Source organism: Pelmatolapia mariae, linkage group LG10_11 (assembly GCF_036321145.2).
Source record: "Pelmatolapia mariae isolate MD_Pm_ZW linkage group LG10_11, Pm_UMD_F_2, whole genome shotgun sequence".
NCBI lineage: Eukaryota > Metazoa > Chordata > Actinopteri > Cichliformes > Cichlidae > Pelmatolapia > Pelmatolapia mariae.
Window position 1 is genome coordinate 65,540,544 of NC_086236.1, and position 288,358 is coordinate 65,828,901.

The window sequence follows — 288,358 nt, forward strand, 5'->3', positions numbered from 1 at the left end:
CTAATGTTTTTGTCACTTTTTACGGAATCAAACTCAAAGTAAGGTCAGTACTTCCACGCGTTAAACGCTGCACGGTCATACTCTCTCCCGCACTCGATATATTATCCATTCTTGATCTGCACACAGCTGTTGCCACGAACGTCGCACTCGCTTACGTCATTGTCATGAGACACTCTCGCAAAAAAATCACGGCTTTAGTAACGCAGTACGGGAAAGTAACAGTAATCTAATTACCTTTTTTGCAATAGTAATCCCTTACTTTACTCGTTACTTGAAAAACGTAATCGGATTACAGTAACGCGTTACTGCCCATTAGGGCTGTGCGATATGACCAAAATCTCATATCCCGATATAAGACATCTATCCTCCCGATAACGATATAAATCACAAAATTTTTACATTTTCTGAAAGTTCTGTGAATCTCGGGCAGCTCGACTTGCGTGAAGTGTTTCCAGCTGGGCATCGTGTACCTGGAGTCGAGTGTTTTAACCGATGCATGAAACTATACATTTTTAGACATAAGTTGTAACGACCGCCGTTTTCTTTGTATTTATTACACAGCGTGCTGCGGGGAAAAGCCTGTTCTAACGTTTGAGTCTAAGGTTTATTTTGTAGCTCCTGACGGCTCTTTTTTGCTTCTCATCCGTAAATACTCTGCATACTCTTTCACGTGATTCAGTTTATTTTAAAAAGTCTCAACAGGATCTTGAGCTTTATTGTGAAAGGTTTACGTGGAAAATAAACAAGCGGACACGCAGTGGTTTTACTATCGTTGTTGCTAAAGACAACGCATAAAAACAGGCGCTTGTCCGCCTGTACTGTGGTTATATGAAATATAAGAGAAAGAGAGAACTTTAAGAAATTAATATAGCCACTACAGTGACCATCAAAACGGTGAAAAAATATTGCCGTAAACAGTTTATTTTGCGACACCACGAAACAAACGATAGCGTAAAATGAAACGATAGATGTTTTTATATCGTCATCCGATATATATCGTTATATCGAACAGCCCTACTGCCCATCTCTGTTAGTCAGCCCATGTTTTACTAGAATTGACTTATGATTTTAACACTAACCAGGTCATAGGGAATCCAAATTTTTCAGTTGCTTTTTGGACACAACTTTAATAGCATTATATGATAGTAAAATATCACATTTAGATTAGTTCTACTGGATTATCTGTCATAAATAACAAGTTCAATCGGTATGAGTCTAGTGGCATCATGAGACATATTCATTACCATAGACTCATCATAACAACCTCTGCTATCAGATAAAAGAGAATGGCATGAAAGTCTTCACTCAAAAACAGCATAAACAAGATTTAATATTCATGTAAACAAATAAAATGACAGCCTTCCTTAATCACTTTTGCATATTTCTGGAAACATTTTTGAAGTTCTCACCACTGTCGATGCGCTTCTCAAAACAGCTTATGTGTAGAAAAAGACTAAAGCTAATCTGCAAACGCGTGCAATATTTCCCAACACATTAAATTTCTGTGTCCAAATTAAGTTTTAGTGTAAATGAGCAGTAATTGCTATCCAAATCAGATGTTCTTTGACATGGTGTAACACTAAGGTGGTCAAAATGTTTAGATATTCTAAATGTCTAAATAAAAATGGACTGTGAATACTATCAGAGTACTTTAGGGCCTAAAAACCAAATAGCCTTCAGATGGTGATTTTAAAAGCACCAGTTTTTATATTTTTCTGTGTAAAACAAAAAGAGGAACATGTATGAGAAACAAAAAGATCTGCAATGCTCAGACACAAAGGAAAGAACATATTTTGACAATTCAGATGACTGTTTTGCATGGAGCTTACCTAATCACATAATTACAATATGTTCTGGTTAGTAGAACTATCAAACTCAAAATACACCATATGTTTGGATTGCAAAGACATTAACAAATAATAATTACATTCAGTGTTAAAGCATCTTGTCTTCATGAAAAAAGAGATGTTATATACCAAGAACATATCTTTCTCTCATGGTGAAAGCAATTCACTGGAGACTGACTAAAATAAAATAAAATATAAAATAAAACAACATTTTTTTTGTTATATATCAGTTTATTCCCATATTCCCGCTTTTACTGCGCAACATGTCCCCTTTTTCAAGTACAAGTCGAGCCATCTATCTCCACTTCTCACTTTTTGTCTCTAGGGGGAGCTGTAGTACCTACTGTCAGTCTGCATCCTTCTATGGGTCCTCCTTCTGCATCCTAGGATAACAATAAAACTAAATCACGGTGAAACAAAAGCAGTACACAGACCCACACACACATTATCACTGAAGCTGATGTCAACACACTGCGTAAAAATCCAACCGTTTGTAACCTGAATGAAGCCATAAGTTGCTAAAAAATGCTAACACAAACATTTGCACATCAGTCTTTGTGAGGACTCTCACTGAGATAATGCATTACCTAAATTAAACAAATTATTGTTATATTTTAACCCCCAACTCTAACCCAAAACCTGCTTTTAAGCTGAGCACTAAAACTAAGTATCAACCTTCAAACGGCCCTTTGAAGTTGTGAAAACTTGCCAAATGTCGAAATGTCTTCACTCCCAAGGTCTAAACTCGGATTGGTACACACACACACACACACACACACACACACACACACACACACACACACACACACACACACACACACACACACACACACACACACACACACGGTTGACACCAGCAGTCTGTTTGTGATTATAGCAGTTGAAGGTCAGTATGGCTCCTGTTACCAAGGTGACAGGAGATGACTGACGGGTGTGAGCTCAGACTGATCAGAGGTCAGTTGTATGATTGATTCTCCTGGTCACATTTGGCACACACACACTCCTACTGACTTAAATTTGTGTTATCTGCATATGACATTGAAAATGACGTTAAGAAAGAGCTGGTCAAGGATCAGATCATGTGGTCTGTTTCGTGTCAGCGTCAGACAACCAAACAGTTAATGACGATCGAAAAAAATCACATAAGCAAAACCAAATTACACAATATTGAACTGCTGCAGTTAGCAATCGGCCAGACGAGCTGAGAACACCTGGGCAGGAGTTTTAACACTTCACTAGCTTAAATTTAAAACACCTGGATGATATTTTTTTAAAATGACGATAAAGACTGCACATCTGTTTAGAGGGAGCGCTGAGGCTTTGAATCTTTAAGGCAACAAACTGGAGCTTTAAATCATAGACAGAAGAGAGAGAGAAGAGAGTAGAAGAAAGGAGAGGAAGCTCATCTCTCTGACTCAGGTATTTTTCTAAAAGAGTCTCTGTGGTGTGTCCAGCCATGCATATCAGAGTGTGTGTGTTTGGTCTTTCTAGTTCTCAGTCGACAGCTCCTGTGATCATTAAATTCAGTTCAGTTCACTTCACTTCGTTCAGACATGAATTCTCTTTACCCATTTATTCTGTTCAGGGTCACAGGAAGTAGAAGCCTATCCTACAATGGGTGGCATTGCAGGTTTCCAGCCTATCAAAAGGGTACATTCACATCTCTCCTGCAGGCTCTTAAAGATGTCCTTTCATTGAGAAGACTGGGAGTCGAGCGCTGATATTTACTTCTGTGCAACTTAACCAGCTGCACCTGAATTTATTTATTTATTTTTGGTTATGTGTAGCTGGTGGAGATTTATTAGTGTAATTTTTCGTTTGTTTGTTGCAAAGTGCTGCTAAGAAATTATAATTTTTTCTTATTTTTTTTTAAACCAAAGAGTCTGTTGGGTAAACTATAAGAGTAATCTGCTTCAGTACTTCATACTCTCTTTGCTTTGGCCAAAAATGCCTTGTTGATACCAAAGGTCAAGGAAGCCAACAGTACCTCAAATAAGTTCTTGCTACAATCACTATAATTGGAAAATCATCTCTGAATGCAGAATACATGAAACCTTGATGTAGATCAGCTACAATGGCTACAGTTCACAGGGGCTCACCATAATCAGAAAATAGATGTTTGGAAAAATGTCTCCTGGTCTGATGAGTTTCGTAGGGTCAGGTATTTGGAATAAACAACATGAAAGCTTGAATTCATGCTGCCTTGTATCAACAGTTCCGGATGCCTCTGATTGGTTGTGGGGGATATTTTCTTGGCATACTTTGCCTCCTTTATTATACTCTGAGCATTGTTAACATGCCACAGTCTCTCTTCACTCTTCATGATGACAGTGTACCATATTCTGATGACTGCTTCCTGCACAAAGCTCAGATAATCTCAAATTTGTTTCTTGAACATAAAAATGAGTTCACTGTACTCAAATGGTCTCCACAGTCACCAGATCTCAATTCATTAGAGAACTTTTGAGAAACACAAGATTCGTATCATGGATGTTCAGCTGACAAATCTGCAGCAACTATGCAATACTATCATGTCAGCATGGATCTCAGAGAAATGTTTCCAGCACCTCATTAAATTTATGACACAAAGACAGTTCTGAAGGCAAAAGGGGGTCCAGCTCAGTTCTAGCAATGTACATCTCACTGGTGATGGCAATTCTATATATGTTACCATAATTTAACATAATTTTCAATATAAATAAAAGCCAGTCATGAAAGTGTCCCTTGGGGAAATTTGCATACAGCATCTGCATTTCATAAGGATTAAGCGCATGTAGGACAGGGCCCAAATATTTGCTGTACTGCTGCCATTGGCTGACCTTTAATAAGACAAGGTTCAGGAACACAGAAAATGGCCTCCTCTGGTCCTTCTCTGCTCTCAGTCACATTTAGGTGGAAGAAAAATGAACAAATTTGACCTTGCTCCGTGGCTTGCAGAAGATCTCACAATTATAGAGCCACTGGCATACTGAAGAACAGACTTGATACATGATTACGATAACACCGGTTGGCATGCAAAAGAATTATAGTGGTAAAAGCACGCAGCCCTGAGGGAATCATGTGGAAGATGAGAGCTTAGTGGACACGGTTATATTAACCTAGACCCTCTGGGATCTGTTGGTTAAGAAGTCATTGAAACCAACAGACTGTGCTAAAATCCATATTAAAATGAGATAAGAGCCTGTGTGCAGGGACACGTGGCTGAATACAATTAAAATATGAAGAAAAGTGGATTAAAACTGACACTATGGTACAATGAAACAGAAATTAGTTTGTCAGTTAAATCTGAGAGCTTACCGAAGATTTCAGAGAAACGAGGTTTGTTATTTAAGTTAAATGAAGTAAAGTAAGATTAAATAACTGAAACTTTCTATTTCTTTTCTTTTCACTGGCAGCAAGTATGAAGTGGGTCCTTGTTATTTTCGTAAAAGCTCTTTGTATTATATAACTTCAGAAAAGACACAGGGACCCAATTTCCCCATAGGGATCATTAAAGTTTTATCAAATCTTGAGTCATTGTAGCAGCAGTAAAGGAGAGGATAGAGATAAAAATACAATAAATGGAAAACAATTAAGATTTTAGCAGCATGCAATGCCATTTTTACTCAGAAGTTGAAGTTTCAAAATTTTAATGGAAAAAACTATTTTAAGCACCTCTTGATCCAGAAATAAAAGTTTGTTTCTTGGACAATGTTACAGATAAGTGACAGTTGGAGCTCCTCAGGTATTCGGATGATTGAGATGATACTTTTTGGATTTGCTTTATCATTTCCAGAGGGGACAGTAATTATTAAGCAAAGGAGACCAAACCGTGAGTGGTTTTGACCTGAGGTATTACAAAGTAAGTGAAGACCATCCTCGGTGGACTTGCAGATATCTAAACAAAATTCATAATTAGTTTTTAGTCTTACAGATAAGAGCAGTACGGTTGCCTCACAGCACGAAAGTCCTGGGTTTAAATCCACCATCAACTGTTTTAGCCTGCATCGGGCCTTTCTGTGTGGGGTTTGCATGTTCTCCCCTTGTCTGCATTGGTTCTTTCCAGGTACTCCTCTGGGTACTCTGGCCTTCTCCCACCATTCAAAGACATGCATGGGTTTGGGTTAATTGGAGATTCTAAATTAGCTGTAGGTGTGAAAGAGAGTGTGAATGTCTCTGTGTTGGAGTAACAACCTGTCCATGGTGTACCCTGCCTTTCGCCCTCTGCAAGTTGGAATAGCCCCCACTGTCCCACCAACCCTTATTTGGATAACCGGAAGAAAATTTGAAAATGGATTCATGGATAGTTTTACAGATATTTGAGTCTGTACACATTAAGTGGCAAAATGTCATTGGTATAATAGAATATTAAAAGGTATAAGCCAGTATAGATTCAAAAGAATTATAACCAAAGCTGTTTCCTTTTGGAGCATTTCCTTTGGCTGGGGGCGATATCATTAAACCCTTAAAACAAATGCAGAATTGTCCCAAGGAAGTTGTATGTTTTTGGAAATTAGATCAAATAGTGTTTTTGATTAGCAAGAACATCACCACACCAAGGTTATCCACAGAGTGTGCAGCATTAGAAGCAATTTTTCATCTTGTTCTTTCCAAAAATGTGTTTATTGATTTTTCAGATGTTTTAAAGAAAAGTACACAAAAGAATAACAAGTATAATAGGCATGCATACACACACACACACACACACACACACACACACACACACACACACACACACACATTCGCGTATGGCTATGCTGTATTTTGCTTGTCCATTTTTGGTGAACTTTGTTCAATTATCTTTCAGTGGGGAAAATCCCTAATATACATAGTTTGGGACATCGATTCAGCTTAAAACTTGTAATATGTAAAAATATGAAGAAAATTATTTCCAAAAACTTTGAATTTCTGAACATTCCCATAAGCAATCCATCAGTGTGCCTTTGGCCTTACATTTAACACATATGTCTGGGATATTAAAATCAAATTTGTTTAGCAATGTTTGAGTGGCATATGTTCTCATTAGCCAATTATAGTTGGGCATTGGGCAGATTGTGTTTGGGCTTTCAATCAGGCTCGCTGTCATTCCTCTACGGATATTCTACATTTTAAATCTTGACACCATGCAAGTCTTTTGTTTTCTGAGGATGTTTGAGAGCCTTCTCTGACGTTAATATAAAAGCGGGATATTAAGCCCTTCTTCAAGTAGTGGTTTATTAGTTTATTGAGTAATTCAGCCTTTAAAGTATTTAGTTATCCCAGTATTGGGATAACAAAAATTGGAAGTTGCTGTGTCATGTCATGTGTCATGGCATAATTAATGTTGCTAGATTTTTCAAACATTTCAAAAAAAGGAGTATGTTTAATTACATAAGTGGTCACTGTTAAAAATTTAAATCAGCTAAAATGCTAAATAAATAACACATTTGTACCACATCTGCAGTAACTGCTACAGGTTTTGGTTACTGCTGGGTGTAATGGTCGCGCTGCATCTCAAAAGTCCTGAATTCGCAGTCGATTCATCAGTTTTAAGGTCTATTCTGTCCTAACTGTACTGTCAAGTGCTGTTAAACCACACAAGCATCAGCCTTGAAGGTTATAAGCAATATCTTGTCTGATTCTGGGCGCACCAATACTTGTTTTGAGGAGAAATTTAAGAGTTTAAGGCAGTCCTCATACCTACAGTTCATTTGCCCTGGTCTGAATCAGTAGATGTGCTGTAACTTTTTCCTATGGTTTCACAAGACCACGTCCTCCAAAGAGTCTCAGAAGAGTTATTTTGGTCCACACCTGAATACGATTATCATGTTCACATCTGCACAAACGAACTGCACCAAGGGGGGAAATGAACCAGTGTTCATTTTGAATGGACTAAATAGCAAATGTGTAAAAACACCTTTAAATTGATTCACTCCAGAATGCCTGACATTTTCTAGCGCAGAAGGACCATAATTCAGACGTACATGGAAGCCAGATTTATTTCACTGCTGAATAAACCTAGTCTGCTGACACGTGTGTAAGTATGTGAGTGTACGTATGTGTGTGTGTGTGTGTGTATGCTTTGAGGAAGGTGGTTGAGGACGAAGATGCTGTAAATCCACATTAGCTGCTGCTGCTTTAGCTTCACAGCCTGCTTCCCTTTTCTTGAGATTAGACAATGCAGGAGATATGTGTGTGTGTGTGTGTGTGTGTGGCATGATACCTGACTGTGAGTAAAAAAAAACAGTTTTAAGCTTCCTACATGTGTGTCTGTGTGCGTATGTGATAATAATAATAATCCTTGTGTTTGTGTGCATGTGCATGTACAGTATACATGTGTTGTGAATTTATGCATGTGTGTGTGCGCACCCATGTGTGTGTGTGTGTATTAGCAAGATATTTGCAGCCCTCTTACAGGCATTTTTTGAGGAGAAAAATCCCTGGTATCATATTACCCCTCCGTGTGTGAATATCCGCACATTTACATTTTCATACACAGTGTGTGATGAAGGCACTTTATCATGTGTATGTTTGCAGTTGATAAACATATCCCACGTCTTCCTCAGTGGGAATCTAGCTGGAAAATCCCAGTCCTCTGACACAGAAATCCAGTTTTTGTAATGACGAGAGGCAGCAGACACACCACCGACTAGAATAATCAGATCAAGACAAAGAGGAGGAGGACGGTGAATTCAAACACGGTGGAGGTCTGATTGCACTAATATTAATAAAATAAATTTTGCTCGTTGATACTGAGTAGCAGTGGAGGAGTTTTTTATATTATTAATGCTTGCTTTGTAGGTCTGATTTCAAGCATATCAGAATGACAGCAATTGTGCAACCATTACTTGAATTGTGGTTGGAAAAAGCAAAAACAATCCAGAAACATCATTTTTTTCTGAACCCAGGTAGTTATTCGAAAGTGTCTGACAATCCCATGGTGGCATCCAGAAGTTATTACTTTGTAGAAAAGAAAATCTCTCAAATCCAGCCATTTTAATGTGAGTTTTTAGTGACTGGAATCATTGTTGTTGGACGTTCTGTGTTAAAGCCTCACGGTTGGATTACATGGAACCTAGGGAGCTCCGGCTTGATAGAAAGGAATAATATAAGGCACGATGGCAATGCAATGAGCTTGACTTTGAACTAAACTTAAGTCCATAACTTTTCTGGTGCAGTAAACAGCCTCTCTATAAACTCAGGTCGCTCTATGGTTTCATAAACGTGTCATTGTAGGATGCAGGTTTGACAGCGTTTTTCCATTTAAAGGCATTTATGAAATTTTTCAATATTTCCAATGAGACAAAGCAACAATTAGTGCCAGCTAAATGAGAAGCTGTTAACATTACCTGCAAGTTATCAACATTGGGCTGTGCTAATAAAAATAACAACGGGAGGTAAAATAATAAGCATTTCATTTGGGTTTGATCTTAATGAATCGGAGTATTTTGCCAGTTGGAAGCCCATTTCATTGTAGTCTCCATGTTCCACAAAATTCACAGCATCCAAAGTCTTTTTTGAAGAAGAAGAAGACGTGGCAACTACAGTGAGTAGTAAAGGTGTAGTGGACATATTGAGATTTGTTTTTTATACAAAGGTTAAAGAACACGTTTGATGTTTAATTTAATTCAATTTTATTTATATAGCTAAAAACCCTTTATAGGTAAAACCCTGCAATATTACAGAGAATACAGAAAACCCCAACTATCATATGGCCCCCTATGAGCAAGCACTTAGACTTGTATATGTTTGCATACATTTATATTAAACCACCAAGCAGCTTATATAAGTTCAGCTCTATAATTGGTTGGTCAACTAACTTAAAACTGGCAGCTCTTTGGATGAAGAACTGAGACTTTCTACAAATTTCCACAAATCAGTTGATCAACTGATGGAGAAAATGATCTTTTATCTATCTATCTTCTTTATCTTTTAGATTTGATTGAAGCACAGACTTTCAGCTTTAATTCAAAGAGTTTTAACTGTTAAAAGTGTCCCTATAGGGAACTTGGATAATTGTAGGAAAATGTCAATTTATAGGTTTCTGTCTAGGTCCAGTATTTAGTCTCCTTTTACCTCTGGTCAGCAGGTATTATTAAAAAAAAATATTTGGCTGTTTCCATTCCATTTAGTTTCTAACTGTATCTGTCTCCTGTTTAGTGCAGAGTAGGTAAAGTGCAGTTAAGGCCAGAATCTGCAGAGTGATAATCCTCAATGAGTTCAAAAACCAACACTTTTCACATAAGTACTCGTGATCCTCTGTTAAACTAGAATAACTGATTTTAAACAAATTAATTAGCAAAAACTCTTTGTAAACATTTGCAACGCCTCCAACTTGATTCTAATTGAACGAGCCGCTGTTGCAGCATTGAAGCAGATGTTTGGTATGTTATTATGGCCCATATGGAGGATTGGTTGAGGTCTGACAAACTCCTGTGGAGAGAGGCAGGGTGGAGGGTGGATGGTGGGGAGAGGCAGAGCTTGTAGAATAAAAAGCGCGGCGACGGTTTCTGACAGAGATCTGACAGCTGCTGCAGGTTCACATCAACCATCTGCAAAACCACAGTTCTGCCGAGTCTGCACACCTCCCGTCACATCAAGTCAGCTTTTTACCCACAGATCCCAAAAGTTCAGGACAGGTCTGTGTGTGTGTGTCTGTATGTGTGTGTATGGAAACTAGAGAGAGCTTGTGTATGCACATTTGCAAAGTGATGGTACATGAGCAGCAGTATGTGTGCGAGTGCACACCAGAGAGTTAAAGACAGATTGAGAGCTTGTGTGTGTGCTTGAGATTTTACTTTATTCAGTGTGTGTGTATGTGTGTGTGTGTGCGAGAGATTGAGCAAGAAATCAAGCATTTGTGTGTGTATGTGTAAGGTATTACATTGCTTTTGCGTGCGCCTGTGTGAGCTGTCGTCCAGGATTTACCCTCAGTGAGAGTTAATCTGAGTGTCGGCAGGATTCTCTAAAGGTTAGACAGAGACAGAGAGGAGTGTGTTGGAACCAGTGCAGCTGACCTCGTTTTCAAAACACACACCTCCTTCAATCTAATACTGAGTGTGATGGTGTGGTTGATGTTTAGGTAAGTCTGTATGCCAAAAAAAGAGAAATCAATGCATTTGTTGATGTTACTCTGTAAAATGTGAATTGGGCTTATCTTAGGATAACAAAAATAAAAAAATACGATAAAATTAGGTAAAATTACAAGATCTGGTTGAGTAAGTCATTTTTAAATTGTTACTTAGTATCATACTGTTATTATGGATATGTAATTAACTGTATAAATTCACAGAGACATCAAGGCAGTGAGATGGTGCAGGATAGCTTGAGCCTTTTTTTATGAAGGGTTTGCAAGTTCTCCTTGTGCTGTGTGGGTTCTCTCCAGGCGCCCAGGCTTACTTCCACAGTCCACAGACATGCATGTTGAACTAGATAATTCTGAGTTGACTGTAGGTATAAATACAAAATACAGTACCCTGTCCCCCTGCCCATGGATAGACTCTAGCCCATTTGTGGATGTAGAAAAGAATGCAGAGACAACCAGAAGCAGTGATTGCTGTGGTAAAGAGGGCCGTCCATCAGCTTGAAGGTTGCTGTATGACTGTGTGTGACTTATAGTAAAAAAGCACTTTGAGTGCTCTGAATAGAGCAATGTATAAGTACCAGTCCATCTACCATTCCCTACAAGAACAGGAAAAATTACCTAAAGCCTTCAGCATAGATCTAATGGCAGTTTAAGACTCTGGTTTGCTGTTCAAATAAGACTTCAAATAAGTGATTTCTTACCAGACCAAACATTACATTTGGAATAAGTCTGAAGTTATTGCCATCAGATTAAAGTCAAGGCTGCAGCAGCTCAGTGTGAGCTAAATAGAGAGTTAATGGTGCATCTGGTTTTCCTTATTAAGACCAGTAATTGAATCTCTTCATTTTTCATTTTTCTTTTGCACAACAATTAAAATTATTTTTGAAAAACATTAAGTCAAAGCCTTGTCATTCCCTGCTGGTGTGATGGTAGAGTACAGGTTATAAAACAGCCTTTGTGCTTGAAAAGTGTGGAGTCTTGTTTGCTAGTGAATTAACTATTGGTACTGAGCCTAGGCAGCAGTTCACTAACCTTCTTCACTAACACTACCTAGTTCACTAACAGTTAACCAGGAAAAGTGTGTGTGTGTGTGTGTGTGTGTGTGTGTGGGGGGGGGGGGGGGGGGGGGGGGGGGGATATGTTTATGGATGCAGTGAAACTCTATGATCACCTCTTAGCATTACAGGTGCTTTAATAAAGACATAATAAACTAAATGTATCACTGGAGGGCAGCTTGGTTGACACTCTACATTTGCTAGTTAATTGGCTTAAAGTACTAATCCCGTGACTTATGTTTATGAATCCTCTCTAATAAGTAAAAAAAAACACTGAATTAAGAAATGACCCAGCTTTAATGATTTAGTTTAACTTTAGCTTTTAGTTTAACAAATAGCCTGAAACCCTTTGTCAGCTTAACAATTGCTGAGTGACGACCTTCAGGTGAGGATTCATCTGGAACCGGAAAAACAGCTCTGTTTGAACCTGAGCAGGTCGGCACCCTTCATGCGTCCGTTGCTTTGAAGGGAAGCCAAATGGCTCTGCTCCACAGCACTGATCTCATCCACTCTCCAAACTCTGAATATTAAAACACATAATGCATGCAGTTTCCCCACTCTTGCATTTTTTCCCCGTAATTCTTTGTCGTGCACCGGTGCTTAACATGCTGATTTAGATGTGGGGTGTCAGCCAACCTGCCCTCCGGCAGTTTTACCCTCTGCGACCCACTTTATGGAGGCTCCTGCTTCCCCTCTGTCAGACTGATGCCGAGCCGACCACGGAGCAGTCAGGTGGCTTCATGTGCTGAACTGCCAAGCTGAGCCCCCAAATTATTCTCCTCCAAAGTGCTTTTCTGCTCCATTAAAAGAGAAGCACAGAGTCTTAACTTGGAGAATGTCAACTTAAAATTAAAAAAACCTGAACTATGAAGGCTGTGGTGTTGCCTCGCTTAGTCAATAAATAGTTCATGAGTTATAACACAAGTGTTTACAAGAAGTGAGGAGGTTTTCACTGCTGAGCACAGCAGTCAGCAATCAATACCAATCAGCAGCAGTACAGCAGTTAGGCAAGTTCAGTAAGTTTAATGTACTTTCATAAGTAGCAGTTGTCACACTTTGTTACATGCCCAGCTTTCTAAAAGAAGTGCCTCGAGATTATTGTGTTTTCTTACTTAAAATTCCAGTTTTGTAACAATGATGATTATTTTTTGCCTTGCTTTATTAGCAATAAATAAGTAGCACTGTGAACAATAATGAAGTGTACCGAGATTTTAAAGGTACCAGGAAGATAGCACTCCGATAGCATCGCTACATAGGCCAGAATATAATTTTACTGCTGATATGTTAGACTAGGCAGCCACATAAAAATATATTAAAAATCAAATCAGTATGCAGAAATGTATGATGACTGAATCTGAAGTGATGAAACGGGGTGCGACATCTGCGATGGATTCATCTGTACAAATGAAAGTGAGTGTGTATTTTTATGCGTGTGTGTTTTTCCGAGTGCGTGTGTGTGAAAGTCATGTTGGTATCCAGAGATTTCAGGTTTTTTTGGCTGAATTATAGAGGACGGGAGTTGATGGGACCCCTTGGTGTCAGCGTCACCCAGTCTGTCTTCTGCATTCAGCTCTGCTGCAGAGATGAAAGTCTGAGCTTTGATAAAACAGACTGGCTGAGTGTCAGAGCGAGCACACACAGACACACACACACACACATTTAAATACTATACTTCTTAGGATATACCATTTTCACTTAACTCACACTTTCCCATTCTGTAAATTTGTCGTGTGCGTGTTTTTGTTATGATTCTAGTAAATGCTCATTATTGACTTGTGATTATCTGGCTTCAGGTGTTGTGCCTACATTTTCACTGTTTGCTTCTTAGATTATAAATGTTTCCTAATCCAAATCCCTTTAGTAAAAGAGATCTCAAACTTCACTCCACTATGTCAAACTTTGCCTTCATTTTAATTTAATATATTGTGTGAATGCATCTTGAATCATTGTGATGTTATTGTGCTGACAATATCTGTCCATAGAAGTAAACAGACATATAAATGCCTGCGGGTTAGCTCCCACTGCAGTAGGAGTTTCAAGGATAACATTTTGCCATGATGAACCATGTACAGACACACACGTACACACAGACAGAAGTACACACGCTCTAAGAGTGAAAACAATACAAAGATCACTGTCATGGCTGGTAATGAGACTACCTGATTAAATAAAGTTCGTAATAAATTAAAGGAGGAGCAGCAAGGTAGCTGAAAAACAGGAGGTAATTTCAGCTGTCATCTTTTATGGGGAGAGAGTGAAAAATTACTCACATAAACTCTCTGGACTGAATTAAAATCACTGACCAGGGCAGGTAATTTTAAAATCGCCCCACCACTGTTAGAGAAATAAATCCTACTCTAATGGAGCTTAACATGTGAGAATAGACAGCCCAGGAAGCTGTGTATATTGTAGCTCTTTGGGTATCTTACCCTGATTTTAAAGGTGGAGCACGAGATTAATTTTCAGACATTTTTGTTAAATAGTTTTGCTTGTGGTATTAAAACTAAACAAACCAACAAAAAAACAGTGCCTTTTTGCAATCCAAAACATGCCTTTCCCTTCACAACAAGTCTCTGCGCGTCCTCCTTCACTGCATCCATAAACTTTCTATGTGGCATTTCTCTTTTCCTCCTACCTGTGAGCTCCATTGTTTCCCTTTACTGAACATGTCCAAACTTCTCAGCTCAACCTGAGCTGTCACCCTGATGTCCTCATTTCTGTCCATCCTGGTCATTCCCAATGAAAATCTTAATATTTTCAACTCTGCCACCTCCAGCTCTGTATTCTGTCTTTTTCTTGGTGCCATCCCCAAACCATACATCATAGCAGATCTCACTAGCTTGTTGTAAATCTTCCATTTGACTTACTCATATTCTTCTGGCACTCATCTCCACCCATTCCACAGTGCCTTCACCCTGCCTCACCCCCTAATGCACTATTCCTATCCACTGATTTGCATGCTTGACCCCACATATTTAAACTCATCTACCTTCACTACCTCTAATTCTTGCATTTTCACCTTTCCACCTGCTTCCTTCTCACTCACACACACACGTTCTGTCTCGCTACTGGATTTCATTTCTCCACCTATTGATTCCTTCCTCTCTCCAGAGCATACCTCCACCTCTCCAGGGTTTCTTTCACCTCTTCTCTGCTCTCACTACTGTCCACAATGTCATCTGCAAACATCAGATGCCACAGAGACTCCTGTCTGACCTGATCTGTCCACCTCTTCATCACCATTGCAAACAAGAAGGGGCTCAGAGAAGTCCTCTTATGTAATCCCACTGCCATCTTAAACGCATTTGTAACTCTTCACTTCTCACCATGCCCACATGTTTTGCGCCACTCTCATATTCTTCTCTGCCACTCCTGACTTCCTCATGCAAAACCACAGTTCTTCTCTTGGCACCCTATCATATCCTTTCTCTAGTTACATAAAGACACGGTGCAACTCTGTACTTCTCCATCAACACTCTCAAAGCAAACATCACATCTGTGGTGCTGTTTCTGCGGATGAAGCCATACTGCTGCTCACTGATTGTGACCTCTCTCTCTTAAACTAGTCTCAGCAACTCTTTGCCAAAGCTCATAAGCTTTATTGATCTATAGTTAGAGGTCTAACACTGTGATAAAAGACAGCTGTACAACAAAAAATACAACAACAGCAGTGTGATGGATAAATGAAGTCCAAGAAAAAGGTAAAGACACACTGAAATTGCCATTGCAATCCCATTACGTACTGGTGAAAGATGTGTGTCCAATAGAAGTGAGTAATGAAGGCTTTGGGGAAATGGTCATCTTAACCGGTCATCCACAGTCATTGTTCCAAAGTGCCAAAACCTGCATGTATGCAAAGCGTCACAGGAGAAATGTCGAGGGATCTCACAATTAGGAGTTTTATTCACACCCATCATGCAGCTGCACTGAATGACTGAATGAATGAAGACTTTACTTTGCTTCTTGGAGACCCACTAAGATGCAGTAAATACAAAAACCTTATTTGTCATCATTTATAAAGATTTATTTATAGTATACTACCACAGCATAAAATTGAAAGCAGTGCCCTATTGATTTAATTTGTGTAAACTTTTGGTAGAATTTCGTTTTATTTATATTTTTCTCAGCAATGCACTGAATTTAGACAATAAAGGAGGACCAATTTTATTTTGATGCAATTTGAACTTTTATTGGACCACTGCAAGACCTTGACTCTTTTCTTCAACCATTCTCTTACAGATTTGCAGCTGTGTTTAGGATCATTGTCATATTGCATGACTAAATTTGACTCAAGTTTTAGCTGTCGGACAGATGGACTCAGATTTGACTCAGTACTTTGGTATTCAGAGGATGTTCATGTTGGCTCAGGTCCCCAAGTCCTGTGGTTGCGAAACAAGTCCAAATCATTATCCCTCCACCAAAGTGCTTGGCAGGTGGCATTGGAAGTTTGTGCTGATATGCTGTGGCTGGTTTTGTGTATGTGTTTGACACATTATGCCCAAACACTCTACTTTTGTCTTGTCTGTCCAAGGGACATTGTCCTAGAAGTCTTGGTTTATTCAACTTCTCCAAACAAGAAAACATTATTCAGTCATTATGTAATTGGACTGTCATGAACTTTAGCATTTAACATGCTACTTAAAACCTTTAAAGCCTTGGGTTTTCTGAGTTTCTCTGAGCACTGCATAGCCTAACCTTAGAATGAATTTGCTGGGACATCCACTCATGGGAAGATTGTACCACTATGTTAATATACATCTCAGTGCTCCAGACTGGCAATCTGCCAAAACTTGTGATTTTCTAGAGGTGGTCACATGTGCCGATGATCAATTACCCTCTTAATTGACTATGTGCACGTTAGCATATGCTACTTCCGGTGTGGAAACTCCTGTGGGGAGCTTTGTTTCCGGTGTCCTATTCGCGCCTTGTTTACGGTCCTAAACAAGTTAAGCAAATGAATGAATCAAGCGGCGATTTACATTTCTATAGATGTCTTGGGCATTTACCCAATATATCTGTAAATGATGTTCATCGACTTGTCGATATTTTTCCCCCGCGCCTCAGAGCAAAAGAGAAAAGGGATTCAAATGTTATATTTCTCAGCTGTCCCTCGTTTATCGCGGGTGTTATGTTCTAAAAATAACCAGCGATAGGTGAAATCAAGTAGCCAATTTTTTTTTTTTGACGCATGGACATCGTGGACATACAGTACTGCACTTCAGAGTCACACTGCTAGCGATCGATGCAGCGATTCTGTACTGTACAGGAGAGACCTCACGGAGGAGATCGTCTGCAGCGATCAGGACGCAGGACACAATGTGATGTAAAAAAAAAAAAAGCATGCAAACTTGCACTAAAAAATCTGCGAAACAGCGAGGTGAAAGGTGAACCGCGTTATAGCGAGTGACCACTGTAATTCTGAAGGTAAGTCACAACATACCCTTCGTAAATACTAATGTATAGAAACCCTTACCAGCAATCGTTCATTTTTTTGTGTGGCTTTTTTTCTTCATGGTTTGTTAACATGCTGTGTAGGTGTGTACTTGACTAGCTGATATCGACATAACGGGGAAACATCTGGTTTGACTAGTGTTCACCTGTAGTTTGAATGCTGAACATTTGCCTGTTTAAATCATAAGACCAGTCACTATACAGAGATGTGCTTCTGAATGTGGACGATGTGTCTTCTGATTCTGTAATGCAGTTCTGCTTGTGTTGAGTGATGCAAACAACTGATCGATCTAAACTCTTTAAACATCAAAATTGATCATTAGATTTTTTATGACACAACAATGGTGAGTGTTCCCACCTTCTCCTCTTTGTAACTTAACGCGATCTTTCCGTTTTCGAGTTTTGGACATGATTTTGGAGCATATCTTCGCAGTAGCGATTGACCGCAAAGTAAAGCTACCGGAAATGTACAACCCCATATCCGGTCTCAAACCAGGAAGTTAGCATTTTCTCGTGCACAGGGTCAATTCCTATGGCAACTCCAAGCGTTTACTTAGGTTTTCATTGAACGCCACACAGTATTTAGAAAACTTTCTTTTTCACGTGACTGTAGTTCTGACCTGTTGTGACCTTCGATGAAAAATGAGTGTAACCTATATGAAGATGAGGCAAACATGTTAAATTGCTGTCAGATTAATGGAAAGGGGTGCAAGTCTCAAAGGGTGTTTTGGATAATGTGTTAATGATAATGTATTTAAGTTTGTGTATGCTTTCAGAGCAGCCTGTGTGTGTTTGTGAGACCTGCAGGGTGTAACATAGATGAAATGTTTCAGGCAAATGTTTGAGGCAGCAAGCCTGAAACATTTGCAAGTGTATTTGTGTACTCTGTGCCAACAGTGATGTACGCGTGGGCGGTTTTTAGCCCCTGTGGCCCGGATAAACGCTTGCAGTCCAGTGCATCACCGTGACAACAGGTATTAGGGTATAATTTAAGCATGAAGCTTAATGGAGCTTGAGTAACTAGGCCCAGAGCTGGTGTCCTGCCTGTCTCTCCCATCATGTCAGCTAGGTCGGTGTACTACGTGGCTCCATCACCCACAAACACCCACAGCATCGTCTTAATGTGAAAGAAACGCCCCTGCTCTTCCACCTGGCTGCCTCAGAACAATAGGGCACATTTAACTCGTGCACATTATGGAAATAACACCAGAGAGGGCAATTTTTAATGCGATTATGGTTGTATGATGGTGATGAAGCAGTAAAGTCGTTATAATCTCAGACAAGGACATCCATGTGGGTTTATGGTTTCATATAAAAAAGACACCAGCTGAAAAAACAATCTGCAAAGTACTACTTTTTTTAATTCTCTAAATGCATGCTTTTATTAAAAACACTGGAAAACCTTAAAGCTGTAAGCTAAAACTGATTTTTCAAACAGTGCAAAAAAAAAAAAAGCATGAACAAAAACAGAGACAGCTTTTTTTTTGCAGTTAAGGATTCATATAAACTTCACAGAACCACGATTTTTGGGTGTGTTTGAAGAAAAAAAGCCAGAAGTAATCATTTTTGGCCAAAGGGTGGAGGACTAAATTATCAGCAGAGCTACCAGTCTTAGATAGTGTGGTACAGTCATAGCTTGTATAGGCATTTTGTGCAGATACAGAGTTGTAAAAAACATTTCACAATATTTCAAAAAATCATCAAAGACATTTTACTGTTAGACAAAGATAACCTGAGTAAACGCAAAATGTAGTTTTTAAATGATCCACCCATCCACTGTCTTATGCTTATCCAATTCAGGGTCTCGTGGGTGCTGGATCCTATCTCAGCTACTATTATGCAAGAGGCAGGACAGGTCGCCGATCTTCACAGGACTAACATGGCCTATTTTTTATGGTACTTTTTTAAAAAAAATTATTGTCCATAAAAATCACTTTAGCACTGAAGTATTTCTACAAAAAATTAAGTTCTGCAAATACAGAGTACCTTTGAAAAACGTGTTAATTTCATATAATATTCTCCTCAGCTTTCTTTTTCTATCTGGAGTGATTTTCTGCCAGAGAGCATTTAAAAGAAAATCTGAATTCACCCATTTGAAAAGTGTCTCAGTTGTCCATCGTGTTGCATCATCTTCAAAGCTGAGTTTAACAAGGCCGTGTCTTGTTCAACATATTACGGCGTATTAACACATGTGGTGCATTCACTGGTATAAGCTGCGGAGACGGTGAAGGAAGATCAGATGGTGTGATTTTATATTTATAGGCGAATGAGTGTGAATTATTTCTTCTGTTTGATGTGAGAGCTGTGGATGCTGAACAGGAAGTGAACTGTTAAAACATTTAGTTCTCGAGATTAAACACTTTACTTTCTGTCTTCTTGGTGCATCTATTTTCAGGATACAGAGGAGAGAAGCGAGAAGGAAGGGAACCCATACGGAAAAGAAATAGTAAAAACTTATATGATTTACTCATGAAAGTGGCCACTTTCTCATTACTTTCATATATTGTTTTAGTAAGTATCCAAAACATACAAGTTTCATTATATAATTTTTCAAGGGATCTTATATCTGTTTTTACTCTTGTATGCTTTTCATACAAGTTTCACACAAGACAGATACAAACTTTATAAGATTTATATATATCTTTTCCATATGGGAAGAAGGGACGGAGGAATGAGACAATGAGACAAAAGGAAAGGTGCAGTAATAGGAAGCCTGATAAAAAGCAGCAAGGAATGAAAAAGCTTCAGAAGGAAAAGAGAAGATAAAGAAAGAGAAGAGAATAAGAAAAGGATGGAGGAGAGATCGAAGACAGGCCAGATGGATTGGGAAGGTTAGATTACAAAAGAGGTGATGACTGGAAGAAGGAGGTGAAAGGGAAAAGCTGGGAGGGGAGAGAAAAAAAAGGCATGGAAATTGAAAGATGGGGAGAGGAGGGTGAGAGGGGAAGAGAAGGAAGAAGGAGGGAGGAGGTGAAGGATTAACAGCCTGTCAGTTGCTCAGCTCTCACATATGTTGGTGATTCACTTTCATACAAAGCACACACTGAAGGGCAGCAGGAAACAGACTGACAGGCTTAAACTCCGTGTGTGTGTGTTTATTTGTGGGTGTAGTGGGGGTGGAGGGTTGGGACAGACAATAGACGGAGTTTATGGCTTCACTACATGACCGTTGGAAAAAGTGACAGAGGGATTAAGAGGCTGATGGCTTTGCCCTCAAAACATTGAGACACACCCTGTCTGTTGGTTTTTCACACATATGCCCATATATTCAGATATCAGCTTGTTTTTCCCCCTATTTCCCCTTATTCTTCTTACTTTTTGATGATGATCTTGATAATTAATTAGCAAATATTTGCGTGTGTTTTTAAGTAATTTAAGCCATTCAGTAATTTTCCCTAATGACATGGCTAATTATTACGAAATTCCCTCAAAAAACTGAATTCATAAATACAGTACATTCATTGTCAGAATCAAAATCCTTCATTAATCCCTAAGGAAATGATGTAATTATGTTCTTATTATGTTATGTAATTCTTGTTTGTTTTCAGGTTAAAACTCATGCTAATGCCACTAGCTAGCGACATGGTTCATGCTAACAGCATTCATACTGTAGCCCACAAACATTTCAAAATCCTAAGAATGCCCTTTTAAATCTAATGACGCATTTCAGTGGAATCATACACTCAAATAAAAATACTAAGCTAGTTAACAGGCTGGCTGGTGTTGTTATTTAGTCATAGAGTTTAAATAATACCAGATGGCTGTCTGTTTTGATCGGCGTCAACTCTTTCTCCTGTCCTCTGTCGCTCTCCCTCCAATCTTCTTTGCTTCATCTGATAAAGTAGTCCTTTTTCTTTTGGATGGCTGTGTTTCCACAAAGGTTCATATATCTGCCATCCTGGCTAACCAAAGCTATCCTAGATATCTTCTGAACATGTCATTTGAAAATATAACTGAGAAAGCCATAGGTAGGTATGCAACACAGGGAATGTGTTGCATACCTACTCACTCCACAAGAACTCTACGGTAGTCCAATGCTAAATTCTGACAGCAATAAAATGGTGGGAAGTGACAAAACTGCTCTTTGCATAAGTCACATTAAAAGCTAGAGAGGACAGCTACACAGGGACACATATGTAAAGTCTCTTATAACATAAGCATACACCATTAATTTCACACTATAGATGTGTGACGCTATGAAAAAGTGAAGCCAACAGCTCTCCATTTAATCCCTTTATGTTATGTGATTGAAGTTCCTATTTTAACAGCCTTGGGTTGGGAACATCAAACACATTTATCGCTAAACTCACAACAACCAATTTCCACTAAACTCAAAAGCATAATTGTGTGATCACTCTTATTGTCCACAGGCACACGAGGTGCTTTTAAATTCAGCCCCCTAATACCCACCCACCTCTCTGTAATGGCAAAACTAAACACTCCAAACACAGCAGCCATAAAGCAGGAACATTAATCCTTCTCCGGTTTGTTGGGAGTTATTGACGGAAAAGCGCTCGCGTTTGATTGTTCAGGCTTTTAACGTGAATGTCTGAGGTTCTTTCGGACATAACAGGCTATCATTTTTATTACAGGGGATAATAAAAACCCTCCGCAGCTGCACTGTTCAGTGACAGAGTGGAAACATAATAAGCTACAAGAGAGTGGAAAGAGTGAAGCTGCAATTTCTGTATTTTTCTTTTTCATTCAGCCATTTAACCCATTGAGGATTTAATGATCCCCGAGTCCCAGAAAGGTGTTAAAACCTCCATTTTGTATCGCTAAAGTCACTGCTGTGATAGCCACATTCCTTTTCCACACTGCATCACGTTTTTTGCAGATTTTTCTGTTTGACCACAGTAATTTGTGAAAGTGTTGTAAAGAAGACTTAAGGGCACACAAAGCCAACATTTGTAACTTAAGAGTGAAGGTAACTCTATCCAGATCTGTATGTGAGTGTTAGTGTGGGAGCTATGTGCTTTTTTTTAAGCCAGTCATACAAAAGTCGATGTTTAAGTGTAAGCTGAGGAAAGCCAAGACAAACAGCAGAGTGTCACAGATGGATTATCTCCTGGGTGGGCCCACATTTATTAGTTGTGCGGCGTTCATGCTGTCCTGCATTTAAAGCTTCACTAATCAATATTTTTTCACATTAACAGTGGATCAAATAACTCTGCACTGATGGGCAAAAATAAGGGATGGAATTTAGGTTACCAGCAAATCCTCAAATGTATTATAATGTACAGTACTTTGAAACAATCAGCACAAATTCATCTGTGTGTTTTTATGCAAGAAAGAGAATAAAAAAGCACAACTAAAATGTATTTGCTGGTAATAAAATGCGCTTGATTAGCTGATCATCGGCAAGTGTGAGCACCTCTATTAAAGCAGAGGTTTGGGCACTTTGCTGGTTTTGATCATTCATTTGTGTCATCGCAGACTCTATAGGCCTCAGTTTCCAGGTTAAATGTTAAAGTTCATGACAGATCAATTAGAAAAATGCTGAATATGTACGGCTTGTTTGGAAGGGTTGTCATTAAGTTTCAACGTTTCTGTTACAATGTCTTTTGGCTAAACTAAACTAAAGTAGAGATGGGTGGACATAATGTACTGTACTACATTTGGCCCCAGCCAAACACAGCATATCAGCACAAGTATCTCATACCAAATGTCAAGCAAAGTGTTGGATGGGGTGAGGATTTTTGCTTGTTCTACAGCCATGGGACCTATAGGCACCTTGCAGTCTTTGAGTCGACCATGAACTCCTCTGTGTACCAAAATATTCTAGTGTTAAATGTTAGGACATCTGTCTGACAGCTCAAGATTTGCCAAAATTCGGTATTGCAAGAGGGCAATGTTACAATGTCCCAGTCGAGAAAGCTGTGTATATACAAAGGCCTGCAAAACTCAAATAACTGCAGCAACTTCGTAAAGAACGGGCCGAAATTCCTCTACAATGATGAGAGAGACTGATAAAAATGATTATTTCAAGTTATTGCTGCTGTATGTGTCTCTGCTATATGTGGATCTATACTGAATCAAGGCATTAGTTTAGTTCTTTTCCAAAAAATGACATTGTGTAATATGTCAGCTGTTATGCTTAGTCTGAGCTTGTATTTAAATAGTTTTAGAACCTTTGTAAGGACCAGATGACTTTTATGGTCCTGATACCAAAAACCTTATAATTGAATGAGAGTGTGCTTGCTTTTTCACATGACTGTATATAAAAGGCAGGCTCATGTTGACACCTTCATCTTAGCAACCCTGGATCTTGTCCAGCCTATGCAATTATAAGGATGTATACCTCCTCTGTGGCTTAGCAAGCAAATACAATCTAGTCACCATGAAGTTTATTTTCACAGCTTATATGGAGAAGAAGAATGATTGGAGTGAGTGAGTACTGTATCAAGATAGACTCAATAAATCTGAATCTGCTCTCTGAGTATCAGTTCTGAAGGTGATTAGGTGAGGAGGCAGAAAGACAGAAAGAAAAAGCTGGTGTTTTGCATCTGCTCACGTGGAGTTTTAATAGTTTGACTTCCTTCTCAGAGGTCACAGACTTCTGCATCTGAGCTGATCAAGGGCAGATGGTGAAGAATTGATGGTCTGAGTAGTGACACTATACGTCTACAACAGAAATGTTTTATAGCTCAGCAGTCCTCAAGGATGAAAATATTTCATGCCAGGACTGTAGGACTACTGTGGCTAATGGCCGAGGTCTGCAGCTGTCCTTACATCAAGAAAAACAGGAATACACATCAATACAGAGCATTTAACATCCATAAATACATTTATGAAGTGTTAGGAGTGTGAAGTGCACATTCAGTCTTTTGGATGGAATTGACTGGATTTTTAGCTAATGTGTTTCCTCAACCAGTTGAAAACAGTGTATAGTTAACCTCTAGTACTACACCCAACATACCTTTGCTTTTTGGGTATATCCTGGCTTGTCTTAATATCCAAACTAGTATATTAAGTCTATTTCCTCTTCATATGGAAAGATGGATGTGGTCAGTTCCAAAGACTTGTAATGTAAATGGGTTGATATCATATAAAGCACCTTGAGGCGACTGTTGTTGTGATTTGGCACTATATAAATAAAATTGAATTGAATTGAATTGAATTGAATTATGGAGGTCCAGGTAGTGTCTAAAAATAAGATATCTAACATGGCCTGAGCTTATGAATGATAGCTTGTGAACAGTATTTGTTCTATGAATTGGTAAACCCCCTTTTTCATTTGGTCATTTCAGTTTTTCCATTAGTGCATGCTCTGCTTATTCTGTCCACACTGATGGTCACTATTTCCCCAACATTTAAGGTCCTGAAACACACAATAGAATTTTTTAACTGTATTGATCTGTTTAAAAATGTAACGTAAAGAATAGTTAATGGCTCATTTGGTTAAAAGTACAACAAACTAGTTCATTTGACTTGCAGTTTTGTTCGTTTCTGAATTCTTCACAGTTTTGCTTGCTCCTTGTAATTCTTTTTCAAGAAACTCTGTGTAATTAGTTGATATATCAGAAACACTGAAAGCAACTCTAGTGTATGAATATAAAGCAGGAGAAGACAGATGGAGCTAAACTAGTTTCCGTGGCTAAAGGTTAGAAAGAGAAACCTGGAGAAATTAGCTTTTCTCCTGACAGCAGTGACATGCCCCTTTCCCTCATTTCCTCACCAGTTCTGCTGCTTGCGCTCCATCACGTTGTCACGCTCGGCCCTCATCTCTTGGCCTCGGCCCCCTTGGCCCTCCACTGAACCGAGCGGCAGGCTCATTACAGTGGCAGGGCCTCAGAGGATGGAGAGTTGATGTTTAGCAGCTGAATCACCTCCCACCGCCTGCCGTTGGTTTCAGTCTGTCGAGGCGGAGAACATCATTCATCAAGAGCCGTCAGGCCGTCAGTCACAGCGGCCGCCGGGAGCAGGAGGCCACGGTCATTAAGCTTCCTGCGGGCTCTGCAGCTCCACATGGTGCTGAGCGCTGCTGAAAACTGGGTCTGAGGGTAAAAAGCTGATTATTGAGAGAAATCTGACAAATAGCAGAGCGGAACTGTACAAGCATAAATATACAGAGTTTACCATCAAAACACTCCACATTGTACTGATTCATTCTCACCGGGTGTTCTTTCTGAGGTGAGTATTCACAGTTCACAGTTTTTACCTAAATCCAAACATTTGTTACAAACCAAAAAAATAAAGAAAAATAATAATTCCTTCCATTTCAAATGCTGGAACCATCAAATACAGGATACAATTCGTTTTAATAGAGCACAGTATGTTACATTATCAGAGGAAATGTATTTCTGATTTTCCCATGGATATAGTGCAAACTTTAAGCCTGCAGCTCTCCAAGCTTAAAGACAGTCCAGCAGTGTGGCCAAAATCATGCTTTTTCCTACCATGACGGACACATACTCTTCTGGCTAGAGTATCTTTTTCTTTGGTGTTTTGGCTTTCACAGTGAATGAGAATAACCTGACACGTGATTTGGTAAGAAATGTTTAAAAAAAGATTGTGCGAGAATATATCAGGAGCTGATTGATTGGCTGGTGTGAGACTTTTAATAACAGCCATCAGTCTGATATTTCAGCCTGGCCTCATGTTGACAGCAGCGGGATGGCCTGCAGAGGAGAGAGAGATGACTCAGGGTAGGAACACTGACTGGAGAAGATCTTAATATAGAATCTACTGACTCTGTCACTTTTCTCCCATAAAAAGAAGAGAGGGCCTGCAGCTCTGTATTTCTGCACGCTTCACTATTTATTGGAGGGGCACTTCCTGCGCCTCAGATGTTACAGATGCTCAGGGTTTAGGCTGATGTCGAAGTCACAGTGCTGACAGTGCACAGCAATCTGATACAGTGTGTAACAAACTATTGAATACTAACAAGTGTGGCACTGTGGAGTGTGACTTTGAAAAGTTGTTTTTGATTCCTTTACCAAATTTTCTTTCTTGTGTTTCTGGTAGAGAGACTGATGAGCTTCACGGTGCTTTCCAGCCAAAGGTAAAAATGGAAAAGGGGGAAATACATTCTCTAAGCTCGTCTCACAATACCAGCTCTGCATCACAAAACTGCTGGTTTCACTGCTGGAACCACTGATGTCAGTGGGAATGGGTGGGGCTGCAGTGGAAAACTGACAAATTTTTTTCACATGCAGCCCACAGATGCCGTCAACCACAATTTTCTTGCCAATGAAATAATCCCAACTAACTAATGCTGTGTAATGTTGGGTAACATTTGGTACTCAAACCCACACGAATGTGGGCTGCTTCTGAAAATGCACTAAGGCAGAACTGTCTCCACACTGTCACTGTGTCAGTGGAAACCAGGTATCTGACTTCTTGTTGTCTTAATCCAACTTTTGACATTTCTTTCCCTTTTTGGTCCCTTCCACTGCACGTGGCCTGAAGGTGCCACAGATGACAAGATTTATGTAACCCTAAAAGCGGTGGAAATTTGTTTCCTTCAGTTTTTACAATTAATAAAAAAATCTGAAAGAAAGATTAACAATGAACTAAGTGCATATCTGCTTTACCAGAGAAGAGTTCAGTGAGGATATCTTTTCACTTTTAAATCATGGAATCATCTCAATAACTATTAGAGAATTTTCCCATCTTGTGAGTGCATCCACAAGTGCAGCTGCTTATCCATAGAAATACACTGTGGGTCCATTGTACCACAGTGATTATCAGGCATTGTTTGAATCCAGTCTTCTGACACTCTCAACATTGTTTCAAATTTAAGTTGTTGTAAAAACTTTTTAGTGACAGAGTAAATTATTTTTACATTTTTGCATTTCCATTTCGCCCGTCTAAACAAATCACCAAAGTTATTTTTGAATGCAAAACTAACACTGAAATCTCACATCCTATACCCGTCTTTCTGTTGGTGTGCAGTGCAAACACCAGTTGATTGACAGCACTTTCAAAAACACCATTATTAACACAGGGTGGGAAGAAATAGCTTCAAAGAATCCTCTATTTGTGTGTGTGTGTGTGTGTGTGTGTGTGTGTGTGTGTGTGTGTGTGTGTGTGTGTGTGTGTGTGTGTGTGTGTGCTGGCTCTGTTCCAACACTGAAGAGTTAAATGGCCATCAACATCAAGTGTTTTACTCTGCCAGTTTTCTCTTTTTTTATTCATTCATCAGCCATAATTATTACTGTTGCTGGTCATAATTGTGTGTGTGTGTGTGTGTGTGTGTATGTGTGTACGGGTTCGTACTATCCTGGTGGGGACCAAAATCTGACTTTTACTATCCTGGTGGGGACTTTCTGCACCGTGGGGACCAAAATCCAGGTCCCCTCGGGGTTGAAAGCAATTTTCACACTCAAAATGCGGTTTTACTGTCAGGGTTACAATTAGGTTATGGTTAGGTTTAGGGTAAGGGTTAGGGTTAGGCATTCATTTTTAATGGTTAGGGTTAGGGTAAGGGGCTAGGGAAAGCATTATGTCAATGGGATGTCCCCACGAGGATAGCAAACCAGACATGTGTGTGTGTGTGTGTGTGTGTGTGTGTGTGTGTGTGTGTGTGTGTGTGTGTGTGTGTGTGTGCACATTTGTGCACATCTCTCTGTGTGTGTGTGTGTGTATGTGTGAAAGAAAGAGAGTAGAAATTACATAGTTTGTGACTGTCACTCACCTGCTGCAGTGAGATTCAGCCTTGTACTTACAGGGAAATACCACTCAATTGAAAATGTCACTTGGAGCCTGTAATTCATCTGCTACACACACACGGTCACACACACACGTGTTCCTCACTTGTCCGTCAGGTTGATGGTTTTCAGATTGCTGCCTGACATTTTGGACAGATGGAGGGTGGAGGATAACTGTCACTCACCTTCCTCCTAGTCGTCTTCCTCTTCTTAATTTAAACCATGTGTGCTGACTGAGTGGATGAGGATAACGGTTCACTGGCGCCTGATCTGGCACTAACCTAACTTTACCACTGTTCTCATATCTCCAAGTGTGGCAGATTTTAAAAGTAATTTAACAAAAATAGAATAGAATAGAATAGCCTTTATTGTCATTGTACAGGGTACAACGGAATTGGAGTGCCACTCCCTTGGTGCAAAAAGCAATAATAAATATAAATGTAAAATATAAAAAGTACAATAAAACAATCGTAAGTACTCAAACAATAGTAAGTACGATATATACAGGATAGCAGCATTAATATAATGACAGTATGAATAGCAGCATAATATTGTGACAGTGACAGTATGGTATAGTTAAGCAGGTTCAATTGTTTTTGTGTTTATTTACTACGGTGATAGCTCTGGGAAAAAAGCTATCCCTGAATCTGTTTGTCCTGGTTTTATGTGACCTGTACCGTCGGCCTGACGGTAATAGTTCAAACAGTTGATTGCTGGGGTGAGAGCAGTCCTTGATGATATTGCCAGCTCTGCTGAGGTACCGAGAGTTTGCAATGACCTCCAGGCTGGGCAGAGAGCAGCCAGTGATCTTCTGGGCTGTGTTGATGACCCTCTGCAGTACTTTCCTGTCTGCAGCTGAGCACCCTGCATACCATGTTGTTATACTTGTTAAACCAAGATTTTTAAAACTTTATGCTTTTATGATTATAACCTAGACACACTATGATAACTAAAGTATAGCTAGTACTTCCTGTTGTTTTGAGCAATACTGTAAGTGCACTTAGTAACTTGTTACAATACCACTACATGTTATATAATGGTGGGTGGCTCTGGGTTCCCTAATTCCAGGTAAATGCTGAAGGACCCTGATCCTATCATCAAGTCTCACATGCACTGCACTTATTTAACCTCTCTCCACCTGCCTACAATATTGCTATGCTCTGCAAGCCACTTGGCAACCAATGTCACATCTGTCGTTACTGATGCCTACTCTGTTCTGTACAAGGTGTTTGTTCAGTTTCCATGACCCAGGGAAATTGTAGCCTCATTCTCATATTATCAGCTGTGACATCCAGTAGGGTCTTTTACTGCTGCGGGAAGGCTGTTTCAAGGTCCAATAGTGCTTTCAGGGTATCTTTGAATAAATAAATAAATAAATTCCAGTAGGTCAGTAATTCCTGAAATACTCAGACCAGCTCATCAGCACCAGCAACCATGCCACCTATAAAGTCACTGAAATCACCTTTCTTCCCCCTGCTGTTTGAACTTCAGCAGGTTGCCTTTACCATGTCTGGATGCTCAAATATATGGAGCTGTTGTCATGTGACTGGCAGATTCGATATTTATGTTAATGAACAGAAAAAAGAAAAGAAAGAAAGCTGGATGGATATCTAGATATGTTTGTATCTATTTATGTAGGTCACAGGAAGCAATAGCTGTGGTATTCATATCACTGTACATGTGTTGAACCCCACTAACTCCAACAAAGCTGCTGGTGGTCTCCTCAGTCCATCTGTGTGATCGGCATTCTCTGCCATTTGGCTGAAATCAAGTGCACATTTGTTCATATCTGTGTGAATATCATAAGCTCTATTCCCAGAGAATATTACCTCTGAGACTCCTCTCTAAAAACGTCCTCGGTCCTATGATGAGCCTAGCACAAAACTTCATGAAAGAAATTTTACAAATAAACAATGACCTTTCATGAGATAATAGGGAAGAGTGTTGATGCTACTGATGATCATGTCTGACTGTGTGGTTGGGAGATTTCAATACAGGGAATGAGGCAAAGCAAACTTATTAAATATATTCTTATGTCTGTTATCTGTTTTTTTCTGGTGATAAAAAAAGTCATAAAAGTCAAAACTGAATTCAATTTAATTCAAGTTTGCGATGCACTTCAGTTCAATTTTATTTATCTATCCATTTATTTATTTTGTTAGTCAAACAGTAGCTTCAAGGCATGTTATATTGTGAGGTAAAGATCCTACAATAATACAAAGAAAACAGAGAAAATCCCAACAATCAGATGATCTCTTATAAGCAAACCAGTGGGACCGAACAGCAACAGAACAACACCATGTCCAGGGAAATACTTGACTAGTCCAGTGGTCAGAAGAACTGATCCGTCCTGTCTGACACCCGGGCTGACAGTTTGTCAGGCATCAGTCAGCACCAGTTGTGCACTTCATGAAGATCCTCTGTCGATTTAGGCTCCCTTTATCATACCAAAGGCATGTCTCAGTGTATAAATAAATGCAAGGTACATAACCATAATGTTTTTTTCCCTCCAAAGTGTGGAGCAAACAAAATGTTCTCACTGTCAGTATCACTGTCATATACTTGGTCTGTTCCCCTCAAGAACTGAAAGCTTGTAGGAGCTTGCATGAGGGCTACAAAGCATCTGGTAAAGCAATAAATGATTGTCAGCTATAGTTAACTGGTTGTTAATTTGCTATCATGTAAATTATTAGAACCTTCTTTTAACAATTCACATCTGTTTAGCATTACCGCATCAGTTTGATTTGATGTGTCTATCAAACCAATCAGAGTATACCATATTAGGTTCTGGATTTTGATTTTAGAGACCTTCACTTTTCTACCTTTCCCCTCTTCAGTCTGGGGATTTAAACCATCACCTTTCCGACCCACTCCGCCTTCCTCTTACTCTGTACTTGACAGCTGTCTGAAGCCAAATCACCGCAGTCAAGGCCTACAGTGAAGCAGTGTGACGGAGAAGACGGTGTCGAATGTCCTGTCAAAACCACTCAGTCCACTCTTTCATCACAGCTCACTCGCTTTTTTCCTCTCTCCTCGGCAGGAGAGAACAAGGGAGAATCGCGATAACGTGATTCTGAACTTTTTACAGGTTAAGAGGAAACTTGTTGAAATGAAATCTCTTATTAATTCTAGATCTTTATTTTAACTTTTTGGCCTTTTGTCTTTACCTTGTTGTGAAAATGATTTCAGATAATCCGATCACTTCTGTCTGAATAAACTTGTAGGTAATCATGTTTACATTGCATCTATCTATCAGCTAATGACACACTGCAAGCTCACTACTGTGCTATTAAGCCTCTTTATCTTGCATCCAATTATACATGCGATCAGATTTTTCTTTGCACCACTGCACATTTACATATCCATTCACTCACACTCCACTGACTAATAACTTTCGGCTTAATTAAACCCGTTTGCATGTGGTGAAATCCCATCATGCAGCATAATGAAATGAGCCCAGTGTGATCGCAGGTTGTCAAGGTGTGTGTAGTACAACGGGTATATTTAGCAAAGCTGCCGCTGGGTAAAAACATATATCATCAGTGAGTGTAACTGAGCCAAGGTCTATTATGGCATATTATGGCCCAATACTATACAGTTTCCCATAAAGTCTGAGATGGTAATTAACCAGAATAAAAGACACCTTGGTTTATTAAACCTTTTACAACTTGCTTCCATAGATGACAATGTCATATTTGAGCCATAATCTGGGCAACTTTAACAACTGAAATACTGAAACTAAGTTAACGTGGGTAGAACATGGGCAGGTCCCTAACAATGGGAAGTTTTTGCAAATTTTGGAAAACCAAACCTTTTTAGAAAATCTGAGAAAACTTTTGTACTTTACTCCAGATATTTATAGAACTTAAACCTAGAGAGGGCATTACATTTATATTTAGGGACTTAAAAAAAATTATAATAAATGCATACATGTGCGGGCACTTACAGAAAATGAGGCGGTGCTCTAAAATAAGGTAAATTGTACTGAAGAGGCGTCAGCACCTTTACATAAATTAACTTGAATTCAATTCAGTTATATTTATGTAGTACCTATTCACAACAACAGTCACCTCAGGATGATTTATATTGCTATGTAAAGACCCTGTAATAATAGAAGGAAAGCTCAAACAATCAAAAGATCCATAATAAACAAACACTTGGCAACAGTGGGAAGGAAAAACTCCCTTTTAACAGGAAGAATTCTTTTCTGTGTTGTTGATGCAATTAGCAGTAAATTGTCCCAAACAATAGTTAATCAGCAGTTTATTTAAATATTCTCCTCCCTGTATTTGGGCCTTGAGAAAGGAACTCCCAGATATATTAATGCAACAGGGTCAGTCACAAAAAGCTATGAGTTCCCACCTCTTACAAACATTCTTGTCACTCTAAAGTATAGTAAGGTAAAGTATTAACCCTAATGTACACCTACTCCTGTCACAGACTAAACATTGTTTGAAAAACTGGATTTAACAATCTGTGTTTTAAGTGTAGCACTGAAGTAAGAGAGTATGGTGTCACTGGGTTGATTGGGTGGTTGGTTGCTGCTTATTCGAGAGAAGAATTAGAGAAGGAACTAATTACTCAATGGAAAACAACAAACTAAAACCAAAGTAGATCAGTATATAGATGAAGAATGTGTGAATGAGAACATGTCCCTATTGTTTTTGCATAGGTACACATGATGTGATCAGCACTATTTCATGTAATATTAAGGTGTAATTTAACCCCCAGTTAAATTAACAAGATAATAGGTTGCTACATTGGCATTATGTCACAAACATAACTAAGTTTCCTATTGTGGCATGATCAGGAATCCTAATACTCATTAATATCTCTCTGGGGGAAAAAAACAAAAACAACTTACCTTACATTTGCCTCCTGCTCCTCATGTGCTTTAGTTTTCCACAATTATAATATAAAGTAATCCACCCAGTAAGATAATAATATGAAATAAAAAGTAACATATAAAGACACCACACAAAAGCACAAATGGTGATAATGGTATTGGCAACTTATGTAGGTTATGTTGTAGTGTTGACAAAGATTCACCACGGACGTCTAAATCACAGTTCCAGTCCATGAGAAAGGAATGCAGCTGGAGTCCTGTCTTTGAGAAGACGGCATAAATATTAATACAAACATGCTGTCAAACGTGCTCTCCACATGTAAGAACAGGAAATCAGTGGATTTAACTCCTTCCCCCACCATTATGTGCTGTTTGCTCTTTTGTTACACAACCTACTGTATTTTACACAGCTTCTGACACTGCCCTCCTGCTGTTATACTGAAATTGCATCTCAAGAGTTTTAAACTGTGCACAAAACCCAGCTCCAGGATATTTAAATTTTTCTTTTGAAAGAAAGAAAATTATTGTGTGTAGATATGCGTAACAGGAACAGAGAGATGAGGATTAGCATAATAGGGGAAAGGCCACTTTGAATGCTTTTGTATTTGACATATTTTTTCTATTTTCACAGGTCAGGTGTAAATGATTGTGCCTCTCAGAAAGCAGCAGCGGTATGACATGACTTACATGTCTATTTAAAGTTAATCTGAACAGAGTGACACAGACTCTGCCATCTTCTGTGAAGTAACCTGAGTCAAAATATAAGTCACAAACAAGTGAATGGTAACTTCTATAAAACAAAGTCAGTAATATTACACTGTCTTTCATTAAAAGTACTATAAAAATACTTATAGGTGTCTGATCTCAGGTTTATGCCGTATTAGTCAAATAGCAACTATGGATATGAATCGTAAAGTGACTTGTTTAGATTACATAATTTCATTCAACATTTCAAACATGGGACAGTTAGATTGGAGCTTAGATTGTTGGCAACAGTTAGGTGTACCTGCAGCTGATGGTCTCCACATGTACTTGGCACAGTGAAGTCATTGCCACTTCCAAAATACCTAACTCACAGAAAATCGTCTAGTAAGTGTGGGTAAGTTTAAGCAGGGAAAATCTTTAAGCAAATGATCCAGAGCAGCACAACATGGTTCTCCATTGACACTACATTAACAGACGGTAGTGAGCCTGTCTACCTGCAGAGACCTTGTTCTGCCAGATGGAGGCAGTGTCCAAAATATGAGGAGCAAGCAGCCTGTATGCTAATCTTGACTGTGCTGTTGCTGGACCATCAGCCAGCCGTGGAGAAGAGCGCAGTTATAACATAAAAGGACCTGAAATGAAACTGACTGTTAAAAGCAATAAAAGGTATCTGCTACAGCCACTGTCTGTGCTTTTCATGCTGTATTTCTGATCTTTGATGTTTTTTCATGCCTCTTCTGTTGCTGGTGAAGAAGCATGTCACGCCCTTCCCCCTTCCAGCCCACTTGTTAACCAAATAGCATTCAACCTTTGCACAGATTTGGGTTTTGGAGTGCTGCATAGAGTATGTTTGCATAGGTTGAAAACCCCTGTCTCTAGGCTTTCCAAAGGCAAATGCATACGCAAATGGACATAACCACTGTACAATAAAACAAGCGTTACTGGGGGAGCTCCATCCACTAACCAAACTAGTGATGCAGTCAGTGATGCAACAATAGTTTGGCAGCCACTGAGAAAATAACTCATTAGTTATGTAGTCAAGTTTTGGTTTTTTTTTTTCAAAATAAATGACAAAACTCTTAATTTTGTATAAAATCTGCTAAAAATGTGCTGTTTCATGTCTTTTTTAAGCCTTATTTTAACAGTGGGAAGGGTGTCTGTGTCTTGAATCCAAACTGGGAGCTAAGATAAGATGGGGGCCTGATTATTCATGACTTTGTGTATGAAGAGAAGGATTTTAAATTCAAGAATTTAAATTCTAGAATTAGCAGGGGGCCAAGGAATAGAAGCTATGTTCTCTTTTTGTAGTTCTTATTAGACCGCTCTCTCATTTTAAATCAACTGAAGGCATTTCTGGGAGTTTTTATGCCAACCTGATAATAATGAATTACAGTAGCTCAAGTAATAGATGTAGTAATAAATGGATGGACTTTCAGCATCACTATGAGATAGGATTTTTCTGATTTTGACAATATCATGCAGATGAAAGAATGTGTGCTGTTAAAGGACTAATGCTAGTCAAAACTGACTCCAAGATTACTCGCAGGGTTACTGGAGGCCAAGATGATGCCTTCCAGAGTAAAAGTAAGTCAATGTAATTTGTAAAACGTGAATACATTTTTGGACAGTGGGATATTTTTTTCTGAGAGATATGAAGTTTAGACAGTAGGGATATTACTGAAAACTGAAGTGTATGTACAAACTGAAGAACTTTGTAAAATATGTGCAAATAATATTTAAGATAATATAATAATCTTTAAATTTTTGAGATTTAGGACATTTTGTTTTCAAGGAGATGTTTGAAGATCAAAACTTCAACTTGTTTGAAGGTTTTTAAATAAAGTTTGGGGTTTGTCCTTTGTCCATGATGGTTGAGATCATTAGCCGTCACACCTCTTCTGCTTTACTGCCACAGAAGTCTCTTCAAAAAGCAAGCCAGCACTGCTTGTCATTCTCTAAAGCTGGGCTGGTTTGGAAGACTGAAATATTTTAGGGGGATTTGGCACCAACCTCCTTCAATCCAATCAACTATGACTAATGTTAACACAGGTGTAAGAAGGATTTACCTGCTCAGCCACGTTCCATCCGTCATTTATAAACTCAACATGTTTCTGTGATATTTTATCCACCAACTGAAGACACAGCACGGGAACATCAACAGTGGAGCTGCATGCATATTTCCAAGCTTTTAGCCTCTCTGTTTGAGCCACTCATACAATTTTTATTTATTTTTTTGTTCTCTGTGAGCATTATACCTGATTTGTGCAGTGAGGTTTTGACTTTTTTTTGTAACTCAAATTAGGTTCCTCTTTTTGGTTGTTTCCTGATAGAGGGCTTGAAGAAGCATGACCGATTGACTTGAATGTGCAGCCATCGTGTCGCCTTAGTGCATGCGAGTCTGCACAGTCAAATCAGCACGAATAAACTGAGACCTGAAGCAGTGGCTCACTGCTACATGAGCTTCAGAGAACTTAAGCTAAATTGCAAACACAAGAATGTCAAGCTGATCAAAAAATTCTGCTTGTGATTGCTTAAGAAAGGAAAAAAAATACTGCTTTATTTAGGCTGAAATACATGCAGACTGAACTGACCGTACGCTTCAGTCTGCACTCTGAAATATGAGACCAGATGTCTTAACGTGCCCTTGTTTTCTGCAGGAAAACACTACACTACACTCAGATTTTTAAACTTCCACAGTGCTCAGTCTTCTCTGTCTGTTGTTATTTTTTATTTTAACCTATGAAAATGAAGTAAGCCACTATACACATTATTGTGGTTTTGTTCAAAGTTAGTTCTTTAGTAATGCCAATGGTATTTTCTTTGAGATTCTCGTACCATAACAGAACCACAGACTTCTGGTTTCACTTCAATTTCCGTTGTCACAATGCAGGACAACTTCATACCGCACCGAGCTCTGTTCTTGAACACAGATGGGAGCATTTTTTGGTTTTTTTGGGCTCACATATTAAATTGATTTCATTCATTCTGCATGTCATTTCACTTCACGTCATTTCACTTGCTTCCTCTCCCCCTCCAGTCTGTGATCAAAGGCTTGAGAAAGTTTTCATTTTGCTTTTATGAATGATAATAAAACGAACACAAGCACACAAGTTCTCATTTTTGCAAACTTCAGAGGGATTTCCTGCATGAGGCAAACACACACGTGCCTGATTTAATCTCTAACAGAGGGGAAAATGTGTGTGAAGAACTAGATTGTTTGTCACTTGAAATCTTTGAAGCACTGATAAATTACACTGCTATGGGCCGCTGCCATTACTGCAGACAGGAAACAGCAAACGACATGCAGACTAAGGGTTTTCAAGCCAGTTATTGGCACAGTTTGATCTGATAAACAGGACACACAGGAAATGAACAGGGGGGAAAAAGTAAATTGTCAAAACAGAGTTTTATTATGTGAATGTTAAAGATCCGTGAACGATAGTTGATTTTCATGTGTGACAGTGTGTTATATCATGTTGGATAAAATATAACTGTACACAGTAAAGATTGTACAGCAGCAAGTTTACATTTAGACCTTTTTTTTGGAAGCTTACCAACTTACAAGGCTTCTGATTGTGATAGGACTTGTTGAGTTTAATCAAACTGAAGACAGGAAATGTAACAAAGATCTTTGTTTGTTGCATTTGGGTAAGAGTCGACACTTTAAAACTCAGTCTATGATGGAAAAATGCTGTAACTTGAAAAATAATTTCAATATTGTGTTAGAATATTATGTTAGGCACTGTAATACATGTTCAGTGGAACATCTGCAGTGCATGTATTCTAAAGAGACATGCTGACTAACCTGCAGTTTACATAATGGAATTTTTAACTAATGTTAGTGTTTACTCATTTCCAAACCTCTTGACTGGAAATACCAAACCAGGAGACTAACAGGCTTATTTTCTTGTTTTGTAATATGGACATGATAAATGAGTCCATACCATTTTTACCAAAATATTAATACATTACTAGTTATAGTATGGTTTTGGTTGACTTGTAGGAATCACAAGAAAAAAGTATAGTAATATTAGTAGTTTCAGTAAATGCCTCAAAATCTCAGACTTTTACGTTCAGGTGACAGCGCCCTCTAGTGGATGTGAACATTATGAGATTGCTTGTTTATTTTCTTAACCAATTATCAGGGCAAGGGGCCTATTCCAGCTAACAGTGGAGTGCAGTGTAAAGTTGTTATAATTCTGAATTACCTGTTAACTTAAAACCTATGTCTTTGGACTTTCATAGGAAAAACATGCATACTCCACACAGAAAACTCAAGCTAGCAAGCCTGTTTGAGCCAGGAACCCTGTTGCTGTGAGGCAACAGTGTTAACCACTGCACTGGCGAGCAGTCTGGCAATGACATTAACAGATGACTACATTAAGTGACACTACACCACATGTGTCAAAGTCAAGGCCCGCGGGCCACATCCGGCCCGTCGTACATTTATATCCGGCCCGCGAGATCATTTTATATAGATGTATTATTATTGTTATGCATGGCCCGGCGATATGAGGCGCTAATAATATACAAACTACAGATCCCATAATGCAGCGCTGCAGCCTTCTTGCCAAACGCTAGGCTAACTGGGAACATTCCCACGTCAATCTAGCCGCTCACAATGGTGGAGAGAAAAGTTGATTCTGAAAGCAGAGCCTTTCAGCCACAGGTGGTGACTGAATATATGTTTACAGACATTGCTGGTAAACCCGTGTGTCTTATTAGTGGAGCTAATGTGGCTGTAATTAAGGAATTTAATTTAAGACGGCACTACGAGACAAAACTTCAGGATAAGCTGAAAAACCTAAATGCAGAGCAGAAACTACAGAAAGTAGAAGAGCTAAAGAAGAATCTGACATTTCAGCAGACCTTTTTCACCAGAGCAAAATCACAAAGTGAAGCTGTTGTGAAAGCAAGTTTTATTGTAGCAGAGGAGCCAAATCAGCCCTGTACCACTCTGAAGAGCTGCGTGATGAAGGTGTGCAACGTCTTGTGTCCAGACAAAACGCAGATTTTGGCAAATGTGAGCCTGAGGAGAAATATGATTGCTGATCGGGTTTGTGAGATGGCCACTGATTTAAGAACACAGTTGTGTGAAAGAAGCAAAAACTTTCTTGCATACTCTCTTGCTGTGGATGAAAGTACAGACATGATGGACATTGCACAGCTGACCATCTTCATCCGTGGAGAGGAAATATTGAACATTAAATCGATGCACGGGAAAACGACAGGAAAAGACATTTTTTAAAACGTATGTCAAAGTGTAACCGACATGAAACTGCCCTGGGACAAACTTGTTGGACTTACAACAGATGGAGCGCCGGTGTTGTGCGGTGAAAAAAGCAGACTAGTCAGCAGGATGCGAGTAAAGATGCAGGAGGAGAACTGTACCGGTGAGTTATCAGCATATCACTGCATCATACACCAGGAAAGGCTGTGTGGTAAAGTCCTAAAAATGGAGCATGTAATGATCACCGTAACGCAAACCGTAAATTTTATCCGAGCTAAAAGTTTAAATCACCGTCAATTTCAGTCTTTTATGTGGGAAATAGATTCGGAGTTTGCCGACATTCCTTATCATACAGAGGTCCGTTGGCTGAGTCGGGGAAAAATTCTCAGTAGAGTTTTTGAGCTCAGCAAAGAAATCTGTCAGTTCATGGACATGGCACATTTCAAGTAAAGCTGTCACAAATGCACCAGTGCAACTTGCCTCACTTTCCCTGTTGCCAAGCGGACTTTGCTGAACTGCACCTGTGCAGATCCGTCTACATGCGGCTCGAATCTTGTGTATGCTTTCATTTATTTTTTCTGGGGTTTTTGGCAGCATGTTCATATTTCTAACTTGCATAATTTTGACAGGATATATTTTTATGAAGAGCAAAATATTTAAAGTTAAAGTTTATTTTTTTTAAGTTTATTTAATCTGGAATAATATTCCTGTCTGTTTTTGTTCATATTTATGTTTAAAAAAACATTTTTTTAGTGTGTTCAATAAATGTTTATCTTGTTTGGCCCGCGACCTAAAGTGTGCCTTGAGTTTTGGCCCCCTGTGCAATTGAGTTTGACTCCCCTGCACTACACCAACGTCACAATATGAGGGATGTTGGGGTTAATGAATGGCTGTTAACACAGGAATTTACTCTTCCCTTTCAAATTGATTTTCAAATTGATAATCACTTGTGGTTTTTAGCCATGACCCTTTTATAACCTTACCACATGCTATTACTGTAAAGATGACTGTAATGGTTGCATAAAATTAAAGTTCTCATTTCAAGCCAAACCATAATCTTTCCTAATCACATTCAACTTGTTGTTAGTTGTTGCTTTTTTCTGCTTAACACAAATCCAAACCAATAGCATTACCATATGAATCAAAGGATTAATTATGTTTCAACAGTGATTATTGACAGTTTAAACCAGAGGCTTATGTATCTCATGCTGCAGTATGTTCATAAGGGTCACAACAGATTGGAGGATTCGTTTTGTCTTATAGTGGGAATAAAATTATGTTTTGATAAGGATGTGGGGTTACTCCTCAGTTACTGTGCAACTTGATGTAGCAAATGGTTAAGTTAACTTGAGATCTTTTTAATACTTTTTGACGTGTTTCATTTTTGAGAAACAAAGCAAACCAACAAACAAAAGTTATTTTAGTTAATTTGGAGAAAAGACTATCCCTTTTTTATAATGGCCTGCTGAACCTGCATCAGCGTGTGTTGTGTAAATCTGGTAGAGATTATCGGGGTCCTCAGTTTTGATTGAAAATCGTCTCAAATTTGCCATGGCGGTGATGAGAAAGGTTCAACGTTAGCCACAAACCCCACCTCCCTGTTGGTCCCTTTCTCTCCGCTCTCTTTCCCCATCCGCTGACTCAGCCTGTCAGTGGGCGGGTCTTTCATCCTGTCACTCAGTGCTGCTCCTGCTTCGTGATTAGTTTCTCTCTTCCACGCTGGTAGGCGGTGCCATCGGATCCACATGGAGGCAGTTGGGTATCTCTGTGCCCGTTAGTCTATTCCATCCTCCAGTGGCGACGCTCCAGACACGCTGGACCAACTTGGAAATACTGCAGCTGGACTAAGAAAAATATGCTCTGAATACTTGCTTATTTTAACAATACTTTTATTGCTTAATCCATATTTTTTCAATAGCAGTGGGGAAGAAAACCTTTCATTTGCGTGTAAAAGTCTCTTGTCATTTCATTCTTAATTAACTGGAGAGGAGAGCGCTGAATGACAGTGTTACTGATGTTTTCCTTGCATTTTAGATGGACTTTGACCTCTTCTTAGCAATCACATTTACCTGTGACAATTTAACTGATTTACAAGTTAAACTGGCATAATTTATGGGAATATTTAGATTATTGGATTTTTTTTCCTTGGGGAACTTTGCGCTTTCCTGGAGATAACTATTCTTTTTTATGCGTAAAATCTTTTTGTTTGGGTCATTTTAAGAAACAGAGACCCGTTAGCGGACACTTTGCTATCTTGTGCAAGTGAAACGGGTTTGATGGAAACATGACCAAAGCCGTAACTGGGCCGGTTATCCTGCACACCCTATGCCTGCTCCCGCTCCTGCTACTTCACGTCTCACCGGTGTGTCTGTCTGCGCAGCACGGACATCCAGCGCGCTACTTCGGCCAGATAGCCGAGAACTCTCCAGCTGGGACGCCAGTGGAAGGGGTGGTAATTTCTGTCACAGCTGCAAACTGCCCCGGTGCGAACCTCACTGCCAGCTTGAAGGGAGATTACGCGTCAGATTTCAGACTTGTTCACTACCGCGGGCATCGGGTCCATCGAGGGCAATTATGTTTGGTCTCCGCAAAAGCACTGGACCGGGAGTTTATAGCTATGTACGAACTGATGGTGGAGCTGCCAACTCGGTGTATGAGGAGACGAGCCATCGTCCAGATTGAGGTGTCCGACAAGAACGACAACATCCCTCGGTTTACCAGCGGGAACAAGACGATTGAAGTAGATGAGTTAACGCCGCCCGGAACCGAGCTGGCTCGCTTTGACGCAAAGGACGGTGACGCGGAGAGCAATGGACATGTCACTTTTTACGCATCACCGGACTTGTACCTGCTCCACGTGGATCCACAAAACGGACAAGTGAGCCTAGCAGGATCTCTCGCTGGATTCAGCCAGGTGACTTTGCGCCTTTACGTGAAGGACGGAGGAGATGTAGCACTGATAGGTGAGCCGGTGTTCTTGCGCATCAACGTCCGCCGGTCCAACAGAGCGCGACGGATGCCGCGGGCTCTGTCCGAGGAGTTGACCTACACAGTTACCGTTCCGGACCACGTCAGAGTTGGCGACCTTGTGTTCACAGTTCCCGACCAGAGGTTCGATCAACGGTGGTTTGAAGTGATATCCGAAGCCGACTCACCAGTCCAGATCGAGCGGGATTCGGGGCGTTTGTACCTGGCGCGCAGTCTGCGAGAGCCCGCCGAGGTGGTGGTGAAGATTCAGAACCTCCGAGGTAAGAAAATAGTGGTTTTCTTTTCGTGCGTAAAAGCGCAAAGAAAGCCAGACTTACCTGAAGATTGTCAGGCTTAGGAGGCTGATGTCTACCTTTGAATGTTGAAGTACACGTGGTACTCAAAGTGTATTTTATTTATTTATTGGCTATAGCCACATCTCTCTTTTTTAAAATTTAAAAGTAGGGCCAGGAGTCAGCAAGGTAAAACCAAAGTTAGTAATCGTAATGTGGAGGAACAATCCTGTGAACCTTTTTTTAAAGTACCTTTTCTAACAGTTTCAGCAATAATTTCTCCCTAAAATTATTGCTGAATTTTCCTTTCAGAATTGAGTGGTGCTCATTCATTTAGAGAAGTTTGCGCGCGTGCTTTTGTATGTTTTGGCGTTTTTCCATCTGAGTTTAAATCGACCTCAACGGTCACTTTCCACTCTTTCATTCATTCCTTACAACACTCCACACGGCACTGCCAAGTGTGTGTTTCTTGTGTGTGCGTGTGAAAGTCTGTGCGAGTAAGATACACAGAGTGAGATTACTGTTGCCAGTAATTTGTTAAAGGACAAACAGAAATGAGAGCGAGGTGAGGCAGAGTATATACAAGTCAACACACTTCACACAGCGATTTTACTTTTTTTAACTTTTAAAATACAGTTACCACACACACACTCACACACACACACACGCACGCACGCACACACACACACACACACACACACACATGTGTTGATAGTTCTCCAAAAGGAAAAAACTGGACTGCAGCTGATTATTTAAATGGCAAACAGCACTTGACAAAAGTACAGAATTTGTTTTGCTTTGCATACTAGCCTTTTTAACACCACCTTTATTAGTTTGGATTCACAAGGGTTACACAGCCTGAACATAAAATATTTATATATCCATGATTTCCAGAAGACTAATCCAATCTGCCATTTCTGTGGTGAAGGTTGGATTGTGATATGTAGCAATAACGACCTGGTTAAAGGACAGCTTTTCAAACCATATTCACGTGGTCGTATGTGTGCCACTCTTTCATCATACATTGCCATGGTTAAAAAAAGATTTATATATAAGCTTAGAGGCAAAAACTTGTTTAAAATAAGCTATGCCTTGCAGGGTTTTGTCTCTTTTCCTGCAACTACAATGAGCTTACAAGCTTATTTCGGTTGTAGCACTCTTTAGGTCAAATTTGCCTCTAGGTTTTACACAATTATGTGTTTTCACGCCCAAGTGCACTGTGTTAAAATTTACGTAAAATAAGTTTTGTCTTTATAAGTATTGCCATAGTTTGAGTAATAACTCAGGAAATTACAGAAAGATCAAAGAACTATTTAAAGGAGTTTAACAAACTACAAAAAAGAAAGACATTTATTCTAATTTACAGTAAGCAATGAATATCAGCGTTTAAAAAGAACATGCTTTCTACCTAAAGACCAGTTCTTACTTAGGAGTCTTCAAAAATCTGAAGTAAGCAAAGTCAAAACTTGGACAAATTAAAGCTGTATAGCCTAAGAAATTCTACTTAGGCTTTAGGTGAAATATGGATGAATTGACCCTTAACAAAACTCACCCAATCCCAGCAATCTGTCAGTCACAATCTCCCCACCCTCAAAGACGTAAACTTCTCACATCTGGTGCTACACTCAATTAAACCAAGAAATATTTAAAAATAGCATTAAATCTGCTGGTTAACATATTACGAGTCTGAAATGTGTTAGTGTCTTGCAGCTCTGATGTGTTTGACAGGATGAAATGACATCCAGATGCCAATGTGCTCACCCTACTTTGCAAAGTCAATGTTTAATCAAAAGACTAAACTCTTCACATCTGGATGGTGGTGGTTGTGCTGGCAACTCGGTGTCCTGGTCAGATCTGGCTAATCAGTTGATACAAACTGCATCTCCGATGTTTATTTGTAGAAATTAGTTGTGTTTGCTCACCTGGAGATCTCCCAGGTCTGAACACACAAGTCAAAACAGATCCAGAACCTCAGACAGGAAGCAGTGTTTGTGTTAAAGCAGACTGCCGAGCTCAGGTTGGCTCTGGTTTGTGACTGCAGAGAAAGAGTGTGTGATTTGGTCGACACGGCATTGAGTGTGTTATAAACTGGCTGGCTGATTGAGGCAAACTGCCTTTCATCGGCTGTGGTTGCGATTTTGATCTGTGGGAATGAGGTCTGGGCAACAGCAGCGGTCTGGTGGAGGCAGTGCATTCGTCTTTGATTGGTCAGCTGGCTAAGCAGATGCTGTTTGTGTAGTTTAAATAGTTTGCAGTTGGAAGTTCCTGACTAATGCTGGTCAAACAAGAAACATAACCTCTGGATCTGCAGATGAGTCCTTTCTTTTTCCCTGAAATCATCAAGTTTACATCCAAATTATTCATTTAAATTTTTTTTTTTACAATGATTCATCAATCAGTAGTATTTTTTTAGTTGAATGGATCAGTTACTTTTAGTCAGGCAGGATTTCTGACTAAAATGTGTAACAAGGACCTGAAAAATTAACTTGCTTTAGTTTATCTCCAAAAGTTGATTCTGTTCATCTGGACGTAGCGTTTTGTGGGAGAAACGTTTCGTCACTCATCCAAGTGACTTCTTCAGTCTCAGCTGACTGCAGGTTTCCCCAAACCTTATAAACAGTACATTTGCATAATGACTGAAACCAGCCCACTGAAGGAACAATGGGCTGTGAGGTCAGTTCCTTAATCATAATTATGCAAATTCTCATGACCATTGATCAACAATCACTGACCAAAACCCACTGATCAAAGAACACTGATCAATGGCCATGAGTACCATTCACAGAGAGCTGGGGAATGGCTGCAATCACAGCATTGTAAGATGGTGAAAGATGTACCCTTAGGCCCCCTCCTCGATTCAGAGATGGTCTTTCCCTTTTCACGTAAATGGCCTCCTTGACTCCGCGCTCAAACCAGCGTTCTTCCCTGTCCAGGATGTGTACATCCTCATCATTGAAAGAGTGTCCACTGGCCTGTAGGTGTAAATAGACTGCAGAGTCCTGGCCTGACGAGGTAGCTCTTCTGTGTTGTGCCATCCGCTTCGCCAGAGGTTGTTTGGTTTCCCCGATGTATAAATCCTGGCAATCCTCCTGGCACTTAACAGCGTACACTATGTTACTCTGTTTGTGTCGGGGGACCCGATCCTTGGGGTGGACCAGTTTTTGGCGCAGCGTATTTTGGGGTTTAAAAGCCACAGAGAACCGGTGTTTAGAAAAAATGCGTCTCAACTGTTCCGATACTCCAGACACATATGGGATCACTACAGGTTTTCACCTGGGCAGCGGTTGTCCTTCTCTCCTGGATCGGCTGGAGCTTTCTTTAGGTGTCTTTCCAGCTTTGACAAAAGTCCAGCTGGGATAACCACATTTACTCAGGGCCTTCTTGATGTGCTGTTCTTCTGCCTCCCTGGCCGCTGTGTCAGTGGGGATGGTGTTCGCTCTGTGTTGTAGCGTCCTGATGACACCCAGTTTGTGCTCCAGTGGATGATGAGAGTCAAACCTTAGATACTGATCCGTATGTGTAGGTTTACGGTACACATCAGCTTTTAGATGTCCCCCATTACTGATGGAAATCTCACAGTCTAAGAAGGCTAACCTGCCACTTTTCATATCCTCCCTGGTGAATTTAATGTGTCGGTCCACCAAGTTAATGTGATCCGTGAAATGTAGTACGTCCTGAGATTTGATTTTCACCCAGGTGTCATCCACATATCTGAACCAATGGCTTGGTGGTGTTCCAGGGTAGGATAGCAAAGCCCTCTTTTCCACTTCTTCCATGTACAAATTGGCCACGATGGGTGAAACTGGGGAGCCAATGGCACACCCATGTTTCTGCCTGTAGAACTGACCCTTGTATGTGAAGTAGGTGGAATGAAGACACAGTTCCAAAAGCATGATGAGGATGTACACATCCTGGACAGGGAAGAACGCTGGTTTGAGCGCGGAGTCAAGGAGGCCATTTACGTGAAAAGGGAAAGACCATCTCTGAATCGAGGAGGGGGCCTAAGGGTACATCTTTCACCATCTTACAATGCTGTGATTGCAGCCATTCCCCAACTCTCTGTGAATGGTACTCATGGCCATTGATCAGTGTTCTTTGATCAGTGGGTTTTGGTCAGTGATTGTTGATCAATGGTCATGGGAATTTGCATAATTATGATTAAGGAACTGACCTCACAGCCCATTGTTCCTTCAGTGGGCTGGTTTCAGTCATTATGCAAATGTACTGTTTATAAGGTTTGGGGAAACCTGCAGTCAGCTGAGACTGAAGAAGTCACTTGGATGAGTGACGAAACGTTTCTCCCACAAAACGCTACGTCCAGATGAACAGAATCAACTTTTGGAGATTTACTTTCCTGGATGATTGAGAATGCATCAAGACGTTGCTTTAGTTTAGAAACTCAAAGAAAATCAAGTTCAGAATTTGCAGATTGTAAAAAAAAAGACGGAAGATGTGAATCACAATTCTTGCAGTCCCACGCTCTCCTCACTGCCTGTATATAATAAATTACACACAGATGTCAAGGTGTATGTACCCCCCCACCACACGCACACACACACAAACACAGACACGCACTGGTCTCTCTTACTGCTTGGTACGATGTCCATCACTGCAGATAGCGGTGACTACTGAGTCTGCTTTATCCTTGACTGTTTATAAATCTAAACACATGATAACAGCTGTCTTTGTTTTGTTACATGTGTCGTGGCCATGACTTTAGTAACTGAACAAATTTCCTCTATGTAGGCGAAAAAGAGAGCAACGGAGTAAATAATTTTGTGGTGAGGTGAAAGCTGGTAAATCTGGCAATTTTTAGCCAACAGTCTTATACATAACACATCTTTAGGTCTAAACAACAGAACAGAACCAATGCCTATGACTTCCACTTGTGACACTTGTACATAAATAATGTCTTCAATGTGAGCATTTGCAGATTTAAAGATAAGAAAAAAGCGATGATGATGATTTTTAAATATTTATTGTTTTCGGTGATTGTTTAGTTAAGGTTTAAGCACAGGTTAGGTTTGGGCCTTGAAAACAATCTATTCTTCTATTTATTTTCTGAACTCCACTGAAAAGACCACAAGAAGCTAGCAATAAAAATCAGTCATTCTAACCCCCTCCATAGCCAGTATACCCAGTATTGTCGTGTTTTGGTGAAGTTGTTTTGAGTTTTTGTAAATTATTACTATCAGGAATTGACTAGGACACAAAAATATCCCAGATGTTTGATCAAAGGTTGTTTTAGTAGAGGAAAATACAAGCTCTACAGGGCTATGTCATGTTATGTCAGCTGGATTCAGCTGGCATGTTTTCAAAGAATTTTGTATCAATCTGTAGCATTCTTCTACACTTTTATTGAAAATCTTGCCTTTGAGGTCTTTTTTCACTTTCACTTTCATATCAATGCTTTACACGACACATACTGCAAGGTCTTATGTTTAAACTTAATAAAGATAAAGGTATGTCAGTAAAACTACTTGTCATTATTAAGAGAAAGAGCCCATATAGATGTAGCGCAGACTATCAGTTTATAGTTGTACATGCTGATCAATTCAACCATTAGTTTTTAGCTATTTAAGTCATTTTCCATTATATTGGTTAGCTATTTATCTGCCACTTTTCTGTGACCACTTTTCAATTCAATTTTATTTACAGTATATACACTGAAAAAAGGCCATGTTGGATTTACTTAATTCAATAGTGGACATTGGTTGCACACAACTGTTTTGCTTTGGCAGAAACTTAAACAACTGAGTTAAATCAACACAACTTATTCATATTCAATAAACCTGTGCATTTTGTGTTGATAAAACGCGATTGAAACATGTTTAGATGAAGTAAGGTGAGCTCTTGGAATATTTTAATCCTTCGCAATTTTGTCTTTTTTATTTCAGCACTATTCAATGACTTTTAGCCCAGTACTACTTGGTAACTTAAATACTACATGTTGTCTTCATATTACATAATGTTCAACAAATTCTAGAGTCTGGTTAACATAAGAATTGAATGGATCTACAACAACTACCGTCCTCCTATCTTTATCCTGGTTGCAGGGGGGCTGGGGCATAACCCTGAAGTGATAGGGTAGGCAGGGTACACCCTGGACAGCTCACCAGTCTATCACATAGAGACAAACAACCATTTGCACTCACATTCACAGATAATTTAGAATCACAAATTAACCTAACTCAGCTCTAACAACTGCATGACTTTTAACTGTGAGAGGAAACCAGACTACCCAAAGAGAAACCAGTGCAAACTACACTGAAAAAAAGGCCATGTTGGATTTACTTGATTCAATAGTGGACATTGGTTGCACACAAATGTTTTGCTTTGGCAGAAACTTAGACAAATGAGTTAAATCAACACAACTTATTCATATTCAACAAACCTGTGCATTTTGTGTTCAGAAAACGCAATTGAAACGTGTTTAGATGAAGTAAGTTGAGCTCTTGGAATATTCTAATGCTTCACAATTTTGTCATTTTATTTCAACACTATTCAATAACTTTGACCCCAGTACTACTTGGTCACTTAAATACTACATGTTGTCTTCATATTACATAATGTTCAACAAAGTCTAGAGTCAGGTTACCATAAAACTTGAACGGATCTACAACAACTACCATCCTTATCCTGGTTGCAGGGGGATAACCCTGAAGTGATAGGTTACACCCTGTACAGCTCACCAATCTATCACATAGAGACAAACAACCACACACACCAGATTGTGGATTTGAATCCAGGACCTTCTTACTGGGAGGCGACAGCACTAACCACCATGCCACCAATCTAGGTTTATCAGAAGTGGGAAAGCTATGATTTTAATGCTTGATGCAGAATTTTCTTTACGTTTTTGTCCTTGACAGGTTATACCACAATAAAAAGCAATAACATACACATGGTGTGTGTGTAGTTGTCTGCCTCTTATAACTCCAGTGATTTTCCTGCAGTGTGAAATCTCATGTAATCTTGTTAATTTCATGAGTCCAGCAACTAACCACTCTTACTAGATTGTATCTTGTCATCTCAACAAGAACAAATTAAGTTGTTGAATTTTGTACAGATCCTACATGATTTAATTACGTTCAAGATAGAAACATGACATTTTTGTGTTCAAATTAAAAGGTAGACTTTTTTAATGTAACAACCACCCAATTTACTTCTTTTCGGTATACCAAAAAAAGTAGAGGCAGCTGCTCAAATTGACTGAGATGGATGCCTTCCTCAAACCACGATCCAAAGCGTGCGAGACTGAAATCCTGGATTTAACATTGCTATATTATTGACTTATTTCACTCGAACATGATATGAAAAATTTAATGTACCCGCTCTGCATATTATGTAGTTTCTACACTATATAGTTACAGTTAACTTTAAAGCATGAGGCATTTATGTTAAATACACGCAAGATGCTTACATAAATCCAAGAGCTGGCCAATCCTTTTTTTCAGTGTAGCCAGATTGTGGATTTGAACCCAGGACCTTCTTGCTGTGAGGTAACAGCACTTGACAGGTTAAACCACAATAAACAGCGATAGCATGCACGTGGTGTGTGTGTAGTTGTCTGCCTCTTATAACTCCAGTGATTTTCCTGAAGCTTGAAATCTTATGTGATCTTGTGAATTTCATGAGTCCAGCAACAAACCACTCTTACTAGATTTTATCATGTCATCTCAACAAGAACAAATTAAGTTGTTGAATTTCATATAGATCCTACATGATTTGGTTACGTTCAAGATAGAAACATGACATTTTTGTGTTCAAATTACAAGGTAGACTTTTTTATGTAACAATCACCCAATTTACTTTTTTCGGTATACTGAAAAAAGTAGAGACGGCTGCTTGACTTGACTGAGATGGATGCCTTCCTCAAACCACGATCCAAAGCGCGTGAGACTGAAATCCTGTGCAGTGTCACAAGATTTAACATTGCTATATTATTGACTTACTTCACTCGAACATGATATGAACAATTTAATCTACCCTCTCTGCATATCATGTAGTTTCTACACTATATAGTTACACTTAACTTTAAAGCATGAGGCAACTGTGTTAAATACACGCAAGATGCTTACATAAATCCAAGAGATGGCCAATCCCTTTTTTTTCAGTGTAGCGCCAACAATAACAGTCGCCTCAAGGTGACCCAACAATAAGACAACCCTACAATCAAACAAGCCTAAATGAGCAAGCAGTTGGTAGTGGTGGAAAGAAAAAACTCCCTTTTAACAAGAAGAAATTTTCAATAGAACCAGGCTCAGGCTCATTTTTTTTTTTCAAATTTTCCAAGCAGCTTCTCATTCTTTAAAAATACCCCACTTATTGGAATTTATTATTGGTTATTCAATAAGAATACTGGGGGCTGGATTCAGACGTCATAAAATGTTGTCAAATTTTGGAAAAACAAGCATACTTAAGCACGAAACAGTGAACATGTGAAGTAATCAAATGTGAACACAGCAAGAAAACCAACTGAAATTAGTGACTATGACTCAGACAAACTTCCCAGAGTGCATAGCCTCTACTTTTTTAACTGTCTCATTAACTGTAATAAATGTGTTTATTTGCATATTTAAATGAGAAAATCTTTCCTGTTGGCTGCAATTAATGCAGCTGCCTTCACACCGATGGGCCTGTTCCCTCATTAAGCTGCAGCTCTACTGTTGTTAACTGTTATTAAATGTTTTAGCCAAAGTGTGTTTGTGTGGTGGTCACACACACACACACACACACACACACACACACACACATACACACATACACACATACACAGATACACATTGTTTCTCAAACATGGTCCTGGTCTGTTAGGATTTTCTACAGATTTTCTGTGCTTGGCAACCCTGAGGTGACAAACATACACACACTCATACACACCTATACACACACAACTCACACACACACACACACACTCTTTTTTTCCCCCCTTCTGTTTATTCTATTGTCTTTATTTCTGGATTTAGCCCGAGGCCGGAAGCAACCTGCCACAGTGCCACATGTTTGTGTGAATGTGTGTTTTGTAAGACACCAAACACTATGGGACTGTGTGTCCTCGAGGCTGCTGAGCATCAGAGTGATTGTGTGTTTGTCAGTGCCACATACATTGATCACAGTAGTCTCGATATCCGTGTGTATTTGTTGGTATTTTAGTGTGTGTGTGTGTGTGTGTCTGTGTCTGTGTCTAAAGTGCTGGAGGATAAATTACTGTGACCACATGCTGAAGCTCCCCAGAATGACCTTTTTAAAAGGCAACAAAGCAGCAACACACATAAATAATGGACTGGATTCACCATATTGAACATTTTTACAGTTTGTAATTGCACAAATACTGAAGCTTTATGCATTCAAATATTTGAAAATAGATTATTGATTCCAAAATCCATCAGTTTTTAGCTCAAATGTGTTATATTCAGTTTTACTTTTGGGATGAATTTTGCCAATATAACAATGATGCTAATGTCAGTTTTAGTACGTGCAAATTGTATTCAGAATGCTTGAAGCTAAAATGGTTCCTTAATTCTTAGCATTCATTAGCTTCAGTCCTGTCAGCATTCTAGCTGTATGAAAACAAGAATATAACCTGCTTTTAAGGCTATAAATCATCATCATTATATATCGTGGCTGTAATAAAACTTGTAATCTCAGTGGATAACTACATGGACCATAGACTGTTTTTTCTTTTCCGTTCCTCTTTGTCTGTCTCCATTCCACCTTTCCATCACTCTTCCTCCCCATTGTTTCTGTTTCTCTGTGTTGTCCTAATAGCTTATTGACAGCCAATCAGCTGTACCCTCGGGCAAGACTGCTCACCAATCACCAAGTAGGACAAGGTCATTTCATCTTGACTGCACCAATAAATACACACCCAGTGTAGCAATGTGGAACAAATGCATATACAGTATGGAACTTTATTCATTTATTTTTTATTACATAAAGTTCTTCAAACTGTTTTGTTGTTTCAGAGACATTTTGATGGTTGTAATTTAGAGCAAATTCTGTCAATATACATTTTAGAAAGCTCTGTGCTAACCTAGGGGTCAGTAAGTTAAACCCAGTGCAGAAGTACCTTAAAGTGCAATACCGCTGAAGGCTGCTAGTTTATGATTTCAAAGCGTCACTGGCTCCAAAAGCGTCGACTTCGCTTACAGCACACCGAATCAATATTTTCCACACGTCATTATGATGTCGTTAGCTAAAATGAATGCTTCCTACCAGTGTCCTGGTGGCCTCAGGAAAATAATTCTGTCAATAAGTAGATATTTGGCTTCAATGTACCATCCAGCAACATGTCACAGGGTTCTTTTGACTGAAAATTCAACTCAAAAACTCTGAGAAGGCCAGCCTGCTGCTTGACAACCAAGATGGCTGTGTTTTTACAAATTAGTTTTCACTGTCAGCTTCTCTCAGAACTGAACAAAATGGATCAACTAGCAAACATTTTGAAGCTTTTTTTATTGTACGTGATACTGAACTGAATATACATAATAATTACAGATTTTCCTTGTAAAGCATTCTTATTCCGATTGTCAGTATCTTTCAAACTAAATAAGACAACCTATCAGTAGGGATTTGGAGCACTTCATAGTGTAGTGCAGTCCCACTACATATGTAAACCACCCCAGGAAATCCTCACATACACATTTATCATACCTCTATTGCCCAGACTAGATTTAGTGCATATCCACTGTATCAAAGCACAGTACATACTAACGTATGTTCTCTGTCCAATACACACTCACACACACACACACACATACACTAATAGAGCCAAGTATCAGATCTTGAGAAACTTTCATCTGGGTTAATTAATAACATACTTCAGAGGACAGACACACACACACACACACACACACACACACACACACACACACACACGCTGCAGGCTTGATCGCCACTTTGCTCCACTCAGGGTAACACAGGAGACGTGACATACTGAGGACCACACACACACACACACACACACACACACACACACACACACACACACACACACACACACACACACACACACATTCACGCTATCCCTCTCTTTTTTGCTGTTATCCACTCAACTCTCCTTTGCCATTCTACAGCTCTTTCTTTGACCTTTAACATTTCTGTTGCTGATCCATCATGCATAACCTCATTTGAAAACTTTTTGGAAACAGTTGGGTTCAGAGTTAAAGAGAATGTGTGTAGCAGGAAAAAAGTGACCTCTTTTGCCCATCCAGCATATACTAAATGTATGAGACAGTAATTTTTCATCAAAAAAAGGATGCAAATGCATATAAAACAGAGTCTGGGATGAAAACAGGAGAAAACAGTTTCCTACCCCACCCCAAAATATGTCTTGCATAACTGGTACTTCATATTTCGCGTTTTCTGTCCAGTACATAAAACAACCTACCAGTGGGGCCCAAAAGACGAATCCTTCTGTCAACATGAGTGTAAGATTTGTAGTTCAAAGTATGGCATCTTGACAAAACTAAAATATTTGGAGAAATATTTACCCCTGAGAAAATTCTTGAGCATTAGTTATTGGGAAATTAAAGCTCTTGTACCTCAGTTTGAATAAATAGGGCTGGTAGGGAAGCTTGATGTTTGTAAGCGTTGGTCGACAGATGTTTTTTCTAAGAAAATAAGACCATAACACTCAGTAATAACGACAAGACTTGTTCAGATGAAGCTTCGGCGTGTGAGCAAGGATTATATAACAGAAGTGAACAGAGACGTCTTTTCTCCCCGGTTTAGTCGAGCTGCTCTTCTCGCCGTCCTGCACCGACACACAGTGATAATACAAACTGACTTCCTCCTCCCCCCTGTCTCCGTCTCTTGCCCTGCTGAGGGATGGAGGGATGAATGAAGGGATAGAGAGGAGTAATCTGCAGTCAGACTCACACTTCCCCTTCAGTAACTGAACGGCAGTGTTTACTTCAGAAAACATCAAAAAACAACACTCTATCTGTGAACCTACACACACACAAACTAAAACACACATGCAAACAACTGGACAGTGACCTCAGCTGTGTGTATATGTTGGTAGCATGTATATGTTGCACATCTGTCTTCTCCATGTTAGCTTACTCCCCCAATGCAAACTCACGCACACACACATACGCACACCCTCGGGGTTGTTACACATCATTGTTTGTTCATGTGTGTGTGCTGACGTGTCCCTGCTAATTGCCTCTCATCACTTTCGGCTGATGCTGTTCTCTTACAGCTCAGGAGGGAAACAGACGGGGGGATTGATAATGAGATGGATGGCGCTGCTAGTGTGGCTGAAAATTCATAGGGTATAAATTAACAGAATCCAACAGCTACTGAGCAAGTTGATAATCAGCCTGAATCCTGCCGTATCTGTTGCAACTTAAGACCATGTTACCTGATGAATGACCTATCATGCAAAATCAATTAGAAAGTAAAACTATGCAATGACTATTAAGAACAGAAGTCACTGTGTGTTGGTAGATGGATCTGTGGCATCTGTGTATGCTTTGAGTTCATTTACCTTTAAAGGTACACAGCGAGTTTTTTGTTTGTTTGTTAATTTAATAGAAAAAAATAATGTTGTGTTCATAAATGTACACTGATTAGTGTGTAATTACATCTTCCACCAAACTGATGCTTCCTCATAAACTTAGAATTAATCTCTTAAAAATACACAGGAACGAGTGATGGTCTGTGGAAGCCGCCATCTTGCCGCCATCTTGACTACAGTGGCTACAGTGCTATTTAGCCTAATTGCATTTAATGTATGTGGCTAGAGATTGGTCACATATTTAGTATGCCAAAGGTAATGGGAAAAATAACTTTTCATTTGTGTGCAGTCCAGCGTCTGCATTTTCAGACTTAAGATATTTTCATAGTTCATATGTATGTTTTATTATCTGAGAAAGAGTCCCCTTTACCAATTAAGTAAAAACATGAAGAAAAGAGACTATGTGACCAGCATCTGAAAAAAATGTCATCCTTTTCCTCCTCACCTTAAGCCTTATCTCCTGAATTGAAGTCCAGGCTCTAAATGACAACAACAACAGGTGGTTATAAGCTAACATTATGCCAGTGTGAAAGTTTATTTGCCAACAGTGTTAGAGCCACTTCAAATAAAGTTTCACTAATGCTGGCTAACAGCAGCTAACAGAGGATAACAGCAGCTAACAGCGGGGGGAAAGCAGTGTTTACAAACAGAAAATTTTAGGATATCTTCAACAACTCACATCAGTATTGCTGTCATTGGTCAGAAGTGAGCTTCACTGACTCATTAATCGTATCAGAGTCCTTTCACAAATTTTTAAACTTGCTACAGAAGCCTTAACACTAACTGTTAACCCAAATCTTTTTGCATAATTATTGCCATGAGAAGATTTTAGAATATCTGTTGTTGATAAAGAAACCACTAAAGATACCATAAAGACAATTTTAACTGTTAAAAAAAAAGTTTTCCTGTATAAAATATAATAGGGTAAGTGGCACTAGATTTTAAATTTAACTTGATGATGTTGGCTCCCATTAAGGCTGCACCAGTTTTTCTTTTGATAGAACTTACCTATCATCAACCATATGTCAAAGAAGCACTGTTTCCTCCTCTATCTGCATAAGTAAACTGAAAGCGATATCTACAAAGTAGCGAGAGAAGTCACTCAGCATGGAAGTGGTGAGGGAAACTTTTTAGAGTGATGAACTGTAGACTTCAATGATGTGTCAGTTTTATCCAGCAGCAGTTTATGACCTTTACTGATCCCCGCAGCATGAAGAATCACGTTTAAAACCTTAGTGTCTCCAGAGTCCTGGTCTGTCCATCAATCTTCAGCATGACACTCCTCCTCGCTTTGTCCTCCTCATCTTCGTCTCCCTCGGGCTCTTATTCCTCTCACCCCTCATGGTTGACCCCAGGGGAGATGGTTTCTCTGTCCGCTTTTTGGCTCACTCTTCCTCCGCTTCAAGTCAAGGTCGCTGTGGCGATTAAAAGTATACTCTCCACTCAGCGCCTTATCAGCACTGAACTCGTCTCTTTAGGGGATCGGGGAAGAAGACAGAAAGGAAATGGTAAGGCCTCTTCTTACCACTACTACTGTCATTTATATAGTATTCTATTTTTATTCTATTCTGTACAGTTGTGTACTGTATTTATTCTTATTTTATTTTATTCTAATTGTCCTTCATAACTTTTGCACTGTCCACTTCCTGCTGTGACAAAACAAATTTCCCACGTGTGGGACTAATAAAGGTTATCTTATCTTATCTTATCTTATTTCTCTGGGCAACAGAAATTTTTACACATTGCATGGAGCTCTTGGATCTGAAATTTACTCTTTATATAGTATAGTATTATCTACTGTAGATACATATATGCCTAGCTATCTTTCAAGAGGAATGCTTGTTGCTCTCTCTGTAGCCATTGCAATTACTGACAAAGAAAATTACTTTATCAGTAAGACATAGTTATTTTGTAAGTGAGGCATATGGAATTTGTCCATGTTAGTAATTTTAAATATGTGAACATAAAATCAAGAAATTATGCCCTCAAATGTAAAGACCACACTCTTTAGAGGATAAAAAAAAACTGCCATAGAAAAAGACTTAATTTTTTTCAAACAACCAAACAAATAGTTACTCTGGAGGATGCAGCAGCAGCAGCAGCAACAGCAGTTCAACTGTGCTTTAGGAAGAAGAAGGGATTTAATTATGGCTTCATCTGCACACACGAACACACACACGCACACACATGTTGCTTACTTGCTGCTTATCACCTCTCGCTAAGCCATGGGAGAGAAGATATTGAGGACATTCAACATTTTCAGGAGGCAGTTTCGTTTCCAGCAGCAAAAGCAGGATTTTTCTGCGGGTCTAAGCAAGAATTGCCGTGAACTTCCTGTCACCCCCTCCCTCCCTTCACCCTTTACATCTAATGTTTGAGAAGCTTCTCCCCTCATTATTGTACTGTTAATAAAAATGTGTAGCAAATACGGTCATAGATTTACACACGCAGGAGGTATTATTACATCTGTAGTTTAGACATTTAGCTCACACTTTGCACCTGGAGGTAAAACAAGTGGCAGCATTTCACTGATGGTGAAGAAGACAAAGAAACTACTATTTTTATTGAAATAAGGCAGATTGGCAGAAAATAACTAATAAGCTGGTCTGTTTATAAATAAGAGCGCAAATGTTTAATCCCCATTAATTTTACAGTGAAAATGATACACCATCATTAAGCTCAGATGGACCTTTAAACATCATGGGGAGCCGCAATAACATTTTGGCCTTCATAGTGCTCACAGCAGAAGGTGTTTTCCACAATGTTCATATCATATATCCTCTGATGTTCCAGTCTGACCAGTCCATCTGCCACACACACACACGCACACATTCAATGCCAGCTGTCACACAGCAGTCCCATGGCACCTGACCCACATGGCCACATATTTATACACACACATAAACATGCTGCAAATTAACGTAAAAGAAATCACTTGCACTGACACATCCACTCTGAGCAGTGAAGGAAGTTTGTGTGATGATAAAGTCAAGGCGTCCATGCCTCATGTCCATTAAGTTTGTGCAAAAGACTTCTAAATTTCACTAATATGTTATTATTAATGAAATTCTTCACTGATAATAAGACTATTAAGAATTTCACTAATGGGTTAGTAAACAATTCCTCCAGTTGCTGCATCATCACCCCAACAAAATTGCAAATAGCAGTTTTCCATGAGCTGTGTCCGAGACAGATCCACTCTTGGTACCCTTTAGATACATCAACTTATATTTTTTTGAGTGTTAAGTGGGAAGCCAAATGTACAAAATATATTTAGAAAAAAATATTAAATTGAAGATTAAATTGATCTGCACCAGGATTCTTGATCATAGCAACATTGTTAAAAAAAATCCCAATAGTAAACTGTCCCACTTTAACCCTCCTCTCCTTCCTATGTCCCAGTCTAAACATCAAACTGGTCCTCACAGAGATACAAGTAGAAGGCACACGCATACATGTGTGACCTACTGGCCTGACAAATGAAGCTCCACTAATTAAAAACACTCTCAAAGTTAGATGTAGCATGGCAATCAACCTGAGCAGCGCGCTCACAAACATACACTACAGGAACAACAGAGGGCTAAACTTTATACGGTTGGCACATGCCGCTTCAGGGATGACAACACAAGTCTAGATGTCCATCGCCTCACACACATACATACCCACACACACACACAGACACACACACCTCTTCAGTGCAGGGTTAGTAATCCAATATGAAGCAGGTTAGGGTTTGAAACACCTCGGCCTCAAATCAGCTCTGACAGGACGGCCGCCACTCGCTCCCTCACACCCCGAGGGGTCCGCCACAGTGTGTGTGTGAGTGTGTCAACGTGCCAACCAGTCCGGGTAACACCTAGCTGAGCCGTGTTTGTGTTTTATCTTTTCATGCACGTTTTCTGTGCTCAGTGACCCTGTTCTTGTGACTCTGTTAGATCTTATTGTGTTTTATGTGTGTGCTTATTTGTATTTATGTGTGTGCATATATATGAATTTTATTTTATTTTATTTTTTGGTAATGTGCTATGTTTTGAACAGTAGCTATTTGGCTGAAATATCATTAATATTATTATTATTATTATTATTCAGTTGTTGCTTATCATTAGTACTAAAATACTCAGAATATTTGATTCCTATGGGTAAGGAATTCTAAATAATAACTAAATTTTCTTAAATTTGATAAAATGTAACTGAAAGTTGAAGGAATGCATTTGATAGATGCTGCAGAAGAATATTAAATAGCAAAGTGCATGCATTTATAGCTATTCGTTTCTATGGCGTGAACTTTTGAATAACATTTAATCTGTTGCCATGTTGACACTTCTGTCAACATCTTAATTAGTGGTAACATATATATTAACACTTTTTTGAGCACAGGCTTCTTGAATCATCTGTTTTCTACAATTAACTGTACAGAAAGCCATCGTTCGCCGAATTATTTCATTTTATTTCAGTTATTTTAACCCTGGAGCCTATAGAGATTGAATCGCTTTTTAAGCCAGCTAGTGGCCATATAAAGAACTACCACTTCTGTCACCTCAGCATTAGCTTTGTTTGTAAAACCCTTATCTTGTCTTTTGCCAATATCTTATACTAACCCTTATAAATGTGCAATCATTTCTTCTGATGTTAATGGATATATTCATTTTACCCTTTAAATTCCACAGAAAGTCTTGATATTATACTGGACTTGATAATGCTGCAACTTAATTTTGATATATAAAAAGCAGATGGCATGGTGGTTAGCACTGTTGCCGCACAGCAAGAAAGTCCTGAGTTCAATTCCGCCATTCCACCGGGGTCTTTCTGTGTGGAGTTTGCCTGGGTTCCCTCTTGGTACTCCTGCTTCTTCCCACCATCCAAAGATATGCTGTGGCGATAGGTTAAATGATTAATCTAGTGCCCATAGGTGTGAATGTGATGGCGAATGGTTGTCTGTCTCTGTGTGTTAGACTGGCGACCTGTCTAGGCTGTATCCCGCCTATCACCCTATGTCAGCTGGGATAGGCTCCAGTGCCCCCGTAACCCTGAAAAGGTTAAGCAGAAGTGGATGGATAAAAAGCAGAGGTTTCAAAACTCTAGTATTAATAATAGAAACGTGTACCTCATTGAACTTAATTACCCCTTATTGATCAACACAGTTTATCGCATTGCTGTTCTAATTTCCCTCAAAACTTTATGTAAAACACAAGCAGGTTAAAAATAACACACTTTAATTGCATTTATAAAGTAATTAACTTCAAGTTAATTTTCTTCTGCATAGGTATAATTGATGTGTGCATACTTTCAGTTTACACATAAATATAGGCACCCGAAGAGATAAACGCTGAACAGAAATAAAATATATTAAGAGACAGGGAGGACATTTCTGAAACAGAAATGTAGAAAAACAACATTCATGCATGCGCTCACATTCCGATGCACACTCCCCGCTGAACACTGGTGTGCTGAAGGTGTGAGGACATTTCTATCTACACGCCTGCTGACTTATTGATGCCACTTGTCAAATATAAATGCATCACTGTGATCCAGCAGAGCCATAGAGAGACAGAGAAGAAGAAACATTTTACAAAACAGAAGAAGAGAGGATGTTTCTCTGTTAGTTTTCCCCTCTGGAGCTTGTTGGTTTTTCTGTCTGATGTTTAGGGAGTTGGAGGATGAAGATGAGGAGGAGGAGGAAGAGGAGGAGGTGGATTTCAAAGTGGCTTCCAGGCTGGAGAGTGTTTTACTGAAGATATGCAGCGGCCATTTTGTTGTCTTCTTTGTTGAGTTTTTTAGCCCTTCGGGGCAGCGATGGTGAACCAGTTCGTCACACACACTCTGGTTGTAGAGTGTGGTGTAAAACAGGAAGAGTTTGTTTCATGAGTGTTGTTCAAATTTTGAACTATGCATATTTTTATGCTTTAATATTGATTAGCAAGCACAGAGTGGGCTGGTATGATTTGTTTTGAGAAATCTGAAATATGACATGTCGCATATGTATGTAGATTTTTTAATTGATTTGATAGTATGCAAATGAAATTGTACAGAAAAAAAAACAGAGATTCATGTGATTTGACATTTAGATTTCAGTCGTGGCTGTCTTGTGTCAGCTTGCAGAGTTAAACAGAAACCAAATAAACAAAAATATATATTTTTCTGGATTTTTAAATCACATGGAATTTCCATTTTCCATCACTGCAGTAAGAGTAACTTTGGTTTATAGTTAAATAAGCTTAAACATTGCAGCCTTTTGGTATGAGAGCTATATAATACCCATGAGCCCTGGGGTCATGTTAAGAAGTCAGTCTGAGGTGTAAATCAGCGCTGTAGCAAATTCAGTGTGCCTCATTTTCAAAGCAAATACAAGTGCAGTGGTTTCATTTCATTATTAGTGGTAAATAAAAAAATAAAAAAATAAATTTAAACCTGAGTAATTGGATACTTCAAGATGAAATAGCGCCTCGTGGTCTTTTTGGCTCCATTCAGTTAATTTGTATGTGCACAGGCTTGACTCTTAATTAAAGAAGCAGATTTTTTCCAACACCTTGCTGTATTTAGCCAGGAAAGTTTTATGTCAATCAAAGAGCTGCCAGTCAATTACATTATATCAGCAAGGAATGAACAGGATTTGCATAATGACAATTTACTGATCCCATGGTTTGACCTGAAAAGACACATTGATCAGTTATTCAGCAGAAAAGGATGCAGCTGTTCTCGTTACAGGGCAGGCAAAGAGATGGGCAGATACACAGAGAGATTCATATTATATGTAATCATAGCATCCAGTCATTAATCGTATGGAATACATTGATGGTTAGTTTTTATTGATTACTCCTTTATTATTAGAGTTTACCTGTACCTCCAAAAGCAGGAGAGAACACAGAGCTGAGTGACTGAATGAGGTAAGCTCTTAAAGCCAAACAGTCCAAACATCATTCATTTTGCTAAATAGTCCAGACAAATACTTGGAAACTGTTCTTCTTGGCAGATTACGCAGTAACTCAGTGAATGATGACAAAAAGTAATTTAGCCTTTTTCAGAAGTTAATAACATAATTCATTTTCTGATTTGATTTGTCAAACAGAAAGAAAAACCTTAAACAAGAGCTTCAAAATTGGTATTTTTAGATTGTTTTTTTTTTAATGCGTGTAGGTGACTTGTTCCTGTACACTTTGTTGGCAAACTTGCTCCCTCAAATTGCCCCCTGAGGGATAAATAAGGCATTCTGAATTGAATTTCACTGAATTTAATGTGTAGCTGGCCTCACACAGCTGAGTGTTCATGGAGCGGAGGTGTAGTTTGTTCTGCATGAGCAGGCTGCAGGTGTGTTGATGAGTTTTAGGAGCTAAAACAAACAGCCGGCGGCTCTGTCATCACTGCGATGCTGGAAACCCTGAACTTGCTTCACTTTGTTTAATGAGACGTGAAGAAACTTAGTTCTCTGCATTAAAGTGTGTTTCTTCATGTGTCTGTGTGTGCGGGGGGGTGGGGGTTTGGGGGAAAGGGGGTCTTATATTTTAACAGAAACAGTTCTGATGAAAGATGCCATGGTGGGGTCCTGTAGCTGAAACACCATCTCATCAGCCGCTGTTTATTATTCTGTAAGAAGCTTCATTAAACTTAACCCACGTGGTAATAGTTTTAAAGACAGAAAAAAAGAAAATGAAAACAAACAAGGTTAATAATAATGGAATAACAAGGGATGTAAACATGCTTTATGACGTAGAAGGAATACCAAAATTAATAGATAAAACGAAAAGAAGATGTAGTTTTTTTTACAGTCACCTCTCTTTTGTTGTTCTGCTAAAAGTGTATAAAGCAGGTGAGTGAATTCCTGTGTGTCAGCTGCAATAAACGTCTCTCTCCAGTAGCACCAGGGTGACGCAGCTCTGTCAACGCACCCGCTGGAGACTCCATTTCCCACAAAACACTGCTCAGAAGTGACTTCTCAGATAACATAGTAAGTGTCAGGAGTTTAAGATGTGATGACAGAGTAAGGGATATGATGGATTGGAGCATTTCATTGAGCTGACAGCAGCCATGTGGACATGTAAGAACAGGTCTATGTAGTGAAAGAGGCCCAATGACAAAGGCTGTCCTAAAAGGACAGCTCTGTTTAAGAATGAACATGTGCTTATACCTTATTATCAGTTTCTCTACAGTGAATTTTTCAGCTTATTAAAGTTTGTTGTATTTCTTGTTTGGAAACACATAAGTAACAGACAAGTAACAATTTTCCCTAGTGGCCAGTTGTGTTACTGCAACAAAAAATTTACACAGATTAGCCATACGCGTGCGACGTCTGCAAAGTGAATCCAGTTTCTTTAACTTGAAAGTCTTCCTCCTTTTCCTCACCTAAAACACGTGTTCATAATGGCATCATGATCATATATAACATATGTATGAAAAAGCCATTTTGTGATTGCAAGTACACGGTAAAATTGACAAGGATGAATTACGCGATGAAAATGAAAAAAAAAGAAAAAATTTCAGTAATGATAAAAATATTAAAAAATTAAAGAGATAAAATTATAAAAGGAGCCTAAAATAAAAATTAAAAAGTGATAAAGAAAATTGAACAATAGAAACAACAGTTGAAATAAAAGAGCAGTAAGATAAAATTCACACTGGAATTGACAAAACCATGATACAAATGAGTTTTTGAAAGTCATACCAAGATTTTGAGCTAAGAGGTGCAATCTGTGCTATCCATATTGGTGGTCCATCCCTACCCTCTGATACCCAAATCCATCCTTTTATCACGATAGTAGTTTTATGCTATTCTAAAAGACTGGTTAGATTTAGAGAGAAAAATAATTTCCGTTTAGATATTTAATTCCAGATAAATATAAAGGGTCATATACAGAGTGTGACTTTGTGGCTTTGTTCATGAAACTGACAAATGGAGCATGTGCAATCCACAGTTAAGTGGAAAAGAACACATTTAAACTTCCACTAACAGCAGAGATGTTTGGGGTTAGACGTTTGTTAAAGGACCTTTATATTTCATTGAGAAGTGTACATTTAGAGTTTAGTCTTCTTTTGAGCACCAAATGGTGACTGTATTCAAAATATGTCCACCTTAACTCTTTTTTTTCTTCTTGTAAACATATTGAAATCCCACCAAGAGGATAACAGTGAACATTTGTCTCATCTAATGGAAAGAATGTGGTGTCCTGGTTTAAATACTTTACATGGATAACTCAAACAAGCACACACACAAACAGACGCACACCTGACTCAGCGTGGTGTCTCACTAAGCCCAAAACAACCTTCACCAAGTAAAGCTGAACATACAGCCTGGAGCCAGACCTCCTTCACCTCCAATACCTCCTACAGGGCATTTCTTCTTCTTCAAAAACCCCTCCTCCAACCACTCTTTCTTCTCCCTCTTTTACTCTTCTCCCCATATCCATGATATGCTTATTCTTCTCTTCCTTTTCACCTCTTTTGCTCTCCTCATTGTCCTGATTTCTCTCTCTTCATCTCCGGACCTTTTCTGCTCTCTCCCCTTTTCTCCCTTTCAGCTTTCCTTATACCCTAAATTGTTTTTTCCATCTTTCTTCTCATCTTTATTGCCCATCCCTTTGTGCTAGTCATCTTCATTTTTTTGTTCTACATCCTGCCAGTCATTCTTTTTTTCCTCTGGCCTTCCTGTCTCCAAACTCTCCTTTCCTTTGTTCATATTATTCATCAGTTTATTTCTTACACCCTTTCTTATACCTCCTATACACTTCTTTAATGCCTTTCACCCTTCCTATCTTTTACTGTCTTTTTCTTATCTTCTCTTTTGCTTCCTTTTCTATTCAACTTATTCTTTGATCTCTTTAGCTTCATCTCGATCTTCTTCATTCCATTCTTAACTTCTCAACAACAAACAAAGTTTGTTTCAGTTCCACTACCTAACACTGGATTTAAAATTTTAAGGTCTTGCTTTTTGTCCTCAAAAGAAAATAGGGTCCCTGCAGTGTGACTGTGTACACAGATTTATGTCCACACAAAACAGTAATACAAGTACTCTCACACACACACACTAGATTTCTGGAGGTCGCAGTAGCAGAGGCCTGAGGTCATACCTCAAAGAAGTGCAAGGTGGCTTTGATTAAGCAGTGTTTGTAAAGATGGGGATCATTTTCCTTCCTCACTGTTCTTTTTTTATTATTTTTCCATCCTCCCGCCATTCTTTCATTCTTTTGTCCTCATCTCTCTGGAGAAGCTTGCTTTAAATATTTGATCATTTATTATTAAATATGTTTACTGCTTCTTTCTGTAACTGCTGTCTCTGCCTTCTTTTTAATTTTAAGTGATTCCCTTTTTCTTATTCTTTCTCATCTGCATCTCCCTTCCTCTTCTTTCTTCTCTGCCCTCATTCTCTTTCTGTCTTTCTCCTGCCGTCGAATGCCTGGGGTGCATGTATCCTCAGACGTGTGAGGGCCAAAAGCCGGGTTGTGTGAGGCTACTGTGGATGTGTGTGTGTATGTGTGTGTGTGTGTGTGTGTGTGTGCATGCCAGCTGGCCGTGTGTTCAGAGCTGGTGGAATGTTCTGGAGGGCTTCACAGCCTGCGACTGGGAGAGATAAGGCACCAGACACACACACACACACACACACACACACACACACACACACACACACGTTTATACTCCTTTATGAGGTCCTTAGCCCCTAAACCTAACCTTACCCACCAAAACTAAATGATAATTGTCTTTTCACTAACCCTACCTAAATATAAAAACTATTTTTAACCATAAGGAAAAGATGGCTGTGGCAAGGTTAGTAAAGTGTGACATCACACAGTGGTTTATGTTAAAGCTAATTTGAAGTCAGCAGCTTATGGCTGGCACCATATTTTCTATTTGAAATCAGTCTTCCAAATAAGGAGTGTGGGGTGTTTCATGCATGAAACATGCCTTGTTTGCTTGCGTTGCCCATAGTCAACACAAGCTTACTGGAAACGCTAACTGGTGTACATTAGCTATTGTTATTGCACAATTACAAATATTAAACCCTCTAACATTAAGCGGCATGTTCCTTTGAAAATCTTGATAGTGAACCTCTTAACCACAAGCATAGTAAAATAGTGTGTCATGAGAAACACCACCGTCTATGCTTTGCCCCAGACGTCCAAGATTCAGGAGGAGCAAAAATGTCCTTAATCACATTTTTAAGGAGAACCCAACATTTAACAATCCATTATGACCAATGCTCTCTTGAGAGAAGGTGAAACTGTGTAAGTTTTACTCAGAACGAGTAAACAAAGTTGAACTGAAGCCAGCATTTACCAGCTGTTGGCTGCATTGCAGCAGAAGTCCCTTCCATACTGGCTTAAGCTTAAGACTCAATATCCTCTGATTGATTTCAACCATCAAATAGCCATAGGAAGGTCTCTCCTATAGTGAAGATGGGTGAAAATGCCCTCACTTTGTGAAAAAAAGACCACCTCAAATTAGTCCTCAGAAAGACAGGAGCAAAGATACACAAACACATGCAAACATCAAACAGATTATGCTGCCAGAGACAGTTCCAAGTGTGCAGCTGATCTCTTTGTGGCACATTTTTTCCTACATCATCAGTTCAGTAAATGCACTGAAAAAAAGCAACTCTTTTCTAAAATATTGTGGCGACAACAGAACAAAGCAGGAGTGAGGCACAAAATATGTGACATTATAAGCATAAACATTAAACACAAGTTCAGAGTTACATTTTATGACTGAGTCAGCCACTTTGTTCTTTTAGACTAAATTTATTTTGTCATCGTTGGCATGAGGCACAGTGCTGCCATTAAAACAAGTCAAACTCATCTTCAGCAGCCAATCCATCTAATAATACAATACTGTTAATTTGCTTATGGAGCAAAAGTGCTGGCTGAATTGTTGGGAAAAAGCCTGCATAATAGTATGAGAAGAATAAAGTGCACTGATGGTCACAATAACTGAATGGTAATGGCTGCTTTCCTAATGGTAAAATGTCCCCAGAGGATGAACACTGATGATTTTTGACCATGTTTCCTCTAGCTGAGAAATGTTGAAATCCGGTGGGTGGCAGGTCATGAGATATTTTCAAATTATTATTTTGTCCTCAATATGACCTTCAATCACCTCCACCCCCAGGAACAAATGTCAGTTTCTTCCACAAGGTATCTTACAATGTTATTGGCAGATCGCCACGAAATTCATTAAGCATGTTCATGTTTCCACATTTGCCAGTGATTTTAATGCCCCCGTGACCTTTACATCGCTCTACCCTTAGGTCACAATTTTCATTTGCACAAGGAATATGAACATAATAGCATTAAGATTCACTGAGTATACACATTACACATCATATGTTTCCTGTTCTGTCTGTACATTTTAATGGAGTAGCCTGAATGTTTCCTGACACATGGACTGTTTGTTTTCCTGGTTTAAAGCGTCTTTTAGAATTCCTTTGAAAGCTGCTAGAAAAATTAAGTTGTTTTAATAATGTATATATAATTATTTACTTGGCTTTTTTTTGTTCAAAGAACTTTTTTTTTTTTTTTAGATGAACAGAAATGAAGAAAAATCTGTATATGCATAAATATACATTATATACTAAATACTGTGGCTTCTTAACCTACTGTAATTATTAAAAAAAAAATCAGAACACTCTTTCTTTAATGTGTGTGTGTGTGTGTTAAATGTGTCACAGTAGCAGCACAGCGACACTCTGCTAACACCCAATTTGTCTCTATAAAGCTCAAAGATCAGAAGAAACAGGGTAGAAATGTAAAAAGAAAACATGAAAAAAATGCAGATTTGGCACTAATCATTAGAACAGGAAGCGTCGCTACACTAACGACTTCCTGCTTCACTAATTGGAAAATAAACGAGCAAAGAACAGACTCTGTTAGTCCAGCATCAAAAGATACCGTTACATCTTTTTCTATCTTCCTTCTTTCCTCCTTCTTTGATCCATCGATCTACACCTTTTCTGTATTCCTCCTTCTTTTTTCCATTTTCCTTTCCGTCGTTCCCTCTCAGCCATTCAACTTTCTTTACCTTCATCATGTTCCATTGCTCTTTTATTCCCTCAGTCAACATTTTAGCAGTCAATTCTTTTCTCTTTCAATTCCACTTTATCAATTCATCTTGTTTCATCCTTTCATCTCCATCTCCTCCCATATTTTGTTATAGTTATTTACCCTCTATCCTTCATCCATCTACTCTTGATCCTTTCATACATCCTAAATATCAATCAGCATGTGCTTCTTTCTGTCCAGCCTTAATTTAATTTATGCTTCATCCATCCCTTCAATCCTCCCTGCTTTCTCTTTTGCTTCCAATCTTTTTCATGCTTTTTTCATCTTTCTCCATCCTTCTTCCTTTCCTTTATCCTTATATCAAAATGTATTTCTCCATTTTTCTTTCATTCCCATTCATTCCCTTTTATCCATTCATAAGTTCTCTATCCTTCAGTCATCTTGTTCTAATATCTCTCTTTCGTTTCTCCACCTTTCTCTGTCCTTCCATCCCAGATGGTTTCACATCCCTCATTCACACTTTTACTTTTCTCTCATCCATCTTTGCACTCCCCGCTCTATATTTTTACTTCACTCTCCATCGTCTTTCCTCCACCCTCCTCCTCCATGCTAACAGGATTAGTTCTGCGTCTTAACTATGCTGAGAAAATAATTAGTCCTTTCTCTGATAACATTTCCACACCTCATTAGCAAGGCTATAAGTCCTTCTTCTGTTTTCCTACTCTGTCTCTCTCTCTCTCTCTCTCTCTCACACTCGTTCTCTGTCTCCTGTCTCCATCCTAGAAGGACAAAGGAGAGAACTGATGAGACCAGTGTGAAAGTGAAGCTTTCTGTTTATCTGGCCTTGAATGTTAGCACACTTTTTACAAGTTGAGCAACAAGTTGAAAAATTTCAGTGTCACTTTTGTTAGAAGCCTTCACATACATGCAGACCAGTGGTGTATCTGTCATCTTAGGAAAACTGAATAACTTATAGGAAGTGCAGCTGGCTGTCTGTACCACAAATCAGAAGGGAAAAAAAAACAGATTTACAGTGGTGGGTATGTGGTGCAAAAACATTACTGTACACAGTCTCAGAGTCCACTGTCATATATTTGTGAGAACAACATATTGTAATCACATTGGAAAGCCTCTTTGAGAAGTTTTACTTTTACTGTCTTTACTCTCTGTCATACTTTTTCAGGTCCCTGATGATTAGGAAAAAACAGAAACCTATCCTGCTTTCACCCCAGAAAGGATTAGCCTACTCTGTTCATGCGGTTTAACCTAAAGAAATCAAACAGGCATCACTTGAATCTTGTGTTATTTGCAGAATTAGGGGAATTCAAATCATTGTGACAGTCAATGCAATACAACTTCTGAAGCTTCAAGATACATTCTGATGATAACAAGAACAGATTCTCCAAGTGTTAAAACTGAGAACCCATTTTTAGCCTCCACTCTCAAACTATTCTTAATACAAGAGACATGGCAGATAAAAACACATTATGACTTATTAAACTTTTTGGTTTATTTTATTCAGTAATGTCTCAAAACTTTAGTGATCTAATCACATTTCAAAAGCAGTGTATAACAAGTCTGTAAAAATACATATATGTATATTCTGCAACACCTATTTTATACAACTTTTATGAGACCGTTTTGATGAGATGTTATAATAGCTGAGACAGTTATATTAGAAAATAACACCAAAGCAAACCTGTAAACTCTGATGCTATTTTAGATCATAGTTAATTGCATTGTGTTTCCTGTAAGTTTTAAACAACCAAAAAGTCACTTGCATGTTAGAAATTTAATGAAAGAGGCTGCCTGATTGTGTGCTGCTGTCAGCTTGTGACCATTGTGAAACATTGCTCAGTATGACAAGATAAGTGACATTAAAATCTTTGGTGACATTTAAAAGAAATCTTTGGACGTTACATTTAACTCTCCTTCAGCCCCAGACAGTTATATCACCAGTCTCACTACTCAATGGATCAAACTGCTCATGTGAACACAGAGCTGTTACACAAAAAAAATGTTTCTTTCTCATCAGTGTGGGCTGAAGACACTGCATCATTTCATGTGCAAATTAAGCTCTCTCTAATTACAGAGCCCTCAATGAGATTCAGAGCTGAAAAAAAGAAGAAGAAAAAAAAAACAACAGAGTGAGACCCTGCTGGAGTTTTTCACCCTCTTTCAGTTTTATTTTCCAGACAGAAATATGCTGCAAGCTGAGAACAGATGAACAGAAGATGTGTTAGTCTGCAGCACACCTGCAATATGTATACATTTGTCTCTCTGTTTGTCCTTTATGTATTTATACTTGCATTTTTTTTCTTGTGCGTGCATGCATTTCTGGAGCGTGTAAGAGAGCTCGCATACACACACAGGATCATGCCCTCCTCTGAACTCTCCCATAATTGCTGTCAATCAAACCCTCCAAACACACAAACAAACACAAAGGCTCCACTCGCGCTTGCCTCTGAGGACCCAAAACACCCGAACACAGCGGAGCACACCCACAGATCAGGCAGAGGCGCGACACCTCAGCCCTGAGTGAGACAAAAGCCGTGACACTGTGAGTGAGAGGTGCCAGTCTAAGCTGCTGAATAGACCGATTGTGCCGCTCTTTAGCCCTCGTTGTCGGCTTAATTAGCCCCTTCAGCTGCGAGGTCGAGATCTCTTTCAGCAGCACAGGGCCCCTCAGAACTGCCACAGCATTTAAAGGGCAAAGACAAAGCAGGAGAGAGGTGGAGGGGTTCATGTTTACTGCACACAGACATGATGGGTTTATGTCAATGGGATGTGAGGTTGGAAGGAAACTGTGGATAATGTGATTGAAAATGTGAGTGTTGTGAAGAGTCTGGGCCTACTAGTTAATTTGATTATTGATTCTTTTGATATTTTAAACTAAAAATTTAAAGAAGATCTTCAAACTCTTGCATTTTATAAGCTGGAGCCAGAAAGTGTTTGAGCTTTTGTTTCATAGTTTATTTAAAATATGAGATACATTACATACATATAAGTGCGCGCATCTTGCCGTGGTCCTTTTTTAAAGCTTGTTTGTGTTAACAGCAGAGATACAAGAATCCTCCTCATTTAATTATTCTAATCTGATACTTTTATAATCAGATGAGCCTTGAAAGTCAAACCAGATGCCTGGTTTGTCAATCTGGTGGGAGGCTGGTGAGGAGCCCTGTGGAGCCCCAAGAGACCACATTCAATCTCAGTTTATATGCAAGGTTTCAGAGGTCTGATATTATCACACAGCAGATGGACATGAACGTGAGTCCTCTGTCACGAGTGTAACAGGCTGGTGGTGTTAAATCTGTTAGCTGATTCCAGAAGATAAATAAGAGCAAACATGCTGTCTGTGTTCATATACCCGGGATTATGTGTGCAGGATTATTTCTGGTTCGACGGTTGTTAAAGTGATCAGCAGCTGTGAGCTGGCAGGAGAGCTACACAAATAATACTCATCTCTAATATCTGCTTCTTTTATTAATACAGATTTTCTCCTGCTCCTGCTCACTCTCTCGAGGAAATGCTCTCATAGTGGACAATAATAGATGGAGGAGGGGGCAATAGGCTCTTTAGTTTCTGTGTATTCTAATATTATGCTGGTATACGCTGGTGAAATAATCAAAATTTAATGTGTTAATATTAGATAATGTGAGCTTTCGAGGTGTTTATTTTAGGGTGATACTTCTTTCTCTTGAAGGAACTTGGAATTAGAAAAACTTTTACTTACCTTATTTTCAAGCCAGAATCAATTCATGAAATCAGATCAGCTTCTTAACTGGGAGAGCTGTAGTCTTCCATATTCAGGCCTAAAAGAGTTGCATTATATCAGTTTAACCTGCAGTAGTTACTGAACTCTCCTATGATGTGTTTTGCTGCTACCAATGAAATAATTGTATAATGAATGATTACTGCAGAAATGAACCAAACAGCGAAGAATTAAGGCTGTCACAGATAACGAGGTTAACTCCTAGAAAAGGGAATTATTCATATTACACATTTAATCTCACGTTGATTGTTCAGGAACAGTTTAATCTTGCTTTTGCTTGTCCGTGTTCCTATTTTTGCAAATAAGGTTTCAAGGATGTCAATCTTGGAGAAACTTCTCAAGCATTTAAAAGTTTTTGTGTTCTTGAAAAGGACACAATCAGATAATTGTGTATTTGGTATAATATAGTGGCAGAAGCAGAAAAAATTATGACCCCATTTTCCTATTGTTCCCATTCGCCAATCTGCTGGCACATAACATTAAAGCATAAGGTGCTTCTGCATGACATATTAGGTTATGGCAAGAGTGAGGCTGTCACTCCTAGCTCATGTACATGGCTGGGTAAGAGTCATTGTTCAGCATACAGGGTTACGGTTGTGAAGAACTGTATGTTGTGAAGAAGCAGTTTGAGTGCTCAAACCTAACCAAGCATCTAGTAGAATTTGCAGAATTTGACACACTGGCATGATAACATGTTTTTGTTCATACAGCTTCATCTACTTATTATTGCAATCCTTGACTTGTAGGCTGAAGCACTCAGATCCAAAGTGTGTCAGTGTGACAGCTGTTCTTGTTGGCCACCCCTCTCTCTCACCCTCTTTCTACTTCCATCATTATTTCCACACAACAGTCCTGTCCTTTAACCCTGCCTGCCAATCACATCTAATGGGGGCGGGGACTCAGAGGTGGCAAACAACTGGGGTAACAGAGCAGGAGGGGCCCTGAGGTCCCATGGGTGATGACTAAAAGCAGACAGGGCTTGTTCTGATGCAGAGAGGTGTGTGTGCATGTATCTTTATTGACACGAAAGAGGGCATGAACACTATGTTTGTCATGCCCTCAGTGCCCTCTGTCCGCTTCATTGTCTCGCTTTTAACCGTCTCTTCAATACACAGAAAACACAGTTTGTTTGTTTTTTACAGTAATAGCTGAATTTTTTGGCAGATGGTCTTTTTGGAATTAATGTTATATATATTTTTCATGTCAATGAATTGCATTAAATTATACTACAAGATATATAACTGCACAATATAAACCTTTATTTTGAAATATTGTTAATACACATTAAAGCTGCAATACATGGCCTAATTAATTAAGTCGCTCAGCTATTTCGATAATCAAACCATTTGATCAGTTTTGTCACCATTTTTACCACCATTGAGAATTTGCCTTTCTGCAAACTCTCCTTGGACTGGATGTTTAAGCAGCAGGTGGGTGAGGCCTGTGTATCATATGTGGAATACCCTCTTTCAACTTGTATATAAAAAAAGTATATACATTACACAATAAGGAGAATCATAAAATACCCTTTCCAAGTAAAAATACCTCAAAATTACTAAGTTCAGTACTGTTGTCAATGTTCAAAAAGCATCTGCTTGATGTGGTATTTGTATGTGATTTATTATTTTTGACCTATGTAATTTTGCATTATTTTAACCTGTAATATGGAAATCGAGCCCTTTACCTAATGGTCCCCATGTAATTTCTTGTGCATGATGCTGTTTGGCTTCTGGCCCTTCACTGTTTGATTGACACGTAGTGGGTGGGACTTAAACTGTCCTTTGACCTTAGAAGAGCTCAGTGTGTGTCAGGCTGAGTGAGTGGCAGCTGTCAAAGCAGGAGTTTGATGCAAATTCGTCCTCTTTCTCTCTCATAGCTATTTTTTTCTCAAACTAATTTAAAATGTATATTGCGTTCCCGTCATTTCAGTTTAAACTAAAAGCTAAAAGCCTAAGAAAAGTGGGTTTTAAGAATTAATCAGGCTGGGGTTTTCTTAGTGAATTCTGGTCATGCAGTATCATAAAACACATTAGGTGATTTTTAGATGAGCAAAACAGGACTGAAATCTTTTCATAGTGGTAGCATTTACCTAATTGAGTTGACATTTGATATGAACCTACTCTTGTAGACAGTGAGCCTCTCTGTGATGCCTGTAGGAGTTATATTTTAGCTGGTACGATTGGTTTGGGGTATTTGGGGTTCTTAAAGAATTTTTACTGCTGGTTAAACATCAAATATCTCTTTATTTAATGGTAAATATAGGAATGTGTTTTTGTCATACTGACCCAAATAGGTAGAAATTTTACTGAAGGACTTATAGACTTGATGTTGTTCAAATTAAAAAAAATGCTGAATTACTGCAGGACATCTAGTTGTATGACTCTGTTTTTTCATGATTTACATGAAGAAAAAATATTTAGGACTTAATTGTCTGCCTCGGGTTGCCTGTTCACTTTCTGCATGTGATTTAACAAAGCATCACATGTATGTTCACATTTTAATTGCGTTTCCTTGACAACCCTGTGTTCAGGCTTGTCTCGCTTTATTCTGATCCTCTTTTGGGTGCTAACACACACACAAACACACACACACACACACACACACACACACACACACACACACACACTTCCCTGGCAGTTTAATTAAATCCATTAAAAGCCTTGTAGGCGCTGAGTGGCTCGGATCAATCCTCACCTGAATGGCTGCTGACTAATTGTTCAGTTAACGGGGGGTTAACGGACAGATCAAAGGCTCCAGTGGCATAATTAGCAGAGGGGTGAGAGAAACAGGGAGAGCAAATTAATGAGAAACAAAGGATGCTGGGAATTTTCTTGCCAGAAAGTTAAATTAAAAGAAAGACAGATTGGAGGATTTTTTTCTGAACCACCTTTCTATGGAGTGAAATTACATTTCCTTCCATCTTTGCTGTTACCTGTTCCCTCTTTTTCTGACCCAAAGAGAAAAAATATGAACGTTTTTACTTTTTTTCATTTTCCACCATTTTATGTCATGGGAAAAAAACATGGATATTTTATAGCATTTATGAGGAGACGAGAAGGTGACCTTTGACCTTTAACCAATCCTTTATTGGTTCAACTAATATTTACCACCAAGAGAATTAAGAAGAAAGTTTAATATATGTACAGTTGCTGCAACCACCCAATCAGAAATAAACAAAAAAAAGTCTCTGAAATTAAGAACTAGTATTTCTTCAGCTACATTGCAAAAGAAACCACTGAATCTCCAAGTCAAAACATCACATCAAAGACCATTTTGTAATACACAAATTCTTTTTTAAGTCATACAACCACCAGACCTCTGGACATCATCTAAGCCTTTACCGATACTGTCTCTTCATTTGATTCCTGCTAGTGAGTCAGTTGAGATGAGTGAGGCTCATCTTAGCCTGTCCTATAAGAAAACTATATGCACTGTGCTCCACAAAAACAAAAACCCCTGAATCAGTGAGCCACTGCTGAAGCAAAGAAATAAAATGGGGATTAATCTGAGACAGCTAAGCCAAAGGTTTTGCAGTCTCACCTTAGCCTTAAAGAAAACACAGTGGCTTCCTGCCCTGCCCTGTCCCATATGTGCCACATGTCTGTTCCTAGCTAGAGTGCTATGCGCCAGTCTATCAGAGATCTGGACTGTGTTTCTCTATGAGAATTTAATACAAGGATCTCCAGCTGCCCCTAGAAGATGACCCCAGAGCCAACACACCAAACAGCCTCGACTCCTGGACACCACACAGTAATGCTTTGTTGGAGCCTTTCACTGCTACCACATGGATGATCTGATATCCTCGTGTTGGTGTTGTTCCCAGATCATCATGAAAATGTTGTTCCAGGATCAACATTGCAAGTGACCAATCAGAATGTCGTGACGTTATTCTTTTGCGCGCCAAGCCATTCTTGCATTTATGAAATTCCAATGTTGCAAGGACAATATCAATTCTGCTTACCGTTTATTAAAAGGTTAGGGTTAGGGTTAGGATTAGGGTCAGGGTACGTTGATCGGCGGACAGAGGCGGTTTCTCACAGCTTAAGTACAGTTTTTTGTTTTACGGTGTTTTTTCCCGAAGTCGCAAAAGTATGACGTCACAACATTCTGATTGGTCACTTGCAATGTTGATCCTGGAACAACATTTTCATGATGATCTGGGAACAACACCAACACGAGGAAATCAGATCGAGCGCTACCACATACAGAGTCTTCTTAAATATTTCAGAGAATTCACACAGGTGTTCAAAAAGATAACAGTAATCCTTCTTCCACATCCTGCTCTACCTGTACAGCACAAATAGACAATTATGGAAAGTCAAGTTTCAAAAATGATTGACCACCTGCAGATTAAGTCCCCAGCAACACCCCAAAGAGACTAAGAAGAGCTCTCATGACCTCTTCTAGCAATTTCTCCACAAGTTGCAAAGATCTCATCCCAGTTTCCCGACCCAGCCTGGCAGTAGTTTTGCACTGCTCTGCCAATGTCAGATCTGCCAGGTTTGTTAACCCAGCAATTATGAGGATTGTCTGAACAGTAGCAGAGCTAAGCACCCTGCTCTGTTCAATGAGGGTTGTGGAAAAGACAACTGGGAACATTTTCTCGTTTCCTCTTTGCATTTAAAACAGTTCTCTGAGTATGAAGTATGGATGCAGTTGCCATTTTTTAATTTTCGTGCATTTTTATAAATACTTTAGAGTTGTCCTACAGGAGCAGAACGTATTTGCATTGCAGGGTTATAGTTAACAGGCAAGGGTACAGATGTAATTGATTTTCTTTGGAAAAAATACTTCAACTTATTCACAATGACCACAGTTCCTACCCTAACTCCCGCAACTCTATGCAAATGACTTGTCATCAGTCCCAACTGGCCTTAAATGTGTACCATCTGTTTTCACTGCCAAACACTTTGGTCAGGCTTATTATTCTCACACTTAAGGGACCTGACATTACAGGCACGGGGCTTTCCCCAAATAGCGCTCTGTCAGCCAAGCAAAATTAAAACATTGTTTTGATAAAATTATCCAGCCATCAACCTCAATTTGCAAGATAATGATAATAACTTGAGTTTAGTTTGTCACTACCCCTAAAACAGCACTTTATTCTGCTCCTAGCAGAGAAACTTGATCGCCAAGTGACCTGTGACCGTAAGGGAGGCATAGAAGAAGACCTGAAGAAAGGCATGAGTAGAAGCGGGACAAGATGAGTGGGTAGAGGGGGATGTGAAAGTGCAGAGAGATGAAGAGTTGAAATGAGGATGAGGGGAAAAAAAGACTCAACATAGTGAAAGACCGAAGAAAGATCTGTGGAAAGAAAGTAATACTGAGATTGAGAATATAATGAAGCAGAACAAAAAAGAACACAACTCTGTCTGTCCCCCATGGGTGTGTGTGTATGCGTGTGTGTGTGTGTGTGTTTTATACATCACAGCCTGCAGGGCTGCTGCAACTTTTAGCCCCGATGTCCATCCGGCCTCGATTACAGCAGAGCCCGGCAGGCTTGCATCACACGCACACACACACATGCACACACGCAGGAAGCAGCTACAGGCTGCGCGTCTATGTGTGTGTATGTGTGTGTGGTTTGCCTGCCGGCACTCCTCTCTGCTCCTCTGTGATCGGAGGAAGTTTTACAACATTTAGCATTTCACCTCCTCCTCTCACATCCTTCTCTTCCACTCCTCCTTTCTTCTCCTCCTCTCCTTGTCTTCTTGTCATCTTCTCCTCCTCTGGACCCTCCATTTTTCCTGTCATCATTCGCTCTTTTCCTGCTCTTCTTTCATCCTTCTCTCCTCAACTTTCCTCCTCTTTAGGTCTCATTCTGTCATCTCCTTTCCTCATCTCATACTCCCATTTTTTCCTTATTCTCCTCCTCAATATGCCATCTCTAGTTTTCATCTTCCATTTTCTGTCTCCCTTTCTTATCCTTATGATCTAAACCTCTGTCTTCCACCTCAGCTTCTTCTCTTTTTCATGTTTCGACCACTCTGTCATTTCTTCCCCTCCCCTTTTTACCCTCTCCTCACCCCCCTGCTCTGTCCTTTCTATATTTCTCCTTTTGTGTCTTCCCTTTTTCCTCCATCTATTATCTCATTTCCTTAGCTCTCCTCTTTTTACTTTGCCCGTGTTCCCTTTATTCTCTAATAATCCTGTCATCTTTGCTTTTATCATTTTTCAGATTTTATCTTGTTTCATCTTATCATATCATCATCCTGTTCTGGCTCATCTAAATTTCTCTTTGCTTTACTTTCCTTTCCACTAGGCCCGTTATTGCTTTCAGCTTCTCTTCATTTCTGCACCCCCACCCTTAACCGCTTGTCTTATTCTCATTATTCGTTTCATTCACTTTTCTGCCAGCTTTTCCTCATTTCATCTCTTTCTCTGTATCTATTTTGTACCCACTGTCTTCTCATATTGATATGTTCCTCTTTTCTGTATCAGTGTTAATGTTTACCAAGTTCAATTTCTTTTCCAATAAGTGAATTTCTGTGTTATAGTTTTTTATCTGTGATTCTTCTTTCTGTAGTGATCTTTCTGTGATCATCATCTAAGCTGATTTCCTAAGCTGTCTATCTGCAGCGATAGTGGATGAGGTATCTCTCACAGACTGGCTCTCTTCTGAGGGATTCCAGTTTTCTCATTAACCACAGTCCTCTGGACCTTCAGGCTTCATTATGGACGAGAGCACTGTCTCTCCTCTGAGCCAAGCTCCATTAGACGATACTCTGTGTGTCAGCTGAGTCCCTCTGTCTCTTCCTCTGGGCTCCCTCTGTCACATCCTGGTGTTATCTTTATCGCTCTGACTGATCCCACTCTGCTCCTCTCTTTCTCCATTTGTCCTCCTCTGCGGCGGTTTTCTGTCTCTGTCTATTCCTTGTTCTTATGTGCTTTGTCTTTTAGCTCTTCCAGCATGGCAGCTACCGATTTTTTCCTTTTCTCTTTCACACACCATTCTTTAATTAACCAGGGCCACTTAACAGCTTCTGACCAATCAAATGTGACACTTCTGAGTTTCTGGTGTGTGTGCGTGTGTGTGTGTGTGTGTGTGTGTGTGTGTGTGTGTGTGTGTGTGTGTGTGTGTGTAGGGGGGTTCATTTGTGGCAGTATTATACCTCTGTATTAAACCTCAATACTTTTTAGTTACCAAACATGTTTTAAGACAGAGAAGTTATTTTAAAAAAGACAGCAGAAGCCAAAGTTATATATTTTTTTATTAAGGCTCATAGTAACACTCAAATAACTTTTATGTATCACTAAAACCAATACATGAAGCAAAATATTATGTTAACATTTTAGATTATTATTATTATTAATCTCTGTCTCTCTCACCATTGCCTTATCTTCATCCACTCACCCCCAACCGGTCGTGGCAGATGGCTCCCCCTCCCTGAGCTTGATCCTGCTGGAGATATTTCTTCCTGTTAAAAGGGAGTTTTTCCCTCCCACTGTTGCCAAAGCACTTGCTAATAGGGGGCTTCCTCTGTTTTATTTGTGTTGTTGTAGGGTCTAGACCTTATAATATAAAGCATCTTGAGGCAACTGTTGTTGTGATGTGGGGCTATGTAAACAAAGTTGAATTGAATTGAACCTGTTCGTGGAAGTTTATATTATTTTGACAATATGTTTGTCACCATAAGTTTACTTTCTGCGGCTCATATGGTCAGAGCAGGTGAAGCTTTTTCATTTTGTGGCAATTTAAAGGACAAATCAGCAGCTTCTCTCCATCACTCTCCCAACCGATGTCAGCGTCCTGCTGTGTTTTTGTATGAGTGCAGCTTCATGGTACAGTCTGACAGGTTGCGCTGGAGTTGCTGATGAAATAAAAAGATGTGCTCAAATCATCACAACACTTTAGCATTTTCTATCTCCAGTCAACTCTGGCATTTGAGGCACTGACACTGAGTCACTTTACACCATTGCTGTTGAGCAGAGTTCAGATGCAGGTTTTGAAGTCACAAGTTGAATCCACTATGGAGAAGGTATTCTGTGCACAAGCTAAAATATGAATGGCATGAGTTTGAAAAGAGTAAAAAGAAAACAATAAATTGGTCAAGAATAGATTGTGACAATCTGTCCTTGAAAACCAAAATGGACACAGAAATATGAAATATGCCTTAGACCTATACAGTGGCTTGCAAAAGTATTCGGCCCCCTTGAACTTTTCCACATTTTGTCACATTACAGCCACAAACATGAATCAATTTTATTGGAATTCCACGTGAAAGACCAATACAAAGTGGTGTACACGTGAGAAGTGGAACGAAAATCATACATGATTCCAAACATTTTTTACAAATAAATAACTGCAAAGTGGGGTGTGCGTAATTATTCAGCCCCCTTTGGTCTGAGTGCAGTCAGTTGCCCATAGACATTGCCTGATGAGTGCTAATGAATAAATAGAGTGCACCTGTGTGTAATCTAATGTCAGTACAAATACAGCTGCTCTGTGACGGCCTCAGAGGTTGTCTAAGAGAATATTGGGAGCAACAACACCATGAAGTCCAAAGAACACACCAGACAGGTCAGGGATAAAGTTACTGAGAAATTTAAAGCAGGCTTAGGCTACAAAAAGATTTCCCAAGCCTTGAACATCCCACGGAGCACTGTTCAAGCCATCATTCAGAAATGGAAGGAGTATGGCACAACTGTAAACCTACCAAGACAAGGCCGTCCACCTAAACTCACAGGCCGAACAAGGAGAGCGCTGATCAGAAATGCAGCCAAGAGGCCCATGGTGACTCTGGACGAGCTGCAGAGATCTACGACTCAGGTGGGGGAATCTGTCCATAGGACAACTATTAGTCGTGCACTGCACAAAGTTGGCCTTTATGGAAGAGTGGCAAGAAGAAAGCCATAAGAAGTCCCGTTTGCAGTTTGCCACAAGCCATGTGGGGGACACAGCAAACATGTGGAAGAAGGTGCTCTGGTCAGATGAGACCAAAATGGAACTTTTTGGCCAAAATGCAAAATGCTATGTGTGGTGGAAAACTAACACTGCACATCACTCTGAACACACCATCCCCACTGTCAAATATGGTGGTGGCAGCATCATGCTCTGGGGGTGCTTCTCTTCAGCAGGGACAGGGAAGCTGGTCAGAGTTGATGGGAAGATGGATGGAGCCAAATACAGGGCAATCTTGGAAGAAAACCTCTTGGAGTCTGCAAAAGACTTGAAACTGGGGCGGAGGTTCACCTTCCAGCAGGACAATGACCCTAAACATAAAGCCAGGGCAACAATGGAATGGTTTAAAACAAAACATATCCATGTGTTAGAATGGCCCAGTCAAAGTCCAGATCTAAATCCAATCGAGAATCCGTAGCAAGATCTGAAAACTGCTGTTCACAAACGCTGTCCATCTAATCTGACTGAGCTGGAGCTGTTTTGCAAAGAAGAATGGGCAAGAATTTCAGACTGTAGATGTGCAAAGCTGGTAGAGACATACCCTAAAAGACTGGCAGCTGTAGCTGCAGCAAAATGTGGTTCTACAAAGTATTGACTCAGGAGGCTGAATAATTACACACACCCCACTTTGCAGTTATTTATTTGTAAAACATGTTTAGAATCATGTATGATTTTCGTTCCACTTCTCAAGTGTACACCACTTTGTATTGGTCTTTCACGTGGAATTCCAATAAAAGTGATTCATGTTTGTGGCTGTAATGTGACAAAATGTGGAAAAGTTCAAGGGGGCCGAATACTTTTGCAAGCCACTGTATATGTCCAAGGCACACCCACGTTGAACCTAACAACCTTGCAACCAGGCTTTTGTGGTTGTTTGGGGTCTTTTTGTTTCTTGTCATTGCTGTGTGTATTATCTAATATTAGACATTTGCCAGATGCATAAATGTGTACATAAGGTACTTCTTTAAAAACATAACTTTGACGATTGCCAGTTCTTGATTGTTTGTTACTTATTGGTTACTATCACTCTTAAAGAAAAATGAGTATGTTTTGAGCTATCCTCCGTACTGCATCAGCCCAAAGTTTTTATATGTGCATGAGTAGATGTGAGAGCACCAGAGCAAGCAAGCAATAGACTACCTACAAACACATACACACACAAACGCTGACGTGTGCCATCAGTGAAGATGAGTCAGCCGTTAACATTTTCTTGACTGTCTCTTTGATGTGAGTCATCTTCACTCTGCTCTTCAGTCCAACAGGGGCAGAGAGAAAGATCAAGTGAGACATAATGAGAACACTGTTTGTCATGTGGAAAAACCTCATAACTCCAATTTTGGTCATTTTCAAGGTTTTCACTTCAGTTTAAGAACAAAGCTGCTTCAGTATTACCAACAACAATGCAACATAATTTAATCCAAGATGTATATGAAATCAAATATGTCATATGAAATAACTTTGCCTAATAACACGTTTACATGTGGATATTTATGAGAAAATATAAGAACCACCTTTTAGGTCGGCCCATTATAGTAAACACTAAAAAGAAAACAAATGCCAAATTGATGCGTCCAGTGGTGGTTCACCAATAGAGGGCGCTAGGGCGCTGCCCCCTAAAAATATTGCTAGGAAAAAAAAAAATCTATTTGAAAACAATTAATTGTAAAAATTCAATATACATTTCAAATAAGTACAGTTTGCTCATAAAACATGTGCAGTTGCCATTTTGTGGTAAAAAATTAATTACATTATGTGTTAATTTCTTACAAATAATATAATTAAGTCTCAACTTCCCTTTAACGACTCCGGCTAAATGGGAGTCTATGGACAGACCAAAAGTTTTTCAGTCACGACACTGAAATGTATTTTGTGATTAAACAAGCATCTTTGATACAGACAAAACATGTTTCCTATTGTATGTATTCCATGTGCTCACAACATATTATGTTTGATTTAATGGTTGAGCTCTCCTTGAAGAGGGAGCCCTACATAGTCACTGTGAAATGTTGGAGCTGGCTGATACAGATTTGGGATAAAGACAAAAAAAAAAAAAAACTCATTTTAAAGTCTGGTTTGGGAAAACTGATGGAATATTCAGAATCCAAATGGTTAAGTATCAACATAATCCTCTTCAGGAACCTTTTAAGTCACTGAACTGGACTTTGAACACCACAGATTACAACTTGTTGATTTGGAGTTTCTCTTCCTGACCGACCACTGGCATTTGACCCCTGCAGCAATGTAGTGGATGAGAGTCTCGCAGGGGGGTGATGATGATCTTACATGGGTTACTGTAGCAGTTGTAGAGGAAAAGGGAAGCGTTGTCATAGAGATGGGATTGGAGGCAGATTGGAGATGACAGAAACTGTGATGAGAGTGAAGAGAGAACAGAGTTCCCTCCCTCCTGGGACATCCGGCACTCTGTGTTTGTGTGTGTGTGTGTGTGTTTGTGCATGCGTGTGCACGTGCTGCAGGCTGCTGTGCCTCGACAGATGCTCTCATTAGTCAAACAGGCCCTCCACTCTGAGAGCCTCATCGACCATCACACCTCGACACAATTAACCTGACCTGCACCATCTCTCTTAACTCAGCTGGGAAGAAAAAAACCTTAGCCTTCTTTTTTTCTTTTCTTTTTGCATGATCCACTCTGAACAAGCCCCCTTAAAATGAGCAGCTGGAAATATATCACACTTATTTGTTTTGTTTCCTAGAGAGGATAGAGGATTGATGGCAATCTCATACCTGTGTGTTCGCTGCTGTGGTCTTTCTTTTTACTGGTTACAACTGATAACTCTAATATACTATCTGTTCGCAGAACCAAAAACCGTGGCTGTAAATGTTCTTTTTCAGTTTTAGCATCTTACCGTGAGAGTCTAAGAGGATTAATGCCTGATTTAGACTTCTGCAGGAAGCCTTTGTAGAGTCCTATGTAAGTGGCCAACACTGTTGCCCACATTTGTGCTTGTGTGTGGTTACATGTTAATTACTATGTGTTCTGATGTTTTATAGGCAGTGCCAGCCAGTCCCTCAGGTTTTTCCAATTCTTCGTACATTTCATCATGTCCATTTCAGTAGTTTCAGCAATGTGTCTACAGGAATCTGAGGAATTGACTGTGTTATACTGTGCAGTTGTTAGGTGCAGACTGTGTCGAGCCAACCTCTAGTTACATTTTTCAATAGGTGCACGTCAGGTTACTTGGATGGTTACGACGTAGAAAAGATTTCCAGTTAAGTCACAGTTTACAACTTAGATTTCCTGCAGAAGTCTAAATCACCCAGGCTAAAGTGGCTGTTAGAGGAACTGCAGTTTTACCACAATTTTGTTGGTTGTCATTCTTAATAAGAAAGTTTAGCTTTGTGGGTAAGAACTTCATTTAATTTTTACATGAACTTAGTTCACGCAATTTTGGTCCCCTTTGGGGGTTATACATGTTTCTGAATAGTGATTTACCTTCCTGCATCTTGTTTTCAGTTCTATCAAAATTCTCATCTTTGAGCCTTCACTACTGTCTGCAAAACTAAACCTTTGCCAGCTCTGTTAACTGGCAGGTAAACCCAGGGTGGAGCAGATGATGAAGCAGATAGCAGAGTTACTAAGGATAAATGACTTTGACAGAATCACTGATGGTGCAAAGGAAGCCATAGTTTCAACAGGGTTGACAAAAAGGACACAAAGTCACATAGTTTAGAGATTAAAACCTTGTTACTAGGTCTTTCTACATTCGCTCTCTAAGGAAACATTATATCAAGAGGATATTGTGCCGTTGTCATTTGCAACATATTTTAACCTCCTTAGATGCATTACACAGGTTTTTCTCACTCATTTTGCACTGTGTATTTCAACAGATTTCACCACTTTTAGGCTTCACAATCGCTTTGCTGTGTTACAATTAGGTTAGCAGTGAACTGCACAGTTGCCTGCAATGGATTTATATTGATCTGAGGGCTGCAGAGTGCTCAGGAGGACCACCGCCGGGTGTCCACAACCACCGTAACAAAGTGCTTTGGTCTCACAGATTTCAGCAGCCCTCGTCTGTGTGAATTAGCCAAAGTAGCGGCTTTGGAAGATTGGACCAAATTGGCCGAATGTGTGTCCGTTATTGTGTGTTGTTGTGTTGGATGAGTGTGTTCCTGAGTGTCTCAAAAGCTGGATGTTTATCCACACAATGGAGCAAATCTAAGCCTTTGATCACCCGGCCGAGTCACCAGATTTGCAGAGAAGAGTGTGTGTTTGCTTGTACTTGTTTGCCTGTCTTTGTGAGGACCATAGTTATAGACCTTGGGAGTGAGGACATTTTAGGAAGGTAAGAATATTTCAGTTAGTCTGTAATCTTCAAAAGGAGTTTAGAGGTTTAAGATCTGGTTCAAGTGCCAATTCAGGTATAGGTTAGTTTTAGGGTTGGGGTTATGCATTTTATTAAGATAGTTGGGTAAAGGGCCTGGGAGTGAAGGTCCTCGCAAAGATAGAAATTCAATTCTGTGTGCAGATAATCACAAGTGCATTAGAGTTTATCTCTGAAAGAAAGTGGCTTAATTCTGTTCAGTTTAAAATACCCTTGTTGTTGTGTGTGCATGTGTGTCTTTGTGTTAGAAAGTGTGCTTGTGTGTGCTTTTATGTTTTGAAACCGTGAGCAATGTCTATGCATATGTCTCCTGACACAATGGACCAGCAGTAGATGGACTGTTGCATTTTAATCTAATTTAAATGAAAAACTGATTACAAGAGAATCTGCTCCTTTCAAACTGGGATATCAATATAGTTATATCATTTACATTGCTCCTCCACCACTGTGAAGACCAGTGGAGGTATTTTTTTTAGTATAGTTTGCTTTCTTTGTCCATCAGCAAGATGTCTAAAAAGCTACCAGGCTAAATTTCATGAAAACTGGTTAGGATGTAGCTTCATTAAAGAAATAACAAATTAAATTTTGGCACTGACCATAGTTAATTGCATTAAAAATTGCAACAGGTCTCAGTGGCGATAGGACTCTCCAACAGCCTTGAAGTTTGTTATTTGTTTTCTCAGTTGGGGGTTGAGGTTTAAAATTTTGTGATGTTAGTGTCTCTGTGGTGTAGTAGTATTTGCCTTATACATGGAAGATCCCCAGTTTGAGAGACCAGTCTACCTGTATTGTTGGTCCTAAGCCTGAATAAATAGGAGAACTATGTCAGGATGGGCATCCACAAACAGATCCATTTTCTGGGGTAAAATAAGGGAGAAGTCAGCAGCACCATATGATGATCTAAAGAGGACTATGGCACTCAAGCCTAGTTGCAATCTCCTTTTTTTTTAGTTGTTTGGTTAAGAAATGCTTGGTGACAAGAACATCTTGTTTTGAGGGTTTGATATAAGTAAACCTTTGGCTTTTGTCAGTAGATGTGCATTACAAGCCATTACCTCTATACACAAACTGTAATGTTTGTGGACCCTACAACTGCATGGATATGGGCACGAATGTGTAATTAACAAACTCCACTTTTCTTGTTCTCAGTCTTTCACCAAATGTTGAACCTTTTTTTCCTTTCAGATATCAATAATTAACAATAGCGGTCCTAGCAATGGTATCGGTCAGGGCTCTGTTTAGGCCACTCAGTTCTTACACCTCTTACTGGAACAACACTGGCTTCATGCACCAGTGCTGTTGAAACAGAAAAGAACAAACACATAAAGCTAGCTATACCATATGTCCACTACTAAATTTGTGGCAGGACCATAACCCCTGCTCGGTTGCATGACTGCATTTACATGCAGCTGTTACCAGTAAAGGTTTAACAAAAGTCAGAATAATACTTTTAGGCACATCACATCAACTTAATACTTCGGAAGCACTCAGCCTAAAACTTTACAGAGAAGAGAATAAACTTACAATTTTACTGAACGCTATAATCTTAACTAAACTTTATTCAAACTGGAGTGATCGGGGTAAGATTTGCTAAAGGTTTCCCCTGGAAAAAAGTTTGATAATATCAAAAAAGTTTGTGAAAGATACAAATTAGTTACGCATTAGAGACATCAAACAGCAACACTGCATAAAAATCAACAACTGCACACATATACATGAATAAGCATGCAAAAGAATAAAAGCGCAGTCGATTAGGCAAACGACACGCGCATACTCCTACTGGAGCTTTCTTCTATTGTTGATTATTTTCATTCTTTCCATATGATGGTGAGAGATAACAGATTTACACAAACATGCAGACACACACACACACACACACACACAGACACACATCTGAGTCACAGTGAGGAAATCCCATCATGAGTTGAAAGCTCAAACATGAGACACACACTCACACTCCATCAGAACTGCAGAGGGTTTGTCACAGAGAGATTTGAGATGACACAAATACACAAAACACATAAAAGCACAAACAAATGCACTAAAGTACACACTGTTACCCAGATGTACAGCCGGTGGCTCCACAGCTGCACTCCATAAAGTCCCTGAAGGTTATGTGGCTGCTATTTATGCCCACCTGCAGACGCCTTCTACCAGCTGATGAGTGACATATGTTTTTTATATATAATTTATTTAAAGTAATTTTTTGCATGTTTTATCTACGCACTAATACTGTGGATACACGAGTCAGAAGCATGGCCACATAGTTTTAAAACTGAAGACCCACATACTTCACATTCCCACAGTTGTCAGTGTTGGAGTTCCTCCATCAATAATCAATGAAGTGCCACATTAAACTTTCACAGTTTTATTTTTTAATGGCTGACAAAAGTCCTCCGATATTCATAATTCAGACGACAGCCGCTATTTCTCACATCACACTGGATTCTTCTTCGTCAGTCAGTGTGACGACGCTCTGTCAGAGATGCCGAACAGCTTGAGTAAATCTACCACAGACACAACTTAAGTCTATGAAATATCTCACAACCTGCTACCCTCTGCCCCACGGGCCCTAACAAAACTTAACCTGAGACCTGAAAACAGGTCCTCAACAGGCCTATGAATCATAAAGGCTGCTAAAATTGAAATAACAAACTCCTCTAAAAAATTTTTTAAAAAACTTTACTTGACCTTTGTTGAATCTAAAACCCACCCACTGTACAAATGGCTGAAACATTTGTCTTAAAAGGCTCAATCGCTACTAAATCATTTGTTGTGGAACTCATAAAAAGAACTCTGACATTAGAGAAATAGAAAGTGATTGGAAAGTTGACTTAACTGGAATTTGTTGTTCAGAAAAACAAAACAAAACAAAAAACCATAGTCATCTTTAAGATGTTTTTGTTGCTCTTCAGGGAACCTTGTTTTAATGCCTGGAGTATTTTTCCTTGTGACAAAATAAAGTCATTAAATTAAGATTTGATTCATATGGTGTTTTTCTCAATCATGGCAAAAGTTTGATGTCTGAAGCACAAATGTGGAGGATGACATGATGTTAAAATATGGTGGTAACAGTGGACATTTTCAGTCTTAGAGTGTCACACTCAGTGGTTTGCATAAAACATCATAGATTGTTATATAGAAAGTAACATATTTATTGGTTGCAGAAATCTGCAGAAATAACTGGCAAAAGATCTTGGATTTTGGACTGAGTGCAAATCTGACATAAATCCCTCCAAAGTCATAACCTCACCATCTCCACAAAACGTCCAGAAAAAACTAGCAATCTTTTAACCTTTTTCAGTGTTGTTAAAAAAATAGACATAATATAAAATTTGTATCCACAGAAGTTTAGCCTGGTTCAGCGTATTCTGATTTGGTCCCATCTTAATGGGGTTGTCTGTCATCTCATCCAGTCTGATTTGGCATTGGTGTCTTATCCTGCTCCAATTAGTTGTTTAGCCGAATCTGGGAATGTCTGCTGTGGTCTATTCAGGAATTTGGAAGTTTGTTTGTTTGTTTTGTAATTTCGTGTCTTGGCAGGGTTGGTTAAACAGTTAATAAAAAGGATAGATGGTAATTTCCAGGCCAAGATTTGTTCAGTTCTAGTATCTTTTTAGCCATTTTTTTTAATTTTCACTGCTGTCTGTCATATCTCTCTTTTTTACCCTTTCATTGTCTTTTTATTGTCTTTACTTTCTCTTCTCCCTCCTTCCCTTTTCCAAGGTTTTCTTGATTTTAACAAATTTACACACTAAGATGTTAGATTTTTTTTCTTTTCCTTTCAGCACTTCTTACCCATCCTTTCATGTTTTCAGCCTCTCTTGTCGTCTTTTCATCTTCTGGTGTAACTCTTGCAGAACCAATCTGACCGTCTCTCTCTTACACACACACACACACACACACACACACACACACACCATATGCATTCCTCTGATTGCTGGAACTCTCCTCTTGTTATTTTTTGAGGGTATATAGCCAAGCTCCACCTGTCTGTGCCTCCAAGCAGATTAAAACAAACGCTCTGAGTTATCTGTAAATCCTGTTTGACCCGTCCAGTTGCCCCACTTCCCATAACTGTTTCATCCAGCCAATCATGAGGGAAGATCAGATAGAGGAATTAAGTGGACTGAATTTTCCATTAGATATTTCACTGTTTGATTTTAGCTGGCGGTGGTGTTTTCCTCTTCTTTTTTTCCCTCTTTCTCATCTTTTTTGACATTTTTCTTTTCTGCGCTCCCGTTTGCTGTCTTTCCTTTGATGTATGTCTCCTCCAGTCTTTTTCTTCGTTATCCCCCCTTTTTACCCTCCTGTGTCATTGATCCTCTCTGCAGTTGTGTCAATAGAAATCAGGCCCACGGATCCACTGTTTGTCTCTATGGATTGAACCTAGGGTTGGGTGGGCATTGAGGCTCTTGAGCACAGGGGACCCCCTAGGGCTATATATTTCCCTCCGTGGGAAACGGGGATCTTTGCTGCCAACCGAGCGAAGCGCCGCTTAGTTTCTGCCTCAGTTCGCTGTGAACTGAACAACAGCGGCTGATGCAATGATGTCATCATTTGCTTTATGGACACAGCAGCCATATTTAATTTATGTCACTCTTATGTCTCATCTGATCCATTTTATTTATCTCTAGTTCTCCAGTTTGTGGTATTCCAGCAGCTAGACTTTAGTATACACATGCACACAAGCATATTAGGGTTTGTTATTTACATGAATATCTTTTCCAAGTAGTGAAGCATAGTAATTGGTCAGAAAAGATGGCAATGGACAAAATTTATCCTTTAAAAATCTATTTGAAAACTAAAGATACCACTTGATTTACGATTCAGTGAAATTGGTCTTTGTAATATTTGAAACCAGGCAGAAATAACTTTAAAGTTAAGTGGTAAGACTTCGGAGTGCAGGAATTGTTAGTAGTAAAACTCATGTGCACTGTATTCTACTTATTTATTTTCTTTATTTATAGTTGATAGTACAGCTTAGATAGTGTTATACACTCTATTGCCATTCTCCTGCCCCCCTTTGCTCTATTGTCTCACAGCAGTAGCAGCAGTCATATTTTGGCCCACTGTCATTTAAGTTTGTAGGGATTTGTTTATGTATCGCTCTCTAGGTTCTTCCACAGCATTTCAGTCAGTTTGAGCTCTGAGCTTTGTTTCAACAATTGTGAAACCTTCATTCTTTTGTTTTTCAGCCTTTCTGTTGCTGCTGTACTTGTGTAATTTTAGCTAAACTTCTGACTCTAGTATACTTTGATATACAGAGGAGTTCATGGTTGACTCAATGACTGCAGGGTGTCCAGGTCCCGTGACTCTAAAACAAGCCCAGAATACTCACTCTTTACCACTGAGCTTAACATTTGGGGGTGAATTTTCTGGAATATCCACTCCTGGGAGACTGGCAATTGTCTTGAATATTTTCCACTTAATTTTAATTTAATAATAATTTAATAATTTTTTTGTAGAGTGATGCACTTCAAGTATGTAAATGGTTCAGTCAGAACTTAGTGTTGTCCTGCAGTGTTCATCCTATTATGGATATCTCTCTTCTCTTCCGTTTCCATTTTCCCATCTTTCCATCCATTATTTGCATCTTCTGTCTCCTTCATTCTTTCAGCCCCTCTGCCCTGACCACAGAATGAAACCTTAATTGAGTTTTCATGTTGTCCCGGTTCCTCCTACAAACCACTGCCAGTCTGTAGTCCCCATCAAATGACAATAGTGATCATAAACATAAAACAGACCTACACGTCCATTTGTGGAAAATGCACTCTTTTACTCTGTGTTAAGTGCTGTACCTGCAATTATGAATTTCCTAAAGACTTACTTATTAAGTACTTATTAACATTTTAGCAACATCTGTAGGGACATTAGTGAGTAGAAATGTGCAACCACATTACTACCAAAACAGTTGACTTTAACATGTGAGAGTCTATATTCTAATAACTGAATGGGAACATCTTTAGCACAATAAACTAAAGGAACTACATCTTATTCAGAAGCACATTTTAGATCATTACTTTTAAACTAATCCTGTGGCTAAACTCAATGTGTAAAACATGCAGACCAGCTACACAGCTGATGCTACTATGTCACACTCCACTATAATCAATTAAAATGACTACGCGAGGCATGAGAAGAGGGTGTAAGAGTTACATTTCTGCAACTAAAAGCAACAGCAAATGTAAAAACATTTGTTTTATATACGTATATTAGCTGTTGTGCACAGGGTAACCATTAATATCAAGTTGTTTTATCTTGCCTTCACTTTATCTGCCTCTGATTTATGTGTCTCCTCCCACTGAGTAACAAATTAATAAAATCTGCCTTTGGTCATTTCACTTTCAACTGGTGAGATAAGCCAAATACCCACAAAACCTGCAGTGGTTTTTGAAAAAAAAAAGGAAAAAGTGATGGAGAGAGTTCAACTTGATTTTTTTTAATGAAAATGAAATATGAAAGCTTTTGTGATAGCTTTAAATTTGTTTTTTTTATCCTTTCAATGTTTTCCTGATTTGCTTCACTATTTTTTTTTTCTTAAATGTCAATCCAGTTATAATAGCTCTGTTTACTGTTACATTGCTTCATGTTTTTTTTGTATTCTGCTCCTCCAAACAGGCAGTTTTATGCATTGATTTTTTTTATTTTCTTGTCATCTGTTATTTTCATCATTATCTGCCTTGTTATCTTAGCTCTAAACACGGACTCTCTCTCTGTCTTCTCTCCATCGTTCCACCCTCTCTCCCTTTTATCCCTCTCTCTCTTCATCAGCAGTGAAAAATGGGGCTTAATTAACTGTGTGCCTGCAGGACTTTAGCTTTCTGTGTATATGTGTGTGTGCAGAGGTAAAGTAGGCCAGTCTATAAGGTGGTTAATTAGGATTCAGCAGGCCTCTGTCCGCTGGCTCCTAGGGACCAGATGGAGAGCCGGGTTCACAAACAGAGGAGGGTTTGTTCAATGATGTTTTAACTTTCACTTTGGCTCAACTGTGGAAGGAGAAGCCAGATTAAAATTTCTTCATGCATCCCTTGCTTCGCTTTTCACGCGTTACATTTCTTCTTTACTTATTTGAAATCTAGCAGCTTTAATAGTGGATTTTTTCATCATGTTGGCGGGGGTACCTGGGGTTAAAGATGCTTTGGAGGTTCCACCACCTTGCTGATAACACTGTTATTTGTCTTCTAGTGTTACATTCAGGAAATCATCACAGATCTGCCCACTGAGTGCTGCTAACAATTTAGCCTGACTTTTTCTTACATTTAGAAAATCAGAAACACCCTCTTTATAAGCAGTTTCAGCTAGCAACAGCCAGCAACCTCTCGCAAACCAGTCAAGGAATAGACATTTTTCTCTAGTGACTACTGGAGGTTGCGAGGGTTGTTGCCAAGCAGTCTCTAGGGCTGTGTTACTGAGGCCTAATCTTACTACTAGTAAGTCCTTGATTAAAATGCTAGACTAGCTTAGCAAATTACTTGACCAGTTAACACGATCCATGACACTGTGTTATGTATGACACCAAATGGTATAGATTTTGCAGACAATATATCATGTACTGCTACAAACCAGTAGTACAATAGCGAGTTTAATGTTTCAGTTCTGTTTATTTTATATGTTTTCTGGATTGTATGATCTTTCTTCATATCATTTGAGTTTGTATTCTAGTTTATATCTTATTTTATTTCCCATGATTCTGTTCTCATGGTTTCTTCATTCATCTAAGTCAAACCTTTTTTTGTAATTTGTAGATGTAGTTTTAGGTATTCCCTCATTTTATTACTTTCTTTACTATTAATTTGTAGCTTCTGTCTTTTGTGTCCTGTTTCCAATTTTGCTTCCCCTTTCCCATCTTTTTGATGTTGTCTCTCTTTACCCTGGTATTTCCCATATGCCTAAGTTTTCCATTGTTCTTTGTCACATCATGCCACACGTCCCATTTACTTCCCATGCTCTTTGTAATTTTTTTGGAGTAACCTGAGTAACTCGTATTTGAGTCTGCATTTTGAGTTCAGAAATGCGCATACAGTAATACAACACATGACTCTCCATCATGTGTTGTATTATGCTGTCAATATAATTGCTGTCTGTAGTAATAACCAAGAGTGTTGGTGGTGAGCCAGTAGGCTGTAAATTACATTAATCTACCAGAGGTTTAAAGGATTCTCTGCTTCTTTAGAATTCTTTAAAAAATCATGAGCAACATATATACAATAAATATTTTGCTATCATAGCAACAAAAAACTATTCTCAGTTTAGGTCAAATGCCAAGTACTTTTAAAATATCCTTAATATTTTATGTCCTATATATTAATGTAGATAATTAATGTAGATTATGTAGATAGACATATACAAAGATGTATACATTCAATTACACAGCTTTTTCAGTTTCACTATAAATCTTACCACTAATGAAAAAATACAAATCAAAAATATGAATATACTGAGTCACATTAAATTGCAAACAGTAACTATTCATCATCCAAAATATACTCAAGCCCTTCAAATTCCTCAGATATATTAAATACCTTGACACACACACACACACATGCACGCACACAGGTGGTGTCACAAAGCCAGAGTGCTTTCACGTGTGATAGAGACTTAACGTGTTGTCCCAGCAACCAGTCCCATGAGAACACCTGCTCCCAGCAAGCCACCACGGAGACGCATCCCACTACGTCAATCACACCCACTTACACATGCAAACACATACATACATGTAAACACCTGCGCTATGGCAGTCATGTGCACATGAGTTATGGTTTTGCACATAAGTTGTAGGGACTTAAATCTGTGGGTGCTAGGCTGAGGATGGATGTTTAGATATGATAGAGAAGGTTACAATAAGGGGCTTTGGAATACATTATGTCAACAAAGGTCCTCATAGAGACAGAAAGACGTGCATATATGTGTGCCGCAACGTAGCATAGCACACTGCAGCAATCCCAATACAGTTGTGTCAGTTTGTGAGTCTAAACCTACCTGCTACACACACACATCAGGGGTAAAAGGGATCAAATGGTCTGCAGAGAGGTTTTACTCTGGGGCTTATCAGCTTTCTTCTTTATTTTCAAACTAGTATGATAATAATCCTTAAAAAATAAAGAAAGCACATAATGATGGGACTGTTTTCTACAGAACAGTCAGCTCTTTTGATCCTTCTAAATAGTGCTTATTTTATCTTTTATCTTTAACTTTATTAGAGTGGCATTTGCCCTTGAGTTAGGCCAAGCTCTTTTTCTATTCAGCCTGTTCTTCTCCTTACATTGACTTTGTACACCAAAAAGCATTATTGAAAGGATGTGACAGCACAACATTAGTCTTTTATATACATTTGTGCTGTTGATTCTGAGAATATGCTGTATTTTTTTCATTCTTTGGGGATTTTCTTTATAGCAAACGTCTTTGGTTTTTCCTACAATCATCTTTTGAAGCATCACAAAAAACCTTAAATGCGATGGGAGGTTATCTGGGGGTCGGTGAGTTGCCTGAATCTGCGTCTGCTTGTTTTGTCTTTCCTTGTATTTGACATCTCTGCACTTTTCTTCTCATCTTTAATCTTTCTTGCCTGTTTTTGTATCTCAGTTTGTTTCTCCTGCTGCTCTGCGTAGCAGGTTGTGACAAACAGGTTTGTTAAAAGCTTTTTATACATAAACACATCTTTCACTTTAATCACCTTTCATCATCGGCTGTGTGACAACCTGTGGGCGTGACCACATTTTAATTTAATCCCCCCGCATCTTGTTTTCCAGCCCTCTTCTAATTGAAGCTCTTGCAAGCACCAGCAACAGAAGCGGTTTGCTATTTCTGAAGCACCGTTGGTTGGCTGCCACAGCTCAGCTTCACGCTAAATGCATCAGCTGCCATTCAACTTAGAGACTCAGAGGGAAAAGACAGAAAATAGCTCTTCTCATTGTGCCTCTGTCCTCTCAATTCGGTTGCCTCCTGTTCTGATCCCGGTACGCTGTGTGTCATACAAACAAATCCCCTCCCCAAACAAATAAATGAATTTAAATTAAAAGACAGCAGAATGGAGTTTGGTGTAAACAAAGCACAATTCCCTTTCTCTTTTTAGCCTCGTTTTGCATAACAAGCCATGACACGCTCTGCATTGAGATTCAAATGAGTAAGTGGCGGCTTAAGATGGACTTAGCTGCACTTCACTGGGACTATTTATCCGGCTGTATAAAAGACATGTCATTCTCAACACTTCCTGTTTGACTAGTTTAGGACAGTCAGTGTTCAACACAACAGACGGTGAGGGATTTTGAACCGCTGAGAGCTTTATGAAACTTTATTGATCTCTGCCAGGAAATTAGGCCATCGCAGCAGCCAAACCGATTTATCAGATAAGCAGGGGACAAGTACAGTCAGCACACACAAACAGAACAGAAACAAAGAGCTCGGGCCTCTTCCAACGTGTGTTATATACAGGGAAGTGACAAATTAAACATCTTCCATTCTTCCAAAAGATTTGTCCTCATTTCGTCTTTTGATAATGGTGATCGAGAGCACCGTTTAACACGTCAATCCAAAATGTCTCATAGATGTTAAACTGAAACCTGTTGACTGGGAAAAACACATTTTCATCAGATCATTAAGTTATCCCTGGTGCCATTATGGATCGGGGCACTGTCATCCTGGAGGAGACCACGCCTGTCTGGATAGATATGGATGGATATGTTTCATCATGTGATAAAGATGATATCAAGCAGTGTTTCTTTATTAAGTGTGTAGTGTGTATGTAGTGACAATTTCCTTTTAGAAGATCCAAATGATGCCTGCAGAATTCCCCAAAACAGAATAACAAAGCCATCTGAGCCCCCTACTGAAGCAGTCAGGGCTCCATGTTTTCCTTTGATTTGTCACCTTTTTTCCTGAAAGGATCACTTTCAATATAGGATTGAAGATGGGATATATTGTAGCAAATGTGCAGGCTACATTAAACTAACACCAACATAACAGTCTGAAAGGAGTTCAGCAGGGACTGAGATGTAAATGACAGACACAGTAGAGTTGACAGTCTGAGGATAGAAGAAGGATAGAAGACTGGGAATTTTAGACAAAGAGATGAAAACGAGCAGTATTTCTTCTCCAAACATTAGTTTTCTCTGTTTTCTCAGTGGTGAAGTCCAGCTGGGACCCATGGCATGACAAGACTGTTGTACTATACTGTTTTTTACTTACTTGCTTAGAAAACATTTATGTGCATGTGCGTGTGTGTGCGCTATCATGGGATACCTCATCGTTTTTGCAAACAAATGATGGCCGAGGCTTATTTGTATTTGTCAGTCGCCACTTCTCCCAACACTTTAAAATATTAAAGTGTCACAGAAGCTTGTGGCTTTTACTTATCTTTATGAATTTAATATCTATTGAATATTGTGAATGCTGCTGAATAGTGACACCATTTGCATTTAGTTTGGTTTCCAACCCGTCTTGTTTTCATTATGTAAATCTGCGAGCTACTGGCTGCAAAATGTCCTTGGAAAAAGGTGTTCTTTCACTTAGGATTCACACTGTCTTGGTTGAACCATTTGCCCTGGGAATAGGAATTGGTAACTTTTCCCCAGGTAGCTGAAAGCGTGGAGTAAACAAAGAAACTGAAAGGTATGGTTTGGGTATGAGCTTTAGATATGCAATGGCGTTACAGAGAGCTCAAGGACTAGAAATGGTTCCAAGGCAACACTTATTTTGCATTATTTTCACTAGATAATTAAGCAAGAATAGCTGCTTACTAGTTAACCTAGAACAATAGATAGTTTAAAAATGAAAATTGATCAGAAACCAAATAAAAACCAATGTTTACAGCAGTGGCCCCCACCGCGTTTGACCTCCTACAATAGTAGGTACTTTAGATCTATTACAGTCTGTCATTCCAAGATCTAAAAGCTCAGTGGTCAATGACCACAAGAACTACAAGTTGAAATGTAATTTTTCTGAGACCCCATAGAACAACATATCACATAATAATATAATTTAGGTTAATTTGTTTGTGAAGGTAAGATCAGTTAAACTGTCCTGAATTTCCTCACTTGACTGTCCATCAATGAGAGCCTGCAGCGTGTTCTTAAGATATACAGTTTATCATATCAGACCACTGCTCTGTAAAGTCATTCACTGAGTCCTCTAACACAAAAACTGTGGTGCAGTTTATTGCACATGAAAATTTAATTTAACCAGTGATGAGGAATTACCCCAAAACACAAGGGGTTATGGGTAGAAGCAGAGGAATAAAATAAGTCATGGATGAAACGCTTAGCAGAACATAACATTTCTTCATGTGTTCTTAACAGGTTAGACAGTCGAGAAAAACTAAAATACATCTGAAATCGCCTTTTGTTATGTCACAGTAACTGACATAACAGAAAAGCAAACTTAAAGAAAGCAACATAACTTTACTTTCTTACTTTGACATGTTCAAGGTAAAGAACACGTCTATTCCTCTGTGAAAATGAACAGTTGTGAACACTGAATGACTGCTCAGTGTTCAGGTTCTTAACTCGTCCTCATTTTCCACTCCTCTTCTTTGCTTCAGGCCCACTCCTGCCCTGAGCCGGACATTCCTCTGCATATTTATATGCATGCTTGCATGCATGCTTGTGTTCATTGACTTCTCAAGTTCAGTGATTCGCATCAAGGAGCTGTTCAGCACACTTGGGTGCTAGCAAGGCTGGACTAAAGCTATATCAGCGAGTTCTCCACTTTACTAAACTCATTGCTATAGTTTGGCGGGATAGAGCAAGTTGTTGCAACATTTCCTGAATACTTTTCTTTTAGAACCACAGTTTAGTGTAAAAAAAAGTTAATTGGATTGTTGCAATTGTAGCTCATGGCTACACTGCAGCATAAAACAACACATATGTCTTTTTTTTTTGTCCTGAGGATGGTGCTAGAACTAAATTAAATTAAAGGGATTTTTGAATGTTTGTTCACTTGTTTTTTTTGTTTTACATGATTGAAGTGTTTTTCCCATTACATTTAGGTGAAGTGTAATTGGTCACTATATTAAATGTTATATGTACAAAAAGAATTGGGCATACCTCTCATCAGATGTTTTCAGTCTCATTGACAAAGTGTATAAAATCAAGCATCTAGCAATGCAGTCTGCCTTTGCAAACACTTAAAGAGCTCACTGATTGTCTAGGTTGTACTGTAATAAGAATCAAATGTGGCAACAATTTAGTTTGTAGTTTGTGTGTTCTTCTTTTCTAGACATTTCAATATCAACTCTAAGTGCATTCATTGGAAAGTGAAAGTGTTTAGGAGCCACAGCAACTCAGTCATGAAGTGGCAGACAACAGAAGGTTAGAGGCAGGGTCACTGAGAGCTGAGGTGCTTAATGCATTAAAAATGCTCTGCTGGCTCAATAAGAGTTCCAAACTTCCAAACTAACCTAATTAGTCTCACTGTATAGGTTTCTGTGGCCAAGTAACTCCTTTCAGTGTGATGTGGACCGGTCCCAGTACTATATGAAGTATTTTATAATGAATAAAGCACAATAATTATGAACTGCATCAGAATCAGCAGGAGATAGTTGGGGTAGATGGAGGGGATACAAAGAGCTAGACCGTCATACCAGAGGCTGGTATCACATGCTGATTCCTGTCTGTGTTACTATGTAAATATTCATTAGAAAGTGTAACTAAAGGGAACTCGTATTTCATTAAAACAAACCAAAGATTTCACCCGAACCTAAGCCAATGCTATGAGCACCTCTAAAGAATGACTAAAAAGTTTAATAATACTGTATTGCCTCATAAAGTAGACATACTTTATGTATGTAAGAAATGACATGTGATATGCCACATATACAACCCATTGTCTATGCCAAATATAATGTGGTCACAAATGTTTCCCTCTGAAACATTGTAACAGAAATAACATTTTTGAAAGACAGACCATCCTCTGAGGAACTGAACTGTGATAAGTACAGTTTGCAGTCACTGAATCATCACACAATCCAACGTTTTTATGAAAGCATGCCGTGTATTCCACGTGCATATATTCCCTCAAAAGCATTGTAGCTAATTCTTTCTGTTTGTCCCACATTCTCATCTCCTGCCTCTTGTCTCTGGCAGTATTTTCCAGCTCTTATTAAGCTCCTTGTCATGACATTCTGTAATAGTCTTGGCTGCTGGACAGATGATTCGTCCACTGTTCTTTGTGTGCAGCAAAGATGTTTGGAGACCCTTTGTTTTCACTGATTGGGTTACCATCAAAATATATTACACTGTGCCCATAATGCAAAACTCTTTTAATCTAACAGGGACATTCTCTAATGCCCATAGTGTTCAGTAAGCTCTTTATTTGCTTTATCTGTGTAGACTCCTAAATAATATATAAAATGTGCTTTTTAAAATTTTCCAGTAAAAAGTGTTACTTATGTAGGAGGGGTTGCTGTTTGTGTTCCACTCACTAATGCAGATAAGCAAGCTGTAGTGTAACCCTGCAGAGACTACGTATTATATCATATATCAGATGCCATTATTCTAGTGTCAGTGACCTTTTATCAGCCTGGAGGTACAAAGGAGGCATTGTGTCCACTTCGCTCCCCCCTGCAGTTGTATTTCCATACAGTGAGGTTGGCTTTATAGTTTTCGCCCAGGCTGATACATGTGCTGACCGCTGGCACTGCATCTGAACGTGTTGATGCTTATCATAATAATAGGACAGATTTCATTTGGCTTTCATGCACGGCCTGCAGCACAGCATATGTAAAACAACAGACAGAAATAGATTTGATTATTCTGGATTTTATGCATTGACTAAAAACTCAAGGCCGGCTGACGCGGGAGAGGACAGTGGAGCGCTAAGCTGGAAGATTTCGTCCTCATTATCGCCTCACTCTCATCTCCTTAACTTTTTTTAGTTAGCGTTTTGCTCATTTTCTCACTTTATTTGTGAATGTTTATCATAGTCACAGCATGCTTTGGCTTGGACTAGGATATATTTTTATTGTCAGATTAAGTTGTTCTTCTCTCAAAGGGCATTAATTTTTATTTGGCATATACAGAATGAATATTAATCATTACAGAAACAACAGTTTTCTGTTAGTGTTATTTTTCCACATACAGGTAACTAATAATGGATTACTGAAGCTAAAAATATGCGATTCACAAACCACAGAGTTAAATACATAGAGGATATTGTTGATTTGTGGACATTTCTTGGTGATGCAGATTCAGAGATAATGGGATCCCCTGACAGTGCCAGTCACACTGAGTGTAATAGTATGTGTTTGTGTACTTGAATTTGATGGGTAACTCTAAGATCGAGCACATTTTCTTTTTCCTCATTGTTTTTTTCTTCATTCTGCATCTATGCTCACCATATTCCTTCTTTATTCTCATTTTTTTGCATTTTATGCCTTATTTTTCCCCATTTTGGCTTCACCCCATTGTTCATTTCTCCCGTTTTCCTGTTGCTTTTTCTATTATTACTTCTTTGTCTCCCTTTATATCCTTGTCTCATTTGCCTCCTTTTTCCTGTCCTCCTCTTTTTCCCTCTCCCTCTCATGTTCAGTTTGTTGACAGACCTTCAGAGAAGACAGAAACAAAGGTAGACACCATTGTGTTTTCACCTCCTTCCCTCCTCCACCTCCTCTTCTGCCACCTCCTCATCTCTTTTTTTTCGTTCTTTGGTCTCTCTGAAGTGAAGTTTCCTCTCTTGTTCAGGCTGTTGTCTCCTTTGCTGTTGTAAAACGACACAAGAGCCAAAACAACAGCTAGCGCCAAAGCACCTTCAAACCAAACAAATGCCTCCTCAGAACCAGACGACATAACAAAATATATGAAGAGAGTTGACTTTTGGATGCAGAAAAAACATGTGCATGCGTGCGTGCGTGCATGCGTGCGTGCGTGTGTGTGTGTGTGTATTTTTGACTGGGAGAATGGGAGCTCATGCTGCGTGTCTTTGTGATCTTGTGAAAGTTCTGTTGTTTTATTTTGGAGGAACTGCTTCCTTCTCTCTCTTCCTCCCTGTCACTCCTTCACTGTTCTCTTCTGGAGCAGCAAGGTGATGATGAGAGATGAGGAAAAAATGACAGAAGTTGAGAGATGTCACCTTGTCCCCATTGGCTGAACCACTGTCTGAAAGAGTGCAGCTGGCTTGGCTAACAAGCTTTGTCACTTCAAAGCTGAGACAACAATAGCAGCCATGCAGTTGAAGCACTCAGACAACCACCAACACATGGAGACTGTTAGGTAACATTTAAATAAAAACATATAAAAACACTGATGCACAGAAATCATCTATTAAATCACTATCAATTGAAACTTTTGACTGGTACTGTATATTATAGTACAAAATGTCATTATTTCTAAAAGCATATGCATTTCTATGACATATTTTACATAGACCAGATTTAAAACCAGATGTTTAGCAGTTATATGGCTAATGTGTTACTAACAATGTTGATTTTATATTTGTAATCTTGTAAATACATACTGCATACTCTTAATACAAAGCCATTTCATGGCTTATATGCACTTATATGCACTTATATGCAGTTATTTGATGTCCTGTGTCTGAAAAACAGGTTGAGAGACACATAGAAACTGACTGCTCACCTTAGTAGCTCAACAGTCAGATATTTTAGTTGGTTAAAACCAAAGGCTAAAAAAGAGTGGTTATTTTTCAACATTGAACATCATTGAATTAATACTAATACTATCCAATACTAATACTGGATAAGAAGCCATAACAAAAATATAAACCAAATGTATATACAGTACTTGCCAAGTAACTAAATCAGATTCTGTTGTCTTCTGAGGACATTTTTCAAACATTTATCTTTTTTGGTTATAGAAGTGTTATGAATTTTCCTTTGGGCTCAATAAAGATTAGTATTCAGTTGAAAAAGGCTTCTTTCCACCCATTCATTTATCCATCCCACCCATTTTCTTCCTCTTATCCAGTTCAGGGTCATGAGGGGCTTGAACCTATCCCAGCCGTCATTGGGTGAAAGGTAGTTTTGAATAGGGTTATTTAACAATACATAAATAAACAGATCAGTTTAAATACCAGCAAGAACCATTCTCTTATATTGTAAGTTTCACCTCCTTCTTGATTTTGCGAGACAAGTAACATTCACAAACTTAATGGTGTTATAACAATTGAACTATTTTCAAGTGAGAGTGCAGCAGGTACATGGGGGAGTAATAAGTTGGCTAAATGCAACCATGCCTTTCAGAAGGACAGCTACATAATCCTAATCACTGTATGGTAGCTATTCAGAGCTATCTTGGATTCTTGCGTAACAGGATTTTTTAAAATCAGTTACATGTAGTAATGTCATATTTGTTTACTCTCTTATCCAGGTGATGACTGGTACCTGTGCAGGTTAACTCTGAGCATGCCCAGTCAGGCTGACCTGCAGTGGGCGATGTTTCCCTCACCTTACCTGGGTGCTATTGGTCCTGATGCAACACCAGGCTCCGTAGTGTATCGACTGTCAGCACGACAACGAGATGGGACACTAGGACAAGCTCAGTTCTTCCTACTTGAAGGTGAGTGGTTAAATTCTTATTTTAATTGCTGTATGACTATATAAATATTTTCCATGTAGCATACTGTATATGCTGAAAATGAGCTATTAAGATGTTAAGAACCCTTCAAAAATGAAAAATACATTTCAAATGGATTAACACGTCTTTTATAATATCAACACTCGTCCGACTCATTGTATTTTTTTCATTGTTTTGGGGGTGTTTTTTACCTACCACAGTCAAACCTCCATCTTTTTTCAGTCAGTTTTTCTAAAAACCTGTCATGTGTTTGTTCCTGCTCTTATCTCCCGCTTGTATCTGTAATTAGGTCCGCTGCAGCTCTGCCAGGCTCTGTGTGACAAACCTGTTTTTTTTTTCAAAAGAGTGATTTATAAATAAAAATTGGACTTGTTGAATTTCAATTACCATCAAATGGAAGAGGGAGAAAGAAATGCTCAAGAACGGGATGGAGCTGCGCTGTTAATCGCTCCCTGGGGCAAAGAAAGCTCCCAGATTCAGGAATAATAGGGAAGTCTCTGGAGAGGCAGCGAGTGGGAGAGTCAGAGGGTGGGCGGATGGGCGCCGGTGGCTGTGGATTTTTTTTTTTTTTTAAGTGAAGAAAAATGGGGGAGGAAAGTAAAGGGGAGATATTTTGAGAGCTAATTTCTAATGCTTTCTTATTAAAAGCTTCTTACTTCCCCTTGGCGTAATGTGACTACATGTGTACGAATGAATAATCCAGTAATTTATATTAAAAATGTTTTTTTAACATCATGCCAATGTGAAAATATATTCACGCAGAGTGAGTGAAGCCAATTAGGGGCATTAATGTTATTTTAATCAGTTACAGCATCCTAAATTTGCAGTTTTTGTTTTAGTGGCTTAAAAATGCGGTGAAAGTTTCAGTTTCTGTGGCTCTTTTTAAAAACAGTGTGCACCCACTGACATCACTGTACTATAAAAAAATAAAAGTTGAAACAAATGGTTCTTTTTTTTATATCCACAAAATCTTCTGTTATTCTTCAATATACTCAAAATATTCTTCTTAGAAAACTGAAATAAATCACTGTCACTCCCTTCTGCCATGTTTTTATAGGCTTAAAACAACACCAAGTTGCAAGACTCACTTTAATTTAAACTTAGATTTAAAAAAATTTAATGAATAAGACAACAATCTAATCATCAGGAATGCTACTCTTATAAAACTGTCAACTTGTAGCCTTTTGTGTTTGTATTTGATATGTAAAATCTTCAAAGTTCTGATCCAGTTCCTGTCAGGCGTCACCATCAAGATTTTTTAAAATATGTTTTTTTATATTTAGTTGGTCCTCCAAACAACCAAGGAGAAGACCTAAGTTATAAAGTGAAACTTTCAAAAATAATTTCCACTTCAACCACTTTCTGTGTTCTTTATGTTTTGCTGATAAACTCAGCTGTTTCTCCCTTTCCTGTTTAGGCCCAACTTTCAACCAATCAGCATTCAGCATTGTTGTTCGGGTTTTCTGGTTTTTTTTTGAAGTGCACGCAAGCACATCCGTATACCCAAAATCTTTCACTCTGCATAGTCAAATACCTACACAAGGGGACTCAAATGCAGTACCATGAATCCTACTTATTTGTAATGAAAATCTCAAATTTTAATGGTTCCATTGTAAAGCGACAACTTAAGAATCTATAGCAGTCTCTGGCTGTACATGAGGTTGACAGATATCAGTTTTTATTTTCAGAAGTTTCAAAAAATCATAGTAGTGTTATTCCACAGTAAAATATACTTCTTCCTATAGTAACAACTACCATATATTACATGTCTGTCCAGAACAGTTGGACATGTCATTGGATATTTTAGGTTATTGGATGCAGTTATAACGCATCAGTCGGTGAGCTTTTAGAGGTGCTGTTATTCAGTTTTTGGACAGGTTTGCCAGCTGGTTCCCCGGCCTCTTGCCTAGTCTTCATGCCATGCCAATCAGGGGCAAGAAACCAATATGCATCTTCTTGTCTCTGAACGAAACCTAAAAAAGTATGTTTACTTTAAGTCAGTTTTAATTTCAATCCAAAAGAGATTATTATGCAAGTGAGACAATAAAGGCAATCTGTAGGAGCTTTAGAAGCAAACCAGAACTCATTTAGTGAGACTTTGACAAACAAGTGTCAGAAAAATCTCCCTTCAGCAGTCAAAACAAGAGAAGATGATTGACAGGTTGGATGCAGCTGCTGGTTCAAAACCCTCCAGTCAACAGCTGGGGATTCTTCTCTGCCCTTCATGTCTTTTTTTATCCGCCCATCCTAACCTTTCATCTTCTTTCTATTCATTACATGATATACAGCCTTTGCCTCTTTGTTTCGTTGTGTGCCTGTGTCACACTTTTTTCAAGTTTCACTATTGCTCTGTGGTTAGTTAGCACGTTTATGCAGACAAGACACATCTTCCATGCAAACTATGGATGGCTGCAGCAGGCAGGAAGGGTTTCGGTGTAACACCCTCTTTGTAACCACTTTCCCTCGGCATCAGCCACCAACCACTTGCTTCAAGGTCACCTTACACAAAAGAGTTTTAAAACAGTGCAAGAATGAACCAAGAAAATATCAATCAAGTCAGTAAAACAAGCCAAAAATATATAAAATAATTAAGAACAGAGGATTCATATGACAGGTGGAAGACCAGCAGAGTGAGTATGACAGTTTAAAGAGGTGCATTTTGAGATGGGAATTGAAAGTGGAGAGAATCAGTGTTACAGATGTTTCATGGGAGGCAATTCCAGAGGTGAGGAACAGAGGAACTGAAACAACTGTTTGGTAGTCAAACAGGCATAAGGCATAGTAAGAAGAAAAGAAGAAGAAACCCTGAGAATGTGAATGGATGCGTAACGTGCAGTAGTTCAGAGAGTTACTGCAGAGGGAGGTTATGGATTGCCTTAAAGGTGAGGAGCAGAATCTTGAGATCAATACGATATTTAACTGGGAGCTAGTGAAGCTGCTGAACAACAGATGTGATGTGATAAATGAAGAAACTTCTGTGACTACTTCTGGACCATTTGAAAGTTATGGATGGATATGAGAGAAAGAGATATACAGGAAGCCATGTAGGACATAACCAAGGTGTGAATAAAGATGGGAGTACTATTGGTTGTGACAGACAGACATTAATGTCTTTATATATTAATGTTACAAAGATGGAAGTATGAGGACCAAGTGACATAATAAGTGTGCTGTCAAGGATGACACCCAGACTCTTAACCTGAGGGGAAGGAGAAACTGAGGAGTTGTCAATCGGGAGGGAAAATCTTTGACATTCTGGATTTGGTGCCAACGAGAAAAACCAGGATTTGATTTCCTGGAGGAAGGTGGCTGAGAGAGTTGTGGTAGGTTTGGCTGACAGGTAGAGCTGGGTGTCATCACCATAACAATGGATATTGAAATGCTGATAATTTTACAAAAGAAGGAAATAGACAGTTGATAAATAGGTGAGGCCCCAAAACAGATCCCTGGAGAACAAGTGGGAGTAACTGGAAATGAAAATTTCAGCTGAGATATTTAAGTTGACTGAACCAGGATAGGATTTAAAAATGGAAATTAAATCAGTTTAAGGGTGGTTTATTAATTCCAGTAGAGGCTAGTCTGTCAAGAAGGATATTATGGGACATAGTGTGATAGTCTGCAATTGCATAAATAGTAATGGAAATAAAGAAGAGGAATGGTTAATAGACTAGAGCCAGCTGCTATCAGGAGGTCATTGGTGAATTTTGCAAAGGCTGTTTTCTTGAGAATCAATGGGACAGAAACTAGACTGAAACTGTTCAAAAAGATTATTGCCAAACAAGGGAGCAAGAACCTGAGAAACAACTATTTTCTCAGGGATTTTAGAAATAAATAATAGATAGGATATAGGATGAAAGCTACTGAAATTGTTGGACTCTGCACCAGCCCAAGAGGTGATGATGGCAGTTATTATGGTGGACAGAGAGGCTAAGCAAACTTTAAACTGTACTTTTCTTCTTCTTCTTGTCCTCCTCTTCTCAAAGTTTCCATATCCGCTTTCTTTCTCTTTTGTCAAATTGTTCCACATTTCTACTGCGCCCTTCCCTCTTCCTTCTCTTCTCCAGTGGGGACTCTTCAAAAAGTGTTAATCACAAACACACACACACACAGAGAAATAAACATACTCAGAGAATCCCTCTAGCCTCATATTGCCTTATTTAGTTTTATAATTGGACAGCTGTGGCTGCTGTCTGTCTGTCTGTCTGTCTGTCTCTCTCTCTCAATTATATTTAAATTAATGTTTTTAACGGCAGAGTTTCCTTTCCTCTTTATAAAGGTGATGAGGAGTGCTTCGAGGTGGACCATCGTTCTGGGGAGATCAGGACAACCGGTCGACCTTTGACCCCCAGTAAGGAGTACCTCCTTCGGGTTCAGGCAGTGGATGGACATGGTCGTAAAGGGCCACCAGCCACTGTTGCTATCCTTGCAGGCTATCGGCCACCCCAGTTCACCAACTCCACGTACAGCCTGAATGTACCAGAGAACATACCCGTTGGCCAACCGTGAGTCCCTACAGCAGTCTGACAGATTGTTATCCCTTGTTTGTGTGTATGCTCTGTGAATAACACTTAAGACATTATAACCACCTGGCTATGCTGTTGGTGCTTCACATTTAGTAAGTTGTATACACTCTAAGATACTCGAAAGTTCTGTAATACATCAAGATATTAGTAGCTAATCTTTTAAATCCTGTAAAATGCAAGATGGTATCTGAGACATTTCATCCAAACTGCCAGACTGCTATTATACATTTTATCCCTTCACAAGTCAATTAGGTCTCACAGGTTTACCAGTCAGAAAGTAAGTTTCTTTAGAAATATATGCCTTGTGCATACATACAGTGAAACTCCCAAAGAACAGCAGTGGATGTTTATTTGCAATTTAAGATGTTAACTTAAGAGAAGCTTTTTGCTACACACATGCTTTCTGAAATATAAACCTCAATAAGTAAAAGGTGAAAGTGATAGTGTTAAGTTTTTCTTTTTCTTATCGTTCCTTGTTACAGATCCTTCTCTATTCGACAATTTTTTTCTGAAGTCTTATTTTTAGCATTTAGGCCTCCACCAGTTACACCAGTTAAACCAGAAGACGCCATATTGTGTGCTGGCAAACTTTCAAAGCAAGGTCTATTGACAATCAGTGGTTCACCCTTTGCATGGATGTACAGATGTGTACAAACCAAAATGCCTGGCAGTTAACACATAAAAATACGATACTTAAATTTCACTAGTTAAAACAAATACTAAGCGTATAATTCCTGTATGATCCATTAGTACAAGTTTTGATACAGCACCTTATGCTGCTTTGTATCAAGCAACTGCATTAGAAGTGATCCAGAAGGTACCAGTTTTATGTGCTTTGAATTTATATGTTTGTATATGTTACTGACAGGGTTATACAGAAAGAGACATATTAGAAGTACTTGTAATCTTACATCTGGTACTATTGTTGTGAGTAGGTTTTATTAACAAAAGTGTCTGTTTATAGTTCTGCCTCCATATTTACAGAAACATGATTTGCATTCTACTGCCTCAGACACAGAATGTGAAAATGGCATTTTGTGCATATGTGTGTCTGTCTGTGTGTGCCTGCTCCCTTGCTTTGCATGTCATGTGATGCATGAAAAGATGAGCCCTGTAGAGCGAGACAAAAGGAAAGAAGAAGAAGGAGGAGGAGGGAGAGGTGGAGGGATGTGGAGAGCGTGAAGGGATGATAGAGGAAGGAAGGAGAGGGAAGAGAAGAAAATGAAGGATAGAGGGATGATGCAGAGAAGGCTGGGGTGGGTGGAGGTGGTTGAAGAGGACCCAGATGTATGAGTGTGGCCTGAGGCTGAGAATTTGAAAGTGTGGCAAATTCAAATATTTATTAAAAGCGAGGTCTGGATAAACATGAAGGGGAGTGTGTGTGTGAATCCTCAGGGCTGCTGGCGCAAAGCACATTGTATTAATATCCAAGTATCCATGCCACCCTGTGAGCAGTGTGTGTGTGGGTGTATCTCTGCATGTGGTTTCTGTGTGTCTCTTCTTCCATTGTGTCCCTTTTATGTGTTTTTATGTCCTCACATGCACGTGTCCTCTGACCGTATGTGCGTCTGTGCATACGTGTGTGTTAGTTTATGTTAAATTGATTAATCGGATTGCAATGGTGTCTGAGTTCAGAATAATCCATGAAGGCTGCAGACTTTAAACGCAGCACTGGAGCTCGACCAGCACGTCACAGCTCCTCTTCACTTTATAAGTCTGTTTGGAAAAAGAAATGCAGATCAGCTTTCTGCAGACCTGTGGTCATGTTTATACTTTAGGCAAGGCACACCAAGTTCATTCAAAGAAATTCAAAGTGCTTTACACAGATAAAAACAGGAATACAAGCAATAAAAATAACAACAGTGCTAAAATAGGTAAGGAAATGTCACAACCAATGTGTAATGACATTTAAAGAACTACAAAAGTTATGGAAATTTCTCAATATTTTCTACTTTTAGGGGGTTTAGCTAACAGTTCCCCACCGGCTGCAGTATTTTTGTTAAGCCATGCTAAGACATGACTTGGTTCTGACTGTGAACTGGTGCACACATTAAAACTGACACAGTATTTTATCTGATTCAGCAGACGATAGAGGTCTAAGAAGAGGATTTCATAAAATCTTGGAGAACTCAAGTCTATTTTTCCCTTTATTTTCTCTTTCTGGTAAGAAAACTGTTACTAGTGTTGCTTAAATTTCTTGTTTTGTGTGTGTTTGTGTCCACGTCCATGTAGAGTCGCAGTCGTCCATGCTGTCTCCTTCCAGAAGAAGAGTCTCTCATACATGCTACAGGTTAATCCAGGGAATTTGTTTAGCATCAACCAGGAGAGCGGAGCGCTTAGCCTCACCAGGAACGTCGACTATGAGAGTGGTCACAACCTGCACACCCTGCAGGTCCGAGCTTCTGAACCCGACACCGGCCTTAGCAGCGTGGCAGAGGTACATCTACACTACCAACCATGCAAATATACTATCTATTCAATTCAATTCAATTCAATTCAATTCAATTTTATTTATATAGCGCCAAATCACAACAAAAGTCGCCTCAAGGCGCTTCATAGGTACAGAGAAAAACCCAACAATCATATGACCCCCTATGAGCAAGCACTTTGGCGACAGTGGGAAGGAAAAACTCCCTTTTAACAGGAAGAAACCTCCGGCAGAACCAGGCTCAGGGAGGGGCGGGGCCATCTGCTGTGATTGGTTGGGGTGAGAGAAGGAAGACAGGATGAAAGACATGCTGTGGAAGAGAGACAGAGATTAATAACAGATATGATTCAATGCAGATTCTATTAACACATACTGAGTGAGAAAGGTGACTGGAAAGGAAAAACTCAATGCATCATGGGAATCCCCGGCAGCCTACGTCTATTGCAGCATAACTAAGGGAGGATTCAGGGTCACCTGGTCCAGCCCTAACTATATGCTTTAGCAAAAAGGAAAGTTTTAAGCCTAATCTTGAAAGTAGAGATAGTGTCTGTCTCCCGAATCCAAACTGGAAACTGGTTCCACAGAAGAGGGGCCTGAAAACCGAAGGCTCTCCCTCCCATTCTACTTTTAAATACTCTAGGAACAACAAGTAGGCCTGCAGTGCGAGAGCGAAGTGCTCTAATAGGGTGATATGGTACTACAAGGTCATTAAGATAAGATGGGGCCTGATTATTTAAGACCTTGTATGTGAGGAGCAGGATTTTGAATTCAATTCTGGATTTAACAGGAAGCCAATGAAGTACCAATGTCAGTACTCTTGCTGCAGCATTTTGGATCAGCTGAAGGCTTTTCAGCGAGTTTTTAGGACATCCTGATAATAATGAATTACAGTAGTCCAGCCTGGAAGTAATAAATGCATGAACTAGTTTTTCAGCGTCACTAAGCGACAGGATATTTCTAACTTTAGAGATGTTGCGCAAGTGGAAGAAAGCAGTCTTACATATTTGTTTAATATGTGCATTGAAGGACATATCCTGGTCAAAAATGACTCCAAGGTTCTTCACAGTGATACTGGAGGCCAAGGTAATGCCATCCAGAGTAAGAATCTGGTTAGATACCATATTTCTAAGATTTTCAGGGCCGAGTAAAATAACCTCAGTTTTATCTGAATTAAGAAGCAAAAAGTTAGCGGCCATCCAGGTCTTTATGTCTTTAAGACATTCCTGCAGTTTAACTAATTGGTGTGTGTTACCTGGCTTCATGGATAGATAGAGCTGCGTGTCATCTGCATAGCAGTGAAAATTTATGCTATTCTTCTAATGATGCTGCCTAGGGGAAGCATGTATAATGTAAACAGAATTGGTCCTAGCACTGAACCCTGTGGAACACCATAACTGACCTTAGTGTGTGAAGAGGACTCTCCATTTACATGTACAAATTGGAGTCTATTAGATAGATATGATACAAACCACTGCAGCACAGTACCTGTAATACCTACAGCATGTTCTAATCGCTCTAATAGGATATTATGGTCAACAGTATCGAACGCAGCACTGAGGTCTAGCAGGACAAGCACAGAGATGAGTCCACTGTCAGAGGCCATAAGAAGATCATTTGTAACCTTCACTAAAGCTGTTTCTGTGCTGTGATGAGCTCTGAAACCTGACTGAAACTCTTCAAATAAGCCATTCCTCTGCAGATGATCTGTTAGCTGTTTGACAACTACTCTTTCAAGGATTTTTGATATGAAAGGAAGGTTGGAGATTGGCCTATAATTAGCTAAGACAGCTGGGTCTAGAGATGGCTTTTTAAGTAAAGGTTTAACTACAGCCACCTTGAAGGCCTGTGGTACATAGCCAATTATTAGAGATAGGTTGATCATATTTAAGATTGAAGCATTAATTAATGGCAGGACTTCTTTAAGCAGTTTTGTAGGAATGGGGTCTAAAAGACACGTTGATGGTTTGGAGGAAGTAATTATTGAAGTTAACTCAGAAAGATCAATTGGAGAAAAAGAGTCTAACTGAACATCAATGGTACTAAAAGTAGCTGCAGATAATATTACATCTGTGGGATGATTATTGGTAATTTTTTCTCTAATGATAAGAATTTTATTTGTGAAGAAGTTCATGAAGTCATTACTAGTTAGCGTTAAAGGGATGGTTGGCTCAAAAGAGCTCTGACTTTTTGTCAGCCTGGCTACAGTGCTGAAGAGAAACCTAGGGTTGTTCTTAGTTTCTTCAATCAGTGACGAATAGTAAGATGTTCTGGCTTTGCGGAGGGCTTTCTTATAAATCAGCAAACTATTTCTCCAGGCTAAATGATGATCCTCTAAATTTGTGACACGCCATTTCCTCTCCAGCTTACGAGTCATCTGCTTTAGACTACGTGTTTGAGAATTATACCACAGAGTCAGGTACTTCTGATTTGAGACCTTAGTTTTCACAGGAGCTACAGTATCCAGAGTCGTACATAGTGAGGAGGTAAAATTATTAACAAGATAATTGACCTCTGTTGGGGTAGCGTTCAGATAGCTGCTCTGCTCTATGTTGGTGCAGGCCATTGAAGATGATAACAGTGGGTGGATTACATTCTTAAACTTAGTTACAGCGCTTTCAGAAAGACATCTACTGTGATAAAGTCTACTCCCCACTGCTGTGTAATCAATTATTGTAAATGTAAATGTTATCAGGAAATGATCAGACAGGAGAGCGTTTTCAGGAAACACTGTTAAATGTTCAGTTTCTATGCCATATGTTAAAACAAGATCTAGAGTGTGATCTATTAAGCTGTGTAAAGTGACTAATACTTTTACAAGTTTGATGTGTGAATGCAAGCTCTAAAATTAATATATCCATGTCAACAGCATGTAGCTACAGCTTTAACACACAGTTTTATCTTTTGGGACATAGTTATGGTCCCGTGCACTGCAGTTAAAACAATAACTGGGGAAAAATAACACTCAGACAACCTGATAATTGAAAACAGATGTTAGAGGGTGATTGAAAATAATTTATTATATCTGATAACTGGTGGAGAATGGTAGGCACTCTAAGTGTTCACACATCAATGGCATATTAAACTCTTACAGTCGAACCACATGATGGCCATGGAGTATTATGGTGTGAATTGGAAGGTCAATACAGAGTTGTAAGTGTTACCACAGCCTCTGGAATAAATCCACAACAGTTGCACAGCTCATCATCACACATATCTGAGAACATGTAAGGGTGTTGACCCTTGACAGTTCGGCATACCACTTCTCTGATGAAAACTCATTAATTTAAAATGAGAAAGAAAGTGCTGCTGCTGAATCAGATGCTCTGATGCAACTCTTTCATTTACTGTTTATTAAGTTTATGTGTTTATTTTGCAAGCATACCGCTAAAAACAAACTGCTGAGCATCCCGTGAAGCTCTCATGATGAAAACTCAGTGAAATGCACAAGTTCAAAGCTGCGTTCAGAATTTAAGAATCACTTAGGAATCAGCAGTTTTGAGGTGCAGGACCCTTCTTTTTATTTTGTTACAGGGTTTGCACAATAATAGATTATATGTGGCTTGAGCACACACACGCACACACATATGTAAAGTGCAAAAGCCTGGCTGCTAAGTACTGACTTTTACCCTCAGAGTAAGCTTTGAAGACTTAATACAACAGATATCTACATCTGTTCACATTACTCCCACAAGCACACACACCAAGAGAAATCCATTATCACCTGCTCTCAGTGTCCAGATGGTTGAGACACAGAGAGAATAGCTGCTAAACTACCAGTGTCCCCCAAAGGCCACTGCTGCTCTATAAGCTTGGCTGGCTAATTCACTATAAATGCCCTGCCTGTTCGTGCATGCCTGTGTGTGTGTGTGTGTGTGTGTGTGTGTGTGTGTGTGTGTGTGTGTGTGTGTGTGTGTGTGTGTGTGTGTGTGTGTGTGCGTGTGTGTGCGTGTGTGTGAGTGCGTGTGCATGTAAAAGAGAGAGAAAGGGTTTTGCAGCACTGCTTATGTTGCACCTTACTGTAGCCTCTGCAGTTTTTATTGCCTCTGGCTTCATCAGACATTTTAAAGCCGTCAACATGAAGTCTGTCTCTTTCCATCGTTCAGTCCGACAGCTTTATATTGACATTTGGTGTCAAGCTTAGTACCTTCTTTTGACTGTTAATATTATATGAATCTAGACTACACACATTTTCCCAATTTTCTCAATATAGAAACCCCAAGACTTCAAGATAGTTTCAATAACACACTAAAATAGCATCTCTTTGCCACCTGTAAAGGAAAAACTTCTTTAAATATATAACAGAGATGGGAATTTAGGTAAAAAAAATTATGTCAGTGAGCAGCTATTGGTTTGTTATTGAACCATTAGTTTATAAGTACACTTGTCTTTGCCTAAACTATATAAAGAATCCATCTTCACCCAGTATATGGGAATTGGCTGATGGGAATTTTCCCCCAAAATTTAGGTACATGACCTTTTGCCTACTTGGTGGAGATCCAACCTAGTATCACTTAAAAATGTTTATTAGACACACCAAAGTCTCTCCAAAGTGTAAAATGGACATGCATGCAAGTTGCAGTACCAGCAGAGGGAGATATTTTTATTCCAGGCTACCATGAAAATAATCACATGAAAGTGTTTAAACAGACATTATTAACACATTAAAATAGATATTAGCCACTTAGCTTAATTGTCTCTAGCGATGAAGGACACTGGAATATATTTCATACCTTCCTTGCTCACTAGCGACCTCTTGGCTTTAAATATATTATCTCCCCCTGCTGGTACTGCAACTTCTGCACGCGTGTTCATTTCACTCTTTGGAGAGGCCTGAAGCGTGAAATGGACACGGTGGACCGGCCTGTCTATTACATGGTTTGCTATGATATCGTGCTGGGAGATCAGAGGCTAGATCTCCAACACCTCTGGCTGAAATGCAGCCCCACACCATGAATGACTGTACATACTCACTCTTGTCCTTTTCTTCTGACCACCTCTGTACCTACTCATGAAAATTTGAAACAAAAAAAATTTGGATTCATCACTCCAGAAGACCTGTTTCCAATGATTTTCATTCCAGTTCTTATATAATTTGGCACAACTTAGCCTTTACTCCCCGCCTTCTTTAACAATGGTTTCCCAACCACCCTTCAGTTGAAACCATTTCTGATAAAGCTTCAGCAAACAATAGAGGGATCAACAGTACTGTAGATGGATAAACAGAAGAAATGCCAAGTTCTCAGCTAAAAGCTCTTCATGCCTGTCAAACGGTGTTATCTTTGTGTTTGTACTTGGTTTTTGTATTTATCACTTTCAAGTAACAACTGGTCAAATCTATTAACCATATGAAATCAATTTCTTAGCAGGTATTAAAAGTTTGGCACGAGTACAGAAAAAGTGTGGTTGTGGTGTTTCATAAAGATCTCAACTTTAACAATGTTTTCCATTACTAACAAACACTTGCTCTTATTCTTCATGCACAAATGAATCCTCCAGAAATGAAAAAACTGCCATTGTTTTCTGTCAGTAAAAAGAAGTCACACAAATCATGTGCAGCAAATGATAAAATCAAGTAATTACTGTTATCAAGTGATTACTATTTGCACCACAGTGACTGCAGTCAGTGCTTCTGCCTTTGTGTCTCTCCAATTTAAAAAGGTGTGTATGTGCTTCTTTCTTTTGTATCAGTCTTTCAACATAGGAAATACATATTCACCTGTTGAGTTGGATGTAAAAAAAACTAATAAGGAATAGCGTTACTGTTTACGCTTCTAAATATTCAGTGCATGTTTGCAGAAGCAGTCATGCATCTAAATCCTCTCTGCTTGCCTCTCCTCTGCCCTGCTGTTATTACTGAACAGGTGGTGTGTCGAAGGTTCAGGACTGCAGAGAAAATCTGTGCTCAAGTGGTCATGTCTGCAGCCTTACCAGTTAAATCAGGCTTTATGGGAATGGAAAATAGCATTTTGGTTGGGCTCCAAGAGCTCGGGATAGTGGGTGAAACTAAACTGGAACAGCAGAGAGGTGATGATGCAGAGGCTCAAGGTTTAGGACGTTTGAAGGAGAAGTGGGGAGAACGAGAAAATATTTTTCATCCTCGACCAGAGGACATGTGTCTTCACAACGTTTGCTTCAATTATCTTGAAAAGTATATAAGTTTAATAAAGTCAAAGTGTCTGCTGTGAATTTTACACTAAGACCTTCTAGTTTCTTGTGATAAGAAATAGAAAATGTCTGAAAACAAAACAAAAATGACTTTAAATTTACATCTTCATGGTTTTTCTCTTCATTCTGTCATAGGCACCGGTTTGATTGGGTCTTTTGATTTTGATTAGTTTAATATAAACCTGAAACAAAGAATTTGTCTGCCTGATTTCTTCTTTTGTGTGTGTATCCCATAATAAACTGCATTATACAATCAAAAAAGCTCTGACATAAAATAAAGCCACCCTGATGAATCACAAAATACTACTCTTGTAATCAAATTGAAAAAACTGATTACATCCCTACCAGCTGTGATCTGTCAAATCATTGCTTAACCATTAAATTGTGGCACATACAAACCACAGGACAATGTTTTATGGACAAATAAGTTAAGAACTCTAAGTTAACTTTGTTTTATGAAGACTCCTGATTATGAATTTTATAAAACTGGAGTGTAATAGATAGATATGCAGTGCAGTAACTTTAATACCTATGGCAGTTCAAGCTCAAGCACAGCTGGGTTTTGCAGCACAATGATCCAAAGCAGGAGACCAAGTCCATGTTTGTATAGCTCAGAAGGAATTCATTCATAGTTTTGCAGTGTCCTGGTCAAAGTCCAGACCTGAATCCTACTGATGTGCTGTTGTTGGGCCTTTAACAGTGCCATAAAATAATTTCTATCTATTGAAACTGCTTTTGTTTTTTCTTAAATATTATTGAAAGTGATTAAAAACTTCCAAAGCACTCTATGTATAGTCACAGCTTGAGTTGCGACTATACATAGAGTGTAGATAAAGCAGATAAATCATCAGATAAAGCTCCATCTTTATCTGCTGTAGCAGTCATTAAAATGTGGTTGAATCAGTGATTATGTGTGACCCAGTTCTTTTTTTGTGTGTCATACTTTCCAAAGCTTTACTTACTGTGATGAAATAACTCACCTGTTCACTCCCGCTGGCTCACGCTGAAATGAATATGAAAGCGGCACAAAGTATAATCTGATACCAGATAATAACAGTGGGATGCTCCCTGCAGGTGGTTGTACACATAACGGATGAGAATGACTGCACACCAGAGTTCCTCCATTCTATCTACACCAGAGACAACATACCTGAGAGCATCGCACCTGGAACCTCACTGCTGCAAGGTAACACACACACTGATCTGTGAAGTAGGGTCTGTGTGAACACAAAACCAACACATTACACCTGTGGTTAGACTGTACAGCTCATCTGTGTGTGTGTGTCTGCGTGCGTGTGTGTGTGTGAATGTGTGTGAGTCAGAGCCATCTGTCATAGCTGCTGGTGACTGGTTGAGATCAAACACTCCAACTTCAGCGAGGCTTTGCTCTTATTAGGCGGACAGCCAGCATCACATCCTCACACACATGCTTATTTTTCCCTCTATCTTTGCGAGGACTCTTGTTGACATACTACATTACTGAGCTCCTTAACCGAACCTGAACCTTAAAACTATGTCTGAACCTCCAAGCATGCTTTTGAAGATTTTATCCTACAGTGAAGACTAACTACATCAATCTCAAGGCTGCAAACTCAGATTGGTCCTCACAGAGACAGACAAGTACACATAATCATACATACATTACAACAGTGTACAAACTAAGTTATTAATAAAAATGTCTCCCTTCTTCTTCTTTTTCCACCTTATCAAATCTCTTCATCTCTGTCTCCTACTCCTCTCACCTCTATCTTTACAACCATCTTCTCTGAGCTCTTCTTTCTGTTCCTTATTTACCCCGCGATATCTTCTGCACTTTACAACTAATTTTCTTTCTTCTTTCACCTTTTTCCTCACCCTACCCACCTCCCATCCAGTACTTGCCCGGGACTGTGACTCCGGGATAAACTCGGAGATCTCATACTTCGTTCCCAGCAGTGACTTCAGCATCACATCTGGAGGTGTGGTCAGCCCCGCCCATCGCTTGGACTATGAGCGCCCTAATCACATCTACGAGTTTTTGGTGGTTGCAGTGGATGCAGGAACACCCCCTCGCACCGGGACAGCCTCAATCCGCATCCGAGTCGCCAACACCAATGACGAGGCACCCATCTTTTCACAGAGCGTGTAAGAATTCTCGTCATTCTTCTACTCTTTGCAGCAGTTTTCATTTTTTGTCACCTTTTGAATTGTTAATACAACTTTGTTTAATAATGAACATCAGCTGTGAGCTTTCTCTCTCTCTTTTTTTTCTGCCTCACCCCTGTCGCTGTCTGGGTCTCTCGCCCACAGAGTCAATCTGTTAATTAAGTTTGTTTTTAACTCAGAATCTATTTTTAATCCCACTGTTCTCTTCCATCTGTTTTCACTTCATCTTCACCTCTCCTCTCGCTCCACTGTCTCTTTCACACTTTTATTTCTTCTACTTTTTTATTGAACTTTTTCCTCATTCTGGCATCAGCCTATTTTTCTTTTCATACATTAATACCCTTTCATGACATCCTTCATCTCTTTACGTCTGCAAAGTGCTTGTATGCAGTAAAGAAATAACACATCTTTCTCTCTTCTTCTCTGTCAGTTATAAGACCTTCCTAAGTGAGGATGCCGGTCCTGACACTCTGGTTGCCATCGTTCATGCCAACGATCCGGACGGAGATGGCGTCTCCTACGCCATCACTGGAGGCAATGAGGATAGCAATTTCCTGCTTGACAACCAGAAGGGTAAGGGAGAGGCAGCTGGTGTACATAAAATGTGTTTCTTCTTTTATGTAAACACAAATAAGACAGCAAGCAGCTGAAGCTGAAGGCCAGCAGCAGCTTCTAGTCCAGGTTATTTTTCCTCAGGACACAGAGGAAGTGGGTTCAGGTGAGATTGGCTGAGATGTGGGTGCCAAGAAACCTAAAGATGGAGACAGATTCCACCTGTTTTCCATTTATAATGAGTGGACCTGTCTGAGCCTCCTGAAGTCCATTATGAGCTCAGGTTCAGGTTATTTTTTGAGCACCAACAGGACACGTTCTCTACCTCTGCCCTGAACACTGTCTCATCTTCATCAGAGAGGAGCCCAACCACGTTGGTGTCATCAGCATACTTGACTATGATGTTGATTCGGTGGTTTGGTGAACAGTCATAGGTGTCCAGGGGATACAGTAGGGGACTGAGATCCAGCCCTGTGGGGATCTGGTGCTGAGTGACAGTAGGGTTGAGAGGTGGGGGCTGAGTGGGACTGATTGAGGCCGCTTGGTTAAGGAGTCTTTGATCCAGAAGCAGGTGGCAGGGGGGTTTGAAGGTGGCCCAGTTTGGTGGTGATATAGCACTTCACAAAATGTACTTGCAAGTGCTTTAAATAACATGAAAATAGATGTACGCTCTAGCATTTTGCTTATTAGGAAATGAGCACAACAGGTTTTCAGGCAAACCACGAAGCCAAATTTAATTGGCAGTCCAAGTACATCTGATAACGGTTGATCTCAACGCCAACCCTCATTGGCTGATGATTCATCTCATATCCTTCTACACATCCAACTGGCATATCTCATATAGGGCACACTATTGATAAGGTTTTACCCCTCCCCACAGTTGCTGCAAGCCACTTCACGCGCTTCTATCCTGGGTTTAACTAATCGGTGTCATGTCCACTGCCATTGCAGAGCAATACCACCAAGTTAAAATTACTGCAGACATAAATAATAATCTGCTTTTAATTAGAGTGGTTCTGACCAAACTCAACTAGTAGTGACATGCTTGCAGTTTACCCAGTCTCAACTTTTCTTGAGGGGGCAGGAAAAGAGCAGCTAATTACGCTGATGAATGTTGAGCTGCAGCTCGGATTTATTAAATGACTCATGAACAATTATGTAGATTTTACGTAATGTATATGCATGCACTAATGTTTTACAACTAGAGCATCTCTCAGAGCACAAAGCAAAAAACTATAAGTCATCTTCATGCGACCAAATAGATGAGACATGGAAGGTAGAAACACTAATAGTTTTTCATGAAGGTGGTTATAAAGGTAGAAAACCCCTAAATATCCTAAGAAATCCAACTGATCTGGCTTTTAAGAGTTTTCAAGCAGAAACCAAGGGATGTTCTGGTCATCTTACAATTGGTCACTTTCAGTGCATCACAGCTGCACACAGACACACAGCCTTTTGATTGACAGTTTCTGTTCCACTGTTACACGGTGTGAACATCAAGGGAAAGGGCAATTTATGTAGTAAGGTTCATCCAGATGAATTAATACATCTAAAAGGAACAGACCTACATGCATTTGCTATGATTATTATAGTAAGACAGTAAAAAATGCAATCATTATTAGAATGAGTAAATATTCTCTTCCTTTGACCAGTACTTGTTGTGATATATTCCCATGGACCGACAGCAGCGATGTCTGCTTTGAATAGCACAAAAACTCATTAACTGATTATGAGCATTTTATTTGTTTGCCAGCAAAGTAGCTTTAACAGACACAAACAACACAATAACTTTTATACACATACACACAGCAGCAGCATTCAGATCACTCTACCAAGCTGCACACACATATACACTCACAGAATAAAGTGATTGTTGCCATGGTGATGAGTATTTGGGATAAAGCTTGGTAGCATTAACAAGGCCAGTGAACACCCCCCCCCCCTCCCCCCACTAGAAAACACGCACACACAAGCACGCATAAATAGAAAGAACATGAACACACAAATGTAGAATCGGTGCAGGAATATATAAACTATTAGAATATAAACTATTTGACATAATTGACTCATTTACATATTTGTCTCTGTATCTTTGTGAGGGTCAGTTTGAGCTAAGAATATTTTTTTTATTGGTTCTCAGTTTGGGGCAGAATGATGTGAGGATTAAAGGGAAATTCACTGTTTCATACTGCACTTAGGTAAAGGTGAACACCTTTTACACACACTTACTGATTGGGACCACTTGACAACAAGAAGATAAGCTTGTAGGCATTTTATTACCATTTCAAATCCTTTTTTTCTTTTGTGATTTTTTTAAAATCACATTGCATTTCTGAATGTTTCCTTTTTCCTTGCGCTGTTTATTTTCCTTATGCTTTAAATTGAGTGTAGATAATGGCTGACCTCTCCTACCTTATCTGATTCATTCATATTTAAAGGATGTTACTGTGTTGTATGTGTGTGCAAATAAAAAAAAAACTGTATTCACTGAGGGTGAGGCGCCAGGGGTTGCATCATGTCCATGAGTTTTCTCACAAAAGTACAAGTACAAATGTGTATGTCAGAGAAAGACACTTTAAAGATAAAGTTCATATGCAGCAGTGAGATGTTCAGTCATATTTTTGCATGTTTATCTGTGTGTGTGTGTTCATGTGTATGTGTCTTTTTCTCTCTAAGCCGCTGTGCCACCTTATCACCCAGCATGCACTGCTGCACTGCTCTGTGCCCCCACACACATATGCGTCCATGCACAAAGAGATATAAACATGAACATTTGCACATAAATGATATTTTAAGACTGTCTCTCTCTCTTACACACACCACACACACACACACGCACACACACACACTTCAGCAGCAGATGGCCTTTGGCTTGCTTGGCTGTTCTGCTTTGTCACTTCAAAGAGTTCTGAAGTATTTTCATGTAGATGTGTTCGCTCTCTCTCTTTCCCAGCCTCTGTGTCTCTATTCATGTTTCTACCAAAGCAGCTTATTTGTTTGTTTGTTTGCTCTGCTGCTCTGTTATGTTAATGTGCAAGTGATTGTTAGCGCAGAAAAATATGACATTTGTTTTAGGCCCGAGTTAAACTAATGCGAGGTTTTTTATTGGCTGCAGTTTGTGCCAACAATCTGTGCTGTTGGTGACCCACAGAGCAGAAAACATCACAGCAAAGCGTTTCATCTATGTTGTTTTTAAGCTCAACGTGTCAGTTGTCCTTTACACCAACTTAAGCTTTTACCATTGTGGACACAGAGGCTGGGAGCCTCCATCAACAGACAGTCGGCATTTGTATGTGTATAACTCAAACAACGGGAAAATAACCAGGAAAATAGCCTGTAACAAATTTTAAAAGAACATAACATCATTAAATAAAACTCCAAATACCAAAAAGTTGTGACACTGTATAAAAGGTAAATAAAAACATGATATCTTTGCATTGATATGCAAATATAAACCTATATTTTATAGACAGTAGAACATAGAAAACATAGTAAATTTTTAAAATGAGAAAATGTACAATTTCTAGGGCAACCCCTAAGGTATTTATCTTTCTCCTGGTGAATGTGTAAACCACACAGCAACATGTCTCACAAAATTTGAGACAGGGCCATCCCATAAACATCTGGGAACTAAATAAACCAGTTGATGGACCTTTGTGAGAGGAATGTTGGTCCATTCCTGTCTGCTGTTCAACAGTCCTGAGTCATCTTTGTCCTTTGACTTTTTTGCTGTGTTTTCAATTGGTCAAAGGTCTGGACTGCAGACCAGCTAGTTCGGTATCCAGACTCTTCTACTACTTCTGCTGAAATATATGCAGTAAATGGTTTAGAGTTGTTATTGTTAAGCATATGCAGGGTCTTCCCTGGAAAAGGTTTTGTCTGGATGTATGTGTTGCTCTAAAACCTGTGTATACCTTTAATCATTGATGGGGCCTTTCCAGATGTACAAGCTGCCATTTCCATAGGCACTGATGGACTCCCTATACCAGGGTTCCCCAATCCCAGTCCACGAGGGCCGGTGTCCCTGCAGGTTTTAGATGTGCCCTTGATCCATCACAGCTGATTTAAATGGATAAATAACCGTCTTTAAGTTCTCCAGAGGCCTGGTAATGAACTAATCATGTGATTCAGGTGTGTTGACCCAGGGTGAGATCTAAAACGTGCAGGGACACCGGCCCTCGTGGACTGGGATTGGGGACCCCTGCCCTATACCAACACCATCAGAGATGCAGGCTTTTCAACAGGGTTTTGATAACAACCCAGATGGTCCCTCTTCTCTTTAGTCTAGAAGATTTGACATCTATGTTTTTCAAGAAGAATTTTAAATTCTGATTTGTTTGACCACAGGACAGTTTGTCTCAGTCCATTTAAAACGAGCTTTGGACCAGACAAGAAGGCTGCATTTCTGGATCATGTTCACTTATAGCTTCTTCGTTGCATCATAGAGCTTTGATCTACATTTGTGGATGGCACGACAAACTATGTTCATAGGCAATGATATCTAGACATTTCCTGAGTCTGTGTAATGATTTTCAGGACAGAATCATTCGTGTTTTTAATGGAGCTCTGCCTGAGGTCCCAAAGACCGAAATATTGATTTTCATCTTTGTCCCCACAGAGATTTCTCATGTAGTTGATGAGATATTTAAAGTCTTCACAATTTTACATCAAGGAACTTTGCTAAGATACTCTTTTTTTGTACCCAATCATATTCCTGACCTGATGCCACTTATTCTACTTAGTTCCAAAATGTTCCTCCAGTTCAAATAACTGATATGTTCTACTCTGAGTGAAATATGGTTTAGTAAGATTTGCACATCATTTTGTTTTTATTTACATTTTACACAGCATCCCATTTTTTTGAAATTGGTATTGTAACTGAGCCACTCAATTTTATTAATAATGCTTCATCTAACACTTGGCGTGCACCAGCCTTTGTATCAGAGGCATTTGCCATCTCATAATGAGAGATGTTAATAGCATGGTAAAGTGTAAATGGCATCGAAAAAAGAAGCTGAACACCCAACTGAAAACACTTCCATACAGAATTCAGTGTATTTATTGCAAAGTCAGTGAGCGTTTATAATTTGCAATCACATGTCTTGTTAAGGTGACTTAAAAATGTCAAATAGTTGAGGTGAAATTGAGGCCCTTTTTAGACACACAAACATCCTGCAGTTTCACTTTTATGATGTCTTTGAGGGAAAGCATGAACAGCAGCACTTACACTCTGTGTTCTCCTCCAGAGGAACGTGTAAAGTGAACAGTGTCCCCTGGCATTAGAAACCACTTTTGGATGAAACATGAAAGAAGCTGAAACTTTTATTTCTCCCTGTAGAAAATGTTGATTTTTATTTTTTTGAAAATCTGCAAAATAAAAGGAAACCATGAGCCCTGCCAAGCAACACCAGCCCTCTGTCATATTTAAAGATGTGTTGATTACTTTTGGAAGTTATCTGAAGACAAAAATGGTGATAGGTGGTTTCGAAGTAAAAGAAACAAAAGCAAAGGCGACAAAATAACAAAAAGGCTACTGACCATTAAGTGTTGTAGCTGCTAAAGGATAAAGCTATTTTATATAGAGTTTAGTATGGCCCAATCCAAAGGCTTGACCCCCTTGAAAAGCTTACAAAATAAAACTTAAACTTTAATTATATCCCGTTTTTTTTTCTGAAGGTACAAATTTTGCCCCAAGCAAATTGATCTGAGTCTTTTTGTGAATTATATTACAACTCTTAGAAATGTCAGAAAGTCCACCTGCACATGTTCAATTCGAATCTGACTAAAAAACATTTTCTACCCTAGTTGATTTGCCCCACCTGTGTTTGTGTGTTTAGGTATTATTAAGCTGCGGCGGAGTCCTCCTCCACGCCTGAGGGGGCCACAGTACGTCCTCAACATCACTGCCACAGATGACAACGCATCTGGTGGGCCATACCCACTTAGCAGCTCAGCGCAGGTCATTGTAGGAATAAATGACATCAACAACAACAAACCACTGTTCAAGGAGGTGAGTCGAGTTATTATTTATTTTTACGTTATTGCAAATTAAATGACAAATTCTGACCACTGACTTTGCTGTTTGGTTGTCAGTGTCCGAACTATAGCCTGAACGCAGCAGTCCTGGAGAATCAGCCTCCAGGGACGTTCGTCCTGCGCGTCCAGGCTCATGACGCTGACATGGGTGTCAATGGAGAGGTCAAATATGGCATAATGAACAGAGATGGAGTGGCATCTGGTTTTGATATTGATCCTGATACTGGTAAGCTCTACAGAAACACTCATTATAATTTTTATAAACAGTTCTTCCACAGCTTCTTTATTCAGCTACTCCTTTTAGGTATTTCCACAGTGGATCATCTGCCTCACCATATTCCTCACACCTTCTTCTGTCACTCCAACCATCTGCATTTTCTCCTTCCCTACGTCCATGAACCTTCACAATGGTCTTCCTCTTTTCTTCCTGCTTGGCAGCTGTTTAACATTCTTGTGTCACTATCCCTCCTTTCTGTATATTATCAAAATCTCAGCCTCCTCTTTTTCTTCCTTTTTTTCCAAAATGCTCAACCACAGCTTTTCCTCTGATATGCTCATTTGTAAAGCTGTCCTTTCTGGTCATATCCAACAAAAATCTTGGAATCTTAATTCACAAACCCCTCTTTGAGTTAGTTTCTTAAGTGATTAAGGTTTTACTGTCTTATCAAATATGTGTGTTTCAAAAGTTCCTACACACACAGTACCTGTTGGATATCAGAAAAGCTTTACAATTCAGTCCAAATAATGACAAACTGAAATTCTAAGTGTGCTAATGTCCTCACTGTGTGTCAGGTGTGATAACCACAACGGTTAGTTTTGACCGGGAGCGTCAGAGGGAGTATACTTTGTCTGTGACGGCCACCGATCAGGCAGAAGAGCCGCTCATTGGAATCTGTCAGATCACAGTGCAGATCTCAGATCAGAATGACAACGACCCCAAGTTTGAAAACAGCCGCTACCAGTGTGAGTACCACCACGACTCCTCCCAGTGACTTAGTCCGTCCGCTTCTTGTTCAACACAAAAACATCCTGTAGCTGTGTGTTTTGAGGGAGCAGAGGAAGTGTAGAAACCGTGTACCATCACGCATCAATCTGCATCCTTGTAATCCTGGAAACCCCTTAGGACTGATGAAATGTTCGCTGGCAGGTCCCAGAGCTCTCTGTTTGTTTACTATCTGTGCAAATATGTGTTTTGATAAGCATAGTGTCAGAAGTTCTTCTCGTCCGATTAGAGAAACGCACAGAGTGTCTCATTAACTATTTAAGAGGCAGATTGAAATGTTTCTGGGACATGCATTTATTTAGCAGTTGTGAGTGTGTATGTGTTATGGGGGGGTTCCTTTACAAATTATGGAAATGAGCTGGAAATCTTGAGCTTGTTTAGACTGCTTCTTAGTTATCCATACATCATTATCAACATGTATTTCAGTGCAAAGATTTTCTGCTTAAGTGACAACACAATCACCAGCTATCTTTTTTTCTTTTTTTTTGGGGGGGGGGGGGGGGGGGGGGTCACTTTTCCTTAGGTTGTAACATATTCTGAACTTTCCTATCTTTGAGTTGTGTTTTTAAGTTGAAATATGCAAAAACAAAAGAAAAAGGAATTGTTGTGGGTTGGTAATGCAAACCCACACCATGTTTATGTTAAGTGTTGTCATATGTACGGTTGATATAAACAACTTTATAAAAAGAAGCACAAACTGAAACTTCAATAAATGAATGTAAAACATCAATTCTGCTTGTAAATTCTGGTTCTAGAACTAAACAGGGTTGGGGTTCCCTGGTACCTGTTATAACTCTAGGCTGTTTTAAGTGTAATCAAGCAAGATAGGAGTAGCAACAAGAACCATATGAATATGACATAGATTTACATTTAATAAAGAAAAAAGCAATTCCACGACTATTAATCACATAAATCGATGTAAAGTACAATAAAGAGAAAAAAAATCTAAAAAGAAAATGAAATAATTTTGTGTATCGAGAATCCTGCACATTTAGTGATGCTAACAGCAAAATTATCTTACTATTAATGTTAATTGGCATAACATAAACAAAAGAAATTCACCATGGTGATGTAAGATTCTTTGTTTGTCAAAGTTAACCCTGAAAGGAAAATCCTGTGTTTGCTCCTCCTGCTGGTTTTGGTTGTTTTTCTGTAACACACATTAGACTCAGCAGGATCTGACGTGATTATTCAGTTGAAATGTATCCAGTGAGACCCGCGACTGTGAAAAGGACATTATTATTGACATAATGCTTGAAATGCAGTATTACAGAGGGAAATGCACCTCGTCGCTGCTCGTTGTTTTTGTTGTCTGATCAGCGCTGACACACATCACAGTCAGCAGGATTGGAGGTTATATTCATAAATTTAAAAATGCATCTGTTGACTTTGCAGAGTGAGACCCAGAAATGACAAAATGAGGTGACAGACTGCTGATGCGGCACAATGTTGTGTTTCCATTATTATAATATCTGCTTACCATCACAGAACATAATGTTACACTGCTTTCAGTCAACTTTAATGATTTGGGTATTCGTGCTTTAGACATACACAGTGTTTCACCATAGCGGTTCGTGTAATAGTAGTAGCAGTTGCAGTAACTCAAACTGGTGCTAGTAGAACTTCGCTCCCCATATGACAGCTGATGTTTTCCCTGTCAGACTTTCTGAGAGAAGACACTCCAGTTGGAACTAGTTTCCTGCGAGCAGCAGCTCATGACGATGACCAGGGGAGCAACGCAGCAATCACCTATTCACTGTCCAGACAGAAGCCGGCTTACCTGCACATCAACCCCAGCACTGGGTGGATTTATGTCAACCACCCAATCTCTCAGGTCAGCAGTACATCAGCAGCCTCTTCATGCTGCAGCATGATGCAATGTCTGAAAGTGTCCACACTTACAAAATTACTTCTCATATCAAAACTGTCTCATTTCATTCTCACAAATTGCTAAAACTTCCTGGAAATGAACACCATCCTCAAAAAGAGCAATGTTTTGTGCTTTGACTCCCTGCAACAAATTACAGACAGTGAACTAGATGCAAGCTCCAGTCTCTACAGTAAGGGTTATAATTATAATAATAACACTATTAACACTTTCGAAAAACACACAGTTACAAATTACTTCACAGTCTGAATAAAGGTTTATATATGGTTAAAATAATCTCCTGGAAAAAGTGGGAAAAGTCACTCATGCTCAGCTGCAGATGGGGGGACACCATGATTGTACATCACTGTGTATCATCCTCTGCAGTGAGTATATGCGAACTAATCTCTGTATAGTTTGAATATAGATATTATCCAGGTGGAATAACACTGATGATAAACTTACCATTCTTTAATGAAAGCAGGCTAACATTAATGTTAGCATAATGAATAATCCTGAATACCGGTATTTCAGCATGTGGCAGAGTACAGTCTGTAACTGTAACTATGTTTTCTAATAAACAGGTTACGAGCTCTTTTGTTTATTTAGAAAAAGAAACATCCAATTTATTTGGAAAAAAAGAGAACGCCACGTATGCAGTGGAAACACAGATGTCCCAGTTTTACACTGGGACATGAATGCATCTTACAGCTGAAATTTGTCTCAAAGCCCCATGTGGAATGCGACTTGATTTGTGAGTATCTCTGTGAAATGTTACGTGTAGTTTCAGTATAAGCACAGAAAGGTTTTTGAAACCTAAAATTATCGGAAGATGAACTTAATAGGTTGTGCGTAAATGATTCGTATTTATTCAGGTTTGGATGTACGCATTTGTAAAGTAGTTTTACGTGTGGTCAGATTGCTTCCTATGCGTGCGGATCGAAGCATGCGCTCCCGAGTCCTTAAAAGTTGCACACAAATTCATTGTACACATTTGTAAATCATGTCCTACACATTTGCAACACTTTTGAGGCGCATTTCTCTCCATAGGTGCATATATATGAATTCTAACATATGTGTCAGATAAGTATGATGAAAACCATTTGAGAGCAAGGCATTGATGAAGATGAGTTTAGGTGACTGTTGTTGGGATTTGGCGCTATATAAATAAAACTGAATTGAACTGATACCAACCCAGTTCTGTTATCTGTTGAAAAGAATGGTATGATCAGTGGTATCAGACGTTGCAGATAAGTCTAGAAGGATTAAAATGTAATATTCGCCACTATCTAAGTGCATAAGTAGTTTTCACCAATGCCGAATTTTGGAAATGGACCTATAATTCTCTGAAACAGTGGCTTATAGGGAGGGTATCCAAGCACAGTGGTTATGCACTTTGTTCACCCGCCACTCACCCCAACAGCTTCCAAGCCACCCCAATCCAGTTGTAAATGTCACCCTAAATCTATTTAAACCCCGTCCAGCTATGATGACCTTGTGAAAAAGCTATTTCCATGAAAGCACAGACGGTGGGCCATATCACAACACAAAAACATGTTTTTTAATAATTAATAACTGCAATAAGCTGAATGATATGCACATAAAAGCATATCCTCCGCATGTAAACAAAGCAATGCAAAAAATTAAACATAACTGGGATATTATGAGGTCACAAGGCCAAAGTTGTTCCCAACAGCAACAGCTGCTCTGATGTTTCCACTGCGTGAGGAATGAAAGTTGCATCAAACAGACTGTTGTTTTAAATCTTTAATGGTTGTCATCATTATGTGTGTCTGATTTCTCTTCAGTACAATCTTACAATGTCAAACTGAAAATCCATAATGAAGCGAATCCGTCTGTTAAGCTAACGTCGGCGATGAATGATGCCTACTGTTCTTCTTCTTTTGTCACTGTCATCTCCTCTCTGTTCTTCTTCTCTCTGGTTCTCATTTTCTTTTTAGCAGCACTTCAGTCAATAATTTAGCAAAGGAAAATGTATCCCTACCCACTTTCTTTATTCACTTTTTGTAAACAAACTAAAGGATCAATATTTTCTTTCTCTCTCTGCTCAAATATTTACAATTTATACAAGTGTTTGGTCTTTCTAAACTATCAAAGAGCTACTTGATCATTAAAATTTTATTTTGAAGATAACAAGACCAAGTTTTAAAGGCAAATCAATTCTAAATAGAAAACACCCTTATTTGTTTGGTAAAACTTGTTAAAGCGAAAATGTTCTGATCAGAATCATGAGTTCCTTGATCTTAATTACTCCCTGTTCATCTCTTTGCAGACATCCAGAATCAACCAGCAGATTGTGGCCTCAGATGGAGGGAACCGCAGCAGCTCAGTGGAGCTCACCGTTATCATCACAAACGTCCACAATCAGCCACCACAGTGGGAGCAGTCCGAATACTGGGTCACTGTGCCGGAAAACACCGTCCGAGATGCCAAGATAGTGGTGAGTTTATGATGAGAACATTGAGCCCTGAAATGGTAAAACGATAACTAAAAAACATTCAACTTTCACTTTTCAAGAAACCATTTTTTGAGATAGATTGAGCTTTGTGACATGGTGTGCTTCCTTGTTAAAGGGATGCCCATTGTCAGCAACAATACTTGGGTAGGCTTTGGTGTTTAAATGATGCAATGTGTGCAAAGAAAATTCTCCCCACAACATTACAACACCACCAGCCTGAACCGCTGATACAAGGCAGGATGGACTCATTCTTTCATGTTGTTTATGCCAAATTCTGACCCTACCATCCAGATGTCACAGCAGAAATCAAGACTCATCAGAAGAGGAGGGTTTTTTTTCCAATCTTATATTGTTCAATGTTGGTGAGTCAGTGCAAATTGTATCCCTGGTTTCCTGTTTTTAGATGGCAGGAGTGGACCCCAGTGTGGTCTTCTGCTCCTATAGCCTACCCGTTGTATTAAGTGTTACTATTTGAGTTATTGTTGACTTCTTACCAAAGCAGTCTGGCCAGTCTCCTCTGACTTCTGTGTGTGAGAAAATCCCAGTGGATCAGCAGTTTCTGAAATAATCAGACCATCCAGTCTGGCGTTCAAAGTCACTTAAATCACCTTTCTTCCTCACTCTGATGCTTGGTTTGAGCTTCTACGGGTCATCTTGAGCATGTCTGCTGCCAGTTTGGCTGATTAGATATGTTCATTAATGAGCATTTGAACAGGTGTACATAACAAAGTGGCTTGTGAATGTATGACTGAAAAGGTGCCGATCTGGGAACTGAAGCACACGTTTCTTTTCATCAGTATCAGTAGCCCTAAGAGCTCGGAAGTGACATGGGCGAGAGAAGGGGATGACTCGTAAAAAGGGAGGAATATTTAAACTCAGTCACCCTCCTGCAGCAGTATAAGAGTTCTATTTCATTTACATCCTGCTTCACGTCTGTGCACAGCACCCTGAGGAGGCTAGAGATAGTCTTTCTTCTTCTTCATCCCTCTCTCCTCACTTTCCAGCTCATCCATCCCTCTCTCTCTGTGTCAGCACGTTTAGCCGAGCACTTCTAAACATTTTCTGCCGAGCAAACAACAAACCCGCCCCGAGTCTGTCTCACCTGACTCACTGCAATCTCTCTCACACACACACACACGCACAAGTGCACACACAGTTTGCTTGTATACCTCTGGTGATTTTTTTTCCTCTTTTGATCCCTCCATCCTAATTTGCTTCCTATTCCTAAGCTGATGGTTTAGAAGGTAGAGGAGTTTTTACCCTCCAGCTGCTCGATTTCATGGAGGTTAGTCAGTTTTCAAATAGTTGGAGGGTAAGTGCGTGTAATCCTGTGTGTGTTCGCGTGTTGTTGTGCTTCTTTTCGACACCGTGTTTTCGCTGAAAAGACGGTGATGGTGATTGGAGGTTCCCACCCACAGCTCCATCTGTCAGAGATGATTGAGCAGAGCAAGAAAATTACACCTGCTGTCGGGGCGTCACAATGGACTCCTATCACCTCAGAAAAACAGACGTTTAATTATTGTCTTTAACCTGACAGAGGCTGTATGATGCAGTGAGAAGAAGTGAGGAGGGGGAGCTAAATTAGGGAAAGGAAAGCTTTATGGTACTGAAAGATGGATAAAAAAATGCTGTGTGGATTTTGGTCTTTTTATGTTGACAGTAGGAGAAATATAAAATAACACGAGCTTTCTCCTTTAATCAGATCATACCAGTTGCATCTGAAAGAATACACTTTACACGAATGTGTTCCTTGTTGAATGTGTCTTGTTTTGTTCAAATTAACTGTGGAAGTGAGGTTTTTCTCCCTTCATCAATGTTTCATCTCCTTCATTTTTCATTCCTCTAGAAAAGGCTGAATCTTTCCACTACGCTCTCCCTGTCAAAAAGTATTACCTGAAAGCTGAGCCCAGATGCACAACTGTTGGACAAAATACTGGCAAAGGAAAAACAAAAAACTGTGATCAACTGAAAATCATCTGTCTGCATGTTGAAACCATGTATACATAATGTTTTATGAGCAATAAATTCAGTGGACAAATATGTTAAGTTACCCAAACCTGGCTACATATACAAAACAATGGAAGGCTGAAATGTCTCCTCCCTCTCTTCCTCCTCCCTCCCTTGTCTCCCCTGCGGTGTTAATTGCGCTGAGGAGGAACTGTTGTTTTAAATTTAGCAGCCTTAATAAGGTCTGTTAATCACATTGTTAACGAGGCAGAGGGAGGGAGGCGCTGCAGAGGTGGAAGCTGCTCTGCGTGCGCGCGTGTATTAAATCTCCATATCAATAAGCTGAAGTCATCTCCTGCTTATGTGTGTAAGAGTCGCATGTTATAATAGGCCTCCTCATCAGCTGATTTCCTCTTGTTTTCTTCCTCATCCTGTTGATGTTTTTAGTGTTTGCTCTTATGCAAACACTTTCTCTCATGGCCACAAATGACTTTAAATATTCTCTTAGATTTACCTTAAAATATATCTTCTGGCTATCCACTGATGCTTAAAAATCATTTGGAAAGTCTAAAAAGCAGTTCATTTCAAGCGTCTGATAAAAGAGAATATGTCTGATGTATTGCAGTATCACACAAAATGAAGGAATTTCTGACCTGTGTGCATTGCAGCTTTTTGAATAGCGTGCAATAGGGATGGACAGTTGTCTGCCTTTTCATATCACCATATTTTCATTATGAAAGACTGCAGATAGACAATCCAGTCACCACGGGGCATATGGGCCAGAGAACCTTCGATGTAATCACTCATGTTAAATGTCAGCATGGGCAGTACTACAGTGTGGTATTTTGGTTCATTTTATTAGAAAAATATGCAAACGAGAACAACTACATTTTGAATTCAGCTCCAGAAAACACAGGGAATATGATAACAGAGAGCACAGTGGGGGTGTGTGTGTGTGTGTGTGTGTGGGGGGGGGGGGGGGGGGGGGGGGGGGGGGGGGGGACACCATCCATCTCTTTCTTTTGGTTGATTTGTATCAGTTTAATTAGGCTACCCATGTGATGGGCAGATAAATGAGATAATAAGACATGAAACACACGAGGCAGAAACACTAATTATGTTATTTGCCAGATAAATAAGCAAAGGAGCCATTAAAAGTGTAATTACCACATGTAAGCATCAAAAAATGGAGCAGACCCCTACAAACACCACACACACACACACACACACACACACACACACACACACACCAACCCTGATGACCCCACCTTACCCTTTTCAGCTGAGTGCTAACTGTTAGCATTTGAAGCTGACAGGGCAATCTGTATTCCAGCTGCTGAATCACTCTCACCACCAGCCGCACCAGCTGAGAGCGATCTGCTGCGATATCTCCACGGGCATTAATCTGTGTGGGAGAGGAAGGCAGACACTGATCAGCTTAACTTCAGCATGCTGCACTGATGTCTAATGAGATGATTTCTCATTAGTCCTGATTCCATACACTCTGCTGGTTCGGCCTGCTGTGAGGCTGAGCCACGCTCCACTAACATGCCCTCACGCAACTCTTCACCTGAAACCGGATGCCTTCATCTCGGGCTGTTTGTGAGATTTTGAATTAACATCCTGTTTAAAAATTTTAAGAGACTACCAATGGAAAAACCAAACAAGAAAGTCAGATTCCCGACCATCCTTTTATAACTGCTGCAGGAAAGCAAAATGGGTTAAAAGTCAATTTTATACTCATCAGTTAAAAATCAATATAATAAGGAGAGATCGTTTGGAAGTAAAGATGAAATTAATTGGAGAAACAGCGTGTAACATAAAATTCTTTTCGGTTAATAGATTCTGATGAAAATCCACATCTTAGAGCAGATGATATGAAAAGTAGGAAATAGAGATGGGAACCCCCGGAGTTCAGACAGTTGTAGTGGAACACAGTTAGCAAATGGCTTGAAGTGGCTTCGGTTGAGATGTTCTGCAATCTGGATAAGATGGAGATGAAGTGGAGGAAGACTGCATGATAGATGGTCTGAAAGGTAGTAGAGAAGTAGCACAGTGGCAATAATATTTGCAGAACAGGGATGCATGCAAATATACAAGCAGGCAAGAATTAAATGTTAGAATTAAGTGTTTTTCTCTGTGTGAGAGTGTGTAGTCATCCCAGCATACTAAGTAGTTGGTAAACGCATTAGATTGAGACTGTTCGAGCTGCTGTGGTCACTGGGTCTAAGGGCTGAAAGGGTTTCAGTGTTTGAAGTGGCAGACAGCATTTCTCACTCAGGGGAAACATGCTACCTCTTGTGGAAGTGACGACAAGGGCGACGGTTGTTCAGGGGTGATTTTTTTTTTCCTTACACTGGAGCTGAGATAGGTTCTCCCCTGCTTTCAGTCTTTGCTCAAAGCCACCATGGCCTGAACTAAAGGGGTTAAATGATTTTGTACTGACTGTACTTTATATTTATAGTGGCCATTTTACGGAACCATTTATAGATGTGGCGGTCAGGCTGACAGATGCACCGTTACACTAAATTAAGAAAAGATTTATTCGTAAGTGGTCGTCAGCAACCTTTTCTCTCCCACTCATCTGCCTGCAGGATCTTAGCAGGCATAGACAGCCCTTGCTTTCTACTTGATTTTTCAGTCATGTCGTTGTAAGAAGATTTTTAAAAATCATGCATGCTCCCTCCAGTAAAAGCATATTTCATCATCATTAATTATTAATACCAGAAAAACTGCTAATTAAACAGGTCACATTGCATTTTCTTACAAGTACTGTCCAACAGTTCAAAAATCCTGCTTTAATGATACAAGAATGCTTCCAGATTAACTGCTGTTGCTCATACAATGACCCTCTTCTCAGCTGGCTACCGAGACCACCTGACATATTTTATTTGCAGCTGAGTGGACACAGGAATCTGAGCTGAAGTTAGAATCAAAATAAATGAGCCCCCTTACACTTTAGTGAACAAAAACTGTGGTGGCAAAAATCAGAGTGAGTCAATTAACTGGAAATGCATGCGTGTGTGTGTCTAACAATCCAGGTCATAGCTTACTGTAAAATGAGGTAGCATCACTCAGCCATGGAAAATACAGTCCCTCATTGGCAAGGTTGGGAGTGTGTGGTCAGGAAGGACAATAGCACACACCATATTTCCATCACTTCAAAGGACATTATATTGACTTTTTGTGCATTTCCTTCCAACTTAACCTAACTATGACCTTAACCTAAACCTGAACTCATTCTGAACATAAGCAATAGGTTTATAGTAATAAGGTTTAATGATTTAATTTCTGTGCCTGAAAAGGAGCAATATCACCACAATGTGACTGTGTAAACAGATTTATGACCCCACTTCCCTGGGGACATAAATACACATACACACTTTCTCACTCTAAGGTCAGCTTAGTCTACTGCCAGGAGCATAACACAAGTCTTAAAAGCTCTGCTGCTGGTAGAAGAACAGCTCAGGACAACACACACTGATCCAGACACATATTTTATTTAAAAAAAAAACACAAAAAGGAAAAACATCAACAAAGCAGAAACCGAATCCTTTTTGGGTATTTTGGAAAGTTTTCACCATGAGTGCTTTATATCCATAGAAGGACTGAGTTGCAGGTCTGGCCGTTAAAACGTCGCATTCTTTGAAATGTAGTTGTGTATTTTAGGGTGTCATTTTTCTGGTGAGTGTTATAGTTTAAAGATCTGGAAGCCGTTGGAGCTGTTATAAAGATGTACGACCTCGTTGTCGACACGAGCAGCTGTGTGATAACATGATGTCATCATGAACCAGTACAGGCTCTTCTTTGGCTTCTGCCTTTGACGGATTATAACGCAATGTGGGAGTAACTGCTTCAGAAATGGAGATAAGTCTGTCTCTATAAACTAGAAGCCCAAAAGGAGTAAACAGAGGTTTGAGAAGATGAGTTTTCAGTGTCTGTATATGGGATATCTTTTATTCTGTTGACACTGCATGTAATCTGTCTGAGTGATGATCTCTGTTCCTATTCTAGTCAGAGACGACCAGCTCGGCTTGCTTTTGAAAAAGATGCACTTGTAAAAAGAACTCCAAATACCAGGCCACATATAACAACACTGAATTTTACAAAAACAGTGATGCCAGTTAATATTAAAGGTTGTTTAAAAATACACACATTTTTAAAACTTTTAAAACTCTTCAAACTGGATTTTAAGACCCAAAGGCATGACATCAGATCTGAGCAAACCTACATTCGTCTTCTGCAATCTCTTATTTTGCAGCATTTCTTTTATATATCTTTTATAGATCTTGCATTTATATATTTTCTCCCATATGCCGCCTTCTAGTACTTGTATCAGAAACTGCATTCTTCACAATTTTAACTTGAACACTGATTTGTGAACACAAACTGTGGTTTGTGTACTCAAATCATGACAGCTTGGTTCTAAACTTCTCCATAAAGTTCAGACATAAAGGTCTAACAACTTCCACAGTATGTTGTCCTCTATATACTTCTGTATGTTCAGGCATATCATACATACCCCAAGTCTCATGGATGTCACTTATCCAAGCTCAAAAATCAGACTTTGACACTCTTTAAAGAGGACCTTTATCTCTCATTCTCCATTCTGCTGTAACCACTTACACCTTGGCACTTAAGCCAAAGGACACCCTGTGCATATTTCTGAATGGCCAGTTCAATCTAACAGAAAAGATTGAATTGACACCCTGGGGTGAGAGTAAGTTGGAACTTTCCACCCAAAGATGTTTTTTTTATATTAGTTACAATTGGCAAAGGAATTTTGAATGAGATTTTCCAGCTACCTGAGAAGTAAGTTATTTGTTATTTGTTTTGGTGGTGCTCATTTAAAATAAATAATAACATAAATATATTTACTAGTAATTAATAAATGATACACAGTTCAACACAGAAGCTGGGATTTGCCACATAATTCCCTCTCTGATAATCAAAGCAAGCTGGATACTTTGCTTTAGCATTGATGAGAACTCTATAACTCATTAATGTATCTGGAATATTTGAGCAACAGTCACTTTTGAAATCCATCACATGATCCTCAAAGGATGTCCCCAAGGCTCCTGCAGTCTCCGACTTTGTACTTTTACACTGAAACACCCTTGACACTGATCATTACTGAGGATCAACGCAGGTAAATAAAAATAAGATACCAAGATATTTAATGTGGAAAAGATGGAAAACATAGAAAAGCAAGTTACTAGTTTGACAAGTTTGATGCTATCAACTATTTTTCAAGGGTCTTTCTCATGTGAGAAATATGTTTGTACCATGAGAGAATTTCAAATCTGAATTTCAGTCTCTCCCTCACTACAAAGGTAAGTTCTGTATAATTCACCATGTCTGTGAAGTCTCAATGGCCAGCTCACGCTTGCTGTCCCTTGGTGTGCATGACATCAGTATATTTCACAGTGTCATTTCCTGTCAAGTTTTTCTTCTGCTTTTCAAATCACTCTGCCCCTTTCTCAGTGGAAAAACGACACACACAAAGTGATGAGGAAAAACCGTGACATTAGGAAGCTCAGGCGCACACAGTCATAATGTGCGAGCAGACGCTGGTTCTTTTGGATACAAAGACATATCTTTTGTTCTTTTCCCTCTGTCAACAGACCATCAAGGCAACATCTCCCCTCGGTGACCCCAGGGTGACCTACAACCTGGAGGAGGGTCAGGTACCGGAGACCAACATGCCAGTGCGGTTCTACATGAAACCAAACCGGGCCGACGGCTCGGCATCCATCCTGGTAGCCGAGAACCTCGACTATGAGACGACGCGCTTCTTCACGCTCAGAGTGCGCGTGCAGAATGTCGCTGCTGTGCCGCTCGCCTCCTTTACCACGGTCTATGTTAATGTGACGGGTGAGTTTGTATGATTACGGGTCAAACATTTTCAACTCCTTTAGCCAGACTGGTAGTCAGAAACGTGGATTCAGTCCCATAGGTTTGTACAGGTAACCAATCAACTTACAGCTCTTTCATTTAAATACTACTAGGCCCCTGTTGGCTATATGCACTCAGTGTGAGTGAGTCTCAAAGATGAGATATTGACTTATTTGCATATTGATAGATATGTTCATAATTCTAAATATGCTATTTTGATGAGCAGAGCAAAGTATTTAGTGGTTTAAAAGTTGCCATTAGAAGGACTTTAAAATGAGTAGCAGAGTTAGTTCCATATGAAAGTCAACATTCAGCTCTGACCATCGAATGTAAAGAAGCTGTTGGTGAGCAACAGAAACTCGGGTGTAATGAGTGGCAAGCTGGAGGAAATGACAAGAAGAGAAAGAGTAATGAAGTGCGGTTCATATCCAGGGTCGTTTCTGGCAGAAAAAGAAGAAAACAGAAGCGACCGGTGGTGTCAGCTCCGTGCCGTCTCCCTTTAACAGTGACTCACTTCCCAAACAGCAGCTGTAGGCGGGTGGAGAGAAGGAAAGAGGAGAAAACACTTCCTGACTTTGATTGGCTTTGAACAAACCCACATCGGACGCTGTAATTGGCTTAGCGGAGCTTGAAAGTGAGCTGACAAGCTGCTTTGTGGACTCTTCAGGGTGTTTGGAGGATAATTCCTCACTAATAACTCAGTTTTCATTAGTGAGGGTAGACACAGTCCAGCTTCACTTTCTGATGGACTTTTTTTAAAAATTTTGCCTTTTTGTCTCTTTCTGCTTTATTTCACTGTAATTCATCTTTACTTTTTAATCTCCTTTACTGGTGTTCTAAAAATCCAATCTTATTTCTGTCTCTTTGCCTTCTGTCTTGCTTGTTCTTTCTTTCTGTCTTTGTTTATTTCCTGCTCACTTTTCCATTCCTTCTAGCATTTTCTTTCTCTGTCTGTTTTTAATCCACTTTAATCAGCTTTCATGGACATGACAGGCTGTATGTGTTCTTTTGCCAGATCCTTCAACAACAAAAAATATGAATGTGGGAAAATAAAGGATATTTTTTTCTACTGTTTCTTTTTGTTTTTTCCCCCTCAGACGTGAACGACAACGTTCCTTTCTTTCTGTCGTCCACCTATGAGGCCACGGTTCCTGAAGGAGCGCAGATGGGCACATCTGTGGCTCAGGTGTCAGCCACTGATCTGGACTCTGGTCTACACGGGATGGTGAGAAACGTCTGCACTGATCGTTAATGATATTCTACTTCCTGTTCTTTTTCTGCTTCACTGCATCTCTCTGTGTTCTTCAGATCCACTATGTGATCCTAAAGGATGAAAGTGGGGACTCTCAGTTCTTCAGCATTGACTCCCACAGTGGGATCATCTTCACTCGAGCCTCTTTTGACCGTGAGCAGAAAGCTTCGTATCTGATAGAGGTGCAGTCACAGGACGGCTCGGAGTCGGCCCGACAAGGCCAGCAGGGCCAGCCTAACACAGGTAACGCACAATCAGAGAGAAGGCATGCAGTCCAATTAATATAAAAGAGATCATTTTGCAGACCTTATAAAACGAAAGTCTAGAGAATCTTGCATGTGTTTGGATACGTTGAAATTATATTCCTGAGCAAAGCCTCCGTCCCACTTTGACTCAGACACAGCCTATGTCAGGATCTTCGTCACCGATGTGAACGACAACGCCCCGGCATTTGCCCAGCCGGTGTATGAGGTGAGCGTGGAGGAAGACAAGGAGGTCGGCTTCGTCCTCATCACCGTCACGGCCAACGACGAGGATGAAGGTGAGTTAGAATCTGGCAGTTTTTCTGTCTCTCTGGGATGCACCTGTTGTAGTTGCTGTCAGTGGTGGCAGTGAAGTCAGTTCTTTGTGATTTCATGTGAACTTCAGTCAAACTGATCAAAGTCTCTGACTGAGTGTGCAGTTAGTCATAAAAACAAGTGTTGAGCAAGAAATTAGGTGCGTGAACTGAATGATCTGGTGGCTCCCCTCTCTGTCTCTCCCCTCTCCCATTGAGCGCTGTTTGCTTTTCATACTTTTTTTTATAATCTTTCTCCTCTTTTTGCCTCTTTGTTTCTGTTTGGATGATTTGCATCCCCTCTTCTCCTCTTTCTGCTTTTCTTGTCTCAATCCACTCTAATTTTCTGCTCTCTTCTTTTTTGAATTTGTCTCTTCTCTTGATTTTTCTTAAGATAAACTTTGCTCTGTATAAGGTTACATTTTTTTCTTCCACTGCAGTAGCTGGTGGTCATGTCTTATTGTAAAATCTTACATTAGATTTTATAGCTTAAAAATCACTTAATTTTTACTGCTGTTTATTGAGACTGTGGGCAATACGTTTGAAGAGGTTTTGTTTGTTTGTTTTTATGTGTGTCTAAATTCAAAATCAGGCTGCCCGGGTTTAAACTAATATGTTACTTGCTTTAGTGAAATTATCCAGTTTGTTGTTGTGAGACCTCGCATGAAAACTTGATCAGTGTTAAAGTGTTACCGCACAGGATTTATATGGCGGATGATATTATCCATTATCTATTCAGATCTGCAAATCACTCAGTCCGCTCTTGTTGTTGATGTAATACAAAGTGGGACACGCTTAACTAACGTGGTTCACATAGACAAAGTGAATGAAAATGAATGCTCTGTTGAACTGAGAGTAAACAGTTGTGCAGACAATTAGGCTTTAGATGTGTGGCAGAATACGGATACTCAGCATTACATTAAATGATCTTTGATGGCACTCTTAATGTTTGCAGTTTCTGTTGTTTCTGGTCATTAGTTGAAGTTCACAGAGTGTATATTAAAGATGGATGTAGCAAAATTACACCAACAAAAGTTCCTTAAACCTGTATTATTTTTGATGGCCATTAATGGCTGACTCCTCTGTTTGCAGGCTTGATTGTACTGAAAGACCCAGAAAAATGTTGAAAGTACAATTTGTAGTAAACTTTCATGTAAATGCTTCTTTAAAAAATATCTAAATAAAATCATGAGAACCAGTGTGGCACCCATCTGTTTATAACTGTTAACTAATTATTTATAGTTACTTGTGTAAAGTAAATTTCCTGTGTTTAATGCAGCAAATAGAGGTAGCAGTCTTAGTTTTATTCTGTTTTCCATTGTGTACTAATTATAAAGCCGTTTAAATGTATTCAGACTTCACAATAAAACTGAATACAAAGCCCAAGTCTATACCACATGAAAGCGTGTGTACTTTTAAGCTCTACACTTCCCATAGGTGTCCAGATGACTAACATGAACAGAAATGTTTTTTATTGAGCTGAATTCAAATTCAACTTTATTCAAAGAGCTCTTTCAAGGCCCTTATACTGTAAGCTAAAAACCATATTGCATTAAAAGATGAACCCCCAACAATGAGATGATATCCTATGAGTGAGCATTTAGTGACAGTGTGAAGGAAGTACTCAGTTCATATATTCTGGATTTAACAGGGAAGTAGATAAAAAGAAAAGCTATTTAAAATAGACTAATATGGGAGAAATATCTCTCTTTCTATTTCCTGTTAGTACTCTCACTGCAGTGTCTTGGATCAGCTGAGGGCTTTTCGTGAAACTTTTAGACGATCCAGATAATGAGGAATTACAGTTGAGTATTTCAGCCTCAACATAATAAATCCATGAACTAGTTTTTCAGCATTACTTTCAGACAGGATGTTTTGTTTAGTTTTGACAATGCTGTGAAGATGAAAGAAGGCACTCCTGTATATTTGTTTTATGTGCACATTGAAGAACATATCCTCCTCATAGAGCATGTTCTCAGCTCTAAGCCTCCTCCTGTAAATTACATCATAAATTACATATCGTGCCTATAGTTTTACTGATTTGTGTCATCTGGCTTCACAAATAAATACAACTGGTTATTATCTGCATGGCATTGGAAATGTATGCATTGTTTTCTAAAGATATTACCTGAGAGACCCATGTGTAAATTAAAAGGTATTGGTCCGAACTCAGAACCCTGTGGAACTCCATGACTAACTTTTATGCATGACAAAGAATCCTCATTTATAAAAACTAATTGACTTGATTATGTTTCAAATCAGTGCATTTTCTTTAATCTAAGTGGCATGCATGGTAGGTTTTGGTTAACAGTAATCAGTCTCACACTGATAAGAATTTAGCTTCGTTAAATTGATAATGTTAGATAAGTAAACATTGCTTCTCAAGCTGCGCCTCCCACATTTTGGAAGCACCAGAATGTTAAATTACCTTAACCTACGTGGCATTATTTTGAATTATAGCATTTTTGGTTTAACCTACTTACCTAACATCAGAGTGCCTCCATTCATATTTGATATAGAGGTTATGTGGAAAGTATTCTTGCTTTTTTTGTTGTTGTTTGCTTTGTTTTCTTTTTTTGGAGGGTAATTGGGTAGTTGTGTCTGTGCTAACAGAAGTACATTTAAGTAGTTTTAAAAACTGATTTTAAAAATTTCATGCTCTTCAATTTTCTTAATTTATTAGTCCCCGTTCTCCTCACTGTTGTCACTCGTCTCCACTCTCCTTATTTTCTCTCCTCTGTTTTATCTCCTTCTCTCTTCTTCTCTTGCTGTCACAGCTCGTTAGCGAGTGCCGCTGCTCCCTTGAGGTCGGCGGTTTTGATGTTTGTCTCTTTGTTTGTGTTTGTCCCTCATTCCTCTTCCTCCTCCGCTCTAAACCAATAAGCACCAGGAGGCAAAAAAAAGGAAAAATATCAGAAAACAACAAAAAACAAGCCTCTCTCTCTTCTACTCTCTCTCTTAATGACAGCTGTTGGCGTCAGCTCAACGCCTCTGAGGTTTTCTATACTCAGAGCATGAGTGAAGGAAAGAAGAGTGATGTCTTATTATTTATTTTTCTTTTTTTAATCTTTAACCTTTATTTTTTTTCTTGTTGACTGCAATATACTTTTATACAGTGTGACACAGTCTACCTCCTATTCATCTTCTATATTCACCCTGATTCCCTGAGGAGCTCCCCAAACTTCCAGTCACTCGTCTTCCACTGTCTCCTTTCTTAATACTTTTTCCCATAGTTTGAGCCGACTTCCGAATTGAGCCATTTACTGAATTTCTTAAAAATAGAAATAAGGAACACCTCGGCACTCGACCAAACTTGCTATAGGCATCGCTAACAAGCTATAGCGCTTAAAAGAATATCTGGATGAATTTCAGTCCAAGTCGTTCCTGCACTTTTGCGTGTTGGCTGGTAGCAGCAGAGTAAATGTGTAATTGAGAGTTTATAAATACCATGTTGCATGACTCATAAAGCCAGAATGACAGCAGAAATACCATCAGTCATGTCATATTTGCAGAATGCACATCCCTTTTTTAAAGTTGTGATTCTCATTTTTTTTTTAGTTTGTCTGTTATTTCTATGATTACTAATTGCTATATTCAGAAAATATTGAGATCTTTAGCAAAAACACTCAGTGGTCTGACAGGTAGGCAGGATAGTCAGACTTATCTAGAAGAGAATACAAAGTAATAATCTATCAGCTCTTTTCTAACTACAGTTGTAATTGAAGTTATTGAAAACAGATATCATACATTCAAATAAGCCATTAAAGCAGTCTGTTAGCAAAGGTACTTACATTTAACTTAGAACTGTCATTTTTTTGTTGATCATATAGTCTTCTGAGTCAAAATTAAATTTGCCTTTTCATGTGGAACATTTGACTGACACATGCCAACTGTTCATAATGTAAATGAAGTCATATAAGGATGTTATTATCTATAAAGTTACAAGGTTACATCCCGCAAAACATGAGGAGGAATAAAAGTAACATTTTAAATGCAAACAGAAATCCCCACAAGCTGAAAAAGTTACACTGTGATGGGACGTTAGAGACTATTCTATAACTATTTCTTACTGCAAAGTTAAAAAAATATTTATACTAAAATATTTGGTATGAAAAAAGGAAGGTTAGCCCTGTAGCACACTGGTAGCCAGTGGAGTTACCAGTGGGGTCCAGGAAGTACCCCACCCCTCACTCCAGGCCCACTTGACCCTAATTTTGATTAATATAAGAAAACAAATAAATTGAAAACAGAAGTTTCAGTTTATTTTCTGGCCCTTGACTTGTTGATTAATTTACGGTTCATTTACATTTGAGCCCCTTCATAAACCCTGTAAAAAAATTTTCTCTGGGAGCACTCCATATTTTGAGGCTTGTGTCTGAAAATCTGCTTTGCTTTCTAATTTTTATTGAAACTAGTTCAGTCAGTCAGTTAAAATAGCTGTTTTGTTTATTTTTCTCTTTTTTTATTGCTTTGTCTTCTTTATGTGGCCTTATTCCTGGAAATGTCTAGATTTAGTATTTTTTCCCCCTCAGACTGATCCCGTGAGGTTCTGAAAGACGCTGAACACAGGATTAAGAGATGCTAAGATTGCAAACTGCTGTACAAATCTTTAACCTTTTTTTCTTGCTGACGCTTTATCCCCACTTTTTTTTGTCTCGCCAGAGACTCCCCGTAGTAATTAACAAACACTCCTCGGCCCTATACCACTTGGGGGTCCAAAGGCTCAGATAAAGAAAACCAGTCGTGTTAGCTTAAATATCCCTTAAACCTTCCTAACAGGCACGTTGGTAAGGGTGAGATTAACTAAACCCCCAGATCTGATCCATGCTGAATCAGCTCTGTGAGCGTAAAAGAGGGAGATCAGGGTGAAATGTTTGTAAATATTTATCATATATCCATAATAATTGCATCTTTCTACCTCTAATAACTCGGTTGTTAAGTTCTAGTCATATTTGGTGGTTAGATATAACTAAACCTTAATTAGATTGTTTTCAGTGTTTGCTCTGTTGTTGCTCTTTTGTGATTTGCTTTTTATAGATTATAGCTCAGTATCTTAAAAAGTAACAATTGCAGTTCAGTGGCTGCACTGAATTGCGATGTTTGCATTTCTGTAATTACAGTTATTAGAAGACATGCGGGCGTTTGATTCACTGTTTCCTGAAACAAGAGAAATACCTTGTGTCACTTAGTTTCTCTTACTGCTTTGTCTCTATTGTGGGAGTAGCAGAATCCAACACTTTGGTAGACAAACATTAGCACTGCCATCTGCCCTCCTAATGTTATCTTTAAGAGTGCTATGTTGCAATATTTTTAATGTGCTTCTGTTTATATTTTGTTGAACATTTTTGTAATTACATTATCACATATGTTCACAGAATAACAATAAAGAACTCAAAGCAATCATTACTGTAAAATACAAAAATGATATCCGTGAATATCTGTTTTCATAGACAATGCCACACTCTGACCTTTTTTTTTACTTAGTCCAATTTTGCAGTTTTTTACTTGCTGCCCAAAGCTTTCTAGTTTCAGGTCTGTTCAAGTTATCAGTCAGTCGCCTTTTGAAAAATGGCAGTTGGCAAAGCGATAAATCTGTTGTTCATTTGTAATCGAACTGTTGATTTATTTTTCCTGGAAAATAATATGCTGGTGAATAGTGAGCACGGACTTCTAGCCCATACTGATTTGCAGTCCTCGCTGTTGTCCATTATGTAATGCATAAAAGTTGCTTTATCTATCTTGTGTTTTATTGCACAAACACTGGCTTGCATGAGCTGATTCACATTCTACTGTGAACATGTCCATGTTTCCAAAATGGCAAATCAGTCATTTTCATTATCATCTTATTGCAAGCTATGCAAATTTTAGGCTCATTTACCTCTGATGCATTTTGGTGTTTTTTCAGTCAGATTCATTCCCATGTTATATGGAGATCAGATACATTGTTTATATGCATGTGTAGAGCATGTGTGTATATGTTAGGCAGATTAAAAAGTGTGCGTGTGTGTGTAATGGTAACTGAAGGTGAAAAAAATCTAACTCCTGAAAGCTCCAATCTCAAGTTTGATTAGCTGTAAACAGAACTCAAGGTTTTATCCTCTAAAATGCAGCAAAGCAGCCGTCACCTTGGCTGCAGCTGTGTGTGTGTGTGTGTGTTGTACATTATGACCACAGTTTGTTGTTGAAGCTGACAGATGTTGAAGCACCGGTGACCTTCATTCCAGACATAAACTGTAGGTCACACAAACACAATTACCAGGGACTAAGCGCACATACATACACACACGCCAATGCTTTCCTTTGCTGAATAGTTCCTGCATTTTTTTCGGCTTGATTTGGCGTTTGTTGGAATATAACCTAAGGTAGAGTTGAGGTGACGGGGGAAGGGCGGGTTTAGATTACCTTTCTTTACCCCCCTCCTCTCCAACCTAAAGCTGATTAGGCGCAGCAGCTTTTGTCACCCGTTGTGTTTTCTGGGTAAATTTGGTCCTACTAGTGTAAAAAAAACTGCCGAACTAAGATCATCTTGTAATGAGATCAAGGGGCTTTTTTAAAATTCTGCTGAGTCTGGCGTTTCAGTCTCGCGTCGCCCCTGGGTTTAGTACACATGCACAAATACCTACTACTGCAGTGAAGTTGAGCTAATGAGGTATGTGTGAATGTGAGTGATTGGTCATGTAATTTTACATTGTACTGAATTGAGGTGATGATTATGATGGTTAGGATTGGATGGATCTGGGACACAAAGGTTCCTGATTTGCAGTCCAAAGTCAAGCCATCAGAGTGTGTAACAATTCTACTAAATGAAGCTTAGCCTGTTTGCTAAGTTGAGTTTGTTGCTGCATTTAGATACCACACTTCAGTCACTGCAACACAGCTTTAATCATAGCAGTGTTTAAGCCCTCAGCGAGCTGCTTATTCTTCTCTCCTTGCTGCCTTTAATGCAGTCTCTGAGTCCCCTGAGGTGGTAAGTTTGTATCACCCTTTCACAACAGGAAACCATATTGGCTTCCTGACCTTAGCTCAGCAGGGAGAGGGGGGACAATGAGGCCAAAGCCCAGAAAAACCAAAATTAATGTTGAACGTGTTTGTCATACTTATACATACAATTGTAACACACCTTTCTGTATTAGACCTTCCATCTGGTCTTTAGCAAAATATTCATCATCTGCTGGTAGCAGTGCACATACCTATTGTTCTAGGTTTTCCTACTAACAAACTAAACCATAGCCTCAAACTAATAAACATGAAACAGTGTGTTTTAAAGATGTGTCCTGTAGGAGAGCCCCAGAAATCTGAGTTTTTCCCCCTTTATACTTGCAAATTGTTTGCAGGCCTTGATTATCCTCCAGAAAGACTGTTAAGATGCTCCACGATGATTTGCATGCAATAAGAAAATGCAAAAATCCCATGCTTTTGCCCTTTCCTGTGCATCATCTTTAGGGACCACTGTACACAGTTTATAAGTAAACAGTGTTTAATGCTCTACCGCAGTTCCTCATCTCTAGGCCAATGCTATGTTTACATTTTATGAAATTAAAACTATTCCAATATTTATTACTTGTGAAAACATTGAGCGTTATTTTTATAGTTTTGTATCAGTTACATTGTCACTTACACTCACTTGTTATGTACGCCTGTTCAACTGCACTATCTAATGACCCAATCACGTGGAAGAAATTCAGTGCATCTAGACATGTAGACAGAGAGGAAAAAACACCAGAATGTGGAAGAAAAGTGATTTAATTGACTTTAAATGCAGCATGGTTGTTGGTGCCAGGTGGGCTGGTCGGAGTATTTCAGAGACCTGTGATCGACTGGGATTTTCACATATCCAGTCATTGGAAGTTCTGTGGGTGAAAATGGTTCTAACTGATTCGAACAGATAAGAAAGCAACATCAACTCACGTAACAACTCATTAGAACCAAATATGCAAAAGAGTATGTCTGAATGAACAACACCTTGAAACAGGCAGACGATAGATAGATAGATAGATAGATAGATAGATAGATAGATAGATAGATAGATAGATAGATAGATAGATAGATAGATAGATAGATAGATAGATAGATAGATAGATAGTTTTTTTGTTTTGTTTTTCATGACAGTGATTTCACTGTTCTCCAGTAGCCTCCACAGTCAACAGATCTCAATTCCACAGAGCACCTTGAAAATGTGGTAGAAAAGGAGATTCACATCATTGATGTGCTGAGTAAATATTACGGCTCATATCAATATAGAAATATCTCAGGAGTTTCTAGCACCTTGCTAGAATCTATATTGAAAAGTCAGAAATTAATATTTACAGAACTTATTATGACATGAATAACAGTTATAGCAGGATTAGTGCTACTAAATTTAACATACCTTCTATCTGGAAAGAATCTGTGTGCTGATCACAAAATAACAGGAGAAGATGGATGTATCTATTCATTAAGTCCTCTTTTGAAGCCTCAAGATGAGCATATTTGCTTTTGCTAAAAAAAAAAAAAAAAAGAACCCCAAAAAACAGAAGTGATGAGAAGGGACAGCCTGACTGTGAAACCACATGCCCATTAACTAATTAGTTGTGAGTGACAGCCCGTTATTGAATGAGTTTGTGGTTTCATACCACAGATAACCTTCGATTTTTAAACATGGTATGACCAAGATTTGGAAAATAGACTTAATTCTTCTTCACTATGATCCAAAATGAGTGACTGAGCCCATAACGTCAGTGTTTACAGCGATCAAGACAGAAAGTCATTTTCACATAGATTTCTATAGCATCGAAAGTCTCTTTGGAACCACAGCTGTCACCATCTGTCACAACCTGGAAGATGCATATGTCTGGAGGGTCTAATATCTTTGGACCCTCCAATTGCTCAGTCATGCAGCAGACTAATATTTAATTTTTACACTGTAAATTTAGCTTTCGGTTATTTGTGTTCGAATTTGTCATTTTAGGATGCGTTTTACCGATTACTGGGGAAACCTTACTCCAAAATCTACCACCTATAACATATCAGGCTTAATGTTTTCTGTCATCTTGGAATAAGTACATGGCTCTACTCAAGATTTCTGGGTACTGCAGCCAGCTGAATTTCAAATATCCACAGTATCTCTTGCAGGCATCTGAGGCCACAACATGTGATATTTTCTAATGTGGTTGTAAAACGAAATGAAACTTCCTCCAAATATGAGTTTAGTCCTTCAGAGTGTCAACCTGCAGTCACTGCTCAGGGACGACTTTCCCCTCCGGTCCACCTCACAAGGAGCAGAGATCTGACCTTAATCTCAATTTTGGGCCTCCTGCTAGGCTGCGAATTAAATCAGCTCTATCCCCTAGCGTGTGCATGTGTGTGTGTGTGTGTGTGTTCATATGTGTGTGTATGTGTTAAGAGGGCAACACCATATGGCCAGACTGATCATTAGGGAGGCTGCCGGAGGCAAAAACCGCTGGAGCTACTCTCCTTACACACATTTACACACACTCACATTTACACACACACACTAACTCGCTCCCCGAGTGTCACAACAGATCGTGCTTAGAGGCTGTGACGGACCAGTGCACTTAAGCTTTTTCCTCGCACACACACGAGCACACACACTCTCCAGTGTCGTAATGAAGGTCCTCCATGTCTCCACAGATGGTGTTTGTCTCCTAAAGTCTCCTTGGTGCCGGTAAACAGAGAGCTAGCCGGACCAAGACAGACCTGCCTCTGGGCCCTGAACATACATCTGTGTGTGTATGCGTTTGCCATGTTTACCATGTCCCTATGTGTGTGTGTGCTGGCATTTCTTCAGTTCATCAGGAAAGTAGAGGGAAAGCCAACAGAGGAAAGACAAGGAAAGGAAAGAGACTAGAGAATGAGATGGAAAAGCAACAGAAAGATGAAAGAAGTGAAGGGAAAGAGGGATGAAAGTAGATTATCAAAACAAGTGGACAAAAAGCCTAAAGAACAGAAGGAAGTAGGAGGAGAATAAAAGATTTGGGAGGAAGATACATGAAGGAGAGTTAAGGAAGGAAGAAAAGACTGTGGCAAGAAAAAATAATCAAAGGAAGAAAACAGAACTGCATAGCAAAGCTGAATGAAACGGTAGGCTAGAGGGATGGAGGCACATGGAGAAAGCAGGAAAGAAAGGAAACTAAAGAACCGTCAATGTGAGAAGAGAAGAAGGAGAGGGGGAAATTAGCCAAGTTGGATTTATACATTGTGGTTTATGTAAACTCATCTTCAAAAACTGGTTACCAAAGCATTTAAGGCAAAGATGTAAGTCACCGAAATTAGTGTATTCACATTATAAGAAAATGGAAATCTACATTTTTTTTCCATAATTTAAAAACTGCTGTTTCCGTTATTTTATGTTTGATTAAATGGTTGTTAAGCTGTTGTGAGTCCTACGAATGTCACCAAGAGTGGGTCTCCTCCATTTACTAGGAAGTCAGTATCGCCTCATTGACTGAAGGTTATTTTACTCTGCTGAGCAGAATCATTAATATGTTTTCAGCTTAGAATAACATCAAGATTCGGCATTTGGGAGCCGGAGTAGTAACATGGATTAATCCACTTGACCCTAGATATTAAATATAAATAGACTGATTCTTATTTAGTGCTTATTTTTTTAATGTAGCACTCAACACAACATGTCTCATTCACCCAAGAATGTTTTTATCTAAGTGCTTTCTTTCTAACTTTAACTCTCCAATGAATGAATCACAAGCAGATCTGGGTTCAGTCTGTTTCACAGGGAGACTGGAGCAGCCAGGGATCGAACTACCAACCTTCCAATTAGCAGATAATCTGCTATACTTCCTTAATTAAAACTAGCCAATATAAAGTTTCTGTTTTGGACTTTACTTGCATTACATGACATCAGTTTGATTTTTACAAGCTTTTTGGTTGGGGTTAGACATCAAAGCAGTTAGCAAGACAGAAAAATATTGTGGCATCTGTTCAAAGAATCATTTTTAATACTTAGAGAACTTATGGAAAAAACTGTGTATTTACAACACACATTGAAATAAAAGCCAATCATAGTTTTAGTCTGCAAAATCACTGAACATGTGATTGAAAATATTAGTAGAAATAGTAAAGGTAAAAACTAGAAAAGGGTGTTTCGCTTTGCTTTTATTATTTTAGGACAAACATGGGGTTGGTGTGACAAAGGAGTCAGCTGGGGACAAGGTGAGAGGCAGATGATTTGCTGTTGCGACCCTTAAAGGGAGCAACTGAAAGAGGACTTTGCTTTTGTTATTCTCCTTCTGGAAAATCCTTTTGTCCCTGTGACATTTGTCGGGTAAATCCACCAAGAACAGCGCATGATGCAGTTAAAGAACAGTGCTCTCAGAAGTTTGCCACTTTCTGTTGCGACCAGTCCTTCAGGAGCAGAAAAAAAGGCAGGAAGGAGACCAAAGATTGCAGGAAGAGATGGGATCAAATGGCAGACAATAGAGAAATGAAGAAATTAAAGTTTGTAACCGTGTCAGAGTTGAAAGTGAGTCGACGTCCCAAGTGAGCTGCTGTTCTTGGGGCGTTGTTTAGTAGTGAGGGTAACTGAAGTGAGAGTGAGCGGTACAGCAGACATCATAACAGGCTGCTGTGGTGAGCGGAAAAAGCTGCAGACTGAACAGTCAGTGTACATTCAGGCCATCACCTGTGGTCATGACTGAAAATATGTGGTTGCAAATAATATATGAAATTAGTTTCCTTATGTGGGTTCCCACCACATATCTGAAGTCTTTACTCTTTCTCTGAGCAGAGCAACAGCTATATTTTTGACAGCAGAGGTGAGAGAGTGGCATCTGATCAGGATGCATTCTCAATACCTTTCACTGGACCCTCGGGCCGACTAAAGGCCGACTCATGTCCGACTCATCTGTTCTGGAAACACAATGGAAAACGTGTGAGAGTTTCAGTATACAAGAAGTGTGTCTATTCATACTATCCAATTTAAATGGACCTAAATCTTAAATAGTCACAAAGAATAACCCAAGTTTCTGCTGTAACAAAAAGCACATCTTACTTTAATTCTGAGGCTTTCTGTAGGTCTCTAGAAAATTAATTGTGTGATGGGGAAACGACTGTTTGTGTGAGGATAAGGAGATTTTGAGGAGGCCAAGGTATTAATAACCCCAACTGTAAGAGAAATACCTGATTCTACTGAAGAATTTAACCAGAAAGCTTATATCATGGCTTCTTACAAAACCTCAATTTATTATAATTTTGTGTGCAGGGGATTAAGGATTTTCTCAATCCACAGTTTGAGTCTTACCTCAATTTTTGGTTCACATTTTTGGTTAACTTTTTTTTTTTAATGGGGCATACATAAGAAAAAAATGGGAGACATTTTTACCACAGTGATAATCACTTGACTGTGACTGATCTTTAAAAATTAGAGCTTTCATCAGACTAACACCACAGGAAGAGCATTAGCATAACATGAGACGCTGGTCATTAGTGTTGCAATTTTAGTATCAATTTGTCAATCACGTCTATACACTTATATGTAATTATGATAACTTAACCCTTTATTGACCATGGACCCGCCGGCGGGCCCATTTTACAGGTAAATTTGAAGGGCCGGTCAATAAAGGGTTAATATTTTATAAAATGTCAAAAGATTCTTTATTTATGCCCCCATTTATGCCTGGCGAAACTTTAGTTTCAGAAAGCCCAACTCGTACTCTACCAAAGCAAAAGTGCAACACAACAATGCTACATTCAACTGATCTGAGTGACAGTAGCATATACAACTCTTCACCATATGTGCCGGATTTTTTAGCCTTCTTATTTCAATAAAAATAAACAGTCCTTTTTGGAAGCAACAGGAAGATCATCTTCCTCCTTTACCTTCGTCTCCAGAACTAAGCAGTCTGATCGGTTAAATCAGTTTTGTAGAAAAGATTTTAAAAACTGAAAAGTGCTTAATGTCTTCCATCCAGGTGCTAATGCCAAGCTGCGCTACCAGATCACATCAGGAAACACCATGGGCACCTTCGACGTGGAACCTGAAGTGGGCACCATCTTCGTGGCTCAACCTCTTGACTATGAGATGGAGCAGCGCTATGAGCTCCGGCTGGTGGCCTCAGACGGGAAGTGGGAGAACGAGACACTGGTGGTCGTTCAGGTGGTAAATCGCAACGATGAGGCACCAGTTTTTAGCCAGACTGAGTACCATGCTGCCGTGATGGAGGAACTCACCCAGCTTCCTGTTTTCATCCTAGAGGTTAGTGAATCTGTTTGTGTCGTATTAAAAGTTACTTAAATGACTCTTATGAGTCATTTTAGATTGGATTATGTTCAATATAATCAACTCAGTTCTGATTTTAAAACACTGACATTAGAATAGACAATGTGGTTTTTCAAGTTTTAGTCGAGTCATAAAAAAGTTATACAAAATCATATAAAATTAAACAACAATTTATGTTCTAAAGAATTTGACATTTCCTTTTCTGGTGATGCTTAATGAGAATTTTTATGACTTTTACAATGCAACAGACAGAGCAACTGCTAAAGAGAGTTGCACTGACAGCATTGTCTTTTTCAAATTCTTATGAATGGTTTAAGCTGAATTTGATTGGCTGCTCTTAAGAAACTCCCATAAACAGTATAGTACTGAACTCAGCCAAGAAGCCCAAATAGAGCCAGACTAAGCTAAGTTCTCTTTGTTTTCCACTACTAAGAAGTGCCCAGCTTTTACTCTTCTTTTCACGCAACAAAATAATGGATTAGTCAATTTATGACCATATACAGCGTAACTACAAGACACATGAATGAATGGGTTGTTGGCATGTTTTTATTTTTTTTGCAACTGTTAGCCATTAGCTTTAGCCTTAGCCTTAAGCACTGATCACATGTCCATTCAGTCCAGATGAAACTGTTTAACATATAAACTTGAGAAAGTAGCACCTCCCAAACGCACCTTTAAGATAAAGAAGTTTATTGTGAAAATGTTAGTGTTTATATGAACAGTATGTGAAAATGTATCAGATGTACTGGAAACAAACCTAATTGTGTTTGTTACACTAGGAACATCGAGCTGTATTAGCCTGGAGCAACAACTTACCTGAGATCGAGTGACCACATACTAACACATCGCACATGTATGAAATTGGTTAGCACAATATTAGCTGACAGAGGCACCAGTGTTTAACCAACCAAAACCTCCTGACAGGAACTGCCTGCCATTTGAAAAGTTGGTTCAGAAAAGTCAGAGTCAGCTTCCTCCTCCTGTGGCTTTCATTTCGTCACACCTATCACCGGTAATTCACAGTAATATGCATGTGCCGCCAAACTAAATCAGATTAAAAAGGTGGAAGCGCGTCTGGGAGGGCAGGGAAGTAATCTCTGTCAGAGAGGCATGTGTCACCAAGTCCTCAACCTGGGCCTGCTTCCCCTCGCCTGCTGGAATTGATTTGATGTGCATTTGGTTCCTCTCTAACGCTCTCGATAGTTTTTTCTGGTACGCGGCGACCGGGGCCTCCCTCAACGCCCGCCACTTTCAGCCCTTGCCCTCTAATATAATTCAGCAGATAGTGAACAGAGGGGAAAATCCAATTTGAAATGAATATTTTTTGACTTCACCTGCGCGGCAGCCTGCTCTGCGGTGCCGCGACTGCTCATCTTCAATATTGTGTACCTGCATCACGTTGTCAAGAAATGCAAAGAACCCACATGGGGGAGGTGGCTGGGGAAGGGAGGAAGGGGGGATGACTTCAAAGCCTTCTGTAAACAAACCCTCTGGTGAGAAAAGAGGAAAAGAAAGGGTAAAAGTGTACTTTTTCTTGTTTTTGTCTGTGTCTATTAACTTTTAATTGCATTGTGTGTCTCCTTGACAGATGTGAGAGCTCGTCTCGGTTCTGCTGCTCTTGTCCCCTTATTCAGAGAGATAGCAGGAAGGCTGGTTAATTAAGCAAACAGGACAAAGCAACTGAGAAATGTTTATTCCTGTGTTGGCAAGTCCCCTTGTGCAGGGGCAGCTGCTGCAATCAGCTCCCTGCCTCGTGTCCTATTTGTTGGGCTTGACATTTGTACATAATGAAAAAGCAGTTCAGCTTTTTTAATAAGAAACTGCCTGATGTATAAAGAACAATAAAAAAAACTGTTTCTTTAAAGAAGAAAAATGTTATTGAATGGACTTGCGACGACAAATGTGACAGCTTGCGATTAACTTTTGCTGCAGTCCTTCTATAATGAAGCCACTTTTTTAACAAGGAAATGTTCAGTTGGTGTTTTTTGATGATTATTTTTTATGTATTTGTAATTTTTTAAGTTTAAAATTATTTTCAACATCATCAAAAGCTTGATTAGTAAGTCTGCAATAAGTTTTGTGCTTTAATTCTGAAGACATTTTCAGCCCTTTTTCCACTTTTCCAATTTAAAAATGGGGACTAGTCAGCATTTCATACACAAAAGCACTTCAAATAATTTGAATAAAGATCTGATGTTATAAAATGCAGCATCTGGCTTAAAGCCCAGAATACAGTTCATGCATCTGTGTGTCCAGAGGAATCTGTGTGACATAAATTTTGTCATCTCGTGCAGAAACAGTTTGTCATCAACAGTTTGTCTATGAAACATCAAATTTTAAAACAGTTCCTTAAGGTAAACCATAGCAGTTAACAATAATGGTATCTTTTAAAGTATGTGCTCCTGGTAAATGAAAAAGTTAGGAATGAATATGTTTATTTACACTTAAAAACATAATACTTTAGGATATTAATGTTAGGGGCCATTAATATTGTGATAGTAGCAATATTGATATTGTGGTATGGCCACCTTTATATTTCAACACAACCTGAACTCTCTTAGCCAAGCTTTCTCATCATTTCTTTAAGCGGTCTTCAGGAATAGTTCTCCAGGCTTCTTCAAGGACATTCAAACCTCTTCTTTAGATGTTGGCTGCCTTCTATTCTGCTTCAGTAATGTTGAGGTCCAGACTCTGGGGAAATTCCATTGTTTGTTTTTCCATCTAGGTATGTTTTATTGCACTGGCAGTGACTTTGGGACCATTGCCATGCTGAAAAATGAAACTATTTCCAATCAGACACTCTAGAAGGCAATGTGTAAATGGAAATCTGATGGTGTTTTTCTGCGTTCAAAATTCTGACAAAGTTTGACAAAATCCCCAACACCAGTAACTGAAATGCAAACCCAAATCATCACAGAACCTGCAGTTTTTGTATATTTGGTGTACCTTTGGCTTTTTTCATAGGCTCCGTTCAAGAAATTGAAAGACAGACTGCTAGTTAAAAAAATGTGCCCAAAGATAGATTTAAAATGGGTTCTTTGCTAAGCGATCTGTTATGTGTATATGCAACACTGGTTCATCCATGGAGTTATAGATGGGATTTTTTATGCTTGAATGGTTCATAGGTCAATATTCATTGGCTTAGGAAAAATCATCTGAAAATGATCAGGTACAAGGAGTGGATGGAAAAATGAGTGAAGAAGCAGCCAGTGTGCAGAAAGCCTGTGAAAGTCCTTGAGAAATCCTGGAGAACTATTGCTTAAGACCACTTTAAAACATTTCCAGAAAGCCTGGCTCCTTGAAAGAAATCAGGGGAAACATTTACACAGTGCTTTATATCACCTGGACATTTTTAGTAACACTGTGACTAAAACAGCAAGCTTGAGCTTTCATTTTTAATTTGAACCACAAACTCAGTGTTTTGAGAATTTTGGCTTTTATTTTACTGTTTTATTTCTGTGTAATTTTTGTAGGTATCAGCTACAGATCCCGATCAGGAAGCTGACCAGAGTGCTCTTCGTTACTCCCTCCATGGCCAGGGCGCTGGTGGTGAGTTTACCATTGATGAGCGCACTGGAAGAATCTATGCTCAACGTCGACTGGACCGCGAGGAGCGCCCTGCCTGGAGATTCCTTGTCCTCGCCACAGATGAGGGAGGGGCAGGTCTCACAGGATTTGCTGATGTACTTTTAGAAGTCAGAGACATTAATGACAATGCTCCCTTCTTCCCCTGCCCAGCACTGGAAGTAGATGGTTGTTTTGTTGGTCAAGTGCCTGAAAATTCACCTGCAGACACATCCGTCATGGAGATGCGTGCCATGGATCTGGATGACCCCAATGAGGGCAGGAATGCCTTGCTCACATACAGCATCATCAAGAACATTCGCAACGAGATCAACCTCAACCTGTTCTCCATCAATGCCACTACGGGCACCATCTACACAGTACTACGTTCTCTGGACAGGGAGATGGAGGACCGGTATCTGGTAGTGGTGGAGGCCCGTGATGGAGGAGGTTTGGCAGGGACAGGGACAGCCACCATTATGGTTTCAGATGTCAATGACCATCCACCCATCTTCACTCAGAGACTCTACAATACTCAGGTGAGTCAACCTCGCTAACTTTCTTTAAACATTTACATTTATTTTACCAATGATGCATGTAAATAGATCACTTACTTCTATGTGTTGATCAGGTGACTGAGGACCTTGAGGTGAATAGCGAGGTTCTTGTAGTTTCTGCCACAGATGGAGATGAGGGCGAGAATGCTGTGGTAACCTTCAGCATTGTAGGTGGTGATGAAGACAGAAAGTTCTTTGTGGAGACAGACAAAGTGAATCGACGTGGCGTAATAAAACTTAAGAAGAAAGTTGACTTTGAGAAGCCTAACGAAAGGACTTTCAATCTGACCCTGAAGGCCGAAGATGCTGATTTCTTCAGCCTTGCCTATTGTCTCATTCAAGTGGAAGACTCCAACGACCATCCTCCTGTCTTCTTTCCACAATTCTATGAGTCACCAGCTATGTCTGAAGATGTGCCAGTGGGGACAATTGTTGCTCAAGTTACAGCTTCTGATCTAGATTCTGGCCAAAATGGGCATTTCTCTTACAGTATATCCAAAGAGTCAGATCCCTACAATCAGTTCCTGGTGGACCAGTCTGGTTGGGTTGTAGTTGCTGATTCTTTGGACAGGGAGAAAATTTCACAGCACAGGATCATGGTCTTGGCTACAGATGCAGGCAGTCCCCCCCTGACTGGCACTGCCATTGTTGTGGTGACTGTACTTGATGTTAATGACAACGGGCCAGAGTTTGAGGTCCCCTACAAGCCTGTTGTTTGGGAGAACACAGCTGCGCCTCAGCCAGTGAGAATGAATGAAACCTCCTTGCTCCTTCATGCCACCGATCGCGACACCTCCACCAACAGTGGGCCATTTTCCATACGGCTTCTGATGCTCACCTCAGACGCCACCAACTTTAACCTGACGGACTTTCGGAATGGAAGCGCAGCCATCACCGCGCTCCGTGCTTTTGATCGTGAGCGGCAAAAGGAGTACCGCCTCCCAATTCTCATGATTGACAGCGGCTCTCCTCCAATGAGCTCTACTAGCACGTTGATAGTTGTAATCGGCGACAGGAATGATCATCCCCACTCACCTGGACACACCAACTTTATTGTCTACAGTTATGAAGGTATGTTTAGTTTTTATCTAATTCAATGAGGATTCCAATGCTTCATTTTTGAGACTAGCTCTATGAAACCTATATATATTATTACATAATTTGGTTCCAAATGTCCATGATCAAAGCTACAGAGTTTGCTGAGGTTTATGAAAATAGGTTCTGAAGTCCTAGTCTGTGAAAAAAAGTTGTTGTTTTTTTTCATGGCCATGATCAAATAAAACTACACACAGATCACATGAAGCGTGCTGTGTCAAAAAAAGGGTTGATTTTAGATGTGACGGCAAGTTTTTCATTGTTCACCACTATTCATCTGTTACATCAATGACATTTTCATTCAGTGATCTCATTGTTGTCCCCGAACAGAGAAAATTAAACGTGGGCATGTTTCACTAAATTTGCCGAATGCACAATGTGATTTGCGAAAACAAAGTGTTTTTGTTCATTGCGATGCTTTTCATTTGTAAAAACAGTATGCATGCAAGAGCCCTGTAGGGTCTGTAAATTTATCTGTAATTTGTGAGCTGCAGTGATTTGTGAAACATAATGCTGCTAACTTTTTTGGTGTGAACAGTAGCTGCAAAAACTGTGAAACTGGCCCCAGGCTTTTCTCTGATTTAGTGAGGCATCAAAGGGAACCAGTGTAAAATAAAAGTAAACTAGCTGCACACTGATGAAAACTGATTGAATGATGAAAACACGATGTTTAAATAAATGTGTGCTGTTTGTATCCACAAAATTTAGGCATTCATTTGGTTTTGGATTTTTCTTTCATGAGAGCCTCACCGTTCAGTCTAGTATTTTACACTCCACTGGAGAAAGTTTGGGTGTACTATTGCTTGAACACACCTTTACCCCAGAACATAATGTATTATATTATATTGTCCTAGTTAAAAGCTCCCTGGTCACTCTGAGGGATTCAACATAGTTTCTTTTTAAACCTTTAGGTCTCTATTATCCCACCCTATCACATAAAAATCTCCTCACATGAAGCGTTTAATGCACTGTTTGCCCCTTTAGTGCCATTTTTCAGTGCAGTGTTTAGGGTCTTCACTAGTGGTGCAGCGGATCACGGTTGATCCGCAATCCGAACCGATCCCACTCCATGGTTCCATACGCACGTGATCCGAAGATTCGAAAAAGAAGAAAAAAAAAGTATGTGTATGGTGCGCGTGGTCAGTCTGTCAAGCGATAGTTATGGCCAGCGCTAGCGATCCAAGTGGAGGAGCAGAGGAGTTTGCGGTATTTAAGCAGCCCTTTGCTGCCCAGTCCGACCGGGCTAAAGCTATTACAAAAGCTATTGGGGTGTTTAGCTGCAGACGGGACGCTGTATTCCGTTGTGCAAAACAAGGGGTTTAAACTATGATGAACCTGCTTAAGCCACTCTATGATATCCCGTTGTGTGTCCACTTTAGTGGCAAGATTGTTCCAAGCATGTATGAGCAGGAAAAGATTTAAGTTATAGCTGAACTGTCCCAGGCATCTTCTGTTGTCCCAACTACTACAAATGGGTGGACCTCCAGGGCAACGGAAAGCTACGTGACCGTGACAGCTCATTATATCACAGCGGAGTGCGATATAATGAGCGGTATGTATTATTGTAGGGTCTACCTTACAATATAAAGCGCCTTGAGGCGACTGTTGTTGTGATTTGGCGCTTTATAAATAAAATTGAATTGAATTGAATTGAATTGAGTGGTAGATACAAAGCCCTATACTGTCCTATATTGTACCATAATTCTTTTTTTAATAATTGCGTGGAATGAGTCTAGAGTTGAATGTTTTTAACAGGCACAAAATACTTCAAAGTAAATAAGTAAATGTTCAATTTTTGTCTTTTTTCTTTTTTTGCTGATCCGAAAATTGATCCGATCCGTGACTTAAAACCGTCATCCGATCCGAACCGTGAGATTTTTGATCCGTTGCACCACTAGTCTTCACCCATACTTTCATTTTGCCACATAAGGATGCACATAAGGAAAAAAATAAGGATGCAGTTGAGCTGGTGGAAGGCATAATCACACAACTACAACCAGGAGGGTAGCTCGGTCGATCCCCGACTACTCCAGCCTCATGCCGAATTATCCTCAGGCAAGTTACTAAACCCCAAGTGCGAGTGTGTGTGCGAATGTTAGGAAGGTAGGCATGGATTAAGCTCTGTATGAATGTGTGTGATTGGGTAAATGAGACTTGAGTTAGGAAGGCGCTATATATCACCATTTATCATTGACAACCATCTGAGATGCCTGCCTTTTTGTTCTGTCACTATTTAGGTTTAGGAACAGATTGTGTTTTATGCTCTTTCACAGCATTAATCACACATTACAAGTCAAACTTCTCCCATTTGCAGCAAGCATCTCCTCAGTTTTCTTGGTCACCATATTGATGCGTCCTTCAACAGCGGAGCGCATTTAATTATGGTCTCTTGCTGTCTCCTTCTGACATTTAGGGACTTTTTAAAGTCCGCCAGACTGCCTTCAATATTGAAAAATGACACTAAAGCGTTACCCAGTATGTTTTAACATGTGACACCTACAGGTCCTGACCAAGCGTCAGTATGTAACGTGTTGGGAGTGAGAACGAGTTGCCCTCCCACCACCTTCTGAGCGCTCTCCGCTCATGTTGTTAAAACTGTACTTGTCACAGTCGACTGCTCACAGCCTCCTGCTCCAGCCCACATCACTTATTTAGCGTTTCATACCATCTGTCGGCCCTCTGTAATTTGCTGGAAAAACTAAGGTATTCTGTAATGTATTTTTAGTGGATTCCCTCTCGGGGGCCTTTCCACATGAAAGTGCATTAACCTGCTAATATGAATCCATCACGTACCTTAACAACATACCATGAAGCAAACAATTAAGACCAGCTTAAGTCCCGGGTTTGATGAGCACATAAACAGGAGGCTTTTTTAAAAGGCAGCTGATTTCACGGCTAAAGAGATTACAGAGCTGTGTTCAGCTTTTTTTGGAAGAGGGGGAAACACTGCCTGAGTGATTCTAATGCGTGAACATATTACTGCTGTGCCGTCAAACCATGACCATGTGTGCCAATGAGGCATCGCCCGTCACCTTATCTCCTTAAAGAAGCCTCTACTTTTTCCCTTCACTCTTAATATTTGGATTGTACCGGAGGGATCCTTTGTGCTCAAAACTAATTCCTCTCAAAGCTAATACATTTTTGGACTTTTTTGTTTCTTTTTTTTCCCACCTCCTGACAGGTATTCTCCAGACGACAGTGCTCGGACGAGTTCAATCCCCCGACCTTGATGACTGGAGTGAGAAAGTGTACCGTTTTGAAGGCAAACCAACCAGGTACTTTGATCTCATCAGCTGAAAACTCTGAGATGCCTGAAAGGTGACTTGCAGAAAGACAGTGATGGAGGTGAAAGCACAGATGGATAAATTAAGTAATGCAAAAAGAAAAAAAAGGAGAGATAGATAAAGTCAGAAGTATGGCAATAATATTAAAAATATAGAGAAAGATTATTTTAATTAAATCACAATTAAAGACGAAACAAAGAAAAGACAGGAAGGAAAATAAGTAGAAGAAAAATTTGAATAAGGCCATTTTCCCACATGCACTGCAGCCCTGAACTTTTCTAGTCCTTCCCCAGCTGAGGCATATGTGAGAACACAAATGTCCATAGCAGTCAGATCAAGCATTAAATAGTTTTTGACCCTTCACCCCTTTAAAGTAAATAGTCTTCATGTAATCGTCCTCAAGATGAGAATTTCCAGCAGTGCAAACACATCTGATATGATCTGCTTTAGTGCTCTAAATGTGAGGAAGTGCAACTTCAGATAATGTCCTTACCTGATCGTCTGGACCTTGTCTGGAGTTCAGCTTAAGTCACAGAGAATCATGCGTGTAAACACTTTGAGGACAGGAAAGAGATTCATGATGAAGAGAAGAGATGGAAACAGATACAGGCTGGTTCTTTTAAACATTTTGAATGTTCTCAAATGGAAATGCTGCTTTGTTTTAGGCAGGCAGATGCATTTTTTATGACTCCAGACAGGCTGCAGTTTCAATGTATTCCTTTGTAGCTTAGGATTGTGGTTGTGCGATATCGTAAGTAAGCAGTGACATTTCAAATCTGTTTGTTTATTCATCTAGTTAACGTACTACTCATAATTAAATAATAATGCAAACCTGATGTTCCTTTTGATTTTAATTTGCACAATAAGACTATAAAATATATCCAAAATGTAAAATTGTACCGTTTGCACCTTCCACTGGAAAACCAACGTAAATGTAGAATACAGCTCACGAAACTCTGAACAAGGAATGAAACAATTAAAACATGAATGACAAGATGATGCTTTTTGTTGGGATTAAAGATGTATGCACGATATCACAATATACAGTGTGATTTGGACCAATCTGCACACTCCTGTTGAGCATATTGTGACCAGTTTTGGATGAAAGAATCCAGAGAACGACAGATGTAAAGTAGTTTTACGATGTGTTGGAACTAATACAGAAAAGATTCCCTGCTAAAGTGTCCCTTCTCATGTGACACGCAGCAAGAAATGCACAAGAGAAAAAGAGAGAAAATAAAAGAGCTGCACAGGAGCTGACAGATTTAAAATAAAGAGGGAGAGACAGTACAAAGGTGCCGCGCGACAAAGGGGAGAAAGGAAAATTGGGACAGAGAAACAGGCAGTTTGAAGGGGGAAACAAAGAAAGAGTGAAAGAGAATGAAGGGGAAGAGGACAGGAAGGAGAGAGATAGAAAAGGGGATCTGACTTGTCAGGAACAGTGCTATTAATACTTCATAACCAGCGGTATTGAAAATTCCCAGTGAAGCACGGCGAGGGCGCACTCATTTTGTTTGATGAGGCAAGGTTTCACGCGGACGCATTGAAAGGAGAGCCTGATTGCGCTCCCTGCCACCTTTTCTTCTAATGAGATACCTGTAAAGAGGGACGACAAGAGACGACAAGAAATGGCCGAGAACAAAGGAACCACGAGAGAGAGAATTACCATAGATGCTCCTGAACTGCCGCCCCTCATCAGAGCATACAGCAGATAGCAGTTTGTTCACAGTATAGATCAGCTTTAGGCTGAATGTTATTTACATATAAAAAGATGCAATCTAGGGGAAAATATGAAAAAGCGTTCTGGTAAGGTGAAGGAGCCTGAGGGGCTAAAACCATGTCAAAGCTAAAAGAATAAAAAAATTTTAAAAAGTGCTATTTTGGGACATTCAGTAAATCACAAAACGCACAAAATAACCAGAAGACCTCAGCATTCTGCCTCAGCAGACAGCGATTTGTTTGGAATTGATCGGTATGTTATGTTTTCATTTGTTCCCTGTCTGTGAAGTGCTTTGACATGTTTGGAAATCTCTCAAGCGTGACGGTATTCCAGGAGATGGTACATAAGAGCTTGTTTTGTAGCGGCAGCACAAGCGCTGTCCGCAGATTCATTTTGGCCTCAGTTCAGTAACGCTTAATTAATTGGTCTAGTCTGAGCTCTGAAGGTCACTTCAGTGTGAAGAGGTTAAATATTAACATGAGCCAGTGGCACATGTTCTCCACCAGGTTTGGGATCCACTCTGTAGTGCAGCAGAGCGGAGATTGCCAAAGTTTTCCAGATCAAGAGTCCCCCCCACCGGCCTGGATCCATGTTCAACAGCTGACCTCCATCTGGTCAGAGTTTGATCTGACAAATCCCATCTGAGAAAGATTTTATCCGGATTGAAGATTTCACTGGGAACTTTATGAATGTTTTTGGTTTTCCAAACAGCTGCCTCTCATATACTGACATTTCATTTTCTTCACTGAAATGTCTGAATTTGTATTTGCCTTATATAAATAAGTCATTGAACTAATACATTTTCTGCAGCAGGAATTCTGCTCAACAATTATAATATCCAATCCATCATACCTTTAATATCCATATAATAAATGGTATGATGGTTCCTTGCAAACAGACCTCCAGAGTGGAAGAGGTTAATAAAGTTTATTTCTGCACTGCTTTTTTTGGAAATCCAGACATAAGTATTTATGTAACATACATAAATCGAAAATCCGAAACGGTACACACGTTTTTTTTGCTGGGACTGAAAATAGCACCCGCTTCTTATGCAAGAAAGCAGCAGATATGATGTATTTTAACAAATATAATTCTAAGCAGCAACAGAAAATAAGTCAAACTAATCTTTCTTTCTCAGGTTGTTCAGTCTGAACCAGAGCTCAGGTCAGCTCAGTATTAGGGAGGGAACTCCTCCCGGCTCATACCACCTGCAGGTTCGTGTATCCGACAGCACCTGGCCAGACGTCACCTCCACCGCCCAAGTAGACGTCACAGAGCTGCACCACGATGCCTTGCAGCGTGCTGCCTCCATCCGCCTGAGCAGTGAGTCCCAAAGTGAAGATGTCAAATTGTTAAAATATGAAAATACACTTGTTATCCTCAAACAAAACAGTTGTTAGTCATGGAAATGACTTAACAACATCTCAGCGCACTGACACAAGACGCACATTTACACCCTCCTGTGACTGTCGATGTGGCACAATGCTTCAGGGTCTCAGTTTCAGGGCTGTCAGCTCGATCAGGCTCCATCAGCATTGGCACACAGACGCAATATTGGAAATAACTCCCTGCTCCTCTTCTTCTATCATCTCTTGTGTTCCCTGCTGTTTATTTTCAGCTCCATCTCTTCAGACTTTCTTGTCTCTTCACTTTTTTCCTTCTGTTTTATTCACCTTTTCATTCAACTTGTAGTATCAGGATATTTCTGTCTGTCCGCTGCTTTTTATGCTGCCTCTAATTTCCCATGGTGATTTATGAAGCTAGTAAACAAATCTGTTCTCCTCCTCTTCTTCTTCTTCCAGACCTGACAGTGGAGGAGTTTTTCAGTTGTAGTGGTGGAAGTGAGAAGAGTCGCTTTTCCCGTCTGGGTCTGACGTTGGCTGAACTCCTGCAGACTTTGCCGGAAAACGTCCAGATCTTCTCTGTGGGCGATGCCAGCAAACATGGTGGGAGGGCGCTTAATGTTTGGTTTGCTGCCCACGGCTCTCCCTACTACAAGGCTGAGAAACTGCACGGCTACGTGGCAGCAAACAAAGCCAAGGTGAGGAAAGACTTAGAGTCTGGAAAATACACTTTAAACTATTTAAATGTAGGAATATAGATGATATTAAATTATTATACTTTTTGGCATTTTTTCCACTCTCTCTAGTGTTTCAGTTGAAAGGTGGCAATTCTTGAGGACATTTCTGATGTTTAATAAAAATCCATTATTTACATTTTTTTTGTAAGTTAAAAACCAGTTATTTAATCCAAAACCTTTAAAGGCTAATTTGTGATTTTTGTTACTGGAAATCTCAGGAACTTACTTTCTCTTCGGTCGGGAAAATCAAAGAGGAAGTTCCCCAATCCAACAAGCAAACAGATAATTGTGCAAAATAAAGTAAATAAAGTGAAGCAAGGTGAAGTGTGAAAACGTAAACGTGGTGAACTGACGGGAAAAATGAACCATTCTGTTTACATCTTCAGCCACAGGATTAATGATGCATTAATTACACTCAGTTAAATGTTACATTCACATATTCATATGTGCAGTTCAACAGGCAGAGACATTTAACACATAGTGTAAACCATTTCACACTCATGCACACCCACATGCCAGGAAAGGTGAAAAATTGATTATACATTAATATGTGGACATGTTGCTTCAGCATGTGGCTCTTCAGTGATACACCCACATATGCATGCATATACTTGCGTGCATATGTACACACTTGTATACTTTTATATGAAAATTTACCATTAAAGTATTGGGAGCTGCTTCTGATCTCATTTCTGTGACAGGCAGGCAGATGATGGCAGTTGGTGAATCATATAAATATGCATATTAAATAAACACACTTGCACAAACATAGACAGCCGAGCTAGATCAAATATCTAAACTGTCAGCTGTCGCTCAGCTGACGTCTTGTTTAAAAGACTGCATAAAAGTTATGACACTGGCAAAGCAATAATGTGAATAAATCTATTAGGAGAAAGAGAGATTTGTAGCATACTGTAATATAACTGCAGTTCACATTAACATCTTCAGTTACTATATGCACTATAGGGTTCATAATTTGTATTTAGTTTTACTTCAGCTTCCAAGTGGCCAATAAAACCAGAATATGAGCAAAAACTGAAAAGTATATTACTAAAACAAAACCATCTAATATTACATACAATGGAGCAAAAGATAGCTTCAGAAATGTGTAATGTATTGTCGTAATACATGTCTGTACACTGCCAAATATCAGTATATACACACAGCTCGATTCAGTTCAGTTAATTCTGGTTCTGTTTAATTCGATTCACTTTTATTTATATATCGCCAAATAACAACCACAGTCGCCTCAAGGCACTTTATATTGTAAAGACCCAAAAATAATAGAGATAAACTCCAACACTCAGAAGAACCTGTATAAAGAAGCACTTGGTAACAGTGAGGAGGAAAAACTCCCTTTTAACAGGAAGAAATATCTGGTTCAGCCTCAAGAAGGGGGAGCTATATGCTGGGGGATAAAGTGAATCAACATTACATTTGCTCACATGAAGGAAACAGTGCAGGAAATTACATCAGAAAGCTATTTCACTTAATGATTAAATAATAGTGTTTAATAATACTGATAATATACACAGAAACACTACAGCACTGGGAATAAATGCATAACACCAGAGACAGTATAAGAGAAAAACAAAACAGTCAAAGGAAGCTGAAAGGAAGATGAGAAAAACAACCTTTAACACCTTATTGCATGTGTTTTATTATCATATTGTGACTGTTTATGTAATAAATACACTTTTTTTAATATCCTGAAAGTAAAGTTCATTTCAATCAAGGTTTAAATAATTGCCTGGTGGCATTACTGCTGATTAACTAGACTTAGTTGTAGAAGTATAATGCATAAGTACATAATTCCTTTCCACTTTGGTTACGTAGCTATCGGGGTGTCTTGATGATTTTCTTGAAGTATGATATAAATTTTCTACACTGTTGCCTTCTACAGCAGGGTATTAGCAGTGTTTTAGTAGTACATTGTGCATAATGCTCATGTTAAGGCATAACTGCAAAACAGACTACATATTGTGTGTTTAGAGAAGCCTTCATATTACCAGAGATGCAAATATTGTTCAAATATTGAAGCTAACATAAGTCCTGTCAAAGTGTCAAGACACAGATAGTTAGCACATCTCCAGCTTTAATGCAACTTGGCTCAAAAGCCTAATCAGCACCCACAACAATAAAAATTAGTTAAAGTATAAATAACGCAGCATGATTTAAAATAACTTCCATCAAATGCTGAAGATGAAAGGTACGTCTTTAATTATCTCAGGGTTAAGAGGAAAAGTATCTTGGCTGATTTAGAACAAAAATGTCAGAGAGATACAAAGTCATCACGAAAAAAGACGATGTTGAAACTGGCTCTGGAGCCAAAATCTAAAGCCGTGCCTGGGGAGTGTAAGTCACAGTGGATGAGAGTGTCAGCTGAATAGCTAAACTCCAAAAAAAGAAATACACACAGTTGGAGAGAGACAGGAAACCCTGAGGGACTCTGATGAAAACCTCTCACCCCCTACCCCCCCCTCCAAAAAAGTAACAAAACGAGAGAAAAGAATCAGGATGACAAGCAGGGAAGCGAGTGAATTTGGCAACGGAAAGCAAATGACAGCAAAACTTTAAGAGGAAGGGAAAATGACAGAGAAACACCAAAGTGCATAAATAACAGTAAGGGAAATAGAGTAAATTCAGATTTCACTGATGCAGGTAGACATCAGATCAAAGACATTTCCTGTCATTCTTTGAAATTCTCTAATATGTTCAAACAGAGCTCATGACTTCAATGCTGTTAGTTTGAGTTTGCTTTCCCCCCACGCTAGTTTCAGTTTCACTCATTTCACACACAGTACTTAGTCTTTTTTGAAGTTTAACGACACTGATAATTTCCAGTTAGCACTTAATCTGTCTTGGTGGGCTTATGTTTGATTTTTAATTAGTTGTGTGCCATTTTTCATCTTCATTTCAGTTTTAGTTTTGTTTCCTCTGCTTAATCATAGGTCAGCTTTATACCTAACTCATTTGGACTCATCAGTTTAATCAAAGACAAAAAATGCCAAAGTGTGAAACCTTGGTCCATGGGTTTGGACCAAACGCCAGCTTAAATTTTAGCTTCACGGTTGTTTTAGTTTTGGGGTTAGGGTTAGGCTTGGGTAAAATGTTAAATGTTCAAGTTCATGACCGTTCATGACAGTAAAGTTAGAACAAGATTGAACAAATATGGCTTGTTTGTTAGGCTTTCGAAGTGAAAACCTCTTTCTGAAAAGAACATGGTAGCGCAGTTTAGTTTTGAAAAGTTGCATCTACACAAAAGACAAGCCTCTTGGACAGATGACCAAAGGCAGGGTTTGGCCATAACACACAGTACCGCATTTGACAAAAAACAAACACAGGATATCAACACAAACACCTCATATCAATTGTGGAGCACACTGGTGGAGACTTGATTTGGGTTTGGTTTAAGGGCCACAGAACCTGGTCAGTACACTCTTTGAGTTCATCATGAACTCCTGTCTATATCAAAATATTCAACAGTCAATTGTTTTCACAGTTTTTTGTTCCATGAAAAACTAAGTACACTTCATGTTTCAGTGATTTATAGAACCAAATTTACCAGTAATCGTTTTCAGTCTGACTTTATCAGTCTCTAAGATCATTGCAGAGAAATTTTGTCGCATTTTTGCAATGTTGTTTCAGTTCATTTAGCGAAATCTTGAGTTATCTATCTTTCATTGAGCTGAGGTTCCGTTTTGCTCCATGGTATTTTTACTTTGTTTCAGCATTGTTTTACTTTCCCTCATTATTTTTTTGTTTCATTATATAGTTTGTCTCTATTTTTAGCATATCATATTTTGAAAGTTCCTCTGTTTGTGTCTTAACTCCTTTTTTTTATCACTTTTAGCTGGAGGCCATTCTGGGCGTGTCCATCTCTCAGGTGGGTGTGGATGACTGCCCATACACAGACTGCAGCCAGTCTGGAGGTTGCAGCAATGAGGTTTCATTCAGCCAGGCACCGGTGGCTCTCAGCTCTGGTAACATCTCTCTGGTGTCACTGGCGGCCTCTTTGACTGCGCAATGTGGCTGCCGGGGCCGTGAGGCAGTCCACCTGTCCTGTTCTGCTTACCCCGTCAACCCATGCCTCAATGGGGGCACCTGCCAGGACGGACCATTGGGATACCGGTAGGTGCAAACCAAGGAGGGGTCTTTGCATGTTCCATATAATTCTTCATATGATAATGCATCCAGGATGACATTAAATATGAACATGTCATTTTTCCAGTATGTTACCTGGAGGTTGAACTGTTGCACTTATCTGATTCCAGCAAGTAGAGTCTCTAAAGTGCTGTTGTCTTTGAAACTTGTTATCGAAGGAAAAGTTTTCTTTATAATGAGATACTGTGAATCACCTTTTTCTTACTTTTCTCTCAGTGGCTGCTCTGTGTTTACATAGTTTTCACCTGACGGTACTGATTAGAAGTCTGCCGGTCGTATGCGGCAGATTCAAGTCCTGAACAGTTAAAGTCACCTTGTGAAGCTTGCAGAAATTTTGTATTTGTTCAGTGATTAACTCTAGGTATATCTGTCAAACATTTGAAAGAGGTGCAGAAGATTTCTCTTAAAGTAATAACACTCTAAAGCCTCATTTTCAGCTGAAAGTAAGCCGGCTGACTTTGAATTGTCACATGATTTTAATGGTTGAGATACTGGATGAAACATTTCAGCTGCTAAATCTGACAGATTGCTCACTCTCCATTGCTCTCTTTCTTTTTCTTGCACTTGAAAAACTTATCAACACTGGCAAATATAGATTTATATTATTTTTTTAAGCATTTCTATTAAGGTTTCTTGGATGTGGATTATGTCTCTGTTTATCTTTCTGTCTGTTGATCTCTCTCAGTTCATGTGAACCTGTCAGAAAAGAAATTTGCTTTGCAGCAGTACTAATGGACAGTAAAAAGTCTTTAATTTTTTTGTATTGTCATTATTATCGTTCCATAAAGGTGCTCCACAGGAAAATCACACATGAGGAGATGATAGAAATATAATTAGAAAATAAAGTAATTAACTCTCTGTCTCAGATGCAAGTGTCCTCCCATGTACGACGGCCCCGAGTGTCAGCAGACCAAACACAGCTTTGGCGGCCAGGGTTACGCCTGGTTCCCTCCCATCAAACCTTGCTATCAGAGCCACATCTCCCTGGAGTTCCTGGCTGAGTCGGCCAATGGGCTGCTCCTCTATAACGGGCCGCTTGGTAATGTTCACTCTGGGGAGCAGGAAGACTTCATTGCCATTGGTGAGTTTCATGCTGAGGCTCTCGTGTGTAAAGCTTCTACTTTTGTAGATTTGCTCTGGAGTCAAACTCAATTAAAACACAAATCCAAAGAGTTCTACTCGGAAGATCTATGAAGATCAAACAGTCAGTATTTTCAAATAAACTAATAAGGCTAGATCTAGTAATTTCAGTTGAAGTTAGCCACTTGGATGGAAGTAGAAATTTTGGCCTGAATATGTCAGTATGACAGTAAAGGTGCTCTTAAATAGCTGCAAAAACACACATGAAAGTGTGAGCCAGTGTTGAGTCTAATAAATAAATGATTTACAGTCACCCTTACTAACCTTCTGTTGGTATTCTTTGCATCTTAAGACTTAGTGACAAAACCAATGAAGAATCAGAAAATGCACCACTGATTACATGCAGCTATACAACAGCTCTCAAAACCTTTGAGATGTTTTATTGTCCATTATGCACTAGGTGACATTAGAACTCACAGTTTATACAGTAAGGCCTTGATTTGATCTAATGGGTTTTCTTCCATGTTTATAAAGCTTATAACTTCATGTTCTCGGAAAGTGGCACATTGTACTGTAGATGTTCTGAAGTCAGAACTGTTATATGACATATGTGGATTTGAGGTTAGATTAGCTCGTTATTGTAAAGGCTTTTGAATTCCACTGTCTAAATATAATTTTTTATCTAATCGATTCTCTGGAAGGTGTTTGTGAGTACAAAGGCTGAAAATGATCAAATTAAATTCAAATTATTAGGTTTAGTGTGTGTTCTGGGATGATTGATGTAGCTAATGCATTTCATTTACTGGACCTGTGATGTCCTTTAACTTTTCAGTTTAACGCAAAATAAAAATACAAATGTGTAACACTTTGGTACATAAGCTTTGGACCACACAACCACCATGTTGGTCCAGCAAAGAGATTGTCGTGATTCAAAGCTAACAGCACATTTCAGTGTACAGATGGCTCCGATTTTTTTTTATCAACTCTGAGACTATCAGCTAGTCATTGTAGTTTTCAGCTAGGTTTGGTAAGATATAGACAAAAAGAATCATCTATTAACCAACAAAGCGTTAGAGAAATGAGGAGCAGAGGTGATTATTGTAATGCTTGCAGAAGTCTCTGAGAGTGGCTCATTTGCTGCAGCAAACACATTCTGCTTGAACTTCAGTGCCCTTTTGCTGAAAGCTGACAAATTATTTTAACTTCCTAGCTCTATAACAATCATACTAATCTCACAGTGCTGATGGGAACGTGCTGCCGGTCCTGCTTTTCAGCAAACACAAAGCGTTCATCAATCCGCTGCTGTATAGACAGTTTCTCAGTGGATGAGGAGCTTCATAAACTCTAATGTCAGCTCCCAGTGGTCCTAATGTGGTGCTGATGGATTAGCCTGCAGATGGCCTTTCGAACACTTCTTGCATAATCTTGTGGCATTAAAGTTATGTAATTATTGAACCCAGGCTGTTGCTGCAGTGGTCCAGGGAGGGGAAAATCAAAGATAGTTGCAGGATTGATCTCTCTGAAGCGTTTTTGCACTTACATGTCCAATATTGTGACTATGAGGTTGATCGGGTCATACACACATAGACACAAACGCACACATTTTACAGCAGCAGATGAAAGAGTATTGGGAGATTCACACAGAAAATTGATAAAGTGGCTTACTGCAGTTGTTGATGGGATCCAGAAGCTTACGTAGCAATAAGGAGAAGTGATGTCAGGGCACGCGTCATCTTTTAAGACACAAGAAACTAATAAAAAAAATTTTCATAGTGGGTATTAAATGACCCAAAGCTGTGTTCAATTTTACTGCACACATCAATTTAAGTAAGGCAGCCCTCAAAATTCACTTTTTGAGCTCTAAACATATTTTCCAGCCTGTTTTGCACATTTGTTATGTTGATGTTTACAGACTTGACTTTATTGTTTATTTAGGCCTGTTGGGATTTTGTATTTGGGTCACTGTAGTGTGTGTGTGTGTGTGTGTGTGCGTGCGTGTGTGTGTGTGTGTGTGTGTGTGTGTGTGTGTGTGTGTGTGTGTGTGTGTGTGTGTGTGTGTGTGTTTACTGTGAGATGGAAAAGAGAAAACAAAGATAATATTCTCAACTCCCCATTCAGAGTTGAGGAACGGCGTTCCAGCTCTGAGCATAAACCACGGATCAGGAACACTCACTTTGCAGTTCCCACCCAAATCCACTGTCACCGACCGACGCTGGCATCGCCTCGACATCATCAGTGACGGAAAGGTGAGACTTATCTGCAGTATAGCAGATGCATGAATGGATGACTGGATAGGTGGAAATAATGAAAAAGAAACAAAGGAACAGGAAATCAAAAAACTTGTAAAATAGGAGGAAAAGGTGGGCTACATGAGGTAACGGTGTGCATTCTGTTTGTCCTCAGGCTGTCCAGCTGATCCTGGACCAGTGTGGAGGGGTGGCTGTGAATGAGTTGGAGACAGATGAGTCCAGCTGTAGAGCTGCAGGAGAGACACCTGGAAATCAGAAGTAAGAACAACCCCAGAGACGCTGCTGATTTCACTACTTACTTACAAATTTAATACAGAGACTCTGAAACTTTGCTGTGAAAAACCCAATTTACCTTTCTCTTGCTTTCTTCTTTTCCTTTATTTTTGTTTTCATTCAATTCATCCTTATTTTTTTTTCCTTTTCCGAATCTTCTTCTTTCACATCATCTTCCCAACTCTGCTTTTCCCTCCAATCCTCTGACTACTACTGCTCCAAATCCTTTTGTTTTTCTTCCCTTCTTCTGTCATCCTCCACTTCTTCCTGATGTTGTTCTTTTCCTCCCTTCCTTATTTCTTCTCCTCTTCAGGTATCTGAATGTTTTCCAGCCTCTGCAGTTGGGAGGGGTGAAGGAAATGTCCCCTCACAGACATTACCGCAGTTTCACTGGCTGCATCCGCAACCTGGTGGTCGACAGTCAGGTAATATTACAATATGAGCATGTTGGTTTGCAGAGTTCCTATTGTGGGGACATGAATGTGTTAAATTTTGGGGGCAAAAAGCCTTAATGTAAATGATTAGATTTTAATAGCCATACTCTGTTTAAAGCCTCTTTAAATGATTGTTTTTAATCCCAGAGATCATTAGGCTTTGTGTGTGTGTGTGTGGTTTTTTTGGCCCTTAAATGCAGTTTTAATGTCTGCAGGTCTGCACCTGTTTGTGTTTGTTCATGCATGTATTCACTTGCAGTCCTTGGTGGATGGTGATGGTGTTTATCTGTGCGCCTGTGAGTACCACAGGGATGGTGGTTGGACAGATGGTGATCTAGGCTCAGCTCCTCAGCCAAGGCCAACATAATAACATCACAGTCCAAAATGTAATATAAATGAAAAGAACCTCCCTCGTCCTCATGAAGCTCAGCGCGTTGCTGTGGTTCCTTTACTGCTACAAACCTCAGTCACTTCTCAAATATCCCAAAATAGTCCCCTGGAAAGATTTCAACCAGCTTTCAGACAAGAAGATGTGGAAGTATGTTACCATCAGCCTGTCACTGTGGCACCTCATTCAAACCGCAATCCCCTGTGTTTTGGGGATGCCTCCTTCAGTCTAATGCTCTGATTTTACAGGAGTAAGATTAACTCTGCCTTCAAATGGTGGATGAGTTACAGTTTTTTGCATTAAAAAATTAAAAAACAACTTTTAGCAAAACACTGCCACATAGAATGATTTATAGTGATAATAATGAGGGATTAAAGGTTTCTTCCAGTGGTCGTGTTTGCACTCTAATAAAGTATCAAATTCTAATTGAAGACTGAAGATTTTGTTTCTACATGCACCAAACAGGGAAGGTAAATATGGTAAATATGGCAAAGTGGTTCCTTTTCTAATCTCATGTATGCAATTTATTGTGAATCTGAAGAGTGCGAGAGGGGTGCAGGACTTCTTTCAGTGGGCAATATCAGTGCTCTTGCACTAAAGGTCAAGCAGGACTCCACACAGTGCAGTGACTGATGATGGGGAATCTCACAAACTCAGCAAGTGATTCAAAGCAGTCGTTTTGTTTGATTACAACCTCACCGGAGGTGTCAGTTAACCAGGATCTGTTTGTACTTTTACCTCGCGTTTGTAAGCGATGACTGATTGATCGAGCTGTGCCCTGTGAGCATAGAGGCCATATGTTCTAACCGTGCTACGGGGTTTATTTAATGTTTTCATACATTCAAGATCAATAAATATACATGTACAAGATCCCCAGTTTGTGAGCTCATGCAGTAACCATAGAAGCAGAGACACTGAGCTTGTGAGAAAACCTGCCTATTGTTGCCTTCAGCATGCATCAAAAGTCCTCTGTGAGTAATTAAGGGTTTGGCTACATTTATTCTTTCTAAATATGGTAAGTTGGCATAACCCAGCATGAAGGTATCAGCGTATTTTCCATCCTCTAGCTGTTATTTTGTACCAAGTTCAAATTAAATCAATTTAAACTTATTGACATAAATATTTTTTATGTTAACGGGGATCTCTATGCTCATGTCGAGCTACATCTTTTTGTTATTAAGTGCTTGATGAGTTTTGCTCAAATCAGCTCAAATGAATCCTTATTTATCTAATGCTGGGAACTGGTACAGCCCCTCGGTTCATCATCTGTCTGAAAGAAGCCCTTTTGGCTCCTCACGCTTCCTTTAAGCCAGCTTTCTTCTCATTGGTTTACTTCTATAAACAGAAGGTTTGAACATCAGGTGGGTGGAGATTCTGTGCTCATAGCCAGAGCTGTGGGCCTGAGATGACAATATTAATCATCATCAAGAGCCGAGAGCTGGCCTTATCAGGCTGCTTGTCAACCATCTGATTATTTTTAGCCTCTGAAATTGGTATGACTTTGTATATGTAAAAAAAAAAAGTCTGTAATTCCTACACAGTTAAAGATATACTTTTTCTTACTCCCCTTGAAATAAAGCTGAAAGCCTGAGTGTTTGATTTAAAATCCAGTGGGGTTATATGCAGATGCAAAATTACAATAGATTGCATCATTGTCCAAAAAATTATGGATCCAACTGTATATGACAGAAGATAAGAAACCCATAATAGCTCCACTTTAAACTAGATTAGCACACTTGAAGCCTCAAAGCTTCACAAAGCTCACAGCTCTGCATCAACAACATACATGTAAAAAAAATCAGACTGTCCATCCTAAACTTTGATCCAGAGCCCAACATTTTTAAATCACGTTTCAAAAATGATGAATTACAGTGTTGATACAATGACTCTCTGGCGCCACCATTAGGAAGCAATTGGGGTCTTTTTGTTTTTGTTTTTTATGTAGAAGAAATATTGTGTGAGGAATTGTGGGAGGTTTGCTGAGCACATTCATGCTCCATTGAGGAGGAACCCCTTTAGTTTCACTTTTCAAAGCCAAATTTTTATGACAGTAGAAAGAGGCTTTTAAAACCTTAAAAGAGACAGAAACAGAACCCCCCGCCTTACATGCTTTTCTTTGTTCTGTAATCAAAGCTGGTTTCTTGATTCCCTCAGAAAAATTCAAAACACATTTTTGTAGCTCATGCATTAAGGTAGATTGACACAGCACAAAAATGGCTGCCAACCAGAAAGAATGGGCACATTTAGAAATTCAGTGCATGTCAAATTTGGTCTTTTTTGTATTTCAGATATAAAGAAGGAAAATGGTAGAATTTAAAAAAAAAACAAAAAAACTCTCTGATCTATACTTGGCTGTGTGCGCAGCCTGGATCACATGACCAGAGGCAACACTGGGCTCCTTTGTAAAGCATGTGAAGAAAGTTTGCTGGATATAAAAGAAAATTTGTGTAAATATTTTGTTTTCAACAAATAATCATCTCCCTCCTTTCTTTTGTTGTCCCTTAGGTGTATGATTTGGCATCTCCCGGTGAGAGTGTGGACAGCACCCCAGGTTGTAAGCTCACAGACGGCGTGTGCGTGACGGCGGCTGGACCCTCATGTGGGATTCACGCAACCTGCCTCGCAGACTGGGGCTCGTTCAGCTGCGAGTGCCACGCTGGATACACGGGGCACAAGTGTGACAGGGGTGAGGGTCAGAGCATTTCAGTCCATATCAGTTCAGTTTCCCCTTTTAAATCTTTAGTTTTGGGAATACAGAATTAGATCTATGGACCTTGGAAATTTTAGAAACTTTCCTTTGGACATAAAAGCTGTGAAACTTCGGAGCAAAGAAAGCCCGTCAGCCTAAAATAGCACACACAGAGAGTCTGACTCCTTTTCAAGGGCTCTGTGGTCGGCTTAATAATTGTGACATCCACAGCAAGCAGTCAGTGTTGTACCTGTTAGATCTGACTGAGAGCAGTCAGGTCAAACAGTCTGTGAAAAACAATTACCTCCTTATGTGGACATGTTTTGTTTTCAGTCTGTAAAGAAAATTAATAGAGTCAGTTTAAAGCTAACACGCACAAGTTCGTCCTTTTGTGTGAAACAATTTAAACATTTATATGTTCCTCCCCCCTCAGCCATGCCAGAGTTCTCCTTCGATTCAGGCAGTGTGGTGCGCTTTCAGCTCAGAGGAGGTGGCATCTCCCGACGCACAAACATTCAGCTGCTCGTCCGAACCAGAGCCACCTCAGGGACCCTGCTGTCTGCGACGTCCCGGGAGACCAATGAATACATCGTACTGGAGGTCAGTCCACCTGTAGAACAACAATGACTAACCTTTGACTTCACATGATAGCTATGCTCAAAAATAAGCCTGCTTATATCACAGTTAAACGGCATCCACTTATCAAGATAATCTCACTTTTTCTTAAAGAACATTTAACCACTTTATCAAATACTGCACTTTTACTGCACCACTTTTAGATAATGAATTCATTTTCAATGGGTGGCAGTTTTTACTTCCCCACATGACAGATTTTGTTGCGAGAACTTAAATCCCCGAGCAGCAGCTTTTTTCAAAGGTTTATGTTCTTCTCTGTCTCAGATCACAGAGGGTCACATCTCAGTACGTGCCAACCTTGGTGACGGCGCTCACGCTTTGCGGCTTCCCGGCCAGCGGGTGGATGTCGGGCAGTGGGTCCTGGTCAGCCTCAGTCGCTATGACAACATGTTTACCCTGCGGTTAGAGCACGGCGGGGGCTCGAGGGAAGTGCAGGCCCGCCTGGGGAGCCGCAGGGAGATCGTGGTTCATCCATCCAGCCTAATGGTTGGTAATGGACCAGACAAGGCTGACTTCCAGGGTGAGAGCTGAATCTAATTTCAGAGAAAAAGTCTTTGTTTATACAAGTGAGTTCTGAATGGAGTAAAATGACTCTTAAGTGCCTGACAGCCATGGTAACAAGTATTTAAATTCTTGAAATACACTGTGTTTCTCTTCGGATTTATTCTTGCTTTCAAAATGTTTACCAGAAAACTTAGAATTCAGTTTTTAAATACTTTGTAGCTGTGCAGATACTTAATTCAGAGTTAGCTCAGAAATGACTTTCTTGAAGCAATGATTGTGTTTTCCTTAAGTTTTTGTGTTAATTGTTCTTTCAAGATAAAGGATTGCAATTAGTTTAGCTTTTGAGTTTCACTCATTACATCACAAGTACATTATTTTTGAATAGTTTATCTTAAAAACCATATTGGACGCAATGCTAAACAGGAATTTTTGTCAAACAGGTTGTCTGCGGGATGTTCGATTTAATGGTCACGTCCTGCCTCTGGATGGCCAGAGCCGGGACCTGGTGACGGTGCTGGAGAGACGTGGTGTCACCTCAGGGTGCTCTAGCAATGCCTGCAGCAGCCAGCCCTGCCGCAGCCCGCTGCGATGCGTCGACTTATGGAGGAAACACCAGTGCAAGTAAATGACACACAAACGCAAAGCAGCACACTTATATAGCTTCCACTGGTGGGAAGCTATTAATTCATTCTTTTAGCAGTTTTGTTTCTTAAAAGTTTTTTGTCTTTCCTGTGAAGTCACGCATAAAGTTTTCCAAGAATTTATTTCCATTTCCATGCCACATCTAACTCATTTTGTCATCTGTCCTGCTCTCCATCATTTCCCAGGTGTCCTGGTGGTCAGGTAACCGTGACTGACGACTCAGGTCAGCAGCGTTGCGCGCCGTCGCCCTGTGGACCTTCTTCCTGCCGTAACGGTGGTGTCTGCCAGGCGCTTTCGCCCGATAGCTACCGGTGCCGATGTCAGGAGGGTTTCAGGGGTCAACGCTGCGAGCTGGGGCAGGTCAAAGGTCACCGGCTGCCCGCCCTGAGCCCCAGCTCCATCTTGGCCATCAGCATGTGTCTGCTCGTCTTCTTCGGTAAGAGCCAAGAGAGTCATTATCAGAATAAAATTAAGAGAGAGTACGATGAGGTAAACTTTGCTGAAGTTCTTTGGTTTATAGTCAGCTGAATGACACATAATTTACTGAACTAAATCAAACCTCACACAATAAACTCTGATGTTGTCATGAATTACACAGTATAACTAACAGTACAGGAAATATTTATGTTGTTGTTTTGTTTCCAGGAAAGTATGGTGGCATATTAGTAGCTTATATTAAAACTGTGGTTATTTTGAAACTCATGATTCTAAAGTCTAATCTGCAAATTTATCTATAATTGTTTCGTTTCTGTTGTGATTAATGTTTCAGTAAATGAGATCAGCATGTGTACAAGTGTTCTTTGTAGACCGCTCTAAGAGAGACTGTTTTTTTTTTTTCTAATTTTGACTCTTGATGATTTCAGGGAGGGTGGGTAACAATCTCTCAAGCCCCTCCCACCTACTTTTCAAACTTTCTATTTATAAGAGGAAGCCAGTCAGAAATAAGAGGCCGAAGTGAGCCGGACAAAGTCTTGTGTGAGGGAGAAAAAGGTTAATGTTCTCTGTCTCAGAAAACAGAGGGTCACATCTCAGTACGTGCCAACCTGGGTGACAGCACTCATGCTTTAAGAGGAGATAAAGATGAAACAATATTAGTTGTTGGAATCCTGGCAGCACAAGAAGATTAAAAGAAAGAAAATCCAAATTTTCACAAACTGGTTAACTAAAATAAAGATTCAGCAGTAGAAGTTGATAGAACAATTATAAAGGAGAATATCAGCATAACTTAAATTAGAGGCACAGAAGAAGCATGCTCACAAAAATGTGTCTTTAAAGAGGGAAGAATATTCAAAAGAGTGAGGGCCCTGACAGAAAAAGCCAGATCACCTTGGTTATGAGCCGAGATTGTGGTATGACCATCAGAGTCTTGGCTGAGAGATTCAGGTTACGACTAGAGGCTTACGGTAGGAGGAGATGAAATTTGCCAAATGTATGACTCACATCTGACTTCAGTATGAGTCATGTGATGACTCATCTCTGATTGACACTGGCAGCATAATCAACAGAAATGAAACTTATTTAGATAGATGGAAGCTGGCAAAAAAGTGTGCGCATACATCCAGCCAGATCAGGTCAAATCTCCACTGCAGACCTTTACTGTTTGAAGATCAATAGTTTTTTCTGGGAGCACTAATCATTAAAAATACAAGCTGTGGTGACCTAAAGAGAATGCAGTTAAATAAATGTTACAAAATAACCATTCGCCCCTTCAGCTGTTCATATATCAACTTAATCTAACCAGTGAACGGTTGTTTCCCTCAGCTTCACACCTACTGTGTTATGGTTTGTGTTTTTCCATCAGAAGCCTTCATTTCGTCTCCCATGAACAGATTAAATATCTTCTAGGTGATTTTTGAAACACAAATGACCTTGTAGTCTCAATAAAAATGCTGCGTAGAAAGCTGTTAGAATTTGACACTCTTCCCAATGGCTGCCTCATTTATTTTTCACCTGTTTGCCGTAATTATACTAATGTTTCTAAATGAACTTGGTACTGATTTATTGAGGCTAAATGACTCCACAGAGCAGCTTTAATGAGCCACTGCTTCAAATATACAGGAAGGAAACTAATGTCTGTCCCGGTGGTGCAGAAGCACATTTACGAAGAGATGCATATTCATACCATCCTCCTCTGTGCATGTGTGTATGTGTGTGTGCATGTGTGTGCGCTCAGCGGTGCTGGTGGCAGTGACAGTGTGGAACCAAAAAGGCAGCCGAAATAAGTTCAGGAAGCGAGGAGTTTACCACATCCCTGCTGAGCATGAGAGCTGGGAGGACATCCGAGAAAACATTCTCAACTACAATGAAGAGGGAGGAGGAGAGCAGGACCAGGTACACAGAACCAAACACACACACACAATAAATGGATACAATGTTCTGCATTTTACATGACAGTTGATTTTTTTTTAAGAGTCAAGGCCTCACCGTCAAAAATGCATTTTAGCATCTCAGGTAATCAAATAATAGTCTACAAACATCCTGTGTTTGAGCCCACAACTAACCAGTGTTTCTTGTTCTTCTTTGTAAGTAAGTAAGTTTTGAAATTTGGCACGCTGATTGGGAACAGTTATTCAGTTCAATTCAATTCAGTTTTATTTATATAGCGCCAAATCACAACAGCAGTCGCCTCAAGGCGCTTTATATTGTACAGTAGATCGTACAATAATAGATACAGAGAAAAGCCCAACAATCATATGACCCTCTATGAGCAAGCACTTTGGCGACAGTGGGAAGGAAAAACTCCCTTTTAACAGGAAGAAACCTCCGGCAGAACCAGGCTCAGGGAGGGGCGGCCATCTGCTGCGACCGGTTGGGGCGAGAGAAGAAAAACAGGACAAAGACATGCTGTGGAAGAGAGACAGAGATTAATAACAGATATTATTCAATGCAGAGACGTCTATTAACACATAGTGAGTGAGAAGGTGACTGGAAAGGAAAAACTCAATGCATCAAGGGAATCCCCCGGCAGCCTACATCTATTGGAGCATAACTAAGGGAGGATTCAGGGTCACCTGGTCCAGCCCTAACTATATGCTTTAGCAAAAAGGAAAGTTTTAAGCCTAATCTTAAAAGTAGAGATAGTGTCTGTCTCCCGAATCCAAACTGGAAGCTGGTTCCACAGAAGAGGGGCCTGAAAACTGAAGGCTCTGCCTCCCATTCTACTTTTAAATACTCTAGGAACAACAAGTAGGCCTGCAGTGCGAGAGCGAAGTGTTCTAATAGGGTGATATGGTACTACAAGGTCATTAAGATAAGATGGGGCCTGATTATTTAAGACCTTGTATGTGAGGAGCAGGATTTTGAATTCAATTCTGGATTTAACAGGGAGCCAATGAAGGGAAGCCAATACAGGAGAAATATGCTCTCTCTTTCTAGTCCCTGTCAGTACTCTTGCTGCAGCATTTTGGATTAATTGAAGGCTTTTCAGGGAGTTTTTAGGACATCCTGATAATAATGAATTACAGTAGTCGAGCCTGGAAGTAATAAATGCATGAACTAGTTTTTCAGCATCACTCTGAGACAGGATATTTCTAATTTTAGAGATGTTGCACAAATGGAAGAAAGCAGTCTTACATATTTGTTTAATATGTGAATTTTAGGACATATCCTGGTCAAAAATGACTCCAATGTTCTTCACAGTGTTACTGGAGGACAAGGTAATGCCATCCAGAGTAAGAATCTGGTTAGATACCATATTTCTAAGATTTTCAGGGCCGAGTAAAATAACCTCAGTTTTATCTGAATTAAGAAGCAGAAAGTTAGCGGCCATCCAGGTCTTTATGTTTTTAAGACATTCCTGCAGTTTAACTAATTGGTGTGTGTTACCTGGCTTCATGGACAGATAGAGCTGGGTGTCATCTGCATAGCAGTGAAAATGTATACTATGTCTTCTAATGATACTGCCTAAGGGAAGCATGTATAATGTAAACAAGTTATCCAATTTTTTTTTAGCATTCAAGGGCCACCAAAGCTGGAACCATTTGTGTAATTAAGTGACCCACCATCAGACCAAGTTAAATTCGAAAAACCCAGTTGACAGTGGTTTCCACCATATTCATGAAAAGTTTGTTGGCATAGCTTTCAGACACGAAGTCATGTCATGTCTTAGCATCTTTCATGTATTATGACCAGACTAGGTGTATGAACTTGCCTAGCACCCCTTCCTGAAGTTGTAAAACCAAAATGTGGAATTATATTATTTGACCACTAGGGGCACTAAAGTAAAAAAAATACAATTTTTAAAATTAAGCATCAGATTTAATAGGTACCCATGTATCTTCTTTTTTCCTCCGTCCTTCCAGAACGGTTATGACATCACAGAGCTGAAGCGTCCACTGTGCTCCAGTTTGTCTCAGTCATCCTCCTGCACGACTGCTCCGCTCATCAAATCCTCACCAGGCTCCCAGGAAGAGGTTCATCCATCCAGTTCCTCGTGCAGCTCAGGCGCTCCCTACCTCAGCATCCCACATCACCACCACCATCAGCATGCCGCCAACGCCAACTATACCAGCGATGCAACCTACGCCAATTACACTGCTCATGTAAACAGAGACGTGGAGACAAGCGACGTAGGCAGTTACACTGATGCCCCACCTGGCTCACGCTCCCACGTGGACTTTAGAAGCTACGTGGCGCGAATCATTTGGGAGGCAGACAACGACATTGAGGCTTTCCCGCCAGACGCCTACCACGTCTGGTGCGTGGAAGGCTCCGGGTCGTCGGCAGGAAGCCTTAGTTCACTGGGGTCCGCAGTGTCCCATAGAAACATCAACACAGGCGACGGGGATCGGGACGACGAGGAAGAGGAGGAAGATGATGGAGGTTTTGTTTATGACAGACTCTCGCGGTGGGGCTCAAAGTTTCAGGCACTCAGTGAGATGTACGACCGACCACAGCTGACCCTCACGTACAGGGATGCAATGGCGTACATACAGAGGAGCCACAGCCATGACCCCCTGCCACATCACCATTAGGGGGTGCTACCCAAATACAAGTACACACTCATAGAACATTTGCCACAGTGGAAAAGGACTCAGTGCTGTGATCTTGTCAAATTTGAAAAAAAAACAAAAACAAGGATGGCTGGTCAGGTATTGTTTTGTATGGCTGGGAATATGTTTAAAATATGTGTTTTAATATTAATTTTCTGATGTTGAAATATATATAAATATACTCACTGTTCTAAAGACATACAAATTTGAATTTGTTTGTCCTGAACAAATCCACCCTTTTTCTTGATTTTCAGCTGTAAACCTTTACAGTTTGTGGTTTCTACAAAGGTCTCTAAGCAAACTGGTCCAAACAAGTGATATTTTCAGTTCTTTTGGCTAATTAAATGTCAGATTATGGTTCATGTCAGAGTTTAGTGAAGCAAGATGAGCTTGCCACATTAATTAAAAATAACGAGGCATAAAGAAGCAATTAAGAACAGAAACACAATGAATGAGGCAGAAGAAGCAAAGCTGGGAGGACGGTGCTTTCTCATTAGAGTTGTCTGACAGGGACAAGCCCTCAGCAGCAGCAGTTATTCAAGAGAGTTTTACAAGTAGAAACAGGTGATAAATGACAGATATCATGCATTGTCATCGTAAAAACTCATAGATCAACATGAAATTTACCCAGATTATTATTTACATTAAGGATATAATGTTTCAATATGCAAGTGAGACATTATATCTTAATATGTGCCAATTTGCACAATCTTACAGGAATCTGAATGGATAGATAAAGTCAGATTCTGAATTTGTTGGCACATGAGAGTCTTTTTAGCACTCCATAAATCAGAAAGTTTTATCAACAGCCAGATAAAAAAAATCACCATGTTTTTGGGATGACATGTGCAAAAGCCATCTGTAAATCCTTCAGAAATCCTGACACGTTGGGCCATGCAAGTACAAGAAGGAAAGAAACAAATCAGAGTAACTGACCAAAGAAATATGTTTGCATACTTGTATTTACTCTTACAGTTTTTAACAAATGGTTATCAACATAAATCGTGTTTGTGTAAGAGCTTGAAACCTGGACTTTTTGGAAACGTTTCACCTCGTTTCCAAGAGGCTTCTTTCAGTTCAGTTCACTTATTTTTAAGCTCTTAAGACAACATCAAAGTTCTTTACTTAAGTATCATGAACATCTAATAAACTAAATTTTACTTTCACTGTTATTCAAGGAAGGTAGCACAAAATCTTGACCAGCGCATGAAAAAAAATTATTTGTGTTGTAACGTATCATCTTTTAAATATTGACTGGTTTAGTTAAAAAAGGAACAGAAAGACATTTGGCTGCGTCAGACAGATACGCTACAAAGCTAAGGTAACAACAAGAAGGATGTTCAGTCTGCTCCAATGACTGAAAACACTTGTATGGCTTTGGAGAGTTTGATTGGTTACTTAGAATTATCAGTCATGATTGGCTGCCAGCCCTTAAGGACGCTGGTCCAGCCACTGTCTGTAATGCTGTGGTCACTGTGTCATGTGGAGCAAACAGGAAATCTGGGCAGAGAAACTTTAAAGTGAGTAAACCAAACTGAGAAATGTCACCAAAGTCATAAATTGCAGCTGTAAGTGCAGACTTACAGCTGTAATCGCATTACTCTGATGTTTTAACTTTGGAAAAAAATGGAGACAATTCAAGTAAAAGGGAAATTGGCAGGCATTTCCTTCATTCTCATTGACCTTCTCGAGTTTTTTTGTGTATTCATTTATTTCAGTGCAAGCTCCACCACGGTGTTTCTTCAAAACACACCACTAAAACAAAAAAGAAAAAGTGTCTTATTTCTAAATTGATTCTCGGTATGTTTGTGGCACAAATGGGATTGAATATTATCATATCTTACCTGATATGAAAAAAAAAATCTCTTGAAATCAGGTGGGGCAGGAACGCAGCAGCTCTGTTTCCCCCGTGTAGATTAATCGCCACAGAAAAGCTGAGACACTTTCAGGGCGCGAGGTTCATTATGTGATCTTTGTGTTTCTTCAAAACCGAGGTTACCGGTTCATCTTTGAGCTTAACACAGGAATACATCACTCAGCTTTTACTTATTTTGCTTGTACTTCTTCCTTTTAGAAGCGGTGTACTCTGTTTATTTAATTATCAGGACAGTTTGTGGGTTGCTGTTTTTCATTCCATGGAAAATGCAGACTTTCAAGGTCAAAAGTTTCTCTTTTCTGGAGGAATATAACATCAAATTATGTCAGAAATGTTCAGAATGAGGGGAGCTTTGTATTTGGAGAAATAGTCTGGTACACTTAAAAACACAGACAAGAAGGACTTGATGTAGAAATCTAACAAAGACAGCTCCGAGTTCTTCTTTCAGGGAATTTTAAAGTACTATTTGAATCTTTTTATCTTTGGCATGGCAATTTTTTATTTTGACCCTCCTGCGTAGCTCCAAACCTGTAAACAAAAACTCAATTTCATACAGAAGCACTACCAAGGTCAAGCTTTTCTTCTACGCTTTTATTTTCCTAAGAAATATCTTTTTTGCTTCTCTACCCTCTGCGTTTCCACAGATTAACCAGACCTCAAAAAAAACCTCCAGTAACCAGCGTGTATTTCTCTTTGCCGTTCTTGTTGCACTAGCAGGCAAGTCAGTTCTCCATCTTCAAGTAAGACATAGAAAGTTAACAATTAAAAGCCTTGTGAGTTCACCAAGTGAAACACTTTGCAGCCTACAGCGTCTCCACCGTGTAAAATGAGCTTTGCTAGTATGTTTTCAGATGACATTATTTTTGTAACCCCCGTGTAGAAACTTCCCAGAAGCTCCTTTTCACTTGCAGTTGGTCGTGCACTGTTAATGTTTTTGCTTTTTCTAAAAAAGAAAAAAAACAGGGAGCACCCTGTTAGACCAGTGTTTCCGAAGGCTGAACCGCTGTCAAATATAAACACTGAAACTGTGAATCCATTTGGAAATCAACATGGCAGCCAGAGGGACCGAAACTAAGTCACGCTCAGACATTGCTGTGAGCTGGAAGTGAAAGTTGTGATACATGTGAAGATGGCTTTTAACAAATAGGCAAAAATTACTTACTTTGTTTCCTTTTATGAAAATGCAGGATATTCAGTATATGCAAGTCTTTCTCTTATAAAGTAATCCTACTAAAATACAGTACTGTGCAAAAGTCTTGAGTCACCTATCTTTTCTTTATATTTTGCTTGGAAATAGATAAGCAGTGTTTGAAAGTCAATATTCAGTAAGACCACCTTTATTCTTCATTCCAGTTATTCGTTGATGTTGGCTGCTCTGTCAGAATGATCGTTCAATAATGTTAAAGTTCCGGCTCTAGGAAGGCCAGTCTATGACTCATACTACACTGGCTAAATGGCAGCCCCAAACAACGACACAGCCTCCACCATGCTTTATCGATGGCTGTAAGATGAATTGTAACTAGAACTGGTTCTTTGCTAAGTTGTCTGTTAGATGTCTCAATGGAAACAGCTCTGATGGTTTTATGAACACAACACTGCTTCATCCCTCGAGTTTGGTGCCTTTTATGCTTCAATCATTCATATATATGGCCAAACAAACAAAAAAGCCTTCCCCTGAAAGTAGTCGGGTACAAGGATTGAACTGAAAAGGAATGGAAAAAACAGCCAGTGTCCAAAGAAAAACTCTGGAAGACCTTTGGAAAACTTTGTAGAAGTATTTCTCAGCACCACCATGCTTGGAAGCAAAATATAAAGAAGGTGACTCAAGACGTCTGTACTGTGTTGTTTAAATTTTTTTTTAACAGTATATAACTTTATTGATGTCACATGGCCACTATTAAACTGCTTACTTGTTAGGAAAAATTAAGAGTGGGGCTCATAAACTTCCAGTTTAAAGTATTTGCAGCCTCTAAAATACTAATAAGTAGGTGTGAATGCAGAACAAGCTTCTACCAGTTTCTATTAAAACTTTATACATGTTGTAGCAGAAAATCAAGTGCGTGTGCACGGAATGCTCTGCGGCTAATAAATCAGTTTTGAATATAACCATTACAAAGTGACCAAACTTGAGCCAATGAGCACTGCTCAAAGTGAGTAACGCTGATAATTTCTGTTCTTGCAAACCTGACCTAAACTCTCTCAAATCCAGCACTGATTCCCTGTTTTTATTTAGTGGTCACTGAATAATCTTCTCATATTCCATATCTGTAAAATGGGCTGTTTGATTTGGAGCACAAGCATTTTGTTCTGTTCCTTTTGAAGCTACCTGATGTTTTTTTGCTGCCATCCTTTGACGGTAAATTTCTTAGATGATTTCCCTGATAAATGAGGACCAGAACAGGAGAGGTTAGACTTCTCTCGTATGCACAACAGGACACCAGCTTTTCCTTCTTCAACTTTTAAAGCAGCCAAATGTTTATTGGTTCTGGCTGCAGATCAGTGTCGTGTCTCATGGTTGTTTCCCAGCCTACCTCTTGGCTAAGTATATTGTCATTACAGCGCCTGATGAATGTAGTTTTTAAATAGAGAGAGTGAGAAAACCTGTGGAGGAAGTCTGAGCAAGTAAAGTACAATCACAGAACTCGGCGTAACTCAATCCTCAGCCAGCAAAAATGGCAACATAGATAAACATTTCCTGATATTTTAAAGGTTTTGCACTTAAGTCATGGTTTTCTTCCAGATACAGTCAGAATAATTTTTTTTAATTCAAAAGCCAGTATATTTGCCTGCTAGGCTCTGAGATTTTTACTGCGTAGACAGATTCTACAGATAAGACATTTTCAATTCAGTGGTTTCCCCCCCCCTCTTTTGGAAAATGAATTAAAAAAAAATGTTTAAAAAAGCCTTGTAAGAACTGTACTTAAAGCTATGCATCCAAATAGAATAACACAGGTGTCTTTTTATAAACTATTGTGAAGCTTCAGATGTTTTGACCTGTATGTGTGCAACATCTGTTGAATTTTGTTTAACACAGATGCGTGAACATTTTTATTGAATTCATATGCATTTATTAGAGTGAAGGTTTAAAGTGTCATTTATCACAGAGCTGTGCTGATCTGTATAATAAGATGTACAAATGAACGTTTTATAGCAACCTAATGTGGAATATTCCTTTTGTATGTGACTTTTAATTAAAAAGAAAAACTTTTCTTCCCAAGAACATGATTTATATGTTGGTGTTTTTGTTCAGTGGTTTTACACTCTCCCCCCCCCTCTCTAACTCTCTGGTAGGAGAACAAGTTACTAAATAAACATAACTAAATAAAATATGAAAGCTAGTATAAAGGATAAAAGGACATTTAAAAAACATCCTTGAAGCTGTCCATGTATCTTTCTAAGAGAGTTGGATCTAGATTCAGCTTTAGAAAGTGGTGGTTTGTTGCATTTACTCTTAAAATTAATCACAGAAAAACATTCATACATTAAAAATCATATACTGTCATTGCTGCACTGGCATGATAGTGCTCACAATGGCCAGAAATGGCTCACAATGACTCAAAGATTCGTTTTATGAATCATAGTTACACGTTGCCCAGTATTCCCAGCATATGTTACTTAGAGTGGGACTCGGTGTGTTTTCCTGTAAGAGCTGACCAGACCTTTGTACACACATAGTGGGAGATCGTGTTTTACTTTTTCAATGTATAAAGCTCAAAAACCTAACTGTACACATAGAAAGAGAGATCACAGTAAGTTTCCATTTACACATATGGTGCAATACTGCCACCACGTGGTAATAGGTAACACTGCATAGGGCTTTTTTTGTGTGATCATCTTTTTTTTATTTTATTGATTTTATTGATTTATCTTTTAAAACCAAATCAAAATATTTCTAAAATGCTCATTTTAAAAAATTGCTCTTTTCAGTTTTCCCTTGCTTTTATCTAGAGCAAGAAGCCTTGAAAGCATAAAAATAGACAAGAGTTTAAGTAGACCTCAAGGTTTTTTTGTTCGATTTTCTTTCTTTTTTTTTGGTTTTTAAATATTCACAAAAGCACCATAATTGACATTTATTTATTATATATAGACTGTTAGCAAAGAGCAGGGATAGGAGAGCCCGAACCCTAAAACATTTTGGTTTATTTTGAGAATGTGTGTAATCACAGGGAATAAAGATGCATTTGTGTCATTTTACACCATCACTACTCACTCTGTTAGGTACACCTGCTCAACTGCCCGTTAACACAAACGGCTAATCAGTTAATCACATGGCAGCAACTCAATGCATTTAAGCAAGTAGCCACGATCAAGGCGACCACATGTAGCTATGTTCTGATGGCAACTTCCATGTCACAAAGCTCAGATCATCAAGCTGGTTTCTTGAACATGACAATAAATTCACTGTACTCAAATGGCCTCCAGAGTTACCGCCATCTGGCCGGGGCCTTTCTGTGTGGAGCTTGCATGTTCTCCCGTGTTTGTGTGGGTTCTCTCCGGGTACTCCAGCTTCCTTCAAAGACATTCAGTTAGTGGGGTTAGGTTAACTGGTGATGTGATGTGAGTGTTAATGGCTGTCTGTCTGTCTATGTTAGACCTGTGTCAGATTGGTGACCTGTCCAGGGTGTACCCTGCCTCTTGTTGTATTCTAGCTAGGATAGACTTCACCCACCCCACACCCACTCCCCGTAACCCTTAATTGGATAAGTGGAAGAAAATGGACGGACCTCAGGGATGTGTTGGAATGGGAGACTTGTATTGTGGACACGCAGCTGATAAATCTCCAGCAACTCTTTGATGCTATCATGTCAGTATAGACCAAAACCTCTGAGGAACGTTTCCAGCACCCCATTGAATCTTTGCATTGAAGAATTTAGGCAAAAGTGGCTCCAACCCAGTACTAGTTACGTATACCATGTTTGACTGTAAAATGAGAAGTACTTTAAAAGCATGGAAAAAGGAGCAAAACTGAAATGAAATCAGCACAACAATTAAACTAATTGTTTAGGTGGAAAACCTTTCCACCACAAATGATCCTGCAAAATCCAGCTTTCTTTAATGGTAAATGGCCTGTATTTGTATTATGCTTTACTTAGTCCCTATGGACCCTAAAGCGCTTTACATTACATTCAGTCATCCACACACGTGCTCACACACACTGGTGATGGCAAGCTACATTGTAGCCACAGCTGCCCTGGGGGGCACTGACAGAGGCGAGGCTGCCAGACACTGGCGCCACCGGGCCCTTTGACCACCACCAGTAGGCAACAGGTGAAGTGTCTTGCCCAAGGACACTTGCACCAACCGAGACGGCCAGAGCTGGGGCTCGAACCGGCAACCTTCTGATTATAAGACGAACTGCCAATTCTTGAGCCACGATCGCCCCAATTTGCATCACCACATCAGATCTGTAGTTTTTCCATTTTCAGAGGTTTTTTTTGTCAGTTTGTGAATTTTCAGAGGGAATTCTCTCAGCTAAGCTTGAATTTTTGTTCACTCCATGATGTAACAGCACTCGGCTTTGGTTCCTTTACAATAACCAAACCACTGGTCTTCCTGCTGAGATGAGACTTCACGATTCTTTATTTTTGTGTTTTAAATGCATGTATTTAAAAATCTTTAAAAACTGTCATAATTTTTAGGGGAAAAAAAGCCTCAGACCCTTCCCCCTCCCTCTAATGCCCCCGTCTGACACACATATAGAGCTGATATTGAGTGACATGAAGCATATGCATTGTTACAAACAATGGAAAGAGGCTATCGTGCTCTGATGCAGCTGCTGCTGTGTGAACCAATGAGAGTGAAGATATTTTAGACATCTTGAGACCTCATGTTTTGTCTGAAGGTGCTCATTGTTTCCTCGTGCAACCATACATTTGGATTTATTATATCTTAAGAATGAATTATCTTTTAACGGGATCTTTTAACTGATCACTTTCAACAAATTGAGAAATAATTGCAAGATTGAGAAAAATAACAAATGTCAGGGTTAGAGAGTAAGTATCTATGTTAGGTATCTATAAGGGCTGTCTCACACACACTGTGTGCTGCAGAAGCATGCATTGCCTTGGACCTCTATAACAAGAGGTTCTCAGTCTGCTTCCTCCTCATCCAACAATTTAAATCGACATAACGTTACAACTCATAAACTTCAGTTTATGATTTGGGAAACACAAGCTTATTTTTGGCTAATCTACAAGTACTTTCCTTTACAGAGAAACACCTCTAACCCATCATGTCAGACGCCTATCTTTATAACTTATCCAGGTACGAATACATTTATATGTTTTGTCTTAATCAATAATTTCCTTAATGTTAGAAAAACAACAAAACTGACCATGCATTTGTGTTTTTCTCTCATTTCTTTCCTCCTTTGTCAGCTGAAAGCCTTCGGCTCTTGTCGCTGACGCAACTCTTTAGGATCTTTCTGTCTTTCAGTTGAGTTTAAGTTTGTTTTATCTCGGTATCTGTGAATTTCCTTCTTTTTGAGTGATGGTGGCAATAGAATTGATCATTTTCTCTCATGTTTAAGTTAAGCTGAGCACTGTGTGTGTGTTGGGGTCAGTTTGTGTGTGAGGAGGTTAAAGCCACGCTTTCCCAGGCCCACACAATGCACTCACTCTAGGGGAGGTGCACAGATATGAGGGGCCCCTGTCTGCCACTAGAGTCTATGTCTAACACACACATCAGCACAGGGGTTCGTGTGTATTCCTAACACCAGGATCACTACATTCTAGGATGAAGACAATGAGGTTGTTAGGTTAGATTAGTTTAGGTTTAACATGATGTCCAGTTTAACTTAAACATCACAGGGGTTTGGCACAACTTTACCTGCTTTCAGCATTCAAGTGGGAGAGCAAGGGTTGGAAAAAAAGCCTAGGGGTCAACTATAAGAACATGTTTAAGCAACTAAAACCATGGCTGTAGTTCTGACTTCTTTAGGATAGATTAAAGACGGGTAACGTTTCCAAATTAGGTTAATCCACTAAAGCCTCCACAAGATGCTATGGCTTTCTCCACACTGGTTGTTCACCTTATTGGCTCTGGTAAGCCATCTATAACGGGTTTACCTGGGGTGCCATCATCCGAAAACAATCAGGAAGGACATAAATGTAACAGATGTCAGTGTATGTGTAAAAGGCCCACACTGTAGGCTTTAGGTTAGTTAAAGTTACAGTGTGTGAAATCTCAGCTCAATGTTAGTGGATTTAGTACCCCTTTCAATTCAAGTTTATAAACCTAACTACTGTAGGACAAACATTTTAGTCAGTCGAGAGATCAAAAAAATTTAATTTAGACTACACCCACAACAGCGTTTCTACTTTTTGTATATAAAAATCATTTTTGCATATACTGTATTTTAACAATAACAATTAGCAATAAATCAGGATTATAAAATGGATTTGTGTCAGTTAAACATTTGGTGGTATTTAACATTTGGCATTTTACATTTTGATGACCACCTCAAATTCTGGCCACTGTTCACATGCAGTGGGTGTAGGTTATCAGTCTGCCATTTACCTCAGCTGTCAGTGTGTGTACACGTGTATTTGCTCTGGAGGAGGCTGTAAAACTTTGAGATAGGAGTCCGATAGGAGTCGATGAGCCAGTGAAGTTCACTTCTGTCTGATAAAAGCTATAATGAGGAAAATTTTGAGGATATCCTGAACTTTTCTGTTGGTAAGAATGCTGTTTTTACCGCTGTTAGTGAAATTTTCTTAGATGTGGATCTAATATTGTTGGACATCGTATGAATAAATTACTATATGATGTGAGAATGTAATCAAATTGTTTATCTGACACTTGAGCCTTACATTAGCTGGGTTGTTAGCTTATAACCAGCTGTTGCTGCTGTTTAGCCATTTATGCACATCTTGTGTTAGAGCTCTGACTTTGATTCAGGAGATGAGGCCTACAGTGAGGTGGAATAGGATGAGGTAAAAATGAGGGTGGAGATGTAGTAGTAATGCAGGAAGCAGATGAAGAGGAGAAAAAGATGACAATATGCACATGCTAATGTAAGTATTTGATAAAGCTATTTAACTAAAGTAATTAAAAGTTGATTTCCTTTGACTTAATTGTTTTAGCTCTATTTATGAGTAATCACTCAGGAAGTCACAGGTTATATGTGTGAGGCTTGTCGATATGTTTTCAGGTTTATTTTATGACTCATGAAATCCTTAAGTATAGATACTCAACACTTCTCTTTGTCTCTCTCTTATTAGCACTTAAGTGCTATGAAGTAAGACTTTATTTTCTCTCAGGTTGCTTTGAGAACAAACGTCACGCTGAACTGACACCCGCTGCCTACCACAAACGCTCCTGCATCACTTAAGTGTGAAAACTAACAGAGCAGTTTTATTGCACTTTACATTAGAATTATACTTCATTCAAAGAAATGCTTATTTGAGGCAAAGATGGCTCACTGTAGCATTTCAGTAGATGGAAAAGTAAAAATGAAGACAAAAACAAAACTGCATGAGTAATTGGTCCTAAAGGTATTTTACCATAAGGATATAGCAGTACTGAGCAGATGATTTTCTGTTGTTTGTACCACCCATGAAAGGTGTTGGATGTCCCAGTCAGAGCCTCACATTCCCTGTTAGGTGTGAAACCTTAAAAGAAGTGTTTCACAGCTTTTATTTCACCCCTGAATCACAGGTCCACATCAAAAACAATCATTCTTAACAAAGATGTTGTAAAGATGGTTAAAAGCTAAAAGCCCACAAACAGCCCAGCTGGCCTCTAATGACACAAGCTGCTGCATATGAATATAGTGTCCTCACCCCTTTAGGACTGAAAGAAAGAGGGAAAAATCCCACACTCTAATGACTTAAGACCGCAAACTAAGGCACTAACCTAAAATGGCTTTGCAACCAAATGAGTTAGTGACTCTGATAAATTCAAATGCTCCCAAATACTTTTCATATCTTCCCTGTATACATTTATTTCATTTTTGTTTTAAGTATATGATCATTTTAACTTAACAGTATTTCAGTAAACTGGAATATCATTTCAAACTTACTTTTAGTTTAGTTGTAGCTGACTACAACAGCCTTCTGAACATGTAAATATATAGACAGCTTTCCAGTGTGCATGCAGATATTCATTATAAAAGAAAATAAATGGATAGAGTATTTGTGAAATTGAATATTTTAAACCCACATTGTTATTTTTTTTGTTCTAGTTTTTCCAGGGTTATCACAATTTTAATGAAGATATTCCAATATGGTATGCCAAATTTAAAATATATTAGTCACATGGATGGGTTTTGTTTCTCAAAGCAACAACCCTGTGTATAATAGGAGCCACAATAAACATGAGGTTATGCACAATGTATATTTTTCCTTCTGAGGTATTTAAGATAATCTAAAACATAAATATGAAACCCAGACACAATGCAGAAAGCATAGCACCTAACCTCCCTCTGGCCTATTAGCAGTAATGTTTTTAGTGTGAGGTTGCATGTAAATGAACACATTACATGCAAAAATAAATAATATCCCTCCCAACAAAGGCTTGGTAACTTTCATCTGTAAACTAAACAGACTTGCTTCGTCATATCTCTCTCTTTTATTTAAAACATTCCAATAAAGAAAAAAAAAAAAAAAAAAAAAATCACACATTTCGGAATTGCTTTATGTACAAAAGAAACATTCATCGTTTTGACTTCTATGTACAGTTTACATGGTGGAAGGTTCACTGCAGAGATTTCCAGTCACAGGTTTACTCGATCTAAGCCTTTGGGCTTGCTTCAGCCTAAAGTATGTATCAATACAGTTAATATTTTCATAAAAAGGCACTAATGATAGGCTAGTGTACAACATATTTATAAAGAACTGTAATTCAACAGGCGTCAGCAAAATCATAAATAGCTTTTGCCTTTGGCTGTGATCAAACTGAGCTCAATCACTGAAAGAATTTACATATTAACATTTTTTCTATTACATATTAAGGCTCAATAAATACAAGCACTTAAAATTAAAAAAAAAAAAAAATTTGCACAATCATCAAGTTTCACAGGAATGTAACAAGAGTCTGCAACAAGGCTGCAACAGTTTATATTATATGGGGAGGGGGGGGAAGCCACCAACAGGTCACGAGCATGAAAACACTTAGGTGTGAGCAAATCAGGAGGTTGTTCCTTTGACCCACGAAGCTATGAAACTCATTGTGTAGTTCATTATCAAGCAGTTTGCCACCTTGCCAATCTACAGCAGGTCTGCACATTGAGATTCAAAGTGAAATGGGGACATTACACTAAATTTCAAAATCCAGCTCTTCAGAGCAAAGGTTGCTTTCAATGTAATTAAGAATAATAATAATAATAATAATAATAATAATGATAAAAAAAAATTAAAAAAAAAAAAAAACCACCACAGGAAATGAGTCTTTCCATCTTCCTGAGAAGATCGACTGAAGCACCATTCAAAAGCAGGCATCACTTAGAAGAATAGCACCAGTGAAACTCCCAGATATGAAATGACTGGTTCTTTTTCAAACCAAAACCAGTCTACGGAAAAAGAAAAGCCACGACAGCTGCTGCCCTGCAGATCTGTGGGCTTGGTCAAGCTAAAATCAGTTTTAAAGTAGCTGCTGCTGATTCAGACCAACATTTGCTAATTGTATATGTATTAAACATATTTAAAAAAAAATAAAAATAAAAAACTTAAAGTTAGGTAGCCTGTGAGCTGCATTCTCTGCCCATATCAAAGGAGTCAGACCTGAATGGAAACGTGAACACACTGATGCCATCATTAAACATGAGGTCTTAGCCTTCGTCACCTTTAACCACAATACTGTTGGCAGGATTGTCAACAGGGACAAATCCCAATTTTTCACAGCTGAACGTTGTCAATTCATCGCCATGGCTACTAAAAGTCTGATCTTAGTGTTTAAAAAAAAAAAAAAAAAAAAAAAAAAAAAAAAAAAAAAAAACACACAAACAGACCCAACAACACATGCGCGCACACAAAGCTACATGAGGTCAGTTTGCCCAAAATTGTGCATCATTCAGCGAGTGGCTCCTATCAGACTAAGGAGAGGTAGCACGTCTCTCTGGTTTTGTCCTGGTCAGGGATTGGGTGGCTTCTCTGTGCTGCTGGGTGGTGTCAGAATCGGTCCCGCGGCAACAGGCGATAGCTGACCGGCGTTACTCTCGGAGATCTGACACTCCTGAGCTTTTCTCTGCAGGAAGAAACAGTTCCATGTTAGTAATTAAAATCACTTTATCATATACTTTAAAAAAAAAGACAAAAAACAAAACAAGAATCTGTCCAGTCAGTCATAAAATCAATTTCAAAGCTTTCAAGTCATTGATGGATGAACACATGTAGCCGGATTAAGCAGATTCCCTAATGAACAAATTTGCCAGTTTATACCAAGTAGACCCTGAATGATCAGGCAAGTTTTTAAAACCAGAGTACCATTTTTACCAGGTAAAAGCCTGGTATTGGTGCCTTATTTTTCCAGCGACAATAACAATAAGTGTTACACTGTGGTAAAACAATTTAAGTGGCCTCAGTTATATTCTTTCTCCCCTTTCTGGGCTCGAGTCCTGCACCGGTTCTGTACAAATATGTGAAATTTGAGCCACAGAATTAACAACTCTTTCAATTATATAGACTTATATAATGCATTGCTCTAAGCTCTTGCAAGGAGGTGGCTATATAGATATTTAACTACTCTGTCTTTTAAAAACATTCAAAATTGTGTATTACTGTACAGTGATACTAATCTTGCATTTCAGATTCTGAGTTTTCTGTCTACTTTTTCTTACCAGTAGGTCCAGATAGGCCACGTGTGTCTGGATATTGTGTCTGTCATCTGCTCTGACTTTTGGGAAGTTCTTGAGCTGAGGTTTGGGTTCAGATCGCAGTGTTTCCATGAAGGGAGTCATCCACTGATAACACTGAGACACACTATCCCATGTGAGACCTGAGACAAAAACGAGTTAACGATTGTGAGTGAAGTTATAAAACAAAGAATCCCACCAACAAATAGAGCCAAAAAAAATAGAAATTAAATCTGATGATGTGAATGGGGAAACTCACCTGAGACTTTATGAACAACGTCAAAGGTGGAAAAGTGGCAAAAGGCAGCTGCGGCAAGAACGCTGTAGTTATAGTCGAGCGCGGTGATGTCCATCATACACAAGTCCAACAGCTGCAACATGCAGGTCAAAGATCAGTATAACACTGAATCAGAAAGTGTTTGCATCAATTTTTTTTTTAATTCAAATAGATGAATAAACAAGGATAAACAGAAAAAGAGGATGTAAATAAATGTAGCAGCTGTTGAAAGTACCTGTGTGATCTGGATGTAGGTTTCCTGGGAGAACTGCGGCTCCAGGAAGTTCACTCCATTTTTCTGGGCTTCAACCTGAGTGTACAGCTTCAACCAGGAGATGGGGGTCTCAGGACACAGGTTCCAGTCTAACGCCTATGGGACAGCAACACGGAGGTCAACACAGAAACTTTAATTGCTACCACTCAATATTACAAGATTAGATTAGAAAATGTGAAGTAGATGAGTTTGTGTACCTTTAATATGTGAAGCTCTGTGCGCTGGATGTCCCACTGGTCGCAGGCACCGTCCGTGACATAGGCAAACTCGTAGGTTTTAGGAGGGTAGATTTCCTGATGAGAAACAAGGAGCAAAGTTGGTTATTGAGATTAAACGCCATCAGCACGAACAGAGGTTTAACTATCAGAAATATCTGACCCTATAAGAATGAAGACACTCACCTCTATCTTGGAGGCAATGAAGAGCGCTGTGATGCCGATGAGCTGCAGGTAGTCTTTGTTGATATTCTCCTGAGTGAGCATGAAGCGGTCAAAGTAGTCCTGGGCAAGATACGCTGTCTGTCTGTGAAGGCTGTACACCTCACTCACCTGCCGAGGCAATCAGACATAAAGGCTGAGTCTTTGTCCAAAACCAGAACAGTCGAATTTCTGCACATTAAAGATTTTCATGCTCACCTCAAGCAGCCAGTCCAGGAGAATTGCCCTCATCTTGGGCTGCAGTTTAGGATGCCGCTGCAGGTAGCTCTTGTCATGAACGTACTTCAGCTCCTTGTTAAGCATTTTGATCCACACATCGTCCGAACTAGCCCAACTGGAAGAGAAACGGCATGTTTTAACCATTTATGCTGGTCAATACCGTCAATAAGTACATGCAACAGTGATGCTAACAACTGACTACAGACTGGACAAAATCCGAGAGGTGAATTAACGAGTTCTGCAGACAAAGCAAGTAACAGGATAAACCTGAAACTTGATTTCAGTTGCAAAGTGACTTTGACTGTAATTGAGGGCCTTGAACCCTAAATACCAGGCGGGGTGGAGCAACATCTCCAACAACAATAGAGCTGTGGAGTATTAAGTGTTGCGCTACGACCTCCCTATTGAGGTGTAAAAGCTACACTTACCTGAGATGAGGAATGGGCGAAGCCTTGATGAAGAGGTTCTTGAATGTGTATTGTTTGAAGTTGGACGGGTTTGCTGGTTTTAGCTCTTTGTGGGGAGTTTCTATGAGAATGCATGGAGACGCTCCATCCTCTGACCAACACTTCTGGAAAGAAAGAACAAAACTTGAATTTAAAAGAGGAGAGGGAAACTCCCAGACCTGACTGTTGGTCAAGCAGATGTATTAGCATACTAAAAAGGATTCATCTGGCACATCCCATTACTCTGAACAAATCAAAGTTACTCAACAGGCTCTAGATGAAACTCAACAGTTTCATCTAGAGCAAATATATTTTACCTAGTCACAATGTTAAATTTGCAAAATGTATGATTTTCTGTGGAATCGGTGGCTGCATTTCTGTCATTTTTGACACTGCCTACATACTAAGTGTCATCTGTGTGTGTCACAAGTCTTTACAGCAGGAATCTAAGTTACACCACCACTGTGAAGTTCAATTTCATATCATGCTAAACAGCGACACCTGCTGTTGAATAAAAGGTAATGCATGGCTATGACTGGAAATTTACTACTGAAAACTTTACACTTACTCCTTTAATATGATCTTATCCAGATACAAATCTGCCAGAAATAAGTCACTTAGGACTATGTATCAAGTCATGAGAGAAAACAGTTAAATAAAATATTTTAATTAAATAAAAAGGAAGCAATTCAAACAAAGCCCATTATCGACTACAGGCACCCATTCTATCTATAAATACATACAGAGACCATTTACTATAAAGCATATGGTGGAAATTAAATTAATTTTCTTTAAAAAAAAAAAAAAAAAGCTGGGCTGACACACACACACACACACACACACACACACAGGATAGTCAGAAAGATAAACAAGTAACAACACAGACACACTGGGCTGAGCTCTTATCAGTAACAAACACACAGTCATTAAGCATCAATATCATTTGGGCAGTACTAACTTGTATTTCATAGCTTTGTTTCTTGGCAGCGGGTTGTAGTTTCTTCTTAGAACACTAAACAAGAAAGACAAAAACATGTAAGTGTGTGTTTGAGCTAAACATTACAAAGCTGAGACAAACACTGATAAACTGAAACAAGATTGCAGCTAGTAACAGAAACAAACCTCAGTCTTTCTTTTCCTAATCGTGATTGTGACGACTGGTGCGCTGTTTGGATCTCTGGCTTGAAGCGTGATGCGATCACTGAAATTAAAATTAAATAAGAATGGTCAAATAAGAATGTGTCTCTTGCTCTCTGAAATATTAATTGAATTAATCTACAATTAGAGCCAGCTTTAAAAAAAAAAAAAAAAAAAAAAAGTGATCAAATTAAACACCAGTATTGATGGAAATAATGAATGACTGGGCCACAGTGACTGGAGACAAAAGCAATCAGCAAGGCAACTGTATTAGGAGTTTCGCCCATTTAAAGAAAGGGGTGATTACAGCTTGATGGATTTAAAGCTTTTACATTTGAGTGACTGGCCATCTTCCTTATCTTACTACATGTGATTGTGAACTGATGACAAGTACAAAAATGTATGAGATCACTGTAGGCTCTAAAAGCTAATCACATTTACAACAGACTATGCCTTTCAGCAATCAAAATATTAAAAGCAACAGTGAACAGACAATGTGATCTAATCTAACTGTACAAACGTCTATTAGTTTTCACCTCCAGTCACTCATCTCTGCTTAATTTGAACAATGGTGTCATTAAAGTCTCCTGATGTATAAACATCTGGAGTTTGATCTCTGAGGACCAGTTTATGCTTATTTAGAAATGTGCTTAATAGCTCTACTGTAGGGTAGTGGCTCCACTTCACCTCCGGGCCCTCAAAAACCAGTTTGAGAACAATCACCAAGAGGTGCTCACCTGCGCCTGGACATGGTGCTGACTGTATTGTATGGCTCCGCTGTAAAGAAGAAAAGGAAAGATTATATTAAATTCAATATTAACACTGTGAACAGAGATAAAAAAAAACACTTGGAACAAATAATTCACATTCTCATGGAAACTTTCAAGAGTTAAGTGGGCCCTTTCTGAAGCAAATGCCCCCCCAAAATCACTGCAACTAGGCATCTGGTTTAATGCTATAGGATCAAATACAACCAAAAAAAATACAATTAAAAAAAATGAATGATAATAATGTTATTCTGAGCACAGCTGGATCCTAACCAGCTCAACGACCTCAGATATAATAAGACATCCCTTTGTAGGATCACTTCTAACCTGCTTACAAGTAATGGTTAGCTTATAATAACATATGCAGTGTTAGCTTGTGGCCACCATTTTAGGAGCCACGGTGATTCGATAAAAACCGATAATGGGGAATTAACAATGCCGACAGACTGCATATAAGGACTACGAAGTGTCTCATTTCAGAGTAAAAAGGTAAAACTGATTAAAAACGTGATAATTACAGAGCCAAAGCAGCCAGGCAGGACCTGTAAGCTAGTGTGGTATCTGCAGCCAGAAAAGAGGGGGGCAGGTTTTTCCCTCGATTTTGAACAAAAAAAGCGGAAAAATCCCGCAATTCATATCAAATTTACTATTTTCAGCGTCACAATATACATCTCCAAACATCTTTGGTGTATTTAGAATGAGTGAAATCGACAAAATACTAACTTTAATTCAGGGTTGAAACTCAAAGACGCGCCAATTTCCGCAGCGTAGAAGCGGGAGGATTTGAGCCCTACCTCCCCGAAGTCTGCCGGGTTAAACTAGCCAAAAAGACCGCTAAACATAAACGATATATACTTTAAACCCACCTGGGCACGTAAAACAAACCCTTATGAAGCACATTTGTCAACAAGAAGATTTTTTAAGCGCTACAAAGTCGGAGAAACCGAGACCAACCTCAGGCCAAAGATACAGAGGGGAGCTACTGTAATTAGCAAACTTAGCTCGGTAACTCCTAACTAGGTCAACAATAACCAGCTAACCCCGATGTGTACTTAAAATGGGCATCTACAGCTTTTGCATGCAAACGCATTAATAAATGCTTGGTTTAAGTAAACAGGCACAAAAGACAAAGACAACGTGAGGACGTCATTTTGTACAAAGTTTTAAAGCTACATGCCTCAGTACTTGAACAGAATCTCCACCAAAAGGCCAGATTCCCTCTAAATACACATCTGGCACGACATGCAAGAGCCAACTAAAGTAGAGCAGACTACAGCAGAGGTGGAAACAATGCCCGGGCAGTTAAAAAACAAGTAAAAACAAGAACACAAGAAAGCAGTCCCCGCTTTAGTCCGCATTTGAATCCTTTTTGCGCCAGTAACGACGGCTTAAATACGAAACTTAAGATGAAAACCGCAGGAAAAGTTAAGCAGCTTCGAGGCAGAACATATTAAACTATAAATATTCATATAGCTGCAGTCTCCGAGTCGGTGCTCTTACCTTCTTAGTGAAGAATGAATGAGTACATCAGCTGTGGCGCCGGCGCCAATCCTTATATCCGCATCTGCCTGCCTCCTGCCAGTGCGCATGCGCGTTCCCGGTTCACAGAAACGCGCTAAACGTTTAAATACGAATTGAGATTTGTACAAACCGGCAAAACTGGATGGTTCAAATCGGGTTATTATAACACCGACCGCGATAAAACAGCTTATTGACAGGCTCAGGACGGAGTTAAACCGGCTGTGCCTCCAGTTTGTCTGGAGCCTCCGTTCATTTCTCATGGACACCGAGCTGAAGGAAAGAATTACGCAGTAAACACCACTTTCTGTACATTCCGGTTAAACTTTAACGATTCCGTAGACAACCTTAAGTATACTAGCAGTAGATATTGGTGGTAATTGTTTCAATCCGTGGAGTTATTTTCGCTTTTTTACGCGGCATCGAAACTCCTTCCGCATCCGAGTCCCGCCTATGGGAGGGAGCTCCATGACGTGGAGCCAATGAGAAGGCGAGCAGCTGCAGCCGCGTGCTCCCTCCACAGAATGTAAACAGAAGACCACGTGCATCTGCTGTCAAAAAGAAGTGCTGAAAAGCTGCTGCTGTTCTGTGTCTTAATTCCAACTTTTAACTACAACAATTATAATTACTTAATGAAACAATAGCAGAGCAGCAGTTATACACTACTGGTAGTAGTTTATAAGAAAGTAAATAAAATAACTTGAGATTACCAACCAGTAACGAGAAAATAAGACTGTGACAAAAAAAGGCACTAAGCCACTACAGAGATTCCTAACAACAATAAAATGGTGTAAAAACAAACAAAAAAAAAAACCACAAACAAATACTCACAAACAAAGAGCCAAAGAATTGACCACCAGTAAACACAAAATGGCCACAAATATAGAAAAAAATGCTAATATAAAGGACTGACGAAAAGATATAGGGCTGTAAAACTGTCATAAATAGATAAAAAGCAACTACAAAAAAGTCACAGAGACAAAGAGATAATATAAGAATATAGATATGTAAAACAACACCAAAGTGGATCAAAAAGATCACTAAGAGGCGTAAAACAGCTGCAAATATACAGCCAACTACTACAGAGACTCTTAAAAACCACAGAAGAGATGTACAACAACTACAAAGGGCTCAAAAGAGTCTTACAAGAACAACTGAGAGACATTAAATAACCATAAGTAGACACAAAATGGCCGTAAATACACAAAACAGTTGCAAAACAACAAGCCCTTTGAGAGGACAACCCTCCAGAAAGGCAGCTTCCTCTCCAGGCAGTATTTACTTTTAAGGGAATAGTATTTTTTTGTACATATTCTTTTTGTTTTCTTTGTTGTTGTAATTTGTACGTTAAGAAGTTATTTCATTTTCGAGTCACCTTGAAAGAAAGGCGGATGTTAAATGTAGGCAGGAGAATTTTAAGCATAGTTTTAAATAAAAAAGGCATTTTACGGAAGTGTGACCTTATTTCATCATGAAGAATGGGTCAGAGATCCAAAGTAACGTGATATTTAGAATCTTCATATATCATTTCCTATTTTCTTATATGTTGTCAATACAAACAATGGCAGTAAGAAATATAGTTTTAAATAGCTCCCTACATAGCATTATTATCATTCCTAGTACAGCCAGCTATGGTGTTAAACCTAAGTCATAATGCCATCCAAAGGTAAACAGGTAGTAGCACTTGCAAAAAACCTGAGGGAAAAATCTCACAAATTAAGTTTTGTAGTTAATATTCTAGATTTCTAGATTTTATATTAATTTATTCAGTGGAAACACTAAACAATCATGATTCAGTTCAACAGGTGTTGTTGTGTTGAGAGCTGAGACCAGTGAAAGGCAGGGTGGCAGGAGAACAGTGTTTGGCCTCGTGGTAGTATTTAGATACAGTATAGTTGATGTTTCCTGAGAAATTTCTGTTTGTCAGAAATTAAGTTAGCATGTGTGTTCACATGGTGAAAAAATATTTTGGTGAAATTCATATTTATCAACTTTTTGTGCAAGAGCCCCCTTTTACCTGTGGGTACAATGGATTACTCATTAGTTTTAATTATGGTGCATGTTAGAGTGAATTAGTCTGTCCTTTGTTTAGTCTCTCTTTTGTATCATTTCTGTTTATTTGACGTATTTAAGCTTTACATAATTGTAAGGATCCTACTGTTTGTGATTATTTATTGTTATGCTTTTCATTTCTGTTTTTATGTTATTGATAAGACCAAATTTTAACAGTGTTGACAAAAAATTAACTACAGTATGTATGAGTGTATAGTTGTGTGAAACAGAGAATCTTCATAGGATTCTGTGCAGTCCTGTGTAAAACTAAGACCACAGATGATTCAGTAGCTTGTATAACTACATTTAGCAGCAATACCTTGATGTAATCATTTGTTGTATGGTTTTATCAGTGTCTCACTTTGTTGTGGAGGAATTTGAGCCCACTTTTCTTTACAGAGTTGCTTTAGTTCATTGTGGTTTACAGGCATTCATATTTACACAGCTCTCTCGAGGTCCCACCACAGCATTTCAGTCAGGTTGAAGTCTGGACTGCAAGTGGACCATCTCAGCACCTTGATTCTTTTCTTTTTCCACCATTCTGATGGGGAAAAAATCCATTCTATTTACCAAAAGCTTCAGCTGTTGGACAGATGGCTTCACATCTGAGTCTAGAATACTTTGGCATACAAAGGCGTTCATGGTTTGCTCAATGACTGCAAGATGCCCAGGTCCTGCTGCTGAAAAACAAGCTCAAACTTCACCGCTCCACCACTTGGTATGATGTGTTTCTGCTGATATGCTGTGTTTGGTTTTCAGATGCATAGATTTCATCTGAACAGACTTGTGGTTTGTTCAGATTCTCCAAACAAGATTTACTTGTTTAGTCATTTTCTAATTGTACTGTCACGAATTTTCACATTTAACATGCTAACTGGCACCTATAGACTCTAAGATGTAGCGCTTGGGTTTTTTGTAATGTCTCTCAGCATGACGCAGTTTGACGATAGGGTGGATTTTCTTGAATGTTCACTTTTGGGAAGATTGTGGCCTTGTATTAATACACACCTAAATGCTCCAGACCAGCAAACCAATAATATTAGTTAAAAGAAACTCTCAGATTGCAAACAGTTTCTAAGTTATAAGTTTTTGGGTGTTTTTTGTGGTCAATTTTCAACCAATAAATCATTAAATTGACCTAGAAGACATGGTTTGTTAATATGATCCCACTCTACATCGTTGCAAAGTTTTTTCAACATTGAAAACTTTTCGAGCTATTGTGTTTACAGACATAATTACACACGCCAACGCTATGAAAACATAACCTCCTGGGCAGAGGCAATAGTATGATACGTTATGATAATATAATGTGTAAACAGCATTGTAATGTTGAAGCTGACTGTCTTATCCAATTACTTTCTTATACTGGGCTAATAATGAATCATAATTGTTACATTTCCTTGTTATACATGTTTTTGAAATCTGTAATGAAAATAACATTATAATCTGTATGACTGTGATCATAATAATAGTAATAGTAATGATAATAGCCAGCATCAGTAAATGTGTGTCAGTGACCGAGGTGGGACGTAATGAAGTACAAATACTTCCTTATTGCACTTAAAGAACATTTTTCACATGTATGTACTTGAGTTTTTTTATATTTTTTTTGGTTACTTCCCAGATTTTCATACAAATATTTGTTACTTTAGGTATAAGGTATTTGAGGGGAGTTGATATAAACAGTAACAATAGGAAAGGCAATCCTAATAGTGTATCAATCACCAGGGGTTATCACGTAAAAAGAGATTTAAGATGCAAAACCATGCAAGTTGTGCATAATTTGTAGTGCTATGGTCAGGGGTTAAAGTTCGTTGGTGGCCTCTTTTTTTTGGCGCAACACAGGAATGAGTACAGATGTCCATAAACTGTGGTCGCAGTACTTTGGCACCTAGCTAGCTACAGAAGAGGAGCGAGTATTAAGGCAGTAACTTCTTTTTAAGGCGTAGGTAATTCCAAATGTAATGTTTATATCAGCTCAACAAATATCAGCAAACACACAATCTGTTTGTCTCACACTGCCTGCTAGCTAAAGGTCCAGCTGGTGTATTTCACAGGGGACAGAAAAGAAAGAAAGGTACTACTACTTTACTTAGAGATGGAAAAAGATAAGAAAGACAGGAAAGGAAGAAAGTAGGTTATATTAAAAGTTAAAGTCTGCTCAGGGAGGACTTTGATAACCTGAAGGTGTAAAGTTTACTGAAGGTCAGTGTAGGATAAACAGGTTAGTTTGCCGTACTGTGGTGGATTTAAAGCAAGGAAGAGCATGTTGGACTGGTGCACAGCAGTTGTGTTGTTCCTGGTCAGAGACAGATTGCATAAAGTGTAGCAGAGAGATCAATATGAATTGAAGCTGATATTGCTTAGATTCACTCACTGAATTACACCTTCATACCAACGTTATACAGCTTTATAGTTTAATTATTTATTGAATATTTATTGTGTATTTTAAAATCAGTTGGTAGCCTTTGTTCCAGGTCCTGCACAGCTGCTCCCCATCAAGAAATGTGGTGGGTGTCTGTGAAAAGGAAAGGTTGTGATTGAGAGCAAATAAGGTTTACCAGTAAGGATAACTAATGCAAGTGTGTGTGAAAATCTAGAAATAAAGGTGGTGCAAAGAGGTGACTGTAAGATGTGATTACTCACCTTTCTTTCTTGTGTCCTGTTCAGGGTGTTTGGGCAAATGTTTCCTTGGGGGTCCAGACACCATTTAAAGGTTCCGGGAGAGGCCATGGGTTAAGAGAGTGTGGGGAATCTTTTGTGTTTGGGGTTTGGGCGTTTTTATAATAATGGGTATGGTGTAAGGATAAAGTGTAAAATATGTATTAATATGAAAATGAAAAATGTATTTAGATATTTATTTATTTGAGTTGATTTATTGTATAATGTGGTGGAAGGTTGGGGTTTGAGAACTCACCTGTTAATAGAATAATGGTTTAGCCTGCGACAGCTGAAAGTATTTAAGGCTGCTAGTTGCCATTACATGGGTGGACTGTTTGGTGAGGAGAGCTATCTGATAAATAAATACCCCTTGTTCCACTATACTTGTCTTGGTCTGCCTCATTGTAAATCCAGCCACAAAAGGCTGCCCTGTAACAAGCAGTAAACCTCAGAGCAGGAGCAGCAGATCAGCTGATCACAGCCTCTTTTCCCCACACTGAGCCACTAGGGTTCCTCCACCTGATGAATCCACTTTAACCTTTGACTGTACTCATTTTCCCTTTTTAGGTGTGGCATTAAAGTTACTCTCTACAATGTAGACAACAGAAAATAGAGCTACTTTAAAAAAAATGCACTCTTTTTTTCTTTGCTCGTGTTCTACATAATTGATTCAAGCTAAATAGATTCAATAGAATTAAAATTTAGACTGAAATACTTAAAGCTCTTGGTAATATGGTCGTGTAGCAGATACTTGTAATATTATTTCAAAGGTGGATACAAGCATCAGTTTGTGCATTTTGTCCGTCTGATGCCACTAGTTTGAAAAAGACCATCAGTCACTTGTCAGCAGCTTCTTGTTCTGAGGCAATAGTGCTAACCACTGCACTCCCTAGAATATGAAGTTATCTTCTGCACTATTATGTGTTATTTCTTGCTTTTGGTTGTTGTGTTAATAAGCAAAACTGAGGCTAAAGAAATGGACAAAGACAAGAGAATTGTGTATGAAAACATTTATTATAGGCTAATAAGAGATCACATGTATTAACTATTACAGTGTGAAAACAGATGACCCCACTTTTAATTAGCTTTTTTTTGTTTCTGATGTCAGAACAGAGTGAATTAATCTGTCATACATCCAAAATACAAAGGAAACCAGTTATGTTGATAAATAAAAAGGTAATCCTAAAAGTCCTACACCTTTTTTCTTTTTGGCAAAGTGCAGTATTATTCCAGTAAACTACACAGAAAAGCAAAAAATGACAAAACAAAACAAACAAAAACCCAAAAAGTCTAACACTTAGTGGAAAAATGCCATAAAATATTCTTCACACTTACAAATAAAACAATAGGAGAAAAAAAAGAGGTTTTGCTACATCATTCTGTCTGGTTTGTCGAGTCATTATAAAAGCTGTACAAGGGCTGGGCGGATGGTGGTGGCGAGGGCATATGAGCTTCCTCGAATGATGCATAGTTGGTTTCTGATGTTTGTCTGTGTGTTTTAATTTATTATTACGTCCACTTAAAAAGTTAAACAAAAAGAAAAACGAGTTCAAGTTCTTCATTGACGCATTGTCATCATAACATTTCAACCTGGAAGGCACGTGATCCACAAATTTCAAGGCATTGAACAAAAAGCATTACAAATCCCTGTTAGATTAATGATGGAGAGATGAGCCGAGAACAGATACTTAAGAAAGAAACCAAAAGAACAAAAAAACAAATAAATTGTTTAAGGCTCCTGACAGCAGGAGGAACCTCCGATCCCTTCTGTCTTTAAGTTTCTCTTTTTCAAAAAATAAAATGACACAAAATAACATAGTTTGTGATTGCAAAACTCACTGCAGAGAAAGAGACATTCGAGAAAGGACAAGAAAAAAAAAAGCTTGAAAACACAAGAGATCCACTCTACTACCGTTTACGATTATTTACAGCAAATAACAAAAATGCCTTACAGGGCTTTGTTAACACCGCTACCTTCCCAGAAACTCGACTAGAGACATTCAGTCAGGTTTACAAGGCGATTAGAAGACCACACTGCAACAGTTTCCATTAAAAGTGACTGAATCTCCATAATATGTGTTCATTGACGCTGCATCTCCGTATCTTCAGAACAGGATCGGTTTCCAAAACATCATCGTTAGGCAAATTTACAGAGTTTAGTAAGTTTCTGTTGATGTGTGTAAGAAAATAAAAAAAAATTAAAGTTGATAAATAAGCAAAATGTGAAGTTATATGTAGAGTCCTTCACCTGTTCTGAAATTATTTACGAAAACAAAAATGATTGCCGATTTCTGCCAGACAAAAAAACAAACAAAAAGGGTTTAAAAATTAGGAAGAAGAAAAACAGAAAAAAATGAAACATTTTGGAACAAATTTTCAGTTATAAAAAGTCACAGACTGAGTCAAATTTTCTATTTAACATCAAACAAACATACATGCTCCAGAACTTTACTTTAAACCTGTTTATATATAGTTAAATAGTCTTTTTTGGCAGAAATGGTCTTCCATAGGTTTTAGTCACTCTATAAGGTTGGTTATTTCTCAACTTTTGCAGTGTGGTGACTCGGCCCGGGCTCCGCTTATCCCTACAGCAGACACATTAAAACATTAAACAGTCTACCATTTTAGAGCACCGTAACCAAGAGCTGTTATCAAACACTCAAACAATTTTAAAAAAGGACATCAGTATAATAAAACTACGGAGAGATTAAAGATCGCTGCTACTTTTTTTGGTTTAAATATTTAACGAAATGTAACTACGTTAACATGGAAAAGAGAACAGTTAAAATAGCATAAGGTACATTTCTAAAACCATGTTAGGTACAGTTGAGCAAAATATATAAACATAGCTGAAAAAAACCAACAGTTTCTCTCCATCCTGATGGATTTCCAACAGTCAACTGACAGTATCAGAGTTCATTTCACAGTCCCGGGACCAAAAGACGTTTCTGTGACACTAAACAAGAAGTTGATTATTTCTCACAAAGGTTTTCACAGAGGGAAAGCACGCAGGGACATAGCTGGAAAAAGTCCGAGTACACACAAAGAATCATCAGCCGTCAAGTAAATCTGCATTTTCCTAAAGAGTAAAGGTGATTGGTTGTGACCCTGAGAAGTGGACTGCAGATTCATTTAAGAACAAAAACAAAACAGAAAAAAAGAAAGAAAATAATAATTATCCATTTTTCTTTTTTTTCCCACCATCATGACACTAACAAAACTCTACAACCATGCAACAGATTGCACACTATCATAACCAAACACACCTAAGCAAGAAACCATGGACGCATATATACCAACTTCATACTGATATGTAATTTGTTTTTTCTTTTCAAAAAATATTTTTGGAAGTTTTTTTTTTGTTTTACATACTTTTTTTTTAACATTTCTATTTACCTCAAAGCTACTGTTAAAACAAGGCGTTTAGTGATATTTAACCCAGTATTTTTTCCATTTTTTTCTCCTTTTTTTCTCCTTTAAAGAAATATCGTGAAAAGTACTGAATTATAAAGTCAGAGGCAGGTTCAGCTGGAGCTGCAGGACGAGCAACATGGAAGTTTTTCACCTCTGGTGGTGCTGCAGAGCTCAAAAAGCAGGAACTTAAAGGAAAAATACCCTTAAAAGGCTTTAATACAACTGTATTTTGCTTTACTGGTTTCAACTGTGGTGTTTTCGTAGCTTTTTAATAATCAGTCAAACACACACAGCATAAGGTTGGGTGAAGTGAACGAGTTCCTTCTGCAACCAAAGTGAATCACTGAGAGAACCACAGCACAGAAACTAGAAATCTACGTCTGAAAGTAAGAGAGCAGAAAATGAACTAACAGGCAAAGCAGCTACAGTACATAGTTAGGTTTGAGTCAGACGTGATTCTAATTTTGCTGAAACTCTCTGTTTTCAGTTAACACACCCTCCAGTTTCACAGGAGAACCTTTGAATGCACGTGTTTAAGTCTGGCTGAAGCGTTTAGTATTAAAACATAACAGCAAGAACCGTGTTTTTTATAAAAAGAAGAGAATTTGTATTGCACTTATAAAGAGGCTCAAAATGTTGCACTTTTCTTCTGTAATAAAGATGTTATAAAGCTTTAAACTTTCACCATCAAAAAGGCGTAATTATATTAAAGTCAGCTGTAATAAAGCAGAGCTTCTGTTTCTACAATTGTTATGGACATACCCTGTTCTCCTCTAAAATGCAGGAAGTCACTCAAGACACAAACAGAGCATTTAGTACAGATCACTGATTAGAAGCACGTGAGATCACATAAAGGGAATTTTTCCTTTAAACCCACCTAAACTTCATCCTCTAGTGTGAACAGCCCTTCACTGGCAACATATTGGGAACACTGCATTCCAATACTCCTGCATTGATTAAATGAAAACGTTGTCCGGCTGCACTGTCTATGTTCAAGTCATTTAGGATCTGAAATGTCTCCTACTGCCCTCAGTCAGCCCAAAAAGTTGCCTAGACGACCAGCAGTCCCACTGTGAGACCCTGAAGTGACACCACCGGACCATCCTGCCACACAGTGAACCTGCCGCTTAGTAAAGTGACCTACAGCATTGATTCTACACATTAAGGTGACCGTAAAGAAGAAGAAGAAGAAAGAAAAGAAAGAGAAGTCATCATGACCTCTGTTTCTCTCTGTGATTGGACATACAATGCTCTGAAGAAATAGAAGAAGAAATGGTCTTGTGAAAAGGGAGGGGGGTTAACATTATGACCTTCACATATCCCTTCTTCTCAGTATCAATACATAGGAGGATGGATGAAGAGGAGTAGGAAGCGGGGAGTGAAGTGAGGGAGGGAGAAAAAGTCTTCACTGGCCACATTACTGATATAAAAAGTCAACAGCCACCTTCCCGATTTCACCACCCATTAAGCTTTCAGGAGAAATTAGGTGTGAGGTGTGTAAGTGGTGGCTGATGCCGTAGTTAACTTGCTGCTGGTGTTTGTTTGTTGAGAAGATGAAAGAAAACGGAGATGAATGCTTGTGGGTGGCCAGTGTTACATTCCTGTACTGCTTAAAGTATTGAGGTTGATGATGATGGTGATGATGAATAATGATGAGGATGTCTCAGAAGTTGAGATGCCTCTGGCTGGGCTGGTGCAGGTGCATGGTGTTGGCCTTTGGGGGGCGGAGCAGGTTGAGGCGTCGCAGGGCCTTGCGGGACATGGGCTGGGTGCGCTGGGTGGGGTTTCCCGGCCTTTGTTGCACAAGGCCGGCCTGAGTGGAGAGCGCCGCGGCGTAGCAGGAGGAGTGAAGACTGGAGCGCCGCTGTGAAACTGCCGCCTCTGGCCTGCAGGAGGCAGAAGTTTTCAGAAGATGGCAGATTAGTTTTTAGCACAATGCACAAGTAATTTAACAGCTGCTTCAGAACATGCATTGGTTTACAATTATATCCAATTATCAGGAGCATTTTTGAAGTATCTGCTACAGTGTGTGCTCTTTCAGTTAGTATTTTTTATTAAAATGTCTCAAAAAGCCTGTGACTGGATAAGCTAACACTAAAAAAGGCTAACAACAGGGACACTTCATATTTATAAATATGTCCAAGCTTGAAATCTATTTTCCAATGATGATGAAATTTCTGTTCATGGACAGAGCCCAGATTTTACCTGTGGCGAGAGCCATCTGGTGTTCTTCTGGCCTTTTCCTTTCCACTTGAAGCTGTCAGGCTCGCGGTCATCTCATCGGACGAAAAGTTCAATTCTGGTTCATGTGAGCTTGGTGGCAGGGGGTCAAGGTTCAGTCGTGGGATGCTGTGGTGAGTGTAGACGGACATGCTGGGGTGTTCGATTAGCAGGTTCTCCAGAGGGCTGGGCTCCAGGACGATGGGAAAGGTGCTACGCCCGGTGAAGCAGGGTGGGGGGGTAAGAAACCAGCTCTCCTGCAGAGAGCGGGTGTCCACACGCAGAAACCCACTCTCCTCATCTTCCTCATCCTCATCTGGACCACCGTCCGTTTCGGTGTCAGCCGTTGAGTTGAGGGAGGTGCAGGAGGCGTAACGGACGGGTGGGATGCCCATGGGTGAGGGGATCATCACCAGCTCATCATCTTCTTCATCCTCCTCTGCCTCCACCTCCTCGTCTTCATCTTGGATGATGGTGGATCCTGAGTGGGTATCGTTACACTGGCTGGAGCCGGCTTCAGCTAAGGGGTGAGATGAAGGTGTCATTAATGGGATGAAAATAGTACTCATCGGAGAGGCATCAGATTTTATGTCTTATGGAAAAAGTAACACCTGGATCTGAAAAGTACCAAGTACTAGTCATTCCCCACATGCTCTTACAGGCAACTTTTACAGCAGAAACAGTCATGTGAACAACCTGTTACAAAAACAGGCTTTTAAGGCTTAAACCTATTCATTATTAAGGCATGGCCGCTTTGACTAAAAGGTCTGTGAGAATACAAGCTGCTATGGAAGCTAGGTGTCTGCTACTATGAGTCATCGAACTTTAAATCTTTAAAGCCATCATCAGTCAAACAATAAGGCCTGTTTTGTATTGACCTTCCAGGAGGCGGTGGTGGTGAATGTCATAAACTTGTAGAAGCTTGTTTCCACAACTAAAAACAGAAAAACAATTAAAAAAAACAAAAACAATAAAAACATAAATCCATTTTTAAAAATAACCTTGGGTCATTATCTCAAAATTTGGACTTTGACTAACTTGAAAAGTTATTTTCTCATTTTTGAGTTATTTTCACAGACGTTTGAAGTAATAGATCAACATTTTAAGATACCAAACTCAAAGTTTTGAAATAATAACCCAAAACTTTGGTTTATGTTGTTTTTCAGTGGTGGAAAAGGTTTTCATATAAACTTAAAATACATTGGTTATACACAAACCAGTGAAAAGACATTCAAAAATAGGCATCCCTCTCTTTACAGCGTATCTTTGTAAACATGTTATGTGCCCTACTTTTCTAAAATGTTTCTCTGTGAGGTCTCAGACCATTTGGTTTACAGACATCATAAATCCAAACTCCTTTATGCAACAGGTCATTTACTGTTCCAGCTGTTGTTTTGATTTTAAAGTAAAACGCCTGTGTAATGTCATCAGTGTACCAGCAGGAAGCACTGTGGCTTGGCCACGCAGCAGAAGGGAACCTGCCAGATGTAAACAATAATTTTCTGGAAGCTGATCAGCCAAACAGCTGCAAGCAGGCTGACAGCCTGACAGCTCAACATTGCATGCCCAATGAACCACAGCTTGCACGCATGTTTCTGTTTGAATTTGCAAAAATGTCTGTCTGCTGTTAACCCCAGGGAGAGCAACTTAAGCTCTCTCTACAAGAAGCAGCATACACAACCCCTGCTCGTTCTTTTGCACATAAATCATCGTGTGCAGCGAGCACGCATACATCCTGCGCTGCTAGCTATCTTATGCAAAACTGGAGGCTTGCCAAAAGCTGCGGGTCGGGCTCTTGTTTTGATCCAGCCACAGCTTCTAATGATTCACAGAGAAACAGGAAGTTGTGAGGTGGAAGGCCAACATGATCTCAAGCTAGCAGACTGGATGTTAAAAATAACTTTGTGTCGACAAAGCAGACATCTCTGCTTGATTTCAGTTTTGTTTAAGGATGGGGCCTTACTTTTGTAAATAACGTGATTATTAGAATGTTTTAGTGGTCATCAAATACACAGGATGAAGATAAAGGTTTTTCAACCTCCACCCTTTCATCGGCCATCTCCTCTGACCTTAGTGCTCTCACTGTTTACTGTAAAACTGCAACTTATTTTCCATGCATGTGAGGGAGTGTTTGGAGCTCAATTTCTACACGTGACATTAACACCGCCCAGTGGCTCTGACTCCCTGGAGTTCACAGAGGAGTCCTTGTTTACCCACAACAGGCCAGAAAGGTTGCAGGGTGCTGACTCAGTTCGCAGCAGCTGATCTTCTCACTTTATCCTCTCAGCAGCAGTGGGACAGCCCCCACTGTCCGAGCCCCATCAGCTGCTGATCTCTTCCTGCGGAGGCTGCAGGCGTTTGCAAACACAGCAGCTCAAGGTATGCAGTGTCAACTAGACAACAGGTCTCCAGCTCTAGATTGGGGTGCATGTAGTGTTTTGTACACTTGGGCTCACTGTACATTGGGTTAATGAGGTCAGTCCAGATTATGAAAGGACCAGCTGACCCCCCACATAACCCTGTCTCCTCCATGAACCACAAAGGCTCAGAGCATGCAGAGCATCAGCAGAGCAAACAGACAGCATCACCTTTAACCAGACTTCTTCAGCTCCTGGCCTCATTCAACCACATTTACAACGTTCAAGCCATACTTTGTTATAACATTATTACTTCTTACCCATTTCTGACACTGTGTGTGTCACATTCATGAGCCTGTATTCACACTTGATAATATGCATGAGTGATGACAGGCCATAAAAACCTTATTTTTAAAATATTGCTCTTGACATGCTTACTTATGTGATAAAACCCAAACACAATTCTTTCACCACACAGATCTAAGAGCACAAATGTTTGTAATAGAATAAATAATAAGTCCCCCTTAAATCAGCTCAAGCCAGAGTTGGTGAGAAACTTGACAGAAAATGTCAACAAAACATTGAGTCACAAATACACTGAGCTTCTATCAGCCTTGTACAAAACATAGCATGGTGTAGCTTTGTGATGGAGAAACGGATATGATGTAGACAGGTGTTTTTATAGTGGAGGGATGTTCGAGGAAACTTTCTGCCCATACATGTTTACCTCCTGGAAGCACTGGGACCTATTTTTACCTCATCTGGTTCTCCAGGCACTTTTGTTTGACCTGTTTGCAGGTTGACTTGCCCATAAACTGCCTGACATCCAACCTCTTCACCCCCTCCAGCTTGAAGTGAGTCAGACAGCCTCTCTTTCTCACCTGCCCTCGTGCCAGAAATATTCACACGGTTATGGAATTTTGGGAGGGGGGGTCAGTTCAAGTTAAGACCCACTGTGGGTTAACAGTGCACCAAACCAAAGCTGTGCCAAGAATCATCCAGAGCCATTTGGGAGTCACTGCAGTGTGTCATGTTTCTGCATACAGGGTGTGGGTGGGTGACTTGTTGAACTCTTCTGTGTCGTGTCGTGTCTGTTTTGACTGGAATCTTTTTATGGTCTCAGACTGCACTGGAAACTTGGCATGATTTTTACCTGCCATTACAAAACTCTAAAGTTATACACTGTCTTTCTAACTGGTTGCTCCATGTTGGATTAGCTCAGTAGCCTTTCCTGAACTCACTGTCTTCATCAGGGGGTGGATTTTGCTCTAATCTTCCTTAAACTGATTGACTTTTTTACTTTTGGCATATATGCATGGCATTTAACACTTGCTATGCATAGATCTGAAGTGTGTGTGTGTGTGTGTGTGTGTGTGTGTGTGTGTGTTTCTAATTTGTTTACCTATTCAACCCAAAGTTTTCACATATGCCATATCATGAAATGCTGGATAAAACATTTCTGCTTGAGCCCTTTGTTCCTCAGTGTCCTCCTGCTAGAGTCAGCTTTCATTTCATAGTTTAGTTTACAGTGTTTTGAGAACAAAAATGCATTGTCTGACAGCTGAACAAGTGAAGCAAGTCTCAAAGTCGTTCTAAAAACACTGCTGCATGTCAAAATGTTTATTTACCTTCTACTTTATTGTACTAATGCAAGGCGTTGGCTGATTACAGATTCTGAACCATTAACTGGTTCTTGTGAGAATCAGACTTACTCAGGTAATTGACCAGGATCCAGTCTTCATCCTCCTCCTCTGTCTCCTCCACTTTGCCGTCCCCAGGTCTGCCGCCTCGACTCACCTCCTCCACATCGTCCCCAAAGAGAGCACTGGCGAACCTCTGGAACATCCTGAGATGTCCTGCAGGGGCGTGAGGATGAGGGAGGGGTCGGGGGAGGCGCGTGGCTCTGGGCGACGGCGGGGAGGTGTTGCGGTCGCTTTGGTCATCAGCTGCGGGGTTCACAGCAGGGGGAAGGCTCCGTAAAGGTGCTAAAGTGCATCAATAAGTTGTGGTCATAGATCATCTGAGGGCCAGCAGGCGCAGGCTGGACATCGCTCAATGTCAGGATCGCTTCAGTGAGTGCAAAAGTCTTCAAAAAAAGCCCTGAGAGGCAGAGAAACATGAGGATTCGGTTATAAACATTTACAGGTGCTGGTTTTACACACAAGGCCTCACATCCCCATCCCTCATTAAAGATGTTAGGACAGAGCCTGAAAACACACCAGGGCTTCCCAGAGAAATGGTTTAAACACAAACACACACACAAGAACGACTTTAATGACAAGCCTGTTAGTATTCGCCTCTAGCTGCACAAATTTCCGGGATGGATTAATTTCCTGTCAGACTTGATGGTCATGAGCAGCAGCTGCGGTTTCTTCAGTTATTGATCTGAAGGAAACGAGCGGAGAAAAAAGATGTCCTGTCTGTGTTTAATTCACGTGCAAATAAAGGATCTGCTGTGCTCAGAGGACGTACAGACACAGCTGGCTGGCAGCCTGTTTGTTGGCCTAACTACAGCCTTTCACATGAGGAAAGTAGAAAGAAATGAAAAGTCACAAGTGTCACTGTCACCCTACAGCTGCTGTGTAAATGGAACCCACTGGCACGATATTAGCAGATTGAAGCCAAGTGTACTGACAGCCCCCCACCCCTTATTTTGGCCTTCACTCTACAAATTCAGGTTTCTGTAATCTGTCCAAATGAACTCTTTTAACTGTCCAACTGATAAAGTGCAGACCAGGGTTTAACAATTCAAAATAAGAGCCCCACGGGAATAAGGTAGTGGTGGGGGTGGTTTAACCATAAGGAGACACATGATAGCCCTATAGACATTACTTATGGCTAAACAAACAAACGATGGTGCAAGATGCAAATGTATCATCTATAAGACTTCCATTACATGTAAATTAGATGTAAACTGAAGAAAATGTGGCAAATATGATAAGCAATTTCATCATACTTCATGTATAGGTGTGTTAGGCAACACATGAACACTGCATTAACAGCTGCAGTAGCTCAACTGTTGTAATAACAGCCTTATATTACATCATTCACAACCTAATCATTTGTTATGAGTAACGAGCTCTCTCAGTGGATAAGTGACATTTTAATTTCATATATCTGTTGGCACTTTTTTCTGCTTACGCAAAATGACTCACGATAAGTTATGGTTTATCCACGAACACTTAAACATCTAGTTACAATAACTGTAATCACCGGTAGGAGGCGGAAACAAAGCACGGCACTGGATAAAAACACTTAAATTCTCATAAGGAGCAAACAAGCCCAGATATCCGATTTTTTTTCTCCCTACCCTTGAAGGCGCATTGCCTCTGGCTGTGTTGCGTTTAATTACCTCTCGTATTTTCCGGCACATAGCGAATAGAAAGCGCTCTTCTTTTCAAGAACAATCTAACCCCGCCTCTGTAAACATCGAACAGCTGTGAGGGACAGAAAACAGAAAACGCTTCTGACTGACTCACTGTCTCACACCGACAACAGCAGGCTGATAATCTGCAGCACCTGTTTCTCATTCCCCCTGCTCACCCTCCTGCCCCTCCTACGGCAGGTCATCTCAGGATAGGCCTAAATCATTTACACGACTTTATTCCTGTTATTATAATAATAACCATACACAAAGAAAAGCTCTCCCGGGCTTGGTTAAAGCCCGGTTAATGCCTGATTAATGCTGTTAAACGGGTCACTGAACGTCAGCGCAATTGATGCATCTATTACATCAGATCGCGCTTTGTTTGGGTGTTGAGTGCGAAACGGGCTGTAAAAGAAAGATGGGCTGTTGCATGGCGTTTAAATCGGATGTCTATACAGTATGCAGTCTGCGGGATTAAGAATAAACCCATAAAGTGGGATTCAGTGGAGGATAAAATACAGATTACCCACGTTTTAGCTGGCAAACAAGAGTTAATACACAGCTAAACTCAAAGGGTGCACGCTTTTACCTTCACCTTAGATGATTTCGGTAGAAAATAGTTAAAAATTGTTTGGGGATGCCATCTTATTTCGCAAGCACCCCCAAAGATTCCTATTGACTTTACAGGACAAAAGCAGCAAACAGTCATTACCGAAAGGAATACTTGACACCTTTGCTTGATAAAAGACCAATTACCAAGTTAAGTTTGTTCTCAATGGACTGATCGAAGCGCTAATGTGATTTGGCGTCCAGACTGTGGGGGGATAAAAGCTGAAGTGATTCGGTAATAATGTGGAGCTACAGCAGCCTAAGAGTGTTGGACGGTTTCGATGGTTATACAAGGAAAGAAGGAGGAGGAGGCTGTAATTCTACCCGCACAGTGCTGGACCTGGACCGCATATTCACTTTAACTTTTATCTCCGTACGATATGATATCAAATATTTTCCCAAAATAAACTTACCCCAGTCCAAGTCAAGTAAAGGCAGAACGCTGTGCAGAGCCACGGCAACCAAAGCCACCGGCAGAGAAAGCCGAATAAAACGCAGAGTTAAGGCTTAATAATGCAGCCTAGCTTCTTAATTGCTGTATATCTACCAAAACACCAAGTGCCTCTCCTGTTATGTGCATGCAATTTATATATAATACCGAAATCAGAGGCTTTGGGGCCGGGTATATTCACCGAGATGAAAACAAAGAGCTCACCTGCGGCAGAAGGAGGAGGAGGTGTAAACGAGTCCAAACCGTGATTAAAATCCTTAAAAATGAGGTAGATGCGTTACTTTTCGAAAAATAGAAAAACTTGAGGTTTCTTCGCGGAAGAAATAAAATATAAAAACGTTACTTTAAGGACTGCACATCGGGAGTCACAGTGCGGCGTTTCTTTTCAGTCCCGTTTCCTCCTCGAGCCCCCGACTGCGCCTTCTTTTGTTGTTGTTGTGGAGCTCAACAGCTGATCGGCCGTGACGTCGTTAAGGACCGCCTCTCTGCGGGAGGAGTCAACCGGAGCCCTCGAGGGGCCAATCAAATGAGCGTTAAGGGCAGTCACTAACCCACGTGACTCCCTCCTCTCCCTCCTAAGGAAAAAGAAAGGGACATGACTGGACAAAGCGCTCAGCTGAGCAAGACTAATTGTGTGTTTCTTTCCCCCAAAACAAGCTAATGTTACATAACAGAGCAGATATCCGGGTCCAGCCGCTGGGTTTCCTGTTTTCTAACCGTTCAAACACCCCTTTAGAGTCATCGGGTTTACGATTTTATTAAAATACGATTACACAGTGAGGTTTGAATAAAGTTTTCAGCTAAAAAAAGAGAAAAAGTTTGGAATACACCCTTCATCAATGCTTAGCTGAGTTTTACTGCTTTCTGCCTTTAGCCAGGACTCTGAACATCAGTAAAGAAGTAAAAGGGGGGAAAAAAGCAAAGGAAAGTCTGGTCAAAGTTCTAATATATAAGTTCTAAAAATGAATGCTTAAGATGGGCTATCTAACATAGTTGATCATTTACTTTAGAGTTAAGAATGATTTCATTAGTTTTGACATTTAGACATAAATAGAGCATACTACACAAGTTTTGGGGCTCATTTGTAAGTAATATGAGTATCTGTGACGTTTACAGTAGAGTAACTGTTTTTGCTTTAAGATTACGTAAAAAAAATGCTACAGCAGCACTTAATATTTAACAGTTTAAAAGCCAAAAAAGGTTGATGTGCTTCCACATTATATTTGTCCCCTTCCTGTTTCAGCATAAAAGAAATGCAAAAATCCAGTAAAGATCAGTGTTGTGCTCAGCAGTCTCAATCCTCAGAAATGCAAAATGAGAAAATGCAGCCCTCCCCCATGTTTCACACTTCATCCTCTTATCACCCTCCCTGCACCCAACCGACGAGGTGGAGGAAGGGCCATCAGTTCCAAATAAAAGGCCTTAAAGATACACTTGGGTATCTTCACTGGTCTTTATCTACAGCTGTAAAGTCGATACTCTTATGTTCAAACTGCACACTATGTTTTATTCTAGGCTTGGTAATAACAGATACTATGAACAACTATTGTAGAACAGTTGCTGGATTTAGACATGTCAAGAGTACATGGTATGCTGGATTTGTCTTCATGTTTAGATGAATGAAATTCTTCAGTGTGGCCTGCACTGCACTGTTTTCCATTTAAACTGAATACTTTCCCACTGATTCACTGACCCGTTTTTACAGAGAGCAGCAGCCCGATAAACATAATGTCACCATTCTAATAACGGTTTTATTAACAGTTAACTTTTAACTAATTTACTCGTGCTGTACTAACCTTTAATACTGGATTAATACCACTCTTTCTGAACAGCTGTCATAGGTATCCACTGCAGTTTCCAAGACACCACATCAAGTATCAGGGAATCAGATGAGTTTTTATATTAACATGACTTTAGTAAGAAGGACAAATATGTTGCACCTCTTCCTAATTTTCACTATTTATAAGCTTCTGACTCGCATGCTTGGCTCCAAATTCAAAATCATGTTAACAGGATGGAGATAACATCAGTTTTTTTTTTTTGGTCAGCAGCAGGCTTAATAGGATCCACCTTCGGAAGGGTGGAAGTAGGAAACCCGGCCTTCACCCCTTCCCCTTTTTAAAAATCTCATCCTCCCATTGCCCTGCACACGACCCACACTGTGGAGGAAGGGCCATCAGGCCAGACAAAAGGCCTCCAGGAAGTTGTGTTATTCTTCTATGCATCTCGAACCGCCAGTATGTTCTGTTCTTTATCTCCAGCTATAAAGTTGTTTTATGAAGATGTTATGGTGTTCAAAGTACAGAAATTTTTTTTCACATAAATGCTAGTATATATAAGGTGAACATAAACATGCAGGTCTAACTTTATAACGCGATACAATACAGTTGTAGATAAGATAAAAGTGGTCTGTCAACTAATATTTTCTATTGTGGACACCAGCAAGTGCAGGTAGCTTTATAAACAGATAATCAGTGGAAAGTACTCGCTTTTAAAAATGTCCTCATATTAGTGCATTATGGGATATTGCTCACATCAATTGTCACGGTTGTCATAAATGTCAACGATAGGGACATCAGGGCTTTTCAGAACAGGGCATTTAAAAAACGTAATGATGAAAACAATACCACGAATGAAATCACATCAAATATGAAAGACTTAAAGAGAATAATTCTCTTTTAAAAGAACTTTGTTCACAACATGAGGACCATTGTGTGCTGACCTTCAACCTCTTAAAGGCAGGTGATATTTCTTTTAGTACACTTCAACCTAGTACACTATGTATACTTCACTCCTGCTTGAACAGTGTTTGTTTTTAACAGAATTGGAATACAACATGTTCCCTTTAATCAGAAATGATTACAGGCATTTTGATGGTGACTGTATTTCTTTGTACAATGATTGTAGTACTTTAGATAATGTAGACAAAACAACTTGTCATTCCTTTCGAACACGCATAATACTTACATTTTACATGTGGAATAAAAACACTTAATACGCATAAACCACAGACTGTATATAAAAGATTTACTTAGCCCTCTTGATGGTATCCATTAAGGTTTCGTAGTCATGTAACCACTAACCACATGGCATTAACTTTTCCTCCATTTTGGGCATGTTGACAGTTGTGGTGATAATGTAAAAACACTCACCAGCTACTCTGTGAGCTGTAGTGAAAGAATGAAAGCAGGTAGCAGGCTGTAAACATGGTTATTAATTGTATTAAGTTGAGTATTTTAATACGTAACTCTATGGGGATTGATTCATTCTTGTAGCCAGCCTCAGCTGGCCCTGAAAGGAACTGGACTTGTGTCGGCTGGTGTTTGGCACAAATATCAAATAAGACTACAACACATGGTGCTGTTAGCTAGCTTGATAGCATTAGTGCCACCTAATTAACTGAAAATGTATTCCTCCCGGTCGGTGGTACTTCCACATAGCCAGTGTTGACTTTAACTCAGAAGTTGGATATCGGAACCCAGAATGACGTCACTTTTGAGTTCAGTGCATTCCAGATGTAAAGTCAGAAAAACAACGAAAAACAGGATTCATTTTGCTTCTTAGCATAGTAGAAAAATGTGTGTATCACTAGCAATACAGCACGATGCTTGTTTTTTTGCTCTGCAGGACATTCATGGATAAAGCCCGATCAGTGGTCTATGCATAGCGTATTTAGCGAGTCAAAAAAACACAACAGTGGCAGCACAGATTTAAAGTTTACAGCTTTACTTCTGTTTACCTTCAATGCTGCCATATTGGATTGTTAACTCGTTAACAAATAGTTTTTACCATTATTAGTACACAGCCCAGGTACTAGTAGTGCACTTTGGAACACTCAAAATAGCAAATATTGAAGTATGCAACTTGACATACAGCAGAAGGCTCGCTGCAGTCTTTATGAATAGATGTTTCCCTTTGAAATGTCCCATTAAATTTCTCCCTTTTAGTCTTTTCCTTCCAATCCATATCTTATATTTTCAAATCTTTTTACTAAATATTTACACTTGATGTTCATGCTTTTGTTTTTGAGGTTTTTGTAATATTGACTGGCTTAAGTTTCTCTCTTTTGTTCTCCCTCCAGCTGCTTTCTCTATTTTTCCTCCAAATGTGGAAAGTTTGAGTTTCAAAGCAATATTGGAACGATGGTAGTAGGAGGAGTTGACTCATTGACTTTTAGATGTTACAGGGTTGGAATGCTACTGAGTATATTTACTCTTCTTACGTAATTTTAGAGTGTTGTTCTTCACATATTTCTTCTACATTTCAGAACCCAACATGACACTCTTTAACTTTATTAAACACATCTGGCTACTTAGAATTCTTTAAAAACATGCAGTTTAATCAACTTGTGAAATACATAAGGGATCACTGGCTGTGTATATTTTGCTTTCCCTAGTCTTGCTTCGTCTACCTGGCATTCTTCTTTTTCTTCTCCCTGTAGCTGTTTTCTATCTTTTTTTGTATTTCACTCATCTTTTGTGTGGCTTTGTGTGTCCCTTTGATTGCTTTATGTCTGTTTGAGCTTGTTTTGTGAGTCTTCGTCATTATTTTTTGCCATTTGGCAGTGGCTTATGGGTCACTGAGGTTGTTTTGCTCCCTGTTGGGATCACTGTGTCTCCTTGTGGTCATTTTGTGCATCTTTGTGCAATTTTTGTGAAGATGCTTGGAGTTAGTCTTGAACTCTTTATAGTCAAATTGTAGCTCTCCGGATGAGTTACTTTTCAATAACAATTGTTAGGACTCACTTTAAGCGGACTCTCTGGCCCAGAGCCACCAATCCTGGCAGTATGCCTGACTTTTCTACAGCCGTCAACATCCACACAGAAGAAATGTGATTGGTTCAAGCAAACAGAACAGAAATTCCAGTGGAACATCCATGTCGAAAAAACATACAGGGAAGCAGAACATAGGACCAACGTGTTAGCCTACCATGTTTTTCCATTTCCCAAAACACAAGGACGCACCTGTACCACTCTGACAACACAACGCTGATAAGATGTCCTCAACTGCTCTGTTTTATTTTTCTTTCTGCACTGTTACATCACAGATGCTGCATCCTCCCAATATAACGTCCATAATGCTAACTTGTATCATAAAACTAGAAGCATTCTTGGTATTGAAAGGACAGATAAAACAAATGTAGTGATATCAGCACGTTACAGGATTGTTAAATAAATACATTACAATGTTTGACTTGACTGAAACAATAGCATTATCTTTCTTTAATTTCTAAGTCATATTGCTGTTTTTAACAGAACTCAGTGCCACTCAGTTTTATTGTTGTTGTGTAGAAACTCTTAATCAGTAAGCTATTCTGTGTGACTTGTTCCTTCATTATCACGAAAACACACACACACACTGTTGACTTGACCACATATTCGATGCCCTGCTACCCCAAAAACACATACCAGAGGACCAAATTTTCTAAAAGCAATTCCAAAAAATATGCTCTAAACTCCTCTATAATGACAAGCTTGTTTGGGAGGTTCCCGAGTCTTTTTTGAATTAAACCTCAACACTTGAGAGGTAATGAGACATGAACTGACGCTTGAAAAAGGAGAGTGGGTGTGTGGATGATGAGCTAATTCAGGTATTCACTGTCTTTTAAATTAAGGGTTGTTCCCTGCTTACGAACACCTAGTTTGTTCACATAAGCTGTTTCTTATTAACAAATACTTCGGGACTAATGAGGCATATTCTCGGTCCTGTGTGTGTGTGTGTTTGCATTACCTGCACAGTGGGAACATATGTACACCTGTTTTCATACAATGAGGAGCTGACGTCTCTACAGGGACAAACAAACAAGTCCTCAAAACTTAAATGGCTAAGATTTAGTCTTGGTTTAAGGTTATGATAAGACGAGGGTAAGATTAGATGCAGGTTAGACTTATTAAGGAATGTCCTGTGGAGTGACGCAAACCTCGGTATCTGTATTTATGTGTAAGTAAACAGGAGTGTCATGAACCAAATGTCCACTTGCCAACATAAGTACTTAGTGTTACACTTCACATTCATCCATCACAACAATGCACAGTCGCCGTCCTTCTGCTGCGGCTTTATGTAATCGAGCTAATGTTCACTGTCTGTGTTGCACAATTCTGTCCTCGGCGAGCAGACGGCAGAGGTCAATGACTTTGTTTTGATGTCATTCAAGACACACTGAGTAACATATATGCTGCACAGTGATCACAGGAACCTACCAGAACCTGTTTGTCCTCATACTAAAGTGATACTTGCTGCAGCTTTGAAAGGTGACTGTAAAGAATTCAGTTTGCTCCAGGGATTCCAGCAGTGGTGAGTGTTAAGGTGGAGCAAGGGTATCAAAGTATTTACAGAAACTTCTAAAACATCCGGACTCGTGAAACTATTGAGAGACCCGTGGGAAAAAGACTGTAATGAGCTCAGTAATGATTAAACTGTGATGTCATATTTGTAATTCATGTTGGCTAACATGACATAAGTAACGTGTAACAATAATTAAATGCAAAATGTGTTTTCTTAGCATGCGTGTGGATGTTTTCATATTAATGTGCAGTTTTTATGCATATGTATATTTACATGCACGGGCATGCATAGTTTATGTGTACATGTAAGAAAGAATGTGTTTTTTAGGATAGGTGTGTTAATTTAATCCGATCCTAACATCAAGTGTAGAGCAAGATTTTGTTTGTGCTTTTTTTCTTCTTATGTTTTCTTCGACTGTGTATTTTATTTAATCGTATTAACAATAAAATGATTGAAAAATAGTTCTTACAGTAAGTGATGTACAAACACCTTGAGTAAATCTAACTGGCCCCTTGTCATTAATGTAACTAAGGAGATGTTAAACATTTCCGTGTGTGGCATAAGCAAAGGTATAATCCTAAAGAACCAACATTAGAACATTATATATCCAACTTGGAATTTATGAAAGACATGGTGTCATTTGAGACATTGTGATCTTGATAAATTTCAAAATATGTAATTGTGTTTTATTTTCCTTGATAAATCTATAACTAACTCTTATCTGTAAATAAAGGTGTAGTCTCAGAATTGAAACTACGAGCCAATGCTTAAACTCTATACAAGTTGCAGAAGAAGACCAGTTGTATAGACGTTTTGGAGAACATTTCTTTATCAGTGATCTCAATAAATACTTTTCTGATTGGTTTATGGTCTAGGTTGCTAGTTTCAAGTGTCACGCAATACAGCATCATATTAATTTAGTATATTATGGTCATAAGCAGGGAATGCGTCACAGAGCAGGCCACTTTGTGATTGACAAGCCACTACCATTTGAGTGTTGTTCTCAGTCAGATCCACCCCTTGCTTGCAACATAAGCTTTCAACAGTCAAGATGGCACAAATGGTCGAAAGCTCAAGGCATCAACCCAATAAGCAGTGTCACTGTGGCCACATCCATCTTTTATAAACAGTGTGAACTTAAATCAAATTTAACACTTTATCAAAACAGTTCTTGTTTTACATCTGCAACGCCCAAAGAAGTAAACACGCCCTCTCAGCCTGTTTTCAGTATCATCTCCATGTTGACTGTTGCTATGGGGACAAGCCGTCTGTCTGTTGATTTGCGCTTTAGATTCATGATGTACACATGCAGAGAGGAATGTGGGCCCGGCTGGGAGTAGCACACTGACCTCTGAGGCATGAGAGGTCACAGCTTCACAACTAACGACGATCAGTGACAACTTCTAATTTATCTTAAAAAAATTTAGTAAAATCTTTAAAGCTTGCAAACATAATATTTCAAAGTTCCCGTGGTTTAAAAAATGGAAGGCTTTAGATTTTGAATAGATACAGTTTTCTGCAGATATTACACAGAATTTATTATTTGTCCCTCAAACAAGGCTCTTTAGCAACTCTTTTGAATTTCTAAAGACTGTAATCAGAGACACTAATTGCATCTTACAATGATCACAGTGACAAAAAGGTGAATATAGCTGTATCTGATTTCATATTCCATTATTATGATTTGTAGATGCCCATAAAAGCTGCACAAATGTACAAAGGTATTTGACCCACTTGAGGGTCCACAAAAGATCTTGTATGAAAAACACATTGCTCACAGTCTGCACTGAAAATGATGTATCGTAAGTGACTACAGCAAATCCTTCTAGAGGGATGCTAGCTATACTCTCTAAATGTGCCGTGCACATTAGTCTGGGTTGTTCTGTGTTTTATTGGGCCTGCTATTTAAGGGATCAGCTGATTCTGGCCATGTAGGGTATACAGACAGAGGAGAGGACTATACTGCAGTAATTGTCTGAGATGTGTCCACTCTGAATAAACACTAAGCAATGAATTCAAAATGCTGCTTGTTATCAACAAGGAAATTAAAAGCCTACAGGACCTGAGCGTTCGAGCTGTTGATAGATGGGGCGGAGTATCACTCGAACTCGTTATAACCTTTACATGCAAGACCACAAACACAAACATGTATCCACACCCAGTGGAAAAATGCAGTTTTAGAATTCCGACAAGGGTTTGATGTGCTGGTATCAGAAACACATTGTGCAGATGGTTGACTTTGCAGTAAAGGAAAAGGTCCCTCCCATATTAGTTTCTTCAGAATAGAAAGCTTTAGAAAGCTGCTTTAATATAAACATCTGAAAAGCTGAAAGGTGACATCCTCCTCTTGAGTTGCATCAGCTGAGCTGAGCAGACTGAGGGGCGGGACAAGGTGCTGAGAACCAGCAGGCCATTGGCTCTTAATGCCCCTTTTCTGCTGGCTGCAGCTCCAGTCCTGCTGCTCATAAAGTGAGTTAATAATAGTGGTGAAGTTATAAAACACAGACAGTTTCCTTTCTGTTTTAGGAAATTGCAGGCAGAACATGAGTCACAGCTTGGGAAAAAGAGTTTGACTGCATGTAAAAAAGCAATGCAACTGTACACAATGACACTATGGTTTAATATTTTGCAAGACAGCATTAAAGGTTATTCAAATGTTGAAAAAAGTTAAGGAAGCAGCATTTAAATACTTCAGAAACATAACTGAACAGGTTTCTAAAAAAAAAAAGGCATAAATGCATGTGAGTTTTTAAATTAGGTAAATGTGTTGATGTGTTGTTGTGTTGTAGAGGTGCGGACACTTAAATCCTCTTTTATACATGAGTATATTTACTCACTAATGACCAAGCAGCATTTTCTGGCTTCATTTTAAAATGACTTTATAGAAGAATGCAGACACTTTTGAATGACTTATAAATTTCCTCATTTGATTGAATGATAATATTAATAAAATTCCTATTAGTCCAGAATGACACCACGTCTAAACTTTCTATACTTAAAATAAGGACTTACAGTACAGTACGTGGATAAATGTACCTTTGAAACTAACTGCTCTAGAATTACCAGGTAAATTGGTTGCATTGATATGGAGTTTCTATACAAAAACATTTAATCCCTTTTTAACCCATTCATACGGATACAATGAGGACAGGGCAGCATTCACAGCACCAGCCTAGCCATTGGATGCAGTGGGAAGATCCATTGTTTCTTCTCAATGACGCTTTGCTAAGTGAACAGCAGGTGGTGAGGAGTGACCCACCCACCTTGAGATTAGAAGTTAGCTAATGGACGACCCTCCTACTGTGCAGCCGAGGTTGGGCAGCTAAGAATTTGCATCCGATTTGCACTCTCACTGTTCTACAGCAGCTTTTAAGAGTGAAATTTGTAAATTTGTGTTTTTCATCAATAAGAATCATGTTGACACCTTGAGTTGTGATTATGACAAAAATTATATTATAAAACATTTTTTCTTATTTCATGTTTAGATAAGGATGTGTGGCTTTTTTGCATGACTGTTTTCATCATGATGCAGAAGGAAGTTTGTGATGATGCCACATAACTGATGAATAAACAGCAGTTTTTAAAAAAAATATATGTTACAATTAAAAATGTCATGTGGAACCCTCTTGTAGCAAAACAGTGACATACCACGTTAGGGTAGTTTGTGCAGTATAAATCCCTGTAATCCTGCTATGATTGGCTGGGAAACCTGGAATTTAAAAAAATCTTAACAAGCGAGAGTCTTCTATCTACACAACCTGTTTTCCAACTGGTTTGCTCGTGAACTTTTTGAGATAAAAGTGGAAGTGAAGCCAACTAAAATGCTGAGTCACAAACTCTGTGTTTCTCTCCACAGATGGTCAGTGCAAACATGGTTACTAAACATGGTGGAGCTCTTCAGAGCGACTGTCAGCAGCTGCTCAGAGTGTTAATACCCATTGTAGGTTAACTAGGAATGCTTGAAATAAAAGAAATCAACAGGAGAGCATTGTCAGAGTGACTGACAGGAGGTCCTCAACAGAGAATCACATAACTTTTTATCCATGGAACAGAAACAATAAACTTGCTTGGTTCAGCTAAATTGTCCTGGTACTATAAACATTGATGTTACTTCGGTTCCTGCTGACATTAGGGAAAATATCTGTATTTATTCAAAAGCAGTATGATGCCTCTCATGTCTCTCTGTTAAACGTGAAGCTACGCCCTGCTGTCTTTTAGCCTAACTCAGCAAAGCAAACAAAAGCATTCCTTTCTGCAGACAAACATTTTTTTCCTGACTTAATATTCTATTGAATGCTTTTCCTGCTAATTTCACAGAACCACAGCTCATAGTTTACATTGAAGAAACTATTTGGATGACTAAGTCTAAAAGCATGGGTTTTCTTTCTCTGAAGATGAATGAGACTGAAAACATTTCCCATGCTTCCTGTACAGAAGTTTGGCAAATATCAAGTTGATAGGTTAGTGTAAGCATATGCAATGTCTATACTCTTATGTAACGGTGCACTCGCATGTATTCAAAGTAAAAAGAGGTCTGAAGGACTTTTTATTTTTTACAAAACTAACTTACGGCTTTTTAATTTTACATGTGTAGTTGTCAATAAATTTGATGCCTACATTTGTAAGATCTGGTTGCATAAGTTAACAAGCAAGTAAATAAACTGACAACACTGGTGTCCACATACCAGAGTGGCAGTGTATAAAGTACTTAGTGTCCTCTGTTTTTTGGTATAATGTGTTGATTTTATTTCATCTTTGTGACTGCCACACTGAGGTGTAAAGGGTGTTCTTCACTTTGCAGTTGCAATCAGTAAACATTGAAGGAGAAAGCATTCTATTATTGCAAATATCACCTTTTATTCAGTGTATATTATGCAACAGTGTGTCGGTCTAATGGCATGATGACTGCAATTTGTGTGGTTTAGATCACGTAAGAGCAGCTAATGCAGCACTTGTAATGTAGCGTGTTTTATGTGTCCAGATGTCATATGAGTGGTGACCCAGTTCTTCAGCTGATGGTATAATACTCAGATCCCCACAGCGCCATGGTGAACTACATGACTCGTTCAAATATTTTAACTTTCCTGTTAGTCCTGCTTTATCCTTCTACCCCTTCTGTAATTAGTTTACATTTGATTGCATAAGTTAAGGGGACTGTGCCTGAATTAGCTCCAGTTATATATTTTCTTTGCCTTCTCCTGTAACTGGTCTACCCTTTGATTGCTTTGTGGGTGCTTTTGGACCGTGAGTTTTGAACATAATTAGAACTGCATTTAAGTTTCTTGCAACTGCCTTAGGAAATAATTAATTTGGCAATTAAATAAAGAATCCATAAATATATACAGAGCCCGCAAATGATGAAAGTCTCATGTCGCTGTTTATTAGGGACTGCTAGAGAAAGAAAATGCCTTCCGGAGCTACAGTATGTTTCCCAGGGAAGGAAGAGAAATAATAGATTCTCCCATAAAGAGTGAAAAATGTATTTTATTAATAGAAAATCTTAAGTCCAGCATTTAGACTGTCTTACAGAGCAGAAATACAAATGTCCTCAATTCCCTCATCGTTCTCAAATAAAGCCAAATAAAACGTGACGCATTCAAGCAACACACAAAAAGCTGAAGATAGGAAACTCAGAACAAGTTAAAAAAATCATCACTAAAAAAATGTAAAAGTGAAAGTAGGACAAAGTTATTTAAAGTGACAAGTGAGCAGCTCATGGTTAAGGTCCGAGGACAACTGTATGCCCCAGTCACCTGCAGGTGAAGGTTCAGCCTGTTTATCTCTGCACAGTTAAAACTTTGTCACTTTGTAGCAGCACTAGAGTTTCCTCATGGAAACACAATGCTGATATAGAACAACAAATAAACAAAGACAGGATAAGGCCAGTCAGTGAAGAGAAAAAAAGACAAGTGCGTCTACAAAATAGGCTTTAACAGTTAGCATAATGCATAAAATCACTCCATAAACAGTTAATTAAAACATCAAAATGACTGAGTGCCTTCTCTTTGTGCTGTTTGACAGTTAGTGCAGAATGAAGAAAACGGAAATATAAGTTTCACAAAACATCTAGCAACAGAAGAAGCTAAGCCTGTTTTCCTGTTGGTTCACCATCTTGATGAATGTTGGGTGGATTCCTCTCAGAATCTCCAGAATCCCACTGACTTTGGTGGTGGGTCAGACTTACTTTTCCCAAACAGCCAACAGAAGTCACTTCTAGAGCTAATTCCATGCAAACACAATCTTTATATAACACAGGAGACTAATACAACGGTGTTAGCATGCTAACAAGATGATTTTACTTTTTGGCTAATGCTAAACATGTTATCGTATACCAGTGAACCTGTAAACTCCAGTGCTGAACTGAAAACTGCAGTTCCTCTGACGGCCACTTGAGGCTGGCTCCAGAAGACTTTCATGTTAAAATGCCCAATTTTACAACATTAAAAGCATTTTTAGCTCTGGATCAAATCATCGAACTGGATCTGAACTGAGTACTGTTGGTACTTTTGTATAAATTCATGCATACTATTGGATAATATGGCCTCTTGTGAGATAGAGGCTGTCCAAAAAGTTTGCACTTCAGTTTTCGTGAGAGAAGTTTTAGTTTAGTAAAGTTCGTTAATTAGCAGTAATTAGTGGATTTCTGTTTCAATGTATTACAGTTTATGGATACAGTTTGCTAACCAAGCCTGCTTGCTTATATTGAGAATAGATTCCTTGATATAGATCAGAGTTAAAGAGAATATAGTTTGTGATTGCTTGCAACATTAGAATATTGTGGTTAATGAGTGTAAGAATACAAAATAGAAAATAGGCCTGTTATGGGAACAAAGAACTGAGGTGCAGGCCAGGAGGACAATCAACCCCCACCCCCAGGACAGTAGCAAGAGTTACTGAGGGTGAGGGGCAGACAAAGGGCAAACGGACACTACCATAAAAGGAGATGGGGGTCAGGGTGTCAGCACCCTTGGCCACTGTACTAGTGTATTTCCATTGTGGGGGTGTTTACTGTAGAGGGGAGGAGACCAGAGGTTATAACTGTAACGGTTGTGTGGAGTTCTTTAGATCAGCCTTTAGCATAGGACTGCATAGGAATGCAGTGTGCTGATCTCCAGATGCATCTGTAAGAATAATGGGTAATAAAAGGATTGTGTAAAACATGGAAACATCTCAGCGTGATCTCTACCAGGACCAAAAGAATCGCAGAGACCGGCGTTGTCTCAACACTTACAACTTAGTACCATAACGTCTTGTCTAAATATGATTGGTTCAGACACCACAAAACCAACAAGTCAGTGGCCAAAACACTATTGTTAAAGCCTGGTAATGAAGAATCTAGAGACCAGTTGCTATAGTACCAGCACAAGTTAAAACTCAAGATCTTTTTGCTAGCTTAGTCAGAAGCTTTAAAACACATCTCACTGTGTTTGCAGACAGATTTTCTAAAAGGTCAACTCTTTTTGTCATTTATTTTTTCCTAACAACTGTAGCAGTCAGTCTTTATGGTGGTGTTTCAGTTAGCATACAATATTAGTACGCTACTATGCTAAATGCTAACACACCGACCAGATGATGTTGCTTTTGCATGATGGTGCTGTTTGAGTGCAAGAGCAGTGAGTATAATGGCCCCGACAACTGTGTTAGGTTGAAAGTGAACATAGAAACAAAAGTAAATGATTTCTACTTTGAACAACCAAAACTGAATCGTGATATTTACTTTATTTCGCTTAAAACAAAAATAAATCATCTCATAAATACACTCTGGGTGTCCGATTACGCTTATAAATGACATAGTAATAATTTTCTTAATAACATTTAATATAAAATTGGCACCTTTCTACACAGAAATTCAAAGGGATTATTCACATTTATCTCATAGATATTTGACATTCAGACATGGAGCTCAGTGCAAATTGAGTAAACTCTATCATCTTGTTTAAAAATTGTCTGATTGAACCACATTTTGCTTGGAACATCAAACTTTTTCATCTTCGTCTTCTTCATCCGATTACATTGCAACACGCGGAAAAGTTTGTCCTATCAGGAATCAGTATCATAAAGTAAGCTCAACAGTCTGGGCGTTCTTTGGTTACATAGCTTCACTGATCTTAAAAATACTGCTGATGCGTTCAAGTTAACTCTGATTCTAGAAAGTCAGCTATGAAAAAATATCCATCTGTTTTATACTAAGGGGAAAGATAATTCACTGACATTTAAGTGAGATAACCCATTAATGCGATCTTGTAGTACAGATTCCTGACGAGATTTTAAAGTTCTTCACAAAACCACAACATGAAAAGTTGTGGTTTTGCTGGAGTTTAGCTGGAATGGAGACATTCAGATTGCTGATCAAGTACCATAGCTGTAAACAAAAACCTTAGGCATGTATGTGGGTTAAAGACTGCAATAAAGCTGTTGTGCTTTGTCCTTTAGTTTCAGTTTCATTTTATCAGGAGTGTTGATAGAAACCTGTCATTGATAAGAAGAGCAAATAAAGCAGAGGATTACCGAGTTCAGCGTTGTCTTTTTGTGCAATAACTGTCTTCACTCACTATCCTTGGTCCTCTTGAGAGCTACAACTGCCCTGAGTGTGAGGAAGACCAAATTTCATCCTGAGAGTCCGAGTCCTCCAATTGGATATCCTCTTTCTCAGCTCTCCCAGTGTTGCCTCTGGCACATGAAGTGACTCCGTTGATGTTGTTCAGAGGGACGTATGAATAATCCTTGCGCTTGGGAAAGTGAGATGCCACTGAAACGACACGGCACGCCTGTACGAGGTGAACCAGCAGGCTGGCTGAGAGGACAGTAGCCAGGGTGAGGGTGATGATCAGCCACGTTAGCCTGAGGAGTGGAGGAGGTTAGATCATTTCAATGATGAATCCAGAAGCCACATGTATCAGTACAAAGCACTCACTGCCTCACTGTAATGAGAGCAAGCAAGGTTTCCATTTTCCTGGCCTGAAGTCTTTGTTATGCAAACTTATATATACACAATAAAAAGCCTATAAGACTGTGGACACCTGTATACCTGGCTAGCTTTTAAAAAAAGGAGGGGGGTTGGGGGGGGGGGGGGGGGCAGTTAAACTTATGTGGAAACCTGGTTGTAACCTGGCTGCAGATGTGCAATGGATGTAAATAAATTGTCATGACAAGTGACTACTAAAGCTAACAGGGTGCAGTGCCTCACTACTAATACATTGTATGAACAGAGTCTGCTTTTATTACAGTGGCTTGGCTCACTGGAGTGCAAAAACTCTTTGTGAAAGTAAACTCAGTCCCTTTATTCGCTTAAAACTGAAAAATACGCATTTTGTATTTGCACATAAAAGGATGTTATGTGCAAATACAAATACTTTTCCTTGTCTGATAGTAAGTAGTGAGAGGAAAAAGCAACAAGCTGTGAGAAGAAGTCTGAGACATTTCTCACATGTGGCACACAACATGAGATAGTCTGCTAAGGGTTTCTTCTGACCACTAGAAACTTTCTGTCAGTACTGAGACAGTTGCCTGGAGGAAGCTGCGTGCAGGACGACTGCTCACTTGCTTTAAAAAGCTACTTTCAGCTGCCTTCTTATTCACAAAGAGGTCATCATAGTGTGGAGCTCTGCATGTTTGAATTGGCAGATTTTTACACTATTTGTTAGAGGCAGGTTAAAAACTGGTTAATATTCAATAAGACTGTGCATGACATTTGCATATATCTAATCAGTTTAACTGCCAGACTGAAAAGTTGGTGGTATTATTGTTACCGTGGTCTTGAGTCAGTATCTCCTTCACATGCTTGTTTGGATGATAAGGGACAGAAACAGTTAAAGATAACAGAGCTCCACCTACTTTGTCGCAGCTGATCAATCCCTGCCTGAAGTGGGAGTTGGTTTTGGAAAGTGTCAAGAAATGAATGACAAAGACAGCCCCATCTGGAAGGCCCTGGGGGAAGGGGATTTCAACGCTGACATGCACTTTGACTACTGCTGAATATAACAAATTGGAACGTGTCCAATTTTTTAACAAATAAGGTGTAAAGGGATTAGTTCTTTTTAAACGTGTCCTTTCCTACATAAGTGACCAAACATTAGAAACCATAGCAACAACTAACAATCCCTCACTTCCATGTGAAAGGTAATGAGGCCAGTGAATACATCCCACCCCAGAGTGTCTTTTACATGCCTTGTTTACATGTAAAAGAGAGAGTGTGAGAGAAAAAGCCAAATGCGGGTCTGGGCTGCTTCAGATGTTTTCTATTATTATTAAACTGAACTACAGTATTTAGAGCAGAGGAAAAAACTGGATCACTTATTAACAGGATCTGTAATTTTCTGTATTTTCTGTATACATGGCATTACCATATATACATGGAACATGGCCAAAGCCTTAGATTTCACAAACAGCTTTTTAAAAGCTCTTGGTTCTGTGTGCTGCCAGTGTGAGTGAATAAGAATTCTTGAACCTCATTCCCATTCATATTCCTTCTTATTTAACACATTAATACTACGTCAAGAGCTGAAATCAATGCTAAAAATAGCATCAAAATGGCAAAATGTAACCACTTTATTTTTTAAAAGGGAGACAATTTATTGAACAGACCTCAAGATGCACAGCAGGGTGAAAGGTGACAGGGGAGGGTGGGTTAATGTTGTGTGACCTTTGACACTTACTCTGTAAAATAAGGCCGCTTTCTGTAAGCGTCTTCTTCTTGCCTCCAAGATGTAAACATCTTTCTAGCCAGGCAGTGTCCAGCTATGGTGAGGTGAGGAAAAAGAACAAGAGATAAGTAAATGACAGAGGACACTGACCGTGGCTGGTCAGTGTTTTTAATCCCATCCTGCATGAAAAGGCAATTTTCTAACCCAGACTTCAGCCACAATTACACTGGCTGCTCATCCTGTAATTGAAATCTCCTCCACAGCCAAACCTTGGATTTCAAATTGGTGTTTTTCCAAATAGAGCAGCATGGCCTACTTTTATATCCGCTCTGTGTGAAATTTAACCTACAGGCTGTCACCATTAAAGGGACACTGGAGTAGTTATTAGCAGTTCAGGTTTCCAGCGCAGTTATAGATATTCAGACTATCACTGATGTAGTTGGACATGTAAATCAGTAATCAGAAACAAAGGCAAGAAATCAAAGATAATTATATGTAAGTCACACTAAATTCTGCCAACTTATGACTCTTAGAAAAAGGATTTCTGAATCAAGTCTCCCACTCCTGTGCACCTCTGGGGAGAGGTTTGTGTTTCTGTGTTGGCTTTGTGCACACGATGCCTGCTATAGACCTCATCTCATAAGTTATTGTTGGATAAATATTGCATGGACCAATGAGTTAAACTGCTTAGAGAGACGTATTTGAATATTAATTTACTACGTCTTTAACACTGATATCATGCAATGGTGTTGTGTTTAGTATGTTGCTTTGTTTTTTTTTTTTTGCTTGTTTTCTCTTCTTTTTCTCTCAACAGGTGATCCAGGAGATTTTTTTTCTTTCTCTTTTTAAGTGCCCTTTTTCACTGTCCCTCTTCCCTTCTGTTTTTCCTTTCCTTCCTCGCTTTCTTTCTCCCTTTCCTATCCCCCAGTCATGTCTGTCCCGTCTGTAACAACTGAAAATAAAATAAAATAAATAATAACAACAAAGGTCGATCAAATGGACCAATACGGCAAGGCCTCGATGATCCATTTGGCAAAAATAAATCCATTGGGTATCCTTGTTGGTCTTCAGACAGCAATTCTGATGGCTAAAGAACCAAATGGGAAAAACAAAAAACAAAAAAACACTGATATCATAAGTCAACTTTGGAAAATGTTAACAGATCAGGTGAAGACAGTGTTTAAAGCTTCACTTTCTCCCATGTAGCACACAGCTTTAGATGTGTTGTCACAAGACTGAAAACACTGAGGGATGGATAGTTAGAGCATGCAGTTAGGAAGGTAGGAAGGCCATTTGGAAGTTACGAATCGTAGGTTTGTGGTTTGAACTGATACAGCGGTATCCGGGATATTTTTTTCTGTTTTTGTTGTTCCTATTAGAAACATAACAGAAGCAGTAAAAAACATTAGATAATTGCGGAATTTCTCTTATTTTCACAAGTCTATTTATATCATGATGTAAGTAAAATATCAGACCTGTCAGGCCACATAAACAGTGCTTTAGGTCACAAAAAATGGCGTTCCTGAAAACTCGTTATAGGGTCAAGATTTTCAGAAACTTGTTCTGCAATGACATCATGTAACATCAAAGATGTGTGGCTTTATCACGTTTTTATGTGTTGCTTTTGTGCAATGGTGGACGTAGACAAAATACTTTTTCTGTTAACGATATTATCTGCATTTTTTTTAAGCATGCGGACACATGCGCACAAATGCAAATGCAAGACTCGCTTCTTCCTCTATGCACCGTCTTTTGTTTATATAATAACTTCCTGCCCCAGGCGTCTGATTGGCCAGGATTTCTATACAGTTATGGTCATATTACCATCTGTTGCTGCTATGGTATGCTCTTCACAGCCCTTGACACTGTGTTTTAATATGTTCGTGTGGGTGGAAATATTTTTCAAAATGGTGCTTGAGAGGATAGGATTTAAGGAAAACTGAAAAAAACCCCACAAAAAAACAACACCAATGATAATGATAACATTAAAGGGTATAATGTAATACAATATAGCAACACAAGCAAAACCAAACTCAAAATAACTGCAGAGTGGAATTAAAGCCTCTTTCAAATAAACAATGATTGAACATTACTAACTTTTATGAGGATACTCACTGTACTAGTTTTGGCTACATGTACCTAATATTCTGAAAACAGATTGTAGAGCAGAAAGACATAACCGTATGAGTTACAGTGGAAAGTTTTGAGAGCTGACATGCAGGTGAGTAACATTTCCAGTCCTCCCAGATGAGCTGACACGGTGCTCCTCTGTTTAGACAGACGGCAACAAAGACAGAGCTGCTTCTACATCTGCTCTCTGCAAATATTGAATCATTTGCTCATGTGAGAATATGCACACTTCAACACAATGACAAACACCATCTCTGCCTTTTCTCCTCAGGCACACACATACTGAAGCTGATTTACATAGTGTCACATTACTTTAGAGTCTCCTCTCACACTGACTGTTTTTCTCACACATATTCTCTCACTTTCGTACACTATGTTTACTGTGTGAGTATCTCACCCTACTTTAAGAAGAAGATGGGATAAAGAATGACTGAATCAACAAATGGAAATTCATTTGAAACAAAGTAGCCACATTAACCAGCTGTAGGGACTGACAGCTGGTTAATGTGTACATGTGTAGTGCTTATGGGCAGCAGGCAAATCAGTATTTAATATCTGCTCAGTTGTTTAACGGGGGGGAAAAAAGAAAGAAGAAAAATGTAAATGAGAAACACCACAGTGGGACTTCAGTTGCACCGAAACACAGTACAGATGACCACATTTTGAAATGTCATACAGTGAAACAGCAAAGTATGTTAGACAAAAGATTTGATCTCCAACCCTGTGGAACTACATGCTTTAAAAGGTTGCTACTTGCTGTGATTTGGTCAGAAGGCATCTATTAAATAAGAGTTTAGTTCATCTTTCTCCTCTCTTGTATGCTGGCTGTGAATTTTGCCCAAAAGAAAGCAGGCAAAGGAGATGAAACTGAGTTATTTGCATCTTGTTTCACTTCAAATTCTCTACAAAAACAACCACAAATGTTCCTGCTTTCACAACTAGCAACATAATTAATAATTAATTATGGTGTAACGAACAGGCTAGGGATGAGGGAAAAGGAAGGAACAGAGACGCTGTGCATAGATAAAAAAAATTCAAACTGTTCATTTACGTGAAAACCCCTGCAGCTAATCACCAGCTGGATGAGAGCTTAAGGACAGGGTTTCATTCATCTCTTTACCGCTACCATCAACCACCATAATGTCCTGTGTGTACAAGCAGTATGTGTGCCAATATATGGGTCTGCACAGGAGTTATTGCAGTTTTGTAACAACTTTGTGTGCATTCTTTTTATTTCAAGCAGTTCTTTTCAGTTTACTTTATTTTCAAAAAAAATTGTTTCCACTTCAGGCTTTATGCAGCTTTAAAAAAAAAAAAAAAAAAAAAAAAATTAGCTTGGTTAACTTTAATAACTTTTGGTCTGTCAGGGCTCTAGAGTGCGACCAATTTGGTTGCAAATGCGACCAAATTTTTCAGTGGTGCGACTAAAAAAAAATATTTGGTCACACAGGTGCGACCAAATATTTTCGGGTAACAAAAAAAAAATATCTCTGCAACTCTCCGTGTGGTCAACAACAGACACACATATGCCCTATCGTGGACTAAACCAATCAGAGATAGTCAGGGGCGGGACCTCTCTGATTGGCCGTGGTCCAGTTGAAAGTGCAGGTGGAAGAGAGAGGTGAATAGCTTGAATAAAGCGATATCAATTCATTAACGGATTCCACACAAAGACGTAAACACAGAGCGGACCCGACGCATCAGAATCAGCTTCGTCTTTCTCGGCTTTCTCACCCGACGGCCCGAACACGGACATGCTGTCGGAGCTTAGCGATTCTGATGCGTCGGGTCCGCTCTGTGTTTCCGTCTTTTTTGCGCTGATTCTGAGCTGCAGGTTTTGTCTCTCTCCAACCAAAATTCGCCGAGCCAGCAGCAAAAGAAGAAGCAAACTACGCTTTACATTTGATCAATGTCGTCATGAATTCCCTCTAACTTTTGCTGTTTTGCTTCCACCACAATAAAAATCACACTTCATGCACAGCTCTCTCTCTCTCTGTACTTCAAGAACAGTTTCCTGTCTCAAATCTCTGTTTTCTGCATTATTCATTCGCTTATTACCCACCAGTCTACCGTTGTTTACAGCGCTGTCGGCCGCTGTCTTTTTCTTTTCTTTTTTCACTTAAATGACCTCGGACAAGAAAGCCTAATTTCTGCTGTTCAATACTGAAGAAATTTAAACTTCTTAAAATTATGCAAAATTGCAGAATATTGCAGAATATTTTTAAGGTTATCTGTTATAAAAAGCCAGACCAGGAAAATCTCCTTCATGTTTTTCTGTGTTTTATTCTCAGTTACTTTCACACAAAGGCATCTGCTGTGATGTTCACAATTCTGATGAAGTCTCACATGTATCAGTACTGATAAATGATCAGAATTATAATATTTCTGACTGTCTGAGGCTAAATTGAATCGAATCAGGACTTTGAGAACCGGAATCAAATGGATTATAGAAATTAGTGATGATACCCAGCCCTAGTGGGCAGCCTAGGCCTGACAGAAGTGGATGTAGCTGTAGGTAATAAGAAAAGATGAAAAGAACTATTGATAACTTTTGTGTTAAGTTAAGGCCTGATCCGTCTGAAATTCATAGCCAGCTCTGACACGGTGCCATCAATCTTTGAATGCAGAAAAAGCACAGTGTATCCAGAAAACACATTATATGCTGCAATAAATGCACTGCCCAAGTGTCCCCTCTCCCCACTGCCTTTCAGCAGCAGGCAGCAGCAAACAGGTCGTCAGGCCAAGATGATGATTAAGTTTAACATTTTCTACAATGAAAAGCGTCTGGACTTCTTAAAGTTGCTTGAAGACGTTTCACTTCTCATCCGAGAAGCTTCTTCAGTTCTAAGGTCAAATGGCCGAGAGTCCCAGATTTAAACCCCGTGGGAGTATCCCCCCAAAGAGGGACAAAGGACCCCCTGGTGATCCTCTAATCACATGAGCCAAGGTGTGAAAGCGGGTGTGGGACCTAATCAGCCAGGGTTTCGGGTATGCTCATTGTGAAACCTGGCCCCACCTTGTCGTGTGAATTCCTGAGGTCAGATGGCCCAGGATGTGAGTGGGCATTAAGGCGTCTGGGGAGGGAACTCAAAACTGGATTATAGATGGCAGACAGTTGGTGTCGTAAACCACCGCCTCTGTTCAAAGATGGTCGCTCACAGTGGACATAGATGGCCTCTTTCACTCCTCTTTCAAACCATCTGTCCTCTCTGTCCAAAATGTGAACATTGGCATCCTCGAAAGAGTGACCTTTATCCTTAAGATGCAGATGGACTGCTGAGTCTTGTCCTGTGGAGGTGGCTCTTCTATGTTGTGCCATGCGCTTGTGAAGTGGCTGTTTGGTCTCTCCATTGTAGAGGTCTGGGCATTCCTCGCTGCACTGTACAGCATACACCACGTTGTTAAGTCTGTGTTTTGGAGTTTTGTCTTTCGGGTGAACCAGTTTCTGTCTGAGTGTGTTGCTGGGTCTGAAGTACACTGGGATGTCGTGCTTGGAGAAAACTCTCCTGAGTTTCTCTGATACACCGGCTACATAGGGGATGACAACGTTGTTGCGTCTGTCTTTCTTATCCTCCCTCGCTGGTGTCTGATCTTCTTTTCTGTGCATCTTTGCTGACTTTATGAACGCCCAGTTAGGATAACCGCACGTTTTGAGTGCTTCCTTTACGTGTGTGTGTTCCTTCTTTTTTCCCTCAGGCTTAGAGGGAACATGTTCTGCCCGGTGGTGTAGGGTCCTAATTACTCCAAGTTTGTGTTCCAGAGGGTGATGGGAGTCAAAGAGGAGGTACTGGTCCGTGTGTGTGGGCTTCCGGTAAACTTCGATGTTGAGGTTGCCATTCTCTTCAATGTGCACAGCGCAGTCCAGGAAAGGCAAACAGTTATCCTTTGTGTCTTCCCTGGTGAACTTGATGTTTTTATCCACAGCGTTAATGTGCGCAGTGAAGGATTCCACTTCTTGTGTCTTGATTTTGACCCAGGTGTCATCTACATATCTGTACCAGTGGCTGGGTACTCTTCCTTTGAAAGAGCCAAGAGCCTTCCTTTCCACTTCCTCCATGTAAAGGTTGGCTACAATGGGTGACACGGGGGAGCCCATGGCACAGCCATGTTTTTGTCTGTAGAAGCCTTCGTTGTATTTGAAGTATGTTGTGGTAAGGCAGAGGTCTAACAGTGTGCAGATCTGATCGGGTGTGAAGTTGGTCCTGTCTTCCAAGGAGTTGTCTTCTTGTAGTCGTTTTCTGACAGTCTCCACTGCCTCCGTGGTGGGTATGCAAGTGAAGAGAGAGACTACATCAAAGGACACCATGGTTTCATCTGGATCCAGGGTAAGTTTCTGGACCTTGTCGGTGAAGTCGGTGGAGTTCTTGATGTGGTGTGGGGTGTTCCCCACGAGAGGTGCAAGGATGGTAGCAAGGTGTTTCGCAATGTTATAAGTGGCTGAGTTTATGCTACTGACTATGGGTCTGAGTGGGACCCCTTCCTTGTGGATTTTAGGAAGTCCATAAATGCAGGGTATGGCATCCCCTGGATAAAGGCGGTGATATGTGAGGCGGTCAATGATTTTGTCCTTTTCAAGGTCTTGAAGGCAAGCTATAACTTTCTTTTTGTAGCTGCTTGTGGGGTCTCGCTTTAAAGCGAGGTGAAATGTCTTCAAGCAACTTTAAGAAGTCCAGACGCTTTTCTTTGCTAACTCCTTTGACTACGATGACCTGGATGACTGAGAACCTTCACAGACATTTTCTACAATATTGACAAAGCACTTTAAGCACAAGTTTGTTATTTAATAATTTAGAAATGAATATTGTCTGTATGGACTTCCCCCCAAAGAAAGTGCACATGTAAAACTGCGGTGTTAAGCGATGCGGTTGAAAAATTTGAGTGCGCCTAACTTTTGTGCCGGTACGCCTAAATTTTTAAAGTTAGGTGCGCCCATGTCAAAAAGTTAGTCTAGAGCCCTGTCTGTACCTGTGTGTAAGGTGTAGTTGGTGCCTCCTGGCAGTGTGGTGTTGCAACTTCCTGTTTGTGGGTCACATGGACACAGATCCTCACATTGACACTCATGAGCACAGGACAGACCGTAGAAACCCAGAGGACACACTGAAAGAAAGAGAAAAAAATGAAGTGAATTTACATTTTTTAATATTTAAATAAAGAACAAACAAATTTAGCAAACTAAATGGTTCATTTTGTGACTGAAATGGTCGTCAAGTTGATTTTTCTCTGTTTCTGTTCAATCTAGTTTAATCGTTGGATCTTTTAAATAAGTTCTGAAAAGTTTTAATACCCGTTTCATTTTCACAGCCAAAATAAAAGCATGAATGAAAACAAAAAGGTTATTGAGTGACTTCACTCAGACTTTTTTTTGTGATACACCTGTTCAACTGCTCATTAATACAGATATATAGTCAGCCAATCACATGGCAGCCTCTCAGTCCATTTAGACATGTAGACATGGTCACGACAAGCTGCTGAATTTGAGTATAAAACTGAGTATAAGAGTAGGGAAAAAGGCAGTTTGGTGCCACACTGGTGGATTTGCATATTTCAGAAAGTGCAGGTCTGCTGGGATTTTCCCACACAAACATATGGTTGTCTGCTTTACAGAGAATGTTCTGAATATGAGAAAATATCCAGTTAGCAGTGGTTCTCTTTTTGAAAATGCCTTCTTGATGCCAGACATGAGAGGAGAATGGCCGGAGTGCTTTGAGCTGATACGAAGGCAACAGTAACCCCAATCATCACTTTTTGCAACCAAAGTTTTCAGCAGAGCATGTTTGAATGTTCAAGAAGTCGAACTGTAAAGCAGACGTGCTACGGCAGCAGAAGACCACACTGGGTGCCATTACTCCTCCCAAGGAGAGGAAACTGTGCCTACAATTTACACCTTCTCACCAAAATTGGACAACAGAAGATTGGACAAATGCTGCCTGGTCTGATTATTTTTAGTTTTTGCTGTTACATTTGGATGGTAAGGTTACAATTGAAAGCATGAATCCATCTTGCATTATATCAATGATCTCTATTTCTGGTGGTGGTGTAATGGTGTGAGGAATATTTTCTTGGCACACTTTTGGCCCCTTCGTACCTGACCATGCCTTGAAGACCATAGTGTGATCCACATGTGACACATAATACTAACTTGTATTAAGTGGTGTGAATTCTAGCCAACACAGCAAAGGTCTAGTTAATGATTTCCCTCTACAGCATAAATAAAAATGGATGGAAATCAAGTTGCAGTTCAAGACATGTGACAGAACATACATGCAATAGTTCAACACAATAGTAAAGAAAATCCTTTTATTTCCACTAAAATTCCGAGTGACTTCCAACAGGTCTGGGTGAAGTGACATTTAGCATGCATAGCTCTACCTTGCTCACAGTAGTTGCCATGGAAACCTGGAGGGCAGGTGCAGCGTCCGTGGACGGGGTCGCAGGAACCGCCATTAACACAGGAGCAGGTCTGATTGCAGCCGTCACCATAGAAACCAGCGAGGCACTCTGCAAACAAAAAAACAAAACAAAACAACAAAGACGTTTCATGTAAGGAGCGTGTTTTATTTTTGTGTCACAGGACAGCAATCAAACAATGTGTGAACATACATACACATTTAAACAAAATATAACACAAATGAAAAAAAGAAAACCAACATGTAAAGGTGCAGTGGGATGACCAACAGACCCACACGGATGGAAAAAATGCCATATTTAATCAAACCATAACTCACTATTAGAGGCTGGTGTTGGTGAAAGTTAATGAGGTTGCGTATGTGTATAGAAGAACAAAAACATGTGTTTGCATTCTTGCGTACGTGTGACTGGATGAGGCTTTTGATTACCTTGGCTGCAGTTCTTTCCTCTCCAACCAGCATCACAGACACAGCCATCTGCAACACAGATGGAACAGACAGAAAGACATGAATCACAGAGGACAAACAATGAGTCAACAATCAGTGGGGAAAACAAGAAGTTTGATCTTTCACTTATAATATCCCCTCTAGGCAGGCTTGATATATAACTGTAAATACTGTGCTGCTCTACGCTTCCACCACTCAAGTCAAACAGCAGTTTGTATCCAATTCTGGAGTTTGGAGCATGTCTTTACACATTGAGCTGACAATCATTGTCAGCTAGACCTCACCTGTGTTAACTGGAGTCATGGGACTTTTTAATTATGTTTGTGAAGTTTGGACTTCAGTTTTGAAATTCTATATTTTATTAGTCTGTTACTTTGCACTACTTAGCTGATATCCATGTCTGCGGATTTCAAAAGTACTGTTTATTTCGGCAGCTTGCCAACCAAGCTTGTTAGCGTTTGCTGGTAACTTAGCACTCAACCCTCTTGTCCATATGTGGTAACTTCTGGGCCCAAAATACTCAAATAGCAGCAGCCAAAACGGTAAGACTGAGGTATCAAAATGTGAATAACACTTACATCATAGCGGCTACATCTTTTATAGACAATCTATGCTCCTACGTTAAGTCAATTCAAGTTCAATGTATTTTTATAGCACATTTTAAGCAACCTCAGTTGACCAAAGTGCTGTACAAGTTATGCAAAATATACCCTATGTATAACAGTCACAAGATTAACAATTATATATATATATACACACACTACAAATCAAATAAAACAAAGAAATTAAGTATTTTGCATAATAAAAGCCAGAGTACTTTTGGCTCCTCAACTAGACCCAAAAGCAAGCTAGAAAAAGTAGGTTTTTAACAGTGTTTTTAAATGATTAAGAGACTGGGCAGCTCTTATGTGAAAAGGTTTGTTGTTGCAAAGATTAGAAGCCACCATTGAAAAGGCTATATCGCCTCTGATTTTAAGCCTGGATCTATGATATCAAAGACCTCAGTGCTCAGCTAGGATTTGGGGGTTTCAAAAGTTCTGTTAGGTAAGGGGGCACCACACCACTGACACTCTTAAAAAGAAGCAATCAAATTTTAAACTGGATCCTGAAATGGACTGCAAGTCAGTGTAAAGAGGTCAGTATAGGTGTAATGTGTACACCTATCTGTAGGTCCTCTAAAAAGCAATGAAACGAGATATTGTTTTTTTTTTTTTTTTAAATGGACCCCAAGAGAAACATATATAAAATGAAAAAAATGGGTCCCAATAGAGAACCCTGAGGTATTCCTCAACCAAGTGGGGACACACATAATGAATACTGTCCTAAATGCACAGGGGAACTCCTATCTGACAAATATGACTGGAAATATTTAAAGCAGGGGTCCCCAATCCAAGTCCACGAGGGCCGGTGTCCCTGCAGGTTTTAGATTTCACCGTGGGTCAACACACCTGAATCACATGATTAGTTCATTACCAGGCCTCTGAAAAACTTCAAGACATGTTGAGAAGGTAATTTATCCATTTAAATCAGCTGTGATGGATCAAGGACACATCTAAAACCTGCAGGGACACCGGCCCTCGTGGACTGGGATTGGGGACCCCTGATTTAAAGGCTGTACTCTTAATACCCAGACATTGGACACAGATTACTCTTAAACCAGCTGCAACTGCACTAAAAGCTTTAAAACTCAAATTTTAGAGGAACTTCAAGTATACTGATGTCAAATTCAGTACATCACTGATAACATGTTTACAGGGCTAAAGGTTTAGAATTACTGTACTATAAGTAATCCTGCTATTTTGCTTTATCTTTACCAGCACTTTCATACTTACTGGCAGTACAGATGCCATGGGGTCGGCAAGCTGATGGCTGACACACCGAAGAGTCACAAGCAGCACCCTGCCAACCATCATGACACTGACAGTGTCCGTCCACACAGTCACCGTGCTCGCTGCAGTTTGCTGGCTGGCATAGTCTTTTATGGATACACAAGATGGTGGAGACCTTTCGCTCACAGCGCCACATGTTATCTGAAATACTGGGAGGGAAGGAGATGTGTTGACAGCATGGAAGGACAGAAAAAAGTCTATTAAAAAAATCAATCATTTATTAATTATCTTGTACACCTATATGCACACTTTAACATTAAATGTTGGAGAATAAAAAAGTAAGTGTAAAGTTTCACAAGTGTGAAGGGACAACTCACTCACCAATGATCAGATGGATAGCTGGCCAAAACGCCATTTTTAACATAGGTGGCAGATCCGCCCCCATCCAGATTAATGGCATTGATCACTCCATGCTTCTTCAAGAAATCAGCCATCTCCCAAAGATTCAAACTGTGTTAAAAAAAAAGAAGCAGTATTAAAAAACTGAAGACAAACATTGTGTCCATAAAAATGTTGAGGACTTTAGTCATACTGGCAGCATGTCAGAATCAGTGACTGCCAAACAGCCTGGTGCATCTGTTACTGTTCTGTCTGTCTACATTTTTTTTGGTTTTGTGTTTTTTGTTTGTAATTATGTATCTACCATGTTTCTCTCACAAAATGAATGAATGAATCATTCAGCTTTGTGTATTATATGGAAACAAACACGCATGGGTGTTGCAAATTAGCTTGGGCTATAAATTCCTTGGTATATGCTGCTGTACATTGCATACTTATCCCCACATACAAAAACAATAAAACAAAACAGATATCCATTTACAAGAATATCTCAAATAACTGTATACAAACATTCATAGTCCTCGGAAGGTGAATCCTACTGACACACAGGTAAAAGTTTCACGTGATAAAAAGATCATTTTTGGAGCAGATGCAAGGTAGTGCTGACATTTTGCAAAAATGTCCCACAGATCACCTCTCATGGTTGGATATGAATTGCTGGCAATGTGGACAAGTGGTGAGCTTTGGTCAAAGATCATATATTTCAGACAGTAGAAATTACTTCTAAAAGCTATCTAAAAGCTTAGTCTCCAATTTGTCTTTTGCAAACAGTGTTTTTGATCTTGATTCTGTATGATGTCAACAAGGGGAGGGGGATATACTTAATATGGTCACCTCAGGTACACGGTAGCTCTGGGTGTGTGTGTCCACAGAAGCCCCCCTCTGTCATTTAAATCTTTTTTGAGAGGCAGTCATGCAGAAGACAGCTGGCCTAAATACACAGTGTCCTTTAAGGGAGAGGAGCTATCATGGTTTGCCTCAGACAGAAGATGACCTGGGGGCCTGCACCAAAGTCCATTATTTTCCACTGTGAATGATGCAAGCAACTCTAGTGGAGTCACAGTTTGCCACAGGTTTTCATGTGTCACCTGCCTGCCAAACTTAAAAAGAGTGAGTCTGTTCAAGGATTCAAGGGTAGAGAAGAAAAGAAAGGTGTGGGATGCTGTAGATGACGTAACTTTAAAGTTGAAACTGTGACAATAGATGACAAAACCTCATCTCAGTAGTCTGGCTTAACTTTTGTTTTGTTAATCTAAATGGAATGAAACAACCATTAAACTCTGCAAATAATTAAGATTATGCAGATTAAGATAAGAATGATAAGTTAATCTCTTTAGTCCCTGAAGAGAAATATGTTCTTGATCATGAGAGCATGCAGACCTGCTTGTGTCAGAATTAATACAAGAAGAACAAATACCAAAATATATTGTTTTTCATTTACTCAGTATGATTTACCATCATCATGGTGACAATGGCACTCTGAGAAATAAAGTATATACAAATCACAAAATCTTCAAAAGGCAATGAGCCAGAAGCACTGCAGTCAAATATTTTCATGTTGTTGGCATTTAAGGACTTTACTTTATGTTTGGGTTTGTCTGGCCAAATTTCTAAAACAGACGCCTGATTATTTCACCAATCGCGTGTAGAGATTAGGCTGAAAAGTCCAAAAATGGCCACTGTACTGTGGATAAGTGGTTCTTCGCAGTTAAGATGTCTCACAATTCAATGTTAATCAATGCATCACATAATGAACTCAGAATGATTAATTAATTATGTAAATAATCATAGATTAAGTGTCTGACTGGCTGATCATCTATGGCAACCTCCACTAGAATTAGTTGAGAATTTCAAAGAACTAGCATGTCGTTCATGGAAACTAGAGGTCAGTTTCTGAGGTCACAGCTTCCTTCGACCTGACTTTTTCATGTTTTATTGAGTGGGAGGTGGCCCTATATTGAGCAGAGATATACAGAGGGCAGCAGACATGTTCAGACGTGTCCGATTGTTGTGCTTTTCAAACCCGATCATAAACACAACAATAGAATATCTGAAGTCAGTGCAGGTCTGTGGGGTCACAGCACTAAAGGTGGAGGGAAAATTAGATCAATGCAATTGATTGGTGGAGTATCTAAGAGGGTTGAGCTAATATAAGCCTGATAGTGTTATCGGATCTCTGTTTACCAGAACCCCTGTTTACTACATTCACTGTCAGCTTGTTTTTATTTTTCAGCCTCCAAATGACCTCGACCTGCATTAGTCCATCATCTTGTTGCTCAATGCTGTCCTGAGATGTTGTTATTAATTAAACTAATCTATAATTAACAGCTATATTTTGAAACAACTTTATATATTTATTTTTGCATCTTGTGAAAATATCATTTCTCTGCAGAGTTTGTGGACACATTTTTACTGTTGCTGCTTTTAAAAAAAAATGTTTTGTTGTCAAAACAAACCTACAAGACAGGAAACAAGCAGGTCGAATAAGCTGTGTGTGTTCATGTGTGTTTTGTGTGTTTACGCTTGAGCATGTGTTTACATTTGTGATGTGTCTTCTTAAGCCTTTTCCCACCAAAATACCTCTGGGGGTTTTGTGTGCGCTATGAGTTCAGGAGCCGTCCCTGAGGGTCTTCTTTCTTTTGTTTTTTTCCTGGGGGAGGCAAAAGCAGATCTAATCCTTTGTAGGCTCTGGAAACTGCTGCTCAGTGCTAACTTGGCTGTTTCTGCTCAAAGCTGATTGGCCATTTTTGAACCTTTTGTCCTTGACGGCCAGAAGTCTTCACCCCTTCAACCTCGCCATTAACAGTGTGAAGTTTTACTGACTGACAACAAAACAACAATGCAGCAACCTTGCCTACATTTATAAAACCTGGTGCTGTACCCTGGTGTTGTGACAATAATTCCCTCCATTGTTCTCATTGTTTTTATGGTTTAAAAAAAGAAAGTCATCAGAAAATAAAAACTGATTAGTAGGATGTTGCTGCAAAATGTTTGCAATACCTTAGAGCCAAACCAGTACCTGTTGTGAAAAGTTTGAGAGGGTCTTAGGGCTGCTCACTGAGCCCAGATCAGCCAAAATGTCTTTGTTAGACGGTCGTTAGACGGTAATTTGTCTTGCTTATTCTCTGATATTTCCTGAGCTCAACAAGGAAGCTGCCAGTGTTAGGCTGTATTTTATCTGGGCAAAGTCCTTGTGTAGATGCTTGTGTCACAAGATCAACAAAAGATAAACACTGATGGACTAAGTTTGGTGTTGGTAAAAAACAAATTTTAAAGATTCACTTTTTTCAAGGTTTTAAACATCTTTAGAAAACCAGCAGGTGGAAAATGTGCAAACAGTCAACATGTCATTTTCATGGACATGTCAAGTCTTTCAATGAGCTGAAGTAAACAGGAGACATTCCAACGTACATGGAGGTTGTTTTTCTCTTCACTGTATGTGAAATCAGTTCCTGGATATTAAATTCCCACTTGGGACATCCTTTGTTGACTTAAACACCAGTGAATCACTTCAAGCTAACAGGATAAATTGACTCTTTTCTTACATTTACACCCGTGTTTGCCATTTCTTTTCTAATGGTTGGAGAGTAGATAGCTTCCCACTCACTGTGTGGTAAATTTAAAAACAAATTGTTTCAATTTCATCACTACTTCTTGCTTCAAAGTTCTTAAAAAGAAAACAGCATCGTAAACATTGTTTATCTCCTTTCCTTTTCTTACCCTCGTGCTTCTGTCTGTCCATCAAAATGAAACAGGATTAACCTTCCCTCTTCATCGTGGCCCACTGCCGTCCTGGCTGAAACTACATCCACAAAAGTGCGGAAACCCCCTGTGAAAATATGAGAAAATGCTTTTTTAATTATTATGTATCATTAACAGTTCAATAAAACCTGTTAAATCAAACTGTCTTGGATTTATCCCACCATAGAACACAGGATCTACAGAAATGTGCACACCAGTATGAATCAGTTATTCCAGATTAGGAGTTTTTTGTTTAATGAACTCAATATTTTGTCTTTTTTATGCTGACCACACATTTGGGAATTTAAAGTCTAACACCTTTTCCTAACCATGCCTTTACATCCAAATGGCATTACAAAGACATGACTCAATAATGCCTCAGGGCTGCTATTTCAAGCTAATGGCTGATTTAAACTTCTGCAGTGAATGTTTGTAGGGTCTACAACGTAAAATGTAAGTCACCAACGTTGCTGCTGGCATTTATGTTTGTGCTTGGTGCGTTATGTGTCAATTACCTTGTGGTCATGTCCTTGTGTTTTATATTCCCTATTCCCTCCTGGGTCCCTACTCTTTGTTGTTTTTGGGGGCCAACATACTTTTCTCTCAAGTTCTACCATTTCTTTGTACACCCCTCACATCCATACTGATAGTTTCATCAATGTCCTTCCAGGAATTTGCTGACATTTGTGAGTCCTTATGTTGAAGCTGACATTAATATTCCTTATAGTGAGATGATGATTGTTATTCTCTCACTGATAAATTCAAAAACTGCAGTGAAAATTAGCCAGAAATGTGTCGAGTTACAGTGTAGTTTATGTCATAGGGTTTCCACTTAAGCATACATCCCCAGTAACAAGACCAAACATTTAACTGAATGAATGTAGAAAAAGCAATTACCTTTATTAGAATGACCAATAAAATTTGATAAAAATATTATTTCAATGTTGTGTCTTTGCTCCAAAACAATGTTTTAAATCACTTTTTGTTTCAGTATGGTTTGATTTAAGGGTGAATCCAGGGTGCCAGTTCAGTTCAGTAAAGTTTTAAATACTGTGATCAACTGTTGGCTACAGGAACAAGGCAGCAGCTATTGAGACAATAAGGTCCTGACCTTTGAATTTTTTTCTGGGAGCCAGGTGCTCCAACACTTCACGAATTTAAGGTTGCTGTAAGTGTTCCCTATATACAACTAAATTAAGGCAAGCTGCATGACATTGATGAGTTAATGTGGTTTTTGGCCATTACATTTAGTCATTACTAATATCTATCAGTCAATACTGAGAACTAGTACCTATTCCAGCTAGCTGCTACACAGAGACATATAGTAGTGTACTGGCTGTTTATGGGCAACACATGAAAGGCTGCACCATGTCTCTTGCACTGCTGTATATTTTTCCATGTTATAAATTAAGCCTTGAAAAAATTTATGGGTTGATAGATAAGGCTAAATAAGACAAAATAAAAATTACTTTAATACGACTATAGTGGCTTAGGATTAGTTTGTTCTTTGTGTAAGACAAATGACTCTAGACGTGTCATGTTTATCATCTGGCGCCATGCCACACCCCCCGTGTTAGTTCAAAGCTAGATTTAGAAAACCTGGGTCTACACACATGATAACAGCTGTTCATTTTAGTGAAGACAGAGAGTGTAAGCACAGACAATGTAAAAGAATTAGCTGTCTATAAATGTAAAGACATTGTGGGCATTATGAACAGGCCTCTGGGTTATGTCAGTACTGAAGTACCAGTTAGTTACTGAATCTGATCGAATAAGCCCCAGACAATTCCAAGGTCAGAGAAAATGATGCTGGACAAGCAGAGAGTAATCTAAAATAAATTACCTCCAAATGAACTGACAGGCTGCCTAACTTCAGTTAATAACTAGTCACCATCAATATCAGTATACCCTGACAAGATTTATAAATATCTCTATTTCTCAAATCCTAAAATCTTACGACTGAAAACCTTTATACATACATGTGGTCAAAGAAATGAATCCAGCTGGATGTGGATTTGCATCATTACCTGTTTCCTGTGTCTTGTTGCACTCGGCCTCAATGCTCTCATTGATGTAAATCTCGCCATTTCTCAGTAACCACACCACCCCGCTGACTAATTGGACAAACGGATTGGACTGATCCAAAACGTCATCCTGAGATAGATACCTGAATGGTAAGAGGGGAGAAAGGAATTCAAAAAATATATAAATAATAAAATAAATATAACACTACTGTAGTACATATTATAATTTCATGTTTCTATATTTGATATTTGTGGTGATAAATAATGCTGGTAGGTCATCCTCTACTCTCGCTGTAGCTGTTTGATGCATCTCTGAAGAAAAAAAAAAAAAAAAAACACAACCCACACACAGATATCAACACTTCAGTTATCTAACAGCCTATTAGTCATATCAAACAGCAAACAGCTGTTTGGACTCTGTACTTGATTTAGTTTAGTAGACCAAGGCTACTGAACTTTTGGACACTGTGTCTACAAAGAGCTCAGCTCCATCTGGAGGCGTAAACAGCCCAACAGTCACTTCAAACTAGGACCCAAAACTGACTGTGAGCAGGTTATTTTTTTACTGAGGTCCACTCGCTCCTTGGGAGTGTGACCTACAACACAAACCACATCATGTTGCATCATGTGCATTTCTGACCTCAGTTATCAAACAAACAAGTTACCTAGAGTACTTCATGGTTTAAAGATAGTCGATGAGCAGATGTTTGTTTTTGTTCATCGAGGAAAATGTGGTGGCTTCACATATGAGTGTTATTTAACTTCTAGTTCAATTTTAATGTGAATCTCTTTAAAGCATTAATGTAAAGATATGCAGTTTTCTTTTTCTACAACAATTTGACGATAGTTTAATGTATTTCCACTGATTTAACATGCTACAATGATAAACACTAGTTAGATCAGTGAGTGATTCAGACATGAGCTCAACTTCTTTTGTTTTTCACATTAAAAAAAGAGCATAGGTTATAAGCTTATGCAAACAGGAAGTCACTGTATCGCAAATGTGCATTACTTGGGGCAAAACCTGAAGAGAGGCCAGTATCAGAGGCGGAGGTGAGAAGATATTTTAGCACCATGATGTCAGGTACAGATAAGAACAAAGAGGGAATGGAAAGAGGTTTGTTTTTATTCATGGTGTGGTTTCTGGCTGTTTGAAAACACTGATGATACAAACCATGAAAGTGGGCTGTACCTTGTAAAAATAAATGCTGGCTTGTACGTTGAACATTGTAATCTGAGAGCTCAATGTAGCTTGCCAGCAGTAATTCTACAATTATTGGTAACTTCACAGCGTGTCTTCTGTCCTGTCTCGCTTCCTTCACCCCCCCTAACTGGTTGCAGCAGATGGCTGCCCTTCCCTGAGCCTGGTTCTGCCAGACATTTCTTCCAGTTAAAAGGGAGTTCTTCATTCCCACTGTTCCCAAGTGCTTGCTCATACCAGGATGTTTGATTGTTGGGGTTTTCGCTGTATTATTGTAATGTCTATGCCTTTAAATATACAGCACCATGAGGTGAGTGTTGCTGTGATTTGGTGCTATATATAAAATTGGATTGACACGAACATTTTTTTCCTTTGTTTTAGGATTTTTATCTTTTTAGGAAAATATCCAACAGTCGGCCATATAAAGCACAGATGCCTGACAGAAACGGTACTCGAGACACACTTGACAGAGGAGAAAACGTGCTGTCTGGAAAATAAAAACATACTGATATGTATGATCACACTTCTTAAAAGGTTTGACTTTTTTGCCTCCTTGCATACTGTGTGTAATATTCTGTTTAAAGGGTGTTTAAAACGGCATATAAAACATTACCTCACCTCGGATCACGTCTGGTCACGCAGATATCTTTGAGTATTTGGATGAACTCATCCTTTGTCTTTGGGGCTATGATCTAATGGTGAATCAACAATCACTGTAATAGATTTCTCTGTTTTACATTTTCAAGCCGCATTTCTTACCCAAACACTAGGCTGCCGTCTTTTCTGATTCCAAACTGGGCATTTTGCAGTCCTCCACTGTCCTGCACCACCCTGCCGTTGCTCACCACGTTTCCCAGACACTCCCTTGTTAATGTATTGAAGAAACCAGCATTTTGCGCATACAGGCACTCAGCCGCTTCAGCCGTCTCTCGTACTGTTGCCCTCACTCTCATTTCGCAGCCGCCTGGCCCCCCTGGCTCCAACACGGACACCGTCCTCAGGGGGTCGTTGACCACTGTCATGTGTCCTGGTAAGAAAGCCGCAGCAGGATGAGGTGAAATTGAATCTTCAGTGATATATAATAAAGGATTCTTGCCAACACTTTGAGATGAAGGTGGGCGAGTAAAGAAGTAAAAAGAGGGATCAATAAATCAAACACCAGAGATTGATATTATTTTTTGTTCCTTTAACTTATGATATCATCACTAACCATAAACAATTCTGGAGCTCCCCGGGATATTTGACACAAACAACGTGGTCTCAGCAACCGACTGCCCACTGCGGTTACTGGAGGCCCAGCTCTCATAGGTGGTGTTGCCATGAATGATGGGCTGACAATCCCTGACATAGCGATGAGAGTGGGAGGGGCCGTGGCCTTGTGTGTAGGGCAGCAGGATGTCATCGTCCATAGACTCTCTGCAACGAGAGAAGAGTTGTTGGTCTTAATTGAAAGTGACAAAAGTCAATTAGAAAGTGCCACCTGTGGTAGGTGTTGCATGCAAAAACATTTTATGTGTGTGTGGGTGTGCCTTTGGTTCCAAGTTGCACCCAAGTGTTTGTATATTAGAACTCTACCTAAAGACAGACAAAAGAAACACCCTGTCTCTACACAAAGGCCAATGTAGAAATAACATTTCTCGAGTGAACTTAGTAGATAGTTGGACAATGTTCCATCATAATTCTTTCAAGACTGTCTGGAGACTGTAAACGGTTTTCCTGGAAAAAAAAGCCAGAGAAATTAACTGACCTGTTAATCCCTTCATTGATCTAAAGACATAACTGAATCTTTGTATACGTTTTTGTGCAGAAATGGCAAACATTGTCTAGTTCCAGCTTCTCACAAAAAAGCTCTGGTGCTTTTCTTTGTCATATACTGCCAACCTATCACATATGATATTATTCTGGACAGTTTTTTGATCAATGCCAGCAAATTGAATATTAATATGGGTTCTTTGAGATTACAAGGGGCTCCATGCTTTTATAATCAAAACAATAATAATAAAAAAAATAAAATTATTGAAATCATTAGTAATCATTAGTTAGTAGCCAACAAATATGTGTTAAAAAACAGACACCTCGACTAATATTAGATGCTGCAGTTTCACTAGAAAAATAAAAGCAACAAAAATAACAAATCCTGATATCCACTGCACCAACATGTAATGTCAACAAACCCTTTAGTAGCTCAGTGTGTCCCATTGGTTCTCTGTGAGGAAGAAAAACATTCCCGCATCTCCAAAAATAAGAGCTACAAAAACCCCTTCCCCTTAGGGACGCTGTGGAAATAAAAACGCATTTGTGTGTTAATCTTTAAACAAATAAATCATGTGAGGACATATTTTAATGGAGCAAATTTCATCACAGCCTTAGCTGGTCAAATCACAGTTTCATCACATGAAGGAATGTGTTTTCTAAAGTGCTGACTTGTGGTTTCTGCTCAGGGTCATGCAAAAATAGTCCATGCGCAGCCTGTTTTTTTTCTAAATCTTCAAAGTTCCCATTATTATTTGAATGTTAAACTCCTTAATTTGGTTTCTTAGAATTCTTATATTCTGAAGTATATATACAAAACAAATAACTTGTATGTATGCCCACTGCCCAGTAAGAATATTTTGGTTCTTTTAACTATATTTTTTTATTCAGGTTTCAATGAAACCAATAGCCTGATGGCCCAGAGCCAATAAAAACCATGTCACTGGCCAGCTGGCAGTTTTTCCACCATTTGAGTTTGCATGTGAAGCAGCCTGGCTGAAATGAACCCTCCCTACTGAGAACTTTTGCTGTGGCCAGTATTTTTTCACTAAAAGGGCCATAAATGTTCTTTCTCAAACCACCTGTTTGGACCTCCTAACATCTCCCACTAGTTTCTTCATTAAGGTGTGTTTTATAGTGTCAATGCACAATAACATCAAGGTGTTTTATACTGTAAGGTAAAGATCCTGCAGTATTTAGGAGAAAACCCTAGCATTCCAGCGACCACCTATCAGCAAACACTTTGAGATCGTGGAAAGGAAAAACCCCACGACCACTTAGGGAAGAGAAAAGAAAAAAAGCTAGTCCAACCTAGAATCTATTAACTAGTTTTCAGCTTAACACTGAGACAGGATGTCTCTAATTTTAGAGATATTGCTTACATGAAAAAGGAAGACCTACACATTTGTTTAATGTGAGCACTGAAGGAGATATCCTGGCAATAAGATTTCTCACAGTGTTGCTAGGTGAGTATCTGGTTAATTACATCAGTTCTCTCTGAATTTAGGAAAAGAAAATTACAGGACATCCAGGCGTTTATGTATTTAAGACATGCCTGTAGCTTAAATGTGTTATCTGGCTTCAGAGATAAATATAGCTGGGTATCAACTGCATAGCAAAGATTATGTATGCAGTATTACAAGCATGTATGAATAATAATGCAGATAGATGTCAAAGGATGTCAAAGGAGTTTGCAAAGAAAAGCGTCTGGACTTCTTTAAGTTGCTTGAAGACGTTTCACCTCTCATCCGAGAAGCTTCTTCAGTTCTAAGGTCAAATGGAACTGAAGAAGGTCAAATGGCCGAGAGTCCCAGATTTAAACCCAGTGGGAGTATCCCCAAAGAGGGACAAAGGACCCCCTGGTGATCCTCTAATCACATGAGCCAAGGTGTGAAAGCGGGTGTGGGACCTAATCACCCTGTACAGGGTGGGGCCATGTTTCACAATGAGCTCACCCAAAACCCTTGGTGATTAGGACCCACACCCGCTTTCACACCTTGGCTCATGTGATTAGAGGATCACCAGGGGGTCCTTTGTCCCTCTTTGGGGGGATACTCCCACTGGGTTTAAATCTGGGACTCTCGGCCATTTGACCTTAGAACTGAAGAAGCTTCTCGGATGAGAGGTGAAACGTCTTCAAGCAACTTAAAGAAGTCCAGACGCTTTTCTTTGCAAACTCCTTTGACTACGATGACCTGGATGACTGAGAACCTTCACAGACAATGCAGATAGATATGTTTCAAACCATTCCAGTGCAGTTTCTTTTTAATACCAGCAGTATGTTCTAATCTCTGTAGTAAAACATTGTGGTCAGTGGTATTGGATGCTGCAGTTAAGTCTAACAGGGCAAGCATAGAGATGAGTCCACTGTCCGAGGCATAGGAAAATAATTTGTAACCTCCATTAGTGCTGTTCCTTTGCTGTATTTAACTGAAACTCTAATAATATTATTTAACTATTTCTTGCAGATATCTTTAATAATAACAGTGTATTCATAATACCAGTTGAGCTGTGCTAGGAATGTCTAGAACTACTAGGATTTATTGTATAACCAATATATAACCACTGCAACCACTAAACACAGTCCTTTACCTCTTAATTATTAATATTAATTAAATATTAACATATAGAATATAAAACTTGCTTATTGCAAATCAGTATGTGCATTCAAAGCAAAGGGGGTTCCATTTCAGAGAGTGTTTAATCTCAGCTGTTCTGAGTTAGTTTAATCTCATTAGGTGCAGAATACTGGCTTATATTTTGTTTGTATATTTTCTTACATTGTGAGTTCTTGTGCTTTGCACCTGTCAGCGCAGACGGACTCGTAATGTACTTGAATTTATATTGTACTTTTGTAGTCTAACGGATCTCAAAGATCTTCTAACAACAAGTCACACTTTTAACTATACATTTATATAACACTTTAATACATACACATCATGTGCCTGTCAGTACAGAATTCCTACTTATTCAGACATACATGCATTTAGACAGTGGAAAGAAGCCAGGCTACCAAGAGAAAGCTCAGTACAGGTCAAGGTTTTTCCCTCAACCTCTGTAACTGCTGTCCCATAAAAAAAATAAAAATAAATACACATACATGATTGGTGGATCTAAAAACCATCTGAATAGATATGGGTCAAACTGACCCACATTTATTCAAAGAGAGTGGTGAGCTTCTGTGTACAAAAATTTGTAGCGCCTGTACAATAGTATAAAACCTTAAATTATTGTAATTTTTGTGTATTTTGGTTAATTTTAGGAGAAGTCATAACGTTTCTGGCTAAAAGAATGACATTTAGGCTTTACTTGCTACTGTCAAATATCACAACTGATCCAATTTAAGCTTCAAGTTTATAATACATCAGCGCCATCTTGTGGCCAATAAATCCAACTGCGTCAACATTTTCTCAAACCGTCAACTTCCGTGTTAAATGAAACCAAAAACGTGACGGCTCATCTTGTGACCAAAAGTTTAGGTTAAATAAATATTATGTACAGATGCAATCACAGAAACACGGGAAAAGTTAAGTGTAAAGAACACTGTTAGTTAGTGTGAAGACATTCAATCGAGCCAACCACAAATGAGTTACACGTGTTTGTTAATGCTGTTATTATTTATTATTAGGTGTATTTAAATAAGCACATTAAATTACGTACTGTATTTGCGGTTAATAGTGAATAACCGCAAGAGTGAATAGTGAACTCTGGACTCTTCTGATAAGACTTTAAACATTGGACACTGTTGCCCAACAGCTGGCAAGTGACTTTACTTCAGTTTGTATGCTGACGTGTAGGCAATTAAACACTGTACATTAAGTCAACTTCATGCCGAAATATCGTCAGCCACCTACCTCAAGTGATGTTTTTTTAACCAGAAAAAGAAAATGAAGAAGACACGTTAATTTTAATCTTTATTCTTGGCTAACAACAGTTAGTTAGCAGTTGACTATATATAACGGTTAGCTCAACCAGGAAGCAGCGCCTTACCGGGTATTTGTGGTCTGGGACAGCCGGACACAGAGCCACAACAGCAGCCAGACACACGTACATTTCACCGACTCTGTTGCCATATGAAGAGGAAAATTAGCCTGTCAAACTCCTGTCTCCTCCTGTGGATCCCACATCCTTATCAAAGCCAGCAGAAAACACACGGCAAACCCCTCTTCCTGCTAAATTTCAAAATAATGGTTGCTATGTGGCACATCATTGTCAGAAGAATAGATATTAAAGTTATTTCATGTCTGTTTTGCAATATGTACGTAAATCATTCAAAAACAAACAGAATCTCCCCTTATTTTATGAATTAACTATTTGTGGTAAATATGAGTATAGGATAGCGGCTCTTATTTTGGCAGCAGGGTCATGCCATATCCGGTGGTGTTACCGGTAACTACAATAAGTTCAATTGAATTAGGACTTTTATACCTAATCAACAAATCAGATGTATTTTTTAATATTTTATATTTCAAATATACAATGGAAATTGATTAACAACACGGGCGCTGGCTATTTTATTGATAAATAAATAAATAAATCCGCTGGTTCAAGGTAGTCGGGGAACTATTTTGATGTAACACAAGGTCGGGGTGCATGCTGAAGGGGAACATGGCAGCTGGTGTTAGTGTGAAACATGGATTATTATACAGCAAAGCCCGGCTGGTTTATGGTCTTCAGAGGAAAATATCACCTTACAGTGTTTGTATCCAGCGAGTAGCCGAAATACAGAGTGTGAGGGCATCAACCAGCACGACGGGAGACTCAGAACACACTGAAAAGTACTGCCTGGATCTGGTTAGGTGGGTCTGACTGCTAGCAACACAAACTGGGTTAGTGGTTAATTAGCTAATCTGTGTTTATAGAAAGCAGATATAATCCGGTCACTTATAGCAAGAAACTTCGTCCTGTTATTGAAAAAAAATAGAAGCAATCTAAAGTTTTTTAAGTTTTGTGGGGACACATCTCTATGCAAGACTTCTTTCAAATATCGCACACATACAGTTGTGATCACAAGTTTACATACACCAATTATTCAAATGAATATAATTTGTATGTCATTTTAATGATTTCTTTAAATTGTTCTTCTTTCCAGGGTAGAATGATTATACAGCATACAGCTTTAATTACTTTAAAAAAGCAGAGATTATGGTTGGTTTCTTGACACGCACCTGACTTTTAAACTTATTCCATAAATTTTCAGTGGCTTTTATCTTTCCAAAACGAGTTTTGATTTGTGTTAGGGATAATCTCTCTCACTTCTCAGTCCATGTTGATATAGAGCTCTCTTTCCTGTGGACAGTGACGCTGATGCGCCAGCAGTTTATAGTTCATTCATATTATCTCACTCTTATTGCCTGTTTATGCCCTGTCCTTATCTTCAACGTATTGCTGCTCTGTTGTATGTTAATTGCCCCTTGGGGATAAATAAAGTCTTTCTGATTCTGATTCTGATGGCAGGGTTGGGCCTTGGTGGTTAGTGGGTTTCTTGAACATCGTTAAGCAATTTCCTTTCATATGAGGGCGACAGTTTAGGTCAGGGGTCCCCAATCCCAGTCCACGAGGGCCGGTGTCCCTGCAGGTTTTAGATATCACCCTGGGTCAACAAACCTGAATCACATGATTAGTTCATTACCAGGCCTCTGATGAACTAAAATGGAAACAACAGCTGTACAAAGGCCACGAGGATCACATACCTCCCCTTGTTGGATATATATGATCATTGTTATTGTCCGTCACTAAGATTAAACAAAATCTGCAGCGCTCACTTTTTCTATGTTATAAAGCTGATCTCTAATATTACAATTTCTAAATGGTGCTAGAAAAAAAGACATATTGTGCCCTTATTTTCCCCACCCATTAACATTGGCTGCTCGAGCTCTTATATGAGAATTTACAGATCAAATGTTTTAGAAAAAAAATCGTTTCAAAATGCTATTATTTTGTAGGAATATGGGTGGGTCACTCGAATTTTTTTTTTTTCTTAAAAGGATCCCTAACAACTAAGACTTCCTAATATTTTGGGATCCCGAACTGTTCCCTGGGATCCCTATTTGCAGGTAGTTTTGTTTAGTTTTTAGTAAAACTGTCAGAAACTCACTGAGGTAATAAGCTCTTTCGGTTGTGTTTGATGCGAACTTATTTTTGTTTGAACATATTTAAGTTAATTGGTTTGTTTAATCTCCTATTTATTTAATATTTTTTTTAAGTGTTTGTTTTAAAATGTGGCTTTTGAAGTTATCTTGTCCAACTTATGCCAAATTACAGTGTTGTCAAAAAAGGCTATACAGAAGTAGCAAGTTAATGGGACTATTTTGTTATATGGGTATGAAAATGTTTTTGGATAAAACATGAAATCTTATCTCCTGCTTCCCGGCACCCCATCAGCTCGTTCTCTCTCTCCTCCTCAGGTCCAGAGACTATGATGGTTTCCTGTCCTCTCTCCTCCTCCCAGAGAAGGCACGGCGCTCTTCTCTGGCTCTGAGGGCCTTTAATGTGGAGCTGGCACAGGCAGGTATTGGTACAATCAGGCTGAATGCAGAATGATTACTGATAATACTGCTGTTTTTCTACTACTTGCGTCACTGCCGCTGCTGCTACTGTTATACCGCCACTATTCCTGACTATCCTCTATCCTGACTTTCCTCTTAATTAAAAATAATAAAGAAAGGAAATTTATGAAATCCTTACAGTGGCTAATTTCAGATCCTTGTCCTTCTCAAACTGGCTCGTCAACTATTTGTTTTGCTCATTTGTTTCTCCACAAGGTGAAGGACTCTGTTTCCCAAAAGACCATTGGTTTGATGCGAATGCAGTTTTGGAAGACGGCTATAGAAGAAATCTACAGAGATGAGCCTCCGAACCAACCAGTTAGCACTGAGCTGTGGAGGGTAAATATTAGCCAGCAGAATACAGGGTATTTTAAGGTGTTTTTTCTTCATGTTAGCAATATGTAGGGGAAACACTGTCAGGATGTTGGATGTCTTATTTCAGTTTTAAACGTGCCATGCAGTGTGTCGGATTTCTGTGTTTCTGTCCCTCGGCTTCAATTAGCTGAGGGGCACCAATCTGAATCAGTGTTGCACCTCAGCTAATTAACAGTCTGGATGGTGTTTTTCAGGCAGTGAGGACACATAAACTGACAAAGCGATGGCTGCTGAGGATCATAACAGAGAGAGTAAGACAAAATTAACATGATCATTAAATTCAAATTGCTGCAAGTTTAAATTGTGATATAATAAATGAAGTTGCTGATGAGTGAAACTGAACACGAATAACTGCTTAAATGTGACAATATAAACTTGTCTTTGCATGTGAATATTTTGCTTTTTTTCATTTTTCATTTATTATTTTCGCTTTGTGGGTTATCTACAAGACCTGTCAGATGGTTGCATCCTGTGCCCTTAGAGGTTAAATAATGCCTTATTTTAATGGAAATAAAAACTAAACTTGCCAGCTGCTATTTAGTGTAATTAAAAATGTAAAAAGTGACATTTCTGTTATTAAAACTTTGTTTTACCAGGAAAGGGACTTGGATGACAGAGCCTACAGGAACCTTCAGGAGCTGGAGGCGTATTCAGAGAACACACAGTCATCCTTGATATACCTCCTGCTGGAGTGTTTAGGTAAGAAACTGTGTTGATAGCTAAAAGACAAACAGTACCGGTAATTATAAATTGAGGGGTGTCCTGAGTCCCTCCTAAAGACCTTTATCTGGGCAGATCCATCCATATTTTATGGGTCATTATTGGCTGAAACAAATCCATTCAAAATCCAGTAGTTTCTTTTTTTCAGCTCTGCTGTGTGTTGTCACTTCAGTGTGCCCGTGTGGCTGCAGGTTTCTTTAATCACAGCCGGATTCTGCACAGCAGCATTTCACTGGATATGAGAGTGAAAGTTAACAGAGTGTGAAAAGGGAAAAATTATCTGGTCACACCAGTGATTGTCTCTGCTCTGACAGCTATGCCGGCCTAAGCCAGCTCTTCTAACCCTCTTAGCAAATTCACAAGTTTCATTTTAGCCAGCACAAATCCTCCTTTTCACCATTTAAGCCAGTAAGTTTTCCATTTTAAAAACTTAAATATAGGTCAAAATAAATGGTCTGTTGTTCAATTTGTCTTCTTTCTGCATTCTGTATCCTGCCAAATATTGTTTCTGGTGTTTTGTGCTGGTGGAATCGTCATTCTGAGAGAAGTAAATATGCCAGGAGGCTAGAAGAAGGCTGTGGCTATTACTCTAATGTGCCAAATGCATATTTAACCAACACTGAAGTAAATTTATAGGTGTCAGATTGGATTATGAATTGGATCCCTAACAACTAAGACTTCCTAATATTTTGGGATCCCGAACTGTTCCCTGGGATCCCTATTTGCAGGTAGTTTTGGATTATGAATTGGAGACATCCAAAATGAAAGGACTAGAATTAGGATTGGGCCCCTCAAAATGAGAAAAGTCAGTTTTAGATGCTTTAATTTTTGTATTTTGTTGTTATGAAAATAAATGAATATTTTTGATCCACACAGCATTTTTCCTATTTAATTTCCAGAACAAAAAAATGGGTTTTTGCCTCAAGTGAGGAGTGTGATTTACCTGTGAAAATGAATTATAGTAGGTGACGCCAAACTGTGTGACTGTCTTTCTTTGCAGGTGTCAAAAATGTCCATGCAGACCACGCAGCGAGTCACATCGGTAAAGCTCAGGGAATCGTAACATGTCTGAGAGCGACTCCTTATCACAGCAGCCGACGGAAAGTCTACCTGCCCATGGACATCTGCATGTTGGTAAGTTGAACTTTTTCTTTGATTTCAGGCCCAAAGGAGCGATCTTACCAAAACTTGGGTGAGGTTTGAGCTGCAGCTGTTGAGACTTTAATGAAGGTGACACGTCTGATAAACTGTGGTTTTGTTGACCCAAATCAAACCCAGGAAATCAACAAATTCAGGATTGAGCCAGATGATTTTTTTGGCATCATCATCAGCAGATTAATGTGCCTTTGTTATTTATTTCTTATTTATTGTGTTAAATTCATTTCTCAAAAGTCATACCCTAGCGTTTACCTTAACGTTGCCTTACTCAGGCAACTAAATCAAGTCCCGTGAAAATCAAAGTTTTTTTTGTGTGTATGCAAGCAGGATTTTTTTTAATTTTTATTAACATCACATCCAGTTTTGAAGCCAATCATGGTCCAGTTTACACTAGAGTGATGTGAAAACTTGAAGCCTGAATTGCATATAAACTTTGCAAGGCTTTTTCAGAAGGCATGGATGTAATTTAGCATTTCTAGCCTTGTAACAGAAACCTAAGAGTACTTTCAGTGAAGGATCTTTTAAGTACTACTTCATATTTAGCTGAGTCTAAATCTTCCTCACAAAAGTAACATAAGGCAATCCCACACATGCCAGCAAACATTTGACCGACTCATGGCACGACTCTGACGTGTTGTCAGTGACGTTCTTGTTGGAACAGTATTGAAATTTTTGTCCACCATAAACTGAAAACAAAACAGTGAGGCATTATTACACAACAACACTATGGCAAAACCCTCCTAGTTTGCATATTTGCACGCACAGCAGAAAAACAAATGACACCTGAAACAATTTGCATCCACACGCTGAGCCATCTGTCACACACCCAGAACAATAACAACCCGGCGATGCAGAGGGAGCCAGGATGCGCTGGGCTGTATTTACTGTGCAGATGCGTTTGGACTATTGAGTGTAGCATGCAGGTGCTCCCCTTAAAATCTTCAGCTGCTGAAGACCTGAGGCCTTGTGAGAAAACCTACCTCATGTCATCTCCCTCTGCTGCCTTAAGAGGGCGCTGGTGGTGTGCTGTAATAACCTGCACATGTACACATGCACACTTCAGCTCATATTATCCATGCAGGGTGACTTGCACATCACTAATGAACTAACAAAATGTTATAATGTAATGTTCCCTCAATTAGCAAACAGGAGTTGAATTTCTAGGACACAGCAGGCAGGCATGATGGAATAAATTGTCCCGATACTCGAACGATCACTCATGTTTAAAAAAGCACAAGGGGGGCAAGTTAAGGAGGGAAAAGGGGCTGGTAAGTAGACTGAAGAGCCAATCTTGTTTAAACAGTCAATCAAATCACTGCAAAAATTCACAAGGGGATCCGATTATTTTTTTAAGCAACATTCATTTGTTGAATTACCATTAAATCTTTTCTTTTTTGTTTCTATTTACAAAGATTTGCCTGATTGAATTTCATTAAATTTCAGTTCATATATCAGTCTTAAGATTTAATTAATTACCACAATATAATATTAAAACTTAATTGGTAACCTCTTCTTTTTTGGTTTTGCTGGATAGGAAGGATGGAGCACAAAGGCAGGACAAAAACTTTTATGTTATAGCAAATTATATTGAAGAGCAACAGAAAATGCTTTTCCAACACAGCTCACCGGTTAAGCTGGATTTATAGTACTGTTAGAACAACACACCACAGCTTGATGTGAACCTTTGCAGTTAAGTCACACATTGCACTTACACAGGCTTTAAAAAATCTGATTTGTTTTCATGGTTGTAATATGCCACATAAACACGGTTTATTGATTAACACAGGGATAATGTTTCTGTCCAACTAAGTCTAATGGGCTGTAATTGTATCTAATTTGTTCAAATTGCTGTTACAATAGCTGCTGTTCTTCCCCAAAGAATATTTTTAAGCTCTGACTATCCGTGTATAGGTTCCACTGGATCTAAGAGGTCTGCTCTCTTTTGCTGCGTTTTAGTTTAAATAAATATTTCATATTTATTTGCTTGTTAAATTACTGGGTTAGATGAGGTAACAACCCTGTTTCCAGGTCCAATCACCTGGATTAGTTAGAAACCGACAGTGTTTGCTACAGCTGATGGGCTCACATTGTTCTCCAATGACTCTTTGGCAGGGTCGGCATGAAGCTTGGGATCAAAACTTTTTCACAGCAAGTAATCCAAACCACACAGCTGCATATTAATGACATCCTTTGTGTTATGGATGGGCTAATTTCACAAGCTCTGGCATTTATCTCTGCCTGCTGAGCATCCTTATGTATATTTATGGAGGAAAATGTAACCTTCATCCTAGAGCTTCACTGTGCTAATGTACTAGTCTAAAAAAACACTCTGTAGCTACCCACAAGATGGCACATTGTTATGTCAGCCAACTGCAGTGACTCTCCAAATGTCATTGGTAATTAGGTTTTAGTCTTTAACATCTCCAAAGTTATAATTGTGGTGTCACAGTCTTCACAGTCTTGTGAAAATGAGAACCAAAACTGAATTCACCCCATAATTCAGCAACTTGTAAAGCCACCACTAGTAGTATCATTTTCTGTATGACTTTATCAGCATCTCAAGTCATTGTTGAGGAATTTGTTTGTAGCATTATTTCAGTTGATTGAGGTTTGCACATTTCTGTTCACAGCTCTTTTGAGGTCCTGTTACAGCATTTCAGTCTGACTGTAGAGTTCTTTGGTATACAGAGCAGTTCAGTCAACCCACAATGCAGTAAACCCAATCATCACACCTCCACCGCCGTGCTTGACAGTTGGTATGGGGTGTTTGTGCTGATGTATCACATTAACTGAGGCCTGCAGAGATGTAGCTCTTGAGTTTTTTGCAGTTTCTTTCACTGAGCAGTCAGACCTTGCTGATTATTAATTAAGTGTATGTGACTAGCAGCACCTGTCACTTCCTCTCTTAACTCCCTTGGAAGCTGTGTGGGTGTACTTAAGTTTTTTTTACCCGACTGCAGAGATTCCTGAAAAAAATATTTTTTCACATGACTGTAGGCATGTCATCTTTAGCTGTCACCTAGCTAGCTAATTTGCTGTTAACCTCTGAATCGCCTCAATCTCATAAAACCTTTTTTTTTTTTTCACAGACAACTGGAATGATTAATACTCGGTACTTCATCCGATACTTTATGCACTACATGGATCATTTTATTGGTTGAAAGAATTTGGACTGTTTTTAACATTTGGGCCAACAAGCCCACAGTTGGTTAAGGAGCTGTGGTTCAGATTGTCCACAAATTGTAAGGTTGGTGGTTTGATCCCCAGTCAGCATGTCACAGTACTTTTGGGCTTTGGGCTTGGTTAAATCCTCCCTTAAAAATAAAAACTTGATGGGTGTCATCTTTATGTGATGGCGAAAGCACCTTGTTAAGTACAAAATGAAAATACTATGCGTGTGGATGACTGTTACTTGGACCGTAAAAGGCTGTGAATTGCCTGGGTTTGTAAAAGAATTATTTACATGCAGGATTACTAGAATATACAGTCTGAATAGTGGGAGTTTTCTCTCATCTTTTATTCATTAACACTGACTGACGTCCTGCAGTTTATTTCATTGTGAGCTCCATTCAGTTCTGTCACACTCTGACAGGGAGTGACGCACATCAAAATCTGCAGGATTTAAACGTAATCCCACTCACTTGTTGCACGAGGTCACAGTGTTTAGTTTGTGTTAGTTTCATTGAAATAAATTTAATAGTATGCACAAATGTTAATTGTATTTTATACACCTGTCAACTTAAAGCAGATTTAGTTGCAGGAGGCTGTTCAGTGCCCTTTGTGGAATTTCAGTCACCATCACTCACTGCAGTAAACACCGTGATTGGTACAACACATAGAAAGCCTGATGTTTATAAAGGGCAGCAAAAAAGAATGGATGCAGTAATCATCTATTCCATTTTATGCTACTTATGTGGTGGATGTTTTAATTAAATGAAGTACAGATTATTAAGAGTGATTGTTTTGCACTAATGGAGTGGAAAGTAATTTAAAAGAGGATATAGGGTTGTAAAAGTTGTTAAACTGAGATGTGAAAAGTGCTGTTAGTGGGATTTTTAACTTGCCAATATATAAAAGTGCTCTGCTTTGCGTCTAGTAGCCCCTGGACTTCTGCAGAACTGCAAAGGATGTTAATTTTATGTTTGGTTCCAGGTGCCTTGCCTCAGTGTGTAGTCTGCTCCCAAACAGCACCAACAGTATGCAACGTTAGCCCTTCATCATTTCAAATCACAGAGTCCAAAACCAATGTGTGTCAATCTTTTTATACAGTCTATGGTCACATGCAAACATGAACAGGATACTGAGTGCAGGCCATTTAATGACCAAAGCTGTCTTTAATAGCAGAGGTTTTGTGGATGTTATACAGGAAGCATATTGTTGTTCGTTGATATTCTTATATTGGAACCTTTAGTAGCAAGAAAATAGTATTAAATGACATTCTCGTTTTAGAAGCGTAGTGAGTGTGAGTGCATCGAACAGTCCACTTAAAAATACAGCAAAAAACTGGCATAAGATAAGCTTCTATCATTTTCTGAAATTGGCACAAAGGACTTTCAGAATAGCAACAGCTTTAACAGTCTGGATTGTTCCATCCTTTTGTTAAATGAGGCACATGAAATATCGATTCAAATTATGCTGGCAGTGGAGATATCATCACCTTTGTGCTCTTATTCCATTTGGGACCATAAATAACACTTGAACTACAAGCTGCGGCACAGCTTTTGTAGGTTGTTTGCAGTCATTCTTCGCTCTGCTCAATATCTGTCTGCCTCTGTCAAAGTTCTGACATTACATTCATAAATATTATGTTGTGAGTGCAAAAATAACAAATCCAAACACAGGACCAAATTGCTTCTGGATTTTGTCACCTGACTTTTCTCACTCACACAGTGTAACAGCTGGGCAGTGTGGGTACACAATTTGTGTGACTTTGTGTTTCATTGATGCTTGAATTCTGAAAATGACTGAGAAAAAGGTAGAAATTACACACCTGATAATAGGCAGACACTGCAGGTAGCCTGGTTAGAGGTAATTGGATGGTCAGGAACCCCTCATCATTTTTCCTGGAAATAATTTCTCATATTCAACGTCACTTTTATTATTGCCTTCCACTTTTTTTCCTTTTTCTTCTTTTTTCCATTATGTTCCCGCAATAGCTCATCCTTCACAACTCCCCCCCCCCCCAAACTGGTCTGTTATTTTGGTCCCATATTAAAGAAAGAGATGAGGTCAGACCTAGAGGTGAGAGTCTCAGTTTAGTCCCTACTATCTGCTTGTCTGAGATGTAAAGACAATATATGCGATGTATCAGTGACGATATCCATTTGCTAAATTATGATTCCTGCTACTCAAATATTTTAAAGTAATCTGGAATATCATATATAGGGCTAACAATACTTACTAATTACTATTAATCTAACAGTCATTCATTGTATGTGGTGAATATGCTAATAAAAGCTTATGATAGCTGGTTTATCAAATGTCTGTTTTTTTATTATTGGAGCAAAATGAATCTCCTCATGTGTCCAAAAACAAACCTGTCTTGATTCAAAAAGATGCTGATTACAACAAATGACAATTTAACTAATGATACAGTACGTCTCCATTTTCCAAATCAAGCCAGCTTGTAAATTGTTTCATTTTTAATATAAATGTTATTGTTACATTCTTGTACTGTGTAATTATGCAACATTATACAGGAAAGCCCATCATTTATTGAAGAGGGATTTTTTTTCTACACCACCACAACAGATTTTAAATAAAATAATCAAGATTTAAATAAAGAGAAGACAGATATACCCTCACTGGTCACATTATTAGGTACTGTTGAGTAGCTTGGTAACACAAATATCTGTTCAGCCATTTTCATAGCAGCAACCCATACCTGCTGGAGGAAGTGGAAGGAAGGTGATTTAAATGACTTCGAACGGGGTGTGGTTGTTGGTGCCCGATCGGCTGATCTGAGTTTCCCACAAAGTCTCCAGAGTTTACAGAGAGGTCTGAAAAAGAGAAAATACCTAGTGAGTGGCAGTTTTAGGAGATTTTAAAATCGTTGTTTGGTGTGAGTTTCAATTTAGATGTTAAGGTCAGAATTTTTTAGTAAAACAACATAAAAGCATAGATCCATCCTGCCTCGTATCAACACTTTAGGCTGATCGCTACAGTTCGTGTCCCTTAATACTAATACTAACTGATTTATCTTCTGATTGCTGCTTACAGCAGGGTAATGTGCAAGGTCAGAAACTTGTTTCTTGGACATGACAATGAATCAGACGGCCCACAGAGTCACCAGATCTCAATCCAGTAGATCAGCGTATGATGTGGTGATCAGGAGATTCAAATAGTGGATGTCATGTCAATGTGGACCAGAATCTCTGGGAAATGTTTCCAGCATCTTGTTGAATCTGTGCCGTGAAGAACTAAGGAACTTCTGAAGACAAAGGAGGTCCAACCTAGTTGTGATTTACAGGGAGTCCTGAAAGATTTCAATGTATTGTATGGCCAATGCCGTATTTGGTTAAAATCCTTGAAATAAACCTGACAGTCTAACCTTCAGTTAAATCTTAAATACATTATTTTAGGTGGAGTACAGATGCCATATCACAAAAGACCAAAACTTTGGTCCGGTTTCAGAAAGATTGCATGCTATGTGCTGAAAGTTGAAAACTTTTAATCACACAACCACGTGGTCTGAAGGCAGTTTGTTTCTTTCTGTGTCAGTCGATTTGCAAATATGAAAAAAAATTCTTTTTTATTTTTTTTTTTAATTTATTTTTAGAAAGAGGGGCAATACATATTAATGAACATTTTAATAAATGTAAATATGCCAGATTATAGCCTTGGGCTAATTTCCATCTGCAGACCCTCTGGCAGGTTGGTGTTAAACACAAGTTGGTAAAAACATACAGAGACACTATTTACAGGTCATGTGACAAGGACAAAAACAGTCATCACAGAACAAACAAATGACAAGAAGAATGGACACAGAGGACAGTATAAATAACAATAACGGAAACACATCAGTTATATTGCACAAACTCCAGTATTGCACATGCCCTGACTGTCATGATATTGTGCTCACCCATTACACTAACAGTTGTTTCCCTTTTTGTAATACACTAACTCTTTTTCCCGTCCAATATAAAGTATGATTATTAAACATGATCACATGTTTGTGTGTCCCTCAGCCGCCCTTTTAAGTGACTCTTAAAGATGGGTAGACTTGTACTTTCCCTCACTGACAGTGGAAGACTATTCCAGAAGCTCACTCCCTGATATGACAGAGCATTCTGTGAAAAGGTGGTCCGCCTGAGTGTCAATTCACAATCACCTCTAACAGTGGCTCGAGTCAGTCGAGACCCGGCAGCACTGCTAGACTTTTGTTTAATAAAATCACTCATTGGTGGAGGCGCCAGACCATGTATAACTTTGTATATTAGACAGGCAGATTTAAATAATTTGAAATTAGTAAAATTTAAAAACTTGTATTTATCTAAAATTTGATATGAAAAAGGTTTTTTATCTAATATTTTCAATGCTCTTTTGTAGCATACTTCGATTGGTCCAATAGCAGCAGAGCTCGTATAGGACCAACTTGTAATACAATATTCAATATGAGCCAGTATCATAGAATGCAGGAATGTAATCGCTGCTGTGTCTGTTAATGATGTGCGGATATGTCTAAAGTTCTGTATATTAACATTTACAGTTTTCACTACTTTTTTAATATGTTTTTTAAAGGATAATTTAGAGTCTAGTAGCACTCCCAAATACTTAAATTCCTCAACATTAATTAATTCTTGTGCACCCAAGCAAACTTTTACTGCAGCCACGGTTGTTTTAGGTTTACTAAAAAACATTGATACGGTCTTTTTAAAATTAAGGCACAGGCATGAGTCATTCAGCCATTTTTGTAAATCATGTAATGCCAGTGAAAGCTGATGGGCTGCATCATCAGCAGTTTTGGCTTGTGTAAAAATTACTGTATCATCAGCATACATAATCGTGTCCACATTTTTGCACACATTAGGTAAGTCATTTACATAAAGTGAAAATAACAGGGGGCCTAGAATTGAACCCTGGGGGACACCTTGCGTACAGTAAAGATAGGGTGACTTGCTATTCTTTATTTGCACGCATTGTTTTCTATCTGATAGATAAGACTGTGTCCATTTAACAGTGTGATTACTAAAGTTAAATGTCGACAGTCTAGACAAGAGCTTAAGATGATTCACAGTGTCAAACGCACACTTGAAATCAAGAAAAACAGCCGCAACATAACTGCTCTTGTCTAAGTAAGATTTCACTCTCTCAACAAAAACACAGACAGCCGTTTCAGTTGAATGAAGAGTGCGAAATCCAAATTGCATAGGGTGCAAACCCGGATTGGAGTCATTAAGATGTTTGATGATAGAATTAGCAACCCACTTTTCTGCTATCTTTGAAAAGATAGGGAGTATGCTAATAGGTCGATAATTAGCAGGGTCTGTTTTATCACCCGATTTATAAATTGGTGCAACTTTTGCCACCTTCCAACTCAGAGGAGCGACTGCCTGCGTGATTGATAAATTAATAAGATGGGTCACAGGCACCAAAAGACAAGATTTATAATGCTTCAAAAAATTGGTATCAAATCCAAACTCATCCCTTGCTTTAGAACTTCTTAATTTAGAGATTATATTTTCTACTTCATTTTCTGTAATTTTCTGAATATTGAACTTTGAATCTGGAGAAGAAACATCCTCTTTGGTGTCGGTATTCCCAATATTTTGTTGAGGGTCACAAGAATTAGAAAACAATTGTGCAATTTCATTAATGGTACTTTGGAAAAAATCATTTAATTTAGTAGCTAGGCTAAGAGGCTCTGATACCAGTTCATTGGCAAATTTAAGTTCAAGGTCTGTATCAGCATTATGCTTACTGTTACCAATATTTTCCCAAATTAGCTTACAGTTTCCTTTGGCACTATTAATTACAGTCATGAAAAAATTTGCTTTTGCCATTCTCAAAGTTTGTGTGACTTTATTCCTTGCAGATATAAAATGTAATCGATCAGTATTTAATCCAGATTGTAACGATTTTTTAAGTAACTGGTCTCTGAGTCTCATAAGCTGTTTACACTCAGTATTAATCCAAGGCAAGGAATAAACTCGTTTCTTTAAATGGCTCTCTTTCTGAAACTGTGACAAGACCCCTTTAATAGCAGAGTATAATAGATCACAACATTTATTAGTGTCATCATAGGATAGTATGCTAGTCCAATCAAAATTATTTAGAGCTGCCATTAAATGTTGCTCTTGATTATTTGGAATAAATGTTTTTTTTATATTCATGCTTTTACTGACACATCTCAGTCGCTTTTTAGTCAGCTTTCTAGAGAAGAATATTGCATTGTGGTCAGACAAGCCAGTCAAAAAGTTATATGTTTTTATCATTCTGTCCGGTTTGTTAGAAAACACCAGGTCTATTAGAGTTCTAGAGCGATTTGTTATTCTAGTGGGATCATTGATCATTTGTTTTAAACCAAAATTATCTGTGATTTCTTTTAGTTTCTTTCTGTCGCTTTTGTTATCCCAATTTACATTTAAGTCTCCCATTAGGATAAGTTCATTGTTGAAGTCGCAAGAATTCAGAAGTGCCTTGAATTGGTCATAAAAATCTACTTTTGCTAAAGGTGGGCGATAAAGACATAAAACAGTGAATGACATTTCTGCTGAGAGTGACACTTTAACTCCAACACATTCAACAGAGATTTCATTTGGCCAGATTATTTGTGTACATTTTAGAGAGTCCTTCATATACAATAACACCCCTCCCCCTTTCCTTGATGCCTATCTTTTCTGAAGACATGGTAGCCTTGTAGAGTTACCAGTGCTTGTGGAGAAGAGGGTTTGAGCCATGTTTCCGAAAGTCCCATGAAATCAACATTTGAATTAATGAGAAGATGTTCCAGTTGTTCCCTCTTAGGGGCCATGCTGCGTATGTTCAGATGGCCACCTAGGAGCCCTTTGTCTTTACACTGTGGATCACATATGGTCCTAGCTTGATTAAGAGTCCGAAATAACTTAAACGATCGATGCTTTTTAAACACAGGGTTCCTCTGTATACCCACGGGTATGATAGGTTGTGTTGACTTACTAGGTTTAGTTGTAATCGGGACCTGCAATGATGGTGTTAGCCCAGGAAGCTGCTGTAGCCCAGGTAGCAGTGATGGTGTTAGTCCAGGAGGCTGCTGTAAACCTGGTAGCAGTGATGGTGTTAGTCCAGAAGGCTGCTGTAGCCCAGGTGGCAGTGATGGTGTTAGTCCAGGAGGCTGCTGTAACCCAGGTAGCAGTGATGGTGTTAGTCCAGAAGGCTGCTGTAGCCCCGGTAGCAGTGATGGTAGCCCAGGAAGCTTCTGTAGCCCTATTGGTAGTGATGGTGTTAGTCGAGGAGGCTGCTGTAACCCTAGTAGCAGTGATGGTGTTAGTCCAGGAGGCTGCTGTAACCCTAGTAGCAGTGATGGTGTTAGTCCAGGAGGCTGCTGTAACCCTAGTAGCAGTGATGGTGTTAGTCCAGGAGGCTGCTGTAACCCTAGTAGCAGTGATGGTGATCGTCATATTTGATGACATTTTTTTTTTTAAGCTTTTCGTGGCTTTCGTGGCTTTTTTTTTTTTCATTGTTTTGAATTATTGTGACATATTTCAGTGTAATTTAGTTGGTACACAGCAAAACTTTCATAGTTTGCTTTGTTCTCTCCAAAGTTCCAGTAGCTATCAGACTTCCAAAACAGTTGCCTATCATGTTTACAGAAACAGCTATTTTGTGCATCTCCCAAAAGCTCATTTAGCACTTTCTCAAGTTTTCTTCAAGTTTAATTTATTTATTTCAATTCAAAAACCCTTGAACACCCGAGTATATTTTTTTAGGTACAAAAAGAATATATCATTGTTACCAACCAAACATACGAGTCTTGAGATATTCACTAAATAATCACCGAACAATATAAAGATGTTACAGACAAAGAGAATTAATCTTTGTTAATGTAATGCTGTTTGTAGGTAATAATTTTTCTAAATTCTGCTGTAAATATCACTTTTGTTCCTTTTTATATCTCAGCTATAAGATACCTGCAAATGGTCATGCATGTAAGATTTTATATTTTATATTCTGCTGGAGGAAAAGTGCTCATGGTGCAGAGGAATCAATGCTTCCAGTTTATGTGAAATAAATAGAACAGGCTTTGCTGCTTGTAAACTGCAGGATGTCAATAATGGACACCAGCCATTGATTTCTCTCTTCTTCTTAGTGGCCTTGACTTGCTGTCACATCATTATGTGTGGCCACATATGCAGACGCACCAGTGGGAGTTGTATTAATACCACATCATCCAACAAGTTGAAAGAACTTATTAAAACGCGACATGTCTGCAGGTCTGGAAAAGCACAAAATTTAGTCCCTTGCATGGGAATTAAAGTCTTGAATAAAATTTCAATCTTAGCTCATGAATGTGTTTTCCACCTTGAAATAGGCTCAGCATTCCTGCTAGACTTTCAAAATCAAGAGGAATACTAGTAGACATTAAATGTGGGATTGTAACAGTGGATTATGTTCACTACTTTTTTGTTGAGTTTCATACACCGTCGCTGGAAAGGTGGGAGGTATTCCGAAAATCATCAGTTAAAATGACCTGTTGTTATCTTGTCAGCTTGTTGTGCTTATCTGGATCCAGGGTAATACATTTATGGAAAAATAGGAATTAGTCTGGGATTGAATTTGTTGTTCTGATATGCATTTCTGCATATACATTTATTATTTTTTTTTTTTCTACCAGTGACCTGTTTTGTTTTTTGTTTTTTTTAAAGGGGTGTGGGTGGGGGTGGGGTGTTAAACTGCATTTTGTGTGACGTTAGTTATCGCACTAAACACCAATAACTGAAGTGTTTACCACTTTTAAATAGATTGCAAAGGATTTGATGCTTACATTATGTTAATTTAAAAAAATGTATATTGTCATTGAATTGTAAATAATTCATTTCAATTAAATTCAAGTGCTTTATCTTCCAGGGTAAAAATAATCGCACCCCCTCTGTGAGCAAGCGCTTTGTAAATGGCGGGAATGACGAATCCCCTTTTAACAGGAAGAGACCTCTGTCAGGCGCAGCTGGTTCTCAACAAAAAACTATTATATCGTGCAAAATTTTTCCACAGTAATAACATGGTGCTAACACGGAAATTGCCATGGTTTTTAACAGGGTAACTACTTATTTATACGAAAATGTCATTTAATACCGTTTTCTTGCTACTAAAGGCTCCAATATAAGAATATCAAGGAGCAACAAAGGGCTTCCTGTATAACATCCACAAAACCTCTGCTATTAAAGGCAGCTATGGTCATTAAATGGCCTGCACTCAGTATCCTGTCCATGTTTGCATGTGACCATAGACTTTATATAAAAAGATGGTCACACATTGGTTTTGGACTCTGTGATTTGAAATGATGAGGCGCTAATGTTGCACACTGTTGGTGCTGTTTGGGAGCAGACTACGCACTGAGGCAAGGCACCTGGAAACAAACATAAAATTAACATCCTTTGCAGTTCAGCAGAAGTCTGGAGGCTACTAGACGCAAAGCAGAGCACTTTTATATATTGACAAGTTTAAAAAAACTGTAATGTAAACACTGCTGCAGTGTATTTTTATTTATTTATTTATTTTTTTTAGTATTCAAGTGTGGGGGTGGTATCCCCCCCATAGCACAATGTCACACTTCATTGCCAGAGCTCCAGGAGCCAACTCGGTGCTTTTAAACTTCCTTTTTCAACATATTAAAGAGAAGACTCGGCTCGTGTGGGAAGTGGAGCTAAAATGGATACAGCTGAACTGCAGAGATAGTTTTTGTTGTTAAATTGAAACAACAGCTGTGAACTGAATGCACAAACATCACCGTTTTTTGTTATTGTGTGTCTCTCCAGCACGGAGCTTCTCAGGAGGATTTCATCCGCGGCAGCCGGGAGCAGAACATTCGGGATGTTGTGTATGACATCGCCAGTCAGGCTCACGTGCACCTGCAACATGTATGTACTTCACCTACACAATAAGGTCTACATTGCGTGCACATGCACATGGCTTATTCCTGTATAGATGTTTCACATGGCAAAAACATGTTCTTTTTAGTGCTACTTTTATATATGATTCACTAGTTTATGAAACTTGGCTTCTGGGATTTACATATGCATCGACATGTACTCAGTTGGTGCAGGCTTTTGCCCAAAGTAAGGAACAACAGATCAAAGAAAAGCTTTGAGAATAATTAACTCAACACTCAGCACCGTATCCCATCTGAAACAAGTGCCACAAGGCTGCAGGTGTATGAAACAACATAAAGTGCATAGCAAATTACCTTTTTTCATTTTCTCCTGAGAGGTAAGGAATGAGAACAAGAGAGCACATTAGATGAGTAAGCACCCTTGTGTGGTTTTTGAAGTTCGAGTGGGAGTTTGAGGGCTAGTTGTTGCTCATTTGAGAATATCATACCATAGAGGAAGAGTTTTAAACCTGAACAAGAGAATTTGAATATTTCTCATCATCCAGCCACTCTGTGACTGCCTTGCTTTTGCTTAAAGCTCATTGGCACTTATTGTTAATTTCAGGAACTGTTCACGAAAACAAACAAAAACAGGAGGCCTAATTTCCCAATGCGTTAGATACATAGGCCTAAAAAGAGGTCAGTGACCCCCTGGGAATCTCTGGTGACTAGAAAAATGTGTATTTCCTGACGGGTCGGTAGGTAGTTGCTGGAGGTGAAATCAGTCACAAAGAGGGCTTTAAACCAAAAACAACCTTGTGAATGCTTTGATTGCTAGTAGGTTGCTGATAGTTTGCATGAAAGACACCAACTTGTCTGCAAACATTTTCCAACTATGGAGCAAACAGTAGTGATACCCGAGTAAGTTCGAAGCAGTCGGGAAATGGAGAATATCTCCTTTCAAAATCAAAGTTGCTCTTTTTGATACATAACTATTGCAGTAGTAAAGCGCAACACAGTTTCAGTACCAGTTAGCAAGTAGTTGGCAGTTGTTTGCACGAAAGATGCTAAGGGAAGATGCTAACTTGCACACAAGTTAGCATCTTCCCTGCAGAATACAGGCAACTACAGCAATGTGATCGACATATATCAGTTTGCGACCAATTTCACGTAGTAACTGGAACCATGAGTATATATTTTATATACATTCATGTACATAAAATTACATTTTTTTCCCCTAGCAACCCATTGAATGTCCGTGGGTCTGTAAGCCTGTGTGACTGGGGCTTAAAACAGCTGACCACAGTAGCTTTTAGAAATATTCTAATATTCCGCAGTTACAGAGTGTATTTTAAGTTGCATAATAAAAACATTTTGATCTTTCACAAACAAATTCCACACAACATATGCACGGTTATGTCGGCTATACATGCCCTTTGAACTCTAAACTGTGTTTAACTTCAAACAAAAACAACATAAAATTTGTTGGTCTTTACCTCTGTCATTGTGTTGCTCTTCCTCTAATTTGTCAATGTTGTCCAGCATGTTGCCCTAATGAGTACTGAATATTTTCAGGTGACAAATCAACATGAACCATCGAAGTACAGTTCAATTGAGTTACAGTTAAAAAGAGAGATGGATATTTTTTTCATATGTTCAGTCAGCACTGCACATGAATATCTATGCTGGACTGCATTCTTATAAACTACATGTTTGTGTTCACCCAGTGCAAATGGAAGCTCACTTTAGTAGTTTTTTGGATAATAGTGGTGCTCAGGGACACAGGGGAAATAATCAGGCTTTGTAAACCTGTTAGTAGGAGACACTCGTCTTTAAGTGTGGTATTTCTACAGTATAGAACATAACCAGGCTGATCTTTTAACACACTCAGGATTTCCACAAAGGCTTTGAATTCAGCAGCAGCATCACATCGAGGCTGGCCAAGCTCACAACATATATTTTTGCCTAATGCCTCTGCATCACCTGTTGATTCAAATTATGACTCGTTTCAGAGACAAGATGAAGTAAAATTCTCCTCCGCATTACTGTGTTTTATAACACTCTTGAACACCTCTTAATCCACTCAAAACAGCATGAACAAAAAGCTGTGCTATTTTTAAAATGTAAATGAACACCAGTGACACATAATGCTTTGACATGCTGTGATGTGCGTCTTGCAAATGTTTACACCCAGAGTATGGTGGGTAATTGAAAATGCCCTGGAAATGTCTTGAGTTTGAGTATTGTCTAACTAATGTAGCTCTAATTAGTTGGAAGCTAATTAGTTGGGAGATTTATTAACCTCCACTTACATGCCTCATTGATTTTTGTACTTTAGGAGGCTTTTTCAATAAGTTAGGGTTAGGCATTCATTTTTGATGGTAAGCGGCTAGGGAAAGCGTTATGTCAATAAGATACCTCCACAAAAATATGAAAATGTGTGTGTGTCTGTGTGTTGTTTTTTTAATAATTAAAATAAATGCATATTTAAAATGATTTAAATATGACGTATAAACAACTGGAAATTTTAATCCAGACAAAATGTTACATGTTAATTGTCATAATGTCAGTTTTTCTAAATGACTCCTAATGTGCTTAAAGTCACATTTGTCTTTTCTACAGACACCTTTCTAGGTTTAAAAGAAGTGGTACTCTTCCTAGACTGTTGGTCATTGAAACAAGATTAATCTGTCCTTGATGTGTTTCTTTTCAAGACTGACTTCTCAATGGGTCTTAATTCTTATTTACAGTACTCGTGTAGCAACACCAGTGATTGGAACACTTACTGTGAGCCAGATGAACAACTATATTATTGTTTTTTTGGTTTTAAAATCTCTTTAACACCACTTTAAATTAAATATAAGACCAAACTTGAATCAAAAATTAATTCATTAAAAGGATAAAAAGCAAACTATTCTCTTTGCAAGTCAATATTTTTTATATAATCTCAAAATTAACATTAAGGAATAATTTAAAAAATGGTTGGGTTTAAACATGCTGTGCATTTGTTATGGTGAAACACCTTCTGTATTTTCATATTACTATTTCTTTGACTTACAAATAAGTTGGCTAGTAAGGTCTCGCACTTCATCACCGTATTCTAAGCCTTGCTGGATCTAAGTGTCGGGTACTTTCCTGTATTAAGATGTTTTTAAGCTTGACCTGCAGCTTTTAAGTTAGCCAGTGTTTCTTATCTGCTTATTGTTACTGTTAAGAATCAACTGCATGAAAATTGGGTAGCCCAAGATGGAGCAATAAGTCTAACCAAACCACTTAAAAATTGATTGAAAATTCATGCTGCTCTGCAAGAACATTGATGACATGTCAAAGCATAAGATAGAACTAGTCGCCATCGCTTTTGACTTCCACTTGTCCAGTCTCAAATTTTTTTAAAGATATACTGCGTACCATGGATACGGTGTCTGAGCTGACAAGCCACTCTCCCGAGAAACCATGAAAAACAAATTACCATCAAAATAATGCATACATGTTTCATCTTTGCTCATTGTAAGAGTCTCTACTGTCATTCTTGGTTACTGTGTAGTATACCACAAACTTCATCCATCTAAATCGAATATGTCAGATTTATTTTTGAAAATTAAAGAGAAGCCAACAACCAGGGTGAAAACCACAGTAGTCACCTACATCATAAAAAAGTGATTTGATTGACGTCTCAGTGCAGGAAGTGTAGTTTATGAGCTGCCAGTGTGTCAATATGTTCACTTGCTCCTTTGTATAACAACAGAAGCACAAAAATGTGTAAGTTGTGTCCATGAGAGAACAAAAAAAGACAAGTTCTTCACTGTAACCAGTCCGTCCCACAGCTTCAGGTATGTGCTGTGTGACGGCAGACAAACATGAGATGTAACCATTTCCTGTTGTTTCTGTGTGGGTGAACGATCTTTAGAAAAGCAACCCTAAAAGGCCGGTGTGGGCGCGTTTTAAAATATTTGGTGTGGGTGAGTGTAGATAATTTTTTTTCTCTCCATTTAATTTCTGTTTATTGTGCTCTCTCCTTCAGGCACGATCCTTTAGCCATAATGTTCCAGCAGCTGCCGCTCCAGCCTTCCTCCCCACTGTAAGTCAAATAATGTGGTCATGGTTTGCTCTTTGACAATTTGATGCTGACATTTCTCTGTATGCCTTCTGAACTGCTTCGTATAAAATCGCTCTATATTTATTTTGGAGAAAAATTGATCTGAATGTCAAATATGCCAAAAAAATGTCTTAAAGTGACTCAAAGCTTTAATTAACCTCCCATGAAAAGCTTTTAAGAACTGAGACCATCAATTTGTTCTAGTGGATTCCTCTTTTTGTTCAGAAAGACTACCAGAAAAACAGGCTTCCACTGAGGCCAAGGCAAAGCGATTTTTCAGGCTTCTGTTGCACCCAAACACATTATCCTCATCACTTCTTATCAAGAGTTAAATTGACTTTTCAAACATCCCTTTAGGCTTGAAAATTACAGCTCTATATCTGTAAGATTTATTTTGGGGGCTAAAATAAGATAATGAAATTGGAAATCCACATCACCTCTCTTGGATATTAATGAGGTATCCAGTATCCAGAATATTAACAGCAGTGTTCAGTGCAGTTCAGTCAGTGCACCTCCAACACCTCCAGCACCTCCAGCACCATGACCTCAATTATGGACATAAAGTTGTATTTAGTTGAGCTTCTGCATTGGATTACGTTATATTTCCCAGTTGATTTCCCACTTTTCTCTCTTTAGGACAGATCACATATGAAGGTTTAAAAATGTTTAGAAGTCTTGCTTATTAACTAAAAATGAATGCAAGTCATGGTTTGTAAGAAGCACTAGCAGTTTAAGCCTTTTGACAAACGAGGATCCACCGAGAGGTGATAGATCACAGAACTGATTATTCTGTGCAGCCATGATGTAAGTTGCGAGAATTATTATTATTATTATTATTTTATTTTATTATTTTTAAAAAAAGCATGATGGTGTTCTGCTTAAAGAAGAAAACATTTAAAATTAGGGCACAAAAATATGTCTCTCTTTAGTTTTCCAGCTGTTACATGCGATATATCTGAAAGCTCAACTTTTAATTTGGGAAAAGCCTAAACTTTTTAAAATTTGCATATTTTTAAGATCTGTTAACTTTTATGTAACGCTACATTAGAAATCGTGGCGATTAAGAAAACATATTATTCAGTGGGAGAAGAAACCACATAAACGGTAAACCCACTGTGCCAATGAGCTGCCGTGCCCAAAGATGAGTTTGAGAAAACTTGATTTTAACTGTGCAGTCACAGTTAAACCAAATCTGCAGGTACAACATTATGACTACTGACAGGTGAAGTGAATGACACTGATCATCTCTTTCAAGTGAACATTTTGTCCTGAACGTTGATGTGTTAGAAGCAGGAATATATGGGTAAATGTAAGGATTTGAGCAAATTTGGCAAGGGCCAAATTGTGCTGGCTAGACGGTTGGGTCAGAGTATCTCGAAAACTGTGGCTCTTGTGGGGTCTTCCCAGTGTGCATATCAGTATCTTCCAAAACTGGTCCAAGGAAGAAGGAGTGGTGAACCAGTGACAGTCTCATTGATGCATGCAGGGAACAAAAGCAGGTCTGATCCAATAGACGAGCTACAGTAGCTCAAATTGCATAAATAGTAAATGTTAGCTCTGATAGAAAGGTGTCAGAGTACATATTGCATCGCAGTTTTATTGCGTGTTGAGCTGCATAGCTGCAGACCAGTCAGGGTGCCCATGCTGACCCCCCATCCTTCACTGAAAGCGCCAACCCTTTCATAGAAACAGTATTCCCTGATGGCTTTGGCCTCTGTCAGCAGGCTAATGCATCCAGCACAATTATGAGTTTCAGGTGTTAGGACTTGGCCTCCCAGATCCCCAAATCTCTATCCAATTGAGTATCTCTAGGATATAATGGACAAACAAATGCGATCCACGGAGGTTATTCACAATTTACAGGACTTAAAGGGTCTGCTGCTAACCTTTTGGTGCCAGAGACCACAGCACACCTTCAGGGGTGAAGAGGAGTCCATGCCTCACCGGGTCAGGGCTATGTTTTGGCAGCAGAAGGGGAACTAACATAGCATTAAGCAGGTGGTCCTAATGTAATGCCTGATCGTTGTATACCATATACAAGAAGGAGTGAAAACAACCCTTCAGATTGGCTGTCATTTGGGGAAAACAACAAATGGTGGTTACATCTGGCCACTGGGCCTGGTAGTGAGCAATCATTGCTTATGGCCAAAAAGCTCAGTTTAGGTCATTTTAGCTGAATGTCCTTTCTCAAGATGCCTCAGGATGTTACTCACCATTTGCAGTTTGAGCTGAGTAGGGAAAATTGATGGCACACAATGTTAAAAACAAAAACATGAGCATGCTCATCGTTGCACTGCTGACCTTATTTGTTGCCTCTGGACTTGGGCACTGTGGGCTCTTCATCAAAACACTATTTGGACAGTGACTTGTAGCTACATAGGCAGCTCTAATCACCAGCAGTGATCCTCAGCATGAAAGCTGGGTCAGTTTGACACAGGAGTTGATAGATAAAATTTGAGGTCAATGTTTGAATCACAGATTCAGCGTGATTCAAATATTCCAATGATTCAAGTCCCGCAAGGTTTTAATCACAGATGGTAGTTTAGAAATTCACTTTTAGAACAGACAAGTATGCAACAAAGTGTTTTTCTCATGATGCAGAGAGAAGTTGTAGTCAAAGTTGAGTGTCCACAAGAAAGACTGTGATTAAGCTGCCTGCTTTTTTGTTTTTGTTGTTTTTTTTAAGGGTTTTGGGTGAGTCCTTTGCTGTGTGTGTTTTCAAAGAGGTAAAAAAGTTTTTGATCCTTGTTATTAGTAGTCTATCTAAAAAAAAATACTAATATCTTGAAAAAGTTCATTTTTATTATTTAATTCAAAAAGTAAAGTGTCAAGTTCTATATTAATGACATGTAAATTGAAAATTTCAAGCCTTTTTGTTAGAACTATTTAAGCAGTGTGAATACACACAACCACAATCACGGGGATGACACTGACCTGACTGTTGTCCAGATGACAATCATCAGCATCTTTCACAACGAGGGTAGGTCACAGAAAGTTCTGAAAAGGCTGGCTTTTCAAGTGCTGTATGAAAGCAAGGTAATGGAAAATCGACTGGAAGGTAAAATTTTGTCAGAAACAAAGGGAAGGGTGCACAAGCAACAGGGATCACTTCATCCTTGAGAGGATTGTCAAGAAAAGTCAATACCAGCTTTACAAGAAATGGACTGAGGCTGGTGTTGGTGCCAAGAGAGCCACCATGCTTCAGGAAAGGAGCCACAACTGTCGCATTCCTATTATCAGCCCACTCCTGAATGAGAGAGGACAGACGCGTCATACCTGGGCTAAGGAGAAGAACTGGACTGGTGCTCAATGGTCCAAAGTAGCCATCTACCAGGAGATTCTAGAGCACTTCATGCTTTCATCTGCTGAAAAGCTTTATGAAGATGCAAAGTCCTTTTACAGCAGGACATAACACCTACCAACAGTGTCAAAAATACTACCAAAGGGTTTGCTAAGCATGCGGTTACTGTGCTTCAGTGTTCCAGCCAACTCTCCTGACATCAACCCTATAGAACATTCAAGGAAGATGAGAAACAGCTTAAACTGTTATCATCAAGTCAAGCTGGGCTTCAGTAACAAATCAATAATAACTTAAGTTGATCACCTCCATGACGCATCACTACAGTAATTTGTGATAAAGGAGCCTCAACCAAATTTAAAAAAAAAAAAAAAAAAGCTTGAAGTGTTTCACTTTTTGTGTTGTGAATATAGAAGATGTAAAAGTTTACCTTTTTGACATAAATTATAAAATATATATATATATATATATATATATATATATATATATATATATATATATATATATACAGTTGCCTACAAAAACCTAACAACTTATGGAATCAAGACCTGTTTTTAATTATTGATATCATTATGTTGCTGCTACGTGCGTAAAATCTGAACAATACATCATCAAATATCTGCCAACTCAGGATGTATCTTGTGTTTTCAGAGTAGATGTATTCAGATGAAAATGTAAAGAACTTGCACTAAGTGCTGTGTAAGCAAACTGCAGCTCATCTCTTTGGAGATGAAATTGCATCATTATATGACTAAAGCTGAATAAAAAAAAAAATAAAAAAAGATGTTTCTAAAATTTTATTAATAGCATTACTAAAGTGTGAGTACCTGGAAATTTTTACTCTACAACACTGAAGTGATGTAATTCCCCGAAGGGTTAGTCAATACTTCCCAGTAGCTAAAAATGCAGCACTGCTTTTATCTCACAAGTGGTTCCTAAAAGGAATACGCTGTTTTAAGCTGACTGTTTATACCTGCATGCAGAAGCTGTTTTCTGATTCTAAAACAATGATTTCAGATGATAATGATGCTGATGTACTGACCTGCATCTACTACAGCACAGAGCTGAAAAGCTCTCCAACTCTGCAGTTTGCAGCAAAAATCACTCTGCTCTCCTGAGTGTAGATTATGATGTTCACGCTGCGGTGGACCTTTATTATTTGTCCATATGCATGTGCTTGATACTTTTCCAGCTCAGTGTTCAAGAAAGCCTGCACAGACACTCACATTTTCTCACCGTGCCGACGATTTGATTTAAATGAACCGCAGGCTTGGATGAGTCATGTGAAACAGCAGGGTAAAAACAGAGTAGTCCTAGTGAAGCCTGAGGGACATGAAACGCACAAACCGCCGCTTAGGTTCTTTTATATTAACACATGAGTAGTTTATTTAAACCTTACAGTTGAGAGGGTACCTTTTAGAGCTGAGGACAAATGCCATAGCAATATGAATGCAAAGTTATTTATGACCTTGATCACTCAGATTTCTAAGAGAGCTAAAATGCTCTTATCTGATGTAGTCATGCAGATGGTTTTCAAATCATTTGGTGACATTTTGTTTGTTTTCCTGCTTTAGTCAAGCTGCAATTTTGTCCTCTATACCCAAATATAAAACCATAAAAATAGCATTTGTAAGACTCAGCAGTGTACATCTGTGGCCACAGTAAAATGTTGGCTAGTTTCAGGTTTCTGACTCACCTCCATTTTGCTCAGTGATTCACAGGATATGGAGGGGCAAAAAAAAGACATGGCCAGTGGTGTGTGTGTTTACTTATTTCTACAGCAATTGCAGTTAAAAACTTGTTCAAGTACCCTAACCAACAACTAAACCATGTTATGAAGGTCTGAGTCATATCCATATGAACAGTACCTGTAGGAGGATGAGTTGGTGTTTACACTGGAGATGGTTAGGTCAAACCTGTTGAAGTCTAAATCAAACTCTCCTGTGATGTGTGCTTCAGGTGGTGTTGGAGGACTATCTTCACAGAGTGAGGAGGGCGGATTTTGATGTTTTCCACAAGAGTCTACAGAACAGAAATCCCCTTCTCCCAATCCAGCTGTACATCCGCTCCTGGAAGAAGACTTATTGACTTCAGTTCTCTTTTTCATTCAGCCTTTTTAAGGACTGTTGCAGGAAATGAAGTGCAGGGGATTTATCTCACCACTACCACCAAAAACCACAAACATACCAGACCAAGTCTGTGGCTCCCACAACAGCTTTTGTCTTTGAAATATTTGTTTAATCCACAAGTTCACTGGAGGTGTCCTGCCATGCTGATCAGAAAATGCTTGTGTTTTATTCACAATGTATGAAAACTTTGACCAGATGTCTTCTCGTGGCTTACAGAAAAATCCTGACTAATTGAAAATTGGGTCATATTGTTGTTGGTGTTTGTTTTTTTTTTTGTTTTTTTTCCTTCACTCGTTGTTTCTGTAATAAACACAAACTTACAAGTTGAGACCTGTGGGATGTTAGAAGTCACCTCTGCTGAGCTGGACTTGTACGTTGTTTGTAATAACTCTCTTCCTACAGTAAAATCTATTTCTATTTTTAGTCACACATAAAAAATTTTTGCATCTATGTAGCTTTTTAGTGTTATTTCAAGGTGTCTATTTGATGAATACGACGCTGCTACTGTGCTGTTGTTGTGGACACGTTCACTGAAACATGACATGCTGAGGCATGACTTCAAGCTTTAGCTTCTGAGATCTGAGGAAATAGTGGGTGATAAAACGGAGCAGTCAGGTGGGTTGGAAACAAACCTCTAGGTGAATATTTAATAAAAACACTTTGAAAAAACTGTCTGCAGGTACTCTCAAACATTAGTGACCAACATCATGCCTCCCCAGGAACACAAGACATGTAGCAGACATATGGTGTTAATTCTGTTGTGAGCTGTGCTACCGATATGATTTCTACTGTATGTGGAATTGACAGGAGCCTGAGGGACAGACCTCGGGACGGTTACATTAATTAAATAAATAAATAAATAAAAGGAAACTGTGGAATGTTTTTGTTTTGTCCGTGTTTCCCTATGATTCTCTTGTCTCTCCTGTTGTTCTGCTCTTACAAATGCCGAGTGCTTTCTCATAGGAGCTGGGGTCTTCAACTTGCAGTATAAAGCCTGGGGTAACTGATGAATTGCAGGTATAAGTAATGCCTGCTTGACTACATTAACACGTGGATGTTTCTCAGTAAAAGTCTGCCAGACCAGGGTTGGACAATTAATGTTTTCAAGAGCTTACATAGGAAACTGGGACTGTTATGTTGGGCCACACCAACAGGCTTATGAAGAGAGAAAAATAATATGAGCAAAATTGAGTTAAGCTTGTTGTTGTGGCCCTCCAGAACAGTCCTAGTTTATTCTTTGACAGTACAGCTGTGGACTCATCATCACATGAATGTCATGGTAATTTGGGGCTTTTAATTTTTTTTAACTGTTCTTTTCCCAGGGCAAAATGATTGTACAGCATACTAAAAACAAGATTTGGGTGCAAATCTTTGGCAGCATAAAAGGATGTTTGACAACACTCAGTGGATTCACCAAGTTGGGGAGGTCTCTTGGAGTCATTTTTAAACAACTGCAGATTTAGAGTTTATCTGTTCAAACAAGTGCAAGTTATTCAGATGAGTAACAACTTAACCAAGGTTTCTGAAGAAAACCCAAACTATCACCCTCAGATCAGAAATTGGTTAGGATGTTCAGAAAAAAACCCAGTAATAGCAAAGATTAAAGTCTGTCATGAACTGGAAGTTGGAACACCAGCGTCATTGTCCACAGTAAAGCGAGTTTTATGTCACCATGGACTGAGAGGATGCCAAAAAAGAAAGAAGCTTCATGCTCTATAATCAACA

The 288,358-nt window shown here is 39.2% G+C and overlaps 5 protein-coding genes across 8 annotated transcripts; 2 read left to right on the plus strand and 3 right to left on the minus strand.

Moving 5' to 3' along the window:
- Positions 1 to 40,629: 40,629 nt before the first annotated feature.
- Positions 40,630 to 187,660, plus strand: si:dkey-22o22.2 (neural-cadherin). Its single transcript, XM_063485101.1, has 34 exons — positions 40,630 to 42,077; positions 101,934 to 102,122; positions 106,417 to 106,642; positions 108,896 to 109,100; positions 116,331 to 116,442; positions 117,131 to 117,380; positions 117,832 to 117,974; positions 123,791 to 123,963; positions 124,047 to 124,215; positions 124,782 to 124,952; positions 126,654 to 126,826; positions 129,153 to 129,320; positions 136,910 to 137,159; positions 138,278 to 138,405; positions 138,489 to 138,675; positions 138,830 to 138,973; positions 151,915 to 152,198; positions 155,696 to 156,325; positions 156,418 to 157,414; positions 160,620 to 160,713; positions 163,581 to 163,765; positions 164,245 to 164,483; positions 168,376 to 168,653; positions 169,553 to 169,767; positions 171,885 to 172,012; positions 172,170 to 172,273; positions 172,602 to 172,713; positions 175,616 to 175,796; positions 176,233 to 176,399; positions 176,700 to 176,955; positions 177,380 to 177,560; positions 177,767 to 178,017; positions 179,755 to 179,912; positions 181,883 to 187,660. The coding sequence occupies exons 1-34, from the start codon at positions 41,114 to 41,116 to the stop codon at positions 182,552 to 182,554; spliced, it is 8,784 nt and encodes a 2,927-aa protein (XP_063341171.1). The 5' UTR covers positions 40,630 to 41,113; the 3' UTR covers positions 182,555 to 187,660.
- A 7,858-nt stretch (positions 187,661 to 195,518) lies between these two features.
- Positions 195,519 to 199,780, minus strand: ccne2 (cyclin E2). Its single transcript, XM_063487836.1, has 11 exons — positions 199,767 to 199,780; positions 199,015 to 199,093; positions 198,851 to 198,904; positions 197,875 to 198,017; positions 197,426 to 197,561; positions 197,192 to 197,338; positions 196,988 to 197,083; positions 196,752 to 196,886; positions 196,499 to 196,610; positions 196,225 to 196,382; positions 195,519 to 195,632 (listed from the first exon to the last, which is right to left on the minus strand). The coding sequence occupies exons 1-11, from the start codon at positions 199,778 to 199,780 to the stop codon at positions 195,519 to 195,521; spliced, it is 1,188 nt and encodes a 395-aa protein (XP_063343906.1).
- A 7,250-nt stretch (positions 199,781 to 207,030) lies between these two features.
- Positions 207,031 to 218,871, minus strand: tp53inp1 (tumor protein p53 inducible nuclear protein 1). Its single transcript, XM_063487223.1, has 4 exons — positions 218,650 to 218,871; positions 215,731 to 216,118; positions 211,647 to 212,181; positions 207,031 to 211,327 (listed from the first exon to the last, which is right to left on the minus strand). Exons 2-4 carry the CDS (start codon positions 215,861 to 215,863, stop codon positions 211,105 to 211,107), a joined length of 891 nt encoding a protein of 296 aa, XP_063343293.1. The 5' UTR covers positions 215,864 to 216,118; positions 218,650 to 218,871; the 3' UTR covers positions 207,031 to 211,104.
- Positions 218,872 to 230,243: 11,372 nt separating this feature from the next.
- Positions 230,244 to 259,429, minus strand: nagpa (N-acetylglucosamine-1-phosphodiester alpha-N-acetylglucosaminidase). Its single transcript, XM_063486125.1, has 12 exons — positions 259,294 to 259,429; positions 254,762 to 254,967; positions 254,311 to 254,578; positions 252,354 to 252,493; positions 250,306 to 250,414; positions 246,568 to 246,696; positions 246,190 to 246,395; positions 244,340 to 244,387; positions 243,873 to 244,001; positions 242,469 to 242,600; positions 235,386 to 235,467; positions 230,244 to 233,571 (listed from the first exon to the last, which is right to left on the minus strand). The coding sequence occupies exons 1-12, from the start codon at positions 259,374 to 259,376 to the stop codon at positions 233,304 to 233,306; spliced, it is 1,800 nt and encodes a 599-aa protein (XP_063342195.1). The 5' UTR covers positions 259,377 to 259,429; the 3' UTR covers positions 230,244 to 233,303.
- A 469-nt stretch (positions 259,430 to 259,898) lies between these two features.
- On the plus strand, positions 259,899 to 287,503 carry ndufaf6 (NADH:ubiquinone oxidoreductase complex assembly factor 6). Of its 4 annotated transcripts, none has more exons than XM_063486336.1 (9): positions 259,899 to 260,102; positions 261,711 to 261,810; positions 262,068 to 262,190; positions 262,421 to 262,477; positions 262,823 to 262,925; positions 263,947 to 264,080; positions 277,058 to 277,159; positions 281,132 to 281,188; positions 286,464 to 287,503. In XM_063486336.1, the coding sequence occupies exons 1-9, from the start codon at positions 259,912 to 259,914 to the stop codon at positions 286,590 to 286,592; spliced, it is 996 nt and encodes a 331-aa protein (XP_063342406.1). In that variant the 5' UTR covers positions 259,899 to 259,911; the 3' UTR covers positions 286,593 to 287,503. The 4 variants fall into 4 exon arrangements, with proteins under 4 accessions (XP_063342406.1, XP_063342407.1, XP_063342408.1 ...); XM_063486337.1 differs by having other exon boundaries at positions 259,993 to 260,102; positions 261,711 to 261,814; XM_063486338.1 differs by having other exon boundaries at positions 260,040 to 260,132; positions 261,711 to 261,814.
- Positions 287,504 to 288,358: the final 855 nt, after the last annotated feature.

Bases quoted from the DNA above. Each gene is read 5' to 3' on its own strand.
- si:dkey-22o22.2 (XM_063485101.1), top strand. From the start codon at position 41,114: ATGACCAAAGCCGTAACTGGGCCGGTTATCCTGCACACCCTATGCCTG. The intron at 102,123-106,416 runs GTGAGTGGTTAA...CTCTTTATAAAG, and splicing joins TCAGTTCTTCCTACTTGAAG to GTGATGAGGAGTGCTTCGAG. The intron at 176,956-177,379 runs GTGAGAGCTGAA...TTTGTCAAACAG, and splicing joins AGACAAGGCTGACTTCCAGG to GTTGTCTGCGGGATGTTCGA.
- ccne2 (XM_063487836.1), bottom strand. The intron at 198,905-199,014 runs GTTTGTTTCTGT...TTTCTTGTTTAG, and splicing joins TTAGGAAAAGAAAGACTGAG to TGTTCTAAGAAGAAACTACA. The intron at 197,562-197,874 runs GTAAGTGTAGCT...TTTCTCTTCCAG, and splicing joins TCGCCCATTCCTCATCTCAG to TTGGGCTAGTTCGGACGATG.
- tp53inp1 (XM_063487223.1), bottom strand. From the start codon at position 215,863: ATGTTCCAGAGGTTCGCCAGTGCTCTCTTTGGGGACGATGTGGAGGAG. The intron at 212,182-215,730 runs GTAAGTCTGATT...CTCACCCCTTAG, and splicing joins GATCCTGGTCAATTACCTGA to CTGAAGCCGGCTCCAGCCAG. The intron at 211,328-211,646 runs GTAAAATCTGGG...TGCCTCCTGCAG, and splicing joins CCAGATGGCTCTCGCCACAG to GCCAGAGGCGGCAGTTTCAC.
- nagpa (XM_063486125.1), bottom strand. From the start codon at position 259,376: ATGGCAACAGAGTCGGTGAAATGTACGTGTGTCTGGCTGCTGTTGTGG. The intron at 246,697-250,305 runs GTAAGAAAAGGA...TTTTTAACACAG, and splicing joins GGACAGACAGAAGCACGAGG to TTTGAATCTTTGGGAGATGG. The intron at 244,388-246,189 runs GTAAGTATGAAA...TCTGTGTTGCAG, and splicing joins CCATGGCATCTGTACTGCCA to ATGGCTGTGTCTGTGATGCT.
- ndufaf6 (XM_063486336.1), top strand. From the start codon at position 259,912: ATGGCAGCTGGTGTTAGTGTGAAACATGGATTATTATACAGCAAAGCC. The intron at 262,191-262,420 runs GTAAATATTAGC...GGTGTTTTTCAG, and splicing joins TTAGCACTGAGCTGTGGAGG to GCAGTGAGGACACATAAACT. The intron at 262,926-263,946 runs GTAAGAAACTGT...CTTTCTTTGCAG, and splicing joins CCTCCTGCTGGAGTGTTTAG to GTGTCAAAAATGTCCATGCA.